Consider the following 288,358-nt stretch of genomic DNA (forward strand, 5'->3'; position numbering starts at 1 on the left):
ATAGTCTTACTTTGTGTTTTTAGGAGTTGCGACAGACTGTATTTCAAGTTCTCAGTCGTATATATCTGATGATGATTCTTCCAACAGTGTTTTTTAACCTGAATACCCATATTTATCATCTATAAGGCTTTTTTTGTGTGTGTGTGTGAGGAAGATTGGCCCTGAGCTAACACCTATTGCCAATCTTCCCCTTTTTGCTTGAGAAAGAGTGGCCTGGGCTAATATCTGTGCCCATCTTCCTCTATTTTGTATGTGGGATGCCACCACAGCATGGCTTGATGAGTGGTGTAGGTCCTTGCCAGGGATCTGAACCTGTGAACCCCAGGCCAACAAAGTGGAGCATGTGAATTTAACCACTGCACCACTGCGCCAGCCCCTATGAGGCTTTTTCAGTCCTGTGTTATATATCTACCAAATGCTGGCTGATGTTGCACATAGAAAATCCTTCTACTTCCCAAGGACCTGGGCTATTCCACTTGTGAATTGAGATGTTTTTGAGATTTTGGCTTCTGCCATTTTGGCAGCGGATCAAATGCCAAAACCCTGAATAAGTTCCATAAATAAAATTTGTATTTTTTAATTTAAGATTTTTGTGTTATTAAAGTAATACATATTCATTTTTTGAAAATTGGCAAAAGATAGAAAAACAAATATCAGAATAAGTATCAGAAAACAAAATATAATCCCACCTACCCAGAGAGAAACTGCTAATCAACAGTTTTGGCATATTTTCTCCTAGTCTTTTTCTTAAGCAGGTTTTTTCTTTTCATAGTTGAGAATGTGTAGTTTCACCTTCTCCTCTGGTAGTGATATTGCTGAGTTCTCACTGTGACTCCCAAGGCCTTTCATGACCAAGCCCCTGGAGCTAGATCTCTGATCTTCCCTTTCCTGGAATTCTCTCCAGCCACATGCGCCTCCTTGCTGGTCCTCCAGCACACCAAGAACACTACCATCTTAAGGCCTTCGCATTTGCTGTTTCCTCTTCCTGAAAACACCCCCCTAGTTATCACATAGCTAGCTCTACTCTGTGGTGTACATTTAATTCTCTGCTCGAAAGTGACCTCCTCAGAGGGCCCTTCCTTGATCACCCCATTTAATGTGGCTCCTTCCCTTCTTTTGTTGCTTCTTTCTCTTTTCCCTGTTTGATTTTTCTTCATAGCACTTTTCACTACCTGCCATTATTTATGTATGTTTGTTTATTGTATATTTTCTTATCATCCAAGAATGAAAGTGCCAGGAGAGCAAAGACTTGGTGTTGTTAACTGTTGACTCCCCAGCAACTTGTATGTTGCCTAGCACAGAGTAGGTTCTTATTTAATATTTACTGAATGAATACATGAATAAATGAATGGAATAGTTTCTCTTGTCAATAAAAACTCATCATTTAAAATGATCATTTAAATGTTAAATAATTCATCATATAATGAATGTGCCAATCACATGTGTTTACTCCACTGACTCATTAAAGATATATTTTACTTTTTTTTTAGATTTTGATCTTGGCTCCTACAAGAGAAATTGCTGTACAGATACATTCTGTTATCACAGCGATTGGAATAAAAATGGAAGGCTTAGAGTGTCATGTCTTTATTGGCGGGACTCCATTATCACAAGACAAAACCAGACTTAAAAAGTGTCATATTGCTGTTGGATCTCCTGGTAAGCTATCAATGCCTGTTCATGACTGGGGCTTTTAAGGAACTGAACACTTTTAATATAACAATAAGAATATGGGAATCTTTGATAACTATGATAATTATTTTGAGGATTAGAAATGAAGAGCCTTAGACCAGTGAGGTATAGACATGTGACTGGATTAACAACAGAATTTATGAAATCTCCATTCCCAAGGATGTTTAAGAACATGTATGGGATAGGCTTCTAAGAAGAGAAGGAATGAGATGACATTAAGGAAGCTCTTCTAAGCCATGGATTGGGATTATTCTTTGCTTCTCTATTAATCATTCAGTCATGAATCATTCGGAGTCAGAATCTAGCATTCACTGCCTTAGTGTTCAAGTCTTTTGATAGGGATAGTGTTTATTTTCTATACTTATTGGGGATGAAACATGAGAGAAAAATAATGGATTTAGGCAAGATCAAAACTTAAGATTTTTAAATTGTGGTTTAGTGTATAAATGCATAATGAGGATTGGGTCGGGAAAGTCAGCAGTACAACCTGTAAGTAGTAACAACAGTGGCTGAGATTTGCACAGATTTGGCGCATCATAAATATTTCAATTTTTTTTTTGGAATTTAGGCAGAATTAAACAACTGATAGAACTTGACTACTTGAACCCAGGCAGTATACGTCTCTTTATTCTTGATGAAGCAGATAAGCTTTTAGAAGAAGGCAGCTTCCAGGAGCAAATAAAGTAAGAAAAATAACTACCTTAACTATTAAAATGGTGCCCCAAAGTATCTATCTTTAGGTTTTCCAGGTGGTGGTTACTGTCAGAATAGTGTTCATGGTGTGTTTTTCTTCTATTTTGCAGTTGGATTTATTCTTCCTTGCCTGCCAGTAAACAGATGTTGGCAGTATCAGCTACTTACCCTGAATTTTTGGCTAATGCTTTGACAAAGTACATGAGAGACCCCACTTTTGTAAGACTAAATTCCAGTGATCCAAGTCTCATAGGTGTGTACAGATATTGGATGCTTACATTACTGGTTTGTTTATGATTTTCTGGAGCTTTCCTTTGCCTAATTGGCTATTGCTTTCATATTTGCTATTAGGATATAGCAAATATGTTTGTTTTAACAGAAGACTCTTGACTTCTCTCTAGGTTTGAAGCAGTATTACAAAATTGTCAATTCATACCCTTTGGCCCATAAGATTTTTGAGGAAAAAGCTCAACATTTACAGGAACTGTTTAGCAGAATTCCGTTTAATCAAGCCTTAGTCTTTTCTAATTTGCACAGCAGGTAATGTACCTTAAAAGATCATCTGGGAAACTTGTGAAATAAAAGGATAGGTATGGGGCAATTTTTGTAAAATTGTACCTCTCTATATGTTATTTTTCATAGAGCACAACATTTGGCTGATATCCTTTCTTCTAAAGGCTTTCCTGCAGAATGCATTTCAGGTAACTTCATCTCTTACTTTAATCTTTGTTTAATATCCTGACTGAAGCCTCTCCCAAGTCAGGAGGAAGAAATACCACTTCATGAGTTGTCTTGTGAGTGTGAGGTTGCAGAGTCTTCAGAGTAAAGGAAATTTCAGGTTTGTTTTTTACTGAGATTTAATAAATCAATATCCTTGTTTTTTAAGAACTTACTTGGTATATAATAAAAAATTACAAGACTAGAGTTAAATCCACAAAGAACTTAATAATTTTATAAAACAAAATTTGTCTTTGTCATCTTAAGAGAAAAATATTTTGCTTCTTTACATAATCATTGTTAAAATGCTAAGAATTGCTAACTGAATTGACTGCTTTATGGTCTTGTGAAAGGCAAAAGTGATTCATTTTTGACACAAAGCTAAATTATTACTGTTGGCCTAATAGGAATGAAAGATTTAAAGGAATTTTTGATCAGTGAGATCCTTTTTAGAGTTTTGACTGATATCTCAGCTTGGTTTTTAACCTGTTAGCCTAAGCTTGTTCAGTCATGGTATATAATGAGATACTGGGGAGACTATTTTCTAATGGACCAATATTTTGACTATAGATCACACTTCAACACCAAATTTATAAACAGCTGATCAAACTAATTTTATTTTCCTAAGAATTGTTATACCTCATATGTAACTTTGCAGACTTAATGTTATATCTGCAGGCATAAACTAGTCACCATTTAAAATTGATTTTTGAATTTCAAGTTGATTGCCTAACCATATTTTAAAAGATTATGACTTAAGGTCTTAACCTAGATTTGCACATAAGAACAGAATTAACTTTGGTTGGTATATTTTTAAAGTGTGAAGACTGGGGGAGTTATGATTTCTGCTTTTTGTGGATTTGATAAATGTGTATTATCTTGTTTTTATATGACTTTCTTTTTGGGTCTTTTTAGGCAACATGAATCAGAATCAGCGTCTTGATGCTATGGCTAAACTGAAGCAGTTTCATTGCAGAGTCCTCATTTCCACAGATTTGGTAAATTTCCTATTCAGTTTGGGTGACTAATCCATCTTGACATATGTTCTATTATCAGATGTACAGATTTCATCTGTTATTTTACGTGAGTGTATCTGACAAGAATACCAGAGCATAATTGTCTTTCCAGTGCTGGGGAATATGCTTTCTTAAAAATGTCTTTTATATTTTTATCTTTATTCTTGAAGTTAGTTATTAGAATGAATTTCCTTTTCCTTTGCTCCTAAATATCCTCCTCGCTCCTAAGTATCTTCCTGTTCTTAATTTGGCCCTTGGTTATAATAGAATAATAGTGCGTGCATTGGTACCCATGCTACAGTTAATGCAAACAAACAGTTGCTCTCTTCTTCAATTCAAGACTTCCCGTGGGATTGATGCTGAGAAGGTGAATCTGGTTGTAAATCTGGATGTACCATTGGATTGGGAGACATATATGCATCGGATTGGCAGAGCTGGCCGTTTTGGTAAAAAAAAAAAAAAAGAAGAATTTGGGTGCTTTATTTAAGGAGAAGAATTTGTAATGTGACAGGAGTGTCATTTATGTGAAAATGATTTACTACGTAACATTCCCTCCGTGCTGTAGGTACTTTGGGACTGACAGTGACCTACTGTTGCCGGGGAGAAGAAGAAAATATGATGATGAAAATTGCCCAGAAATGTAATATTAACCTTCTGCCTTTACCAGGTATATTTTGTCTGTTTCATTTTGCTGTCAGAATAATAATGGTATTGATGATAGGCCTAATAAAAATAATAGCTAACATAGAGTACTTATGATGTGTCAGGTACTGTTCCAAGGATTTTATGTATGTTAACTCATTTAATTCTCACCATAATCCTATGAGGTATGTGCTGTTGTTATCTACTTTTTGTAGATGAGGCTATTGAGGCATAAAGAGGTTAAGTAATTTGCCTAAGGCCTTAGAGCTAATAAGTAGCAGAGAGAGGATTGCAAGCTAACTACTGGCATATGAAAAATGAAAAATATTTTGCTACCATATTAACTCCATTTTTTAGTTTGTAGTCTTGCAATTTGATTTTATTCTATATATGAAGGGGGATATTTTACCTCTTATGTTGCTGTGAAGGTAATTCTTGCCATATTCTCCTTTGTCACCATGGGGAAGGAACAGTATCATTAATTTGAACACTATTTTGAACATTTTGAAGTGTTTTTCTTTTGATTGTAGCGAATCATTTGTCAAACTGCTTTTTTAAATTGCTATCTTAGGGCCGGCCCCATGGCTTAGTGGTTAAGTGTGCGCGCTCTGCTAGTGGCGGCCCTGCCGAACCGGGTTTGGATCCTGGGCGCGCACTGACACACTGCTTCTCTGGCCATGCTGAGGCTACGTCCCACATACAGCAACTAGAAGGATGTGCAGCTCTGACATACAACTATCTACTGGGGCTTTGGGGAAAAAAAGGAGGAGGATTGGCAATAGATGTTAGCTCAGAGCCGGTCTTCCTCAGCAAAAAGAGGAGGATTAGCATGGATGTTAGCTCAGGGCTGATCTTCCTCACACACACACAAAAATAAATAAAAAAAAAATAAACTGCTATCTTAGAAACAATGCATGTTTGAAACTATTAATGGTCTCTTGAAAACAAAAAGCCCTAAAAAATTCCTGTGTGGAAATATGGTTTATTCGCTATATATGTTAATATATGCATGTTAATGTGTGTGTGTTTGTGTGTATATATATATATACACACACACATATACATAAATGTATACTTATATAATGTGTATATGACCTAGTGTATGGTATATGGAGTTATTGAATAAATATAACAATGAATATTTTACCAGTTTATATTTAATTCCTTCAGTGATTTTTACAAAGCTAGATTAAGCACAAGTTTGGGAGTCCTGTGGATTCTAGTAGTTCTGGCTTTGTAATAATTCATTTTATGATCTTTTTACAGATTTCTTTAATTGCTCTAAGCTTATGTCCTGATTTATAAAAGATTTGTTTTTAGAGTAGATGGTCTTTAGGTTCTCTTTCAGTTCTAAGACTCTGTATTGTGTTAATTCTATGTGTAAGTCTATTGGTGATCTCTCAGATGATCATAATGTGGAAAAAATAAATTGAAATTTGGTAGAAAAGGGTTAAGACTTCTTGTAGGATTCAGTATCATAGCATCTAGTGATAAAATTTGCCTTTGGATACTGGAAAATGACATATTTGGATCTTTATGTGACATAAACAGAGCCCTGAAATCATGAGAAGATGGTATTCATGGTGTTAGATCTGTATTGGGCTAGGAACTTGTGTGACAACAGACTGTGCAGATGAGTTGCCTGGGGCAGGACTGGGAGGGAAATTGGCCAGTATCTAGGCCTAGGCAAGCAAGGGATATCACCTTAGTAGGAATCAGAGTTTTAGTCAGACGGTGTGTTGAACAAAGGATCAAGAGCCCCAACTGAAGAATCCAGATCCGAGGGATTAGGTAGTGGGTACAGATACCTGGAGCAATAGCAGATAGGCAGAGTCTTTGTAGAGCAGGGCCTCTGTATATTTTGTCTGCCTAAGATGAAAATTGATCACACTTTGGAAAGATCTGAGTGTGAGGTGGAAGCAAATTGTCACACCTGTATGGAATAGGAAATTCAGAGAGTTGGAGCTAGCAAATTTTTAAAAACTTACAAGCGCCATTGGTACCACAGATCTTTTCACAGTCATCTAGCTTTTTTCCTTGTAGAGGGCTTTTTCTCCCCTGTTGAGGGCAGTGATTTCTCCTTGTTGGAGTATAGGGTGGCAGACTTACTTGGGTACAGAGTGGCAGTTGTAATATTTCCCAATTGATGAGCTTTGGGGAGCACAGTCCATTTTCTAAGATCTTGTGCTGTCAGCAGTAATGAGATACAGGGGAGGAGTTTGGGACAGGGAGAAAAGACGGGAGGATTGCTGCAGACTGGTACCGCACTCCTAGAGTAAGCTCTTTTACATGTGTGTGGGGAGGCAAGAGAGTGCTTCTGAGTATGGGATGGGTCTTGTATATTTTTGGGCAAACTACTTTAGTGCAAAGATTGAGTCTTTTAAAATAATATATTTCTTTAGCTTTTTATATATTATTAGTATATTTTGTTTCTTAACATTATTTGACCATGGAAAGCTTTATGAAATCATTCAGAAAATGCTAGTCTAGAGCAGTTTGAGAATGTTAATATTTTTTTATTCTTTTTATGTAGATCCCATTCCTCCTGGTCTGATGGAAGAATGTTTGGATTGGGATGTGGAAGTTAAAGCTGCTGTGCATACATATGGCTTAGCAAGTGTACCTGCCCAGCCTCTAAAAAAGCAAATTCAAAAAATAGAGAGAACCTTTCACACTCAGAAAGCTCATGGTAACCACGTGGCTTCGTCTAGAAATACTTCTGTATGTGCATTATCAGTCAAATCAAAAAATAACAAACAAAAGCTTCCTGTGAAAAGTCACTCAGATTGTGGAATCATAGAAAAAGCAGTGTCACCAAAAGAACTGGGCTGTGCCATACAATTGGAAGAACAAATGCAGAATTCTGGTCAGACCCCTGCTGGAAACTCTACTGACCGTCAGCACCAGGTCAAAGAAGCTATACCTGTGTCACTCCCCCAGATTCCTTGTCTGTCTTCCTTTAAAAGCCACCTGCCGTGCACTTTGCCTTTTGCAGAATTGGTAGAGGATTATGAACACTTCATTAAAGAGGGGTTGGAGAAACCTGTGGAAATCATCAGGCACTACACAGGTCCTGGGGATCAGACTGTGAATCCTCAGAATGGTTTTGTGAGAAACAGAGTTACTGAAGAGAGAGTGCAGGTATTGGCAAGTAGTAGTCAGTCTGGAGACTCTGAGAGTGACAGTGATTCTTACAGCTCAAGGACTTCTTCCCAGAGCAAAGGAAATAAATCATACTTGGAAGGCTCTTCTGATACTCAGCTGAAAGACTCGGAATCTACTCCTGGGGATGGCCATATCTCTTTGGATCAACCTCTGAATGGAAATGAGACCCCTAATCTAGTAGAGTATCAAGAATCACCTGAAATCCAAATAAAGGCAAGGCATAAAGAGGGAGTCAACCAGAGTGCTAAGCAGAGCCGAAGAAGCCTTCCTAGGCGGTCTTCCTATCGATTGCAGACAGAACCTCGGGAAGATGGTTGGTATGCCTGCCATACAGGAACGCATCCGAGTTCTTATGATACCTATCAGGATTATGAGGAGTACTGGAGAGCTTACTACAGGGCCTGGCAGCAGTACTATGCTGCTGCTTCTCAGTCATATTGGAATGCTCAGAGGCACCCAAGTTGGATGGCAGCCTATCACATGAATACCGTTTATCTACAAGAAATGATGCGTGGCAACCAGTGACTATAGGCTATACCTCAGACCATCCGGAGATATCAACGAGTGATACTTTGGATAGCCATCCTTCTTGACTTCTAGTAGAGTGGCATATAATGGCATTTTTGAGGAACTTGAAAAATCTTGAGACTTTCTGCTGGGACACATCTATTTTTCAGATTGTTTTGACCTAAATCAAAACCTGATTTAGGTCAGGTACATTATCCTTTTTTTAAGAAACTTCATGGATCAGATTCTTGAAAGAAAATTTGGGGGACATAGCACTAAAGGTCCCAGGGTGCCATTTTCTATAAGCCATTCCAAAAAGAAACATTTAAAAAGACTCATACCACTGCTTACTTAAAAAAAAATTAAAAAAGTTGAGATTTGAAAAATAATGTTAGTCTATGCTGTGGAGTTCTTTACAAAAGGCTTGGGCTGCATTTCCATAGAGATGCATCCTTGTAGAAATTTGTAGCATGGTAGATCAGAAAATCCCCTTTTATGTTTAGGCAGGAAGGAATAAACATTGTTTCAGACCTTCCCAAAGGTACTTGATTTGATGCTATTTGCTTCCAGTAAAAATACTTGCTACCAGTAAAAATACAAACTTAGCCAAATGTGTTGATGCGTTTGTTTGTTCATCTTTCGAATATCTTTTGTTTTTAAGATTGTGAAAGCTGTCCACATTTTTACTGTGCATTAAATAGCTAAGGATCATCAGTGGCTGTCTTATTTTTGTTTCTCAGGAAGAGGAGCAAGCTCTTAATTTTTGTTAGTTCTTGGATCCTTTTATGAATCTGATGAAAGCTATAGATTCGTCCCAGAAAATTTCTCATTCTATAAATAAGAATTGTATATGCAGTTTCAAGGGATTCATAGACTCGCTGAAGCCCATCTCTGGAACCCAGATTAAGAACTACCCTACATTGCTGGTAGGCCAGGGAAAGTTCTAGCTCTTCGTTTTAAGTATTTTATGGAAGCTGGAACTCATTCGGTTCAAATTCTTCCCACAGTGTGGCCTAATCTTGTGTCTTCTAGAAATTTTTCCCCAGTTTTTACCTCTAATGCTAGGATCCAAGGGGAGCAGTCATTTTACTGAGATGGTGCATCTATAAATTACGATTTAGAAAAAGGTAATTAGAAGTTACACGTTCTTTCATTTCTTCTCCGTGGCAGTCCTTTTATGATTATGCATTTGGTTCCCAGACCTTGCTGTGAACTGGATTTGTGGTGAGAGAACCCCTTATGTATAGAGATATATATTTATTTTTTAAAAGGAAAGCTCTTCCCTGTGTACATACTTGTCTAGGCAGTATAACATTTTCCCCCAGGGCTGTCAGCAAACATCCACAGCCACTGTTATTTACTGTCCAACACTCATATGACACAGTCCTAAACTCCTGTTTACCTTGGATTCCTGTCATTTGGGCTGGGCAATGGTAGGCTTTACTTATACGTATCAGTACTGTACATGTATTGCCAAATTAGAATGAATTAATTAACTGTAAATACCAAATCCATAATTAAGTCCAGTGTGTCATTAAGTAGAGACTTTAATTACATATTTAAGAAAGATCCTGTCATTGCTATATAATTGAACTTACCTCTCTTTTTCCTACCCTTTCCCCCATAATACAGCCAAGTTCAGTTTGTCATTGCTAGGGGATTTTAATTAGGACAGTTCTGCATCTTAATTAGAGATGAGGTTATCCATTAGTCTTGAAATTAATTGGATTCTCTTTTTAGGTTTGTCTTATTTTGTATTTCCTTTTTTTTTTTTAAATAAAAAAATAAGCTGGAGGTGAGCATGTGCATAACATGCAAATAGTAGTTGCTTCATTTTCCATAAACATTTGCTAGGAAAATTTCAGCTGTTACCTTCCCAAATAAGGGATGCAGTTATAGTGGTGGCTGTGGAAGGAATCTGCTGCTGTTTGTGAGGGAGTGTCTTTGTGTGGAAAAGGCTTTTTTGTTTGGAATTGTCAGTCCAGGTACATGTCCCCGTAATCTGTTAGGAACCAGAAATAGATTTTAGGTAAATTCACTTGAGAATGCTTTGTAGTATAATGGAAAGAGTGGTTGTCCTGGTTAAGGCTGCTACTACCTACTTTTTTACCTTGTACCAGTCATTTAACCTCTCAGGGTCCAGTTTTTTCATCAATAAAATTAGAGTGTTGGATTAGAAGATTTTTAGGGTCCCTTCTAGTTCTAAGATTTAATTAATATATAACTAATAAAATATTTTGTAGTTAGGGGAAAGAATAATCATTTTATGTATATAGAGAGCCTTTATAAATTCGGGTAATTTGGATGAGGGCTAGTGTGAATTAACTGTCTGAATTCTAGAATACTAAATCAGTACACAACTACAGTTGTTCAAGTTAAGCTTTAACTTAAATTAGGCTAGTAGTATCAACGTAGAGAAATCTTGGGGAAACCTGCTGCTTTGAATAATTCAGACCTAGAAATAAAATACAAATTATTTGGGTAATTAAAAATAATATTTTCTCAATAGCTTAAGTATTATTTACTAACCTTTGAGAACTACGTGGTTTAGAGGTCAACTTCAGCCCCTAAATGCTAAAAATAATTGAACAGGAATTATAGTACTTGTGGATCACCTTGTTGGAGACAAGGGAGTAGTCTGAAGTTTTAGGGTTGTTTCCTCGCCCTAAATGTAAACAAACCTATGTTAATCTTAAAAAATAAAATTCTATTTTTGATAGTCATAGCTGACATTGGAACGCCATGACAAGCGTATTCTCTTGTTTTGGCAGAATATGTTTATTGTTTTGTGCCTCTGTGAACAAGCACATATGTCCCAGTTAACATTTAGTGCTTTTTAATGAAAAAGAGCACGTATTAATCAATGCATATCTGGTTTCCAGTTACTTTGCTCCAGATTATTTGAGCTATGGATCTGTAGTGACACCTAGTGGGTGATAAGGATATTGAGCATCAGTGATTGAAATGCATTTCACACTCAACCTCTAGGGCCTTTGGGCATCATGCATTTGCCTTAATGTTCCATTTCTATCACAATTTTCATTGATTGGGATCTGGTTGTGGGGAAATTAAAAGGATTCCCAATGTTGCCACATTATGGTGAAATATGAAAATGCCTGTTGCTCTCACTACCTACATCAGAACTATTAAGGTTAGAGCTGATATTCAAGATACGTAATCCAATTCCCCCATTTTTAAGATGAGGAAACAAACTGAAGCCAAGATAAAAGTGACTGATGTGAAGTCACACAAGTGACAGAACCTAAACTTGAGCCTCCATCATCTAATTCTCAAGCCTTCTGCTGTACCCCATACGGCATTTAAGTTTGAGACCTTGGTTTAGATGGAGTGGATACAAAATGTATTCTCAGCAGAACCAGTACTGATATATCAAGACAGCTTTTCTTTCAATAATACAGGGCTGGGCTTCAAAATAGAGCTGTTGACAAATGCAGTCAAACGCTTTCCCTGTTAGTGAACATCCGTGACCAAAGGATACAAGCAGAAAAAACTGCCATGGATGTCAGAGGAGCTGTTTGCACTGAAGGAGGGTGGGGGAGGGGAGAGTAGACTAGTCCTATAAGCACCCTTCAGAGATTCTGTGACTTTTCTCTGGCAAGGTAGACAGCCTCTCTTTGTTCAAATTATTACTTTCTTTTTTTTTTTTTGTAAGGGCATTTTATTTTCCTCTGTTCTTTTTTTTTGTGTGTGTGTGAGGAAGATCAGCCCTGAGCGAACATCCATGCCATTCCTCCTCTTTTTACTGAGGAAGACTGGCCCTGAGCTAACATCCATGCAGATCTTTCTCCACTTTATGTGGGACGCCGCCACAGCATGGCCTGATAAGTGGTGTGTCAGTGTGCACCCGGGATCCGAACCTGGGCCGCCAGCAACGCACTTAACCGCTGCGCCACAGGGCTGGCCTCTATTCTTACTTTCTAGTGTATAGCAGGAGAATGGGTATTAAAATAAACATGCATAATCATTTTAGGGTTTGTGGCACATTGTTTAATCCAGATTGGATACATCAGGTACAGCAGTGGCACATGACTCATACTGTAAATGATATACGTTTTAACATATGCATTACAGTTTCAAAAGAAGACGACAGGAAACTCAAGAGTTTTTTTCCATAGAAAGTTTTCACATGTTTCTCTTCCTGCAGTTTTGTACAGTTTTTCTTCTTTGCCCTTGTGATGTTGGTAAGCAAAGCTCATTTATTACACGAAAATAGAAAAGAACACACGATGTTTTTCACGATAACATTAACGGGATGGGGGTGACCTCTAAGGAAAACATTACATTGGAATGTCTGGTTATCAAAAATATACCATCCCTCCCACCTCCCAGGTTTGTAAAATAGTCTATTGGTCCAAGGAGCCCCCCAGGACTTGGGTCAGTGCCCTACACTGGTTAGAGTGACATCATCCAGTGTAGTTAAGTAACTTGCTAAGTTAAATGTCATTCCCACACTTGATGAGAAAAACACAGAACATTCTGAATAGAAAACAAGACTCAAAAGGAACCCCTTTAAAGCTGTTTCCTTTTCTGACAGCCACTTTGTCTTAGTTCTAATGATGTGCTTCATGATGCTGTTTGGGCTCCAAGGGTCACAGGTCATAGCAATGGTTTTCCTTCATCCAGTCCTTTTAAAGCTTTGCAAATGATGAGATTTCATAAGGAAATCAGAAAGGGAAAATAAAAGTCTTTCAAGTTCCTCTTTGTCGTGGTTACCATGTCAACTAGTTTAGAAGGGAAACTAATATTGCCTTAGATTAACAGCATTGGGATCTTTCTGCCTTGTAGTTACCCGGTAATTGAAGCGAGGGAGCCTGGACCACGGGAATTAATTAATAACCTCAAAATCTAGGTTTAGCTAAATTTCAACCACTACCTCTGCAAAGTTAAAAAAAAAAAAAAAGACAATGAAAAAATCTAGGTACATGTTTCATTGTACACGTTCCCAGCCTATATTCTAATAAGTAACAGACATGATCCCGAACTGCAGGAATCATAGTTTTAACACTGGGTAAAGTCCTCAGCATATCCACGAATTGACTTTTTTGTTAATCATGGATCAGCCTTAACTGTCCACTTTAATTTCTGTTCAAATTCTTTGTTTTTCTTAATTTCACCCTTCTACTTGCTGACCTCATACTCCAGTGTGATTGCAGACCAATGTGTTCAATTGTCATTGAGAATATCTGGTCTTTTGAACAGGATTCTACGCGATTAGTCCTGAGCTTGACACCAGTTATGAAAATCAGGGATGAAGGGGGAATAGTACAGAGTTTGCTTCTGGAGGTCCTGGTTCAGGGTGGCTCTGAATGGAATGCTTCCGCCACCTAATCACCACCCTTGAAATCCAGGTATTAAAAGTATAAGCAAGCCTCAGTATAGTATAAGCAATGCAACATGATGTGGAGGAAAAATCCCAGGATGAGATGGCTAAGCCCTGGATTGCAATCCGAGTTCTGCCGCTAACTTATCACGTGAACTTGGATAGGCCACTCAGCTTCTCCCTGCCTGTTTTCCTTTCTGTGAATCAAGGATGTAGTTACTTCATCTATTACCATCAGAGGCTGTAGAAAGAATCAAAAGGACTACAGAAGGTATCCTTTGCATTGTCACCCTAGCCCTCTCTTTATCGAGAAGAGATAGCATTTGACTGAAAAACCTGACCACTTGTTCACCTATTTTTGACAGAATTGATAGTCCAGAGCTGGTGCTACCCAGGGAATGGCGATTTCCAGAGTATGGTTTGTATTAGTACAGTCAGGTGGTTTCCAAGGGCTGTGTCCAAGTAGTACTGACATTTACATACGACTGTGTCTCTGGTCGTAGCATGTATTCTTTGATGGGTCTTCTCCGAAGCATCGCTGCTCTGAGAGGCAGTGGGTGTAGTGGAAAAAGCATTAGACTATTCGCAGAGGGACTGGTGTTCTGGTCCAGCTCTGTCATTAAATGACTGCATGACCTTGAGCAAGTCACTTAATCTCTCTGTGCCTCAGTTTTCTATACTGTAAAATGAATTAGATATTCTTTAATCTCTTCTAGTTCTGATATGCTCTTAACAGTATGTTTTCTAAGCTTCCAGTCATTTGAATCTAGCCTATTAGTTGTTTTTTTGACCCTCCCTAATGCTGACTGGGATTGAACTGGACAGGTGGTTTTGGGAATCTTCTATTATGCTGACGTGGTTCATGAACTATGAAAGCTCAAGAGTCATTGCTCCAGAAAGCCACTGCCCCCAGAGCACTCTGATATCCTGGTTCTTCAGTCCCCGGCCAGTGAGTTAGACTTATTAAACTGATTCAGCACACTTTGGTCCTTTTGTCTACTGACAAATACCCTTTAGCAGTGTAGTCTGGCTGTATTCTGTCATGTAGGTGAGCCATTTTCCTGGGTTGACATCGCCTTTTCGACCAGAGGTGAGCTAGGTCTCTTATCCCTGGCTAAGGCTACACTGGGGAATGGCGATGAAGAGGATAGTCTAACGGTATTTTAGGAACTGACATAATGTGGGATTTGGAAATGAAATTGAAGGAATACAAAACATTCAGTTCATTAGGGTCAAAAAATGGGAAGTTATTTGGGACCTAATTTTTTAAATTGGTTAATTAATTTTTGTAGGAACCACGAATATGCTCCATCGGTGCACTATCAAACAGACCCTGGGTTGGATCAGTCATTATTCCAACGCTGTGAAATCCTGTTCTTAAACACAGGCAGTTTGTACGTGTAGGCAGTCATGTTGCCATTTACCTCTGTATCCCTTACGCCACTCAGTAGTTATGATGTAAACTTAGATACTTAGACATTCCTAACTTTGTTCCATTACCCATTCTTTCAAAAGAAAAATTCCTTTTCAGTCCTCTGCCTTCCCTAATGAGATATGTGTATGAAATGAATAGATTTAAGTACTTACTCTCAGGTGTGTATGTTGTGTTTGTACACACGTATTCCTCTGCCTATTTAGACCACAACCTCAGAGGGCCGGAACCACCCCATTCTCATATTAGAGGGAAATCCTTGAGGCCAGACCCAGAGAAAGGACTCAGTCAGTGGTCAAGGAGGAAAAGCATAAGAAGATAAAAGTCAAAGGCTCCCTCTCTGCCATCTGCCCACCTTCTGGTTAGGTGCCACCTCATAACCCTTTGACTTTCCGCTTCTGCAGAGTCACTAGAGCTGGGGTCATAGAGAAGCCCATTGAAGGTGTTTTTAGGTTCCTGGCTAGTGCAACTCATTTAGATGGCTGTGGTGGGCAGAGATATTCTTGGCCTAAAATTAAACAGCTAACCATAAAGCTGTGGAACGGACAAGGAGCTTCGGAGGAGCTCTTATATCTCAGAGCCCAGGCTAGAGAGATTGCAATAGAGTAGTTGGGGATTGGGGAAGGCGGGAAGGGGCTTGTCATTAACCCCGAGGCCCACCTGCTCTACTATAAGCCGTGAAAATGGATAGGAGGATTCCAGAAATGCTGTTCCCAGTGCCACCAAGGTGCAAGCCACTTGAACAGAAATACTGTCTAGGTTCTCCAGAAAGAATATTCACTCCCTCACTTGCACGAAGGTGATCAGGCTTCTACCCCATTTCAGTTATCTTCAGGGATATCATGCCTGAAGACTCTTCAGACCTCAAGACGTCTTTCAGACCAGGTAAGAATCATCTAGAATCTCTTACTTGCTTTCATACTTTGGAACATCCTTCGTGAGGCACACAGGCTTAACCTTCTGCAGCCTCCATGTGGGAGTTGCTTCAGGCGTGAGATAAATCAAAAGCTTGGTCCCTGTACCACTGCCCTCTCTGCAGGACACTGCTTATGGGGCCTCTTGGCAGAGGTCTATGGGCTTTATGGTGAGTCTTGAAAGAAGGGTACATAGCGAGGCGCCACGGGGGCCGACAGCAGCTGCGAGCCTTGGGTTCTTCTGTTCTTGCTTCACCGGCACACACCAGAGTTGACTGTGCCTCTCAGTGTTGGCTAGTTCCTTTTCAAGATCCCAGTGTGATCAATCTGGTCATTCCCTTTCTTCCCCAGAAATGGAAACTGCAAACCCCAGTGGTTCCAACCACAAGGGAAGCACTTTGTTCTATAAGGTGGACTTCCCTCATGCCTAGACTCACCCATTTTCGCTTCATTCTTTTCTCTTCCACAACTGCAGTCACACAAATACAGCTCCCGGGCACATGTCTGCGGTGCCAGGCAGCAGAGAAGGCTTTACTAACATGTCTCAGGGTCACAGGGGTCCATGTAGAGACAGATGGCTGGACACAGTGAAAAACAGCCAGGGGGTGAAGCAGAGAGGTACCGAGACACAGGAGACAGGGACAGACAGTGGGGAAGTGTTGCTGTGTGGTCACTTGGCAGCTCTGCAGGTCAGCTGGGCAGTGGGGACCCAGGCTCAACTGACCTTACCCACTTAGGGGAATGAAGAGAGAACTCAGCCATAACTGACTTCTTAGCCTAAAAGCTTTTGCTATAAAAGGAGAAAAAAAAAAACCCTCACAAAATGCATTGTTTTGGTTCAAAGGTATAGGGTCCATGGAGAAAAACATCTCACAAAAATCCGTTGGAGTTTTGTTTTCCACCTTTTCCCATGAATAAATATTATCCATTAAGAGCCTTGAAAAAGGTGCTTAATTACACAGTGTTATATTTTCTTTCTGTTTTGCATGTGACAACTCAGCCTCTGTGCTGCTCTTGGTCTTGGATTTTCCTCACTGGGTCTCCAGAAACAACTGTTATTTGGTCTGAGGCTCCCCCTCCAGGCCCTGTCCTGGCACACAGCCTATACCCCCCACCGGCCCATCCCCTACCCCCATCCTCCCTTCCTCCAGCCCCAGTGAGATGCCGTATCGCAGGGCTATGTCCACGCTAGCAGCAATGAACCTCAGGCGCCCTTTTGCTGCCTCTTTTTCCTTCCAGGCACAAGTGTCAGTGCTAGGGGTGCAACGGGGCAGGCAGAAATAGTGGGGAAAGGGGCAGGGGGTGGTCCCAATGGCCACCTACCAACACGCCAGCCCCCTTCACTCCCACTACCCCACACTGGCCCTCCGTCCAGTGGTTTTACAAGGCGGAGACCTTGACAACATTGCTGGCTATGGAAGGAATGTTCGTGTTGGGGCCTGGGCTGGCGGGGGGTGGCCGACTTTCTCCCTCTGGGGTTAGCGCTGGGGGAGTGGGGATGCTGATGATGGCTGTGGTGATCTGGGATGTTTTGCAGTTTGGTCTCAGTCCGTCGTCTGCTTTCAAATTAAGGCTGGAGCGACTGGGATAAAAAAAGAGTGAGTTGGTGATGGTTCTTCTTGCTAGTGTCCCAAAGCTTCCTTGACCTCCTACATTTCTTGCTCATGGTAACCAGGAGGAGGTTTGGGTGTCTCTCTGTCTCTGCTTTTGGTAATCAGCCTGTAATTATCCATTCTAATTATCATTCCTAAACTACCAACAGTTGCAAAATCATGGATATTGGGCTTCGGAATTCAGAGTACACATTTTCCCCTCCAGTGGATTTTTACCTATCATTTGTGGCATCTGACTTTTGCTTTCTCTGAATTCCTTGCAACTCACTGGAGGCAGTGGGAAGTGGCCTAAATATAAGCAGACAAAGGGAGAGAAAGTCAGTCTAGGACTCAAAATCAGCCTGGCATACGCCGTGTGTAACACAATTGTGAAAATTATTTCCTTGAGAAAACGGCTGGTCCATTCTTTGCACTGGGGTAGGTCATTTTTGGATTTTTAAAAATTTTTCCTGGTGTCTAACCCCACATTGGGGCCTAAACCTGCTATGGTATCCTACAAAGTATATGAACGGCCTTTGGGTTAACGTGCAAGGATGAGAAGGAAGGTGGAGGGAGGAAGGTGGAGGGGACTCGTGCATTAGATAAGGGGGAGGGAGGGCTAGAGGACCCTCAAGCTTCTCTGAAGGCTGAGACTGTTTCCTTCTGTGAATGGAACGACTCAAACCTGTGGGAGTGATGGGGATGGAAGCCACCCACCTGGTAGTGAGGGAGGGCTGCTCACTGCCCTGGATGTGGATCGTGCTGAGCTCTTGCATGCTGCGCAGGCGAGTGGCTGGCAGGTTGGAATTTGGCAGGTGTGTGGTCTTCTTACTACGACGGGAGCAGCAGGTGGTAGTGAGGCCCGGGTGGCTGGACAGTGAGGGGCTTCTTGTGGATGGGTAGTTCTGCATTGAACTCTCCATGCAGTTCTGCTCAAACATCTGCTCATCTATAAACTCGTGGTTCTGTGGGAAGCAGAAGGAGAAGAAGTAGGAAAAGGAGGTAGGAAGGAGGGGATGAGCCCCCAGACTCTGTATGGCTGCCTGTCTCTGTTCTGGGCCTTGAGAGAAGGGCTCCCAGCTGCCTGGAGCACAGATAAGCATTTAGGAGGGGTGATGTCCCACAGGTATCAAATGAAGAAACAAAGAGATTCCTATCGGCAGCCTTGGCCATCAGACTGAAGGGTGGGGACTGTAGGTGTCAGATCATGATGTGACATACACGCCATCTACAGCTTTGAGGGATACAGAGGACACGGAAGGATTTAGTGGCATCATCAGAACTAGAAGCAAAGACTTTACTTTGCAGGCTTTGCACAGGATCTCCTGGGGGTGGCGGATAAGGACTCACTGACTATGAGTTGTGGGTATGCTAGGTTGTCTTTTCTGGATTTAGTGGGTGAGATCCTTATGAATCTTGAGTAAATGTGAGACTTTGAAAGGCACTGGATTATTCACAGAATTGGGAGAGCTTTGCTTTTGAAGGCCAATGGGGTCAAACTATCAGCGTTATGATTTAACTATTGTTTTTTTTCACTTGACTATGGGACACGGATTCTTAATATACCTGGAGGCACAGGATTCCCTAGGTCAAGTGTAAGCATGGGTGGGGAATGCTAACAGCCTCCTGACTGGAGGCCACTAGGATGGGGTGGTGCTGAACCCAGGATAATTAAAAAACATCTGTTTGGCCAAGGTGACTAAAAATGTATGGCATTAATTGTCTGGCCAAGGTTGCCAGAGCATGGAGAAAGTCTGAAGAGAAGTAGCATGAGAACAGAGTTCAGAGAGAGACCAACCCTGACAGCCAAAACCAGGAGCCCCCAAGGAGCTGGGGAGCTGGCACAGACAGATGCGGCACATGGACGCTCACAGGATACCAACATTGGTGCCATGTTTCACCACCCCCTCCAAGCCCCTGGGGAGGTCAAAAGAGGGAATCAGAAAGGTAGTTGGGTAGTTCAACACAAAGAACTGGAAGCCTGAGCTGGTACTGGGTCTGACAGCAGAGATAGGATAAGCCCCGGAAGAATCAAGAGCACATGCAGAGAACCAGACCAGGCGGTAAAAAGAGGAGAATCCACAGACTCAGAAGAATCAGAGAGAAAAACATCAATTGAATTTTTAAAAAGTTATACCTTGATGGTGGAGGTTCGTACAGATAACAGGGGATCATCCACAAGATAGGACAACCCCTACAGGACAACATGCCAACAGAAGATAAAAACACCATTGATTGTACATTCCAGCATTCCCAAGCTCATTTTTGACATTCAGTCTCTCAATCCCAGCATTCCACCCTTTGAGTCTGACATTCCATCCCTCGCTCCCAGCATTCTCCCCACTTTGCCCCAACATCCTACCCCTTGGCTCCAACATGACCCTGCTCAAACCCAACATTCACTCCTTCCATCCCAACATTCTTTTATCCCAACATTCCACCCCTTGAGTCCAACATTCCTCCTCTAAAATCCAGCATTCCACCTCTTGAATCCCAATATCCCACCCCCACAATCCAACATTCTTTCCCTCATATTCAGCATTCCACCCCTTCAATGCCAGCATTCCATCCCTCAATTCCAAAATCTCATTTCTTCAATGCCAACATTCCAGCCCTTCAAACCCAAACATTTTCACCCATATCCTTTGAATTTATACATTCCACCCAGCACATGCAACTTTGAAAGGGCAGTTGGGTCCGGGCCTATCCCTTTGGCAAGCTCTGAGTCTTTGAGAGAAATTCTAGATATGCATATACAGTTCTTGACACTAAGAAATATTTGACAAATCCTGGAAACTAGGGTTTTCTAGAGTACCTCCCCATTTTGGAAGTCCTCATTGGTTCAAGTGCCATCCAGTGTCCACATCTGGCTCATATTAAGAGTCATCTAACACCTATTCTCCCTGCATCTGTGAGGCCAGGATATGGAACATTCAGAATTAGGAAGTTCCTTCCTTAGTGTGCTGAGCTCTGACTATTAGCTCTTTGGGAAGGGAGGTTCTAGAAAGGGACAGCAAAGGGTTTCACTTTGGTTGTCCACCCTGACTTCTCCTCCCTCCCTACTATTCCTAGCACTTTTTGCCAAGGGTCCAGGGTTGGTCCCACTGCCCTTCCTTTCAGTCTTGTGAGGCACAAGCATCATTCCACATTCCAGCTATGGCACCCTAAACCATGGCTCTATTTTACCAATAAGCCTTTCAGGATCTGAACTCCCTGAGCATTGCAGGGTGACTAAGAGAGGTTGGTACTGATAAAATCCCTGGCTAGAGAAATATATGCACTGCCTCTTTCTTCCACTGTCTCCTGTAACAAGGGGAATGTAGGAAGCAAAGGGACCCACAGATTGCATCAACCTAGCTCCAGGGGTGGGACAAAAATTAATGCTCTTCTCTACTGTCCTGTTCAATCTAATATAAATTCAGCCCTAGTTTTGAAAAGTGATGCCCATCAGAGCTGAGAAACTGACAGGCAGAGCCCTTTCTAGCCACGAAATGGGCCGTGGGACTGGTGTAGGGGGTGTGTGGGAAGGCTGGGGGTAATGGCCTCTATACTGTTGAGGGATAGCACTGGCCTCCCTACCCTGGACACGTTGCCTCACTGCTTGGGGTCTTCCTCCTGAGGGTTGATGAGACTTCATCACTACTTTTTGGATCTGAAGGGGACAGATTTTGACTTCTGAAGCTTGGGTCCAGGGTGAGGATGTGAGTACAGAGGTCTCACTCTGTGACTTCTGGCCCTCTGAGAGGGTCAGGGGTCAGGGATGAGAAAGGAGCTGGCAATGGGGTGGACTCACAGTGGTTTTTTCCAGGCAGTGCAGCAGGTGATGGTGCTGGCTCTCGATGAGCGAGGTGGTCTTGCCCATGTGCTCCTCTTCCGGGGTGCCCTAGGAAGAAAAGAAGAGAGACTGAGTATAAAGGTGGTGGCTCTTCCTCTCTCCATCGCCTTCATTTCTCCACAGAAGGTAGGAGGGCACCAGAAAAATCCGGACGAACCAAATTTTAGGGTCACCATAGAACATGCCAGTCTTTGGGCTGGGGGCCCTCGGTCTAAAGCTTGGTTAGGGGTAGCAGTGATAGCCCCATGGGAGAGGTATGTGGGGGGGGGCTGCTACCTGGGGAAAGGTGGAAACATGTCCTTCTCAGGGTTCAAACTGGGGCTTTGGGGTGGGAGTGCTGGTGCCCCTGGGAAGAGAAAACAAGCCTGTCTTCCCCTGCCTCTCCCCCAGCCTAGGTCCTCTGGGCACCTACCATCAGCTCCAGGGCCTCGTTGAGAAGTCCGTTGCGCTTGCTGTGCAGGTAGGCATTGGAGCTCCCTGTTTTGGCCACACGGATCCTGGCAAGGCGGGCCTTCTGTGATTGGCAGAGATAGTGAAAGAGTGAGGGAGACTGAGAGACAAAAGGACAGCAAGCCTGGCAAAGCCAGTGCCAGCGGGCTGTCCCAGTGAGGCTGGGCTCCCAGGTGATGGCTGATGAAGGGGAGGGAGGAAGCTGCTTCTTCCCAGCCCCTTGGATCTCTGTTTACAGACCCAGGACTGGGTCTGAGACGCTGTGTACCCGCTTTGTGCAGCTTGGGCATGGTCAGAGTTTCCAGGGCTTTCCACTCATCTCTCCAGCCTGGGTGTAATCCTGGCAGGAGAACTACCACTCATCAAAGTCCTCCCTCCTTCCGCTAGTTTCATGACCTCTGCCTCCTCAGTATCTACTGGAGTGTTTCTCATCTCTAACTGGACTGCGGGCTCTCTAAAGGAGCATATGTTACAGCTCTCCTGATTCTCCCCTACGGTCCAGTGAATTCCCTGCATGCAGCAGGTATCCAAATACCAGTTAATTATGAGAAAAGCAAGGAGTGTGCATATGTGCTCCTCAACACTTCTTAACTTCTTCCCCTCTTTCTATTTGTCCTCAGCACTTATTACTAAGAGAGTGTATGTGTTATAGATTTATCTAGCACTGTTTCTCTCTCCTACCAGAACGTAAACTCCTTGAGGGCAGGAGTTTTTGTTTTGTTCACTGATGTATCCCCAGTGCCTAATAATTTTTAAATTAATAAATAACTGTACAACTGCATGCCTGTCTTTGGGAGCGGATTCATGCATGGATGTGTCAATATATGTGTATTTTGTCGTGCACGTCCACGGGAATGAGTGTAGGTGCACGTGCACGTGACAAGGTGGACTGATGTGTGTGTGTGTGTGTGTGGGGGGGGATGGATCCCATTTCCACACACCACTTTGGTTTAACTAGAACAACTGAAAATCTCCCCAGCTGCAACCTGGGGAGACTTCAGCAGATCTCCGGCAGGAGGGCTGAGCGATATCGCAGTGCAAGCTCATCTCTCCTGCGTGCAGAGGCAGTGGGAGAGGCTGGACACATTGCACATGCTGGCTGCTCTTCTCCTTCCTAATAACCATAATCAGTGTCACCATGACAGAAGCACAAACACAGAGTGAAGCCTAGGAGGAAGGAGTCTCCGGGAGAGAGGGAGAAGGGATGAGTAAGGGGGTTCCTGCTGGTTTAAAAAAATGCAACTTGAGGGTTGGGCTCTTATAGATCTAGACTCAGCTCTAGGCCCTTGCTCCTGGAAGCAGAGCAGCCCACACGGACTCAGATCCATCCCGGGGCAGAGGGCTCCTCCTGCCTCTGGGAAAGTCCACGTGGAACATCAGCATGGACTTCAAGCAGGAGAAGAGTCCTTGGAAAATTGTGGCATTTCCACTACTTGTCACCCTCTCTGCAACATGGGGAAGTGTCCCCTCCTAGTGTCCTGCTGGGCTGGTTCATCTGCTAAAAGGAGGTCAGGGACTCAGGTTCAGGCTTTCAACAGAAGTACAAAGGACACGCTATCTCTTGTTTCCTGGGAAGTCCCCCTGTGGCCAGCATGTCTTTGCAGGGACAATTCTACTCCCTTCCCTGGCTTCTATATATCTGGAAGAGGCCAGGACTTGAGCCTGGAAGATCTGCCTGTAAATCCGAGGAAGAACGTTCCTCTAGATGGAGAGAATGAAAAGGGGAACCTGGGAGAGAAAGGATGGTAAGTCATCCCTACCATTCCTCTACTCTCTGAGCAAAGAACATTCATTCAAGGTCCAGGACAATTCTCCTCCCTGGGACTCCTGCTCCAGCCCTCCCTTCAGCTAGATGTCTACATTCAAGCAAGTTTCTTATCATTTGAAGATGTGCCTGTTAATTGCTTTGGGTGAATACTGGGCATTGAGAGCTGCATATGGAAATCCAATTGTGTCAAGCTCATTATAGCCTTATATAATTTGATTGCACCACTTACAGCCAGACCTTTCTCGTATCTGGGGTCTGTCTTCATTACTTTCTAGAGATGAAAGATTCTCCTGTTCTCCTTTGTGGCACTTCTTTTAATCTTATCTTACCCTGGGCTCTATTAAAGCAACAGATTGTCATATCAAATGCACTATATCGTTTAATCATTTCCCACACAGGATAAAGAGGTTTGTAATGTATTTACAGAACCATACGCAGCATATGAAATTTGGTGAGGATTTTTGGCTTGACTTTGAGCTCCTGAGGGCCAGAGTCTGTGGCTTCTGCACATTTTTATGTTCAGAGCCTGGCACAGAGCTTCACACTGAGCAGGTGCTCAAGCGAGGCTTGTGATGGCCCAGGAAGAAAGAAGAACCTACGCAGCTGATCAGAAATCCATGTTAATCAGGCCATTGTAATGGGCTCAATTCTTGTGTGGACTGGTCAGTTTGACTCTCTTCCACTGCCATAAGTACAGTGTGAGAGTTAAAGGAGAATGTAGAGATCATCTAGGCGTTTCAAAGGCAAGAAATAGAGGGCGTCAGGGGAAGTGACTTATCTAGGGCAAGCAGTGGACTAGCAAGACTTCAGCTCAGGTCTTCCAACCTTCAGGGAAAATGCTGCATCCATAACCTCCCTCTCCTCCTTCCCTGAATTTCAACTCCTGTCAGGCTAGTTTCTAAACTTGATGAGCAAAGCCCAGGAAGTTGCACTTTCAATAGATGTGGAGATTCCCGGATTGGAGAAGAGGTCTGGAAGGAGGATGCTGCCACCCTGGGTACAGTTCCAGGTAGAGTCTACGCTCAAGAATTCTGTCAGCCCCGAGAAGCTCTCGTGACTGCCAGACTTCCTAGCTGTCTGGCTAGCAGGTGCCCTTGGCCACGAGTATTGACATCTCTTGCCCTGGGAGAGGCAGAAGGAAAGAAAGGGAGAAATGGAAAAGCCAAAAGAAAACATGGGCAATTGCACTCTTAAGCATTTTCCCAGAGAAATTGAAACTTATGTTCACACAAAAACCTGTACATGAATGTTCACAGCAGCTTTATTTATAGTAACCAAAAACTGGAATCATCCCAGATGTCCCTCAACAGATGAATGGTTAAACAAACTGTGATACATCCATACATGGGATACCGCTCAGCAAGAAAAAGGAGCAGACCATTGATACACACAACTTGGAGGAATCTCCAGGAATCACACGAAATGAAAAAAGCCAATTTCTGAAGGTTACCTACTGGATGAGTCCATTTATATAACATTTTTGAAATAAAAGCATTTTACAAATGGAGGAGAGATGAATGGGTGCCAGGGGGTAGGGACAGGGTGGAGGAAGGGTGGGAGGGTGTGGTTATAAAAGGGCAACACGAGAGATCCTTGTGGTGTTGGAACTGTCTGGTACCTTGACTGAGGTGGTGGATGCAGGAACCTGCATAGGTGATAAAACAGTATAAAACTTATACACACACACGAGTAGAAATAAAGGTGAGGAAGTCTGGGTAGGACTGGCAGATTGTATCACTGTCCATACCCTGGTTGTGATAATCTTATAACTTCATGTGAATCTACAATGATCTCAATAAAAATTTCCATAAAAAAAATCCCCAGTCCAGATGTTCCCCTCGCTCTGTTCACTGCTAGATCTCCTTACTCGATCTCCAATTCACCTGGCTCAGAGAACTCAGTCTCTGAAGCAAACAGTCATGGAGTCATTTAGCAATAATCCCAAGCAAACCAGTTACGACTGGAAAGGATGACAACTCTGAGCCTTTCCTTACACCTGAGGCACAGGTGGCTGGAGCTCACCTTTATGGCTGCATAGCTCCTGAGTCTGGAGTCTGGGCTGAGAACGATTAGCTTCCCAGACCTTCTTCCTGTCCCATTCTCCACTCCCCATGAATCCCCTAGACCTGCCTTCCTCGCCTCACGGTGACAGACTCAGTGCTGGTAGCAGGCAGTATTCTTTTTTTTGTTCCCTTTCACAGGAAGCCCAAGGTGAAAGAGACAGAGCTGAGCAACCTTGAGGAGAGACAGTATCCAGGAGAGGTGCAAACACTGTAAATATTTACTCTGATTTCAAAGGGAGAGCGAAGAGGGGAGGGAGGAGGGTACGGTGTGAGGCAGAAGGGAAGGAGTCTGATCTTTAGTGGCTAGAGAGAGGAATACGCCAAAGCTGATTCCTTCTGGATTTTGATTACACAGGATGAGCTTTGTAAAGCCCCATGGGGAAATGGCCACTCCTATTCTTTGCAGGGGCAAAACGACAGCGGATGCTTGGCTCTAAGAAGTGGGTAAGGGTGTGGGCACGGAGGGGAAGGTAGTGCAGGAGCTGCCTACACAGCTCGAGTGGGGCTGCTGTGGGCACAGCCACAGGCTGGTGTGGGAGCTGAGGACTCCTTAGAACCTCACCTGCTGGCCACAAACCTGTGTCAGCCCTAGCCCCTGGGGGTGAGGTTACTCTGGACTCCTGGCCCTTCAGGGCCTCAGGCTCCCTTATTTGGAAAGGAGATCCCAGATTGTTCCTGCCCGTTTCTTTAAGACTGCATAATGAATTCAGGTATTGTCCACATTTGCCAGCTGACTTGAATATGGAAAGAGATAAGACTTCCATTTCTGGGATGGTTAGCAGGGGATGGGGGTGTGGAAGCCCTGACCTTGAGTGAAGAGGTAGGAAATGGGTGCTGGGGGGATGGAGAGGACAGCACAGAGCCAGAAGAGCAATCCAAGGCAGGCTGGCCTTAGATTCCAGGCCCGGGTCAAAATAAGTCAAAATATATTCCAGCACAAGAGGAGGGAGACAGAGGGTGAGGAGTGAGTGACCACAGGGTACACAAAAGGGGATGTGCTGGAAGTGGGAACCAACTGGATTTATTATATAATTATAAACCATATATTATATTATTAAGTGTTATCATATGTAAATTATTATACATTTCAGAGCTAACTCGCATGAACTTTGTGACTTTGTTTCAGTCAGCACACACAGATCCGTTTTGAAGTTCTGGATTCCTCTGATGTGTCGAGGAAGCCCTGCTACTTGGGGGTTGTCCCCACGCGTGGGAAGCCAGGAGCAGGGATCAGGTGGTGAGGAAACACCCAGCTGCAGCCCGGGGCCGGACACACAGGAGGTGCGCGGAAATGTTTGTGAAATTAATGAGTGAGAGAAAGAAGAAAACAGGGACACCAAATCTCAGGCCTCCACAAGTGACTCTCAATGAGGTCCCCCTGTCTACTGTATCCAGAAGGGCTCTAACCGTACCCCTGGAGGCTGAGATGCCTGGGGTACCGTGTTTCAGCACCCCCTCGGTCCTCCCCTTTCCTGATGGGAATCTGGTAAAAGTCACCACCCAAGAACCTTCACTAGCCAGACACCCTAAAAATGCAGGTGGACGACAGCTGTCTGAGTGGGTGAGTTGTTCTGGACGGAAGGCAGAGGGCCAGTCTGTCCAGGCACCAAAGCCTTCAGAGACTTTTCTCCATTCTGTGAGCATGAGGGCGTCCCCAGCCCTGCCTTCCTCAGCTGTGTCCACTGCACATTCTCAAACCTGAGAATGTTTCTCAGGCCCACCTGTATTCTCCCGACCATCAACTGCAGTTCTGCGCCTCAACCCCACGAAACTGCAAGGTGACTAAAGCCTGTTGTGCCGTTTGTCCTTCAGCTCAATGGCCTCAGAATCTTCTCCCTTCAGAGTATTCATTTTTCCTTCCAGCAGATTTATTTTTGTCACTCTGTTCTGTATAGACTATTATAGAGTATTGAAAAGCGATTCTGTTCCCCATAAGCTCTTGGCTGCGAGAGGGAGGAGTCCAGGGCACTGCCGAGTGTTGGTGGCTGAGGTCTTGCATGGGGAGCCAGGGCCCGAGGAAATTACGTAGAATATCCAAAAGGGAGATAATCAGCTTACGGATAATTGAGGGTTTGTTCCAGAGGCCGTCTGGGTAGTGGTTCTCCAGGGACTCCAGGCCTGGCGACCCGACCGTGAAAGCCGCACAAGGTGAAGGGCCAGGCCCCTCTCCAGTGCCCCCCCTCACCCCCTGGGGCTGAGGCTTACCTTTTGTGCCCTGCGTTTATCAGCTCTCTGATTCTGGTGGTAAATCCGACTAAAGTTGGAAACGATCACAGGGACTGGCAGGGCAATGACCAGGACGCCACTCAGGGAGCAGATGGAGCCGAAGATCTTCCCTGCAATTGTCTTGGGCACCATGTCTCCATAGCTGAGATAGAGAGACAGAGAGACAGGTGTAAGGAAGGGGGCCTTTTGAGAAACAAGGCAGGCTTCCCTGTCAGTCATTCACCTATGCATGCATTCATTCATTCATTCATTCACTCATTCAACAATTGTTTAGAGTGCCTACTATGTGCCAGGTACTGTGATGTGACCTGGGAGTGAACAAAACAGACAAGATGCTTATGTTCACGGAGCCAACATCCTACAAGGGGAAGACCATAAACAAGTAAAGTGAATCCATAAAAACAGGGTGACTTGTGGTTCTTTCTACGAAGCATGTAGAGACAGGTGCAGTGCCAGGTGGGGGAGTGTGGTCAGGAAGGGTCTCTCTGAGGAGGTAACATGTAAGCTGAGATTTGAAGGTAGAGGATCCAGCCATGCAATACACTGGAGGAGGAGGGGGCCAGGCAGAGGGAACAGAAAGTACGGAGGTCCTGAGGTAGGGAGGTGCTTGGCCTGTTCTAAAGGGCCTGCAGGGCTGGAGCGCAGTGAGGGAGGAGGAGGTTGAAGTAGTAGGCAGGGCCCAAACGCGCAGCGTTTAGTGGCCACGACGAGGAGTATGGATTTCATCCTAAGTGCAGTGAGGGGCCGTGGACGAGCTTTAAGCAGAAGAGCAACCCGATCTCATTTCTGATAATAAAAATAACAAATAATAAAGCCACCTTCTAGCCATGTGGAGATTCATAATTTACAAAGCACTTTTCCACATTTACCTCACGTAAGCTCCATGAACCCCGTGAGCTTTCTATCCTCATCCCCGTTGGACACACGCAGGAACCGAGGCTCACAGACATGAAGTGGACTGCCCACATCTGCGTGCAGCTGGATCAAAACCCACTCCTCTTGCTTCTATCTCTTTTCTGCTAACTGCACTGTCTTAGGGGGGCACCATGAGCTCCGAAACAGCCCCTTAAGCTGTGAAGCCATTTGGGGAGGGTGCCGGCTCCTCTCAGAGCTTGGGAAACTCGCTTAAGTACTTCACACCCTGGCAGCGGCCCCAGGGACTTGGCCTGGCTCCCGCTCTGCCCCGGGCAGGCAGGCCAGAGCTCTCTCCTCCAATCGATAAGACACTCTCTATGGCGGTTTTAAGTGTTCAGCCTCCTCTTTATTGGGATAATTTAAAGGCCTTATTAAGCAAAGAGCTGTGATGACTCCTTTGGCCAAAACCAGAAACACCATCTCCCCTGCCCCTGTGCCCTCTGGATGTCTGGAGCTTAGGATGACCAGGAACTGTTGCTGCTGAAATAGTGAGGCTCGAAGGGGTCCCCTGAAGGGACCCAGGTGCCCCGGGGCTCCAGAGAGGATGTGGAAGGGGATGGGAGGAGCCTTTCAGAAGTGTGAGGTCCTCACTCCCTAAACACCTTAGGGCTCTGTGGAGGATAGGCCAGCGGTTGACGCGTACTGGGTGAGCAAATGAATGATCTCATACAAGCCTCTCAACTCACTGTGAAGGAGGCTCCTGTTTTGAGAACTGTCTTCCTCCTCCTCAGTGTCCAGGCCCTTTGTCCTGGCTCCAGCTGTCTCAGTCACAACGCTGACATTAAGGCCTGTGACAGCTCCTTCTGGGAATTCTGCCCCCAGGTTTGCCTTCTCTGCTACAATGCTCAGGAGTGGCCTCCAGTGTAGCCGTTGAGAACTTGGCTTCTGGAGTTAGATGACCTGGGTTCAAGACCCACCCAGCTCCATCATAAAATAACTGTGTGACCTGCAGGAATGCTACTTTGGGCCTAGTTTCCTTGTCTATAAAATGAAGATAATAAGAGTAACCCATAACATAATCCTATTGTGACATATATTACAAACAATAAATACTATTACTTTTACCTAGGCATTCTGGAAGCCATGGTCTCAGTTGCTGGGAAGCTCTAAAAACACAGCTGATTGTCCCAAGTTCAAATAATCCCAGTGATGAAGAAAAGAGGGCTTCCCCTAGAGGTGAATCACGTAGCTGGGATTTTCAGACGATGTGACTGAAAGGTGGACGTTAGGCACAGGACCCTACATGAGAATGAGGCACGGCAAGAGTATGTCAGAACAGTGTCAGGAAGGCTGCGTGTCGGTGATGGAGGCTGGTGAAAAATACTAAGGACAACAGAAAGGTTGTTTTATCCACTGGAAGAAAGAACGAGTAGGAAAGCTATGCCTACTGCTGGGGCAGATGGTCTGCTGGTAACAGATGTCAGGGAGAAAACAGAACAACTCAACTCCCATGTGCTCTCTGCTGTCTCCACCGGGAAAAACGCGCTTTATCTTGGAAAGGCCAGCACAAATGCGGCTAAGAAGGATCTGGAGCCTGAAGCGGGGGGTGAGGGGCAGGCAAATACCCAGCTGTCTTTAGTGGATTCACATCACAGGCCCACCTGGATCCCACCCCAGGAGACAGGAGGAATGTGCAGATGGAGTTGTAGATGCACTGCCCATGATTGCTGAGAAATCATGGTGCAGCAGAGAAATACCAAGAGACTAGAGAGGGAAAACTGTTGTATTGATATTTTTGAAGAAGAGGAAAGGAGGTCTGAGAAACTACAGACCAACAGGCTTGGCATACATCAATTCTGCCATCAAATTGCTGGCAGCATTTGCGAGCAGATTATTAAGTAGACAGCTTGAGAACACTCAGAGAATAAGCTGTATTGGTTCATTAAGCCCACATCTTGCCAAATTAACCTTATTTCTTGTTTTGAGAGGGTTAACTGGCTGGTGGATCAGGACACCTATTGCATCATGATTTTAGCAAGATGTGTTCCCGCCCAGTTCTTTCTACCCTTCACGAGCTGGAGGAGCGTAGTGTGGGGAGCAGGTGGGCAGCAGTAGGGTTGAACACCCGTCTCCAGTGCTCTGGTGCTTCCCAAAGATGACCACAGTGGTCCTATGCTGACAAAAGAAGTTCACGGTGTTCATGCTAGAAGGGTCTCCTTTAGTGAAAGAGGAAATAAGTAAATGAAACAAAGAATGGATCTAAAGTTAGGTCTCCAGTGGTGTGTTCCAGAATTTTTCAACAACTTATATAAAACCAGAGGGAGGCAGCATGGCCTAATGATTGAGAGAGGAGACTGGAGTCAGATCTGGGGTTAAGCCCTAGACCCACATTATTACTTAGTAACTAGTTAAAATGACTTTGGGAAAGGTATTTAACCTGAGCTTCTATCAGCATAAAATCTTATACACTTAACTTACAGAGTTGTTGTGATAATTAATGAGATAATTCAGAAGAAGCATTAATGCTGTGTCTCGGTAAATGTAAATTCTCTATAAATAGCCAGTGTGGTGGGCACCTATTGTTTTGTCTGCTAATACCCTACCCCATTTAGGAACTGTGCTCCTCTCCCCCCATTATGACATAAACTCTGTCCAGAGAAGCTGGTTCTCAGAGGAGCTGCCATATTCTAACAAACCTCTCCTGTGCCCGTTGCCCCCACTAGTCACAGTTAGTAAGTTCAGAATAGGGCATCTGACTCAAGCTAGGTCAATGAGTTCCTTTCCTGGATTCATTTTTTAACAGCTTTATTGAGTTATAATTTACACACCATAAAATTCATCCATTTAAATTGTACAATTCAATAGTTTTTAGTGTATTTACAGAGTTGTGCTATCATCACCACAGTCTAATTTTAGAACATTTTCATCACCCCAAAAAGAAACCCCACACCCATTAGCACTCGGTGACCATTCCACACCCCACCCCTCAGCCCTAGGCAACCATTACTATACTTTCTGTCCCTAGAGATTTCCTTATTTTGGATATTTCATGTAAATGGAATCATACAACATGTAGCCTTTTGCGTCTGACTTCTTTCACTTAGCATAATGTGCTAAGGTTCATTCATGTTGTAGCAAGCATCAGTACTTCATTCCTTTTTACGGCTGAATAGTATTCCATTGTATGTATATACCACATTTTGTTTTTTTATTCATCAGTTGATAGACATTTGGGTTGTTTCCATTTTTTGGCTATTATGACTAAATTCTGCTATAAAAATTTGTATACAGGTTTTTGTGTGGACATATGTTTTTGTTTCTCTGCGAGTCATATGGTAACTCTAAGTTTAACAGTTTGAGAAACTGTCAAACTGTTTTCTAAAGTAGCTATATCATTTTACAATCCCACCGGCAATAAATGGGAGTTTCAATTTCTCCATATCTTCCCCAACACTTGTCACTGTTTGTCTTTTTGATTCTAGCTCTCCTAGTGGGTGTGAAGTGGTATCTCGTTGTGGTTTCGATTTGCATTTCCCTGTTGGCTAATAATGTCGAGCAACTTTTCCCCTTCCCTGGATTTTTACCCCTGAGACCAGATCAATTTCTTTCAAAGAAGTTGAAGCTGCAACAAGTAAAGCTCCGGAGCTGTTGGCAGCCACGCTTTCTGCTGTGGGAGAAAGTGACTGTAGTTAGAGAGGAAGAAGGCTGACCTGTAGAAAGAGATGAGAGATGGAAAGGGAAGTCTGATGGATTTTGAGTTCCTGTCCTAATTCTCACTGAGGACCAGCCTTACTTTTGCCTTTCCTGTGGCTTAGTTGTTCAGTCCTTACTTTGACTCTGCATATTGACAAATTATTGTTTTTGTTTAACCTTGTTCCATTTGGATCCCATGATAATAACGATTGATGATGGTGATGATAAGGCCACTGCTGATTATTTTTTAGCAAGTTCTTCACATTTCTAAATGACAGAGCTACTGCGAAATGAGGTCTTTAGGAGTCAAAAGGATTTTTAACTGGTTGTAATCATGGGTGAAACCAACCAGATTAATTTTAACAAAGATAAATGACAACACCAGCATTGTGATTCAAATAATCAATGACTTGTATAGCTAATGGGAGAGACCAGCTTAAAAGCCATCCATGTTAACAAATCACTGGGAGATTTAACTTCAACATCAGCCGCCAGTGTAATGCTGTTGCTAAAAACTTAATGCCAGCTTAGGCTGGATTGATGGGAGTACAGTGTCCAGAACAGGGGAAGGGGTCGTCATACTCTGCTCCTTGATGCAGATCACTTCTAGGCTGCTGTGTGGAGTTTTGGGCACTGTATATTCTACAGGACATTGAGTAACTGGATCATGTCCAAAGAAGGAAGTTTGGGAGGGTGAATTGTCTGGAAATCTTTCATACGGGAAACAATCAAAGGGATGGGAATATCTGGCCTCAAGAAGAGGGGATGGGGAATGGAAGGATGGAAGGGAACAATGTACTGGAGCCTGTGCTAGGATCTTTACTTGCATCAGTGGGTCTCTCAACAACCCTATCAGGTAGGGTTAACCCTCCTCAGGGATGAGGAGCCAGAGCCAGAGAGGACAGTGACTTGTTCAAGGTCCTCAAGCAGTGAGAGGCAGAACCGTCCGGGTTAAAGCCCAGGTTGGTCTGTTTCTATCGCCCTGCTCTGTCCTTCACATCTTGCTCTTCGGGGGATGTGAGTGGGGTCGGGAGAAGAAGGTGGTGGGAGGGGGCTCTGAGGAGTCAGCTGGAGCTCACCTCTTCTCTCCGTCCCTGCTGAGTTAAAAGTGTGGACTCTGAACTTGACCACCTGGGGCAAATCCCTTGTTAGCCAGGTGACTTGGGCACGTTAACTTGTCCTCAGTTTCCTGGGATTGATAAAATAACAGTACCTACCTCACAGGGCTGTTGTGAGGCATTCAATGAGTTACTGGTTGTAAAAATGCTCAATTCTGGTACATAGTAAGAACTTTTAAGTGTTTATTAAATAAATCCTGGGCCCAGACCAACGTTGTTTCTAGACTGGACTTCTGCAAAAGCCTCTTAACCAAACGTCTCGCTTCCACTTTTGTTCCCCTTTAATTCACTAAGAATCTTACCACGTATTCGGAAAATGCAAATCCAAGCATGTCACTCCCCTGCTGGAAGCACTTCAATAAACGTTGGTCAAATGAATGTGTGAGTTAATAAGTAAAACCTTCCTTCAGTGTTGTTGCAGAGACTACATGCCTGTTACACGGTAAACACTCACTAAACAGCAGCTAATTATGACTGTAATGACCAGGATGGGCAGTGGCCTTTTTCCCACAGCCCCTCCCGGGGCCCATCTGGGCAGGAGGACTGAGGCGCAGGAGCTGATAGTGATTCTCTAAGTCCTAACAGGTCTATGGCTTATTTTCTCTGTGGAATTTTGAGGAAGGAGAGGGAGGAGAAAAGAAAAAAAAGAAAATGTCTTGGCCTAGAAAAAAAAATTCAAGCCATAGCCTTATTTCCATTTTGTCTTACTCTTCTCATGCAAATAAGGGCTCCCCTCCCCCAGCCCCTCCTGGCTCTGTAGGTAGGGAAAGTAAGGGACAAGAAAGTCCGTCCTGGAGGTGACATGTCACATATAGGTGAGTTACAGTGCTCACCCCAGACTTAGGACTCACACCCAGACCTCAGCTGGGGCCCACGCGGCGGCAGCTGTCTGCCGCTGCCCTGGGGGGCTCAGGGACTCTGTTCTTCTCTGCCTCCCTCTCTCCCAGCACATCCTCGGTAATCTGCAGTGATGTCTGGGCTGTGGCGAGAGCGTGGAAGCTTACCCTCCTAATATGGAAGGCTAATTAATTTGTATTAGGGCTCAGGGATAATTAAACTTTCTATCTGAACTTAAGCTGCACAAACCACCCGCCTTGTACAATTAATTGCTGCCTTCATTTCCTCCTCCAGGTGCCAAGAGATAAGTGCAAGCCAAGCTCCCCCGTCTGATTCTGCCTGCCTCTCAGGCAGGGGCAAGGCTGCCCATCTCGTGCAGAGCCCGTTCTTTACCGGAGGCCAGGGCACTGCCCCTTCAGGGCCCAGCTGCTGGGAGCTCAGTCAAGGAGACACGTCTTTGAGGAGTTTCTGTAAGGAGGACATCTCAGCCTCACTGCCACACCCACTCCTGCACCTGCATTGTCCACTTGGATGCCCTCCAAACTTGGCTTTTGCCCCTGCTCCTGGAGCCCTGGTGTTGGGGATGTGGCTAGGGGATGGAAGCTGCCCTGGTGGGTGGGTCGGAGGGAGGAGAGGTGCAGGCTGGGCACCATAGCGAGTTCCAGGGACTCAGACCCCTGTGGCTGCCTCCTTGTTCAGGGGCAAAGGACAACGGTAGACCACGCTGGAGAACACTAAAACACCGGCCTGGCTGATGAGTCTATTGCTTGACAAAAATCTGGGCAGCTTCTTTTCATGTCCAAATTCCCTCCCATGGAGCAGCGCTGCTGTAACATTTTTTTTTTTTGAGCTCTTATATCGTGTCAGGTACTGCGAATATATGATCTCACTTGCTCCTCTCAGCAACCCTAAGAAATAGATGAAATTATTATGCTCATTTTACAGATGAGGAAACTGAGGCACAGAGTGGTTAAGTAATATGCCCAAGGTCACCTGGCTAGCCAGTTGCAGAACTGGGACATAGATCAGGTCTTTTAGATTCCAAAGTCCCTGCACACAATGACAGCCCAAAGCCGTGGTCCCTGAGGAGCCAACATGGTGGGCAGCAGTCCTGTTAGAGAGCAAGGGGGGAGCTTCAGAGGTGACTGGATCTAGGGCAGCAGCCTAGCCACACCCCTACAAAGGACTTTAGCCCTGTGCTGCTGATTCTTAACGAGGGGGACTTGGGAAATAAAATGAAAGCCCTATATCACTGCTCCTTTCTACCACATGCAACCACACACACCCCCCAAAAAACCCCCAAACAACCCATATTTCTGATCATGTCCCTGCAGCTAGGCACTATCCTGGGCTCACCTGCAAAGTGAGTCCCAGCAGAGAGCCAGGAGCCAAAAGGATGGGTTGGCATTTTGAAACCCTGAGGTTCCTCTGAAGACCCCCTCTGGGGGTAGACCCAGAGGGGAGAGCTGAGGCTCAGAGCAGGGGCATCTTATAATATCACTGTGACAATTCAATAATAGTTTATTTTTATTTAGCATCAATATGTGCCATTCAATCTTTTTTTTTTTTTTTTTTTTTGCTGAGGAAGATTGACCCTGAGCTAGCATCCATGACCATCTTCCTCTATTTTGTATGTGGGACGCCGCCTCAGCATGGCTTGATAAGCAGTGTGTATGTCCGTGCCCAGGATTCGAACCTGTGAGCCCCGGGCCACCGAAGTGGAGTGTGTGAACTTAATCACTATGCCACAGAGCCAGCTCCCACCATTCAATCTTCATAACAACCTTACAAGGTATTATTAGCCCCATTTTTGAGATGAGGAAACTGAAGCTCAGAGAGGTTAAATAACATGCTCAGGATCATCCAAGCCAGTATTCCAAATGGGGCTTGTCTGACTTCAGAGCATCCCTCTTTCTCACTATGTCCTACTCAGGAAGAGAGAAATAAGCCAAAGGCTATTTGGCTAATAGCCTTTAGTCAAAGGCTAAATGTGGCTAATCCACATTAGAAAGAACAGCCTCGAGAAGATGGAGAAACTGTCAAAGTGGTGCAAGCCCAGAAACCCTGCGGAATCTCTCAGGTGCTAAGGGAGGTGTTTCTGGGTTCTGACAGCAAAGAGTCCCAGGAAAAGGGGATGTGTGACCCTTCCAGGCCATTGCTGTGGTTGGCCTGCCCTGCAGGGTCACAGTCAGTCACAGCTGCAGGCTCTTGGCCACTGAGGTTCTGTGGCGATAATCTCCTTTTCTTGCCACCTTGATGGCAACCGTGCTGGGTGACAAAGCTGTTCTTCTAAACCAGTAGTTCTCAAACTTTAGCATGTGTCAAAATTGCCTGGAAGACTAGCTAAAACATAGATTGCTGGGCTCTAACCTCAGATTTCTGATTCTCTAGGTCTGGAGCAAGACCTGAGAATCTGCATTCTAACCAAGTTCCTAAGTGACATTAATGTTGGTGACCTGGGGAACACACTTTGAGAACCACTGCTCTAAACCATCCTCTCTCCACAGGTTGCAGATCTGCAGACTCACAGAATGTCACAGCCGGAGAAAGGCTGCAGCAACCAGCCTCAGACCAGTCACTGCACCTAGGAGGAAACTGAGACCCTAAGGTCATAATCAGGAGGCAGAGCCTGCCTGATCGCCCAGCAGGACGCCCTGCCCAACCTGTTTACTACACACACGCACGCACACACACACACACACACACACACACATACACGCAGACCTGCAAGGGCCCACACATTTCCACCCTTGTCCCTCTGGATTGACTGATTCATCAAACAGCTGTTGGGGGTTTATCTTGTGTCTGTCACTTTGCTACATGCTGGGCATACAAAGCTAAATAGACAGGCATGTCCCCTGCCCTCAAGGAGCTTACAACCTTATAGGGAAGTAAATCATGACAGACAAGTAAATCATGATGACAGTTCCGAGTCACAACGCCACGAGAAGGATGGATACAGGGTCCTGTGTGAGCATGAAGGAGGGGCCTCTAAACCAAGCTGGAGCATGGTCAGAGAACCTCCCGGAGGTGGCAGCACAGGCTGATGTTTTGAGCTCTGAAGCAGAAGGGCTGGTCTGAAGAACTATAAGAAATTACTGGGCGGAGGAAGGCGTGGATGGGAGATGAGGCTGGAGAAGCGGTCACACGAAGGTCCTTCTGGGTTAATCCAAGGAATCTGAACTTTCTCCTGAAAGCTGTGGGAGCCAGTGAAGGATTTTAAGCAGGGGAATGATGTGATCAAATATTCATCTTTGAAAGATCACCCTGAAGAGTGGAGGACAGACTGGATGGGGATAAAGGTAGAGGCAGGAAAACCAGTTAAGAGGCTACTGCACCAGTCCAGGCAGGAAATGATGAGGCCTGAACAAGGCAGTGGCAGTGGGAATGTGAAGGCGTGGATAGACACGTATTATTTCGGAAGCAGAACCTGCTGGACTTGGTAACTGACTCAGTGTGAGGGTGGAGGGAGGGGAAGACCCTAGGGTGGCACTCAGGCTTGGGAGATGGGGAAAACTCTGTGTATATCTCCAGCCAAGCTCCCACCCTTCCCTTCCTCCTGCTGTCTACACTCCTGAACACTCAACTTATCTGTGCTCCCGGGTGTACTGGGCTTCTCATCACTCCAAGTCCTTAGCCAGACCCTTCGCTCTGCTGGGAACCGCCTTCTCTCTCTTTGCCAGGCAACAGCTACTCATCTTTCCAGATGCTGTTCAAATGTCACCTCCCTCAGGCTCTCCCTGACTCCCTCAGGCAGAGGATCACTCATGCCTGTGTCTTTCCACCTCCATCAGAGCACCTACTCCTTTGTGCCTGGAGGTACCTCCTGAAACGGCTGTTTGCCCCACTGGGATAAGTGCAGTCTGAGCACAGGGCCATCTGTCTCTGCATCCTGGGTGCCCGGCATTTTTCATAATGCATAGTAGGGACTCAAGAGCTCAGAGTGAATGAGAGATAAAGCAGCCCCTCTGGTGTGTGTTCAAGACTGGAGTGGCCCCCCGGGACTGACTCCTTCTGGAATCAGACTGCAAGCTCCAGGAGGGAGGAGGTTGTATCCTCAGTACCTGGCACATGATGGGCACTCAGGATATTTGCTGAATGAGTGAATGAACCATGAACAGATTAGCAATGGAACTGCTGATGCCAGCAGCCCAGATCATCAGGGAACCCTTCTGTTGCAAAACATCTAAATCCTGAATAAAATACCCTTTTTGATGCATTGCTGGATTCACCTGAATTAGGGGCAATCTATTTTATCTCTAATAAAAAGAAACAAACCACAAGGGAAAATCACAGTTGGCAGGAGGGAGCAGTAAGTAGAGGGAGGAGCAGTGCTGCTCAGAGGGCATGTGCCAATAACAGCCCGGTGATCTGTGACCTGTCACTGGGAAACTGAACCTCCGGCCAACAGCTGAAAGGAACTCTGTCTCAGAGTCTTCAAGTGAAGCCAGGCCCCACACATAGGCTAAAGTGCTCCCAAGATGGTAGTACTACCCGGCTTATGGGCAAACCAGATTTAAATCCTGTCCAGAGGAAAACGTCCTTAACTTTGGCCTTCAGGATTCCTACAGATTAAGATCAAGTAAGTATGAGTTTGCTAAAAAAAAACCCAAAAATCATAAGGAAGCAAGCAACCACGAGTGAGAGTCAACAATAAGAAAAAAACAATAGATTTAGGCCCCCCCCAAAACTTTAGATACTGGAATGGATAGATACAGAAGAGTTATGTATAAAATGTCTTTTTCAAAATAAAGAATGGAATCACAAAGATGAACTAGCAATAAAACACTATCAGAAATCACCAGGCAGATATGAAAAAGAACCAAATGGAGTTTCTAGAAGTGAAAAAGTTAAATGCTAAAATTAATTATGACTGAATGTAATGCCTTAAATCAACTGGTTATTCTTAATGAGTTCCGCTTTTTGAGTAAACCTCCACTTCCCAACCTAATCTTTGAGGACCCTCATGTTGTCACTTGGTCCAAAAAGTCCTCATATCTGAGTCTATTCCTGTCATGACTAGTAGGAGGGCGGTGAAGGCCAAGGAGCTGCCTGCAATAGCCTTGTCACCACAAGAGGCGAGCGCCGTAGCCGCATCACAGGGCTGAAGGAAGCTTGGCTCTCGTAGAGACACAATACCTTTTGCTCACACAGCTCCCAGGAAAGACACACTGACACAGACAAGTATATAGAGGGTAAGCAGACAGGAAAATAAATACAGCAAACCAATGTTATAACGAGACAGGAATGGTGCCAGCCAGTCAGCTACCAGCGTGTAAAAACCAGGAAAGGAGATGTAATCATGTTCACTACTGGTTTCCAGTCAACAGGAAAACATTCAAATGAAAATTGGGATTTGGTCATTCCTGGTGGCACTTCCTAAATATCCAGTCAGTTGTTCCCTGCACTCTGAATGAGCTTTCTCAGAGAGTGGTCTGCAAGGACATTTACCCTTTGGAAGGATGAAGTCGAAGGGCTGAGGCCCCAGCACCTGTGAAACCACCCAGCCCTGGGGATGAGCCTCGTCGGATCTAGAGAGGGCACATGCCCTGAGGTGAGGCATCCGTGGGCTGGGAGTCACACTGGCATGTCCATAGTCCTAGCCCCAAACTTGACAGGCACGCTTTTCTGGAAATTGGGCCTTGCTCAGTTCTTCTCCCAATCTCAGACCCCAGGAGACTTGTCCCCACTTATCCCCTCCACACTGTTGGGAGTAGAGGTTGACAAGAAAGAGCCATGAGGAATAGCACAGACGTCTGGTCAAACCACGGTGCTCCCTCGGAGACTTTGTCCCACAGGCCTGCATCATCTGCTTCTCTTTCTCCATATGTTCATCACAAAAGCCCTTCTCCTTGGGGCAGCTTCACGGCCTTCTGCCACCCTGGGCTAGCAAGCGTTTCTCAGAGGGGGCTGAGCTGCCTCAACTATAAAGTGGAGCACTAGCCATGACAAGCCTTTGGTTAGTGCCAGAGTGGGCAATTATTGTAGAAGGGTGGGCTGATCTTGGGAGAAAGTGGGAAGGGCCCCATAAAGTCTGGACAGCAGAGGTGGGGTGTGGCCAGGGTCAGACAACAGAGGGCACTCCCAAAGGGGACAGAGCATTGATGTCAAAGTCCATGGAGGTGACAGGGAGCGATGACGCAGAAGCTGGGGTGGTATGTGGTAAACCAGACAAATTTGTGTGGACAGATTATTGATGCAGACCTTCTCTGAAGGCCCAGTCTGGCCTCTGCTGCTCACCTCTGATTCTTTCTCCAGCTGGGATGGTGGTAGAGGTAGTGATAGGCGGGAGGAGACGTGGGAAAGAGGCAAGGGCCTAAGGCTGAGAGGAGCCTGAGTCCTAGCCAGGACAGATTGAGGTGGTGAGGGACTTGGCCACTTGACCCTATATACGGCCACCAAGTGTCCCCACTCTTCACAGCACTCTGCGCTCTGCTGCCCATAGGGTAGATCCAGTCTGTCCAACTGCCTTTCTAGGTCTCATCTGGCCCTCCTCCGCTCTACCCTGTGCTGTCTGGTACTGCGCCCCCCATCTTGTGTGGTCTCTCTTCCCCTCCTCACCCAGCCCCACCTTCCAGGGACCAGGAGTCCTCCTCCCTCTTCCATTAAGCCTTATCTGAACTGCATGTGAGTCCCCGTTGTCTCAGAGTCTGACGGGGCCTTGAAGGGTCTTCAAGGGTGGCAGGCCGAGTCCCAACATGGCACGGGAGTCCTCTCCACAGTGGCCTCTCGGCCTCTGCTCCGCCCGCTGGGGAGCTCCCCTGCGCAGCTCTGGAGTCACACAGACCTGCGCTTGAGTCCTTCCTCTCCCTGCTCAGCTAAGAGAGCTCAGGCAATCACAAGCTTCCTGGGCCTCAGCTTACTCACCTGAAAAATGGAATAGCAATGACCTACTTCTCAGGGTTGTTATGAAAGTCATGTCTATAAAAGCACTTTATAAACTGTGAGGTGAGCTTAATTATAACCAGTTATATATATATATATATATATATGCGCACATATTTATATATATAACCAGTTATATATATAACTAGTTCTAATTATATAATTATATATAACTAGTTATAACTCAGTTATAACTGAGAGCTTAGTTATTCTTCTGCATGAAGCAACATGGGTCATAGTTGGGCTGTTCACGCTGTCAGTTTACCAGTAACTTGCAACTGTAAGTCCTGATTCTGTCCTCAGGAGCCCCAGAGTACGTTTGTCCCTCTGCCAACATGACAGCCCTTCTCAGAGCTCCTAAGGCACACCCCAGCTCCTCATCTCACGTGGCCTGCCCTGGTGGCCACTGCTTCACAGGTACCTGTCCTCTCTTCCCTGGCAGGCCCAAGCTTGGTAGAATTCAGTGTCATGCAGAGAACATGGGCATTAGAATTAGAAGACCCTGGAATGCAAACTCGCTGCTCGCTCTTTAGTTGTGCAACTTCGGGCCAGTGACTTAGCTCTCTAAGCCTTAGATCCCTCAGTGGTAAAACCAGGAATGATGTCTCCTTACAGGGAACGGTTACTATGCACTCACAGACCCCACGGCATGGCACTGTTCAATTAATGTCTTTCTACCCACTAGATGGGAAGTGCATGAGAGCTGGCCTGGCACAGTACTAGGCTCACAGGCACACAGCAGGTGCCTCATGAATCTAACGGCATCATCTTGAAGACAGAGTCCTTCACTTTTGTGTTACTTCAGTGCTTCTGTCATACCGGACATGTTGTGGGCTCTTCCAAGGGTACTTTTGGGATGGTGGACCACATTCAGCCATCATTTCTAAGGCAGGCTTCCCTTAAGCCTGTAGCAGGATGAAATTCCTGGGTCCCCAGGACACTTCACCATTACCTCTAACCTCATCGCAGACACTTAAATCCTGCTCCAGGGCCTGAGGCCTATTTAATGTTTCTGCCAAGCTGTGGAAAACCCAGAAGAATCCTTGCGCATCTTACACATTGCCAGCCCTGGGTTCAGTGCTTCTGGGTTTGGTTTGATTCAGCTCAATACGTTTGCTGAGCCTTGATCATTCCCCTGGAACTTGAGCCCAGGCCGTCTGCCTCCAGGGCGGATGCTGTTGACCACTGCCGTTCAGCGAGGGAAGATGCTGGGCCTAGCACAGGCCATCAGGCTCTGAGAAGGCTCTACACCTTCCCCGCCTTCCCCCTCGGCCCCTCAAGGGCCTTGTGCGCGGGCTGATGGGGTGGGCAAGCCTGCTGCAGGGGGATGGTGTATCAGATAAAGAGCAGAGGGCTTCTCGGCTGCACAGCAGAGACTCGTGGCACGAGGAAAGGGCGGCCTAAGCTGACAGGCATGGCTTATTTATGTGCTTTCTCTTCATCAAAGGGCTCCTTTAAAAATGACTCAATTGGCTTTTAATCTTGACGGAACATCAACCTCAACAGGGGAAAAAAAAAAGAGTTAGAAAATCTGCAAGAGGAGAATGCCTGCACCTCAGCCTCAGGCCACTGGGGTGGGGACACGTGGGGACACTGCAGGGAGGAAATCTTCCAAGGCCTGCCAAGGATCCGCAGCCACAACCCAGTGCCAGGCTTGGTTCCCTTGGCCCTTCTCCCTGCCCCGACTGGCTTCCCAGCTGCTGGGGTTCCAATGGGCCCCGTCACAGTCAGACTGACACACACCCTGTGCGTGTTAATGAGCCTCCTGTGTGGATGGTGTGAAAATTAATCTTAGAAATACTACCAAGTGCAAAAGGAAAGTCCTAGAGGGGCATAAATCCACCCCCTTTAAAGAGCTTGGCTCAGCAGAGGCCTTAAACTTTAGGGAGAAAGCAAACTTTCCTTGGGAGCAAGAGGAGAGTAGGGAGGGTAGGGAGGCGGAGGGCTCAAGTCTGCTGTTTGCTTGGCTTGGGGGAAGTGCCTGAGGAGAATTCCCCTGCCGCTGCAGTCAAAAAGGCAGCAACTGGCTTGTGGGGGAAAAATAATTAAAGAGTGTGTTTATGTTTTCATCAACTCAGAGGTCTGGGACCAAGGTGTTCTGGAGACGCTGCTGGGCGACTTCCCGGCAGCAGGAAGAGGACAAGGAAGGCAGGAAGCAAAAAGAGAGAGGGATGTGAGTTAGCAAGTGCCTGGAGTTCCCATCAGGCAGAATCCTAAATCCTTGGTCTGGCCTTCCTCCCAGGTCCTCCCATCAAGCGACAATCTAAGTCTCCGGTTGGGCACTCTCTGCTTGGGGAGTGCATCTGCTCCAACCTGGGCTCCCAGCCACGGGGACGCTCCCCCACCTCCTGTACACTCCAGCTCCAGTGGGAGCATCTGTCTCCCCAAGAACAGGGTAAGTTGGGGGGAGGCCGTCTGTTTCAACAGGAAGCCCTGCTCCAGTGGAGAGCACTTGCTCAGCCTGGCCTTCCATTTCCATTTGAAGATTCTTCTTGGACACAGAAGCTCCACTCTGTGGGTGCATCTGCTCAGGGCACTCACTGCCCAGCTCTCTCATTTTCCTCTGAACTTTGCATATGTCTTTCATGGACACTTTAAATAGCTTTTCAGCTCCTCTTTCCATTCCCAAGCATGGTACAGTGGGAAAACTACGGGATCTGGGCTCAGAACAATCTTGATTCAACTCTCGAGTCCTTCCCTTGGGGACTGCTTGACTTGGGCAAAGTTTCTAACCCTTATTTTCTCATCTGTAAAATGGGACTATTCATATCTACTCACCTGACACAGTCATTGTAAGGAAAAACGAGAGAAGGGCCATGCACTTCCAGTAATGGAAGCTAAGCAACTTGAATAAGTCCTTCTGCTGAGGATAAATAAAAAGCTGGATGAAATACAACATTTTCTTAGGATTGACAAAGAGGTAACAATGTAATGAGGACTCATGAGCCATAATCTCTGAGGAAGTGAGAGCTCAGAGAGGTAAGGCTGGTATTCGACACCACCCCTGCCTTTGAAAAGTACATGAATCCAGAAGTAACAGTGACAAAAATGAGCAGTGGTTTTTGCAGACCCTCCCCCGACCCCAACAAGGTGGGCAGCCTAAATTAATCCTCTCCAGCTCTCTCAGAGTTGGGATCCTGACGGGTGTCACCCTCAGAGTAAAGATGGTCTGGAAGCCAATATGCCCTCCCACGGATCTGCAGTCTTCATCTGGGTTAGGGAATTCGGATTAAGGTGGTCCTAGACTGGCTGGATTCCCAGGTGTCTGGCAGAAGCAAACTAAAATCCTCTCTGGAGGAAGAACACTCTCATCCTAAACCACAGATTATTCCTTCAAATAATGGTCAAATACATTGAGCAGCACAGAGTCACAGGTAACCAAGTGCACAAGGAAAGAAGACACTATGAGTGAGAACCAGGAGAAAGAACAGCAAAGAGATCCACAAACACTTGAAATATTGGATTATCACACACAGACAACTATGTGTACAATTCAAAGAAATAAAAGGCAGGCTTGAAAATGTTGTCAGGGAATGGAAACCGAAAAGTGACCTAGCAATTTTGAAGAAATCCAAATAGAAATTCCAGAACTAAAAAAACACAATAACCAAAACTAAGTACTCCACGGATGGGTTTAAGTGTAGATTAAACACAGCTGAAGAGAAAATTAGTGCTATGTAAGTTAGAAGGAACTATCCAGAACACAGCACAAGGAACAATAGAGAAAATACACGCACTTGTTCAATGCCTGACATAGAGAAGTAGGAACTCAATAAACGTTAGTTTCATTCCTCTTCCTCTTTTTCTGGGTCTCCGCAACTGCTGACAAGAGCCGCTATAAATGCTTCCGGGTTCAGGGTCTACAGGGAACATGCACAGGTTCTCCTAGGCCCTGCCGTTCTTTCCTTCTGGTCTAAGCTCATTCTGGAAATTCTGACAAGCAAAGTTGGTGAGTGGGAGTGGCTATAGATTGCCATTAATGAGACCAACAAAATCACCAGCCCCAGAGAGGACACTGTCAATTCTGCAAGCAGTACCTCTGTTCTGCAACCCCCGCTGTCCAGGGACTTTGAGAATCACAAGTCGGCCTTGCCAGAGATGCCTCCTGCACATTGACTTAAAGAGTCTGCCCTTCATTTCCAAGCACTGGAACAAGAGGGACAGGGATGCCCTCAACAACCACCCCTCCACCCCCTGTCTGGATCATCTCAGACCCCTGGCTGCAGGGACAGAACCAGAGAGAACTGAGGCAGAATCAGGGCCAGTGGCTTGACTCTCCTTCAATAGGCCTGGAGTGTAAGGGAGAACTGGAGCTGGCCCTGGGAGAGAAGGAGAAGAGAGAAGCTTTGGAAGCTCGGCTGCCGGGCAGTGTTGAGTCTCATGGAGGTTGGCGGAGGAGCCTTGCAGGGGCCTGGGGGTAGGTGCTGGGCTGCTGTAGCAGGTGGGGGTGGGAGGCCAGGGAGGTGCTTTGTACAGGCGGCAAGGAGAAACTGCGTTTTGATTAGTCAGTGCCCGAGGGGACTACAGAATCCAACGCCCTGATCTCACTTGTCCTGTTTCAACAACAGAAAATTATTTTTCTAGACTTAGAAAAAATTGTGTCACATTTCCTGTGTGTGGGGTGTATGTGCATGTGCGTGCATGTGTGTATGTGTGTGTGTGTGCATGCACATACATTGACCTATTCATTTGATCAAGGGTTCTCTGAGAACAAGGGCCCAGGTCTCAGTTAACACAATATTGATTGACGGTCTTTGTGTGTCAGGCCCTGGGCTGAGTGCTGGGGATTCAAAAATGGTCAAAACAGGGTCTCCGCCCTCCCTCAGGATGTTCATGGGCTCCAGGAAGACGAAGGCGCTCTTGACGGCTCCTCGCTGTGCCCGGCTGCTCTAGGGCTCTCTTCACTCACTGATTGGTATCTGGTCTGGCCAAAATGGTTTTTCATAGCCCCTCCTGGGCTCCAAAGGCAGCACCGGAAATTTCAAGCAAGAAGCCGCTTCCTGGTCCAGCGTCGTCCAGTGTGGACAGGATATTACTGAGATGGAGGATGGATGAGCTGCTCAGGCTCCTGTCTGCCCTTCTGCCCCTGATGTGGAGCAGGAGATAACCAAGGGATCAGGAGGAGGGGCCTCCTGAACGGACTCGTGGCTCTATCTTGAGTAAACTGGGTGAGTGGTGTGTCTACTGCTTCCCCTCTAGCTTTTATTTCCTTCTTCTGATTCTGGGTCTGGGTTAGGTGCCTGGACCCAGTGACTATTTGGTCTCTTCCACTTCTGGGTCCTATATAATGGGCCTTTACCTTGCCAGAGGGAGGCAGGTCCCTTATGCTGAGCCTGAACACCTTGAGAGGAGTGGCTCCTGGTTGCCCTGGGACCCATGGGCACAAGGAAGGAGCCGTGCTTGGACTCCGTCCACCCACTTTGCCCAAAGGCTGCACCCAACAGTCCACGCTGGGCATAGGCTAACACGCCCAGAACTTCTCTCCAAGCGTTCATCTTGGCTGGAGAGATGGCAGGTGTCTGAGAACTGTCCCTTCTCTTCTCAGTGATGAGCTACAGCCAATTAGCTGAGCCCAGGAAAGGGGAAAATGCCTCTCTCCAGCCCTGGAGCAAACAGCAAATCTAATGCTTCTTGTAGACATCTCTGCCAAGAGCGAGGATGGAGCAACCTCCCAGGACCCCGGGAGCTGGTCTGCAGCTGTCAGCCCAAAGCTTTAATAACAGAAAAGGCAAAGGAACACTCCACTGAGTAGCTTAAAATAAAAGTAAAACTTGGCCATATGCGTTCCAGAGGGTGTCTGGGTTTCTTTGTGAAAAGAGCAGGCACTCTCCCTGGGGTCTAACAAATTGGGGTCTTTGCTGTGAAGGGCTGTGGCAGCTGTAAAAGGAAGCAAGCTAATAACTGGGGGCTAAAATAATTGGTCTCAGTACATACCCGCCCTCTAGCCTCTGCCTGTCATTCCCGCCAGCTGCTGGGGCCTCAGGCAGGCTGACTCACCCACCGGCTGGGCTGTGACACCTTCCCGACACCACAATCAATATTCAATTTAAGCAGATTTTGTCCGTATTCAGCTGTTGCGCAGGGGAGAGGGGATCTGGACAGCGTGACCCACGGAGAGGTCCTGGTCCTGCCACTCCCCTGCAGTGTGAATTTCAGCAAGTCCTTTCCTTTCCTCATTCCTCACCAGGTTTGGTGACCCCTGCATCACTTGTGCACAAGAAGAACGGAGCGGGGCAAGAATGTGCCAGATCCGGGGCCGGGTGTTTCAGACACATTGTTCCACCGACAGTGTTACAGCGAGGATCAAATGGGATAAGAGATGTCAAGGAATTTAGACAAAACCAAAAAACACTATACAAACATGGGAGCTGATATATTTTTACTGTTTGCAGCCCAAACCCAGGCAACCCTGACAGTGCCTGGCACAGAGTAGGTGCTCAAGAAATGTGCTGAATGAATGAGCCCTGGGTCATCTGTGGGCATCCATCCTGCCTTCCTTGGGTACCGGGCTCAGCGAAGGGGGACTGGCTAAGGGATGAGAGATGAGAGGGTGGGAGGGTGAGCCGAGCTACAAGGTTTGGTCCCTGGTTGGACGCCATTATGGAACTCCCGGGCCAAACGCACTCTCAGGACCATCCTCTTAGGGGACCGCTAGTCCACGCCTCTGCCCTCTCCATCAGTACCCAGCACTCATTCTTGGCTGCAGAGGACTAAGGCTTGATTGTTTTTAGAAATTAATCGGCTCCATTAAAGTATGACTAAAGCTCTATTTTAAACTTCCCCTGGAGAGATGTTACTCACCGGGAATAGGTGAGTGACATTGGCATTTTTTTTTTTGAGAGAGAGTTGGGGGCCTGGAGAATTTAGACTGGGACATCTCTTTTCCTTTTTCCCACCTGTCTCCTGCTGGGCCCTGCACAGAGTGATTCCAAGGGACTGAGAGGCAGCACAGCGTGGGGATTAAGAGCCTGTAGGACTGGCTCTGGCTCTGTTACCTGCAGTGTCGCATGGGGCCCGTCTCTCTGAATTTCAGTCTTTTCTGAAAACTGGGGATGATGTCACTTCCTGGGCAGGGGATGCTCCTATGATGCCAGCGCCTGGTAAATGCTAGGGGAGCAGTCGCTGTGCTGTGCCCAGAGGCCTGCCCAGCTTCACCAACAGTGATCAAAAGGAGGGAAGAGGATGGCAGGACAGTCTCCCTGGCTCTGCTGGGAGAGCTGGAGGAGCTGGTTTTCACACCGCTAGAGTCAGAAACTCAGTTGGTTTTGCCCCTACACCAAGTAGCGTCATGTGCCACACCCTGCACTGGGCATTCGGAAAAATGCAGATGTGACGGTGGGGTCCCACCGTTGGGCACCCACTGCTGCCCAACACGGAGCAGTCAGAGGGCTTCAGTGCTGAGGGTTAGCATCAAGGAGCGATCAGACCACAAGGTGGCTTTCTTCCAGGAAAGGGCGAGCTGGGGCAGGACCCCTGCACAAAGTAGGCAATCAATAACAATAAGGGCAGTGCACATTTACTGAGTGCTTACTGTATGCCAAGCACTGTGCTGGCACTTTAAAGAGAGTGGACCTCTTACATTTCACTCTGCACAAGGGCTCAGTGAGGTAGGCTGTCTTATCCTCATTTCACAGATGGTGAAGCTGGGACTCATTTGTTTAGTACCTTCACTGAGGTCACCCAGCTTGTAAGCAGTAGAACCAGGCCTCACACCCAGTCCTGCTTCACACCAGCTTCTGAGCCAATGTCCCAGCACACCAGCTATTGGGCACAGGCTGGCTGGAGGTGAGCCCCACAACACTCCCGGCCACACACACGCCTGCACTCCCATCTCACGGATTTCTCTTGCTCGGCCCTTGGGGGCATTCAGAAAGGTGTTCTCCCAGCATCCTCTGCCCCTCAAGCCCAACCAGGGCAGGGCCTGCCACCCAGAACCGCAGAGGCAGGGGAAGCTGGTTCAGGTTCCTGGGTGAAGGGGAAGGTAGGAGTGGGCGCCCCCCACGCAGTGTGAAGTAACCACAGGCTTTTGGGAGTCCAGCTGGAAAGAGCACGGGGAGCTCAGCTGAAGGCCGCCGAGCGGGAGTGTCCTCCACGTGGGGTAGGAAAGGGGAAGAGGTCACACAGGGGTGACCCCAGTTCACTCTCTGAACCCTAGCGAGGATCAGAAGCCAGCAGTTCTGGTGCCAGCCCCATCAGACTATAGTCCCTCAAATTAATGCACAATCCAATTTAATTTCCCTTTGGGAAATTATGTATTTTTAAAAAATACATGAAGAGTTAGAAAGGAGCCATGACAACGGGGAGGCTGCGCATCAGAGCCAAGGCCAAGCCTTTTCTCCTCAGCTGGGCGTCTAGTCTTCCAGGTCAGAGCCTCCCGACCTTCTTCACATCACAGCACATGTGCAAAACGGTAATATTTGCCCAGGACCCTGGAGTCAGCAGCGCGGCCGCCTGTAGCCAAGGGCGAGTGGGCTGAGGCTCTAGGCTTGCTTGGCCACAGCGAGGGTGGAGGGGCCCATGTCTTGCACACCTGTGCCAGGTGAGGAGGCTCTGCTCTGGTCTGTCTCCCCCAGCCAGGCACTGGCTCTCTAGCTGGGTCAAAGGGTGCTGGATGGGTTCAGCTGACACTGGCTGGGACCTGTTAGGAGCCAGGCAGGCTTCATCCACAAGAATCCTGTGGCAGCTGGGATTCCTCTCCCATTTTAATAGATGAGGAAACTGAGGCTCAAGGTAACAATAATAGTACTCGTTGTTGTTAGGTGCCATCAAGTCAGCTGTGACTCCTGGTGACCCTATGAATGAGTGGTGTCCACAATGTCCTGTCCTCAACAGCCCTGCTCAGCTCCTGTAGCCTCATGCCTATGGCTTCCTTTATGGAGTCAATCCATCTCATATTTTGTCTTCCTCTTTTCCTGCTGCCTTCTCCTTTTCCCAGCATTATTGTCTTTCCCAAAGAATCCTCCCTTCTCATGATGACCCTAAAGTAGGACAGCTTCAGTTTTATCATTGTTGTCTCCAGCTATAGTTCAGGCTCAATTTGCTCAGGGACCCCCTTGTTCGTCTTTCTGGCAGTCCAGGGTCTCCATAGAGCTCTCCTCCAACACCATATTTCAAACCAGCCAATTGTTTTCCTGTCAGCCTTCTTCCCTGTCCAGCTTTCGCACCTGTATGTAGTAATTTGGAACACGAGGGTGTGGATAATCTTGGCCTTGGTCTCTAATGACACTTCCTTACACTTGATGATCTCTCTTAATTCTCTCATCCCTGCCCTTCCAAGTCTCAGTCTTCTCTTGATTTCTTGCCTGCAGTCTCCAGTTAAAGTGACAACTGAACCAAGGTAAACAAAACCTTTAATGATGTCTTTCTTCCTTGTCTACGTTAAAGCTGTGTGGTTCTTCTGTGGTCATGATTTTTATCCTCTTGATGTTCAAATGCAGTCCTGCTTGGGCACTTTCTTCTTTCACTTTTGTCAGAAGTCCTTTCAGGTCATTGCTGCTTTCTGCCAGTAAGACGGTGTCATCTGCATATCTTAGATTGTTGATATTTCTTCCACCGATTTTCACTCCTCCTTCACCTGAGTCTAGCCCAGTTTTTTGTATGATACGTTCTGTGTACAGATTAAACAGATGGGGAGAAGAAATGCACCGTTGTCGGACACCTTTGCCTACGGGAAACCATTCCATCTCTCCACATTCTGCCTGACAGTGGCTTCTTGTCCACAATATAGGTTATGCTTCAGTACAACCAAGTGCTGAGGCAGGCCTGTTTCTTTCTGAGCAGCCCATAGTATTTGGTGAGTGCTTATTCTTTGCCAGGCACCATGCTGAATGCTTTATACACATCATCTCCCTCTGTTGAGGGGCCCTATCCCACCTACACACTGGTGATCTGTCTGAGCTTTCACAAAATTTGCTGAATGCACCAGTCACTCATTAAATGAAGAGCATTTATGACGTGCTGGGCCCTAGGGTAGGTCTCCAGTACAGAGATAAACAGAGGAAAGGGGCCTGCCCTCGGGGGCCCACCATCTGAAACAGATATGTAGCCTTCTGACGCGGATAGGCATTTATTCATATGTGCCATGTGCCAAGCATTGTCTAGACACTGGGCACAGACAGATGGAATAGTAACTCATGGCGCTCATCCTAGGAAGGTGCAGACTAGTGGAGGGGCCCAAGTTATGAACTGATAAATTACGTTGCACACGGTAAGCTCAACAATAGAGGCAGCAACAAACTCAAGTGGGGCCTGGAGGAGGTGACCCCCAAGTTTTCTGGGGATGCCTGGGAAAGCACTGCAGATTCCACACCGTGATAAGAAAAAACGTTTATTGAGCATCCACTATGAAGATCCACGTGAACAAGACATGAGTGTGTCTTGAGGACCAGAATCGTGTCTGCCTTCATCTACCCTGAGTTCTGCATACACAGGGTGCTGCATGAGGGATCGGCTGAGCGATGAGTAATTGCGGTGCCTCCGTCATCTTCTTCTTTTCTTATCTCTCAGATTAATCTGGCTTTAACAAACGCTGCTTAGAGCAGAAAACATTACTAGAGAAACCCCTATTGCTGGGATAAAGATCTGCTTTGGGAGCCTGGATGTTATTGCCAGAGAACTGATGCTAACGTAGTCCCCAGTTTCTTCAGATGTCCTGCTGGTGTAGGGGACACAGGCCCAGTTGCCAAGATGGTGGCTGACTTTCCCCTCATGGTTATCTATCTCCCCAGCCCACAGCTTTGCTGTCCAAGGCACATGATTATCTTCTCTGCCTGAGTCTCTAGGATGTGTCTGCTCAGCTATATTAGGAAAGCCCAGTGCCCTAATATTTTTATCAAATACTAGAATACCTGGCTATATTTGTACCCTGGCTCATGTGGTGCCTTTATTCCAAAGAACACAAAGCAAGTGGCAGACTTTTGGAGGAAAGACAGCTTAGCCTCCTCCTGCCTCTGAGAGGAACAATCAATTCTGTCCCTGGCAGAAGGGACAGCTGAGGCTCAGGGATGTGTCTGACCCCCAGGGCCTGGGTGGCAGCACCTGGACTAGAATCTAAGGGGTGGGGTGTCCAGACTGAATTCAGGGAAACTGAGTCCTGCTCTCTCTGCGCCAGCCCCAGCTCTCTGTGGGCCATGCTGACTTTTAGTCTAGCCCCTTTGCCCCTTGGTAAAGTTCATTCATTAAGTAGCACAATGGCGTTCCCTCTCTGTCCTCCCTTCCCCTCTCCCACCCTCCCATCCCCTCCTTCCTCTTTTCATTTTGATCAGTCACTTCTCTTCATGATACTTGCATTTCATAAGCACCACGCCCCAGAGAGGTCAACACAGAAAGTGGGAAGGAATTTCTGGGTTTTCTTGGATGTTCCCACCCAGAAAAAACTTCCTCCCTGGGTGCTGCCCAGCCCCCACCTCTACTGCCAGCAGCCACTCCCAGGACCCTGGGGAGGAAGTGACGGAAGATGAGGGAGGCTGGGGTTACAGTGGGAATAATTACAGCTAACCTTCCTGAGCACTTACTGTGTGACAGGCAGTAAGATCTTTTCATGAATTATCCTCCCAACAGTCTATGAGCTAGGTGTTATCAATACTCCCATTTTATGGATGAGGAAGCTGAGGCAGAGAGAGTTTGAATAACTTGCCCCAGCCACACAGCTCAGAAGGGTGGGGCCAGGATGTGAATCCAGGCAGCCTGGCCCCAGAGCCTGCCCTCAACCACCGCTGCCTCCCTGGACAGAGTGTGAGTCCATGCTTAGCCTCTTCCCTTGAGGATGCCTGGTAGCAGCTCCCCACACGTCCTTCTGCTCGCACTCAGCCTCCCTATCTCTCAGGTGTATGTGTCTTATTCATGAAAGGGGCAGGACATGTCAGGTTGGAAAGGGTCACCCCCAGACCTGGCATGCCCTCAAGTCCCTAGGGAAGATAAGGCTGATTGGGTGGAATTAACTCAGACCCTCTTGTTTCTTCCAGTAGACCCCCACATGCACTCATATAGAGGTTCATTCATTCATTCCACAAACACCTGCAGAACCTGGAGAATGAGTCGGGCTCTTTACTAGTGACAGAGGACCGAGAAGAGGTGGACGTGGCTCCTCAGGAGGTCGTCACCTAATGGGTCTTCATCAATGTTCAAACATGCCCACCTTTACACCCCAAACTGGGGAAACACAAGGGGAACTCTTACTGGGGGGGCTTCTGTTATATCTTCATTAGTTTGTGTAATATTCTCCACAATCCTATGTCATAGATATTATTATCCCCATTTCACAGATGAGGAAACCAAGACTTAAAGGGCAATGAACTGGCCCCAACTCATACAGCTACTGACTTGGTAACACTGAACCTGAGTCTGAAAGATTCCACAGCTCACATTCTTCCCTCCTCCCCTCTTCGTCTCCCACAAGAAAGGGAAAAGAACCACACATCACAACTACATGAGCTCACATCTACACATGCACAAACGGAAGCATCTGACCTCTAAGGTGCTTGTACAGCCCGCAAAGTCACACATACACACACACACATGCAGAGCATGTTCCTCATGCCTAAACACATCCATGCACAAATCAATGTTTCTTCTAACTTTTTTCTTTTGGTGAAGAAGATTGGCCCTGAGCTAACATCTGTGCCCATCTTCCTCTATTTTGTTTGTGGGATGCCCCCACAGCATGGCTTGATGAGCAGTGTGTAGGTCAGAGACTGGGATCTGAACCTGTGAACCCACTAACCCCGGGGCCGCCAAAGTGCAAACTTAACCATTATGCCACCAGGCCAGCTCCAATGTTTCTTCTAAATTTTAAATGTTGTGAACACTACACCTAGTCAATAAGCACATGGAAAAATATCCAACTTCACTATGTACTAAAAAATGTGAATTAAGGCAGCAAGGAAGTATCGGTCCTTTTAGCCTATCAAATCAGCAAAAATTAGGGAAAAAATGAGAAAATAGTCCTGACGAGGATGGATTGAAATGGACACTCTCATATACTGCTGATTGGTACAACTCTTTTGGAAGGTGACTTGGCAATATCCATCAAGAGATTTAAAAGTGTCCAAGACCATTCGCCCAGTAATTTCACCAGAGTATCAATCAGAAGTAAATGCATAAAAATGTTCAACACAGCAGTATTATAGCACAAACTTGATACTGACCCAGTGACTTACACTAGGGGGTTCGCCAATGAAATTCTGCAAAGGGAACAACTGAAAGCAAACAGAAAATGCAAAAATGGTAATAGTCCTTGAGTTTGAGTGATCAGAAATCATGGTTAATTTCTTCCTCCTACCAACCCACTTTATTTCTTCTGGTTTTCTGTATTTTTCAATGAAGAAAGAGCATGCCTCACACTTCCAATAAAGCTAAACTTTATGAAGAAAGTAGGGAGCAGATCACAACATTGAGAGATAGAAAGCTGGGTGTATGGACACAGAATGTAATGTTGTAATCAAGCAAACCTACAACAGAAATGATCTGTCACGTCAATAATGAGCAAAAGTGCCACTGTGCATATGTGGTTGGACATAAATAGTGAAGCGTGCTCAGAAAAAGCTGTAATTAGTTTGGCTTTTATATCACAAAACCAGTTTTTAGTTCTTTCCTTTATAGTTAGTTCTTCAGCATCTGTTAACCACATGGGGACTAACAGTTTAGCCTAATACCAGGTGTGAGCTGTTCCTACAGGCGTGTGCATGTACACACACACACACACACACACACACACACACACATTATTATAAGACAATTATCTCGCCAGCCAGTATTCAGGGCTTCATGAACCTCTCTCCCGGGCCAGCAGGTTCTACGCAGCTGAAGCTGCTGCAGAAGTTGCAGTTGAGATGGGGAGGAGGTTTAGCGGGAAGTGGGCTCTGGCAGAGTGGGGAGGAGGGCCAGGGCTGGGAGGACCCAGGAGGACCTACCTGTGTCTGGACTGAGGACCTGGTTCCTCTTCCCCAGCAGGAGAACAAATTGCCACTGGCTTTGACCAAATGTACACTGAAGTGCAACGTGACCAGTGTGAGATCAGAGGTTGAAAGCAGATGAGAGTCAGGCAGAGAGAGCCAGAGAGTCCCCAGTGGCTGAAAGGCTGAGGGGAGGCCAGGGAGAAACAACCTGACATGTTAGCAGGGAGGGGGTCTCACCTTTCCTTGAGCCTCCTCTGCTTTCCTCCTATTGAGTGATCAATTACGCAATCACCAGGCTTTTTCATATCCCTTAGAGACTGGGCTAAGACCCCAGGGGGAGGGATGAGAGTGGGAGGACTGCAATGTTCTGCAAACTTCTGGGTGCAGGTGAGAACGTATACTGTCCCCCTAAGTTTGTCTGCTTGCTCCAAGCCCTGAGCTGGCTATTTCAAGGGGCTTCCCCACTTTTTCCTCGGGGTCAGCAGGGCGGATCTGCAGAGCCATCCAGCCTCACATGGGCAGCTGTGCAAGCCTCAGGCTCTGTCCCACTTGAGGAGATGCTGGGGCAGACCCCTGAGACACAAGGCCCAGAGGAGGCCCAGCCCCGCCCACAGCTCCTGCAAAGAAGAGACCCAAGAAAAGAAAGAGGCCCCTGCCTTATTCTTTCTCTCATCTCTAAAGGCCCAACTCAAGATGAGAAGCAACTTCCAGTTCGCATTTGAACCCAGGCAGACCTTTGCTTTCAGGAGAGCTCACATGTCCCCACGTGTGGCCACACGTGTGTACACACAGCCTCTCACTTGCACGCACTCACACGTGTGCACACACAAGTACACACACGCCTCTCTCTACCTTCACGTGCTTCGATTCTGCCTAGACCGGAGCCGTGAAAAGTACACAGTGGGTCTTCTCGGCTCTGAGAAACCAGGAGGAAAAAAGGTACAGCACGGCTGGAATCCAGATTAGAGAAATGAAACCAAAAAAACCCAAGCCCAACCGGGGAAAAAAGCTCATTAATGTCTCTGTTCCCCTCCTCATTAAGCAAGAGCTCGCTCATAAATATTCACAGAATTCTAAAGTAAGATCGAGGTGAAAGTTAAGTTAATGCACAACAATTAAGACAGCTCACAGCTCTTGAGCAGCCTGACCTGGCTCTCGCCTCTCCAAAGTGCCAGAGATCTGGGATGCTCCTGACCTCCTAGGGGGCAGGAGAGTGGGGCAGGGGTTGGGGCAAAGGTTTGAGTCGAAGACTCACCCCGTTCCCACCCCTGTGAAAGCAGCTCATGGGCCCTGCTGGTGTCTTCTTAGGCTGGGAACACCCTTCTCCTGTGAGATCTTAAAGATCTCCCAGTGCCCTCACTGGACACCCCATCTTTTTTTTTTTTAATTTTAATTTCAGCTTTATTGAGGTATAATTGACAAATAAAATTTTTAAGATATTTAAAATGTATATTGTGATGATTTGATACATGTACATGTTGTGAAAGGATTCCCCCCATCTAGTTAATTAACACACCCATCACCTCACATATTTATCTTTTATTTTTTTAGTGAGAACATTTCAGTTCTACTCTCTTAGCAAATTTCAATTATATAATGCAGCGTTGTCAACTATAGTCACCATATTTTGCATTAGATCCTCAGACCTTACTCATCTTAGAGCAGAAAATTTGTACCCGTTTACCAACCTCTCCCTATTTCCCCCACTCCTTAGCCCCTGGCAACCACTTTTCTACTCTCTGTTTCTATGAGTTTGACTTTTTTTTTCAGACTCCACATATAAGCGATGCCACGCAGTATTGCCTTTCTCTGTCTGGCTTATTTCACTTGGCTGCCCCTCGTATAATGAAGTAACCGTAACCAGAGAGTGTACATAACTTGTCCCAGGTGGCCAGGCCGAGCCAGGACTGAGTCCCAGGGCACCTTCCACAACCCACCTTCAACCTTTAGCCAGGACCAGGAAAGCTCTCACCTCCCACGGGGATCTCGTCCCAGTTCCAGCCCTGAGATTTCCCTGCTCCAGAGCTCTCTGATCCCGCACCCTGCAGCCAGATTAATTTTCTCAAATGCAGGTTTAATTGCGTCACTCCTTCCAAAAAACATTCACTGACTCCCCACTGACCATGAATTAAGTGCAAACTCCTCATGTTCTGTGGTCCAAATGCTCCTTTACAACCTCAATTACCATCACTTTTTATTCTTTTCCCAGCATTCCAGCCAAATGGCACTTGGAACTCTCCTCCCCACATGCTCTATACTTTCCCGCCTCCAAGGCTGGTTGATGTAGCCCCCACTTTCTGGAATTCCCTCCCCTGCTAGGTCTACCTGTCAAAATCCTATCCACCTTTCCAAGGCCTGTTCCAAATGTCATCTCTTCCATTAAACTAATCCTGTTTCTCACAATCTGATGTAATCTCCCTCCAGGGTATTTTGCTGGAACCTCTCCGATGCTACAGTTGCACACAGCTGCTACATTTTGCAGTTCAGCTAATAATAATAATAACGACAACAATAATAGTTATAACAATATTAGTTACTACTTACTGAGTGTCTACCACATGCCAGTTGCCTTGCATATATTATACCCTGCAAGGTAGAGACTGTTATCCCATTTCACAGTTGACTACACTGAAGTTCTGAGAGGGTAAGAAGACCAACTCTATCTGGCTTTCAAGTTTTGGTTTCTCCTTTGCTACATTGTTTCACTCTTACTTTTGGAAGCTCCCTGGGTTGAACTGTGTCCCTCAAAAAGATATATGAGAAGTTCTAACCCCAGAACCAGTGAATGTGACTTCATTTGGAATAGGGTCTTTGGGGATGTAATCAAGTTAAGACGAGGACATACTGCATTGAGGTGGCCCCTAATCCAACGACTGGTGTCCTCATAAGAAGAGGAAAACTTGGGCACAGACACACAGAGGGAAGATGGCCATGTGAAGATGTAGGCAGAGATTGGAGTAATGCAGCTACAAGTCAAGGACTGCTGGCAACCATCAGAAGCTAGGAGAGAGACAGGGAACAGGTTCTCTCTCAGAGTCCCCGGAAAGGAACCAATCCTGCCGACATCGTGATTTCTAGCTTCTAGCCTCTGGAACTGTGAGAGAATAAATTCTGTTGTTCTAAGGCACCCAGTTGGTGGCACTTTGTTACAGCAGCCCTAGGAAACTATGCGTTCCCCAAGGGCAGCATCTGTTTTTACCCTTCTCATTAGCCTTCCCAGACCAGCACACTGTCTTCACAAGGCAGGCACCCAGTTAACTCCTGTGGAATGGAACGGAGATTTCCACTCCCTGCCTGCAGAGGTCCCAGGAGCCGGGAACAGATCGAGCATTTTATTGATGGGCATTAGAGGCGCAGAGAGGTCAGTTACCTTACAGCTAGTTGGCAGTGAAGCTGGTCCCAGGACAGGAGTCCTGGGTCTTGGCAGCTAGCCAATAGGGTGCCCAGTGTGAGGTCCCTGTCTCCAGGTATGAGGTCAGCCCAGCCCAGGGCCTGGAAAGTGCCTGCGGGTTTCTTTGGCACCCTCAACTGTAAGCCATGTGAATGTCCTGGGCCCATGGTGGTACTGGAGAGGGGACCTGGGAATGCCTGATTTCCTGCCTGCTCAGGAAGCCCAGGGTGGCCAGCCGTAGTCGTAGGCCTCAGAGTCACTCTGGGATTCGGGTTTTCCAGGAGACAGCCTGAAGGCTGTGGGGCACAGGACACCTTCTGGAAGCACCCAATGGTGAGCCTCCCCCTCCGACAGAAGGCCCAGCTGGTGTCCTCTCCTCCTGCAGCACTGGCAGCCAGGTGCTCCCTTCCCTGGGCTCCTATTATCTCTGTCAGCAGGCAGTGGGCTCCTGCCTCTCCTGGGGCGGGGTGGGGAGCAGTCCTGGGACCTGGAGCATCCTGCAGCCCCACTGCTGTTTGGAAGAGGGATGGTGAGCACAGCTGGCTCAGTGGGGTGTGTGCGTGCTGATGCTACAGAAGTCAGCAAGTGGGGCTCATCTCCTATGTTGTTCACTCCACTCCCAGAACTGTGAGTGAGGAGGGTTCTTTTCAGGAATTATAAGCAACACTCTGTTTGAGATTTCCCCCTAAGGCCTGATCACTCTATGCCCTTGATAATGAGTCATGACGGATTATATTTCTACCCTGCTCTTTGTGAAGTCTCAGGCAGTCTTCTTCTTCCTCCCCCACCCCGTTTTTTTTGGTGTTAAAAATCATACTCTCTTTATTCTAAGATTTACATGATTTTTACATTTTAATATTTCTGAAATCATGTCATGGCCTAAAATTAAGGTGTACTTTTTTTTGTTATATAAGCAATTTTTCTTATTATGGTAAAATATATATAACATAAAATTTACCATTTTGACCATTTTTAGGTGTATAGTTCAGTGGCATTAAATACATTTACACTGTGCAACCATCATCACAATCTATTTCCAGAACTTTTTCATCCTCCCATACTGAAACTCTATACCCATCAGACAACAATTTCTCGTTCTCCCCTGGCAACCACCATTCTACTTTCTGTCTCAATGAATTTGACTACTCTAGGTACTCATATAAGTGGAATCATATATTTTTCCTTTGTGTCTGGCGTATTTCACTTAGTATAACATCTTCAAGGTTCATCCATGTTGCAGCATGTGCCAGAATTTCCCTCCTTTTTAAGGCTGAATAATATTCCATTTATGCACATACTACATTTTGTCTATCCATTCAGCTGTCAGTGGACATTTGGGTTGCTTCTACCTTTTGGCTATTGCAAATAATGCTGCTATGAATATTGGTGTACAAACATCTAAGTTCCTGCTTTCAATTCTTTTGAGTATATACTCGGAAATGGGATTGCTGCATCATATGGGAGTCTAATATTTAACTTTTTGGGGAAGCTGTCTTCTTTATAATCAGAAATAGAGATATGAGAAGTGGAGAAGGGAAAAGAACTAACATCTCTTGAACACATACTTTGTGCTAAGAATTTTATGTCATCTTATCTAAACTTCACAACAAGCCTATGAGTGAGATACCATTTCCATTTTATAGATGGGAAAGCCAAGACACGGCCCTTTGCACAAGGTCACGTGGCTTGTAAGTGTGGGGCCACAATGTGGACCCAGGCAGATGGTAGTGGGGCCCAGGCGGGTGGCCGACCTATGGGTGGAATCACAGAAGGTGGGGGGGGGGTCTTACTGCTCCACGGTCTCTCCACCTTCCCCCGATTACTGCCAAGGGGGCTAATGGAGATGGTGAACTTCTCTCAAAGATCCTGAAAAGTGTTTCGGGGGGCTGGGCAGAGTGGGGAGTGGGGTAGAGAGATGTGTTCCACTATTTGGAGGTTCTTGGAGGAATCCCTAATTCTAAGCAGGCAGTGGTGTGTGGGCCATCCTTCAGGTCTTATCTAAATTTCCCAGTTTCTTTCAATGGTTTCTCACATGTGACAGTGGCCAAAGTCCCCAGTGTCCCTCCTGCTTTCCCTCCATTGAACCTATTCTGGTTCCCAACACCACACAGCCTGACACATCTCATCATAGCCCTGCAGATCAGGCCAATAGTTCTAAGGCACCTAGGGGTTGGGCTAATTTAAAGAGTGAACTATTCTCTCTCTTTGCTCCTATTTTGAGCCTTAGTTCTCTTTTTGTAATGGTGCTAGTTTCACGCTTTCCAATCTAAAGAACACTTTCCTTGATGGGAAAAGCAAAAGAAAAATAGGAGCTGAATAACACATTCATCGTGGGGTGCATTACGCCCTGCAAAGCTCTTTGTGACTACCGGCTCATTTGGTTCTCGATGCCACCCTGCGAGCTAAGTGGGGCAGTGTCATTACCCGTTCAGAAAGGGTGAATGACTTGTACAAGGTCCCTCAGCTAGTTAGCAGCCCAGGCAAGAGGTGTGAATTGAGGAGACTCGTGGGGGAAATTCTGACGACACCAGCACAAATAATCCCCATCAGGAGGTGTCTACAGACACTCACATGGCCACGCTGGGCACTCTCTGACGAGTTTACATTTGAAAACCAAAACCAAAAACACAAGGAAAATGCTGCTTTCATTGTAAATAGATGAAGCCCAGCAATGGGGAGCAGTGTGGTCCCCTGAGAAGGATGTGGAAGATGCTTGCTTTTCAGGAAAAGTGCAGAGACAAACTAAAAACGTTTCTAGTTGGGCTGATAGCATGATCCTGCACCTTCCCCTACTCAAAAAAAAAACCCAACAACAAACCTAACTAAACCAAACAAGACATAGCAATCACAGCAAAGGACAAGACAGGATAAGTCTGCTGCTTAGAGGAAAGTGCAGAAATACTTACGTAGAGGAGACAGCTCCGTGAAAGGCGGGAGAGCACGGGGGAGAGAGTTCCTAGCTGATGGGGGTATCAGGTTCGGTCAGCCACTGGACATCCAGGTGACTCATAGCAAGCCACTCCACCTCCCTGACACCTCATGTTCCAGATGCCCAGGGTTCTGGACTCAGTGTTTACCACACTGCACCCATCCTTCTCCTGCCCTGGTGATTTGGCTATGTCCACACCGCCTGCATTATGAAATTCCAGCCAGATGCTGTTGCCTGCTTAAAGTACTGAGCTCGAAGCTTGCTCATGCTTTGTTAGAAACAGAGATTAGCAAGGCTTAGAGAGGTGATAAAGATATTATAGCATCAACCTAAGACTTTCTCCTCAGTATAATTGGAAAGATTGAAAGAAAATTAAAGAAAAAACTTAATAATTCCATATCCATGCACCACCTAAACTACCTCAAGCTTCATGTAGAGTCATTTTGAGGACCACCAGTGGTCCAGGGTCTACACTTTGGGGAGCAGCAGACCACGCTGGGGATCACTGATGTCTCAACACTGTCATGATTTTTTGACCCATAGGTCTGTGGTCCAGGATTCTCCTCACTTTCTAGCACAATGGCCCACTGCACTCAGGTTTTCCTGTCAATTCTGCGCACGCTTCCCAGGCAGCACTCCCATCCCTGCCATGTTCACGTTCTCAGGAGAACACAGTACAAGTTCCTCTGTTGATCACAGTACTTTCCACAAGCCAGACCCCCTTGAAGCTTTGAGGTTGCCTGACCTTGGGCCATGGGATCGCACTGTCTGTCGGATTTGTCTTCGATGACGGGAACCCTCTTCCTAGTCCTTCCATATCTCTTGTATTTTTAAAGAAATAGTTTATTTTTCCCATAATAAAAGTAATGCATGCTCATTGCAGAAAATCTGATCATCAAGCAGAAATGCAGAAAGAACTAATTGTCCATTGTCCCATCACCCAAAGATACAACTCTTAGTACTTTGTTTTCTACCAGTTTTTTAAAAAATAATAGTTGTTAACATATTATCTGTGCAATTTTGTCTCCTGCCTTTTCCCATACTACCATGACCTCATCATAAACACCATTCTACATGGTTGCATTTTGATTATTTCTGATTTTTCCTTGTACAATAACATTATTAAAAACAGTATTTCTGAATCAGCACTATTTCCTTAGGTTAGATCTAAGAAGTGATTCTCCTGGGTGCCATATCTCACCGCAATGTTGGAATGGGACTATTTGCTGCACCCTTACCAGATTTGGGTACTCATTAAAAATTAAAATTGAAATCTTTGCTAATTTACAAGGCAAAAGTAGTTATCTAGTTGTTTGAATTTTCATTGTGATTACTAGTAAGATTGAAGAATTTCCATCTTTTGGAAAGCTGGCTTTATTTCTTCTTTAGTGAATTGTTTATCACATCTTGGCTCACTTTCCCATTGTGCCTTAGGGGTTTTATCATTATTGATTTGTATGAGCTTTTTATATGTTAAAGATATTAACCATTTATCCAATATTTGCTGCAAATACATTTTTCCCAGTTTGACTAGGTTCATTAGACGTTTCCCATGTAGCCACATTGATTTCTTTAGATGTCCCATTTTCTTCCTTGTTGGAATTAGATGTGATTTTTATCGTTATAATTTCATTTTTAGAGTCTCATTCCTGTGAGCTATGTTTTCTTCTTGAGTTTGCAGCCACGGGACCAGAATAACCTTACTTCTAACTTTAAAGTCGAGGATGCTGTCATCCAGCATGTTCTTCCATCACGGGCATGCCTCCCTCCACCCCATCAGGACCCAGAGAGACACTCAGGCCTCAGGCCCTCCGGTGTGCTTCCAGGCTTTTACTCTTTCTATGGTTAATGCTTACTTGAGTCAGAAGGTGGCTCACAGTGGTTTATGACCACCTGTTCATGAATTCATAGTTTCTGAAAGGTTCCTCAGGCTGAAGAGTTCATCCAGGGTTTTCGTAGGACAGTGGCACCTCAGAGAAAAATCCCTACTCATGGGGACATGGACTTTCTACAATAATAATAATACCAGTTCACAGTGAATAATCACTTCCAATATGCCAGTTTTGATTTTAAGTGCTTCACATGAATCACCTGGTTGGATCTCCAACAACCCTATAAGGCTGGTACTGCTACTATTCCCAGTTTTCAGATGAGAAAACCAAGGCACAGAGTGCTTGAGTAATTTGCCCAAGTGCAGAGCAGAGCTGGGAGACGTGCACACACAGTCTGTGCTGCTGAGAGAACAGATGATGACAGCAGGAATTTCCCGGAGTGACTGAGGAAGGGGAAGGGCAGAGGGGAGAGAGAAGGCAGCCCTTGGCTTCTGAGGGGCAAGACTGAGTGAGCGCCCACTGCATCCTGGAACCCTGCGTGGCTCCTTGACCCTCAGTGGGTTCATACTGCAGGAACCCGTCTTGCACAGGGATCGGAGCTCTCCCCAGGGGCCCCCGGACGTTGAGCAGACAGAATTTGGATACCTGCCTACATTGCAAGTTAAGTATCGGGACTCCTAAGCCCAATGAGGGCAGGGGACAGAGAATCACAGGGCTATAGCTGACCTGTAGTGAGCACCTAGTACATGGCAAGCACTGGGCTAAGATCGTTACATATATTGTCTTATGCACTCCTTAGAACAATCCTGGGAGGCTGCTACTATTATTATACCCATTTGATATATGAGGAAACTGAGGCTCAGAGAGGTTACACAGCTCTAATTGGCAGAGCTGGCATGACTCCAAACTCTATATATTGTCTCCACTTTCCTCTGTCCCTGCCCTACCCCTCCGCCCCACCTGGTGGCTGGTGTTGGTACTATCTAGTTCCTTTCTCCCTCCTACTCCGGGAGACCATGATGATCAGCCACGGCTCAGCAGAGCAAGGAGAAAGGGGGCTCCAAGGGACCCAGCAGGGGATCCTGCCATTCTCTAGAGCCCTGAGATAGAGAATAAGTAAGAAAATAGATTTGCAGTTTCCAGGTTGTTCTATTCCATCTCCTTCCCACTAATGAAAATTGGTACCTGCTATGGATTCCTGGAGGCAGGGGGCACCTGTCCTCTGCTCAGGGGCTACTGCGAGCAGCTTCTCCAGAGGGGCAGTGTGGAGCTCAAGGCTTGCCCCTCCACCACAAGCAGTGTGTCCGGACAGGGCATATCTGGGTGTGGGAAGCAACTCCCACACCCAGTGTGGGATCACACCCAGTGATCATGGTTCCAGTCGTGTTCACTGGGCTCAGGGTTGTGTCTGGTGCTGGCAGAAAGATCTGACAAAGGCTTTTTCCCTCCCTACAGAGCTTGGCATTCACACAATTTCCCCATGGCTGTGTGAACAAAGATGGAACTCAGCCTTTACTTCCATCTACCTGTGGCTGTCTCACAATAATTGTCTCGCTTTATGGGTTTCTGTCTCAGCTCTTAGCTTGTTACTGCTCTTGTCTGAATAGACAAAGAGGAGCGCGTTTATACTATTGAGCTCCATCTCCCATTAGTCACAATGCGAAGCCTCTGCCCTGGCTGGGCCAGCTCCCTCCCTGTCTCCCCAAGCAACAAGTGCCATCTGTGTGCCTCAGGTGTTGTGCGCTGCTGCCTCCACAAGACCTCTGGTTGGAAGGCTCTGAGGTATTCATTTTAGGTCACCTGAGAAGGCTCGGTAATCCCAGTTGCTAGGCCCTTCCTGAGAGGACATATCTTCACTGTTCTCTCAGGTGAGCTCTGGGGTCTGTTATCTTCCACAAGCCTGGTGTGCAGGGGCATGGAGGGAGCCTCCCCACAAACTCTGCTTGGCTTTCTGTCCTCTCATTGGCCACTTGGCTTCGCTTTTTGCTGTTGTCACCCTGATTCACCACACCAGCCACTGCTGGGGGCTTTCTCTGAATAAAGGAGGCACCTGGAACCAGCACACTACCTCTACCTGCCTTTGAGTGTTGCGATGCTTACAGCCCTCTGCAGCCTTGTTCACACCCAAGGCCGGATTGCCTTTGGCCTTGATGCTGGGTAGCCTGGCTGGTAGAGCCACTTTCTTAGCCCTGGTGCTTGGCTTTCTTCTTTTCCCATTAAACCCATTAGGTTGAGGTCTCAGCATTCATTCAGGAACCATCCCAGAAACTAGGGCCACAAAGACAAATCAACATATTTCCTGCTGTCATGTGGCTTTCACTTTAGTAAGGGAGAAAGTCTTGTGAACAAATAGTTGCATGACAGTGTTGTGAGTTCTAGAACAGAGTCTTGGTGAGGCAGATTGGGAACTAGGGGAGAAGATGACCAACTACGTCTGATGGTCTGTAGTTGTGTGGGGTCAGAGACGGGTGGAAGACCTAAAATGAAAGGGGGTGCTTGGGCAGGTCTTGATGAATGAGTAGGAACTCTCTAGGTGGACAAGTTTCTGATGAGAGTGGCAGCAGGTAAGGCAAGTGGGCCTTCCAGACAGAGAACAGAGTGGAAGAGTAAAAAAGCAATTTAGGGGTGTGGAGGATAAGGAGGGAGAGCTAGGCAGATCATGGAGCCATGCTAGACGATGGCTGAGCAAGAGGGAACATCGGGGTGATAACAATGGCACAGTTACGGTATCATTAACTAAGATGGATAATAATCTTCAGGGGTGGGGGGAGAAAATGTATCTGACTTTGGATGTGTTGAATTTCAGGCAGGTGGAAGGAAGAGGTGGATACATGTTAGTGTCTCTGGTTGTCTTCCCTCCTCACTTTGAGCACTGTTCCTGGGCGACGTTATCCACTCACCACAGGAATGAGTGATAATTCTTACTCTCAATCCCCAGTCCAGTCCTCCATCCTGAGAATCAGATCCATACAATCCAATAACTTGCTGGACATCTGCACTTGAAAGACCCCTCTCTGCCAGGGACCTCAAACTTAGCATGTACCCAACGGAGGAGATCATCCTTCCCCACCAAACACTTCTCCTCGTGGGTACGCCGTGTCACAGGACAGGACACCCAACTGCCTGAGTTAGCAAGCTGGGCATCATCTGGGGCGCCCCCACAGTAACATGGCCTACCACACTCAATGTTGTTCCTGCCCTCTAACATTCTCTCCTACTCATTCTACTGCCGCTCCCTGGTCACCATCATCTCTTCCTTGGACGATTGTTACAACTGTCTGAACTCTTCTCCCCGCACTCCTCCTCTCTGCCAGTCCATCCTCGATTGCCAGCAGCATGGATCTATACGCCTGTATTTATTCATTTCCTGCTGTGTCACTAGAATGTAAGCTCCATGAAGGCAGAAACCTCTTCTGTGTACTGTTATCCTCAGTGCCTGGCACACAATAGGAGCTTAATAAATACCAGTTGAACAAATGAACATATGAATCTAAAATTGCAAATCTAATTCCACCACTCCCCTGTTTAAGACTCTTGTGTGGCTCTTCACAGCCTTCAGGATACAGGCCAGTTTCTTAGTGCAGCATATAAAGCTTGCTCAGGTCTGGCCCCAGCTTAGTTCTTCAGCCTCTTATATTCACTCGATGTTCTTGTATCTCAGCCGACGTTCCAGCTTTGACAACCTCCCTGAAGTTCCTGAGCTTCTCTTAAGCCAGCAATTTTCAAAGTATGGTCTGTGGAGCCCTGGGAGTCTTGAGACCCTTTCAAAGGGTCAGTGAATATGTGTAAAAGATCCATTCAAAGTGCAAGAATGACCAACAGATTTTAATGTAACAGGATATGAAAAGTACATTGGTATGGTTCAGATTCCACAATGCAACTAACCCACTACTTGTTGTGTTTTGCTGTGGTATCAAAAAAGAATATGCACCATTACCTGAGAAGGCTATTAAAGTACTCCTTGCTCTTCCAACTCCCCATCTGTGTGATGGGACTGGGATGAAAGTGAGGCTCCTAGAGCCCAAAATTTAAGGAGGCCCTCCCTCTTAAGGTTAACCCTGTGTTGGCACAACCCAGAGAGAGAGAGAGCGCCTCCTTAAATTTTGTTTCCTAAGTGCCCTGCTTGTCCCACCCGATGCCTGGCCTTACCTTGGGTCTGGGTCTTCTTCACACACCTCAACCAAAACCACATATAACAACAGACTGAATGCAGATGCAGACGTGAGAATCCAGCTGTCTTCTATTAAGCTAGATCTTATATTTGCAAAAATATAAAACTCTTCTCATTATTCTCACTTTTTAAAAAATTTTTGGAAAATATAGTTATTTTTCATAAAATTTATGTTAACATATAATGGATTTATTATTATTATTATTATTTTTGCATGTGTGTGAGGAAGATCAGCCCTGAGGTAACATCTGATGCCAATCCTCCTCTTTTTTCTGAGGAAGACTGGCCCTGGGCTAACATCCGTGCCCATCTTCCTCTACTTTATATGGGATGCTGCCACAGCATGGCTCGACAAGCAGTGCGTCGGTGCGCGCCTGGGATCCGAACTGGCCAACCCCAGGCCGCCGCAGCAGAGTGCACGCACTTAACGGCTTGAGCCACCAGGCCTGCCCCAAGATTTATTACTTTTTAGTGAATTAATAAATACATATTTTTAAATGCTTAAAAAATTCCAGTTTTAATTTCTAATACCATATATATTCCACAAAAATAAGAGCTCTTTGGGGTCCTCGATAATTTTTCTGAGGCCAGAAAGTTTGAGAACTGTTCTATTAAACTAGAAAGACGTGTGAAAACATTGTTTTTTATATTAAAATAAGCATGGTTTGCATGAATTTTATGATTAAGTAGGACTTCAGAGAAACGTTGGTGGGCGATTCAGGCAGCACCCCACTGGTCTCAAAGGTTTGTGACACTCACTTTCCTCCACTGTTGGCTGCGCTAACTCCCCCTTTCATCCTCACAGAGAAAGGAATCAAATCTCCCGCCCTGAATGCCGCGACTCACTCTTCCTTCCTCATTTTCGCTCATCCTGGCCTTTGCCTGCCCGCCCATTCTATTTTTCCCTTCAAGGTACAACTCAGGTCTCACCTACTCTAGGAAGTCACTGACTGCCCAAGTCCCAGTGTTCCCAAATGTGGGTCTGCAGATCTGAGTGGGGCCAGCCCTATGAGAACCACATGGGGAGCAATTAATATACACAAGCTCTCCAAGTCCAACCCACCCCCAAGATTCTGACCCACACAGGAGCCAGGGAGATGTATTTCTAAACCTCTCTAGGAGACCCCTGCAGCCAGGGATGGGAGCCACTGAGTGTTAAGTGGCACTACCTCAAAGTTTTTCCTTCAACAAGACTGTAACCTCCTGGAGCACAGGGGGTAGAGTGTCTCCTTCCTCTGTATCCTCAGAATGATGAGCACAGAGCTGTGCACAGGGCTTGAGGTGTGGTTATGGAATCCCACTGTATCAGGACTGTCAACACAGTGAATACACTCCTCTAACCTCACCTCCTATGCTGACATGCACACCACGGGCCTTCCCTTCCTCAGGAAGTATCAGGGAGCTCAGCAAGCTCCACCCTTGCTCACACTGGTCCATACCTCCCCAGCTAATGGTCTGGAAGCTAATGACAACGCCTCTTGAAAAGGCAGGTATACGCAGTCCCAAGCATGTGCATGTACAAAGCACAGAGACATAAGGAGCCAGAACCCACGGCTTTGAACTCTGGGACTAGACTGGGACGCTGAGTGACAATGTGGATCAGATCTGGCAATTCTTTTTTTGTTCTTTTCTGGAGATTTTCTAAGTTCCAGAAAAGCTTCCAGGGAGCGTTTTGTCAAAGGTATCTTTAATAAACCTGAATGCAATTCTCCAATCATCTCTTCTATAATTTTACATTTCTCCATTCTCTGAACCCCTTTCTTCTTCTCTGAAAATGTCTCCAACCTCACCCCCCTCCCTAAAGGGTAGGGCAGCTAGCACTATTTCTAAGACCAGTACGGGGAAAGGTGACTATGGAGGGGGTCCCAGAGCCTGCTGTTTACTTAGACCCACAACTGCTCCATCTAAAAACTCAAGCTTCAATTCAGATAGAGTTTCTCTCTGTGTTATACCCCCCCCACCCCACCCCCTGCCACCGAATGCAGTGGCAGAGTGACAAATGCGGTGCTGGAGATAACTAGGCTGAAGGGAGGTGTAGTTCTAATGGAATAAATACTTCTTTTGGTAAATCTTCCCACTAAGATATCTTTATAACTAAAAACAGCCACTCTATTCCCCGGGGTTGCTGTGAAGGCTGTGGGCTTTGTATTTTTATGGGAGCCATCTCTCTCCTTCCTCCATCTCACCACCAGCACACAGACAGCATACTTGGTCCAGGAGGTAATTAAAGTTTCAGGGGCAGGTGGGAGGCAAGAGGGGAGAGAGCCAGGAAAGCAGTAGGACCACACACTGGCAGTGTTGCCAAACTGGCCTCGGTCCCTGGTTCTTGGTGACAGCCGAGCACCACATTCACTCGTTTTTATGGAGATTAAGAAGAAGTGGAGGCTTTGATTTTGCCAGTTTTGACACCTCTCTTCTTCGCACATTAACAGGCTTGCCGCTTGACACCATGTCTGATCCATCCACTCCTCTGCGGAGGTGTCAAGCAAACCTGCTAGAGATACCAGGGCCCAATTATGGCACCCAGTTTACACTTGGATCTTGACAGATGCTGGAAACCTTTTAGACTCTGGGATGATTAGTGCAGACCTTTCCCTTGCTTGCAAGCAGCCTGGAACCTTGTACCTGTTTTGTTGGCATCCACTGTACCCTTAATGAGTGGCCTTTCCCAATGTGGCCCATAGGGGCATCAAAGGCTCAGTGACAAGGAGCCTGAGGCCCAGAAAGGAAAGGTGATTTGCTTGAAATTATACTTCAAGCCTGTAACAAATCCTCTGTTCCTTAGGAATCATGCTCTAAATAAGAAATTCAGACAGGTCAAGGCAAGAGCAGCAAGCCAGCCAGAATTTGTTGGATGAAGAAAAGAGAACAAATTAAGGGGGATGCTGTCCAAACATTGGTGGTGCTGATTTCTGGCACAATTACTCTGCCTTTGGCTGCCCATACATGAAGGCCAGGCAGCCTAAAATATAGCCTCTTAATATCTCTTTCTTTACCAATTTCTTAATCCAGGAGGACATTTCTCCAAATATACAGCTGATAAATGATATGTAGGTAGGTGTTCAGGGAAGATGGTGGTGGGTATGGTGGTTGAAAACCTTTAAAAGAACAAACTAATCTGATTAAAGAAGCTGAAAAAGAAAGAGTGAAGAAAACCCAACAAGAAGTGACACTGAACAGGGATTATTTCAGGAGGGAAATGGACTGTCTAGGGCATGGGTGGAGGATCCAGGGCACACAGGCTAGGAGTAGGGGGAAGATCAGTTACCTACAGATGTGGATGAATCCTTGACAAGGTGGGAAGTAGGGCTCTGAGTCATTTGAGATGGCCACTTGCATGGGCCTAATTCCATTTATCTAATCTGCCTTTTCACATGGGACTAGATCAAGGCTTTGACCCACGGAGGGGGTTAGGTATCTTCATCCAGCTCTCTCCCTGTTCCTGTGACCACCTTAAAGGTGGAAAAGAGGATAAGGCCCAGGGAACGAAAGCAGCCACTGATGCCCACTGGAATTTGGAGAGAGCTTTCCTATGAGGAGCAGGTATGTTTAAACACCCAAACAGAAGCCAAGCCTGGTCCTGGGGCTTAGACTCAGATTTACTGATCCTTCTGTTAAAAAGAACTTGAAAAACAAAAACAAGAGCTTAAAACCAAAATTCAAGACTCACTAAACTTAAGGATTTTCTCCCAGCTCTACATACTCTTCTCAGTTCTTTTTTTTTTTCATCTCAGTTCTTTCTGGTTAAACTATGATCCTCAGTTTCTGCTCTCTCTACTTACTGAGAACACACAAACACATAATCTGAAGCTTAGAAAGGAATTTAGAGATCTTCTCCTGCAATCTTTCATCCAAAGTGGAATCGCTCAACAGCAACCCTGACAGGAGGTCATCCAGTCTTTGAACCCTTGCCATAATGAAGAACTAATTACTTTTCCATGCAATCAGATTATCAGAAGCAACAACTGTGAGAAAGTCTTCCTCAGGATCGAGCCAAAATCTGCCTCCCTCTAACCTGCATACCTGGATCCTAACTCTGCCTTCTGAGGATACATGGAGGAAGTTTATTACATCTTTTATATGACAACTTTGCAGGTATTTGAGACAACCAGCAGGCCCCTCTGAGTCTTCCTTCAACTTTCCCAGCAGGACATGGTCCAGGCCCCCCATAAGCCAGGTTACCCAACTGTGGACAAGCATCAGTCTGTCAATATCTTTATTAAAATGCGGGGCCCTGTTCTGAATACAGATAAGCCGATTCTTCTGCATTCAGTGGGTTCAGATTGACCTGGAAGGAAAGGCAGCAACCTGGATCCCAGCGGCTTGGAGGGTGCTTGGTCCATCTAAGAGTTAAGCTAAGAGCTGTTTCTCAGAGAAACTCTAGGCTGATCATCCTCCAGAGCAACCTGCAGAGATGGAGGCAGTGCTGGCAGGGGTCTGGGAAGGAATCAGCCAAACCTAATGAGGGTTTAACTCCTGACTTTTGGGCACTCTGCATTCACACCTTTGTGCCGGCCCCTGCTGGGAGCTCTGCTGTTTGGCAGTGGTTGGGTGGGTGGGGGTGATCCATTTTAGTTGTTGATTTTATCAAAAAATATTCAGAAAATCAGTGTCTGTGTCATTTTATGTAAATCCAGATCCATCTGTCACTGTCAATTGTACCTCCAGGCTCTGTAAAAATTTTTGAATACATTGTTGTTGTTTTTTCTCCAAAGGCATGTGGTAACATCTTTAGAAATCTCTGGTGTAAGGAGATCTGGGCATGATGCGCAGCTCCGTGCCCTGAATGATGGTGAAATTCCACGGGTGGATGCTGGATGAGAGGCTGTTGGTCATCTGAGAATGTGACAAGTCAACACGAATCCTGAAGGACAAAGTCACTCATACTCCTGCTGTGTCCCTGTCACCATGCTGCCTCTGGGACTGGCACTGCCAGTTTGGGCCACTTACCTTCTCCCCATGTTTCCTGCTAAGCCAGTCACCACGGGGTCATTTTGCAGTGACTCCCCATCTCTCTTATCAACCCACTCCCCCTCCTTCTCAGTAATCTGATTCCCTCTGGGCTCTGATTTTACCTAGAACCTCCTCGATTGTTAAGAGCTCCATAAAGAGTGGTTTTAAAGTGTCTGGGATGGGTTATTATTCTCAGTCTGCACTCCGCTGACGTGGACTTTGTTTGCTGTTCTCTACATTGTTTCTCTGTGCCTTCTAGTTTGTCTCCCATGAGAGTAGGCCTTTCCCCCATGACCCCCAAGAGCCCCCGAGGGCAGCGACCATTTCACCTGACAGGCCCTATCGATGGGGTACTCAGAACACCACCATTTCCCCAGAGCCGCTGGAGGGGCAGATAACAACAGCAGCCACCTCTGAGCAATTGCTTACTGGGTGCTGGCCCATTCATGCACGTCATCCCTCAGCAACCGTGCTGATGCAATGATCTCCATTTTACAGATGAGGACGCTGAGGTTCACAGAAATTGGGTAAATCTCTAAGGTCGGTGCATTCTCTCCAGCGCAGCCCCTACTTCTGCATGAGCTCATGACACCAGACTCCATCTCTGAAGAGAAGCCTGTGCCCTTGACTTGCCCTGATGGCCTTGTGGTTAAAAAAAGTAAGCATTTCAAATAGCATTTCCTTGTCCTCTCCTCTAACTCCTGTGAACCGGCACAATAGGAAATATACATTTAAGGTAGTTTTCATTACAGCATATGCTTATTAACAATCGTTGCTTTTCATTTTATCTTTATTAACTCATTTTATCCTCTCAGTCACCCTGCAGAATTGACCGAAAGGTGTCCTTATCTGTATTTTGACGATAAGGAAGCAAAGATCCAGACAGGCTTAGGGACATGCTTAGGGTCTCAGTAAATCAATGACCAGGACTGTCACTTCCACCTGCTGCCCTCACTCTGCATCGAAGCAGTAGCTCCCCCAGTCCAGGCCTTTCTCCAAGGCAAACGTCAGGAGTTCCCCATCACTCCCTCATCCGATGCTATCCTCTGAGATACTTACTCGGAAGTAAGGCTTACCCTAAAAAATAAGGTGTGGGGCCTGCCCTGCCCCAGTCAGACCTTGGTCGCCCACAGAGATCCATGTACTGAGTAGTTACTATGGGCCAGGGGCTCGGCCCTGCCCATTGGCTTTAGGAGGTAGTTGTCATCATTGGCCCCCTCTGCAGATGAGGAAACTGAGGACTAGGGCAGTTGAGTGACTTGACTAGGTTCCTACAGCTGGTATGTGGCAGAGCCTGGACTTGAACCCAGGAAATTTGGGCTCCAGGGTTGAGACTCCTCATGTGTCTGAGCAGTAGAACTGTCAAGCTGCCTGATCTGGACTCCGAGGTGCTGTTGGAGCAGCATAGGACTACACTTCCTTTCACATCCACGCTGCCCAGTGCCATCTATCAAGACTGTGGTCCATTAAAAGCCCTAGATGTCTTTCCCATAAGCTGTGTTTCACTTTGATGTCCCTCATGGTACACTTACATAATAAGTCATTTTTTTTATGCTAAATGCAGGAGTTTACACTTACATCTATCACATTTTTAAAATAAACTTTTTAAATTTTAGAATAGTTTTAGATTTACAGAAAAATTGTGAAGATAGTACAGAGAGTTCCCATGCATTCCACACCAGTTTCCGTATTATTAACATCTTACATTACAGTATGGTGCATTTTTTTCACAATTAATGAATCCATATTGATATATTATCTCAAGTCCATACTATATTCAGATTTCCTTGGTTTTTACCTAGGATCCCATTTAGGATATCACATTACATTTAGTTGTCATGTCCCCTTAGGCTCCTCTAGACTGTGAAAGTTTCTTAAATTTTCTTTGTTTTTGATGACCTTGACAGTTTCAGAGAGTACTGGTCAGGTATTTTGTAGACTGTCCCTCAATTGGGATTTGTCTAATATTTTTCTGATAATGAGGCTGGAGTTATAGGTTTTGGGGAAGAAGACCACAGAGGTGAAGTTCCATTCTCATCACGTCATATCAAGGGTACATGCTATCGATGTGACTTATTACTGCTGATGTCGGCCTTGCTTGCCTGGCAGAGGTAGTGTTTGTCAGATTTCTCTGCTGTAAAGTTAAATTTACTCTCCCCGTCCTTTTCCATACCATACTGTTTGGAAGGAAGTCACTATGCACAGCCCACACTTAAGGAGTGGGGAGTTATGTTCCACCTCCTTTAGGGCGGGGTATCTAAAGAAATTACTTGGAATTCTTCTGCACGTCTCCATTACATTTTATTCAGTGTAAGCCCATCATTTCAGGTGGTAGAGACCTCTTTGGATCCTGATATTGTATCCATCTGGTAATTTAACTTTCCTGGGTATGTGGTATCTATGCATCTATTAGCATGGCTTCTGTGTCACTTACAAAAACATTGAACAGACAAGACCAAAGCCAGAGACCTGCACAGACCACATTTTAAGAGGTTCTCTTGACACTTGGGGAGAACAATTGGCATTTTAGGGGGCATTTTTGAAGTCACATCATCGTACTATTGTCCAGATCACATTTCTCCATTTCTCCACAATGTGATAAGAAGTGATGTCATTAAATGTTTTCCTGAAATCAAACTATATGCCAATCATGTTCCTCTGATATTCTAAAAAAACACCTACTAAAAAAATCATTTTAATTTTGCATGATTTATTTTTAGTGATCCCCTGCTGGCTCCTGGGTATCTATTTCTTTTCTTTTCTTTTCTTTTTTTTTGTGAGGAAGATCAGCCCTGAGCTAACATCCATGCTAATCCTCCTATTTTTGCTGAGGAAGACCAGCTCTGAGCTAACTTCTATTGCCAATCCTCCTCCTTTTTTTTTCCCCAAAGCTCCAGGAGATAGTTGTGTGTCATAGTTGCACATCCTTCTAGTTGCTGTATGTGGGACACGGCCTCAGCATGGCTGGCGAAGCAGTGCGGCGGTGTGCGCCCGGGATCCAAACCCGGGCCGCCAGTAGCGGAGCGCGCGCACGTAACTGCTAAGCCACGGGGCCAGCCCTATCTATTTCTTTTCTAAGTGCACACAAGAATCTATTTACCACTCTATCTTTTTAGAATTTCATCAGTTTGACATCAGGCCAATTCAGTCCAGAACTTGTAGAATCTTGCTTTTTGAAGAGTGAGATCTTGCCCGTCTTTGAGTATCTCTTCTGTTCCATGTGGTTTCTCAACAATTACCAGCAATGCTTCCGCCATTGTACCTGCAAATTCTTTCACTCCCAGGACATCGAGCCTCTGAGTCTGGAGTCTTGATCTCATATAAGGATGATGGATATGCTCTTCTTGACATGTCAGATCAAAAGTTGTTCCCTTTGGTGACAAAGATGGAAGCAAAAGAAGAGGCAGGTGGTTCTGTCTTTCTCACTCTTCTCCAGGGACATGGTTCTCCACACAGTGGTATGTGCTGTATTCCTTTCCTGCCCTTCAGTGCCACCTGATTCCCTTTGGTTAGATATTTCTTTTGAACAAAGTTAATATTACATCATCTTCCCCAAGGAGCAGTCCTTTCTCTTGTTCATTTTCCTGCTTTCAGACATTACTTAAAAATAACAAAAACCACTAAAAGCTAACTTTTGTGGCAGGGTTTGATAGTCAGAACAGGAGAGCAAGGGCATTACAAGCAGAGACTAATAATAATAACAATGATGGTGAATATGTATTGAACCAAATGTGCCAGGTACCAGGCCAAGCACCTCACATGCATTATCGAATTTATTATTTACAACAACCCTTTGGGAATAGATAGCACCCCCATTTTACAGACAAGGACACAGACTTGGCAAGGTTAAAGAGCTTGTCCAAGGTCACAAGCTGAGATTCAAACCAGCTGGGTCTGATTCCTAAATCCTTTCTCTTAGCACCAACTACAGAAATACCCAAACTGCCTTCCTGTTGTCTGGGTTTTTAAAAAATGGTTTATTCCTGGCTTAGACCTCCAGACACAGTTCTCACAGGGTGTGGTGCCCGCCTTGGTGTGGAGCCCTCCCACCTTCTGATGTGCCCTGCACCCTTTCCAAGCAGGAACTCCTCAGAAGTATTCTCTGCATCTTCATTGGATCCTTTACATTAGATCTTCTTAACGCGTGGTCTCCAACCCCTCCTAAAATTATACACAATATGTCATATAAAGTGCATTTTTTTTTTCTGGGTGAAAGGGTCTGTAGTTTTCAATAGATTCTCAAAGTGATTTATTATCCACTCCCTCATTAAAAAATTTATAAGTCACTGCTTTTGATGTCTCTCTTTTTTCTTGGATAGAGACGGTTTGTGACTGTACTAGACATTTCATTGTCATAATCTCCCTGGCCCTCCTGTATTCTTTTTTGGCACCTCTGGCCATGGAACTGAACTCGGTACTCCATGGCACTGTCTAGACAATTTCTTTATAAAACTTCAGGCTGATGTCTGAAAAGGCCAGTGGTCCCTTCCCTGGCTATCCCTTAGCTTGTTGTGCTAAGATGGTGTGGCTATCTCCTACTGGTTCCCGTCCCTACTCCTTTTGTTCACGGAACAAATAATTTCACAACCACAATGTGCCAGGCACTGTTCTAGGCAGAGGGGATTCTGCAGTGAACAAAACAGACACAGTCCCTCCCCCTGGGGCAGCAGCATCCTTCAGAGCAACAGGCAATTCTTCCCTGTGGATCACAGTTCAGTCTAGATTCCATGCCCCTATTTGCCTGTTCTACCTTTTAAGAGAGAAAATTATTAGCAGGTCAAGTAAAAAATTTATCAGCTCTTCTGCTTTTAGCAAAATGATATTTGCAGTCACCTAATTAGTCAGAGGCCCCATCACTATTCCTTTCTGTCCTGTGCTGCTAGGGCCTCATTCCTGGGCCCCATCTGGCAGGCACTTAGTGGCGTATTCCCATTCAAATCCTGTCACCCGGGCCGCCCCTCTGGCTCACGGGTTTCAGACACACAGGCACCTTCCCGGCACGTAGTGGTTCCCTCTCGCTGTGCGGTCAGAACTGACCCTGCTGTACGCTCCAGACACGAGTTCCACCCCACAGGCAGGGGGATCCACGAGCTCTCAAGCTAACTAGTTGTCCCACTCTACTTGCTAGTAGGTGGATATTGGAGAACCTAACTGCCCCTGACTCTTTCACCACTACTTCCCAAGGCTTCCTGGGCACCTCTTCCAGAAAGTTCTCCTTCCTCCAGAATCAGTGTGCTCAACTCACTCTCCACGCGACTTTGGGCAAGTTGAAGTCTCTGAGGCTTCTACATGTCTATAACAAGGATAACAATACTTATCTCATGGAACTGATGGGAGGAGTAAATAAGACAACAGTAAGTAGCTAAAGCGCCAGTTGCAAAATGAGGCCCCCATGTAAGGGCACCCCCCATGTCAGCTCTCCAGCCTTCCCTGCTCTGTCAGATCTCTCTTCCTCTGGATATCTGGCCTTTCCTGGGCATTTTACCCCCTCTGCTTTCACTTTAAAATCTTCTGTTAGTGGTTGCTTGTATGGGGCTCTTTAGGAGAGAAGAAAGAACTTATGAGTATGCCCTAAAATGGTCAGAGTGGCAAGGGGCTATGCTCAGCCCCTGCCCCTAGACGAGGGCACACTGGGGCTTTGCACTGTGGAAACACAGGCTGGAGAGAGGAGGGCAGCTGGGAAGCAAAGCACCTGAAAGGCCATGTAGGCATCAACCTGGGTCTCAAATGCCAGCCAGGAAAGGGTCCAGGTGTCCTGGATTCAGGACTGTTCCTGCTAAGCCAGGCATTCAGAGGGGACACATGGCGGTGAGGGTGAGTCACTGCCGGGCTCCAAATGGGCCTCGGCTGCGCAGCCTCTGCACCTGCTTGGAGTGGCCCTCCCCGGCCAGATGACCGCCTGTCCTTTGGTTCAGTTGCCCCATTTTAGTGTCCCTCTGAGGAGCAGCCTTGGGGGCAGGAGGACTCCCTACAGATGCCAGGGCCCACAAGTGGGAAACAGGATGTTGCTGTCCATGGAGAGGTCCAGCAAGGCTCTGACTGGCGAGTAAATGTCATTGAGAGGTGTCCATGCTGCAAATCACAGCTGAGTCTGGAAAGACTAGAAAAAACATTTCATCCTAGGCCTGGATGACTAGCGAGCAGGGGCAGAAAATGATTCCAAAGAGAGTCTTCACTCTGGACAATGCCCATCGGGGGGTCCACGGACCAGCCAGTTAATGCTGTGCCTCTCTGCCATGGTGAGGGACCATCCACCTCCATCTGTAGGACTCTGTGTGGCAGGTGCCCTCTCAATTCAGTTATGTGTAGCGGCCGAGAACACGTGGCAGACAGGATGAACCCAGGGGGACTACCAGGGAAGAGAAAAAGTGGGGAGAAACTACAAACTCAGGAATTCAGTTCAGGAGGAAGAAATACCAGCTCTCCCAGCCCCACTCCCCACCTCCTCTGCTTTTGGTCCTTGGATCCCGACAGTCCCTGTGATCAGTTATGGGATAGAGACCAACAGTACTGCCTCTCGAGGGCAAAGATTATGCTATGCTCATTTCCAGCATCCTTAGTATCTTTACAGGCATGTGTTCCAGCCTCTGCTGAGTGAATGAATAAATGATGCCCTTTATTACGCTGTCTGAGTTGACAACTGGGAGCCTCTTTATTGCTTTCATTGTCATGTACCCTCCGAGTTACAGATTTGTTCCCAGTCCTATGGGAAGCTCAAGCTGAGCTCAGGAAAACGCTTGCTGGGGTCTGGGGTGGAGTTGGCGAGTCAGAACAGCCCCTGGAGTTTGGGGTTCCCATAGCAAGGCCCTTGGGGGCCCTGAGCCCCCAGTGGTCAGTCAGAGCCCTGAGCATAGGACTGACCACTGTGGTTCTGGGAGACTCCAGTCCCATTGGAAGCCCTGCCATGTGGATTTCCTGGCCTGGAAAATATGGACATGGAGAGGGCTGTGTTCCCCTGGTTTTTCATCATGAGTAGCGGGAGAAGGCAAGGCCTGCCCAGTCCCTCCACTACGGCCAGATGGTGTGGGCCCCAAGCTCTGTGTTTTCAGAAAGTGGGGCAGGGCTCAGGGACCCATAGGGGAGCTAAAAATAAAGTCAGTCTGTTTCTGCTCCCTTGGCGGGAGTCCGGGTAGCCACTCGGGATAGACGAGCTGCGGTCCTCCCTGCCTGGGTGACGTCTTCTTTCATTTTGCCCCCGGGAGCCAGTGAAGCACCTTCTGCCCTGCATTTCAGAGTTCTCTGATCAAGCCATTGGTGCCAGGCTGGGAAGTAAGAAAGAAGGTTGTGATAGGGACAAAATAAGTCCAATCGAAAAACTAGAACTCTGGTTGCAAAAAGCCAAGGCCCCTCAAATTTGAACCTGTTTCGCCTTACACTGTGTCCCACTGCTCCTTCGGCTACACATTGCAATGTTATTGAGAGTTACTGAAACCCAATTACTGGCAGACCATTTGGTAATCATTCTACGCTGGCATAAAATGGGGTTGGGTGAGCAAGTCTCATGCTCTCTGGGACTTTGGCTCTCTCTGAGAGTGACAGCAAACACCCCTTCTTCCCCTTTCTCCCCATAATCCCACATATGGCTCCTAAGAAGAGAAGCGGCCCCCCATCCCCCACAGGCTCAGCAGGTAATTCTCAGGGACAGGAAGAGGCAAGGTCCAGAGCAAGAAACACAGGTACAGGTAGAAGTGATTCTCAGATGGGAGCAAGGCATTCATTCATTCATTTATTTATCCATTCATTCATTCACCCAACCAGCCAAGATTTTTAAACAACCTATTAAACATGCCAGATGAGTAGGAAAATGAGGCGAAGGCAAATTGGGCACAGATTCTGCCTTCAAGTTCCCCATGTCCCTGCAGACCTCTCTAGGAGGAAATGCTCATTTTTCTAGGAGGTAGGGAGGCTCCCTCCTTGATAAGCAATGCCACTTCAAAATTATTCCTCTGTTGTCAAATTTTTTTGTGTGTGTTGGGGGGGAAGATTAGCCCTGAGCTAACATCCATGCCAATCCTCCTCTATTTGCTGAGGAAGACTGGCCCTGGGCTAACATCTGTGCCTATCTTCCTCCACTTTATATGGGACGCCACCACAGCATGGCCTGACAAGCAGTGCATCGGTGCGTGCCTGGAATCTGAACCCGGACGGCCAGCAGAGGAGTGTGCGCACTTAACCGCTACGCCACGGGGCTGGCCCCTGTTGGCAAATTTTTAAAAAGCATCCTGCTTCTTTGATGCTGAATATACACTTCTTCTATTATTTTGTTGGTGTCTGTCATTTATCAACTTTCTACTCACTGAAAACCATGGCATTTAATCTCACTCCGTTGAAGCCCTGCCATCATCCCAGGTGACCAGAGGATCCACAGGCACCACTGTAATAATTGCATTCCTCCCAGTCCCTAATTGTCCTCTACCTGCCCCCAGGACACACTTTCTTCATGCCCCATACAGTGTTTTCACATGATCACCCTTTCCTCAAGCCTCCTTACTCCGATCCCTTCCCTTCATTGGAGGTCTTGCTTCCAATGTTCCAGAGAAAATGGTGCCAGCTGCCTGCTTGGCACGCGCCCCACAAAGTTATCTGTCTCCCTATTCATCCTCACCTCTCCCTCTCCATCTCATTTCGGAAGGCAGCCTTCCTCCTGTCAGAGCTAATCCTGCCAGTACGTCCAGCACCTCATCCCCTCCTGGCTCCCCAAGGATTTTACTCCATCAGTTATGCCTTTATCTGACATCTTCTTCAACCTCTCCATCTCTACTATTCTGTCCTGAGCTCAAAGCTCTGCTCCTTAAAGATGAATACACCTCTCCTAACCCTGAAACCGGCTGCAAAGGAAGGAGTGGTCATTGTCCCCTTCCTTTGCAGCCGAGCTTCTTAAAAGCAGTCCCCACACGTTCCCTCCCCCTCCTTGTCTTCCAGGCACACTGTAATCCCTACCGTGCACAGTGAAATGTGCCCATCAAGGCCACCGACAGCCTCTATGGCTAAATCCACAGGCGCTCTGCATATCTGAATTGTCTAGCCTCGCTGCGGCATCTGCCGCTGTTGAAAACTCCCTCTTTGTTGAAATTCAGTCCTCCCTTGGCTTCTGGGAAATAATTCTCTCCTGGTTTCTCTCCTGCCTTTCTGATCATGCCTCTGATCTCTTCTTGGGTTCTTCTCCACCCGCAACTTAAAGGCTGTTGCTCTTAGCATTCTCCGGGTGCTTCTCTCCTATTCCATCCACTCCTGGCTACATGCGGATGGCACGAAGATTGGAATCTTCAGTCCAGACCTTCCTTGCATGCCAGACTTGCTTGTCCAGCTACCTATCCAGATCTCCCCTCACCTCTGACACCTCAAATCCAGCATATCCCAATAGAGGCTTTCCCTCCCTGTTTCTTCCATCCCTGCGTCTCCTCCTATTCCCAAGCTCAAGGATTGCATCCATTCCAGTGACCTAAGCCAGAGACAAAGTCATCCCTGATTGGTTCTAACTGCTTTTTATATGAACTCTGTGTAATGTTCACACCACCCTGTGAGGTGGTTCTATATTATCCCTTCTTCAGAGACAAAGAAATTGAGATACGGAGAAATTAAATAATTTACCCAAGGTCATGTAGCTAATAAATGGCTGACCCAGGATTTGAACCCAGAGATCTTGGTACCAGAGTCCATGCACTTACCCACTAACCCCACAGCCTCCCTGTAACCATGCCTGTGGATTCTATTTCCTTAATAATTCAACATCATTGTGCCCCTGGACCACTGCAACCTAAAGGTCTGGTTGGCCTCAGTCTTGTCTCCCTATAATTCATTCTTCAGTGGGTCCCTACGTCCTTGAGGATAAAGTCAGAGTCCTTGAGCGGGTTAGCAAAGCCCTGTTTTTACTTCTCCAGTACCAGCGCACTAGAATTATGGTGACCATATAATTCATCATACTAACTAGGATCATCTGAGAGTGAATAAGGGACTATTTATAATTAAGCTGGGCCAATAGGTGTAACCCAGGACAGTCCCAGGCAAACGAGGATATATGGTCTCCCTAACGATCATCTACTTAGACTGAAATATTTGCTGTTCTCCGAACACACTGTGTTCTTTCACCTCTAGGCCTCTGAACACACAGTTCCCTCCACCAGAAAAAGGCCATTTATCCTCTTTCAGGAGCTCTTCCCTGATGTCACTTCCCTCAGGTTACACAAGTCACCTCCCCTCTGTGCACCCATGTCACTGTCTGCTGCTGCTGCTGCTGCTGAAAGCAGAGCAGCCTGTTCAGTTTGATGTAGTCCCATTTGTTTATTTTTTCTATTGTTTCTCTTGCCCGGTCAGACATGGTGCTTGAGAATATGTTGCTAACACCGATGTCAAAGAGCATACTTCCTATGTTTTCTTGTAGAAGTTTCATGGTTTCAGGTCTTACATTCAAGTCTTTAATCCAGTTTGAGTTAATTTTTGTGTATAGTGTAAGATAATGGTCTATTTTCATTTTTTTGCATGTGGCTATCCAGTTTCCCCAGCACCATTTATTGAAGAGACTTTCCTTTCTCCATTGTATGTTCTTGGCTCCTTTGTCGAAGATTAGCTGTCCATAGATGTGTGGGTTTATTTCTGGGCTCTCCATTCTGTTCCATGTTTTTTTTGGGGAATAAAAGCTGCAGGAAGGACAGCCTAGACTACTTCTGGCCTTAGATGAGCATTTACAGTAATTCAGCAACGATGAAGATGTGCGTGCGCACGTATGCATGTGTGTGTGTGCGTGCATATGTGTGTGTGTGTGTGTGTGTAGCGGGTGCTCTAAGTGGGGGCTGGCATATCAGTCCCCATCCCTGAGGCTAAGCAGCAGCAAATTAACAAAAAATATTCCTACCAGGCCTCACACTGCTAAAGAGTAAATATAATTATCCTTAATCAATACAGCCCCTTCAGTGCTAGCTAATGGCTGTCCTGGGCGTAATTGTTTGCAGCAGTTGGGGAGGGAGGACAGAGGGAACAGAGCCCTCCAGCTTCCCTCTAGCAGGGCAGGGTATCCTGGAGCTGTGGGCAGATTCCCCGAGACGCGTGACGGGGACAGGCGGAGGTAAAGGTAGGCAAGGAGAAACTGCCGTGATGTGCCCCAGGCTGAGTGCCTGCAGGGCCAGCAGCTCCCCTGCTGCTGCCTCCTACCCTCAAACACAGCGTGTATCTCGTGAGCACCTTCTGCGTTCTAGGCACCCAGGGGTACAGACGACAGACAGGCACGCCTTGCCTCGAGCAGCTCGTGCACAGCCCATTCCTCAGGGACTGGATCTCCTGGCAGAAGGGATGCCGTCAGGGGGAAGGGGGCCGTACCCTGCGGGTCCTCGGCACACAGAGGCTGTCTGAGTCTCAACACTGAAGTCAGAGCTCGTGTCACTATAGTCTGCTCTGTAGATTTCTGGGGCTCCTGACCCAGGGCCCCCAGGTGCCCTCAGAGGGGTGTAGTTGTGGGTGGGAGTGGTGGTGGTGGTGGGTCTCTGTCACCTTCTATATTCCAGAAAGTCCAATGGAAACTTTGCATAGTCGGAGCTTTGAGTGCTAACTGCTTGTCCCCCATGCCTGAATCCCTCCCTGCCCTCTGCTCCCTGGATATGGATCTCTGCCCCAAGGTGACGCACAGGTGTCTGTCGGTAGAGTTGCAAAAAATGGCTCAAGCCCACCCAAAGGCCTCAGAAACCCTGGATTCTGTTCCCTGGGCATTGCACATGCCCATGAGGGCTGCACTCTGACTGCAACCCAGACTCGGCACCACACTTGGCACCACGTGTAGCCCCTTGGGCTGGCCTGCCCCACACAGGTCCTGGCCCCCCCTTCTTAGTTCTGAGAACTTAGGAGAATCATTGCACCTCTCCGTGCCTCAGTTCCTGTCTGTAAGACATGGATAACAAGAGTCCCCACCTGGGGTTAGTGTGAGGATGACGTGAGGCAGGCACATGTGAGTGTGGAATGGTGCCAGGCACAGGGGAAGGACCTCCCGCGGGAAGCGCCAGCTGACCCTATCCAGCGAGGCTGCCGTGTGCTCCTCCACACGTGCTCCTTCCTTTCCCGTTTCCCAGTCTCCAGTTCTGGTCTCCACCCCTCCCTCCCCCTCCTTCCCTCCCCTCCACCTCCGCTCCTTCCCCCAGCCTCTCCTCAAGACAAACACTGCAGGAAGGACGAAGGCTCACTTGTGCTCCTCCTTGTGTTTATTGCTGGCCAGGTGCAGGCGGCCCTTGGAGACGGCGTCGTCGTATTGATTGAGCCTGAACACGTCTAGACAGGGCAGACCTCCCGAAGTGGGCGCTTGCGACAACATCACCAAAAACTCCTCAGTGACTCTCAGGCACTCACTCCCTCTCCCCTTGGCGAGCAACACAGAAGACTGCGGCTGTGACCTGGCAAGACACCAGCCTGTGGCTGCCCCCAGAAATGGTGCCCAACCTCCAGCCACCAGTGGGGAGGGGCCGGGCCATGAGGACCTGGCTCAGGGTCCCCAGCCCAGGCCGTCTTCCTCCCCTAAGCCCTGACTCATAGAACCCTACCTCTTGGCAAGGAACATCTGTGGCTTCAGGACTGGCCTTGTGCCCCCGAGTTCTTCTCCTTCTGTGGGTGGTGCCAGCTGTTCCAGGCCAAGCTCCGAGAATGATCTTATGTCTAGGCAGGGGTATGCGGAGGAGTCCAAGGTCAACCATTTAGGAGCCCACCATGTGTTCCACTGGGCAGGTTCTGGCTGGCGAGGGGCTGCAATCTGTGTGCTCCATCTGTGGGGGGTGGGGCTGGTGCCCTTTCTAATTCACACGATGAAGCCCTTTAGCCTGGCCGGGTCCTGCTCAGCCCACAGTCTCTCTGTGTGTTGCTTCTCCTCAGAACGTGGTGGCCCGGATCCCTGCATGGACCCGTTTTCTCTGTGACTAGGCTCCTTCTTTGGTCCCTTTGTCCGTTCTTTCAGGGACCAGATTTCCTGTCTGGTGCTCCAGCCTCCTTGTTATAGGATTCCGGATCCAAGCCCCACTCTCCTCACCCGGGCCCTCTGGATCCTCCATCAGACCTGCTCGTAGTTGCCATCAGACCTCCCTGTCTGGTTGCTCTTGCCTTTCTGAAGGCAAAGGAGGGGCCACCTTCTGTTCTAGGGAAACCGCCAGAGAGCCCCACTACTTGTCCACCACCCCACCACGTTCCTTCCTGCTAGAACTCAGTATCTTTTCTTCTTGTCCTTTTCTCTGCAGGGCTGGAAAATATCTGATTCTCCTCCAACCAACCCCTGCCCAAGAATGTCATCTTTCCTGGTCCAGTCCTAACAAGCTCTGTGTAGCATTTCAAATCCCCTGGCACCCTCGGTTGGCCTGTTCTCTGCTCCCTGATTAGAGAAGCCCAAATTGCCTGAGTGCTAAGAATAGCATCTTCATCAGGACTAAACAACCTGACAAACAGCAGCCCCCACTCCCCGCTGACCAGTGTGCACGGGGACACGTCTCTCGAGCCTCTGCTCCCTCAGGAATCCTTGCAGGCTGCAGTACTATCTGGGGACCCCCCACAGCTGACCCAGGGCCTCACTTCCCCTTGGGACATGCCCTCCTTGTGAATGGAAGGATAACCAAGGTAGGGTCACGTGATCAATGGGTCTCATCAGTCACTCTGGGGCGGAAGCTTAAATGCACAGACCCTGGGGCACAGCCTGGGCACAGAGAACAAGAACGTCCAGGAGAACAGCCAGGAGTGTGTGCTAACAGGCTATTCTGACGCGGCAGGTTCAGTCACTGGCCTCCGGGAGCCACTGCACCAGGTGACTTTCCCATGTTTGTTTTCAACTAGTAGGAAGCCCAGGGTTAGGGAAAGTGATGAGTGACATCACTGGGCACAGAAAAATGCCAGCTCCAGGTTCAAATGCCCCCATGACACATCCACATAGGGCTTAAGCCACAGTCGCTAAGACTGAACTAGGTATGTTTCTCACATGCAGAGAAACCTGTGTAGGGTTTATTCTCCATGACAGTCATTTGGCACTTAGGAGGTCTGCCTTCAAAGCTGGGATGCCTTACGTTTCTCTCTTTGATCACTGTTGAGCTCCTGCATTGCTCAACTGTTTATGTCCTTATAATCATCCCACTGACCTTATAACCTGCCACTTTTGACCTAGAAACGCCTAATCATCTTTCAAACCCAACTTGGATATACCCATCCTTAGGAAGTCTTCCCTGAGCTGCTATTCTCCCCACTCCACATAAAGAATTGTTCCTCACTATACCTTGAAAAGGCTCTTCTTGCAATGGACATATTCCACTGACTTATAATGTATTTTGTTTGTCCGTCTGTCTCCCCTTAAGACCAGGGCAGTGGTCGTGTCTAATCTTCTCTGTATCTTCTGAGTTTAGCATAGCCTCTGGTATACAGTAGGTGCCCAGTAAATGCTTGCTGAGTAAATGAGTGCAATGTGAGTCTTCTCATCTAGAGTGCAGACTCCTTAAGTCTAGGAACCACACATCTCCTAGAAGCCAGCATAATGCTTAGCACACAAGTGCGCCTATGCATCCGTGGAATAAAGGAAATGTTTTGCTCCAGTTCTGCCCCCAAAATCATCTGTACTCAACAAAAATCTCAACAATCTCACTGGCAAATTTAGTCACTCCCTTCTCTGTGTTCAAACCTCTGTAAACACGCCTGCATTATGGTACTTATCTCACCGTATTGCAACCATTTGTTTACATATCTGTCTTCTCCACTAGACATGAGCTCCTTGGGGACCGAGTGTGTCTCTCTCTCTTCTTTGTGTTCCCCATCCTAGCACCTAGCAGGGCATCTGGCACAATGTGGGTGCTCAGTGCCTGCGTCTGGAGTGATTCACCACCACGAGGGGGGGCTGTGGCTATGGGACCAAGAGTGGCTCAAAGCTCCATGGAGACCCTGGACTGAGACTGATGTGGCTCTGGATTCTCATAGAAGAGCCTTCCCCAGAGCCAGTGCCCACTTGCTGAGGGCAGTAAAGCTAGGGAAGTTTAGAAAGATGGCCAGCTTCTTGGCTCCCCATAGCCTCCTCTTGTTCCTGCTCCTTAGCCCCCAAGGGTACCTGACTCACCAATCTTTATAGCTGCCACTGTCTGGATAAGTGACTATTTGTGGAGGTCATGGAAAATGAGGGTCACAGGCTCAGGTTTCTATCCCAGAGGATTAAACGAGCATCCCTTTGTCCTCTTCCCATCCTAACCATCTCTTGCTCAATATTAATCACGTGCCCACTATGTCTAAGTCCCTGTTCCAGGTGATGAAAGCACTTTTCTGGAAAGAGAGCCTATATATTCAGTGGCTGTCATGGCTGGACGGAGGCTGACAAGGAGAAATTCGGGTGGGGGCTGGACCAGCAAAGCAAGTCCAGGGACAACAAATGACAGATGCCAGGAAAACAGCTTCAGGGCCTTCAGGGCAGCCCAAAGCTCTCTGTGGGGCTGGTCCACAACAAGCTGGAGGCTGGGAGCCCTTTCTGGGAGCAGGCAAGGGCAGGCGGGCGACCTCGTTCAGCACCGTGTGTCGTGGGCGGGCGCTGGCCCAGACGGCTTCCCTCCTGGTGCTAAGCTCTGTCCCCAGCACCTCGCTTAAGGATCATCATTTTAATAAATATGAATTGTGGGATTCTTGCCTGCAAGTGAAACCGAAATCGAATCCATAATCCAGACAGAGGGAGTGCAGCTGCACCGGGTTAATTACGCACACGCCAAGCATATGGCGGCGCACCTCCAGACCAGCAGGCGGAGAGCGCTCTCTGGGACGCAATTAGCTCCTGTGCATGCATAAAAAATGAGCCAGCGCCTCCAAAAGAAAAATAAAATTGCTGAAGTCATAACCTCAAAACAGTGTAATTACAATCACGGAGTCGCGCCACCGAGGTTTAAGCAACGTTTACACATCCGCTCACACCACGCAGGTGGGCTTACCCATGTGGCTCTCTTTCCACCTTCATCTGCCGCGCTTCCTCCATTTCCGCGTCCTCTGCTCTCCCACCACTTCCTTTCCTTGCCCAGGTCCTGGGCACCACACTGCTTAGTCCTGGTCCTCCAGGGGGATTGGATGAGTAGAGCATTATTCTTAGAATAATAGTAACAGCATGAATGTGCTGTGACTGCCACTTTACATGTATCATCTACTAATCCTCATAGAAACACTTAGGGGTAGATAATAATAGTCACCCCACTTTTCAGATGGGGAAATTGAGGCTTAGGAAGCAAGAGAAGTTGTGCAAGGCCACCCAGACAGTCTGGCCCGAGTGCTTCCCATTCTGCTTGGTGGACTTGGAAATGGAAGAACCAGGCTCCAATGCCGGCCCCGGCACTTTAGGCAGGTCATGTCATCTTTCCTCTCTGGAAAAGTGTGATAATAAAACTTACCTTCAGGGCCGCTCTGATGTGGGGATTAATGGAAATTATGGATGTGAAAGGGACAGGCAGGGAGCAGATCCTTCATCAAGGTCTGGTGGGCAGGAATGCATAGTGATTAGGAACCGGCTGCTAGAATCCGGGCTGCTGGGGGCTTAATCTCCTCTTGGCTTCTTTGTGTCCTACCTTCACTTCCTTCATGTTTTTGCTCAAATGGCACCTGGTCAGGGGCTTTCCCTGATCACCCTAATTTGAATTACAACTCCCACCACGGGCAATCCATAGCCTCATTCTCTGCTGCACGTTTCTCACAACACTCACTACCTTTATATATACTATACATCATACCGGGTTTATGCCCGTCTCCCCCACCCCTGCTCCCCATTGGAGTGGAAGCCTCACAAGGGCAGGGGTGTCCATCTGTTCTATTCACCATGTATTCTCACCACCAAGAACAGTGTCTGGCACCTAGTAATTGATCAATAAACATTTTGTGAATGAATGAACCAATGATTAACCCCAATAAGCCTCAGTTTCCTCATCTGTAAAATACTCCCCCTGCCTTGGGTTTTTATGTGGATGATATGAGCTAGCTTCTGGAGTGCTTCTGGACTGCTGGAGGTTTGGTGCTTGCTGCAAACATGATGGTTATGAGACAAGACTTCGCTCATTTTCCATTCACCACTGTGACTCAGTGCTCAGAAGAGTGACTGGTCCAAGGTCAATGTCACTAAATATCTGCTGAATGGATTACTATCTGAAGGTTCTTTGAGTCTGAAAATGGGTAGGAGGATTGTTAGAACATGAGGCCCCTGAGGTCCCCCACACTAAAGGACGGCCTCTGGCTCATGGAGGGTCATAGCCGAGTGTGTGGTCCTGCTCAGGGCACAGCACTTGCCAGAGCAAGTGCCCGGCAGTGGACTCTGTTTGGGAGCCCTCTTGGCTGGCGGTAGGGTTGTCAGATAAAATACAGGATGCCCAGGTAAATCTGAATTTCAGATAAACATGAATCATTTTTTAGTATAGGTATGTCTCAGGCAATATTTGAGAAATATATTCACTTATACTGAAAAAATTATTATTGTCCTGTATTTTTATTTGCTAAATCTGGCATCCCCAGATGAGGGATGTGTTTTCAAGGCCCCCAGAGAAGATGGAGGCATCAGGAAGATCCCCTGGGCCACCACGTCTCCTCCTCGGCTGTGGCTGGGGGGCTTGGGTCGGGGCTTTGGTGAGCTCATAGCCAGACACAGAGGCAGGAGGAGGGGTCAGAAACGCACAGAAAGGGCGAGACACTGACCTCCGCCACTGGGCAGAGGCTGTTCTCTGGGGAGTGGCGTAAAAGCGTGTCGAAAGGGTGTCTCCCTGTGACACAGACATCCCTGCTCTTAGTTGCTGTTGGCTACCGAAACGCCTCCCACATCTGCGAATGCTGTCACCTGTTAATCTCAGAGTAGGTGTCACCTCCACTTCAGAGATGAGGGAATTAAAGCCTTGAGCCACCAAAAGCACTGCCTGTGTTCCCTAGCTGGTTAGCTGCTGAGCAGGGACTCGGCCTCTGGCCTCCTGATGCTGGACTCCTGTTTGAAAAGAGGTGAAACTAGGCCACACTGCCTAGTCTGTGCCATGAGTGAGCTCCGGAGCACCCGGAGAATCCCAGTAACATTACGTCCCCGACGCTGTGTTGTAGTGGGAGTGAGACCACTGCCTCCCCCTTGCCCACCACCATGTTCTGGGCTCCGAGGCCTAGGCTGCTCCTCATTCCTGCAGTGCCCAAGGATGTCCAGTTGGGCAGCCTCCAGGCCTCTGCAGTCCACTCCATCCCCCTCATTGGGAAAGCCCGCCTGTCTCCCTCCTGAGTATTAGAGTTCTTGGTGGCCATTTTCCAAAAGCTAACTAATCTCACCCCCTCCAAGGGTCAGAGTGGCAAGTTCCAGCAAGTGAGGCCCGGGTGACTCTAATCTCCAGCCTGCAACTACTTTTCACACCCCAGCTGCATCTTGATGGTCCTCTTTGAGCAAAGAGTCTGTGTCTTATGCTAATGACCACATATCAGGCAGGTGTGGCAGGGCCAGGGAGGCAGCAACAAGGCTGGTAGGACCTTCTTCCGGACTGCTGGAATTGGGGGAAGCTGTGAGGTACATATTCTTGTGGAATGGACCAGAGTCAGCATCCTTCTCTCCATCTAGGTCTGGGAAGACCATACATCTCATCTTAGATCTTTTCCATAACCTCCTTCCCCACCCGCATGGCTGATTGATGGCACACTCAAACGAGGGTAACCGGGAAGGTTGATAAACGATGTAAGTGCAGAGGCTCGGGCAGGGTCCGCTGAAACCATGAGGGATAGCATGGTCCACCAGGGCAAGTAAAGCAGGGCTGTCACTAACCCTCGGCCAAAGGGATGAGGGGCGGGCGTGGCACAAAACGCAGGGAAAGAATCATGTGAAAAGGGCCCCCTTGATAGGAGCTCTGGTCTTTAGGTATGGGACAGAGCCAGCCCTGGATGACCCACAGGGGGCAGCTAAGGGGACACCTCCACTTTACTCTCCTCCATCCCTCCAGGCTCTTGCCACGACTCCCCATTGGCAAACCCAGCCGGAACAGATTGCAAGGAGGAGGGGATGGTGAGCCCCCTGCTCCAGAAATCCTCCCTGATGGATAACGAAGGGGATGGTTTCTTTACTCTCCACCCCACTCAGGACAAGAAATAAGAGGGAGGACAGCAGAGGGTGTTTCTGTTCTCCACTTTAGATTCTCTGAGGGCACTGATGTGGTGTGGGAAAAGGAACACACAATTTGGTCTCAGAAGCCTTGGGACCTTGAACTGTGTGTGTGACCTTGGTGAAGTTACTTACCCTCTTCCCCTCTGTGTTCTTACCTGTAAAGTGCAATGCTGGCCACCCAGGCCCATTGTGAGAATTATAGAGGATAACTCAGCACCGTGCGGGAATATAGTAGGTGTGCAGTGACCACAACCTGAATCTAAACGTTAGCGGAAGGTTGTCTGGTGACCTGTGCTTCCCTCCAATCCCAGGCTTCCTGCCTGCAATCTCTCCCAGCCTCCCTCCAGCCAGGCTCCCCCCACCCCGCACATGTGGATCCTGAGTGTCTGCTGAGCCTGGGGTCAGCTCCAGAAAGCTGGCTGCCAGCCCTACCAGCCAATTTCCACTGTGACACTTGCTAGTGCTCAGCCCGTCCCAGCATCCGTCCCTGTTTGCTTATGAATATTGGCTCCATGCCCCCAAGTGACCAGCTGTGCTCCTGGGCACCAGGTGAGCAGGAGGGGCGCCAGGCTGGGGCAGAGGAGGGAGGGGAGACCCTCCCTGCAGGGTCCTGTCCCTGGTACCCTGGGCAAGCAGCTAAGCAGAGCAGGAAGAGAGGGGAGGGCCCTTCCTGCCTGGGAGAAACCAGCAGCTGCCTGTCTACCTCGTTAACTGGAGCACAATTAAGGCAGTTAGGAGTCGGAGGATGGCTCATGTTTATTCATATACCTTCCACACACTGTCCCTCTGTGTCGGTCACAGTCCCTGGGGCGCTGTGCGGCCACTCCCCCTTCTTTAACCTTCTCTGCCTCCACCCTGTTCCTGGGCACGCATCCTGCGCCTTCTCTCACGGACTCATTTACAAATTGTAAATGAACGCCTGTATCATGTCTTACAGTTTACAGAGCACTTTCCACATCCATTACTTCGTGTAAGTCTCCCAGCAGCCCTGCACGGTTTCTATTATTACCATCATCCCCATTTTACAGATGCTCCGCTCCGCTGGGGCTCCACACCCCCAGCAGAGAGGGGAGGTTGCCCGCCGGCTCAGCCCTGGGATTCCGCGAGCGAGGTCTCCGCGGCCGGCGGGAACAGAGCCGTCTGCACTATTCTCCATCCGCTCACTGGATGCTCGGGGCGGGTGTGGTGACCCAGGTAGCGCGGACTGGAGACGAAGTGTTCCTGTGGGCTGATGCAGGGAACGTCTCCGGGTAAGCTGTCGTCCTCCTCCTCTCCTGGCTGAGATCCGGGGGCTCCTTTGCCAGCAGTACAGCAGGGAGAAGTAAATACCCATCACTTATTGGGGGGTGGGGGGTGCTCGCAACCCTCTGTTGGAAGAACAGTGTGGTAATTCTTGCGGCCTCAGCAAACCTACGCCTCTGACAACAGCTTTGCTTGGTCGGGGCTCCAGAGTATTCCAGCTGCCTTCTCTGCTCTCCTCCATTGCGGGCACCCGGAGTGCTCCCAGGCATGCCCCCTTTCTCAGTGCAAGGGCTGCCCCAGCCATAGGTGAGCTCCCCTGTCCCCACGTGCCTTTTCTGGGAGGCTTCCTCTGGCCACTCTATCCAAAGAGCCCCCTCCTTAACTCTCCATCTTCTCACACAGTTTTTCTTAATAGCACATATTCACTCCCAACAATCTATGATTTTCATTTCTTTCTGTCTGTCCCTCCCACTAGAATATAAGTTTCATGAGGGAAGGGTACTAAACTAAATATTTGGTGACTGAATGTATAAATGAATGAATTCATTTCATATCTGTGAGCACCTACTAGGCACTAGGCACTTTTATTTGGGTTATTTTAAAAAATCTTTTAATTCTCACAATATCACCAGGAGATAGTTTTTGGTACCTCCACTGTGGAGATAAGGAGACATGCTCAGAAGGGTTATGTGGCTTGCACACGGCCACACACTGGCTGCCATCTTCCTCATCACAGCAAAAGGCACCATGGAACATGTGGCTGCCCGTCTGTGAACTGAGAGTCCTGCCCCCTTCATCTCCTCCCCTTTCCCTACCTCCCCCATGGAAACAATCATCAAGTCTTGTCAGCTCCACCACTAGAGCATTTCTTGACTCCATCCAATCCCTTCTGCCTTGCCATTTTCCTAGGCCAACCCGTCATCTTTTAGGGCTGCCTTACCTTGACCCTCCTGGGTCTCAGTTTTCTGCTCTGTAAAATGGGGGTAAGTTCCATCAATCCTGAGCCGAAGTCCCTCCAAAGGCCTACCAAGTAGGTGACTAACTGTCCTGGTTTGCACAGCTGCATGATGACTTTTGCGGGCCCTTTGCCTTCTTAGCCTTCTTCCTCCATTAAAAAAAATTAAAAATTACACTTTACAATTGCCTTGGTATTAAGACAAATATACTCTGGGCTGGATTTATTATTATATATTCATTATGATCATTTCCATTGTTTTCTTCTGATTTAAAAAAATTAATATTAAAACATTTTCATGGGCCTCTAAAAGTATTGTGGCCCCTAAGCACTGTGTCTATTGTTCCTGATGGATAGGTTGGTTCTGTTGGTTCGAGCACTGAAAGTCCCACATCCCAGGAAACCCCTCAGTCCCTGGCAAACTAGGACGATTGGTCACTCTACTACAAGGCCTCCCTTGATCAGGTTCCCCACTGCCTCTCTGACCTCAATGTCTACTCCCTTCCCTTGGCTAGTTTGACTCCAGACACACTGGCTTCCCTGCTGGTGCTTGATCAAACCAGGCACACTCCTGCCTCAGGGCTTTTGCACTTACTCCTCCCTCTGCCTTGGCTAACTTCATTCAGCTCTTTGCTCAAATGTCACCTCCTGTGTAGCCTCCTGTGACCACCAGTGCAATCGCCCTCTTACTGGTCCCTGTTCCTCCCTTCTACTCATGTCCAGTTCTTTCTTCACATAGCAGCCAGAGTGATCTTTCAAAAAAGCAAATTGATCCTGTCTCCTGTTTAAAAATGTTTCTTGGTTCTCATTGCTCTTAGAAGATCCAGACTCCCTAGCATGACCTACAGGGCCCTGAGGAGCTGATGCTACACTTCAGGCTTCTGCTGGGAGACATTGCGGTCAGGAGCTGCACTGTGGACCCTCTTGAAGTTCCTCTTCTCCCAAGGCCCTCGCAGGGCATGGCCTGCACGGATTGCCTTGTGAGAAGTTCCGCGGGGGACCTGAGCCTCAGCATTACTGCATCTAAGAAGAGAAGAGACCTCTGTGTGCCAAGGGAAGGCTTGGGATTAGTGCTGGTGGGAAGGAAACGGATGGATGGGATGACTCCACCAGGCCCTGCAAGTTTGGGGTTTTATTCTCCCTGGTCCCAGCTGGAACCTCTGGGGAGACCCTGAGGGATGGTAGGCCCCGCTTGGCAAGGGAAGCAGTGCCAAGATTTTGCTTGGAAATATTTGTTCTTTTACCTCTGGGCATTGTTTGAGACTGAACAGTGCTTTCCACAAGCCATAGAATGGGGAATTTACAGGATACACTTAGGAAGTACTTCTTTGTGCCTACCTGTACATCTTGCATGCTATAATTTACACTGGAAATGGAAAGCCAGGAGACCCTCCCACCACAAAGCCCTTGGTTTCCATGAAAGCTGGGCCCTAAAACCAATAAAAATGAGTGTTTATCAAGCCTGTATCATGTCCTTAGTGTTTTGTACACATACAGTCATTAATTCCTCACAATAGCCCTAGAGGTGGGTGCTAGTTGATAAGGTGAGTTTGGAGCTCTGATCTCCCTCACCCTATGATGCCAAGGTGGCAGGAGGTGTGAGAAAGCCTTTCCTCTCAGAAGGCACCCTAAGGACAATTGGGGACAGTGCTGAGGAGTACACCTCACTGGTGCTGTTCTGCTATAGCTACCACTGGAGTTGACAAGTTCCACAATCTTAGGCACTGCCAACAATAGTGGCCAGAACAGTGCCTGGAATACGGTGGGCACTTAAAAATATTTGGTGAATAAATGAATTCATTGAGCATCTACTTACTGCCAGGGCTCTAAAAGATCATTTGCACACACTGTCTCATTTAAGCCACACAAAAACGCCATGAAGTAGCTATTGTGAATTCTATTTAACAGATGAGGAAATAGCAGCTCAGAGGAAATAAGTAGCTTAACGGAGGCCACACAACTAATAAATGTTGAAGCTGGGATTTGTCCCCAGGACCGTCTGACGTGCCTCGAACAGCTTAGGTGCTTGATTAATACTTGTTAGGTGGCTAATACTTATTAACTGGGCCGCTGACAGCATAAAAACACCACATCCATATTGTGCGTCCAGCCCCTTGGGAAGAGGCATTCTGAGAGTGGGAGAGGAATCTGGAGCATGGCTATGGCTTCTAGATGTTCCCACCCCCACTCCCTGGCTTGGGATTCAGCCCTGTCCGCACTGCTAATGGATGCCCCATGCTCCCAAGATCTCCACCAGCCCTACCCAGCCTTGAGCTGCAGCTGTGAAATTGTAGTGACAGATCCAGTTTAGTTCCCAGGATGAGCCTGTGATTATGTCTGCCTCAGCAAGGGGGTGACCCCTTCTCCGTCCTTGTCCTTGCCCTGTGACAAACGAGCTCTCCATTCTCATTCAGGTAGCTCTGAAACATCATCTCCTCCATCAAGCCTTCCTGGATTGACTAGTTGTCAGCTGGCAGCTGATGGAGGTCCTTCTATCCACCCAGAGAAGCTTTGGGCCCAGTTCTCAGCCAGCATCCGTCCCTGTCTTCTTGGATTATTGATGGGACATCTTTGTGAAGGTTTAGGTCCCAGCAAGGAAGTCTCCCTATTGTTCCCGAGGGAGTCCTCTTTCAGGCAGGGCTGTCTGCAGAGGCTGTCTCACCAGCTCACATTTCCAAAGGGCCTCATGGGGTAAACCCACTAGTGGAGGATGCCTCATGAAAAGCCAGGGGGTAGAAGGGGGGGGGAGAGAGAGAGAGAGAGAGACAGAGGGAGACAGAGAGGGAGAGAGAGAGAGAAAGTAGATGACACAGAGGCACAGATAACCATTTTTCGGGGGAAAAGCTTTCTTTAAAAAGAGAAAAGGAGAGTTTCCTCGAGGATGCTCTGCTGAGGGTCCCTGTATAACCCAAAACAACCTGGCACCCTGGGTTCCAATGAAAATGTGCCCTAACTCCAGGCTCAGAGATTTTGGCACACAGAGGCACTTAACGTTTAGATTTTGGGATTCTTCTAGACTTGGCTGTGCAAATCCCTTTCTTTCCCCTCCCTCAGCACAGTCTCAGGAACTTGGAGTAATATGGTTTTTGAGATCACTTTAAAAACCTTCTCATGTTCAGATAAGAAACATGAGGCCCTAAGACTTGCTGCAGGCCCACAGCAGGACCCTCTTTGCAGGCAGCTCACTCCTCCCCGTGTTCATGGAGGGAGGCCATCAAGGGGGCTGCTGGGGATGGACAGAACGCATTGTTCCTCTCATTCCTCCCTGTCCTCTCCTTCCCCGCTTCCTGAGGCAGCATTTCCAGGCTGGCAGAGTAGGGATGGGGTGCAGGGAGGGCTCTGCAGGGAAGGGGGCCCTGCAGGGCTGGGGCAGACAGTAGTGACAAGAGCAATTTATTTCCCGGGCACAGATTAGACGGCAACTGAGAAATTCTCCCTCTGCCATCCATCAGCTGGCAGCCTCCGGCAGCCTCCATGGGGTCAGGAAATTTGTCTTGACTGCACTGCTCTGCCATTTTATTTGGGTTCCTGTGGCTCATGTCACGCAAGAGACCCCCAAACCAGCGGAAGGAATCAAACCCAAAGATCATCCATGGCGCTAGTAGCTTACAAACCGTACCTGCCTGCTCCCACCGTGGGCTGCACAGACTCCCGGAGATGATGCATTTCCTCATGGCCTGAAGCGAACGAGGGGCTTCTATTATTGCACTGCACTGGCTGGGAAGGGAGCAGCCCCTGGACACTCTGCCCAGGTGTCTGGGATCATTGGGATTTTCCCAGCTTGCTTTCACAAGAGGGTGTTGGCTGAAAGTACTATGAGCTGAAGGGGTTGGCAAACTTTTTCTATAAAAGAGGCAGATAGTAAATATTTTAGGCATAAGGCCTCTGTCACAACCACTCAGCTCTGCCACTGTAGTGCAGCGGCAGCCAGAGACAAAACATAAATGAATAGAGTAGACATGTTCCAATAAAACCTTATTTATAAAAAACAGGTGACTGGCCCATGGGCTGAATGCTAATGTCCCCAAACCGTTGGGAATTTGGAAAGCCTCCACCTTCTTAACAAGATTTATCAATTAATAATGATCATGAAAATTTTTACAATGAAAAGCTGTAAATCAAGTAACAGGGCCATTGGAGTTTACCCTAAATTCTAATACAGTGAGCCTATACGTTGTCTCACCAAGTCTCAGAAACCAAGGAGTCTACTCTTTTGTGGATTTGGGGCTATTCTCTCATGGGACACCCTTGATCAGTGTTGGACAGAAGTGTGTAGGAGTTCAGAGAACAGGCTCTGGAGTCATCAGTCCTTACTCTACTCCTTACTGGCTGTATGACCCTAACCTCACTCCTCTCAGCTGCCTCACCTGTAAAGTGGGGACAGTAACAGTTCACCCTCACAAGGTCATTGTGAAGCTGAATGAGTTATTACAGGTAAAGCACGTGGAAGAGTGCCTGGCTTATGGTCAGTGCCCACATGTAACTGCTGCCAGACCCTAGTGAACCCTCACTAAACACTGACCAGGGGCTGGCTGACCTCGGGTGAGGTGACAGGCTGAGGTGTGAGGACACTATTCCTGCCCGATGGGCAATAAGTGACAGTCCCCATCCAGGCACCTTGGCATGGGGCATTTGGGATTTCTCTTTTGCCATTGCCTATTTCTTTTTTTTTTTTTTTTGTGAGGAAGATCAGCCCTGAGCTAACATCCATGCTAATTCTCCTCTTTTTGCTGAGGAAGACCGGCTCTGAGATAACATCTATTGCCAATCCTCCTTCTTTTGTTTTTTCCCCAAAGCCCCAGTAGATAGTTGTATGTTATAGTTGCACATCCTTCTAGTTGCTGTATGTGGGACGGGGCTTCAGCATGGCCGGAGAAGCGGTGCGTCCGTGCGCGCCCGGGATCCGAACCCGGGCCGCCAGTAGCGGAGCGCGTGCACTTAACCGCTAACCCATGGGGCCAGCCCCTGCCATTGCCTATTTTGATGAGAGTAGAATTATGGCAAAGAGAAGACGGAAGGGAAAGGACGTGGAAACTAGACTTAATTGAGTTGCTACAATGGCCTGGGCAGGGCTAAGTGCTTCACATATTTTATTTCATAAATTCACACAACAACCCTGCAAAGTAGGCATTACTGTCCTCATTTTACAGACAAAGAAAATTAAGGCTCAGGAAGGTTATGTGACATGTTCAAGGTCACCCAGACTGCTTAATTACAAGTTCATTCTTTCATCAAATATTTCTTTTTCACCAATTATGTGTCAGACATGCATAATTTGGGAAAGAGAGATAGATAAAACCAGCTCATGGTTTAGATGGGGGAGATGAGACTTTAAATCAATCGTTAAGGTGAGATTGATTACAAAGGAAAGTTTGGGGAAGCAAGAAGTCTTCACCAAGGAGGAGACACTCAAGCTGAGTCTAGAAGGATGAATGGGAGGCTACTGGGAGGACAAGGCGGAAGGGCATTCCAAGGAGATGTCACATTATATGCAAACACATGGAGGTATTAAATCACATTGTGCTTCTGAGAATGGTCATTCATTTGCTCTGGAGGGTTGCAAGGGCAAGCAGTGGGCAATGAGGTTGGAGAGGCAGGTCACAGGGGCTCAGGAAGGCCCTTGTGCGTCATGATAAAGAGTGTGAACTTGATTCTGCATGCAAGGGGGAGACATTTAAAGGGTTTTAAGCAGGGCAGCAACAAAACTGAATAGTGTTTTAGAAATAAAAAATGGAGGTTGGATGGGAAGGTGAATGAGGCAGGAAGTAGTGAGACCATCTGAAAGACAACTAAAATAATCCAGGGAAGAAATGAGGAGCGGGTTAACTAAAAGGCGGCAGTGGGTCTAGGGAGGAGCATATTGGTGTGAGAGATACTGAGAAAGTAGGGTCAGCTGGACCTGGTGATTGAAATTAGGGGTGGGGTAGGAAGGAAAGAATGGAGTCTAGGGTGACTTGGAGCCTTGGGTGATGAGATGAATAAGTGCAACCTTGACTGGTATGGGGAATAGAAGAGGAGGAGCAGGATTTCACAGAACGAGTTCCATTTTGGACATGCTGAGGATGGCTAGTGTGGGGGTTAGATGTGGTGGTGGGTGTGGGTGTTTGGATGGCTGGACTGGGAAGGAAGAGAAGGACACACATTCTTCTCTCAGTCCCATGTGGCACTCACTGATAAGAGCAGAGAAACAGTACACTCATCAGGCCTAGATAACCAACTTTGAGGGAACACTGGGGTGTACCCCCAAGGTTTCTGTCTGGGGTAGCCTCTACCTTCTGCTCTGAGGAAGGATCTTGGAGCGGGAGAAACCAAAGGTGGGAATCCTCCTTTCTTAAGAAACTGGTTTGGTGTGGACAGCTTTCATTTCTTTTTCACTTCTTTTTTTGTATTTCAGTAAAATGTAAATTCTGATGTCATCGTAGGACCCAGTTATCTGGCTTTTAAAGGGCTAAACAAAGATGCACAAATCGACCTTCCTTGTACCCAGCCTTCCTTTCATGTAGCTGGAAAATATTTGCCTAGCTCTCTGCATCCTCCCAGACTCCAGTCATCGCTGGCTGCTGCTGCATTTGCCTCTACTAGGACAGTTCCTGGGACCACGGAAGGCATCTCAGGAGGAACTCCTGACTCCTCAAGGTCAGGCAGTTTCACTAACTAGGCCCTTCAGAATGACTTGCTGCAGTCCTCAGCCCTGACCTCATAGAAGGGCACATCAGGGGGATGGGCAGGGATTTTCTAAGGAGTAACAGAATAGTGTGCATGCTTGTCTGTGTGTTTGTGTGTGTAGGGGGAGAGGGAGAAGGGAAGGGAAGGCAGAGAAAGACACAGGAGACAATACGGTCACAGAGAATGCTCAAATACAAGAGAAGCACAATGCGAAATCGTAGAAGAAACAGGGTAGTGGAACTAGGATAAAATAGGAGAAAGGAAATAGGAGAAATAGGAGACAGATACGGCGGGTGGGGAGCGGTGTATCAGGCACAGCCAGAAATTCAACAACTGGTCTTGGTCTTAAAGTGTCCTCATCTTAAAGTGTCCTTGGCCATGGTGCTGAACCTATCCGGTAGAGGCGGGTGAGCCACGCTATGACTTTAAGCTGTTATATTCACTAGATTCCTTACTATAGTTATTGAGTTTCCACTGTATGCCAGATAATCTGCTACTTGCTTCCACACATATTATCTCATTTAATCACAAAATAACTGCCTAACATCATAATTCAAAGAACTGCCAATGTCTTGCCTTCAGTTACTCAAACCAAACCATTGAAGAGTGTGGGTACTGACTAAAAGTTACTTTGTTATAAGGACCTTAAAAAAAGGCAAATAGGAAGGGAGAGAGCTGGTCTCTGGTTACATTTAAATGATAACCAAAGGGGTCAGGGCTACACAGAGCATGCATTTTGTTAGGAATATGTCCCACTAGAATACTGCATGTCTGTGCTAACAGAGGCAAGGTCCTGGGGAACTTTACGTGTTTCTGTAAATTAGTATCTTTAAAAGAGCATAGAAATGATGTATCCAAAAGACAATCTTTCACAGTAGAGATTCTAGCAGCTCTAACTCATTCCAATTATGTTGCTATTATCCAAAACAGTTCGGACTCTTTTTTGTTTTGTTTTGTTTTTTTTAAAGACACTTATTTATATGTGTTCAAGTATAAAAATTCTTCAGTTTGTGGGTGAAAATTATTTTTAAAATAAAATATTTTTGACCATTTTATTTTTATTTAAAAATTTTTTAATAGATTTTATCTTTAGAGCAGTTAAGGTTCACAGCAAAATTGAGAGGATACCGTTTTATTTTTCTGTGTTGTTTCTCTGAATTTGTTTCCTTAAACACAAATACTGTGGCTGAGAAGCTGAGCAGTGCTATTTTGGGTTGAAAACAAGGTGTGACTCTAATATATTAAGGCTGACTTTCCTATTTAATTCTAAATCGGCTCTAATGGCCATTTCCAGAGAGCATTCCTAAAACTGATCAGCAATGTCAGCACCATTGAATTAAGTATGCAGCCTCCCAAGGAAGCCCTTTGAAGGGCACTGCAATCTTTTAAATGCACATCATGGAAAGATTTCTATGTGTGCTTATTTTTTAAAAAATCTTATTGCTTTCAAGTCCCGGCTCTGACACTTACCCGCCCGTGTGACCTTGGATAAATTACCTAACTTCGCTGTGCCCCTGTTCCTTCATCTGTAGAAAGGGGATAGTAATAGTTGCTAATGAATTGATACAAGTAAAATGTGCTTAGAACAATGCCCGGTCCATAGTAAGTGTGCAGTTAATGGTCACTTTCAACCTTCCTACCATACACTCTCTTGCTCTTCACCTTCTAGGCACATCCCCAGGTAGAAAACCCAGTGAGAAAAGGCATGTTAGGCAGCTTGGTCCAGAGTCTGGCATCAGGTGGGTGCTTAATACATGTCTGTTGCTCTAACCAGAATTAAACATAGCCCCTTTAGGAGCAGGAGGGCTTACATTAGGATTTACTGAAGACAGAAAACTCTCTTGGATAGATTTCTAAGAGCAACATGTTTTGGATATTATCTGAACACACAGAGCATCCCAATTCTGGGTCATAGCTAGGTGAGACTGAAGCTGGAAGGGAAGCTTGCCTTAGGATCCTTTCAGAGCACCCCTTTCCCCTACGGGAACACCTCTCGCCATTTCCATGCAGTGCGGGTGTTGAAGGGTTGGGGCCTGTGCTCCCAACTGGGACTCTTCTTGCTGTATTAGAAAGAAGATCTTGCTAAAGTGTTAGTTTGTGAGATTTAATTCCCCCTCTCCTAGGGTAATATGCACCCCTAAGAGTGAAAAGCTTTAAAAACTCAAAGAACAGATTTGCCAGTGAAAGCATTGCAGGCACCTTGATAAAGGTGAATAGGAGAATTTGGGATATTTTGTAAGGAACTTTGAAGAAACCACTTCTGAGCACAGTGAGAATCCTAGAATCATATAAGACACTGTTTTAGTGGATAAGAGCATAGGTCGTGGTGTCAGACAGACCTCGGTTCCAATTATGGCTCCAAAATACACAAACTGTGCAACCTTGAGGAAGCTACCCGTTGCTCTATGCCCCGGCACCTCATCTGTCAGACAGGGGTAATCCCAGCATCTATCTCATTGGGCTGTTACAAGGTCTCAATGAAGTAAGGCCTGTAAAGCACTTAGCAGAGTGCCCTGCACACACAAAGCTCTCTAGAAGTCGTCACTATTGTTATTGTAAGTGGCCGATAATAGCTACCATTTACTGAGTACTTACTATATGCCAAACATATTGCTAAATTGCTTTATGCACATTACTTTATTTAAACTTCACAATAACCCCTTGAGGTATCATTCCCATTTTACAGTTGAGGAGACTGAGGCTAGGGAACTTAGATGGTTTTATCCCAGAGACATACAACTATTAAGTGGGGAGCCAGGATTTGAACCTGGGATGCCTTGACCCCAAAGCCCATGCTCTTAAGCCCCATGCTGGTCCCCTTCCATAAGCCACCTTCTACTGAAGGGCCCTCTCACGACAGGAACACCAGCAGTACTTGACTGAAATCAGAACCCTTCCTTCCCCTTTTCCTTTTCTTATTATAATATTTCCTCTTGAAAAGTCTGTTTAACATTCATAGACAGCAGACCCTTTAAAGTGAGCTCATGAGGCACAGAAATATATACGCTGTTAGATGATCAGACAGAAACAGAGCTCCTAGGGCCCCTGCCCCAGCCTCCAGCACCCGTAGGAATCCTGACATGGGCTTCTCCCAGCCTTCACTCCAGATGAGTGAAGGAACGCTCTCATTCGTCATAGCAGCACCTCACCCTCTCCCATCTCTCGTGTCACTATAGGAGCTCGAATAGCTGGGGCTATGGCCACATTACATATACTGGCCCACATATTCTTCTGGGGATCTTGTAGTCTCTGTTTACAGACTGAAAACAGAGAAATAGAAACTAAGACTAAAAGTGAACAGGGTCATTAACTGGTCAGGAGGCAGAGATGGGACCAGAGCTCTCATTCTGCTAAGCCAAATCTTGTCCTGGACGGCTCCTAGATCTCTCTCATCCCCAAACATAATCTGCACTATGGTCCTCGTGAGTGTCCGTTTGCATACGACATTGACCTAGCTGGACAATGACCAGGGAGCTCAAAACTCAAGGCTCCAAGCAACACAGAGGCCTATATGCTCAGTCGGGAAGGAAGAGAGGAATCAAACCAACACACTGAGCATCCACCGTGAGCATTCACCATGTCCTGGGCTGTGCCAGGCAGTGTCACATGTAGCATCTCATTTAATAATCCTGCAAGGTGTTAGCCAGTGTTTTGGCTTGTGTTAGCCTGCTTTTCCAGATGAGGAAATTGGAATTCATCGAGATTAACATGCAGCCAGTGAGCAGAGGATCTAGGTTTTGAATTCACATCTGATAAAGTCTGTGTTTTTTTTTTCCTTGAAACTACCTTCCAAAAGAATGAATGAACACACGCGCACACACACACACACACACACACACACACGCACGCACGCACACACACAGAGTCAGGTACTAAATAAAGGGCTTGTATCAAATCAACATCAAGGATAACTGTCTTATGTGTGTTATGGGGGCAAGTGAAATGGGAATCAAAGAGATCAACTGAGATACATAGTGGCAGAATAATAACAGGTAAAATTTATTGAGCACTTGCTGTGTACCAGCACTGCTTTAAGTGCTTTCCATGTGTTAGCTCATTTAAACCTCACAAAGACCCTAAGAAGTAGGTATGATGGTCACTCTCATTTTAAAGATGAGAAAACCAAAGCACAGAGAAGCCACTTGCCCAAGATTACAGACCCAGCAAATAGTTGTGCCAGTGACTGACCTCCTGCCCCAGCCCCAGCCATTTTCTATTCTCTATTCTAAGCTGGACTCCATGGCCTCCCTTGCTAACTGGCTTCCTATCAGGCTTTGCTAAAGGCAGGTATTAGAAGGAGACCGGAAGGCAAGAGGAAGGGAAGAGGGGACTTGTTTCCTATTTTTCCTGTTCTGGTCAGTGTGGCTCTAGCAGTGGCTCTTGGCTCCAGCCACTATCTCTTTTGGGCATTCCAGAACCAGCCTCTGTGCTCCCTTGAGGACCAGCAGCAGTCAGGTAGCAGCCTCACCTCAGGGGTCCGAGGACAGCTCCTCTGAGCTGTAGGTTCTGGTAACTCTTTCTTCCTATTCCTTCAGTCCTAGGGATGGTAGCTGCTTCCTGCCTTTATTATCTCTGGGTCACTTCAGTGTTCCCTTTCTGCTCCTCCAGTTCTCCAACGGTTCTGTAACAAACTCCCTGTATTAAATCTCCTCTGTTTGAAATACCTAGGGGGGCTCCTTTTTTCCCTGACTGGACCTTGACTACTATAGTACTTGGATCCAGTAGCTTGTTTCCAGAACATGTTCTCTTACCCACTAGTGTCTTACTTACCTCTCGGTAACTGTGGGAATTTCAAACCCCTGCAGGCAGGATCACAGAAGTCACTTTCATTATTTCACATTTGCCCCTAGATGCTAAATTCACTCTCACAAATAAACATTTACAATTTCCTAGCAGAACATGGGCACGGGCTTCACTGTGAAGATCTTCAGCTATGGGAATCCTGGTTGAGCGGCCCTGGGCATGGTGGACACTGAGAGCTGCCAGTCTGATTTTGATTCCCATCATTCTGATGTTGAGCACTAGAGTCTCTCTTCCACAGAGTCAGACTGAGCCTGAATTAAGAGGACAGATGGTTACTTCGACACTGAAGGAAATTACTGGGGATAATAAAGGCTTATGGCTTTGATCAGAGGGTGTCAGTACCATTTTGAAGACATGGGAATCAGGCATTCAAAGGGGGGCACAGCTTGGAGAGCTTTAAGTTAGGGTACCTTGTTAAGAGAGCTTTGATCAAGGAAAGGGTGGGGGGCACCATGTCTAAGATTTGGAATGGCAGCCACGTAAGCCAATGAGTATGGTGTTACAGGGCCTCTTATTTAAGGTGGTACATGGGATTGCACCTAGTCAAAGACAAAGACACAAGAAGAGGAAAGAGGTGGCCTCCATCCAACCACCTATCCATTCATCCAATCATCAGTCCATCACTTCATTCATTCTTTAACAAACATCTACTGAGCTACTATCCTGTGCAAAGTGTAAGTGGGATGGGAGACAGGGATGAGTCAGGCCTGGACCCTGTCCTGAATGAATATAACCTCCAGTAGCGGAGATCAGAAGAGGAAAAGGTAACCTCTAGTAGGGGAAACTGTGACATCAAGAAGGAAGTAGCAGTTGAGATAAGGAGGAAAGTGTGGGGCATATGTGAGGCACGCTGAGAAATTCCACGGGTTGGTAGTGAAGGCCTGGTGAAGAGAAGTCATGGGCAGTAAGACTGGAAAGATAGCTGAGACCATATTGTAAAAGGCCTTGAGTCTCAACTTAATTCTGTAGGTAGTAGGGAGTAACTGAACGTTTTCAAGCAGGATATGAGATGATGAAAATTGTTTTTTAGAAGAGTATTCTAGAAGCACAGTGTAAAATGGACTGTGGTCGGGACATCAGTTAAGAATTGTCATGGGGTCGGTCCAGTGCCGTGGCGTTTAAGTGCATGCGCTCCAATTTGGCGGCCCGGGATTTGCAGGTTCGGATCCCAGGTGCGCACCAACGCATAGCTTGTCAAGCCATGCTGTGGCGGCATCCCATATAAAGTAGAGGAAGATGGGCACAGATGTTAGCCCAGGGCCAATCTTCCTTGGCAAAAAGAGGAGGATTGGCATCGATGTTAGCTCAGGGCTGATCTTCCTCACAAAAACAAACAAAAAAAAGAACTGTTATGATGGTCAAAGCAATGAAGGAATAATGAAGGAGTGAATCATGGAAGAGGCAGAGAAAATGCAGACAGGGAGATGGAGTTCAGAGTAAGATGGTAACACAATTGGTAGGATCTGGCAAGAGGAGGGGAAGAATCAAGCTTGGGTGTGGACAGGACAATTGTGTCACTAAGTGAAACCGGGAGCATGCAAGAAAGAACAAAGTTAAAGGGGTCAGACTGTGAGTTTAGCTCTGGACACACTGAGTTTGAGAGGCTGTAGGGAATTAAGGCTGAGATGTCCAGCACATAGGTGGAAAGAAGGACAGTCTGGAGCTCAGGAGAGGTGTTGGGGATGGGACATTAACGTGGGTACTATCTGCCCTCACCAAGATGAGCAGATGAAGCTCTGAAATTGGATATGATTTCCAAAGGAAAGAGTGCTGAGAAAGAGCAAAAAAGAGCCAAGGAATGATTCTTGGATAAAACCTAAGTTTATAAAGTGGAGGAAAGGAGGAACCAAAGGATCGATGGCCAGAGAGCAGGAGGGGAACAAGAGAGAAGTCCAAGGAGAGGAGTGAGCATCAGGGAATGGGAGAATGGAACAACAAATGCCGCCCCAGGCCAAGGAGAGGAGGAGTAAGAACAGGCCACTGGACTGGGGGCCGAGAAGCGATCAGTGACTATCAAGAGAGCAAGTTCAGTGGAGTGGTGAAGGCCAGAGCTAGATTAAAGAGAGCCAGAAATAATAATAATAAACATAATAAAAATAATAAAACCTTTATTTGATGCTTACTAAGTGCCAGGAACTTTCTGAACACGTTACATGTACTAATTCCTTTAATCTTCACAGCAACTCTGTGAGGTGAGCACTATTATTATCCCCATTTTACAGATAAGGGAGTCAGGGCATTGAAAAAAATAAGACAGAAGCAAAAGACAGATTTCCAAAGTGTGTTCAGCAGAACCCTGGTCCTGCAAGATGTGCCACAGGAGAAGTAAATTGGCCATCTCCTCTTTTAGGAATGCGGATTAGCATATTAAAGACTGAGAAGCCCTGCTCTGAAGAAACTTGTTTAATTTTGTTAAATCCAGTGTTTTCTAAATTTATTTGACCTGTAAACCTTTTTACCATAACCATTCTATGGAACAATGTTCTACCTGGCACACTTTGGGAAGCGCTGGTGTGGAAGACTCTTTCATAAAGTCATGGACAGAAACAAGAGGAACAGACACATGGGGCAGAAACACGGGGAGGCTGAGGGTCCTGTTCTTTTTTTTTTGAGGAGGAGGAAAGGGTGTTTTTTATGATGGGAAGAAAATTTTCGGGTGAGCTAAAGAAGGGAGTGTGAGAGATAATGGGAAACAAGGAATCTTTGTGCCAGACAATCAATCAACAACGCATTTATAGAGCTTTGAGCTGGGATTCTTGGAAGAGAGACCATGAGATAGCAAATTATTACCAATTGCATTCAGGCTCTTTAAGTTGGCCTGTCCACTCCCATGTACCCACTGAGTATACTCACCAGTTTTACAAAGGCAGATGCCCCCAGGGTTTTAGGGAGCAATCTGATTATTCTGAATCCTCTTCCTCATTCATTCATTCAACAAACACAGACTGGACTTACTCTGGGCCAGGTACCATGTTAGACATTGCTCTCACTCTGACGCAATCCTTCTCAACTCTCAGCTCTTGGTTCTGCAGCCTGGATTTTGTTCCTGCCTCTGATCCTTTGAACTTGAAGCTGTGCTTGGTTTTCCCAGAGTCTGAGATCAGTTTCCCTGCTAGCCTCTGGCATATGCCTCTTTGGCTCCCAGTGCCCCATGAAGCTTCAGGTAAGAATGCTGATCCAGTCCTGGGCCATCCACCCCTGACACTGTCCCCTTATGCAGTGTCCTAGCTTGTCCTGTCTTGAACTGTCCCTGTCCTCTGCCAGGAGGTGTGTGTGCTCAGGGGTGGGGTGGGGGTGATGCCGCAAAGGACGAAGGCACTCAGACAAGAATAGACCCTGCCCTTGAGGAGACACAAATCTAGCCAGGACAGAGGTGACATGTGCTCTCCTTAGGACTGCCTGCTTAGCAGCATATAAACTAGGCACGTAATGCTGTAGCACATGGCACAACGCGTGCCTAGTGTGACAGGTGGCAGGAATTACTGGGTGAAGACTTCCAAAGTAGAGAATCTTAAACTAGTAGCCCCACTTGGGGACAGGGGATTGTGGGCAGAAGGAGGTCTGGCTTGGAAATTCTACTTCATGAATCTGAGACTGCCTGTTTGGGCCAGATCTGTTCCATGGAGGAAGAAATGCTGCTCACTCCACCTGGGAAGACAGGCTAAGTGTATTTTAATGAGCAGCTGCTGTCCCAGCCCAGAGCCCCAATCAGGCCCAGGGCATCTGGCTGGAGAGGGTGTCCTTTAAGCAGATGCTTATTATAGACTTGTTCTGAGCACTTAACATGCCTTCTTTTTCCCAGCTGCTAAATGCCCATTTCCAAGTTATTGAAATTCACCAGGAAGTACAGTTAATATGCGAATGTAGATTAGCCCCCTTGCCACCGGTGCAAAGCTGCCTGCTTGGCAGCCTCTGGTACTCAAGATTCATGAAATATCTGGCACAAGCAGGGGAGAAGGTAGAATGACTGGATGGGGGTGGGGATGGGGGGCTAGGTTTAATTCTTGGGCTGCTAATGGATATGATTGCAGCCAACACTTGATTATAGCCAGGTGGATTACACACTGGGCAAGTTGTCTGTAGAAAATGCTAAATCCCCTGAGATTTTTCCCATTGCTCCACATACCCAAAAAGCTTTCAAGCAGCCTGACCCAGCCATTAATTGTCGTGCACTCACAGCCGGCCAGCTCATTTCCATACTGGTTTGAGCAAAACATAATTAGGAAGGCAAACATGCTGTAAGATATAGACAATATCTACATACCATGCCACACATTCAAAGTGATTATCTGCCGTGTTGAATTAATCACCCCACTGCTCTCCCTCCGTCAGCATGAACCAATGAGAATGAGCTGCAGATCATGAGGCTGTTTTAACGAACATCCCAGAACATATGAATTCAAGTGTGTTGTTCTTTCAAAACAGTCACCTTGAGATTGACCTGCTGCCTTGCTTAAGACACTTCTGGAAGTTCTTTTTTGGGGGGCATGGGGGGTCTTTGGAGCTTCTTGCCCATTCTTTTAAGTGCCTGTCTTCTAAAGGGGCATATCTCCATCTTGGGAGAGGAGGATTGATTTTTAGTGACAGCAGAAAGCATTTTGGAGCCAAGTGTATTGAGTCAAGTGCAATCTTACAGTTCTTACTCATAAAGATTTGTTTTCCCACTTCCTTCTTTTTTTTCCAGGAAAGTAGTTTAAGATGAACTTTGCATTTGTGAGCATTGCCTAAGCAAGGGGTGAGCTCATCAGTGCTCCCCTGAACAAAATGAGCAAGAGAAAACCAAGCCCCCCAACAATGACACACGTATCCCTTTTTTCTTCTGAGCATTCGGCTCTCAGCCTGGCATCCACTGACAGCCATCCGGCCCAATATCTAACTAGCCCCCAGGGCCTCTTTGTATGCTGCTAAAACACTGCTTCAAATGTCTCGCTCCAGGCCAGCTTCCCTCACCACCCAACCACTTCCTCACCCACCTCCCAGGGCCACTCATCAGCCTGTGCCAGGAAAGGCAAATTCATGTGAATGTCAATGTCCAAGGTAATCAGGACGATGAAACCATGGCAACAGCCTCCAGCAAATGAACCAAATGTCCCGAGGAGACATTCTAGTTCCAGAGGGGCAACGTGGGCTGCTGTGACCTGGGGCTGGACGTTTTTCCAAAGGAAGCACATCAAAGCTGTTCCAGAAGATGGCAATGGCTACAACATGTGGATCCCCAAGAGGACCTCTCAGGGGACATCAAGCCTCCTCACTGGATTTAAGACTTCTGATGTACTGGGTAAAAAATAAATCAAATGTTTTTGTTTACAGTCAGAAGGAGTGCTGTGCCAGGTGACAGGAGGCAGGCAGTGCTTGGGTGGCTATATGCTTGGTAAGTCTGTTTTTAATTTATCAAGTGAGAGACACCCTAGGTCCATTATCAGGTTTCTAGGAAGGCAAGTGAGTTGTTCCCAAGACCCTGCTCAATTTCCCTAAATCAATCTCTTTCCCTTTAAAATATCTAGGTTGTAGGTGCTACTTTGGGGACCGGCCATTCTGTGCCAAGGAAAGAGTGAGATTTCCAAGAATAAAAATTCAGAAAGCCCGACCCCAAGGGGAGGGGGTCTGCAGATCAGGGAGAATTCTCCGCGGAAGCTACAGCCCCTGCTGTTTTCCTTCTGGAGATCCACAACCTCTGCCGGCACCAGTCCCTGGAGATTTTCCCCGACACTGGGGAGAAGCGAATTCTGGGGTTGTCCTTAGCTTCTCCTCCCCCAGGGGTGCTCTACAACCAGCTCCAACAATTTCCAGGTCTTCATTTCCCTGGACACGGAGCCTCCAGACTCAGAGAAACTAGAATCCCATTCTTTCCTCCAAGGAAAACCATTAGACCTGCACTTAGCAACCACCAGGAGAGTATTTTTAGCTCCCTGGCAGAAGTGTAATGTACAAAATGTAATAATCTCGGCCTTGAAGTTCCTCACAGCCCCATTCAACATGAAATTGTGGCTGATGGATGTTCATGGAGGGAGCAGAAAAACAGGGCCAGTCAGCTTGTCTGCCGTTTGCCTTCTGTGTTCAGGATGCAGGTCCCAGAGATGGCAGTGAAGCTCAGGAACACATGGACTAAGGAAGTTCACTCTTCATGGGCAGGGAAACTAGCCCCCAAGTGTCCGTTTCTTCCTTTGGTCAAGTTGATAGCCCACGGGCTACACGCACTAAGCTGACATTTCTGAGTGCACCAGTTGCTCGGACCCCTTCCCCTGACTTGTGCTGTGCCCTTAGGCAAGTCCCTTCACCTTTCTGGCCTCAGTTTTCACATCTGTAAAATGATCCTTTTCAGCTAGGACATTCTGTAATTCCAAGACACTACATAGAATTGATTCAAGACAAACCCCACACGTGGGCAGAGGCCCCGAGCAATCAAACCGTGCATTTGCTGAGTGCCTGCGAGGTAACCATGCTGCTAGGTGGCTGCTCTGGACCTGGCCCACTGTGAGGCTAATCCACCTCCTAGGCCTTCTTCAGACAAATTTTAGTTCCTGGGATGTGAACCCACACTATCTGGCACCTCTGCTTCCAGGCCATCTGCCCCGACTTCAGCTGGCAAGACTTCAGGAACTGTGAGTGGATTTTAACCCCAGCCCAAGCAAAACAATGCCAGGCAGGCTCAATCCTCCAAGACACTCACAGGACTTACTCTGAGGTCAAAGAAAGGTGATTTTGGATTAGCTACTATTTTCAGACAACCTGGGGGTAGGGAAAGAGACAAATTTTGTTCTCCCTCTTCTGACCATGCTCTTCCCAAAGCAGATGAGGTGAGAAGAGGGGAGGAAGAAGAGCAAAGGGAAATTTATCAGGAGAAGAGGGAGGAGGATCTGGAGCTAAGGGGGGGAGGAGGTAAAGATGATGGGAGCATTCCCTGGTCCTGACTCCCCCATCAAGCCTGGCTCCTGGGGATCCTCGCCATGTTTCTGTCTCCAGGTAGGATGGCTCCACGTCTACATGGACTGATTGGGATCATGTCTCAGAGCGCCATCATTCATTCATTCAAATGTATTTAGAAAAGTACCTACTATGTGCCAGGCACTGTGCTAGGCTTACAAGTTGTCTTCTTTAGAGTATCACTGATCTCTAGTGGAGTCAGGATGAGGTTTCTTTATGTCTTAAATTTGCTTACATCCCAAAATGCTTGAAATTCCATCAAACCAGTGTCCTCAACACTTTCAGTCTTGTGTGCCTGTATGCACACACTTAAGAAGTGAGGGTGGAGCCTGGGGAGGGGGAGGGGAGGAGACACTTTGAGTTGCCTGTAGGAGGAGAGTAGATCATTCACTTCTGCCGTGATCAGCACCAGTGAAGAAGGCCCAAGGAAGACAATGCAGGGCTTCAGGGCTGGGACGGGCATGGAGGGAGGGGGGAATTAAGAGGGGACAGATGCGGTTCTAGCTTGTGTATTGAAGACCCACAGCCATCCTTCTGTTATCCATGCCTGGAGAGAGGTGTGATAATGGAGGATCTTATGCATTATCTCCAAACCCGCCAAGCCTGTGGCTGTTGACCCGCAGCCTCACGACATTAGTGGGGGCAGTGGGAAAGAGTCCTTGACTTTCCTCTTGGAGTAAGTTCATTTCTCCAGAGCACACATTTGTTTGTGGGGGGAACCAGCCTAGGACTTTAAATTGCTATGGATATTCACTAGCAGAAAACTGAAACTCCAAATCTCAGGAAGCAAAAGGAGGCTGATGGGCATTAATAATAGCTAACATTTACTGGGGCCCTGCGATGTGCCAGGCATTTTTTAAAGCTATATATATAAAATATTATATGATATATATATATAATATATATATAAATTTGCCTAATCCTCACAAAAATAATCCTATGGAGAAAATGTTGTTATTATTCTCATTTTTTCAAATGAGGAAGATAAGGCCTGGAAAGGTTAAGCGACTTGCCCAAGGTCACACAGCTGGTAGACGGAAGATAAGACGTGCCTGGGACAGAAGCTCCCATATGAACTTCAGTGCCATCTCGCCTCTGGGTTACTGGAAAGGGAAGTTTGTACTTCTCTCCTCTGGCTTGTTGCCACTGCCAACTTTCAGACTAGCAGGCAGAGAAGCATGTACGTGAAACCTCTTCCTGTTTCTGCCGAATCCCATTTCCCAGAGTGTGAAATGAGCTTCCCTCCTGCCAGCCAAAATATGGCCTTATTATGCCTAATGAGACACAGGGCTTGTAGTCAGCATGAGCTCAGATGCTGAGCAAAGGGGAGACATGGGGACGCTGCTTCCACTCCAGCATCCTCCTGTCCAGGGCACCCAGGTCTGAGGCCCAAGGCCACAGACAGGGCAGGACCAATGTGTGGACCCTTCTCCCCATCCCTGGCTTCTCTGCTCCATTGCCCCTGGTAGTGTGGGGTGTGGGGAGGAAAAGAGGGGGTAAGGAGTGGAGAGAGGCACTCCCACTGTCATGGACTGGGGCTTTAACCTGCACGGCTGGCTGCTGAAGACGACAGATGTGGGGGGCCAACAGAAAGGGCAGCCTCATTAGGGTGGAGCTAATGGGATGCTCTAAACACTCTCCCACACTCCTGCTTCCTAGAACATCAGTTGGAGGGCAAGGGGTAGGGAATACAGAGTTGGCTGCACCCAGGCAGGGGCAGTGTGATGGTTAATTTATGTGTCAACTTGGCTGGGCCATGGGATGCCCAGATATTTAGTCAAACATTGCTCTGAGTGTGTCTATGAGGGCACTTTTCAATGAAACTAAGTTTTGAATTTGTAGACTGAGTAAAGCATACTGCCCCCCCACCCCCACAACGTGAGCGGCCCTTATCCAATTGGTTGAAGACCTGAATAGAATAAAAAGGCTGATTCTCTCGGAAATTATAGGAAACTCCTCCTGTCTGATGGCTTGAGCTGGGACATGGGCCTTTTCTGGCCTTCAGACTCCAAATGAAACATCAGCTTTTCTTGAACTGATGAGTTGATGGTATCACCATCAACTCTCCTGGTCCTCAGGCCTTCGGACTCAGACTGGTACTACATATCAACTCCCTGAGTCTCCAGCTCGCCAACTGCCCATCCTGGGATTTCTCGGCCTCCATAATTGCATGAGCCAATTCCTTATAATCATGGATCTGTAAGTGTTATGTACGTGGATGATATGAAGACAGATATGTAGGTAATCCATTGACTTTTAAAGAACAAAGGGGTTGGCACCAGTTTAGGGGGGAAAGAAGATTACAGATCTATTCTGAGTATTTTCTACAGATTTTATATTTATATTTTTAGTAATTTTCTGGTATAAGAAAACTGCACAATAAAATGATTTGGTTTGGTAAAAAATGATATATATGTATTATATATACACACATGTATTATATATATGTGTATTTCTATATGTGTTTATATACAACACACACATCCTATTGGTTCTCTTTCTCTGGAGAACCTTGATTAACACAAGCACCATAAATATTCATTGGTGGGGACCTGGCTTGGAGCTTGGCGGTTTGGGTTTGTGCATGCAACTGAAGGTTCTGAGTCAATACGTTTACACTCTTGCCTCTCAGCTTCAGGGATTACTCTAATGGCCTCTGAAATGCAGCCTTGAGCAGGAAACTGAGCAAGAAGGCACTTCTCTGGCCTTCTCTGGCCTATCTTGAGGCCAGATATTCCTAGATATGGCCTGTTTTTCAAAGCTTGAAATTAGAGTTCATGTGCCGAGCTCTTCATTCTTTCCCAGCTCGGTACGTGCTACAGGGCTGAAAAGAACCATATGGTGTGAAAGGTTGAACATGCTTTATATCAGCCTTGCAGAGAGAAGCTTGCTTGGGTGTCCAGACGCAAGTATAGTCTGGGGAAGACAATGGCTGGATTCAAGGGGGCTGTCTTCCCCAGCTTCCTGCCTCCAAGAGGAAGGGCTCTTATCCAGACATGCAGCCTCTGCAGTTCCTCAAAGTCTCCGAGGAAGGTACCACCGTAAGCTTCCCCACTCATTTATTCCAGTGTTGGCTCATCCAGAAGATTTCAAATACTTTCATTCAAAGGAAAGTCAATGTTTCTGCAATGCAGACTTGAGTAGGTGAATGCAGGGCAGGCTGGCGAGCAGTGTGACAGTGAGGGGTCACCACTTGGCTGGAGCTACACTGTCTGGGTCAGTCCCAGCTCTGAGACTTGCCACCTATGAGATCTTGGGCGAGTTACTTAAGCTCCTTGTACCTCAGTTTCCTCATCTGAAAAATGGGATGATTATAGTGGTAACCACTTCTATGGTTGTTGTGAGGCTTAAATAAACTAATATATATGTATGTATGCATACATGTATATAGCTCAGTAAAATGGCTGGCCTATAGTAGCACGACATACATTTTAGCTATTAGATATTTATAGGTTGGTGGAATAGTTTACCCTGCTTTGTATGCCCCTCGAAGCCTAGAACTTGCCTGGTATTCAAAGAATTATACATATGACAATAATACAGGGAGATGCTAAACATTCTGATTTCAGACATTACCCACAACCAGAATCTCAGCCCAACCTACACAGCAGGGGGATACTTGAGACATGGTCTTGATCATCAAGGACTTATAAATTGAGTTACGGGAGCTCATCTACTCTCATTGGGTTATAAATTGGCAACTACCACCACAGGAGGTGCAACTGAGAACGTGGGGGCCTGAGGAGAGTTTAGCCAGCCGGGGTGGAATCTACCCAGAGCAATTTTGGGATCTGAGGCAGGACCCTGTGGCGTCTGGCTAATCCAGCCAATGCCTCAGGTGAACCAAGGGCACCCGTCTCCTCTGGGGTATGGATTAGAAGAGTGGCATTCCAAATGGTAACAAAGTTTTGAAGTTTCCTGCTGGGACTTCTTTGCCGGTGCTATATAAATATGGCGTAGGAGCACAATGTCTTAAGTAATAAAGGAAGAGGAAAAAATAATCCAGAGAGAAATCAACTTATGGTTCATTTAAACCTTATTGAAATTTCTACCGTGGAAACATTTAAATATCATAGTTACTGCCGTGTGTCTTCGCTCCTGCTATTCCCGCGTGGATGTCTCGCTGCACATTTGGTTGGGGAGCAGAACAATAAAGCTGCTTGGAAATTGCTTCCCCACTGCTAGGTAATTACAACAGGTTTTTATTCCAAATGTAAAGAATGAACCATTATTTTTTTAATAAAGGGAGCTCTTGGTTGGCCCCAGCCCCCTCCGCCCCCCAGCCTCTGGCTGCACTAGCCCTTGGCTCCCACATCCTCTGCTGCATTCCTCAATGTGCCTCCTCTGTTTCTGCCTTTTCCCTAAGAGAGGCAGCTGGAAGCAGCTCTGCGGTCTCGGCTGCCGGCTCCGCTGTCTCCCAGCCCGCGAGCCTTGAGTGTCACTGTTTAGAGAAAGGGATGGCCCCCTCCAGGTCTCTGTCAAGAACATTAAATATTTAGCCCGACTCCATCCAGGCCATCAAACACACTCCTGTCTCCCTTTCCTACCCAAAGTGACACATTTCCCCACCTCTATCTATTTTTTAAGCCCAAGCAAGCGATCCGGGATTAACTTGGCATTTGCCAGCTCTGTCTGAGCACAGGCGTGAGCTCGTCGGCTCTCTCCCACCAGACAGAGCAGAGAAAGTGCCTTTTGTGCTCTCAGATGCACAGTGCAGCCTGGCAGCCAAGTGAGCACCTGCCCGAGGCCGCACCAGCAGAAGTCCCCAACAGCTGCCCACATGCTGCTGCTCTCCTCCAGTTTCTCAGGTTTAACTCGGGGCTGGCTTCCCCCATCACCTGACACGTTTCTTTCTTTCCTAACCCTTTGGACTCTGGCTACCATGTGCTGGGAGAACAAATTCTCTTTATGCTATGTCACCTCCGACGTCACCAGGAGGGAGAAACCACGGCGGCAGCATCTACACCACACGTGACACAGTGGCAGTCCAGGGCAGCCTCCAAGGCCGGGCAGAGAGCAAGGCCCCAAAGGTCTACCCATCGTTATGCAGCTGTGTGGCTCTGAGTGCCCCCTTTCCCTCTCTGGGCCTCAGTTTCCCTCTCTGTAAAATAAGAGAGGTAGACTAGACATCTTTGCATTCCTTTGAGCTGTAATACCCCACGACTCGACATTTCAATAATATCCATTTCCATCCGCTATCTGCTGTTTTGCCTTATCCACGCCCACAAGTCCTTCCCTGAGTCTCAGCAAACATGGCAGGAGCCGGGCAAAAGCACTGTGCTAGCCTCAGAGCACAGGGCTGCGAGGGGGCAAGTGTCTGTAAAGATCAGGTTTATTCCAGGGAGGGGAGGAGAGTGAGGAATGTCATGGTGCCCACGTGGACTGAAGAAACATGAATGGAGACCTCGCAGCCTTGGAGGGAGGCGGGCGGGTGCCTCTTCAGGACAGACTGGTTGCTGCTTTTGCAGCTGGATCCTGCGCTGTTTCTGGCTCTGACTTTGGGGAAGCCACTTAACCTCTCTGAGCTTTGGTTTTCTTCATCGGTTTAAAGGGATGATGTTATCCATGCCCAAAACTTAGAAGCATCAATGAGGAAATGAAAAAATGTTCTTTGGCAAGGTAAAGAAGCCAGAGGACCATTGGGGAAACTGAGGCATGGGGTGCTCCACTTAAGCCTAGAAGAACTAATACTGGAGTGAGGCAGGGCCCCCTGTGTCCAGGTCGTATGTTCACCAGGCAGGGTCCCTGCCTTCTGGAGGTCAGTGTCAGGGAGGAGAGAAACCATCTACTGCCAATATCTCCCTGCCCCAGGCCCAGAACCCCTGGGGAGGAGACCACTTTGGCGTCCAGGGCCATGAAGGGGCCTGGAAGAGAACGTCTGCTGTCTTCTGTGGGTCTGGAGTGTGTGTGGGGTGACTGTGGAAGGAGCCTCACCGTGTGAGCCAAGGCAATGTCCCAGGCCCAAGCTGCCCCGAGGCGGGTTTCTGAGGTGTGGCCGGCGAGGAGGTGGGGGATGGGAAGAGAGCAGCGGCTGTGCTGGGGGCGGACAAAGGGAGAAGACAAAGATTATTTTAAACCTGTATTAATCACTGCTCCAAACAGGGACTGGGGGTGGGAGCCGCAGCTGTCATAGGGAGGCTGGTGAGGATGGTGGAAGAGAGTCCAGCAGGGAGGGGCCAGAACACTTCACTCCCCACCAGGACCTCGGCCCAGCCCAGCTGTGAGCCTGAGGCCTTGCTGAACCTCTGTGGCTTGCTCCAGAGTCCAAAGCAATCCAATGGTAAAAACTAAACAGAGCCCAGTTTTCTGGGCCAACTGGCCTCCCTGCCTCCAGGTAGCCTCCTCGCCAGCCTACCCTCCACACTGTTGCAAAGGGTTAGCCTAAAACAGTTGGGATCATGTCACTTTCTCAAAAGCTGGTAATGGCTTCCCATTGCCCAAATAACTGGTCTCCTCCTTGGCTTAGCATACAAGGCCCTTGGCAACTGCCCATCTGGACCTTCCAGCCCTAAGATCAAGCCCCCAGCCACAGGTCTCACAGGGACTGTCCATTAAGCACTTACCATGCGCCAGGCACTGAGCTAAATGCTTTCATTCGTTACCTCACCGAATACCCACAGCCACCTTGCAGGTTACTTTTTACAGATGAAGAAACTGAGGCTCAGAGAGCTTAGATAACTTGACCGAGGTCTGTCTGATACCCAAAGCTTATGTTCTTAACTTCCTGGAGAGTTCCACAGACATTCACGATTCCCTGCTTTGCTCAGCTCTTACCGTACCCTGAGGGGTCTTCTTGGTCCCTTCTGCCCTTAGGAACATCCTCCTCATTCCTCAGGGCTCAGCTCAAAGGCCACCTATTTCAAAAAGTCTCCCTGGTTGAAACTCAACCATGGACTCAACAATTATTTCTGTAATATTTACTGCTGTTTAGGGAGGTCCCATTGTCTCCATTTTATAGATGAAAGACAGAGGCTTAGAGAAATGAAGCCAAGTATCCCTGTTTACACAGCTACTGAGTGACTGAGGAGGGATTCAAACCCATGTCTTCCAAGGCTTCCAAGTTCAGTATTCTTCCAAACACTTTCAACGACTCTTCCTTTATGTGTCCACAGTCCTTTGTTTGCGCCTTTATTTAGTGCTTATCAGATTCTGCATGTCTAATATCTGTACTGGGATATCAGAGTATCCAATAATAACTATGATACTGACTTCTTACTACGTGCATGAAGCATTTCAGACGTCTGTTCTGATTTCATTTTCACCACCATGATATAGTTATTGCTATCTCCATCCTTACAAAGGAGAAACTGACACTTCAAGGCATTAAGTACTGTGCCCAATTAACACAGACTCACCATCTCCATGGGATTCAGATGCAGATCTGTCCCAAGTTCATGCTTTCCCACTATGCAGTCGGCTGTTGTTGTTTTTTTTTGCTGAAGAAGATTTACCCTGAGCTAACATCTGTGCTAATCTTCCTCTATTTTGTATGTGAGTCGCCGCCACAGCATGGCCGCCGGTGAGCAGTATAGGTCCACGTCCAGGAACCTGGAACCGAACCTGGGCTGCCGAAGCAGAGTGTACTGAACTTAACCACTAGGCCACAGGGCCGGCCCCAGGCTGCTTCTTACAGGCTTTTCAAGAGCTGAGTCCATGCTTTATTTACCCCTGAACGAATAGGGCCCAAACAGCATTTTGGATACAGTAGCAGCTCAGTGGATATGAAGATGGACCACTCCTGGCTGGGACGTCTGGTGACCTTGGTCTTCTTGGTGAGCCTGGGGCTCTGGGTTCTGCTGGACACCAACAGCTCCTTCTTTAAAGCTTCAATTCAATTTTCTTTAGACTTAGTCTTCTAAAGAGGTGTGGAAAGTGCTTTTTTTTTTTCTTTTTCCCATTTGTCAAGGTTTTGAGATGTGCATTTGGGGACACTGACACCTCCCTAAGTGGGAAATGAGTACATTTAAAGAGGCAAAGAGAGCTGCTCTCCTGTGTCTGTTCTCTCGTTACTGACATTTCTGTACAACTTCCTAACTTTCCATAGCTTCTGTGCCACCCCTGGCCAGGGCGGGAGCATTGGAGGGAGAGAAGCCAGAACTGAAATCATCACAGGAATGTGAGCAGTCCTGGGAGAGAGGAGAGAAAACGCTAGAGAGGAAAGTCGCACACTGAGATATTTCCACAGAGCAGGCCACCCCTGGAGGAACCTATTCCCTACGAGAGGAGCAGTCCCCCAAATCTGGGGACTCTCTGCATCTAGACTGGAGAGTCTAGATGATTTTTCAAAATCAGAGGATTCTTTCTTGCCAAAAAAGAATTGTATGTTAATGTAACTTTTGAAAAATGGTGATTATTGAGAACCAGCAGGGATTTATTAAAAGCAGGTACCACCAAATTAATCTTTAACATTTTTTAAATTTTGGTAAAGTTTTAGATCAGGATTTCTCAGCCTTGGCACTACTGACATTTAGACCTGATAATTCTTTGTTGTGTGTGGGGGGAAGGGGGCTGCCCTGTGCATTGCAGGATGTTTAACTCACCCTGGCCTCTACCCCTCCCCTCTCCACAGAGCAGCCCCTCCCCTGCAGCACACACAATCGGTTGTGACAATGAAGAATGTCTCCAGACATTGCCAAATGTCCCCTAGGGGAAAAATCTTCCCTAGTTGAGAACTACTGTTCCAGACTGATAAATCAGGAAGCTTCTACACACCTGGTTCTTTAGTGAGGTATCTGACACATCTGCACATTATCCTTGAGAAGAAGAAGAAAAAAAATGGGCTGGGAATCAGCCTAGTTAGTTGTACCAGTAACTGGTAGGACACTGTGCACGGCAGTGTTGATTTATGGAAGGGCATCAGCCTGGGGCATGTCCATGGTGACAGGCCTCTGGGCTCCATACATTCCTATCAACAACTTGGATAAAGACATTGATGACATGCTTACTTTATGTATAAATGTCCAAGTCTGGTAGATACAAAACTCTGTTAAATGAAAGACTGAAGATTCAAAGGATCTCAGATATTGTTAGGTGAAAAAAGCAAGCTTTAGAGCAGTGTGTACCATATGCTACCATTTGTGTAAAAAGCAGGTGACACATAAGAACTAATATTGGTGTTGGCTTGTACCTGCACCAAGAAACTCCAGAAGGATACATAAGAGACTAAGAACGTGGTCACTACCTATGTGGGGAGAGAGGCGCTGGGCAGACGGGATGGCATGGGAACTCTTCACAGTTTATCCTGCTACGTTTTTTGATTTCTAAATATAAAAGTGTATTATCTATTCAAATAACGAAATTAAAAACAGATCTTCAACCTACAGTAGGGGTCAAAATAAATACAATGCAACTGAACAGCATCCAACCCGTATTAGTTCAAAAAATTAATTCGGCACTTGAGATGAGAGCGGGCTTGAGAAGTTCATACATTTAGTTGATCACAGGTCGCCACGTCAACCAATCAACAAACAGACGCACCAACATACACTAAGGAAGGCTTTGACTGTTCACATCATCCAGATCAAGGGCGACACAGTCCCATTTGTACCCTGGGCAGGTCAAACCAGATTCGTAGTCATACCTTCACTTCCGGATGCTGTATTTTTGGAAAGGCATTGACTAGTGTATACAAAGAACAGTGACCTAGATGGCAAGGGGCCTGGAAACCACAAAAAATATGAAGAATAGGTGATGAACCAAGGGATGCTTAAAGTGGAGAAGAGATGATTTAGAAGCGGAATGAATGTTGTCTTTCAACATCTGAAGGGCTGTCCTATGCAAGATGGGTTAGGTGCCTTCTGTGTAGCTCCAGACTGCAGAACAGGCCCTCTTCAATGCACTGGGAGGCCAATTTCAGTTCAGAGCCATGCAAAGGCTGCCTTGTGAGATGATAATAAAATAGCTAAGACTTCCAGAGCACTTACAAAGCATCAGGCCCTGGGATAAGCAGTTCCCTGCATTATCTTCCTAACTTTTCACAACACCTTGACAAAAGCATTTTTTCATTGTATTTTAACAAAGGGGAAAACTGAGATTTAGAGAGATTAAGTAAACGTGCCTAAAGTGACACGACCCATAGACGGTGGATCAGGGTGATCCCCAATACACATATTCTTGACCACTAAGCCTACTGCCTAAAGGTAGTGAGCTGTCCATCATGACCAGCATTCAACAGAGATGTAAACACTGCCTGGCCACGATGCTATGAGGCAATTCCTGCAGCGTGGAGGAGAGGCCTCTTTCATGCTCAATGCACCGTAGTCCTCTAAGAAGATAAGCTCTGTGTGTGTGAGAATGCCAGGGAATGGAGTGAGGCATACGGAGAGAGGCAAGCAGGCTCCTGTTCACATTTGTCTGGGGGCAAAATTGGAGTTTTTGGTGGGGGTGGAGTCAGAAGTCAAAGAGGTGAGAGCCAATGAGAAACTCTGCCCCAGCAATGGAAAGCTGTCCCTCTCTCCAAAGAGGCTGCGATAGCACTTACAAACCATTCCTTACTATGCTTTCCAATTTGCAAAGCCCTTTCATGGACACGATCTCATTTACGTATTCAACAACCTCATAAAAAAATACCCCTCTGACAGGTGAGGGTGAGGAGGGATGGGAAGAACGTCTCCAGAGACAAAGGGAGAATGACAAAAACAGAGAACAATTGAGCAGTGGTCATACTAGAGAAGGAAGAAGATAGGAAGGGAAAGAGGAGAGAAAAAATACGTTAACTCTTCCCAACCTCATCTGGGGGCCCAGCCAGACGTGCTCTGCTGCCTTCTAGTACTTAATATTTCCACATGAAACAAACCCCAAAAGGGAAAGACCCCTCAAGCACCCCGTGCTTCCTCTATCACGGAGCAGCAGAGGTGAGCATTTACTGGTTGGCAAAAGGAAGAGCCAGCAAGTGAGCCAGATTTAAAACCGGCTGAATTTAAGCAAACCAGAGGCAGGTGCTAAGTTTCATAAAGTTATCCAACATGCTGGCTATAAAAGAGAAAGACGGGCAGGACTTAACATGACAAGGAATCACTTTGGAGTGCCCAGGAATGAAGAACCCATGCTCAGCGGGAAGGAGCTGCAGAGAAGGACTTGTAATTTGGAGGGGGCTTTCCCAGGGAACCTGTTTATACAAGAGACTCAGAAAATGAGCATAAAGTCTTGAAGGAAAACCTCGTGCCTTAGGTCCAACTACAGGTCAGCCCTGGTGAAAGCGGGAAAGTCTCAGGTTCTGGCAAAAGCCATGGGCCACCAGACAAGCCAAAGCAGTGGGGCTGGGACAAGGTCACCCCAAGTCGGGGGACCAGAGCTTTGGCAGAGCAAGCTGCAGAGAGGGCAGAGGAGCTGGGAGGGCAGGGACTGACTGACTGTAGGCTCTGCTCAGACCACAGGCAATGTAATGAATAGAAATCCTAAGTACAAGGTTAGAGGGGGGAGATGAAGGACTTTCCAGTGGATACCTGGCGAGGGGAGGCAGAGCACTGTCCCCCAAAGGCCAGAGGCCAAGAGAGGAAGCCAGAATGTGGGGTGGGAGGGGTAATTAAAGGAGAGGAAGGGGAGGATCTGAGGGGCAGGAAAACAGAAAGAGAGGCTGTGAAAAAGGGAGAGCTGGGAAGGAGGAGGAGGGCAAAGATTAGAGAGAGACAGAGGCAAACTGACACACAGAGGGAGCCAGAGAAAAACGCAGACATTGAGACGGAGCCCCAGATACAGAGAAACTTAAAGACGGAGAGAGACAGAAACCTCTGAGGGGGCTACAGAGAGAAGGGACAATGGAGAAGCAGCAACAGAAAGAGGCAAACACACATTTAGAGAAAGAAGAGAAGAAACTGGTGGACAGACAGAGGAACCCTGGGGTCTGGCGACGTGGGGGCTGCAGGGAAGAGGACGAAGCCCTTCAGCTGTCTCAACTCCCATCGCTACCCATCTTCCCACTGGCAGCAGCTTTGCTGACACAGGGCTTTTCTCTGGTTGTGTCTGCGAGGGAAGCAGGGGGCGTGCAGAGGTCAGTTTGTCACTCTTCAGACCAGGGCTGTGTGTTTATCTCAACATGATGGGTCTGTCTGGGTAAATGTAGGTGGCGTGGCTGCTGGGCTGGGTTTACTGCGCTGTCCTCAGTGCCCTGCTGCTCAACCTGGGCCAGGCTGCCAGCGCCACCCCGTACATGAGCAGAGGTCTGCCAGGAAACTTAGGGGGCAGACACTGCAGCCTTGCCAGTGGGTCTGCCCTATGGATGAACTGATGGCCCCTGACGCTGCTCGAGCAGGGAGGGAGGACACGATGGGACCCTCGCACACAGTGGTCCCCCTGCCTGGAACACTTTCGCCCCGACAAGCGCTCAGTAGGCATTTATGGAGCGCCGGTTCTGTCAGGTTCTGTCCTAGGTGCTTAGAATATCACTGCACCAAACAGATTCCTGCTCCCATGGAGCTCACCTTCCAGTGAGGGGACGTTTACTTAAATAAGTAAACCATACCATATGTTAGAAGGTGAAAAGTGCTATGGAGGGAAAAACAGAGCAGAGGAAGGGGAAGCGGGAAGCCTGGGGAGGTCAGGGGAGGCTCCACCCAAAAGGTGACATCTGAAGGAGGTGGCCGTGAGGTGGCACCCAGGGGGTGAGCAGTTTTTGGGCAAAGGGAACAGCCAAGAGCAAAGTCCTAAGGTGGGAGTGTTCCCGGAATACTGAGCAAACAGAATGGCTGGCATAGAGGGACCCAGAAGGGAAGTTACACGCATTCAGAGAGGCTATGAGGACTGAATCATGAAAAGCCTTGGAGGACACTGTAAAGACTTTGGCTTTGCCTCTGGATGACACGGGGGGCCATCAGAGGGTTCTGAGCAGAGTAAAACATTCTCTGACTTACGTTTTAAAAGGGTCACATTGGCTGCCGTGAGGAAAGTGTATATAAGGGGTCAACGATGCAAGTGGGAGACCAGTTAGGAGAACATGACAGTAATCCAGAGATGATGGTGGCTTGCACCAACACGGCAGGAATGGACCCAGTGAGAAGTGGTTGGGTTCTGTATGCGTTCTGAGGGAAGAGTCAGCAAGACTTCCTGACAGATGGAATGTGGGGTGTGAGATGACCAGGGGAGTCAAGGACGACTCTAAGGCTTTTGGCGTGAGTACCTGAAAGGATGGAGCTTTCCATCAACAAAGAATGTGGGTGGAGGTTTGGGCCAGGCAGGGTCGGGGGAGGTAATTAGTTCAGTGTGGACACGTTGAATCTGAGATGTCTATTAGATACTCAAATGGAGAAGTGAAGAACTCAGATGGATATCTAAGTTTAGAGTTTGGGAAAGAGGTCTGCACTGGAATTATAAATATGGGAGTCTTAGCACGCAGTGTATTTAAAGCCAAGAGACTAGATGAGATGACCAAGGAGTGAGTGTAGATGGAGAAAAGGAGGAAGGACCCAGTTCTGTGCTCTCCCAAATCTAAAACTTGGGGAGGAGAGAAGCCAGCAAAGGAAACTGATAAGGCGTGAAAGTGAGGTGGGAGGGCCAGGTAAGAGTGGTGTCTTAGAAGTTGGAGAAGAAAGCGCGTCGAGGAGGAGGGCGTGATCAACTGTGTTCAACACTGCTGAGGTGTCAGGAAAGATGAGCGGTGAGAAATGACCATGGGATCTAGCAACATGGAGATCTCACAGGTGATCTCGACACGAAGCTCCAGGAGAGTGGTGCAGGTGAAGCCCTGAGTGGGTGGGTTCAGGGAGTGTGGCACCGAGAGGCCGTATAGCACAGTGATTAAGAGCACCGGACTGGGCACCAGCCTGCCAACGTTCAAATTCCCGCTCTGCCTCTTACTAGCTGTGTGACTTTAGGCAAGTTACTTAACCTCTCTTTGCCTCCATTTCCTAATCCGAGGCCACCTCCTTCATAAGGCTGTTCAGAGGATTAAATCAGTTAGTGGCTGAAGTGCCAGCTATATGGGTAACACAACAAACATCCATCAAGTTAGAAAGAAAAGAAGAAAGAGAATGGGAGGACATGAATCAGAACATTCCTTCAAGGAGTTTTGCTGCAAAGAGAAGCAAAGAAATGGAGAGAGTTTGTTAGCAGGGAAGTTGTCGGGGGGAAGAAGGTATTTTAAGAAGGAAGAAATAACAGGATGTCTGAACACCGATGGGAACGGTCATTAGAGAGGAGAGACCAATGTCTCAGGAAAGAGAGGGGAGACTTGCTGGAGTAATGTCGGGCAGGAGGGATAGACTGTGTCCAAACGCATGAGCTCCACACGCCCCCCTCAGCTCCCTCAGCGCAGCCCCACCGACACCTCGGGGCATCGCTGACTAACCTGCTCAACACTGCAGCCCGCACTCCCCGGCCCCTTCTCTGCTTTACTGCTCCTGTCACACTGATCACCATCTAGCTGATTCCTCTATCTACGTATCCTGTTTTGCCTGCCCCCAACTAGTCTGTAAGCTCCTTGAACACAGGGACTTTTGTCTGTCGTGTTGACAGTTGTATCTCCAGAGTCTGGAATGGTGCTAGTACAGAGTAAGTGCCCCATAATATTTGCTGAATAAACAAATGGGTTGGGGAGCTCCCTGCCCATCGAGGAAGATAATAAGCTCCATTCTTCATTTAATCTGAGCATCTACTATGTTCTGGGAACTGTATCAGGTTCTGGGGAATTGGAGATAATTCAGATGCCATCCTTGCCCTCATTCAGTCGACTTTGTTGTGTGTGTGTGTGTTTGTGTACATCGGGGGGGGAGAAGACATAAAAGGCATTCCAAAGCTGTGTCATAAGTCTTATAAGAGATGGAAGTCCAGGGTCCTACAGCCTTGAGCCTGTGGGACAGGGAAAAGCTTCCTGGAGAAGGAGCGCCCGGAACCCGGAGAGCAAACCCGAGTTGGCCCAGTGGGATGAAGGGGTGGAGTATGGTGTTTCAGGTGGAGAAGCAACACAGGCAAAGGCCTGGCAGTGGGAGGGAGGGTCCGAAGCTCGCCTCAGCCCTCTGCCCTCGGTAAAGCCTGCCCGGCCACTCTGGCCCCCAGACTCTCCTCTGCTCCGACCCTAACAGCACCTGTGGTATCATTCACTGGGTGTCACCCTGACCTGTGAGCCAACCATCCCAGGCGTGAGTCTCGAGACCTCAGGCCGACGGTTCGCCTCTGAGGGAAGGGGCCATGTGTCTATAGCAACAATTTATACACGGGAAGAGCTCAAGAGTCATTTGCTCACAAAATATTCCTGAGGGCCAATCACATGCCAGGACTGTTCTGGGCACTCGGGAGGCAGCCATGAGTGAGACAGGCCAGGCCCCGCTTCCTGGAACTTACATTGTATTGGGGAAGATTATACAATAAATAAATAAGCAGTAAGTGAAAGATAATAAAGAACCACACAAAGAATAACAATGGATAGGTGGGTGGGGGCTGCTCTAGACTATAATCAGGGAAGGCGTCTCTGCCATTTAAGCTGAGACTGAATAACTATCCACTGAACTGTTTAATGAAGAAAAGGGGAGGAGGCAGGAAGACTTTCTGAAAACCACATTCTAGGGACAAATGGAATTCAAACACGGAGCCCAAGGGCTGAGAGGACACAGCAAAGTATCCTCCAAAATCAAAGAAGACTTCCTGGAGGAGGTGAGTTTTGCTCATGACTGAGCCTTAGACTTGCAATGTGATTAGAGAGCTTGGCTTTTAGCTGAAATGATGACCAAGAGGGAAGGTTCTGTGTCAACAGATGCCTGTGGAGTAACTGCTCTGGCGAGGCTGGCTGAGGACAGGAGGATGGTGAAAGACGACAGTCCCTGCCCTCTGGGGGCTCACGGTTCTGCGAGGGAGATGGGCAGGCCAATAAATAATTACAACACAGTGTGATAAGGGCTGCAGCAGCTAGACATGTACAGGGCAGCTCGGAACAGGAAGTAATGAACTCTGCCTGGGCAGGGGGCTGGTGGAGGGAAGGTGGGGTCTGGGGACACTTTGCAGAGAAGGTGACATTATGTTGGTGCTTGAAGGATGACTAGGAGTTTGCCAGGGACTGGGGGAGAAGCCCCTCCGGAGGTGTTCAGAGGGAGGGGGAACACGTAGGAAGGCTCGGAGGTGTGACACAGCCTCCCACAGGAAGCTCGGGACTTCCAGGGAGGTGAGACTGGAGAAATAAGGAGCCTGTGTGTGGGGGGGTGATATTTAAAAAAATCTCTTAAGTCCTTAAGGAGTTCCCGTGCAAATGAGGCCCTTGCTACATTAAAGGCAACTAGAAAACCCAGCAAGTGCTCCTCTGGTCCCTGCTCTGTGCCCCACCCAGTGTCAGGCTTTCCACGGGGTTGTCTCTACTCTTGTGAAGGCTAGAATTGAGCTGGCAAAGCCAAGCCAGCCCTCACCCCGTCTGAGGGGAACACCCCAGGACCCAGGAGCCACGGTGAGAAGTGCTCAGATTCGGGGCACGTTTGGAGGTAAAGCCAGCATTGGAGCTGCACGACAGAGAGCAACCTCTGGGAACAACAACGGGGTGAATGGTGGTACTGTTGACTTGGGGGCTCAGTCAGATTTGAGGAGGTGGGAACCAACAGCTCCATTCTGGACATGGGAGGTGTGACGAGCCTGCAGCTCAGGGGAGGGAGCAGGAGAGAAGAGCTAGGTCTAAGCCTCCATCACTACTTCTGCATCAGCTTCCTCACTGGGCACCTGGCCCCTCCTGCTCCCCACAACCCATCCTTTAAAACACAAACCAGATCAAATCACCTGCTGCTTCAAACCCCCCAATGGCTTTCTGTTACACCTAAAATACATTCCAAATCTTCCTTTGGCCTCTGAGTGAGCGAGGGCCCTGTGGTCTGTGGCTGGCTGCCTCCTCACTGCCCCACTTGTTCACTGGGCTGCAGCCTGATGGCCCTTCTTCCGGTCTCCCAGACATGCCAAGCTCGTTTCCGTCTCGGCCCTTTGCTAGGTGCTGTGTCCTCTTTCTGCCTGGAATGACCTTCCCCTGAATCTTTGCAGAGCCAACTCCTTCCATCAGGGCCTGACCCCTTGGTCAGTACCCTGTCTAGAGCTGTCTTTCTCTCCTACCCTCCCCTCTTCCATCTCCTTCATAGCACTTTGCTTGAAGTCATCTTAGTCATTTGTGTGTTTATCTGTTTTCATGTTTGTTTATGTCCTGCCCACCCATCCACCCATCACCAGCATGCAGAAGCAGGAACTTGTCTTATTTACAGCTCCACCCCCGATGATCCCAGCACAGTCCTGGTACATAGGAAACTCTGACTCTCCCCAGGAGCTAAGGATGGCAGGAATGACCATTACCAGACTGGGCTGTGTGGGTGGTGGTGTAGGAAGCTCCCAGTTGGGATTGGTGGAGGCTGCCCTGCAAAGGGCTGGCCCAGGGTCACCAGGCCTGGAACCACCTAAGTCCTGAGCCTGTGGGGAGAGAGACGCCCTCTGGCGGAGACTGTGCCCATGAAGCAGGGCTCTGGGTGGTATCTGCCCCACCTTTCTGAGGATGTCTTTCTCCTAAACAATTACCGGAAGAGACTTTTCCTCAGCAGCACGACAGAGCAGCGGGGCCTGCACAGGCCATGGGGGGCCTCGGAGACCTCAGTTCATGACGTGTTCCAGCTGCCCAGGGCAGGAGCTAGAGTCAGAGCAGCTGGAGGAGGAGGGAGAGGAGAGGGAGGGAAGATGGGGAGAAGGAGGAGGAAGGAGGTGGAAGGAGACGGGGGAGGAGGGAGAAGAGGGAGGAAGAAGGGAGAGCGAGGAGGAGGAGAGGAAGAAAAGGAGGAGGAGGGAGGAGAGGAGAGGAGGAGAAAGAGGGCAGGGAGGAAGCATGAGGGAGGAAGAAGAAGAAAGGGAGGATGGAGAGGGAGGAGAGGGAGGGAAGAGAAGGGGGAGGGGAGGAGGAGGAGGGAGGGCTCTGCCTCAGCTGTGGGACCAGGCTGTAGACCAGACTGGGGGCAGAGCAAGCAGGACACGCATTTACCTTCCCTTGGCCTCACAGAGCAAAGTGCACACCAAATGGGGAGGTGGAGGAAGGGGTAATAAGGGGTAATAAAAATTAAATTAAAAAATTTTTTTAAAGTTGGAAGAACAAATTATTTGGAGTCGAAGCAAAAGTATCTGTGACATCCCAAGCACTGTTTTAATGACAGCCCATGTGGGAGGACAGTTTAGTCATATTTTTCATTTTCTCTTCCCCGGGGAGCCGCGTTCCAGTGATCAGGCCCTGATATCAAATTGGCATGTTCCCTAAATCAGTCACCTTCTCGGATTATTCAGCGGCACGATGAGTCAGGGGGCTGCCGAGTAACCCCTTCTCCATATGCTCAGGAAGCGTCTGTCGGCCCTCTGTGGGGGACGGCGGGGGCCAGTGGGTGGGCAGGAAGCTCGGGAGGAAGAGCTGCCACCTCCCCCTGCAGGGCCAGGTGAGGCTCCTGCTGGTGTGTCCACGCCTCCTGCAACTACTGGGGTAAGGATATGGCTAGCCCCCCATCTGGGGCCACTGCAAGTGTGGAAAAGGATTTCTTCGAAGAAAGCTTGGTCAGATACCAGGAGGAAGAAGTTCAGGAAGCAGTGTGCCATCCCCTCAGGCATGAGCACTTCCAGGACTAAAGATAAAAATAATGAGGATAATTTTAAGTGACTACAGGACGCAAGTGCTCACCATGGGCAGACACTCCTCACGCGTCCCTTCACGTCTCCTCACAACAGCCCTGGAAGCGGGTGTACCCTCCCCTCACCATAACATGGGGTGGGGGAGCAGGCTCAGAGAGGTGAAGTGACCTCCCCAAGAATGTAGCTGCTTTGTGTCAGAGCAGAATTTGAACCCATGCCTGCATAGCATGGTGGTCAAGAGCTCCCATCTCTTCTGAGCTGGATGTGGTGAAAATACAAGACAGGGGCAGTGCGAGGGGACCTATTCCTGGCTCTAAGTCCTTGAGGAGGCTCGGGTCTGTCTTGTCCACTGTTGCATCCCCAGCACTGAGCCCGCTGGCAGGCCCAGAGCAGACGCTCCGCGTGTGCCGGTTAAGCGAAGGTCTGCACCCCAGCACGCGCCCTCCCTCCGTAGGGCCGGAGGAGATCGTCTTGGTCTCCTCACCCCAGAAAACTCCCCTCAGCAAGTGCCTGAACCTCAGTCCCAAATGTCCTTTAGACTCGGCCCGTGGGTTGTGTGTGGTGGGGTGTGGACACGCCCATGTGACTGCGGAGGGACATCTGGGGGCAGAGGGGTGAGAAAGTGTGGAGCTGGTACCCGTGTACCCGCATATGTGGGATCATGTGCAGCTGTGCACGCAGGGCTGGGAGGTGTGCACTGAGACGAGGCGAAGACAGATGGGTCCATGGGTAGGTGTCTGGGGTGCAGGAAGAGGCTAGATCATCTGTATGTAGGTGGGAGCTTGAGTGTAGGTGCAGGCTTAGGTGTCTATATGGAGGAGAGGGGACAGGAATAAAACGGGTAATCAGTCCTGGTCCCCAGAACCGGGTCTGCAAGACAGAGACCTGTACCTAGTATTTTATTTCCGTAAGGAATCTGAAGGATGGATAAATACATGTCAGTTGTCAAGGAGAAAGTACTTTCTATTGCCAAATGTGCCTTAGACCGCCAAACACTTTGGGATGTCAGAGGTCTCCCATCTCCAAACTCAGCCCTCCTCCCATAAAACATAACCTATCTCCCTACCCAGTCTTCTCACCAGCCCTTGGGCATCCTTAAGAGATCAGCCACGAAACCTGACTGCCTGGGTTTGTATCCCAGCTCCACGCTTTAGCTGTGGCCCCAGGGGTGGTATTTATCCTCTCTGGCTCAGTTTCCTCATCTGTTAAATAGAGTCCACAATAGCACTCCTCAGAGGGTTGTGAGGATGAATCAGTGGATCCATGCGGAGCACTTACAGAGTGAAGGACTCTCGTCTACTTTAACTCTTTTTGTCTTAGTCTTTATCTTGATTATACCCCTGGGGCAGGAAATAAAAATAAACTCCCAAAAGTCCAGCCCTGCTCTGAGAAGCCCTCCTTGCATCTACCTGCCAGGGTTAACTGCTCCCACAGCTCAAAGCCAGTGCCTCCATGTGCCTGGCATGGAGGAAGTGCTCAAAAAGAGCAGCTATGATTATGACCACAGTCTGATGCTGACTGCACAGATTGCAGCTGGAGGTGTGTGCAGCTACCTACCCTGGAAGACTAAGCTTCCTGAGGGCCAGGACTGTTTATTTGTCACCAGGCCTCTGGGGTCTGGCACAGGTGACTTTCAGTAAGTACTCAGTGACTTGAAAACCTGAGTACGGTGGCACTGTAAAAACCCAGTGTGTTTTAAAACTTAGTTATTTCCTGAGTGTGCAGCTTCAACTGTAAACAAAGCACAGGCCTTGCCCTCCAGGAGCTCAGGGTCCCAGGGGAGAGGTAAAAGGGGGTCAGACAGGGAAACAGCAGAGACCACACCACGTGGAGTCAGGGACAGCTTCCCAGAGGAAGCAAGGTCTAAGCTGAGGCCACAGTGAGCTGAGGGCAGGGAGTGCAGGGGGCGAGGGGACACACTCCAGGCCTCCCAGGAGACACACTCCCCACAGGGATGACCACAGCTGCCTCCAGCCCTGGGGAATGTGGGACCACCAGGCAGCCGAATGTGGCAATCCCCTGGCTCCTCTATTTAAGGAGCCTCAAGCGTTCCTCTTCCTGTGATCAGTGACAGTGGCTGTCACACTAGTGTCAGAAGGGGTGGCACAATCCTGTCCCTTCCTCCTAGCCCCTGTGGTGGGAGTGCCCTCTTCTCCCTTTCCCCAAACCTCCCAGCATTAGGGGCTCAGGGCTCCATTCTTCTCCCAAAGGGCTTCTAGCCGCTGCCTTGCCCACACAGGGGTCACTAGGGAACCTTTGTTCAGTCTCTTCCTTGCTTTTGGCTCACCCCTAGCTTATCACTGTTCCAACCATGACCCTCCTGAGCCGGGACTCTCACACTGACCCCTCAGTGGTTCTTGTGAGGACTAACTAAGCATGGATGGAAAGGCTCGAGGTCGAGCCCATAGGAAGCCCTCTGCGATGTTAGCCCCTCTCCCTTCCATCCTTTGCCTTCCTCTCTTTTTTCCTGATGAACATCCATCTGAAAAAGTCCTTTCTGTTTTGTTTCTGGGCCTGGGGCTGGGGTTGGAGTGGGGGAGGACAGGGTGGTCCTGGCTCTCTGCCTCTCGCTCCAGGTAACAGGGGTGATGTGTCTGCAGAGAGACCTACCGAGTTCCACACCAACCACACATGCCCTCAGCCAACCGCAGTGGGTCCACCACAGCAGGAGACTGAATTCCAGGAGCTGTAGAGACCTGGGAAGCTTGAGTCAAACCCGGGAAGGTTGTTTTTAATTTCCCCTTAGAATGTGTGTGAGTACACCTGTGTATGTGTGAGTGTGGGGTGTGAACACACATGTGCATGTGTGAGTGGAGGTTGGTGCCAAAGGAGGACAGAGGGAACTGGAAGAGCTGGACACCCCCATGCGGGCCACCTGACCACGTGGGTGTACGTGTGAGTGGGCACTTAGGTGGGGTGTGCCCTGGTGACAGGGAAGGGGTGGGAGTGCCCATGAGGCAGTGGTCTGGGACTCCACAGGCTCCATGGGAGTCCCTGAGGGACCACCACATCCATGCCATGCCTCCCAGGGACTCTGTTTGACGTGGCCAGAGCAGGGGGCGATCAGGCCACTGGCAGTGCTGCTGGCACCTCACGCATGCCGCCTCAGAGCCTCTCCCCAGAGCCCCCCACCCAAGACTTCCCTTCCCTCCCCCGCACATTGTGCCGCTTCCTTGTGCCTCCCCTGGCAGGAAAGAGAACCTCTTTATTTCCCTCTGAAAGGCCCGATGATGCTGCATCTGAGAGGAGGGTACAGGAACATCTCCCCAATCCCTTCACCCGCCCCCTGGATAGAGCATTCCAGGGACTGCTGGCAAGCGTGTTTACTGCCAAACATCCATTTGCACAAGGCATTGTCAGTTTCTAGAGGAACCGAACAGCATCCGCCACCCTGCAAACTAGCTACAAACTTGAGTTGGCAGAGGGGGCACCATTTCTCCGATGCAGTGATGAAAAAAGATGATTCAGACGCAGTTTTGCCACTTAGGAGCTTTGTGATCGCAGGCAAGTGGCTGAGTCCCTGCGTCCATTTCCTTGTCTGCAAAACGGGGAAAATGAAATCGGGTTTATCGCATACGCCACTGCATGCCCAGTGCCTCACAAACAGTGAGCGCTCCAAAAAGACTGGCTGAATGGTGAATAAATGAATATAGAAGGACTGTCACTGGGGTTAAATGAGAGGAGAGAAGTACGACGTTTACCACAGCGACGTCACATATGCAGCATTCAATCTAAGGTAGTCATCATTGCTAGTGATCATCCCGGAGCAAAATCTTCTCACTCAGTCAGCTTGGCTCCCAGAGCTAATATAAAATCAGTAATTAAGGTTAAATAGTGACTTGCCCTCAAGAACCTAAGCAAGTGGCCCTGGAGTCCAATGGGTGGTATGTTGTATTCCATCCCATTTATTTTAACAAGTTTATATTTAGCATGTCTTTGTGCCCAGAATGGGTGAGACCCTATGCAAGATACAGAACAATTAAGTCAAGCTACCCTCCTAAAGGAGTTACTTTCCAGTTGGAGAGGCAAGATCAACACTCATCAGCACAAATGCCTTCCAGTTTGAGCCAGACTCAGGCTGCATTCTAAAGGCCAGTGCAAAAGTGTCATCTATTTCTATGACAAATATTCAGAGCTCACTTGCTGTGCAATGGCAGGACCCCGGCTAGGCACTGGGGACACTGAGATAAACACGATGAAGTAGAGAAGCCGCTCCCAGACCTGAGAATGAGATCTCGTGAAAATGGGTCAGGGCAATGAATGTTAAAGCAGAGCACTGAGCACAGAGCACCACCTCTGTGTGGGGCAGGGGGACCCCTTCCCAGGACTTCCCGGGAAGGGGGCAGGAAGAATACCTTCTCTTCCCTGGGAGATGTGCTGACACAGACCCAGGCCAAACCTCTTGACGGGGGCGGGCCCCAAAGCCCCAGCCTGACCTCACCCTGGCTGGGGGCTGGAGAACCAGGCTGTCTGTCCAGGCACCCCATGTGGACCCTGAGAGCAGCCTCTCCCATCATGGCCCTTGGCCCCCAGTTCCAGGTGCCCCGTGCGCAGGAGAATCCTAGAGCATCAGCGCTGGACAGATCTCAGAGACCATCGAATGAAGGTGGAGCCCCACAGAGGTTAAGGACTCCAAACTACTCCATCAGGCAGTGACAAAGCCGAGTACGTTCCCATGAGTCTGACAGCCCAGCTAGTGCTCGATTTCTAAAGCACTAAAATGCTTGAGGATTCAGAATCTCCCAGAGGGCCTCCCCGCCCCCCACTTCACTCGGACGGCACCTGTCAGATGCAGCAGGTGAGTGAGGAGTGGGGGATCCCTGCTCCCAGCGCCTCGCCAGTGGGCCTGAGATAGGCACAGGCCACAAATGAGCAATGATGGGGAGGCCAGTCCCAGGGGGCATCTAATATGTGGAGCACCTTGTACTGCAAGTCAGAGAATCTAGGTGCAGGGATGAAAGGGGTGGAGGAAAGAGCAGATGAGGGGTAAGTGACTTCATAAAATACCTGTTCCCAATAGCAACTGCCCTGTGCTTTGACAGGGCCCTGGAGCAACAGACAGCAATTTGGTGGGAGAAAAGGTGCCGTGGGACAAAGGCAAGCAAGGCTGGGAGACAAGGAAGTGTGGCCAAGACAGGCCCCCAACACCACACCCACTGGTGTCCTGGGCAGGACCCTGGATCTAGCCTGCACTCCTTCAGAGACAAGATGATTCTACTTCTACCCCTGCCTCCTCGCCGCTCTGTAATTACAGCGGTTTGCGACTGTGCCTGTCTGTGCTCACTGCACACTAGTGTGAGAGCTCTGAAGGCAGGGCCATGTGTAATTGATGGCTGGTGGTTCAGAGCTCCCAGCCAGAAGAGCCTTTGGACTCAAGTCTAAGGTTTCGCAGCCACTTTCCAGTGTGCAGCCCTGGGCAAGTTTAACCTCTCTGTTCCTTAGTTTTTTCACCTGCAAAATGGGGTTAACACCTCAAGGCTGTTGTGAGGCATAAATTAAAATGCACTGGTGTCAAGCACTAATACAGCCTGGAATATACTAGTGCTCAGCATATAATATGATGATTATCTTCATAGACTCCTCTGCCCATTTTCAACACATTTGGAGAGCAGCACAGTGCTTTGCTCATAGTAGGTGCTCAAATATTTTTAAAGATACATATTTACGTGTACACAGACATACAGATACGTAATAAACACACAAGTATGTAAATGCTTACACACATACTTAGGTATAGGCTGCAGGAGCTCAGAAACAGGCCAGAAGGAATTCTTCCACCCAATATGCTTTGGGGCAGGGCTGGGCTGTCCAGAGAGGCAAGTGGGACCCTTTGTCTTTGGCTTCAGTCTGTGAGCCTGGTGACCATTAGACCAGGGGGAGCAGAAGGGAAGTGCCAGTTTCAGTGCATGGCTGTTTTTGGTGGCCTTCCTTGGTGCCTATTTATTACCACCAGGTAAGAGTTAGGGCAGGAAAGGCTGAGCAGGTGGCAGGTGGGAGGAGGAGAGTCATGCAACATGAATGTAGTTGGGGAGGGAAGATGTTCCAAACATCCCAGCTCACACAAAACTGAGCCGCCTGGAGACTACACCCATTCGGTGCATCCAGGGCCAGCTGAGGTTCAGGCCTCTGAAGGCTGTTTCTCTCCAAGGCTCAGAGCGACTGTACAGAGCAATGACTCCAGGAGAGAGGCCATCGGTTTCTAGTCTGTCTTTTAACTTGCTCGTTAAGCAGCAGGGTCATTTGCATCTACTGCTACATTTGAGCGAAATTTGAACAATGATAATGAACTTCGCATGAACTCCTCACCTGGCATCGCTAACATTCCTGAAGAATGCCAGGCCAGCTAGACACTCCCCACACAGACTGGCTGCGGAGGGGGTGCAAAGCCTGAGCCAGGGGGTCCCCCACCTGCAGTCCCAGTCCTCCGGACGAACTGGCTGCTCCTCCCACGGCCCCTCCTCCAGCTTACATTACGCTCATTTGCACCAGCGTCTCTATGTCTGTCCTTCCGTCTCTTCATGCCCATGTTCCTGGGAGCTCAGGAAGCTCGAGGGCCCAGAGCCTCAGTGTCTCCTGTGCTTATCCCTCCACAACTCCCTGGGCTGAGGGGGCTCAGTCCAGGCCACTGGATGGGCCACAGCCTAGGCAGCAGAAGCAAAGCGAGGGACATGCAATTACCTGGTGAATTCGGGCAAATAAACAATTTGTTGGCCCTCTGTCTCCCCTGGTCTGCTGAACCCCTTTCATGTGTCTTTGGAGGGCTCTGGTGGGGGGAGGGGGAAAAGCTCAGAGCAAATCCTCAGGCTGTCAGGCCATTAACCTGAACTTCCAGTGACCCCAGTCCCTCTTGTGTCCCCTCCCAAACATGGAGCCCCTCCAAAGGGTCATTATCTAGGGCCCTGGGGCAAATACTCAATTGCCCCCGGGCTCCACCTCTGCTCAACAATCTGGAGAATCCTGCTCTCTGACACTCCTGATTCAATGCCTGTCCCAGCCACCTCCCTCCACTGTCAGCAGGTCCAGGATGGGGTTGGGGATGGGCAGCTCTCTTGCTGCTATAAATTAGCTTAGCTTTGTTGTTTTCTTCTCTCTTGCTTTCCTTTCTATCTTTTTTTTTTTTTTTCATTCCTTTCAATGGGCAAAACACAGCCCCATGTAGAGTGTACCTAATTGAGGGATGTTAAACCTTTCCATGCTGGGCTGGAAGTCAGCCTCCTTCGAAGCTGTCCACCAGAATGTACCAGTGCAGGAGCTAAATATAGAAAGGGCTCCCTCCTCCCCCAGCCTCCCTCGTCCTCTGTGGGCACGAGCACAGGCGAGAATCAATGCTGCGCTTGGCAGCGGCAGGCTGCGTGACAGCCGCCCCTGCTTTGGGACCCTTATCTGCACCTGCCGCCGATTGGCTCTGATAGAGCCCTGACATACCGGGGACAGGAAGTCACCATGGCGACCTCGCACAGCTGAGCGGGGAGGGGGTAGGGGCTTGGCTGTCTGGAGCAGACTCAGGACGCAAATTTGGCCCACCCTTCTGGGCTTGTCCCTCTGCCCTGGCCACTCCAGGCGGGCGGCTTTGTGTCCAGGCCACCTGAGGAAGGGGCAGCCCTGCTGGTGATAGTGGGGGACACAGGCGATGTTATTCATGCCGGAAGTCCGTGGCACTCTCAGGGACCTCTTCCGTGTGCCTCCCCAGAACACCGAGAATGTATGAATCAGTCCCGGCTCATCAGAGCCTTTCATGCTAAACCAGCCCAGATGACTGATTTAGAAACTGCGTGGTCTTGTTCTTTCAGCGGATTTCTGAGGCTCACTCCAGAGAGGCCCAGGTCTTCATTATCTCCATCCATACCCTTTGATTAAGCATCTGTGACCGCACAGCGCTGGGTGCTGGGTGCCCTACCCAAGGAGGCAAGGAGGGGGATGCACTGATGTGGAAACACGTACCCAGAACACTCAGGCAGCAGGAAAATAATAAAAACAGCAATACCTTCTGTACCAACGTCTCAGTTGTTCATCACAACTCCGTGAGGAATTGCTGCAATTCTAATTTGACCTGAGAACAGAGATGGTCAGTGCCTTTCACAAGGACCCCCAGTAAGTGACAGAATGGACACACTCAAGTTTTTTAGCTCCAATGCTGGGTGACACCCGGTGTTTCGCCAACTCTGGACTGTGAACCTGCGGCATCAGAGACACCTGGGGAGATTCTTCAATGCAGACTCCTGGGCCTCCCCCTGACCTGGAGATTCTGCGTCAGGAGGTGTTTATCAGTCCCCAGGAGAGGGTGCTGTGCAGCCCGCTGGGAGTCACAGGTGAAACTGGCAATGCTTCCGGTTGGTGAGCAGGTGGTCCAGCGGTTCTCAGCCCAAGCAGCACATCAGAATCCCAGGTCAGTTTAGAGGAACAGTAATGCCCAGGCCCCATCTCACGCCCTTAAAGTAGAATCCCTCGAGGTGGGGCCGGTGCATCACCCGCTTCAGAAGGCTCTTTGGGCGATTCTACTGAGCAGCCAGAGCTGAGAACCACCTTTTTAGGCCCCTTCGTTCTACAGATGAGGACCCCAAATCTCTGTGAGTGGCAGTGAGTTGCCAGCAGTCATAACTAGCTGGGTAGAGAACTAGGAGAAACCCAGGTGTCCCACTTCTCATTTCAGAGGTCTCTCCACTCCAAGCTCTGTGTTCTCGGAGCTGTGTGCCCGGAAGCAGCCGTGGGAGTCGCATACTTGAACGAGTGATGTGTGAGGAGGATGCTAATTTTCCTTCCTGGACTCGTAAGTTTGAAGAAAGAGTTATCAGGCTAGGAAAGCAGGTAGAGACAGACATATGGAAGTCTGCTCTGAAGTGCACATGGGAGTCCGAAGAGCCCACCTATCAGTTCCTCTGAACTCCCTGGGGTCAGCATCTGTGATTATGAACACACCTGAACATTTGTGCTGTGTCCCCCGCCTGAGACACGGCACAACATCCTCCCTGGAAACATTCTGCCCACGTGGTAAGGCCCACATATAGTACCACCCTGTCCAGACCACTCTGGAAGGAGAAGCTTCATCCCCTCTGATCTTATTTGACCTGGTGTCAGCACCAGTTATTTGGCAGTTGGCCATTTACTTGTGGCTTGTGACACCTGGCATACCACTGTATTATTTTAAAAAATTCAAACAAACATAACTCTTTTCCTGTCTTATGAAACCAAACCAGTGACTTGATTTTTGAATATTGCCCTAGCCTTGACCTGGTGCTCTCAGGACACTGCTTCTAGCATCTTGCTCCTCTGCCCCACCCTGGGCTCAGACACATCCTCTCAACCCTACCTATTGGGGTCGGGGGATCAAGTCGTGCTGATCATTCATTCCTTCTTTATTCCAGATCTACCTGCGCACAGGGCATCCACTTCTTAATCCAGACTGATCAAGGCCATCAGGATGGATCCAAAAGGAACTAGAGAACTAGCTGCCCCACTCAGCTCCTAGGCAGCGGTGCTTCCAAAGCTTTCCATGCTCCTCTGACTTTCCCATATTCCAACAGCCTCAAAGCCTTTGTTGTCCCCCATACATGATACCTTTGTTCCCTCTGAACTCCTGCTTTCATGTCCCTATCGACTGAAACACTCACCCTACACTTCTGGCTAACATCTGCTTGTCCTTCAGGATCGGTTCAGGATTCGCTCTATGGGATAACATCTCTGACCTCATTCCCTCTGCTCTCCACCTCCCCCACTATGGGCTCCTGTTCCCTTGTGTTCAGCCATCTATCATGGTATCCGTCACACTTCAGAGGGCACAAGTGCTCAATAAAGATTGATAAACTGAACTGATCTCCTCAAGGGAACAGACTCATCACCAGGGTGTACTCAGGAAGTCCCAGATGTTGTCCTCAGATCCAGAAGACTTAGAAGACAATGTTTTGCTTTATGCACATGCAAAATAACAAAGGGAAAAGGACCCTCAGTCCAGTGTACTGTGTACTCCTTTCTGATTGTTGGACTTGGAAGAAAAAGCATCCTGCATCCTATGGTAGGCAGCCTCTAAGCTGGTCCCCCATGATCTCTGACTCCTGGTATTCACACCTGGTGTATTGCGCTTGTGCATGGGCTGGACTTAAAGATGTACTTCTAACTAACAGAATATGGCAGAAGTGATGAGATCTCACTTCCAATACTATAAAAAGACTGAGTTGTCCATCTTGGGCTCTCCTCCTAAATCAACTGCCCTGGGGGAAGCCAGCTGCCATGTCAAGAGGCAGGCCACACGGTGAGGGACTAGATGGGTCAACAACCACAAGTCAAGCATTTAGATGACAGCAGCTCTGGCTGACATCTTGACTGTAACCACATGAGGGTCGTTGAGCCAGAGGTGCCCAACTAAGCCACACCTGGATTCTTCACCCATGGAATCTGTAAGTAATAAGCGTTTATTGTTTTATGTAGCTAGGTGTCGGGGTCCTTTGTTATGCAGCAATGGATAACTAATACACGTCCTCTGTATTCCTCCTTTGTGCACATACGCTGTGGGCATGGCAAGGGTAAGGGGCATCCAGTGGGGCTTAGGGTAGGCGAGTGGATTGAGAGGAAGAGTTTCACTGCCTCTGGGGACTCAGTGCTCAGAAGCAGAGTCCTGATGAAGACAAGCAGGTACAGGTCTACCCGTCAAAAGCCTGCTCACCTCCCAGCTCCTCTACCCACCTTTGTAATCATTCTAGCACTCACTGGATTCTGCCCCTCTGTAACGTCTCCAGCATACACTGCTTGTCTTAGTATTTCATTGTCTTTCTACTTGAAATTCATTCATTCATTCATTTATTTCACAAGTATTTGTAGAATACCTACGATGGACCTAGCACTGCTCACGGTGCCAGGGATTCCACAGTTCACAACACAGACGTCATCATTTTACCTGCATTGTTCTGCTTCCCTCGGCTACCCTGAAAACACCTTGAGGCAGGACGCTCTCTCTGCACTTGTGGACTCTGCGCAGCACCCAGCCCAGTTTAGCACTCTGCAAATATTTGATGACTGAGGAGGAGAAAATGAAGAATTGCCTGTCAGAGGCATTTTAAAGGCATATATTTGTGTGGGATGGGACACAAGACGGGTGGCTGAGAGTTTTAAGAGCCTCTCTACTCTTTTCTCCCTTTAGAATAATAGATCAAGATTTGACTGACATTTATTTGGCACCTATTGTATGTCTGGAAAGCAGCAGCTAGGCACTCTCCCAACATTAGCTTATTTAACCCTCAGGAATATTTGCGTGTGAGACAAATACAATTGCCATTTTACTAGTGAGTAAATCAAGGCTCAAAGAGGTAAAATAACTTGTTCAAGTTGCACAGTAAAAATAACAGCTCACGCTTATGGAGTGTTCCGAGTTAGCTCATCTCATCCTCCTCCAGCCCAGACTGAGGAGAATACACATAGGTCACTTGCCCAGGTTTACACATGTAAGTGAGGAATGGAACCTGAGAGTCTGACTCTAGAACCCTCACTGTTAGCCACGCTACTGGTCGAAGCAGAACCGAAACTCACAGCCAGTCGGAGCTGCTCTTTCCTGCTCCTGCCCAGGCTCCCCAACATCCACCCAACTTCAGGCTGCTCCGGGTTCCCGCTCCTTCCAATTTGATGATGGATTCGCTTGAGTCTTTCTTTGACTTAATTCAACACTGTTTTTGTCTCAAAAATAAAGAAGTCAGAGGTCTTTACCTAGGTTATCACAGAAACGTCCCCCATTGCCTTCCCCAACTTTTTGGAGGTTGTGCTGCTATGTGTGAAGAAAAGGAGACAAAGGAGGGAAGCGGAGAAAGGAACCAAAAAAACTAGAGCGAGTTTCTCATCTCTGAGGAGAAGTTTTGGTTCAAAATGAGTCTAAAACCTTGGTACTGTGTCTTTTTTTTTTTTGGTAAGACTGTGTCAGTAGGAGAATAATGTGACCTGGCAAGTAATAAATAAAGTTTCCATTGGCATCGGGTGGGGACTTAAAATTCAGAAGGCAGGCTCCTCAATTCTGAATTAACTTCCTTTCTTCTTGGGCACAAGAAGGTCTATGTTTCTCTCATCTCCTCCCCAGCCCCACACATGCTCTTTCACGCAAGTCAACATTCCTGCCCCACAATAGGTGTGATTGCTTCCCATTATGTTGTCATGGCAACATCCATTGCCATTTGGGGTTGGGGAGGTGGCAGCGGAAACCAATGAGTGGCCAATCAGGCTTTCCAGGAAAGTCTCATAATGACACGCTGCTCACTGCCAAGTGCCAGAGCCGCATGGAATAAAGGTTAGTGTATGAGGACCCTATTAATGGGGCACAGTGATGGTTCCCCCTCCCTATCTGACTGAGACACACTGAGTCCATGTTAATGTGTATTTGCTGATTGATGGATTATTGATCAGTGTGAGAAAGGAGATACAACCAGCGAACAGCAACAAGAAAAGCAAAGGGCCCTTCAATGTTGCAACTGTCACGTGATTTGTATGAAAGCCCCATGGGGGCTAATTCTTTTCTCTGCCAGGATATGTGGAAGATTACAGAACCTCAGTATCACTACGGTCACTGCCAACCCCCCTGCCCAACCGCAGAAAGAAATGGAGAAGTCCTACTGTCAAGACCTCCAAAGACAAGAGTGAGTGAGGCCTTGGCTCTGGTAACAGACACGCTGTGCTTTGAGGGATCTACCAGTTAGCAGCTGTGTGGCCACTTGGCTATTGACATCTCTCAGCCCCAGTTTTCTCCTTTATGAGATGGGGATCATAACACCACATCGCTCATGGGGTTTTTGTGAGGATTAAATGAGATAATGCACAGGCTATGTGCCTGCCTCATGGTAAGTACTCAATAGATGTTAGCCATTATTATTACGAGGAACCATAGATGCTCGGTGCCGTCAAGGATGGTGCCACTGCGTGTCTACTCATCTCTACCTTAGATTCTATGTTCCAGTGAACAAACACAACAGGAATGACTTTTCAGTGGCCCATGAGCCATAGCCATAGCCTTTCACTATAAGAGACTCCCAAACCCTCTTTATCCCCCTAGGTGGGAGACAGCCATCGTCATTCTCTCCTTGGAAGAGAGGAGGCTGACAGCTTGGCATTTCTCTTTAGAATGGTTGTTGACTTCAGATTGTCATCGACTGAACAGTTCCTTTAACCCCACCTGGGGAAGGTCTATGGCATGGAATGGGCCTTGCCTTAAAAGCCCAGCATTATCCACGGTGCCTCTGCAAGTGTTTGTGGGAAATCTTTCAAGGCTCAGATCAAGAAGTCTCCAGCTCACACTCCTGTCCCAATGCCCAGTGCCGGACGCTGAGCCCCTGGGGCTTTCTGATCAAAACTAGGGAAGACAGCCAGCCAGAGGAGGCAGCTGAGGTTGACTAGAGCAATTAATCCTAAAGGTTACCAGAGCCTCTCCTGCTGGGGAGCAGGAATCCAATTACTCACAGTGACAGCAGCTTTGTCCCTAAGGAGATACTTGTCTGCAGGGTGGCCCGACAACCTGTCCGTTTGAAACCTTCCTGACAAGCAGTCTCCTACCCCTGCCCCCCACCACACACCCCAGCTGGGCTCAGACCTCAGCTGACCAGGACCTCACCCAGGCCACAGTGCATGGGTTGTGGAGCAAAGGAGTGGATTCTGGGAGCTGGACCAGGACCAGCCTAGAGGTCTCCTGAGAAGAGCCCATTGGCCCTGTAGAAACAAAGACCAGAGGAACTGGTCACTTTTCCAGGCTGAGCCAGGCTTGTATGATACATCAAAAGCAGGAGGGTGGGGCTGGCCTGGTGGTGCAGCAGTTAAGTAGACGCGCTCCGCTTCCTCCCAGGGTTCGCATGTTCAGATCCCGGGCGCGCATTGATGCACAGCTTGTCAAGCCATGCTGTGGCGGCGTCCCATATAGAGCAGAGGAAGATGGGCACGGACGTTAGCCCAGGGCCAATCTTCCTCAGCAAAAAGAGGAGGATTGGCATCGGATGTTAGCTCAGCGCTGATCTTCCTCACACACACACACACACAAAAGCAGGAGGGAAAGAGAGAGTGAGAGAATCCAAATGAGTTTACTTGGCCATAAAATAAATATGCAAAATTATGCAGATGTGGAAATGGGCATATAATTTTCCATCAACTGCTCTGCCATCATCTGAAACAGACCATAGTCCTGGATAAGGGGACCAGTGAGAGGGAATTCTGGCTCTTTTTGCTTCACCAACCCAAAAAATGCAGGGTGGGGAGCCAGGAGGGTGGAGGGAGGTGTACCATTCCAGATGACCTTTTTCCTTTTTCCATGTGGCCCTGACTCAAACCAAGACGGTTCCTACTTGTCCAGGACTTCCACACTGGACAAAAGTGGAAAAGCAGCCAAGTCTTTTGTGTGGCTGCCACTGGGGAAAGGAATTTGACTTTTATAATGTAAATTGGTTTCCTGGCTTGAAAGTGCATGATTAAAATGATATGTTTCAATGCTGAGCCAGACAGCAGATACACTATTAGAAAGTGGCAGCTGCTGCTCATGCACAGGAGTATATGCAAGGTGCACGCAGGGGTAGGTAAAGAAGTATTAGGGCTTGGAGATCCCAGGACTTGCTAATCAATATAGACCACTCAGGTGGGATTATATAAACACAACATGGGTATATTATTAAAAGGCCAAGTACCTTCTCTCTCCTTCCTGGGAAGAGTTCCATTCAGTTCCAGATTGGTCAATCAATTATTCATTTATTCAACAGCATTTACTGAGTACCAACTCTGTCCACCAGGTGCTGTGCTAGCTGCCTAGTACATAGCAGTGATTAAGACAGGCAAGGCCTCAAGGAGCTGAAAGTTTAGTGGAGAATGCTGACCAAGACTCAAATCTGACTGCCACCTAAGGATAATGTTACCTTGGGGAAGTTGCTTAACCTCTCTGTGCCTCAGTTTCCTTATCTTTAAAATAAGCATAATGAAAATATATACTGCCACTTCTGTTTCTAGCCATGATAGAGGGACAGGAACTGAATTGATCCTCTTGTCTTAAATAACTAGAACATCATACAAAATATATGAAACAAATAATTCCAGACATCGGACAACAAGCAGTACAGGACTGTGTTTCCTGAGAGAAAGGAATCAAAGAAGGGGGGCCCTATAATTTCCTCACTTTACTGCCTGGTCCCAGTTACCAGGCAACAGTACAGGGAAGGGGAACCCAAACAGAAGCCAGCCTCTTGGAATTCTAAGAAGACTAAGGCAGCTAGAATGTTCAGGGAAGAATACTAGAAAGATCTCTGGATATATGAAAGAGATTCCCTTAAATCTTTGGTTAAATACTGATTTGCACATACAAAGAATGAAACTCCATGAGGCTGGGGAAAGGACCACTACAAAGCAGCAGGCGAAACAATTTCAGAGCTTAATCAGGGCTGGGAAGAGTTCATGTTGCCATGAGCCAGAGTGCACAGATCTTATAATAAATGCACAAAGCATTAGGCAGTGTCCTCAGAAAGGCACTACCTTAGTAGTGGGGCTAAAAGGCAGCTCCAGCCTCACCCTATGAGAGCTTAAAAACAAGCTTTGAAAGGATCAAACTGATTCCAAGTAACTTAACTATATGCCAGAACAAAGTCCAACATTCTTTAAGAAAAAAAAAAATCAGCACCCAACAAAGTAAAATTCATAATGTCTGGTATCTAATAAAAAATAACAAGGCAAGTAAAAAGCAGAAAAAATGATGAATAACCAGGAGAAAAAAGAATCAATAGAAATTGACTCAGAAATGACAGCGATGATGGAATTAGCATTCAAGAATATTAAAACTACTACAACAAATATACTATATATGCTCAGGAATGTAGAAGAAAATACAAACATGATGATGCTAGAAATGGAAGATATAAATATGACCCAGATGAAACTTCTAGGAATGAAAAAATATAATAACTAAAATGAAAAATATGATGAATGAGATTAACAGCTGACCAGACATATCAGAAAAAAGAGGTCAGTGAATTTGAAGATATAGCAATAGAATATATCCAAAATAGAGCAGAGAGAGAAAAAATATTGAAAGAAAATGAACATAGCATCAGTGACCTGTAGGACAATATCAAGTGATCTAACATATGTGTAATTGGAGTCCCCAAAAAAGAAAGCACAGAAAAAAATATTTGAAGAAATGGTCAAAATTTGGTGTAACCCATAAATCCACTGATCCAAGAGGTTCACTGAACTCCCAGCAGAGTAAACATAAAAAGAAAACCTAAACCAAGACACATCATAACTAAGTTGCTGAAAATCAGGGATAAAGAGAAAATCCTAAAAGCAGCCAGAGGAAAAAAGACACTACATACAAGGGAACAAAGGCAAGATGGTAGACCTCTTGTCATAAACATCTAGTATGCAAATCAGAAAACAATGATAGCCTTAACCACTGGAGAAAAAAGCCTGTCAACCTAGAATTGTATATCCAACAAAAATATCTTTCAAAAATGAAAGCAGATTAATAATTTTTTAGATTAAAGCTGAGATAATTTATCACCAGCAGTCCTACCTATAAGAAATGTTAAAGAAAGTTCTCCAGGATAAAAGAAAATGATACTAGATGGAAATTTGGATCTGCACAAAGGAATGAAAAAAACTGGGAATAGTAGATACATGGGTAAATTGAAATACATTTTTACTCATCTTTGAAATCTCTTTAAAAATGTGGACTAGCGCAAAAAAATTTCACGTATTGTGAGGTTTATAAATGTAGAAGTAAAACTATGACATCTATATCACAAAGGACAAGAGTCAGAAAATAGAATATGTAGCTATAAGATTCTTTATACTATGCGTGAAGTGGTATATTATTTTAAGATAGACTTTGATAAGTTAAAATCAATAAAACATATTTACAATAAAGTATGTTGTAAACTATAGATTAATCACTAAAAAATAAAAGAGACATGGCTAATAAGTCAGCAATGAAGATGAAGTGGAATCATAAAAATAATTAATACATAATAAGGCAGAAGAAGAAGAAAACAGGAACAAAGTACAGATGGGATAATTAGAAAATGAATAGCGGGGCCGGCCCGGTGGTGCAAGCGGTTAAGTGCGTGCACATTGCTGCGGCGGCCTGGGGTTTGCCAGTTCAGATCCTGTGCGCGCACCTACGCACTCCTTGGCAAGCCATGCTGTGGCAGCGTCCCATATAAAGTGGAGGAAGATGGGCATGGATGTTAGCCCAGGGCCAGTCTTCCTTGGCAAAAAGAGGAGGATTGGCAGATGGTAGCTCAGGGCTGATCTTCCTCACAAAAAAAAAAAAAAGAAAATGAATAGCAAGATAGTAGACTTAAACTCAACCAAGTCAATAATTACATTAAATATAAATGGTCTACAAACTTCAATTAAGATGCAGAGATTGTCATATTGGATTTAAAAAAGAAGCAAGATCTAATTGTATGCTGTCTACAAGAAACAGACAAATATGAAGACATAGGTAGGTTAAAAGTAACAAGATGGAAAAAGATATGCCAAGCAAACACTGATCAAAACAAAACTAAGGCAACTACATCAGACAAAGTAGACTCTAGAACAAGGACTACTACCAGGGATAATGAGGGATATTTTACAGTGATAAAGGAGTAAATTCATCAAAAGGATATAACAACCTTAAATGTATATGCACCTATTAATAGAGCTTCAAAATATACGATATAAGCACAAACTCATATAAGCAAAAGGAGAAATAGACACATCCACAACTATAGTTGGAAATTTAAACATTCTTCTCTCAGTAATTGATAGAAAAAGTAGACTAAAAATCAGTAGGGTTGTAAAAGACTCAAACAATCCCATCAACCGTCTCGACCTAACTGACATAATTAGAACATTTCACCCAACAGCAGCACAGTACACATTGTCTTCAGGTGCATACAAACCACTTACCAAGACAGACCAGATTCTGGGCCACAAAACAAGTCTCAATATATCATAATGGATTGAAACCATACAAAGTCTTTTCTTTGACCATAATGGAATTAAACTAGAAATTAAAAAAAAGAGATATCTGAAAAATCCTCAAATATTAGGAGATTAAACAATGCAATTCTGAATAACCCAGGAGTCAAAGAAAAAAATCACAAGGGACATTATAAAATATTTTGAACTGAATAAAACTGAACACAACATATCAAATTTAGTGGTATGTAGTAGCAAAAGCCATGCTTAGAGAGAAATTTATAGCATTAAATGTTTGTACTAAAAAAAAAGAAGTCTCAAATTAATGATCTAAGCTTCAACCGTAAGAAACTAGAAAAAAAGAGAATTAAACCAAAGTAAGCAGAAGGAAAGAAACAATAGAGAAAAGAGCATAAACCAATGAAATAGAAAACAGAAAACCAAAGACAGATTCAATGAAAACAAAATTCATCTTTCTTTAAAAAGATGAATATGTAAACCTGAAATTTATACAATGTTATAAACCAATGTTACTGCAATAAAAAATAAATAAATAAAAATAAAATAAATAAAATAAAATTTGGTAAGGGAAAAAAAATAACGAGGGAAACAGAAATTACATTCTACTATTGTTAAAAGATGTGTATATATATATAAAAAGATGAATATAATTGAAAAACGGCCAGACTGATCAAGGGAAAAAAAAGACAAAAATCATAAAATCACCAACATCAGGCATGAAAGACTGAACTTCACTACAGCTTCTACACACTTCAAAAATAAGAGAATAATATAAATGACTTTATGCCAATAAATTCAAAAATTTAGATGAAATGGAGAAATTCCTTGAAAGACATCAGCTACTAAACTATCAAAACTCACTCAAGAAGAAACAGATAACCTTAATAGCCTTATATCTATTAAATAAACTGAATTCCTAGCTTAAAATATTTCCACAAATAAAATTTCAGGTACAGATCGCTTCACTGATAAATTCTACCAAAGATTTAGGTTAGAAATAATACCAATTCTATACAAATTCTTCAGTGTAATTCACCATATTGATAGACTAAAAAAGAAAGCCCATATGATTATCTCAATAGGTGTATAAAGAGCTTTCAACAAAATATAATATCCATCTATGATGTAAAAAATAAAAACTCTCAGCAAACCTCATCTGGAAAAAAGGCATCCATAAAAAACCTACAGCTAACGTACTTAATGGTGACAGACTAGATGCCCTTAGACTGGTAACAAGGCAAGGATAACTGCTTTCACCATTTCTATTCAACATTTCATTCAACATTGTATTGAAAGCCCTAGGTGGTATAGCGAGGCAAGAAAAAAAAAATTAAAAGTATATAGATTAGAAATGAAGAAGTAACACGGTCTTTATGCACAAACTCCATGCTCACCTATGTAAAAGTACACACTTCCGGGGGAAGTTGTAACGACTGAGTTAATCCATGTAGAGTGCTTAGAATGGTCCCAGGCACAAGATAAATGCTCAGTCAATGTTCACTGTTGCTGTTCATTCAAATGACTACAGAACAGAACTGAGCCCATAGGATGGGGGTCTAGCCTGGTTGGAGGAGGGGGTTGTGAGAAAATGCCCAGTTGCCTTAGAGGCAACAGATGCTCACACGTGTGGGGAGACTGCAGGGGGGGGTCACTGTAGGAGAAAAAATGACCCCTCATATTTGTATTTCTCCTCACAAAAGCCTTTGGGATGCAAAATGTTATATAATCCCTTAATGACCTTCGGAAGGGACGGGGCAGGTGAATTCTCTTCATCCTAAGGATGAGGGAACCTAAGTGGAGAAAGACAGCATAGCACTAGACCCGAAGTCTCCACTCCAGACCACGGCACTTTCCATCACACCATCCTTCCTTCCACTGAACAGGTCACAATACGGGGTGTTTTCTTGCTGTTGCAGAGGGCACTCGAATTTTGACAAATCTGGGTGGGCACAGTTTTGAGAAGGCTGGTCTGGAACAAAAGCAGGCCTTAATATGGGATGGTGGGCTGAGGCACTGGGAATATGGGACCTTGGGGACTTGCCTTCTTCCCTTTGTGAGGCTGTCCTACCCTGGATAGTTGGCAAGGTTCCCACCAGAAGGTTGCTAGAAGACTAAAACATAAAATACCCCAATCCAATCATGGCAATAATAAGTGCTCAGTGAGTGTTTACTTAGAAACTCCAACCTGACTGGAGCCCAGAGGAGACACAAGTGGCTTAGACGTGATGAAATGATCGTGCACAAGAAAACCACTTTGTAAACTGTAAAGTGCTATACATATGCTGATGTCGATGCTAGCAATTGTCTGAGGAGATGAGGAGACCGAAAAAGAAGACCTGAGCAAACTGTCATTTGGGTGAGTGTGGGAGTAGAGTGGGAAGAGACTTGGAAACTTCTAGAAAAATGGGTTCAAAAAGCATGTCGTAAATAGAATGATGGGAATGGGGCTTGGGGAGAGAAGAAAGTTTGTCTAGCATCTCTTGGGGACTGATCTGCCCTGTGCTAAGTGCTGGGCAGTGAGACAAAAGACACAGCCCCACCACTAAGGAGCTCGTGGCCTTCTGGGGGCGAGAGGCACATGGGCACTTTGCACACATTATAGTTAGTGCTGGGTGCTGGTAAATCCACAGTGCTTGGGGCCAAGAGGCATTCTGGGAAGGGCAGAGGAAAGCTGCTACTGAGATTAGCCAAGAGTGGTGGTAGAAACAGTACTTTTAACATGAAACTGTGGGGTTGAATGGGGCCAGAAAAAAAACAAACAAAAACCAAACCTTAATTTCCCGTGTTGCCAAAAGGAACTAACAGGAAGTACTTTACCAGGCTGGAGGCAGTGAATGATGAACCAGGAAGTGCAACTAGAGACGACGGAATGGGTTTATCGGAGTCATGAGATTACTGTTCTGTGTATGGGTCACACCCTCAAGATGCCACCTAACGTGAAGACGGTTTCGGCATCTTCGCTGGCTGTGTGTGTAGAAGGCACTGTGGGGAGAGGCAGCTGAGGAGGGTGAAGGGGGAAGCTGTCCAGCAGGGATGATAAATCCGACGAGAGCACCTGTGTTGGGCTGCACTGGCCCCAGGGCCTGAGCCCGGGGAATCGTTTGACCACAAGGCCCCATTCACTCATTAATTCATTCAGCAAAGATTTCTTGAGCACATATGTGCCAGGCATTGTTCTAGATGCAGGGGAGTGGCAGTAAACAGGACAGAGTCCTTACCCTCAATATGCTTACATTCTCAATGGGGGAGACAGAGTAAACAAGTATACAAATAACGAATAAGATAAATACAGGTATGATAGTGCTATGAATGAAGAAAAAGAGGGTGATGGGACCAAATAGAGGCTGATGGTGGGCATACGGCTGGGTGGTGTTCAGGGAAGGCCTCTCCAAGGACATGATATTTGCCCAAGACTTGAATGATGAGAAGAGGCAGCCCTGTGAAGATCTGCAAGAAGCAGAAGCAACAGCCGGTGCAAAGGTCCTGAGGCAGGCTTGAGACTGGCATGTGCAAGGACTGGAAAGAAGGCCAGAGGGGCTAAAGCCCTGAGGGCAAGGGGGCGTGGTAGGAGGTGGGTTAGGAGAGGAGGCAGGGGTCTCATCAGATAAGGTCTGGAAGGCCAGGGTAAAGGGTTCGGATTTATTCTAAGTGCCTCATTTTGTCCCTCACCAAAGCGCACCTAATCTTGATTGGACAATGTCCCTGAAGCAGGCTGGACAAATTGACACATTAACAAATACAAAATCTCACAATTTAAAGTCCTTCTAGTCAAACCCATGCTGGGGACCCCTCAGCCACAGTCTTACCAAAGGACTAACCCAGCCAAACCTGGCAGCCACTGCATCCTGAGACAGCATCTTTGGACCGTTAGGACTTGAATTAATTTCAAACAAGTGCCACTCTTTGGAGGCTAGGCATTGTCGGAATGAATGACACAGTCCTTGAAGGAGCCAACCCGGACGGGGGGACAGGAATATTAGTAGCTCAGGTTGTTGCTGCACCATCCCCTCTGCTCTCTACTTCTAATCCTCCTTGGGTACAGGGAGCAAAGGACAGCTTCGCCCCCAGGGCCACTGGACAAACGGCTATCTGATGTCCTGGAGAGCATGCGGGATGGGGAGGACTCCCTCCAGCCCCTCCGGCTGATAGCTAAAATGGAGGCCTTCACTCCCTGCCGATGTTCCATCTGGGAAAGGTCACCCAGATCCTGGACTCACAACCAACCGGGCAGAAACAAACCCTGCGAGAAGGCAGGCTGTGTGGCTGCGTGGGCGCTATCTGCACGTGAGTCCTGACCCAGGGGAGGAGAGGTCGTCTTCCCACAGCCCAGCCTCACACATTCCTTCAGCATCTCTGCGAAATAATCACACTCCCCACACCGAAGAAACACAGTCAACAGATTCTGGTTTCCTAGATACGCCAGTGGCTTCTAAAAATAGCCAGGCAATGACAAAGCAAATTGGCATATGGACTGCAAATAATTCCAGTACCAGCTTGCTTGGCAGCACTCGAGCCTCCCCGTGCTGGGCGCTTCCTCCTCTTCCCTCTCCTGTTTCTGAAACAGTCTCTTGTTGCTGAATACCCCAGGCCAAGTGTGAGTTGGAGGGGCAGCCAGAGCCCCCATGGTGGGTCCTGCCCCAGTTGGTGCATTCTGCTGGGCTGCAGCCACCCCCGGCTCCTCCCACGTCCCTCATGTCCGCCCCATGCCCTCTGCCACTCCACACTCACAATGAGGGTTCACCCCGTCATGCCACCCAGGAGCTGTGTGTGTGTGCCCCACACCCTCGCAAGCAACCATCCCTTCCCTTTTGGGGGTCATTTGGGGCTGCCTAGCATTCCCACCCAGGGCTCCTCTCTTGGGGTTAGGTCACCATTCATGATACATCTTACTTGGACCCAATCCCTCTCTTAGCCCCAGAAGGGAGACTTTGCAAAGTATCCTCCTCATCCCAGCTCCTTCATTCCCCACACCCTGCACGTTGGTGATGCTGACTCCGCCAGGCCCTGTGTTGGCACACCCAGCGGCGAGGATTCCAGGAGGTAAAAGACAGGATCTGTGGCCCGAAGGAGCAAGGAAACTAGCACAATCAAGCTCCTACTACAGGCCACTCTGCTAAGAGGTCTTCACAAGTTGTCGCATTTATTTCTCATTTAGCCTCTATAATGACCCCGCGGTGTAGGGATTCTTATCTCTTATCATCTTCTTATCTCTATACTTATTCTTAACTCTGTAAACCAAATGAGGAAAGAAGTTCAGATGGGTTGAGTAACTTTCCCATGGCTACAGGTGGAAAAAGTTTTGCTGGAATTTGCTTTTACAGCCCTACGGCGTCAAGGCCCTCATAGCCGCCCCTGAACCACAGCACCTCCTCAGGAAGCTTATTTTTCAACAGGAGCTTGGGTCAGGGCCAGGTGGTTAAAAGACCCATCTCAGACAGGCCAGGAGGCTCTGATGAAAGGACTATTTACAGAGGTGGGGGTGGGATTACTGGGACCAACAAGGGCTGTGAGGCACCCAGGGACTAGCAATGGCCAGAAGCTGTCACTACCTTCAAGCCGATGAGACAGGGGAGGGAGCAGAAGAGCCAGAGCCAGAGAGGAGGACCGCCTAGCAGAAGCTAACCGTGGAGTGGTACCCAGAGCAGCCAGGAAGTGGGGAGGACAAACCCCAGCCTCTCTGTCTTCCCACCGTCAGGCTGCCTGCTTGTAATTCAACTGGATGCCAGATGGCAAGGGAGCACTGGGGGTGCAGCCCAGGGCACAGAGCAGGCCGAGAAGGGTGGAAAATGGATCTTTGGGGAACAAACAGAATGACCTGTACATGACAGAAGTCAGATAACGCAAACAGCTCAGGCCAAAATCACTCTGGATGCTCAGAGCTCATTAAGCCAGAGTCAAGATAAGGCAGGGGAATCAGGGTTGTATGGACTAAAAAGAGAGGAATGAAGAGAAGGATAAGCAGGAGAGCTGGGAAAAATGAGCTCTGGTCTGGATCTCTTTGAGACAAAACCCTTAATTTGGCAAATAATTTTAAAATTATTTTAAAAATCATTTGACTGCAAAAACTACCATTTAATCTGCAGTCTATGCTTGGATCACATTTTTTGCATCTCTGTATCCCTTGGGCTTAGCACAGTATCTATTATTTAGTGGTATTCATTGTTTGTTGAATGAATGAAAGATCTTTTTCCATGTCTTCCCTTCTCACCTGGCTCTGAGAACACAACCTCTACCCATGGGAAGTGCAGCACCCAACACACACATACAAACCTTGTCAATCATAAGGGAATCAGAGGATCTTAATAATTAAGAGTTCTTATCAATCGACTGTTAACGTACATTATCCAGGACTTTATATGCATTATCTCATATAATCAACAACATGACGGGACAGGCAAAGTTACCATTGCCATTTTACAGGTGAAAAAACTCAGGCAAGGAGAGAGTGCGGTCCTGCAACTCTTGGTCCTCAGATCCATGCCTTGCATTGCCCTCATATGCCACATTTCCTGGGTTCCTGTACCAACTGGCTTCCAGCTGGATTCAGCCAATGGAGGGGCACTGGCAGAAGACTGGAGGGTGGGAGGAAGCAAGAAGGGTATTTCTCTCTTCCTTCTCTGCTGTGCATGGTGTCTCCCTCCGGACAGGCTACCATAATTCCACTTTCTGCCGAGTGACACCAACTCAGGGCTCCTGTAACACAGCCTCCTCCTAGGGGTTGTGGCTTCCTGCTAACCTCTGGTTACCTCTCCACCCCAATCTGGCTCCTCATTCTTCATCGCCTCGTTACCAATTCCCTGCATTAAATTCCTTCTCTATTTCCTTGGTTTGAACTTTGAACTTTGATAAGCAAAGTGTAGAACGCTGTCCAAGGCCACAGGTAGGAGATGGCACAGTTAGAATTCAAGCCCCAGTTTCTGAATAAAGCACTCCTAACCACTCTCATCTGCGACATCTTAATTCAGAAATCGTCTTAGTTCTAACTTCTCACTTTCCTGAGGCACAGAGAGGGTGAGTAACTTGCCTAAAGTAACACAGCTAGTTAACGGCAGAGCAAAGGTTCAGAGTACAAGTTTCCCAACTGTTGCCAGGGATGTTTTCCTTCTATAGCACCATCAATGCCCTGACTTCTCTGAGGCCTTGGACAGGAGGAATTACTGCTGATTTTCAGAGTTAACTTTTCCTTCTTGCATTAGAGCTGAAAGAGCGTCGTGGTCTCGCCTCTCTCAGAGCCGCAAGGAAGATCAACAGGATAAACCAGGGCTCTCAGCTCCTGTGGAGATAACGTGGATGCCTAAACATAAGGCATTACAGCGGTGATGATAGCAGAGAAGCGCTTGTGGGTTAGCAATTATTTAGAAAAACTTGAAGTTACTGCAACAGCCACGAGTGTTCTCTTCTCAAGGCAGCTGAAAACTCACTCTGTAGACATTTCTGTCTCCAACTATTTGTTGCCTTGAAGCCCAAGAGTGCTTCCAGGCAGCCACAATTTGTCCGAGATGAACACAAACAAGGCGATGCCATTAGGAAACCATGGCCACAGGCAGCATCTTTATTCATGAGCAGGGTGGCACTGGCAGGAGGAAAGGGAGACATTACGAGCAACTGCCTTGAGTCTCTGCCTTGAACTCAAGGTAAAACTGAGCTTCCAGCCAGTTCCAGCACAGCGAAGTGTTTTTCAATCTGTGTGTGGAGGAGAGGTGACATGGTCAGGGCTGGGAGAGGAGTGAGTCTTCTGACACTCCAGCCCACCATTGCTGAGCGTACAGTTGAAGATCCACCAGCAGCCACTCCTATACTTGTATTCACTCATCCAACAAGTGTTTTCTGAGTGTATGCAGGACAGGATTAAGAATGAGTTCTTCTGAATCAGAAAGACTAGGTTCAAATCCTGGCTCTGCTTCTTCCTGCTGTGTGACTTTGGGAAAGAGACTTATCCTCTCTGTGCCCCAGTTTCTTCCCCTTTAAATGGAGATAACAACAGCATTTATCTCAGAGGTTGTTAGGAAGATATTCAAGTTAGTTCACATAAGGCTCAGAACATACCTGGCATATAGGAAGCTGGAAACTTGCTAGATACATTTTGACTCTGAAGCCAGATTTGGATGTAAGTTCTGTTTCTATCAATTAGTAGCTGTGTGACTGCAGGCAAGTTACTTGACCTCTCTGAGCCACAGTTTCCTCATCTATGGGTGAAGAACCTCTGTGTTATACGGCAGTTGTGAGGATTCGATGAGACAGGGATATAAAGCATCCAATCAATGTTTATTGAGAGTCTTCTCTGTAAGTGAAACAGAGACAATGGCCCTGCCCTCAAGGCTTATGTCTGGGGATGAACCAGGCACACACCCCCAGGTCTGGTCATCCCTGCAGGCTCCAAACAGACACTGGACCATGAATCAAGAGGCCTGGTTCTATCCTGGCTCTGCCCTCATCAGCTAGCTGACCATGCGCAAGCTGCCTGACCTCTCAACCTCAGTTTCCCCACCAACAAAATGAAGGGGTTGAAATATACAGCCTCTAAGCCCCTTACAGCTCAACTGTTCCAAGAGTTAAGGATGTTCTCCAGGATTATCCAGACCTCCGGCCCAGACCCAGTCTGGAGAACCAGCGTGGTAGAGTGGTGAGGGCGGGCTCTGGTTAGGGCTGTGCTGGTGGTCCTGGCCCGTGGGCAAGTCCCTTGCCTGAGGGACAGCTCATGAATTCTTCCATGGTTTGAAATCCCAAGCCCTGTGCGTCTTATCAATTCCTCGCATTAAATTCTTTCTCTGTTTCCTTGGTTTGAACTTGAACTTTGATAAGCAAAGTGTAGAACGCTGTCCATGGCCACAGGTAGGAGACGGCACAGTTAGAATTCAAGCCACGGGTGAATTAGACACGGATGCACGGAGGCCCAGACAGCGCCAAACACAGTGTGTGCCCCAGGGTGGTTCCCGTCTGCTTGCCCAGCACAGCTATTACCATCTGATTCCACAGTACAGGGCGGAGCTGGGATGAGCCCCCAGATCGTCCCACATTCTTCCTTCTTTCTGTGCCCCACCTTCCCCGAAATGACTTCCTCTGGTTCTCCGACAAGCTTCAGGTGGCCATCCCACCGAGGCTCCCAGGCCAGGACCTTGATATGTAGTCGTCCCTATGCTGGGAGTGTGGAGAGGGATCCGACCTGGTAGGAAGGAGCGGGGTGGGTGCTGCTGCAGAGTGTGCGCGGGTGCGTGTGCGCGTGTGACCTTTTCACTTCCATCTCCAGGACTCTAATCTCCGGCGTTATAACACCTGGGTCAACATCTTGGAAATGCATTTCTGTACTTCCAGCTAAGGAGGGAGCACATGTTTCTGTGTCAATGAGAAACCGTGGGGGCCTTCCTACCTCCTCGGAAGCTCAAAGCTCCTCAGTGGAGTTGCAGGGGCTGGTTGCACAGGGCGGCCAACGACCCCTCCTGACCCCTCCTTACCTTACTCCTCCTCCTGAAGGCAGTGGGTGGGCAGAAGTGCTGCTGTGAGCACCACTGGCCAGAGGGGGCTGGACAGAGGGTATGGGGGTGTCAGGCGGCCATGCAGATGCACAGGGCTCGGGATTTCAAACCACGGAAGAATTCATGAGCTGTCCCTCGGGCAAGGGACATGCCCATGGGCCAGGACCACCAGCACAGCCCTAACCAGGCTTCTCTTCTCACGTGAGCAGTCGCAGGACATGGCTCACGCTGGCACTGACCACAGAGGACTATGCATTGTGCTTTCCTCCCTCCCTTCACTCACACCCATTCCACACACATTCACTGGGCACCCGTGTGCCAGGCCCTGAAGGTGGGACTGTAGACACAAAAGTGAGTAACACGAGCACCCTCCCTCTGAAGAGCCGATAGCCCAGAGGAGAAGGTTACGGACACAGAAACAAATAATCACAATAGCGTGCCCTGAGTGCTATAATAGAGCAATAAACGCGATGCTCAGGGAGCAGGGAAGATTCCGGGGCACATTGGGCCCTGCAGAACACTCAGTTAAGAGAGGTGGAGACCAGGGCTCAGTCAGGCCTGCACAGATCCTCCAAAAGCGTTTCCAGTTTGCACTCCAGGCACCCAAGTTTTTCTGCTCTGGCTGTTAATGTGTGTGGGAGACCAAGCCACAGGCTGCAAGTCCAGCTCTGGGGCTGGCCGGTGGCACAGCCGTCCCAGCAGAGCGGCCAAGGGCTCTTTGAGCTTAGAAAATGCCTCCCCATAAGAACTTTTCCAGCCTGAAGGGCCAGGACCAGGGTTCCGACTGTCTTAGTTTACAAGACGCAGAGAGGTCGGGGCTGCCGCAGCTCTGGGCTATTTCAGGACACCAGGCATTTGAGAAATCACAGCCTGACCTGTCTTCTCTCCAGACATAGCCTCTCTTGCACCTGACTCTTTAATTTCCCTGGAGGGGAAAACATATTGCTTCTGGCTATGACCCTGAGAGGGACAATAGTATCCTCCTTCCGACCGACCGCTGTCTCCTACTGGGAGAGGAGCCAGCCCTTGCAGGCAGATGCACTCAGTGAGGGAACACTTCTGAGGCGAGGATCTGCGGAGCCAGGTCAGGATTCTTGAAACCGAGGCCTTCACTGCTCTTGTCTCCACATCCTGGGCCACCTATATGTCCAGGGACCAGCGTGAAAGGTTCTGGTGATGCTTCAGACCTTACATCAAATGCCCCCTTACCTCTGTGGTCGGCTGACTGGTGGGGAACCGCGAGGAGCTAGAAAGGTGCTGGCTGGCCTCGCTCCCCACTACCAGGGCTGCCCCCGCCCCTTGCCACTGGCACAGGCTGTGCGAGTCCTTGCCTCTCTGCGCTGGCATTTGGCAACCCCAGAACGTGTGCCCACATCACGCCAGACACTGAGACATGCTGAATAAGACCAGCGGCAAACAGGGTCTCTGCCCTGGCTGTGCTGTGCTTCAAGGTCCTTTGGGGGACGAGGTCCTCTCTCCCTTCACAGTGACACACTTCGAGTCGGGGTCTGAGTCACATTCTGGTGCTGAGAGGCAGAGGCAAGAGGGCCCACCTGATCCAGAGGGGGGCTATCAATCACAGTCCAGGGGCCAGATCCCAGCCCCCGGTCCTGCCCCCGGGAAGGGGCCCCCATCAGAGAAAAGCCCAGCCAGACCACACTTGCCCTGCCTGGGCTCATTCCTCTAACAGATCTGCTGGCTATGCCACCAGGAGGAGGGGCTGGGCACCAGGAAGTCCCGACTGCACTTCTTGATAATAACAGCTGACACATAGAGTGCTCACTCTGCGCCAGGCAATGTGCTAAGCGCTCACTTAATGCTCACAACAACACCGTGAGAGGTTACTATTACCACTTCCACTGTACTGACGAGGCACTGAGAGGTTACAAGGCTTGCTCAAGGTCACTCAGCTAGTAAGCCGCCCCGCCAGGATTTAAACCCTAGGAATATAAATTTAGAGCCTGCCCTCCTACCTGCTGCATTACTCACTCAAATTCTTCATTTAAACTTGGAGACATCACAGGGCCGGCCCCATGGCTTAGCGGTTAAGTGCGCACGCTCCGCTACTGGCAGCCCGGGTTCAGATCCCGGGTGCACACTGATGCACCGCTTGTCTGGCCATGCTGAGGCAGCGTCCCACATACAGCAACTAGAAGGATGTGCAACTATAACATACAACTATCTACTGGGGCTTTGGGGGATAAAAGGAGGAGGATTGGCAATAGATGTTAGCTCAGGGCCGGTCTTCCTCAGCAAAAAGAGGAGGATTGGCATGGATGTTAGCTCAGGGCTGATCTTCCTCACAAAAATAAATAAATAAATAAATAATTTGGAGGCATCACAGTGGCTTTTTTTTCACTAGCAATTTTAGTGGTTAACAGGGTAGGTTCTGGAGTCAGACATAAGCAGACCTGGGTTCTAACTGTGTGACCTCGGGAAGGTCACAATCTCTCTGGGCCTCAGTTTCTTCACCTGCAAAGTGGGATAAGAACATCTGCCTTAAAGGAAGTGAATATGTAATAATGGAATTAAACATCCCCCCGCAAATGTTAGCAATTATCATTTTACAAATGTGTTTTCTTGGCTTTACATGGGTGATCTGGCCAATACTTAATTGATTACTAATCGACCTTGAGTGGTCATTTCATACCTGTTTTACGTCTGTGAAACATTGAGATGGCATGACACGTTCCTCAAGCAAACAGTGGGGAACAAAGCAGCTCCTGGCTGGCCTGGGATTTCGAACTTCATCACAGAGAAGCCACGAGTAAGCACCCACACACACACAGGCAGGTGCATGAAGCCTGTGACCTTTCCACTCTCTTCTAGCCAATCTGGTCCCCCAACCCACAAGGTCTCTTTATTCCCCTCTCCACTCCATTCTTCTCCGTAGCACTCAGCACTAACTGACATACTTCATATTTTATTTAGGTTTATTAACCGTCTCCCTCACTATACTGGAAGCTCCAAGAGGACGGGGCCTTGCCTGTCTTCTTCGCTGCTGTATCCCTGGCTCCTGGAATAGGGTCTGGCACATAGATGCTCCGTGAATGCAAACATGTGCTCGATGAATGAAAGAATGAATGAGAGGTATCAAAGCTCCTGTCCTCCTCTCCACCAAGGGCTCCACGTGTCAGGACTGCCTCCTGCCGCTCCCTTCTATCTGCCCATCTTGCTGCTGCGGAGCTGCAGAGAAGCAAGCGACTAGGTTTCACGAGGCACTGACGTTTACAGAAAAGGCCACAAAAATGGCTAATAAATGGCTTTCTTTAGCACTGACGATGCACCCTGCACTGGGCTAAGCACTTGACATGCATTAACTACATTAACTCATTTAATCCTGATCACAGCCTGTCTCCAATTTACAGGACAGGAAACTGAGGCACAGCACAGCTAACTGCATAGGGACTCACGCTCAGGCAGGCTAGTTTTGGAACCCGCACTCCACTTTGTTCTAGGGCCTCCCAAGAGTCACTGCCCCCCCTTCTAGCTTCCTCTCTTCCTCCCCCGCATTTTCCTCTCTTTCCATTGCTTCTCAGTTACAAACAACTCACCCAAAGGCGTTTCTATGCATTCATTCATTCGTTCATTCAGCAGACGCACGTTGAGGCCTTCCATGTGCCAGTCACCATTTTTGGCACTGACTATCCTAACAGAGAGAGGAGTCCCTTCCCTCCTGGGCACCCCGAGACTCCCAGGGGCAGTTAGCTGTGTTCTTTCTCCTCTTGTCACAAGTCCAGTGTTTGAAGAGTGCCTGGCTAAGTGGTTTGTCAGGCTCTTGTATTGGAACCTGGGGCAGGGCAGCCAACGGGGTCTGGCCCTGATGTGACCTGGAAAAGGGACAAGCCCTCCAAAGTGAGATAAAAAGATGGGGCCTGGGCCTCCTTCCCCCTATTCTATCTTCTTCCCCAGCCTTAGCATCTGCCCTCCTCCCAGCTGATCACAAAAATGCCTTCTTTGCCTAATTATTATATATACTAATTATTTTCATTTACATGCCTAGCTTACCATTTATTCCTAATTATTGTGCAGCTCTGAAACAATTATGCATACCATTAAGAATGTATCAGGCTAACTTTGCAGTAAATTTTATTTAACTTCAATACCAAATGGTTTGTGTGTGACTAATCTCCACCGTTTGTGGTTCCCAAGGCATAGAAGTTCCCTACATTGAGTTGGAGGGGACATTAGGGTGGGTCACATTGCTCTGTGACAGTGCATAAGAACAATAACAAGAGCAGCAGCAGAGGGGCCGGCCCCGTGGCTTAGCAGTTAAGTGCGCACGCTCCGCTACTGGTGGCCTGGGTTAGGATCCGGGCGCGCACGGACACACCACTTGTATGGCCATGCTGAGGCGGCGTCCCACACACAGCAACTAGAAGGATGTGCAACTACGACATACAACTATCTACTGGGGCTTTGGGGAGAAAAAGGGAAAAAAAAAAGGAGGAGGATTGGCAATAGATGTTAGCTCAGGGCCAGTCTTTCTCAGCAAAAAGAGGAGGATTGGCATGGATGTTAGCTCAAGGCTGATCTTTCTCACAAAAAAAACAAAAAAGAGCAGCAGTAGAAGGAGTAGTTGTAACAGCTACAATTTATTGAGCAATTACACGCCAGACACCGGACACCGTTAAGCGTTTTATATACATCCTAACATTTAAACTTCAAGACCTTCCTATTATTAAAGGTGAGGCAAGTAACACATCTGAGGTCACACAGCTGGGAACTGGGAGGTCCAGGGTTCAAATGTAGACGTGTCTGGTCAGGAGCCTGACCTCTGTACCGCCTCACAGGTGCCTGTCCCATGCCTGTCACAGGTGAGTCCCCTCCCCTTATTCCCCTGAGGAGAAATTTGAGGCCAGAGTGGGGAAGTGGCTGGCCCAGGATGGCCCAGCCGGGGCAGGCCAGACCTGGACAAAGCCCTGGTTCTCCCCACACTTGGCTTTCCCTCTGCTGCTCGTGGCGAAGCTGCCCTGGGAACAGAAGCAGCACCTCTGGATCGCTGTTTATCACTTGGGGCCGACACAGGCAACGATGCGCATCTCGCTGCTGGATCATCAGCCCGCGAGAGAACAGCATCTGCTCTAATTCTCGAAAGCTGACCTGCTTTAGGAAGCGCTCCCTTTGGAAGATGCCTGGTCTCTTCCCCTCGTCCTTCCTTTTCTACACATGCATCTCCCTTCACTCTTTCATTTATCTTCCCTCAAAAGGCAACAAACAGCATTTAGTGAGTACTTACTATGAGCCAGTTATGATGCTAAGTGCTTTACGTGTATTTCCCTATTTAATCCTCACAATACCTCTCCCCATTTGCCAGCCAAGGACTCTGAGGCCCAGAGAGGCTAAGTGACCTGCCCAAAGTCACATAGCTGGTGATGTCAGTGCACAGATCCAGGGCCAGGTGTCTCTGATTCCAAAGCCTGCTTTCTTAGGTCAACTCACAGCCTGATCTTTCTTCATATCAGTCTGTTCTCTACCAGGTCGGCCCTATGTTTCTTTTTCTTTGCTGGGCAGCCAAAAGCAAACAGCCAAGTGTTTGGAGCCCAAAGAGTCACAGTGGCTCCAAAGGTGACTTCCTTCCTAGTCCCAAGCTTTGGGCTCTGCCAATAACATGGACACTTTAGGGACCAAGCTAGATTTCAAGAAGGGTTTCTGGAAGATACCTGCAGCGTCTCTGCTTCTGGGTACCAAGAGATGGGGCTCTAGAGACCAGGAAGTCTCTTCTTATTCTTGCCTATGGTGAGAATTATCAACAGGCAAGGAAGAAGAGCAAGAAAACGGCATTCCAGTTAAAGCTGGAAACATTTACAGTTCTAAAAACACTGCTCATCTCTTGGGCCTTCTGACCTCTGAACAAGGGCCTGCCCACAGGACCCTTCCCGTTTCTTGCAGTCAGTTACCAACACTTTCCAGGACTCTCCCCTCCTAGGAATCATGAAGCACCAACAAAATGGGGCAGCTCTCCACAGGGCAACGCAGGGGAGCCCTAGGCTGAGGAGGCTGGTGCAAGGTACCTGCTCCCTCCGTCCCCACTGCAGGAGCCCGCTGACTGTTCTCACTCTCATCTTGCCTCCAACCTCGGCATTTCCACCCACAGGTGGGGAAGGGAGCATCCTTTTATTGTCCACTTTGGAAATGTATCCCTGAATGGGCATGTCTCCCTCTTTTGGCCATAAGCCACTGAAGTAGTAAAAGCAGGGTCAGGACTGTGACTGACAGCCAGCGTCCACCAGTGTAGCTGACTCAATTACAGGAGAAAGAGCAGGGTCATGACTTCCCAGGTGGGCAGAGGGAGAGAACACTGGGGTGGACTTTTCAGGATGAAATGTGACCGGCAGTGCCTATATTCATTTCTCTCTCTTTCCTTTTTCCCCCTGCCCTCCCCCTCCCTTCCTCCCTCCTTCTCTCCCTCTTCCTTCCTTCTTTCCTTCCATCCATCCAACAGTCACTGAGCCCTCATCATACCCCAGGCCCTGCGCTAGGCACCGGAGATGCAGATGTAAATGATACCCCTGCCCAAGGGGAGCAAAAATTCATCAGAAAAGAGACACGGTGAGCCAGAAATTACAACAATGTTATAAGCGCTACAGCAGGAAGGGTGAGGCCAGACCACAGGGGCCTGGCACATGGTGGCCTCGAAGGCCCTATGTGACCCAGTCCTCTTACCTTCCTGACCTCATCTCCTCCCCTCCTCCAGCCACACTGGCCTCCCGGATGGTCCTCAGACATCCCAGGCCTGGTCCTGCTTGTAGTTCTACTCCCTCTGTCTGGAATGTTCCTCATCCCAGATGCCTGCACGGCTCACTCCTTCGCTTCCTTCAGATTGCTGCGCATCTCACAAAGAGACCTGCCTGCCTGCCGTATGAGAAAGGGCCACACCTGTCACTCTCCACCTTCGAGCCCTACTTCGGTGTCCTCCATACGGCACTCCCACCACCTGCCAGATGTCTTTCTTTTTTTTTTGCTTATGTGTCTCTAGGTTCCCAACCCCACCGGAACATGAGCTCCATGAGGGTGGGAATTCTATTCTCCTTTGTTCACTGCTATATTCCCCACGACTAGAATAGCCCCAGCACATAGGAGCTCAACAAGTATCTGTTCAATGACCAGATGGCACAAAGGGAGAGGGGTCACAGTGCACAGGAAGGAGAATGGGCCCTGGGATGAGACTCGGCTGGAAGGGATCCCCTGCTCTTAAAGATCTCCAGGGGAGCCCCTCTCCAGATAACTTCTCCCCATGGCACAGGAAACACGGACAGTCAACGACTACTGCTCCACCTCAGGGGACAGCAGCAGTGAAACCTCCAAAGCAGGGGCCGGGCTGTTGAGTCCATGCCTTTATGGCTTCAGAAGGCACCGTGCAATTGATTTGGGGACAAACTCACCATCCTGATCGCGTTTGTGTAGGCTGAGGTTAAGATGAGTTTTCCCTGTCTGAGCAGAGAGTGTGGGCACGGAGTAGGAAGCCCCAAGCTGAGTGGGCAGCAGGCAGTGGCCAGCAAGAATGACATGGCTGTGGGGCAGAGTTCTCAGAAGAGGAGCTGAGTCTAGCTCACAGGTGACTCCAGGTGTCCTGGCCCCAGGGCCTCAGGGCAGCCCCACATAGACCTCATAACACTTCTTACACAGCTCTTCCTGGGAGCAATGTCACTGTGGGATGTGGGATGTGACAGCCTTCCTCCCTCCCTCCACCTCCCGTGCCTGCCTTCCAGCATGCGGGAAAAGGCCACACAGTCTGGGACCAGGGGAGGAAATCTCTGCTCTGCAGACAGGACCGTTTGTTTCAGGGGAGAGATAACAAGCCTGTGTGGCATCGGGGTTAACAGAGCCTCCTGCAAACTTGGAATCCGACCGGCTCTGGCAGCTGCATTAAAATCTAAACAGTCTTTCCTGTGGTTTTTTCCGATTAATGCAAACTTGTTCTGCTTTGCAAATTGAAAATCAGTGTCAAGCACCTGGTGTCAGAATTCCAGCAGGGAGTGAAGAACCCTGAGGGGAAGGCAGGCATCCTCACACCAGCCAGCCAGCCCCAGACCTTGCCCACCCCGGTCCCTGGGCAGCCAGGCCTCCTCCACGGTTCTCGGCTGGGTACCACCCCACCCGCTTCCCAGTAAACCGCTCTCCATTGAGCAAAAGTGGCTGCACCCACATGGTCTCCAGATGCTAGCATCTCAGGCCTCTTTCTTCCCCCTCAATGGAGGGTGATCCGTACAATCAAGGAATTCATTCAAACCCTCGTAAGAAGCCCTCCTTGGTATTTCCTGGCAGGACATCACTATAATTACAAGAGTGGCACTGCTTCATCTTTCAGCAAAGGAACTGGCAGAGGGCCTTGGAGATGCCCCTCCTGGTTGAAATCCTTCCTTTCCTCAGTGTCTGTCCCAACTGCATGACTACTTCTCAGCTCGGAGCAAGTACCTCCTCCCACAAGCACCAGAAAGCAGAGGGCACTCCTGGGGTCTCCGGGGAAAGCTGGGTGATGAGGAAGATGCTGCTGGTACCCCACAACTGCTTCTCCTCCTGCCCAGCCCATCCTGCTTGTGCCTCGCTACCTGTCAAAGCTGTGCTCTGGAGCCGGAGCTGAGCAGACAGGAACACCCCTTCCCGCTGTCCCCTCCCCCAGTGGCCGCGCATTGTTCATTCAGCTCCGAGATAAGTTGGGAGGGAGGGCAATTATGAACGGGCCCCATCATGCTCCCTCTTCCTCTGCTACGCAATTTAAAGGCAGGAGACAGAGAGAAACGCTCTGGAAATCCAAATTAAAATGTATTCCTGCAGCAATCCCGCACCCAATTAAAGTAACCCAGAGCCTATTGTCCTTTGCTAAATTTAGAAAATGCTCAGGTGTGTCTGATCCTACTCTGCACAGATATTTTTAATACAGATTTAATCATATTTTGGGTTAGGAGAAGAAGCTAATTAGGTAGGCAGATTTAGAAAGGCTGCTGGAATGCGGGACAAAGCGAGGTGATTTGATGCAATTCACTGATTTTTCTTTTTTTTCCAACAGTAAGTTGTGTTGGGGCTGGGTTTTGGATTCACAGCAAATTGGCTTGAAAAGTGAGGTGACAACGAAGAGGAAAGCTCCCTGTGCTGGTAGGCAATGAATCTTGGGGCTGGAAGGGACCCTGAAAGAGGGTCTCATCCACTCTCTGCCTCCATTGGCTGCTGAACCCAACACATCAGGGGCAGAAGGTCTTCACGGTTTAATATGACACCTAAACTGGCGTCCTTCATCTGTGGGACCGGAAAGTGTTCATTCAGTTGTCTCTGCAGGGAGGCACAGGCTGCTGTTCAGTGGATGCTGGATGGAGGGATAAGTGAATCAGAGAGTGAGCAGATGAACCAAAACACCAGCCGGCCCCTAGACCTGGGCGAGGGGCCCCTGCTCCTGCCCCCTTGTCCCTGGGGCACGTGCCTACCTTGGGTCCTCCGTTCTCAGCTGGGTTCCACCCCTACTCAGTAAACGATCTCCATAAAGCACCACTGACTGCACCCAAGTGTGACAAAGAAAACAGGAGTCTCGGCTTGACTGTGCTGGATCATCATGTGACTGAGGAAATGACTTAAAAACTCCTCGGAGCCTCAGTTTCTCCTCCAGCCACACGAGGATTCCAGTCTCTCTCTTCCTTACAACGATGGCAAGGGCATGGCAAGACTCAGTCGTGGCTGGACGTGTCAGGAAGGAGGGCACTGCAGGGCACACCCAGCAGCTCAGTTCTGTGCTGGAGAAAGGTCGTGACACTACGCGTTCATTTTAAACCAAGGTGTGGGTGTGCTGGGGGGAGTGGTCCCTTGATTCAGGGCCCCGCCTGGCCCCTCGTTGCGACAAAGGAAGCTGAACCCAGCACATTGTCGCCAAGCTTTCCAAGTTCCTCCTGAACATACTGTTAAGCTAAAAAGCAAAGCGCAAAAGGATATCTGTAGTTCTACAGTACACTACCCCTCTCGTGAGAAGGAAAGGGACAGAAGAGAGTGCGCAGGTATCTCGATCATTTGTGCAAAAGGAATACGGGAGGGATAAACCAGACACCTAAGAGCCTGGTTACCTACCTGAGGTAGGCCGGGGGCGGGGGGGAGCAGAGAGGAGGAGGGAGGGACACTCCTCTGAGAATACCTTTCCCTACAGCTTTGACTTGCAGAGCCTTAGCAGTGTTTCACAGAACCTTCACACACCCCAAAATAAACAAGTGAAACCAACAGGATGTGGAAGGACTCCCCCCAAAAAAACCCCACAGAGTTCCTCCTGAAGGCAGACTCTCTCCTCCTCAAGGAATGGGTCCCACAGAAAGAAGAGCCTATTATTTTCATAGCAGCTGAAAGCAAAGATTCTGGAGCCTGGGTTCAAGTTCTAGTTATACCACTTACAGGCTGTGTGAGTCAGAATAAGTCACTTAACCTCTCTGGGCTTTGGTTTCCTCATCTGTACAATAGTAACTACCTCACATTATTCTGAGGAGTTTAGGACAGTGCATGGCACATAGTGTTGTGTAAGGGCTCGCTCTTACGATTATCATTATTTTAGGGCTCGATGGTTAGGGGCACTTGCAGTGACCCATCTTCTGTCCCATGGGATAAGGGCTCTCCTCCCCCCCAGGACATCTCTCAAGCATTGGGAATGGGCCAGCCTGACAGGGGATCTTCCAGTGGGGGGCTCACTGTGGTGGCAGGATCCACAGAGCTCCGAATGCCCCTGCTCAGAGACTGCATTAGTTTCCTATCCCCACTGTAGCAAATTACCGCAAACTTAGTGGCTTAAACAACACAACTGTATCATCTTGCAGTTCTGGAGGTAAGAAGTCTGAAGTGGGGCTCTCTGGGCTAAAATCCTTGGCTCACAGTCCCTTCCTCCATTTTCAAAGGCAGCAATGGTGGGTCAAGTCCTTCTCATATGGCATCACTCTGATCTCTTCTTCGCCTCCTTTTTCCACATTTAAGGATCTTTGTGATTACACTGGGCCCACTGGATAACCCAGGATACTCTCCCTTTCTTAAGATGAGCTGATTAGCAACTGTAATTCCCATGTGCTGCCTTAATGCCCTTTGCAACAAAGTCACAGGTTCTGGGGATTAGGACATGGACATCGCTGGGGGCCATCTTTCTGCCTACCACAAGGACCAACTCCTGACCTGCTCAATCCCCTTCACTGTGCTCAGGGCTTGGGCTCATGGGTTTGTTTGTTTTTACCATTTTAATCATTTTTAAGTGTACAGTTTCCATGACGTTAAGTACATACACACTGTTGTACAACCATCACCATTATCCATTTCCAGAACTTTTTCCATCTTGCAAAACTGAAACTCTGTACTCATTAAACAACTCCCCACCATTCTACTCTCTGTCTCTAGGAATTTGATAACTCTAGGTACCTCATAGGAATGGAATCATACAGTATTTGTCATTTTGTGATTGACTTATTTCACTTAGCACAATGTCTCCAAAGTTCCTCTATGTTGGTCTCTTGGTTTGGCAACTGCACACTCCTGGTTCCACTCATCCATCCAAAAGCTGGCCTTATAGGAGGTCCCCGCCAGGAATGGCATTTCAGGTTAAAAGTTTGCACAGGCAGCCTAGAGATTTAAAAAGAATGCAGTGCGATGTGATGTGATGTGATGGTGTGGACTGTGGTTCAGAGTGTGGCTCTGGGGTCCTGGGCACTGGGGTCCAATCTGGGCCCAGCCATCCATTGTCTGCCTACTTTCATTCATCAGCCAACCTTCATGGAGCAGCTACGATGCACCAGTCCCTGCGTGAGGCCCATGAGGCACAGAAGCTGCTCGGCACAGTGCTGGTCACTTAGTAAGTACTCAGTGAGCACTAGTTCAGAGAGGGGGTCGAGGTAGCGGCAGAGTCAAGAGGATAACTTCCCCCTAGGGTTCCACGAGAGCTTCCTGTTAGGAGCCTCAGGGAGCTGTGTTGGGAAGCTCGGAATCCTGGCAGAAGAACATACACAAAATTATAGCAGCATTTCATAAGATGTCAGGGGAGACTGCTCTGGGGACGTGCCTCTAAAGGTAGGGGGCTGGAGAGGCCTCTAGGAAGCAGGACCAACTCCAGAGCGGCATGCATGTGGGAAAGGAGGCAGATCGGCTTTCCTGATCCTGGTTTTTAATCTCTTCCTCCAGGAAGCTTTCCTTGATTAAACCCAGAGAACTCTAGTGACTTTTACTAGACATTTCCTCCATATTCCGCTCTGGAGTCTCTGCTGTATTAATTTTCACCTGTTTATCAGTCATGACATAAAAGCACTTAATAATTTGGGTTAAAGTGTTTAAACTGTCTGTACTGCCAAGCACTTTGAAAACTCTGCCCAACCTCCCCCAACCCAGCAGCTGTGCTACAGGCAGGAGGCACTAAACAAGGGTGTGCTGATGGAAGCAGACTGCAGAAGGAAGATGACTCCTGTACCCATTCCACTAGCTCAGCGTTGCCCTTCACCCTCCCAAAGGCCCTGGGAAAGGGGCAGGGGCAACCAGCTTCTCCTTGTGTGACTCTGGGGAAATCACGTCCCCTCCAGGCCGCCGTTCCCTCCCCTGCACAACTGGGAGGGAAGGCTGAGAGGTGTGGCCCTAAGCCAGCTCTAACAGGCTGCCTGCATTTGTAGCTCCTGCTTTTCAAACAGGCACAGAGAGGTCCAGAGGGCAGGGGCATTGGTCAGCTACACAGCTGGGTTGGGGTTTGGATTCCAGGGTCAGGGGTCTCAGTCAAGCTCCTGGCTTTCCACATCAGCCATGTGACCTCAGTAGACAATTAATCTCTTCAAGGCCCAGTTTCCCCCTCTGTAGATTGGGGTGATGCTGGCACCCTATGGCATCTGCAGGGAGGTTAAAGAAAAGGAACCGTGTGATAAACTGAGGAGTCCCTGTCTCAGTGTGACTCCACCAAGGTCGGCTGTGCTCCCGTGATTGTCAGACGTGCACATGGGCCTCCATGGTCACAGGGGTACAACGCTGAGAAGGTCCTTAGAATTCACCTGGAGGAGCCTTCAGCTCCACGCAGGAGTCCCCTCACAGCCAAACCTACTGGCACCACTGCTGGAACATTCCAGAGAGACCCAGGCTGTACTCATGGAAATGCCACATCCAAGGGACAAGAAAAGCCTGCTGCCTGCGTGAGGAAACAACGTGGGTGGAGGCAAGCCGTCGTGGCACACCATGCTGGCACAGCTCCTCGGGCTCCCGCCTCCAACCTGGGGTCCCTCAAGGAGGCAGCAGCAGAGCTGTAACTAAAAACTGGCCTTTGTCACTGTCAGAGTAAGGAATCAGGGCCACCCAGCTGTCACCCAAATTCTCTGCTTCATTGGCCTGGGGCATTTTGGCATCCCCCCCCACTCCTTTCCCTTCCTTTCTTCCCCCCACTTTCTTTTTAAGGAAGGTACAGAGATGAATGTTCTGGGAAAGTCCAGGCCAATCCACTATCAACTTTCCTTAGCTCAGCCCCTTGCCATGATGGAATTTTTCCAGCTGGGCCTCCCTCCACCCCATCTGTAGATGAGGATTAGGCCGCGGCACTCCCCCATAAGGACACTGAGCCAAGGCCGTATAATTACAGACAATTCTTAATTTCAAATCCACTCAGTGTATTGCCAAGGTTCCCCTCTCCCTCACCTTCCTCCCCTCCTCTCAGCAGCTCCCCTATGTTCAAGGAAGTGAAAGGGAAACCCCACACTTGTCTGTGTCATTGCTCTTAGGAAAGGGAACAAAGTTAAGATTTGGTGAGTTTTCACTGTGTTAGACACTTTACAGCCATCACTGGATTTAACTTCGTCTAACATCACAACAATCCTATAGGGTTATTCCTACAAGACAGATGAGGAAACAGTCACAGAGGGCAAATGACTTGTCCGATGTTGTTCAGTGGTTCAGTGGGGAGAGAGGGAGAATAGGGCGACTGGCCATAACGGGGTTCGGAACTTCCATGTCGCCCGCCCCTCCGTAGGACAAGAGGCAGCTGCCCTGACCACCCAAGGCCAATGAGCCCCAGTCCTGAAAAAAGCAGTCAACTCTCCTTTATCACGTCCCTGGAGGGGTGTGGACTACCCACATCCCTTTCTGTTTGGCTCTGATGTTTAGGATGCATGTTATGATTTTTCAGGGGCAGATTTACCCTCTTGACTATATACTTCTGAAGGCAGCTACCAAGATGAATTTTTATTCTAAGCCCACGTGCCCTGGTTGTGTGGGGAGCTGGCTGGGACCAAATAGGCTGTGGAATACCCTCCCGTGTCACCAGAGAGCTGGCAACATCAGCATCAAGGGGTTGAGTGAGGAGGGAGGGTAGGTCAAGGTCAAGGCTGCCCTGGCGGGTCCCGGGAGCTGGCCGTGTGGACTGGCCAGGCAGGCCTGGGGGGGACAAGAGTAGGCTGAGAGCTCTTCTCCGATCACCCCACACCCCTCCCTGCCATCTAGAGAGGCGGGAAAGGCTGGGAAGCTGTGAGGACAATGTGTGGGTGCCTGGGCCCTGACAGCTCTGCTTTCTGCAGGTGGACATCATTTTTGGTCCTGCTGAGAGCATGCCACAATCACAGCAAGTAACCAGTGCTTTCCAGCCCTGTAATTGGGCCTCTGCTGGAGTGAGAGGACGGTTTGGAAGCGATGCAAGGGGCACAGGAGCGAGGGCTACTTTCCCAGAGCTGCACGGCTTGGCCAAGTGCGCCAACTCCCACCCGTCCCCCACGACTCCCCAGCCCCCATGCTCATCCTGTCTCTGGCCTGGTGAGGGGCAGCTGAGTCAAAGGCACGGTGGGGCTCAGCCCAAGCACATGTTTTATGTTCCTTAAAACCATGGCCAGCCAAGGGATCAGGGCGGCTGATGACCAACAGGATCAGGGAAACCAGAGCTGGGAGACGCTGGCCACAGCAAGAAACCTCAGCCCAGGCACGGGAGGCCTAGACTGACCAGGTGAATGCAATAGTCCAGCCCACAGGGAATGTGTACACTAATGTCAGACTTGTATGTGTTCTGGAAATGCCAGTACCATTCTTAGCAAGAAAGAAAAAGGGATGTAAGTCTGCTCAAAAGTGTGCATGTGAGTGTGTGTGTGTGAGCATGTGAGTGTGTATGGTCTGTATGTGTGTGCGTGTGTATGTGCATGTGTGCGTATGTGTGGTGTGTGTATGGGTGTGAGCATGCACGTGTGCATACATGAGCACGTGTGCATGTGGTGTGTGTGATATGCGTGTATGCGTTCACTTCCGCCCCATGTCTGTGTGTGGATAGTGCAGGCAGAGACGCAGTTGTACGCACAGGCTCTGGACTCTGGGTCTGTGTCCTCGTTTGGTTACCTACTAGGTGGTGAACGTGGGTGAGCGCTTCAATCTGCTCTACCTCAGTTCCTCATCCACAAAATGCAGATGGTAATAGTACCTGATTCACGGGACTGCTGTGATTATTAAAGAGTTAGTACATACAGGGCACTTAATGCTTGGTCTACGCTTCATGCTCAGTAGCTGTCAGCTGTTCTTCTTATTTTTGTTTATTGGTCCAGGTCCATTGGCTGATAAATATCACCTCTTGTTGACTTCAAACTGAGGCATGAAGGAATCCCTGGAAGTAACCAGACCTAAAGCCAAACCCATCCGTTCATTCGGCATGTACCTAATACAGACCACGCACATAAACACAAGACCTCTGCTTTTAAGAAGATCCTTAAACTCACAAGAAGGACCTTCATTGAAATGCCATCCCTAAGGGCAAGTCCATGCCTACAGGACCATTTTATACATTAAACCACCTTATAACAAGGTCCTTTGGATACTTCATGAGCCAAAACCTCTAAAACTGGTCCAAGGCGACCCACCCCATGCTCTCCAGCTTGACTGCAGAGAGATTTCTGAGTCGACTATAGAGCCCACACCCTTGGCTTTGGATTATTTGTGCAACCACTTGCTTCCCTTACTACTCCCTGATAATTGAATTGCCTGTTTTTACTCATTTATGTAGAGAGATATCTACATCAATGAAATCATTTTAATATCTTGTTTTTATTTGGTTGTAATTGCTCAGAGAGAGAAAAACACGTCCTTTCCCCCTGGGAGATGCAAATCTTTAGTATGATGGGTACAATGAGCAGAGGATTTTGGTGATACAATTGGTGATACTAATAATGAAATATTAAATAATAATTAAAATGGCAACGATACTAATGATGACAATGATGAAGCCGGTGAAAGCCTCTCTCTTTTGTTGAACACTTAGGTGTGCCAGGCACTGTGCTCAGTTCTTTATCTAATTTTGGCACAGGAGCAGAACTGCCTCTTTGCTGCAAACTGATGGCAAACTTTGCCTGTTCAGGTGTGTGAAAGAAGGGCCAAGGGTGCAACAGCCATGGCTGCAGATGCAGAGAGTGGGAGTGCATCCTCCTGGGATCCCAAACTCATTCCAATCTGCAGGGAGAACAGCGCTCCTGCCCTTGGCACAGAACACCCCCGATCCACTTTTCAATTATACACACACACACACACACACACACACATGCCCCCTATGTAATTATCCCAACAAATGTGCTGAAGGAAAATAAACTCTGCAAGACTGCCTTATAAAAATAGCAAAATGCACAGCACAGGCCTGCTCGGTATAATTCATGCAGGAAACATGGAAACATCTTATCCTGATAAATTGTGCTTTCTGTGAATTTGCTGATTATACACACACACACACACACACACATGTACCCTCGCTCCCACGCATGCACAGACTGCCTCTGTTTGGCTTGTGTTTTGATAAAGAGATGGGGAGAGCCCAAGTCCGAAGTATGGTTGTGTCCTGGGGGAGCTGTCAGCTTAGGGCTGGGAACCTGAGGGGCCAGGCTGGTGACCACTTTCTGGCAGCCTGGGCATGTTTTTCAGTTCAGGCTGTTCAGCTTAATAACAGTTAGCAAGTCCCTGTTACATGCCAGCACCGGGTGAGCAAAGGGGTCACAGAGAGGAGTAAGGGTCTAATGGAGGAAGCAGACCCCTGAACAGATAAAAACATGATAGGGTAGGTGTGATCAAGACGCTGAACCGGAGGATCAGGTGGGCTTCCTGGAGGAGGGGTCTGAGTCTTGTAGGATGAGTATGGCCAGGGGAGGAGGAAGAGGATGACATTCTAGGCAGAGGGAACAGCAAGAGCAAAGGCGCTGGGCACCAGGAAGCAGAGGGCAGACAGTCGGTTTGGTGTCACCAAGGCATGCAGCAGGGCCAGCACATGCTGAGGCTGGAGTGGGAAGGAGCAGCCATAAATGAAGGGAAGGCCCTGGCCACCTCGCCGAGGAACTCCAAGAAACTGGGCTTCACCGTCTAAGTAAGTGGCCACTGCGTGAGGCCTGATCACCCTTCGGGGCCTGCTTATAGGTCATCTACTAGAGGAGACCTTCCCGCTTCCCGTCTCAACGGGATTAGAGCTCTGCCAATACTCTCAGCCTTCCTTCCCTTTCCAGGATGGTGCTTCTAACTCCAACTGGAATTACAGAACCATCCATGTGATCTGGGGTCACTGTCTCCCCCACTAGACACTGGGCTCTCTCGTTCACCCAGTGCCTAGCACGGTTCCTGGTACATATGAGTCACTCCATAAATGCTGGTTGAATGAATGAATGGCTAATGAATGGTTCTTGCAACTCATCAAGGGATGGTGGATGGGGGCGAGACTGGAGATGGGGAGACCAGCTGGAAGACCAGTGGAATAGCTTTGCCTGAAATATGATAAGGTCTGAAGGAGAGAACAGGGAGTGAATGTGTCAGAAGGTACAACAGCAGGCTGGCGTTCATGGATCTGGGTAGGGGAGAAGGAGAGGTGGTCTGGATAGGTCCCAGGCTGGGCCTACCTCCTGGACAGGTGGTGGGCCATCTGCGGAGGTGAGGAACAAGGGAGATGGAGCAGGTTTGAGGGAGGGAAGAGGAGTGGGGATGAGTACATCGTGGCCACGGTGAGTCGGAGTTCCCAGAGGCTCAAGACATTCCCTTCCTGGAAACAGACACTGTGACCCCTGTGGCCACCCCCGCATCCCCCCCACAGGCAGCATTAGCATTCACGCTGACCCTGCTGAAGGCTGACCAGCCCCTGTGCTTTTCCATTTCACCAGCCCTGCTCGGGGTCACTGGACTCCCTGGGGGAAGGAGGTGCAGGCCTGCACGAAAAAGACTGCTGGTCTTACCAGGAGGATGAAAAGGATGTCTGCTGTATAAATGGAATTCAAGCAGACTCCCCGGACAGGCCAGCTGGCTGTTCCACACCACCTCTCATCCCTTTCAGAACCTTTCTCTCTCATTATAACAAGTCTGTGCCTGGAGGCAAGAGATGGACAGACAGCACAGCCACCTGAGGGACGCAACAAGAGGCAACAACAGGGCGGGGCCCCCTGACCTCTCAGCCTGATTCCCAGGAACATTCAAGGAGAAGGGGACAGGCTTCTACCTGGGGTTCAACTCCCAGCCTGGAAGTGGGTCAGCCAGCCTTGTCCTGTGTGCCCTGGGCACCTGAACACACACGTCGGCAGAGGAGCCACGATGGAGGGCTGGAGAGAGGTCTGGAGTAATGGCCCCAGACCCCACCCAGCCTGCTCACCAAGTTACTCTTGCTAAAGTACCACAGCGATCATGCCACTCCCCTACTCAACAAGCGTCAGAGGCTCCTCACTGCCTTTGGGATGAAGTTGAAATCAAAGCCCAGTGTTCAAAGCCCCTTTTGGTCTGACTCTGCCCGTCTTCCCAACATTTCAGCTTGCTTTTCCCACAAGGCCACTTCACTCCAGCCAGCTGGGTCCCCTCACTGACCTGAGTCATGGATTGTTAGGGACAGAAGAGTTGAGTCTAAGGTTTGCTCAGTCATTCATTCACCATGGATTAAATGCCCATTTCCTGCTGGACACTATCCCAGCTCATGTAAGAACACGGAACCTCTACTGAGCAAATATTTATCGAGCACCTTCCATGTGCCAGGCTGGGAGCCAGGCACAACAATAGACAACACAGAGAAGCACCTGCATTCTTGGAGAGTTGGAGAGTGACATAATCAATGAAGATACATGTCAGCCGGTGATGCATGCTGTGAAGAAGAACCATGCCGGGGAAGGGCATGAGAGTGATGGCGAAGGGGCAAATTTCGTTGCGAGTGCTAACAGGAGACCTCTTGATAAGTGGGCATTGGAACAGAAACCTCAAAGAGGTGAGGGAGGACGCAGCAATCACAAAGGCCCTGAGGCAGCAGCACCTTAGTGAATCAGGAGTCTAGCAGGGAGGGGAGAGTAAAGCCAACGACATCAGAGAAGTGGGGAACATTCCAGCCAGGGAGAGGACTTTGGCTTTTACTCCAAGTAAGATGAGGTGCCACCGGGTTCTGAGCAGAGGAGGGATGTGAGCTGACTTGTGCAAAGGGGGAAGAGTCAGACAGACACAGTGCAGGGTGACAAGTGCACAGCATGCAACACTGGCACTGGGACGGGGTCAGGGAAGTTTGCCAAAGCAAGATGGGCAGGTGTTTACGCCAGAGAAGTGTGTGTGTGTATGTCTGGTAGAAAAGAAGAGAATAATAGCTAAAAATAATACCCAACATTTATTAAGGACTATGCTAGGAACATAGGTGCTAAGTGTTAACTCATTTATTACTCCATTCCCCCATTTTACAGATGAAGAATTGAGGCTCAGAGAGGTTAGGTAACTTCTCTGGGACCATACTTCTGGTAATTACAGAGGTAGCACATAAATGCAGGAGTCTGGCTCCAGGGCCTGCCTCTCTAACCACATGATGTCATAGAGCAGAAAGTGTTCCAGGTGGAAATGAGTGAAGCAAGGCGGTGGGGGCCAGTCAGGCATCTGGAGCGAGGAGGGCCCTGGCACCTGCCTTCCTCTGAACAGTGGCCCAGACTTAACGAAGCCCAGGCCAGGGCAGGGTCAGATGTGCTGCATATGGGAGGAAGAGAGTCACATCTCAGCCCTGGGGGGCCCAGAGCCTGAGGGTGGGCTCCAGCCCCCACAGGTCCCCACGCTGCACGTGCACCCCAACTGCGTAGGTAATTCTTAACTATTCTTTAGATCCTGCCACTCAAACTGTGGTCCCCGGACCAGCAGAATTGAGCTCACCAGGGAGCTCATTAGAAATGCACAACCTCAGGCCCCACCTAGACCTCTCAATCAGAACCTACATTTAGCAAGATCCCCAGGGCATTTACAGGAGACCTGTTAAAATCTGTGAAGCCCTGCTCTGGACCTCAGGCCAGACAAAGAATCCTTTTCCGATGGCCCCCCACCCCACAAGATCTCAACCCACGAGTTTGTTCTCTCAAAGCAGCTTCAAATCCTCCTTCACAGCATTTACCACATTGTGATTCAATTGTACTCAAACTTACCGCACATCGTAATCACCGGGGAGAGTAAAAAAGGCGAGGGCCAGCTGCACTCCTCACCCATGAGATCAGAATCCCTCCCACACGCCCTGGTGTTTCCAGCGTACCATCAAGTTTTTGAACCCCCGTAACTAAATGCTTCCTGTGTCTCTTCTCCAAGTGAGTCCCATGAGAGCAGGGACTACACCTGCCTCCTTTACTGCTGTCCTCTGCTCCCAGAACAGCGCCTGGCACTAAGTAGATGCTCAATGAAAAGTTCTCGAAGGACAGCAGGAGGGAAGGGGTTCCGCTCCGACAAACTTATCTCTAAGAGCAGCGGCTGCTGCTATTTCAGGGATGAAAAAGAGCAGGGTCGCTGCAGAGCCGCTGACCAACTTCACTCGGAAAACACTCCCCCTCTTCTCACCAACCCCGGGCGCCCAGGACAGCAATCCTCCTGGCTGGGGTGGGCTCTGCCTCTCACAGAGGGAGCGCTGAGAATCAAGAGTCTCAGCATGGGGAGGAGGAGGGGGGCCTGGTGCCCGCTGTCTGTTGGACCCCCTTTTAGGCCTGTTCTGCCCTGGCTGTCCCTGCACGTAGTGGGGCTAGATAGGTCCTCTGGGCAAGATGACCTGGGAGCCCCCCGGGCCCAAACCCTCAGCTCAGCTCCTGGGGCCTGGGGGCTGGCTCCAGATGGCCTCAGGTTTTATCTCGGAAATAAATAAGGGCGGTGTTTGACCCCAGAGTACAAATTACTTTTCCTCTCCCGCTAAAGCAAACTTCTCTCTCATCCCTTCTGGAGAGGTTCATTTAACAGTGTGTGAAGTGAAATGTCAACAAGAATTAGAACAAATGGCATCATAACCCCCGGCAGAGGACAAGCAGTCAGAGGCAGGCTGGCTCCCACAGCCCCGAGACGCAGGGAGCTGGCCTAGGGGACCCGCAGCCCTGGCTCCAGGAAGGGGGACCTCTAGGCACACCGTCTCCCTGCTTGCAACTGGAATACGGTCTTTGAGCTTCCGACAGCAGAACGGAAACTACCTTTGACATAGGAAACAGCTTGCCTTTGACACACAATTAGCAAGGACAAGTGTTCCCCGGGGCGGAACCCAAGAGCCCCATCAGTCAGCCCATCACGGGTCATGTGGACTGACCTGGTCTGGGCATCTAGACCAGAGCCTTGACCTACTGCCAACAATCATCAGCTCACCTTGCCTTGCATCAGCCAGCTGCTTTCACAGGCCCCTGCATGTGTCATCTCATCTGCCCTGGGGACTCGGAGGTGTGAGAGAAAAACGCCTCTGCCCTCTGCCCCCCAGGACCACAGAGGGCATAAGCCACGCTGACTTAATTTGATAATGGACACAGCAAGTATTTCTTGAATGCTTACTATGAGCCGGGTCCTGTGCCAAGAATTTTATGTGCATTATGCTTTTTAATCTGCTTCTTCATTCATTCATTCAAACACACATTTATTAAGTGTGTACTATGTACCAAGCACAGTTCTAGGCACGGCAGTAAACGAACAGATACAAACCTCTGCACTTGAGGAGCTTATGTTTGTGTGGGGTGGGGGAGGAAGACAGAGAGTCAAAAACTAGAAAAATATCTAGTAGTCAATCAACCAGCGCGGCCCCAACCGTGGGGCACTGCGCCACACCCCTCCCACCTCGCTTCAGGGCATCTGGTGCGAAGCTCGAGTCCATACTGGGGATGGCTCTGCTTTGCAGCCTCAGGGCTTTCTCTGAAGTCTCAGGAAGCCACTGGGTACTTGCAGAGGCACAGCCAAAGGGAGCTAGGTGTCAAGTGCACCAGGCTCCATGTGTGTCCTTGGGGCGACAATTCTGAGGCATGCCCACACGGCCCCTCTGAGGTCCCCCAGGATAACCAGCTCACCAGCCTCCGTGGCTGGCCCTTCTCCCCTCCTGTCTGCCTCACTCACGCCCGCCGCCTGGGCTCACAGCCCAACGCAGTGGCACCCAAGTCTTGGTCTCAGGCTCTGTTTTCAGGGGAACCCAAACTAAGACACAAGGTGATACATATCACGGAGAAAATAAAGTGGAAAAGGGAGTAGAGATTCCATTTTAAATTGGGAAAGAACTACAGCATTTCCATTTTCTGGATGAGGCTCCAGCTCCCACCTTCTCAAGGTCAGCTAGTAAGTGGCAGAGCTGGGACTTCCCTCCTTCCTTCCGCTGTGAAGGTGGGTGCTCCTAAGCTCTCAACTCCTCGCCCTCCACCTGGAAGAACCAGTGCTGAAACCGTGAAGGCGTGGGGCAGACCAAGTCTGCCACGCCGGAAAAGAAAGAAGGAGCCGCTCACAGGGAAGGCTGGGCGAGGAGACCTCTGAGCAGGGAAGGGGCACAGGCTGTTGGGAAGAAGGGGGAGCCCCACGCGTGTTGAGCATGGGGAAGTGGGGAGTCACATTTCAGGCGGGCAAAGGGGAGGCCATGCCATCAGAGACAGGAGTGGTGAGAAAGCTCCGCCCCAAAGAGAGCTCCGCTGTAGCAGAGGACCCTGGCTCAATCGCGGCCAATAAGAGTGGGCTGCAAACAGGGCAGAGGTGCCCGCGCCTCCATCTGTTTCCACTCAGCTCTTTCTCCATGGAGAGCACCATGCCCAGTGGTACTCACCTCACCTAATCCACAGGTACAGCCCCAACACCTCCCCGGGCACACAGCACTGTTTTACTCTCCTCTGCCCATGGACCAGAGGCAGTTCAAGTTGGAGGAAATGTAGACACCGGCTTGTGGAGTGCCCTCATTTTTCAGGGGAGGAGACTGAGGCCCGGAGAGGGGGAGTGACTTGTCTAAAGTCACACAGTAAGACTGGAAGAGGGCTAGAACCCAGGTGTCCTGACATTTACTCCAGGGCTGTGAGGCCCTTTCCCTTTCTCCCAGGAGAGGGGTTGTATTTGCATGACGTGTTGCCTGCTTGTGCCTCTTGTGGGTCCCCTGGACAGGCTGGAGCCTGGATGAAGGAGGCTGGTGAGATCAAGGGGCCATCCAGATGCCTTCATGGCACTCAGAGATGTCACTCAGAGATGCATTAGAATTCACAAAGTGCTATCACTCTGTCCTGGGAAGCCGCAGGGTAGGGGTTATTCACCCCACTTTACAGGGGAGGAGACTGAGGCTCAGGGAGTTCACCAGCTCAGAGTGGGCCACCCGATCCCAATCCAGAAACTCTGACTCCAAGTTTCAGGCCTTTTCCAATGACTCTGAGCTAAACCCACCGGGCTGCACAGTGATTACCTTTCATTAGCTTCAGAAAAGCCTCTGCTTTGGCGAGTTTCATAAAGGACTAAATCTGTCAGGAAAACACAATGACAGGGCCCTCATCCATCTTCTCGACAGCTATTTATTAGACTTATTATTATGTAAATACAAAAGAGGAGGGAAAAACTACATTAAAAGTCCAATCTGGCGGCTGCCTCTGCAGGCAGGGGGTAGATAGCAGGGGAGGTGGAGGGAGGCCTGGTCCCTCTGCCCCTCATGGAGGCCCACGGGGAGGCCCTACCGAGTGGGAGCCTGGGGAGTGGGAGGGGTGAGACGCTCAGAGCCTGTAATTGCTGCCCCACTCGGTCTATGCCATTGTTATTCTATTTCCAATTAATGAAAGGTTAAGACACAATTAAAAAGCCAAATGGTGCCCTTGATTGCTGCAGTGGGACAGCAGCTTAGTACGGCGCCGGAGGAGGCCATTCCCAAGGGGCCTGAGACTCTCTCTGTCTGTTTCTGCAATAGATCCTCTTGGGAGTGGAGCCTGGCCTGCCCTGGCCTGGGCACAGGGTTAGCCCCAGCTGCCCCACCTTGGCACCCCCACCCAGCCCCTTGCGCCACCCAGCGGCCTCTGTGAGGGCACATGCGTGGCTGTCCTGTAATGGATCTGCTCACGTGCTGTCTCCCCGCCGCCCTCTATTGCCTTGATGTTGGCTCGTTGGTCTTTGTGTATCCCCCGCAGCACCTGGCACGTACATGGAGCTCGGTAAATGTTCCTTCTTGAACAAGTGAATGCATCCCCTGGAGGTGATTACGCTCCAAGGGGAGGGAAGTGAAAACAAATATGGGAATTTCAGCCATTACCATTGCAGGAGACCCAGGGTGACCCCCATAACGCAAGGAGCAGCGAGCTCTGTGCTCCACAGAGCCCTGCCAGGTCCACCTCAGCCTCAGCACACAGCATGCAGTGCTGTCAGCTGTCTGCAGGCCTGCCTCTGCCACTCAACAGTGAGCACCACGATGACGGGGCTGGGTCTCACATCCCCATGCCAGCATGGTGCCTGACACCTAGTAGGTCCTCAATAGGTATTTGCGGAAGGAAGAAAGGGAGAGAAGGAGGAGGAGTGGTGGGCTGAGTCCTGAACCACAGCAGCCCCTCCCACCAACACACCTGGGCACGCTTGTGGGGTGCAGAAGTCGGCTCAGGATGAGTGAAAGGCAGCACCACAGGGCACAGCCAGCAGCACTCTATACATAGCAGGGTCACTGCTGGCCCCTCTGTGCCCATCAGAACATGGTGCCCGCCACCAGGGTGGGCACTTGCCCCCACTTGCCCCTGTCCTGGTCCCCTTGTGCAAGGCACACTGGCTCAACCATATGTGGCAGCCTTGTGTGATTCTGGTGGCACAGGAGGGATTTCTGGGAGGATTCACAGAAGACAGATTCACACTGGACTACTAGAGCAGTCTAGGACACACACATCAGCCTTTGGGGTCATGGACATATCCCCTGGGTCCTTCCACGGTTATCCCACTAAGGGAGCACTGCCAGATCTAGATGCTCTATTGAAAGACTGACATATACGATCTACCTGCTTTAATTTTCATAACAATCTCGTGAAGCAGATGCTATTATTACCCATTTCACAGATGAGCTAACTGAGGCTCAGAGAAGGAGAAAAGCATGACAAAGTCATGGCTGGTAAATCCTAAATTGGAATTAGAGCCCAGATGGAATGAGAAGCGCGGCAGCTGCGCTGGCTGAACCAGGGAGGCTGTTTGGACAATAATAACTCTGGCCCCGACCAGGTCTCCACCTTGCCCCTCCTCACTTTCTCAGAACTCGGAGGCTCCGGGGGTCTTGCCTCGGTTGGCTCTGCACTCGAGGAGGTCGGCAGTTGGTTGTTTTGCCAGGGGAGAACCTTGAATGAGGTCCTGGGCTGTGACCAGCGAAGGGAAATTAGAACAACGTTTGCTAACAAATCGCCTTCCTGTGCTGCCTGACGCCCGCACCAACCAGGGCCCTCCGAGGCTTTGGTGCGCTGGCCCCTCGGCCTCTCTCCAGGTGTATGAGCGGCTCAAGGAGCACGGGTTTTAGTGTCAGACAGACTGGGCTCGAGTCTCGGCTCCACCACTTCACTTACTGGCCCTGTGACCTTGGACAAGTCTCGGATTTCTCATCTGAGAAAAGGGGATAATAGCACCCACCTCACTGGGTGTTGTGAGGATTAAATGTGCTAATATGTGTACAGCTCCAGGCCCAGTGCTTGGCACACAGTAGGTCCTCAATATACAGTAGCTGTTATTCTTAATAAATTATCAGCTCAGCTGCCCCATGGAGTCAACAAAGTGCAACACACCGTTCTGGAGGCTCAGAGCACAGTGGGGACAAAAGGAGTGCAGAAGGGACTGACAATGCTGTGCGAGTGTGTCGGGGGGTGTGGGTGAGAGTGGGAGCACTGGGGATGGTCAGGAAGGGCTCCACAATCCCTGATCCGAGTTGGCGGTCAAGTGGTAGATAGGGGGCAGGTGTTGCAGACAGAAACCGAACCGAGCAGTGAGCCATGGCTTCACATACCCCATGGCGGTGAGCTCAGGACTGGAAGCAGAGTCGGTGCTCCCCGTGGTCCTCGTTGAGTAAACAAGATGGGAGAGATGTTCTCTGAGTCCTTCTTGCCTTCACTGGAAGAAGGCAGCTAGACTTTTCCTGATGACCAGTCAAGGCATCCAGCCCGGGGCTGGCGGGGGCTCACCCCATCTCCAGGTCCTGCTAGCTCAGCGCATGCCTGTTTCCTCCTTATCTACCCTCACCGGACTGAGAACCACACATCCTCCTGGTAATGCTCCCAGAGACTGGCAGATTATTATTAAATGCTGAGAAGTGAGAACTCGGAAGGTTACATTGCTCTTCATGTTTGCAAACGGCTTATCCACGTCCTGTTAGAGCTGTTCTCTGTCCCCACCCTGCAGCCTGCACAGGATGCGAGTCATGGGGATCCCACGGGACAGGCAAGGCCAAGGAGACAGCTGTTTACTGGCAGATTCATACATTCAGTCGACCAATCAATAACAAATACGTCAGGTAGGACTGCATGAGTCAGGCACTTTGCAGATAGAATGGCAGACAGAGGACGAGTCCCTTTTTCTCAGAGGGTGATTAGGCTGTGTTCTAGATAGGTGAGGCGACTTGCCCAATTCCTGTGTTCTGGATAACCAGTCATCCATTTATTAATTTACTCATCATGTGCGTGATTACTATGTGCCATGAGCCGTTCTAGGTGCTGGGGACACAATAGTGAAAAAAACAAGGTTCTTGCTCTCAGGAGCTTACATTCCAGCAGGAGAGACAAGCAATACATAAACAAAACATTTGTCCAGCACTTTCAAGTTTATAAATATACTTGCTCAAACATCATCTCAATTCTCGCTTCAGTCCTGTGATAATTGTATTTTTGTTATTCTCATTTAATAGATGAAGAAACTAAGACTCAGAGAGCTTAAGTAACTTGCCCTAAATCACACAGCTAGTAATCGGTGAGACCAGAACTCAAAGTATTCAGTCACATGAGATCATGTGTTCTTGAGGCAATACTCTGTCAGGACAACAGTGTTATCAGAGAGCTAACAGGAGAAGGGGTCTTCATTGTGCGGGCTTTCTTTCATCTGTCTGGGGCTTGCAAGTGGGATGCTGAGACTTGGAGGAACTCGGTATATTCTCATAATGGCTGACAAATGACCCCTGGTAGACCAACTGTCTAAGAATTGTCACAGGGTCCTGTGAAATCTGGGCTGGGATAATACTTACCTGATTAGGTTTTTTTTGCTTATTTGCTTGCATTATTTTGTTTTGCTTTGTAACGCTTGTCTTGGGCATGATGACACTTCTCCAATGGGGACCGTGTGCGTATGGATGTGAGGGGGCCAGGTAACTGGACAGGGAAAAGGGAGGAAGGACAGAAGGGAATGGCCTGACCTCCAAGGAACTTCCTTTGGCCACCACTCATTCCTTCCATAAACATCTAGTGAGTTCCTGGTAGTAAAGGATGACCAAGGCAAGCTCGGACTGCCTGCCCTGGGGAGGAGGCCCCATCATGCCCTCTGGACAGACGGTTTGACGACCTCTGCCATGTGTGTGGCCTGTGCCTCTCACCCGCTCGATCTCTACAGAAAGATCTATTTCAAGACACATGGCTGGGGCTGGGCATGGGGCTCCCCTGCCAGAGATGAGTGCTGTTCCCATTTGTAAATGGCTCCAGCACCTGGAAAAGCAGCCACACACAAGTGCTTAGCAGCAAACAGATCACTCCCCCCACGGAGCCTGTGATTTACCGGGGCAGAGAGCCAGCCTCCCAGGCGGGAGAGGGAGGCAGCAGCCCTGGGAGATGCCAGGGTGGGCATGAGACTCTGGCCCACACTTAAGGACATGATTTACCTCTTCTCCTCCCCACAGCCTGTTGGGCTACTCTGCTAGTTCTTCCACTTATTTTATTTTTTCCTCAGGGTTGGAGAGAGTTTCCATCCCACTGGGCAGGGCATTTTCCCAGAGAGGCTTAAAAACCCTCAGACCAGTTAGCTGCAAGTCTGTGGCCAGAGCCCTTTCTGCTCTCCGTCCTCCGCAAGCAGACCTATCCCCTCTGGGAACTGGCCTCCCCAGTGCTGATCCAGGGCTGAGTGTGTACAGCCAGAGAGGGGAAGGGTGGGGATGGGAGAAATGGGGAAGGGGAGAGATGAGGGAGGGACAGAGCATGGGAAAAGGGCTTCTGGAAGGCGAGAGGAGGAGAAGCGAGCAGAGAAGAGAGGCAAGTACAAACGGAGAAGAAAAGAAAAAGAAGGGTTTGATCCTACAGCCATCCTTTCTTTAGGGCCTAATGTCTTGTTCCAGTGTGGGCAGAAATCACAACAAGCATTTCTGGTCTCATTCTGGGTGTCTAGCATCGTGGGAGATGCACACGTGTCAGAGGCGGCCTTGGTCTCAGGTAGACGCACGACTGGGCGGAAGGGTTGGTATGAGCATCATATGTTCAAGGTCCAACATGATATAAATAAAAACACTTTTGTCTGGGAGCAGAAAATCCGGTGACAATGCTGACTCCGTCACTCACAGGGTGAGCCTGGGCCTGCATTGGGCCTCCCTGCGCCTCAGTTTCCCTTCTGTAAAATGGAGACAATACAACATGTCTCGCTGACCTTACATGGCATGGGGACACTCCAAGGACACTGTGAGTGAAAACGAACTGTAGATTCTAAAACCGGACAGAGATGCAGGAAACAAAGCAATCAAGGCTGGATACGGAGGCACTGAGGCCGCTCCGAGGGACGAGGGACGTCCTGGAGGTGGGGCCTTGGGCTGGGCTGAGAAGAGATAAGGGAGGGGGAGGTTGGGGAGGGAGGAGGGGAGGACACGCAGAGAAAGGCAGGAGGGAGGAAACACTTGTTTTACTTGTGGGACAATTAAAAATAATTCCCTTTGCTTGTTCTCTCCTCCCTCCTTGTCCCACCCTGGCATTTTCATGTGATTTTGCCTAGAACAGGCTCCTCTCTTCCTCTCCTTCTGTTTGATGGACTTTTACTAATATTTCAGGTCTTTTTAAGATGTCATTCCCTCCAAGAAGTTCTTCCTGATTCCTAAGGATGGGTGTGCCCATACACCTTATGTCAGTGTTTTCTAAAAATACTTACTATGACCCAAAATAAGAAATATATTGCACATCACACACACATACACACACAGACACACACACAGACACACATGAACATATAAAATGGAAACAAAAGTTTTAAAGAAACATTTTTCCCTTATAATGGGTGTGACCCTATAATATCATTCAGTGATATTTCTATTCTGCTCTATTTTTTTTTTTCAAATGCTGGTCATGACCCACTAAGTTAATTTCATGACCCACTAAGGGGCTGGTAACCCTCTGTTTGACAACACTGCCTTCTGCTCACCCCTGTCATCGCATTTACTCCCTGCACTGGATCACCATGCACGTCCGCATCCCCTGCCACACTGCACACTCCCTGAGGACAGGCATTTCACCATGCTCTCCCTGGGACCCAGCCTCCAGCACTGTGCCTGGTGCCCAGCAGGTGCTTTAAAAGTGCTGAATGGATTAGTTATCAAATGGAGGGCTGGCTGGCTGGAGCAGAGGGGTGCACAGTGAGAGCAGGACAGAATGAGGAAGGCCTTGAAAAGCAGGTGAGTGAAGGTGGATTTTCAGAAAGCATGTGAGGGCAGCAGGGCAGAAACCTCAGGCAGGAGAGGGGCGGACCTGGCTCGGGACACGGGCTGCAGGGGCCACGAGGAAGGGCTCTTCCTTGAGACCATTTGAAGGCAAACGTGACAAGGCTTTACGGCAGAGAGCTCTAGGGGTGGCAGAATTCGTGGCAAAGAAAACCCCAGGTCTCTGGCCTGGAGGCAGGACACCCTCTGATAGCTGTTCTGCCCAATCACTGCAGCTTAGGAAAGACCCACAGTCACAAGAACTTTCATTTATTGACCACCTACGATGTGCAGGCACTATACCAGATCCTTTGCGTGCATCCACTGTTTACAACCATAGGCCCAAGTAACTTGCCCAAGGTCACACAGCCAGTGAGGGGCCCAGACAGGCCTCAAGTCAGGTGAGTCTGAATCCAGGGTCCACCCACTCTCTCTGCACCACTTTGCCCACAGCCCAGTTCTCACCTCACCTCCTATCCATCAGTTTCTATGGCTGACACAGTCTATGAGCTCCCAATTTCTTTAGAATTGGGAACCACTTATAATCAGGAGGGGAGTAGATACATGTACAGCGGGGGTCGGATGGGTGGGTGGGGTGAAGATGGCATCTGTATCAACCACCTTAAGGGTGGGAACATCCAAGGGATGATGAGCCGGGCACCATTCATTCATTTGTTCATTCATTCACCATTTAACAAACATTTACTGAGGGCCTTCTATGTGCCAGGCACTGGCCAAGTGCTAAAGATATGGAGAACAAAGTTTCCTGTTCTTGTGGAGTTCACATTCTAGAGAAAGGAGGGAGCCAAACAATATTCAAATAGATACATAAAATCACGCCAGGAGATGAGTGCTGAGAAAGAAAACAGAGCAGGGTTGGAGTAAGGCTATTGTCCATAGGGCTGCCTGGGAAGGTCTCTTGAGGAGAGGACATCTGAACAGAGACCCAGGGAAAAGCTCCAAGGAACACCCCAGGTTGTGGGGTGGGAGGATGGAGAAGCAGCAGCAAGAAGAGTTGGAGGAGACCCGTTACACAGCACAGGTGCCTCCAGGAAGACAGCAGGGGATCTGGTAGGGAGGAAAGAATGTTTCAGGGCCCAGGAACAGCAGGAAAGCCAGGAGGCATGAATGTCCTTAAGGAAATACTGAGATTATTGACAAAACACTGCTGAGCCGGCACGGCCATCAGGCAGGGCTCACCTGCATCCAGGCCAACATCTCAGGCCTTGGAATTGTGGAATCTTCTGAGAGCATGCTTTATCCATCGACAGGATGCGGCCACCATCTCTAGGCTCTGGGAGTCAGCCACTTGGGTCAGGAGTCACAGCAAGGTGAGAGCTGCTCTCAGCCTGGCCTGGGGAACAACGCCCTCTTGCAGACTCTTAGGAGGTGGCTGCTTGCTGCATGCCTGGGAGGCTTTTGCCTTCAGAAGGGTCCTTGCCCTACACCCCACCTGACCCTTGGAGGGTGGGGATGACCTGAAAGCCTCTTCCACAAACACGGGTGCCCTCTTCCTCTCTCTCCGCCTCTGCCTTTCCTGTGTAGGGTCTAAGAAGAGACAGAAACCCTGTGGCAAACTCAGGAGGATTCGGGGACCTGGGGCAGCCCCGACAGGGTGATTCATCTTGTCCCAGCTCATGCTTCACCATCTTGCATCAGCACTTGCAGCTTCTGGCATCCAGATAAGGGTAAGAAATTTCTGGGGCTCAGCTGCCACTTTCCTGCCTTCCTTCTCCCCTCACAGCCAAGGTGGCTAGAAAAGGAGGGAACACCCTCTTGGCTTCTCCCATTCATAGGTCCAGGGCAGGAGGAAGCTCACTCCTCCCCAGAGGAGATGCTGAATGCTGGACCGAAGCCGGCCCAAGGTCATGCTTAATGTTGAATAAGAGAGAACCCAGAAGCTTCCATGCTTGCCTCATTCTCTTGGCACAGGGGCCCAATGCCTCCCAACCACCCTCACTAGGCTTCAAAGGCTAGCACGAGAGGAGGGAAGAGGGGGCCCTCTGGTTCCCTCCTCCTAGCTCTTCTTCTTGCAGAAGGAGATGTTCCCCCCAAGCCATTTCCCAATCATGTGAAAAATGAAATAATAATAAGAGCAACAACAGCATTTTATTGAGCACTTACTATATTCCAGGCATTATCTAAATACTTTATAGGAACAAACTCATTAAATCCTTATGAAACCTGATGAGGTACCGTTATCCCCACTATATAGATGAGGTAACGTGCACAGAGCAGCTAAGTAACTTACTCAATGTCACAAAGATGGTGTAACTGATGGTGGACTTTAATCTCAGTTTCAGACGAGGCTCTACATCCATAGCATTTTCCAGTGAAGTGCAAGGCCACCACGCAGGATCTGAGCTGTCCTCCCACCCACCCGTTGGTGAGGGTGGAGAGAACAAGAAGGCTGTTTTGAGGCTGGCAGAGGACCAGGGAGGAGAGTGACCGTGTGCTGTGAGTACTTCCCTCTCAGGTCAACCCCAGAGTGAGGGGCTTTAAGGAGACCTCCCGGAGAGTCTTCATGCGTCCTCTGCACTTGGGAGAGTGGAAACTGGTGTCTGATTCATGCCCGAATAATCTAAAGGGAAAATGGGACCAGCCTGGTGGCGCAGGCGGTTAAGCGTGCACGCTCCGCTGTGGCATCCCGGGGTTCGCCAGTTCGGATTCCGGGTGCGCACCGCCGCATTGCTTGTCAAGCCATGCTGTGGCGGCATCCCATGTAAAGTAGAGGAAGATGGGCATGGATGTTAGCCCAGGGCCAGTCTTCCTCAGCAAAAAAAGAGGAGGATTGGCAGATATTAGCCACATGAGGCATTAGGGCCAATCTTCCTCACAAAAAAATAAAAATAAAAAAATAAAACACCCCTTTAAAAAAAAAATCTAAAGGGAAAGCGATATATGTGCTCACTGGCAGCTCAGATGGTGGAGCAGAGGAAAGTGGCCTCACGGGGCACTCCCTGTTTTCAGGCAAAGGATGGTTTCCTGTGGACAGGAGGGGACCACACCTGGTAGAGAGCCTGCTGAGAAGGCTGCCTGAGGGCAGGGGCCCAGACGGAAGTGGAGGGCCTGCCCAACGCTCAGGGCTGAGCAAGGAGTTGAGCACATCTGGGAGAGGGCATCACACGCACAGAGGGAACTGCAGGGGCTTCCTAGTGACCAGGTGGGGCAAGGGTCTCTGAAGAACACCAAAAGTGCCCCCCTGGGGAGAAAGTGTCAGCTTTACACATCAGCTGGGCCCAGAGAACTCAAGTAAGAACTTCCACGCCCTGCCTCCCTGTCCTCTGTTTCCACTGTTCCAAATTGGGAGGAAAGGGAGGCAGGCCCCATGAGGGGGTTTTCCTCTGCCCCCCAGATCCACTCTCTACTCTTTTCTGGCTCCAAGCTCCAGGTGGCCAATCTCTATGGACTGCATCACAGGCCCCCTTGCCGTCCAATGGGGGGCACTGTGGGCTAACAAGTGTAGAGGGTGGGGGGACAGCACGCTCTCTACCCCCAACCCTGCCGGGTCACTGTGGGCTGCTGTCCTCCTCTCCCGAAGACAGTAGCCCCCTCAGGTGGTCCTACCATATAGCTCCCTTCTCTTAGTTCTAGTAACTTCTCCTTATCCTTGTCCCTGCAGGTCTGGGGGTTCTCTGCAAGCCTACCCCTGCTGACACCTTTGTAAACAGCCCTTTTATGAAACTCCTCTCAACTTTTCAGCTTTTGAGAACCTTTTGGTCCCATCAGACCCTGACTGGTAGAGAAGGGAAAGAGGAAAGAAACCAAAGGTGCCCTCCACCGCATGTCTCCCAGCGGCAGGCAGGACCAGGGGATGGGAGACAGCTTCACTTTAGGGAGAGTTTCAAGTCGTGGTTATTGGACTGAATTGGACACAGTAATTATGGAACTGAGGCTGTTTGTGTTACCTAAAAACGACCTGAAAAGTCACGGGACTTGGCCCAGTTTTCATCCAGGGCAGCAGAAGAATCGGCTCCACTGAATCAATTCACAGGGACCGTGGAGATGAACGGCAAGCTGTTTTCTCGTCATACAAGGAGGTGCACTTGTTCAATGTCGACTATTCTAAGAGCCAGGGATGGCACTCAAGCCCAGGCGCTCTGACTCCAGAGCCCGATCCTAACCACCTTCCCATACAGTTTCTTGCAGGGTTGGTGGTTGTAGAAGTGAGAATCTCGTTAATCTTCAATGTTTGTCCCAAGCAGGAGACCCCAGACTTCTCCTCCAGTTCCTTCCTTCAGAATTCCATCCCTCTCTTCTGAGTTTCAAATCTAACCCCATCATTTGGGGCACTTCCTTTAGTTTCTCTAGGGAGGAAACTGGTTTACGTACTTTGAGCCAAACAGAGCGTGTTTGTGAGACGGGCCCTCCTCCTCTCTCACTGCTTAATGCCTCCAGTTCTGCCTTTGATGTCAACCTGGACAGGAGTGTCTGGCAGTGTGGCCCTGCAGTTGTCCTCAGGTTCTGGTCACGATTTTCATGAATGATATGAGTACTAACTTTCACAACTTGAGGCCTTTCTTTGCACATACCCTTCCCTCCACCTAGAATCTTTCTACTCCCTTCATGTCCTGTCAAGATCCTTCAAGTCTTACCCTAAATACCATCTACTCCATGAAGCCTCCGTGGCATTCCCGGAAGGATAAATCACCCCCTCCTCCATGCTTCCACAGGATCTTGGCCGCACTTCTATTACTGCTCTCACACTGCATCATAATGATCTGTTTACACACGTCTCCTTCACTAGGCAGTGAGCAGCTCAACAGAAAGTTAACCTGTGTTGAATGATTTTCATATCTTCAATGTCTGGAACGAGGTCTGACATGTGAGGGCTCAATAAGGGTTTTTAGAATAAATGAATGAATGAATCAATGAAAGAATGAATTCCTTTAGCTTTTGAATTAGATGGATAAATAGCCAACATTTATTAAACACCCTCTACATGGCCAGTACTGCACTAGGCACCGAGGGAGGTCACCTCAAGTACCATTTGTGCCCTCAAGAAACAGTCTGGCTGGGGAGACAAAGGTTATTAACACACAAGTAGCAGTAGTGGTGGGAGTAACAGCAACTAGCACTTACTAAGTTCTTGCCATGTGCCAGGCTTGGGTCTAAGTGAGTCACCAGGTGATAACTCGCTTTAATCCTCATAACCACCCTATGAAGAAGGTGCTATTACCCTTAATTTACAGATGAGGAAACTGAAGCTTAAAGCCACCCAGCTAGGAGGTGGCATATGGAATCCCAACCAGAGTATAAAATACTCAGGACAGACTGCCAATGCTGCAGGAGGCACGAGAGGAGGGAGATACCTGTGGATGGGGTAGTCAGGGAACGCTTTGATGGAAAGACTGGACTTGAGCTGAGTCATGAATCCTCTTCACCCTAACTTTCCCTCCCAGCAGGCCTGCCGGTGTACAGGACCCTCACCCCCGTGCATCTGGAGAGACTAGTGCACATTAGATAACTCTGTGAGGGCGTCGCTATCATCAGCGCTCCTGGGGCGGCCGGCACCCCAGCTCCCGCCAGGCGCCTCCCCAGTTCCGGAGCCCGAGGAGGCAGGAGCCCACGGCAGCCGCTGATTAATTTCCACTGACAAGCGGTTGCGTCTTCGGCAAGCACGGTATTAAATAGCTCCTTTTGATCATAATTAAGTTTCTCTCGGGCTGATGCTATAAATAGCCATGCCCTATTGATTGGAGGGTCTGTGCTGTGAGCTCACCATCCTCCGGCAGTGTTTCCAGGCCTGGCCTGGGCTCTCGAGTCCCACTTTTCTCTTCCTGACACACAACATTCCTAATTTCAAGGGCAGGTGCAGCCAGACACCAGGCTTGGGTTCGGCTCATTTTCCCAACCCTCCCCCACCCCCAATGCCATGCCAGCTGAAGCCAGGGTTGACTCACTGGTTTACTTGGCTTCCTGGGGAAGGGCTGGGTAGAGACCTAGGGAAGCAAGACACCTGTTCTCTCCTCCTGGGCCCCTCAGGACCTGAGCTTTCCCCTCTCTCTGCAATGAGGACAATATCCTTGCCCCTCCCTACTGTGCCTGGACACCTGCCCTATTACACCAACAGGGAAACTGAGGCCCAGACAAGGAAGATCCTGTTAAAAGTCTCTGAAGAAGACATGAACTCACAACTAGGGTTGTCCCTTCCTCCTTCTCTTCTTAAAGAAAGTATAGCCAATCTTGTTGTGCTATTCTCAATGCTATGTCTAAGAGAGGATGAGAGGAGGAGACTGGGGCCTCCAAATCCCAGGGTCATGATAAGGGGGGGGCATCCAGAACAAAGCACATTGATTATGATGCTTTCTCTGCCCAACACATTTTTATGCTGGTAAAAAGGAAGCAGGCAGAACTCCTTCCTTCTCCCCACTGGATGCCTCACAGAGTCGCTTCCCAGAAAGCAACAACGTTCTTTCTCCAGGACTTCTCCCCAGCTCCCTAGAGGGCCCCAACCACTAAACACACACACAGTGCTGCTGCTTTGCCCAGTCTGTGATTCCTTGGTGCTCAGTTCTGTTTTGTTCTGGCCCACTCTAAGGACGTGATGTGGGGACAAGGCAGCATGGTAGACATGCAAGGTCTGCCCTGAAGTTGCCAGGCTCTGCCTGATCCCACCTCTGGCACCAACTAGTGGGATGGTCTTGGGCAAGGAGCTTAACTTCTCATCTATGAAATGAGTGGGTGGAACGCCATGACCTTTTCAGCTCCAAGTTCTACAATAGCATGATTCTAAGTAAAAAAAGAGTATGTGCATACATGCACCAGGAAGGGGGCACGGAAGAGTAGTTGCTAAGTTTTCATTTTAAAGCAAGATATTTCCTGGGCCCCCAAAGATGGAGGGTATCTGGAGAGGGCAAGCCCTGGTGTCAGGCTCCTGTCCTCCACTCTTTACGAAACCATGACTCTTGGACCAAATCTGCCCCATCTCCTGTTTTTATAAATAAAATTGGAACACAGCCATGCTCATTCATTTGCCTACTGTCTCCAGCTGCTTTTGTGTTACAACAGCAGAGGTGAGTAGCTGCAATAGAGAATGTATGGCCGACAAAGCCCAAAATATTTATTCTCTGGCCCTTTACAAAATAAGTTTGTCATTCTCTGCCAGGGCACGTCAGTCGGTGGGGAGGAGGAAGAAAAGGTCTCTCCCAGTTGAGGTCAGGAATACGTGCCTGGGGAGATCCTGGGCAGAGCAGATGCCTATTCCCCACCGTCCTGCAAATCAGGGTACAGAAGAGGTCACTGGTACTTTTTCAGGGGACATGGATGAGGACCCCTGAGTCCCTGGGGGCTCTTCCCAGTGACCTGGCAGCCTGGAGATTGGCTGTCCCCAAACCACCTGACATACACACACACAGAGACACACTTATGTGCACATTCACACACACACACACACACAGCTGGGCTGGGGCATGTTTGTACAATGGCATCCAACCTGACCAGGCTGTGCTCTTTCCTGCCGGGGTCTCATGAATCTGCTGCAGAAAACCTCCCCAATCCCTCGCAGAGCCCTGAGCTGAGGCCAGGGTAGGAGGGCGCCTCAGGCCCAACTGGCAGTGCCCAGAAGCAGAGCCATTCCTCGGGAAGAACAGGCAGAGTTGGTCACTGACACAGAGAGCAGACTGGAGGCCCTGCGAGCTGCACTTAGCAATCTGATGCATGACCAGAGCAGCGAGCTGCTGCCGGGAAACCGGGGAGCAGGAAGCGGCTGGAGCTAGGCTGAGGCAACAGCCATTCAGTAGAATCAGCATGGATGAAATAAAAACATGTTGCCATTTAGCCTCCACTCTCTGTGCTCCCGAAGGCCTCCTAAAGCTCTCCAGGCTCGGCCTGCTCAGCTTTGGGTCTCAGGGGTGCTCCTGTTGCTCCCCATTCTTCTACACCCTCTAGAGCTGGCAGGCCCCCTCCGTCTGGCCCTGTCCTGCAGTCAGCATCGCAGGACAGCCCTTGATCTCCATCCCAGAGCCTCCAGCAGCCACCTGGCGGGCTGTGGGGGGCTTTGATGGTCTTTTCTTCCTCAACACAAAGCCCGATCTGGTTTTTCAGGGCGGTGGGGGGGGGGGACAAAATCTCCCTATTAGTTCTCACACGGTGGCTGCCCGAGGCCATATGCCGTGTTCTCCAGCTTTGCCATGATGCATCTTGCTTGTAATTGCTTTAGAATGACACTCATCATGTTCTATTTTATCACCCAATGACAGATCCATACAGAGGAAGGGAAACACATTCACACACGCACACTCACAGAGGAAGCCAGACTGAATAACAGTTAGGCAGAGTGATCGTGCTGAAATTCCAAGAGCTGGACTCTGTCCACTCTTGGAATGCAGAGAAAGTGCTGCATTCACTGTTTCTGCCTCTGCGTCTCAAACGGGGCAGTCTGTGGTGGCTGCCTGGCCCATGCTTCCAGACGCACTTTCACATGCTCACCGCTCCCTTTAAACTCTCCACAAAAACCTTAGCCTTCTTTGCTGTAATTACTCAAGGGATGAAGATTTCTTTCCAGGAGGAAAAGGCAGCTATAAACAGAGAGGGAGACATGGGATTACTCCTTTGTATTTAAACACTCCACCTCGAGCACTCTGGGGTGAACAGCCCTCCCGTCCCAACAATCGGGTCTGCCTGTTATTCCCCCTGCTCCAGGTGGCTCACCCCGTCCCCCACTTCCCACCCTCAACAGGCAGGGGCCTCTCTCATTCTGAAAGGTCACGGGTTGGAAGCGTCCAGGGGCTCCCGTGAACTGAGTCACAGACACTTTAACTTCACTCGCTGACTCCTGCTTCCTGGGGCCAGTGGGGGTGGCGTCATCTATATTCTCTACCTGCCCACTGCCGGGAAGGGTGGTAAACCCAAGAGACTGACAGCTGTGACAAATGGACAGCAGCCTCTTCTGTGCCATCACTGTCCCTGCCAGGTGCTCTGGGGCATACAAACAATTAGTACAAAGCAGAACACCAAGAGAGAGCCCCTTCCTCAGAGCCCCGAAGTGCAGAAATGGTTGGGTGTGACAACCCCACAGTCAAAGGGCCCCACAGTCCTAGCAACTTCTCCCTTACCCATCTTGGACCAAACCCTCCACGCCCCACTGCTGGGACCTGTCTCCTCTACCCGAGCCGGCTTCACAGCAGACCCCAAACAAATCCTCCAGAGCCCATCTAGTCCATACCTATTTAGAGTTTGAAATCTGGGCCGAGAAAAAAGTATCCCAAAGCCCAAGACCCTTTCTTGCTAAGGATGCTGTTCCTCAGAGGGCTTGATAAAGCCCCACTGAGCAACCTTGAGGAGGACAGCTCATGGCCCTTGGCCTTCGGCCACCCTCCACACAGAGAAACAGGATCCTCCATGGGGTGGGGAAGACACTATAGGAGCCAAAGATCAGCCAGGGCTGTGTACCCCTTCCTCCACTTCCCACAGGATTGGTTAGTCCCAAGAGAATGGGCCTCTGCAGCCCCCTCCTCTAGCCCAGAAAGTGCTCAGGTATAAAACCCCAGAAGATCCTTGGGGAATCCTGGAGACAGAAATGGGGACGGGGAGAAATCCCACGTTGAGCCCCTAGGCTGAGCCAGGAAAGAGGCCTGACTGAACCATAAGCAGTTACATATGCAAAATGGCCTCAACTCCAGGGGGACACTTTCCCTCAAACCCCTTCTCATATTAAGATGGGAATGAGCTTACATCCCCGGGGACAGCAGAGAGAACAGAACAGACTGTTTCAGAGCGCTTTCCCATCAGCATTCAACTTTCTGTTTCTTGACGAGGAGCCTGAGGGGAGCCTGGGACTTTGGCAGTGGGGGAGGTTAGCAAGTGGTTGGGGGAACCCCATCCAAACGCCCACTTGCCACTAGAGGGAAGGCTCCTGGGTCATGCCTCACTCTCTGCTCATGCACACCTGCTACCCCCGGCCCAGAGCAGTGGGGCATTTGCCCAGGAGCCTGGGGAGGGGCCACAGATAGGGCAGCCTAGACTCTGTGCCCTTGTCCTGGGGAGGAGGGAGGTGCTGAGGAGGCCAAAGCTCTCAGGGACCTGAGCTACAGCCCAGCCTACTTTGCTCCTCACTGGCTGGCCCACCAGGGGCTGGCAGCCAGGATTCTGGCTGGCCACAGAGGGCCTGTCCACCTGCACTCATCACATATGCAGTGGGCGTCCTCAGCTGTCCCTCAGAAAGCAAACATTGATGTCAGCGAGGCCACTGTGCTCCGAGCAGCCTGTCACCCCCATCAGACCCGGCTGGCACGAAGTTTCCTGGTCTTTGTTGAATGCGTCCAATTTCCTGACCAACTCGCTGATAAATAATCATTTCCTCGTTCACTCGAGGCAGCTCCAAGTGAGGGAACGGTGGAGGCTGGTTGATGGGGCCGACTCTTTCTTTTGTTTCCTTGGTGTCTGAAAGCCAGGGCTGACCTCTGCTTAGTGCAGGGGGCACAGGCTGCTCTGCAAAGGCCTGTCTCCTCCTCGGCAGCTGCCAGCAGTTGCCAAGCTCCCTCCTCGCTGCCTCCCTTTGCACCCACTGTATCTTCTCTCTCCCTCCCCTACACTGAAGCTCTGCATCCTGGCACGGGAACGAGATGAGGATCCAAAAGGATGATGATCTAGGGAACTGGGTATTTTGAGGGAGGCCAGAGGGAGACCTAGAAGATCTCATGGCATGAAGGGAAGAGCATCAGCAGGGAAAGAAAGTGATCTGGGTTCCAGGCCGACCATGGTTGCTGCTTGGCTGATACTGGGGTTGTTGTCTCAGCTTTCTCACGTCTAAGACACGGGGGCTCGACCAGAGCCCTCCTTGCCTTTGTGAGTGGTGCCCCCAGAGCTGAGTCCTTGGGTAGCTACAGTCCCACTTCTGTTCTCCCTGCAGCTTCTGCCCTGAGTGTCCCTGGCCCGGGCTGCTGGCATACCATCTGGTATTCCTAGGCGAGCCAAGAGTTATTTACCAGTGACAGCTCTGTTCATCTGGCCATCCCCGCCCATGTGCCAGGGCAGAAGAGCCCCTCCAAGCCCCAGTGGTGACTAATATCGGACACTCACACATGCCAGGCACTTCATAATGTCATTATTTTTAAACCTCATAGCAATCCTCATTTGCCAAAAGAAGAAACTGAGGTTCACAGGTGGACTTCTGTTTGGTCACACCGTAAGAAAGTGACAGAGCTGGGGACAGAATGCAGGTCTGTCTGCTTTCCAAGCCCATGCTCCTTTTAACCCACTCTCTCCAGTAGGCACCTCCTTGGAGGAGCAGGCCTATCCGCCAGCAGCAATCACAATTCTCAGGAATGAACAGGCCAAAGGCCTCTTCCTCTCTGGCCTCAGGACAGGACGAAGTTAGCGCTGCCAGAGAGGAAAACCCATTCTCTTCACAGCCTTTCCCAACCCCCACCAAAACGGCCTAACGACTCCACTACAATCTACAGTTAGGGACTTGAAGCCACTGCCATTGTGTTGGGATCATGGAAACAACTTGGACTTTTGACCAGGCTAAGGTCCATGTGGACCGCCAGCCTGTCCATACCTCCCAACTCTCGCCCACAGTGAAATTCAGTCCACGCAGCTCATGGTAAGGGCCCTGTGGTAGGTTGCAAAAATAGCCACCAATTCTTCCCATCCTTTTGTATTCACACCCTTGTGCAATGCGACACTGCAGGTCCTCCCGTTAAAATGTAGAATGTCTTTCTCTACCCCTTGAATTTGGGCTTGCCCATGTGATTTGCTTTGGCTATTGGGACATTAGCAAATGTGACACAAGCAGAGGCTTGAAAAGTGCTTGTGCCTTGGGGTTTGACCTCTCTTGTAGCTCTTGGGAACTCTGTGACTACCATCATTTGAAGGATCTGGGCTAACCTGCTGGATGATGAGAGCCATGTCATCCACCCCCATTGCTCCAGCTGATCTTGAGCCAGCTGCCAGATACGTGAGTGAGGCCATTCCAGACCATCAGTCCCCAGTGGAGCCACAGCTACCCAGATAGACCAGCTGAGCCAGCCTAGACCAACAGAACTGCCCGCCAACCCATAAAGTCATGAGAAATAACAAATGTTTACGGTTTAAGCCGCTAGATTTCTGAGGTGGTTTGTTATGCAGTAACAGCTAACTAATATGGAGTCCCACAAAGGGACTGATGAAGGTGCTAGAAAATAAGTCCCAAAGGAGAATATTATGAACACGAGAGTAGCAATCTAGTGCAGCGGTCAGGGGGCTTTTGGAGCCACAATGCCTGGATTTGAAACCTTTCTTTGCCCTTGAGTAACTTTGACAAGTTATTTAATCTCTCCATGCCTCAGTTTTCTCATCTGTAAAGTGCGGTAATGATAATGCCTACTTGGTGGGAACTGAGTTAATAAACGCAGAGCACTGAGAACACTGCCTGGCCCACTATATGAGGGTTTTCCTATCACCAGTATTAGAATAAACAGCTTTGCCAAGGTCCCAATTGTCAAAGAGTTGTTCCATGGAGGAAGGGGGCTGACTAGCAGATCCCCAGCTCCAGTGAGAGCTGACCTGAGGCAGTGAACTGACCCTATCGTGAGGGACAGACGTTCGACCTCAGGAAAGAATTCCTGATAGGGAGCACTGCCAGATGCAAAGATGGTTACAGGGGACCTCCCAGCCAGATGACTTTCTGTGGTCGAGAGGAACCCAGGCAGACCGCACTGCCTCTCCTGCTGCTGCACCAACACACACACAGGATTTCTTCTCTTTTGAAAGGTTTCCTGTCCAAGTAAAACCTCAGCTTCTCTCAGATCATTTTACTTCCCTCCTCGAGGCACTGTCTCAGGGTTTGGAGGGAACAGTCCTCCACAAAAAGGGAGAGGAGGACTCATCCCTTATCCCACTCCTTAACCCCTGTCCCCAACACCACCAGTCAGGGCCTCCGAACTGCCTTCTGGTTATAACTATATTGCAATCAGCAGGAGAGAGAAACAGGCACTTATATACCAATATGGCTGCCTGGGCTCCCAGCCAGGGCCGGGCAGGAAGGGGAGAGGGACCCAGACTCCGGCTGCACACAATGCTGGGCTCTAGGATTTGACTGTCCTCCCTGGCTTGGCACACGATGCTGGCCCAAATCAGACCACCACTGAGGATGGCCCAGCTGGTACCCTGAGAGCAGCAGGGGTGTAGAGGTGAAACCAAGGATGCTAAAGTAGCTTCCCCACCTGTGGGCCATGGTGCACAGGTGGGCAAGAATGGGTCACAGGCATGCAGAGAGATACAGACCTCCTCAACCCCCAGGGCACCTGGATGGGGTGGGGGCAGCAGAGCCCCTGGTCATTAATCTCCTGTCTCAAGCAGCCTTGCCAGCCCCTGGGGAGCAGGGTCAAAGGCATGGCCAGGTGACCACACTGGGAAGTACAAATCTAAAGGAAAAGACCAACAAACTTGGAGTGAGGAAGGAAGCACAAATTCAGAGGGGCTCCTCTTGGAACAGAATCAACGTTTACATTGAAATTCTAGCTGTTACAAGGAGGTAGACACAAGAACAGGATGGAGAACAGAACTGTCTCTTGCTCTTGCACAGTTGGGAAAAGGAGGGGGTTTGCTTCTCCCCACCGGGGTGGGACGACTGCTACTAAGAGAGGAATCCCTCAGAGTTCAGTCATGGAAAGGGCTGCTTCCTCCACCTTTCTCCCCATTGCCCAAAGTGCACAGTCTTTAACTCTGCCAAGCAGCATAATTATAGGTGTCACTGCAGTTCATCTGATTCGTTTCTGTGCCCGGTGACCACACCTGGTGAGCTTTTCATCACCCTAAGAGCAGGCACACACGGGCAACACAACCGGAATGTTCGTTGAATGAATAAAAGAAATGCACAATAGCAGATTCAAAACAGCATCTGCTCCCCCCAACGTATTTTTATGTAAACAGGACTACAAATCCAAGGACAGCTGAATCTCTCTCAAGTTCAGGGTTAATTTTAAACAATTAAGAGGAAGAAAAAGGGTTTTTAACTTGTTTTTTTATAATGAAAACATACATACCTTTGTGTATACACAGGCCCCACCCCCCATTAAAATAAAGTTATCCCTAATACATAAGTTTCATTAAATAATACTGCCACACCAATGAGAGGCACTCACATCCATGGGCAAAAGGGAGTTTTACAGATGCTTCTTGAAAGATAAGATTTTTTTCTTTGAATGTTTGATAAATTTCACAATTTTTTAAAGTAAAAGATCTAACGTCTTCACTTATATGAGGTCTCTAGAGCAGTAAAATTCATAGAGACAAGATCCCCATCAATTCTCTCTGGATTCTCCAGGTCCAGAGTCACTTTCAGGGAAAAAGGGGGGCAGGTGAGGGGCTCATCCAAGGACCAGAAGCCCCAGTTCCGGACCAGGATGATGCTTCTGGTGTGGGAGGAAGGGTCACCTCTCAGCAGGCCAATCTGCCAAGAATGGAGGGATGCCAGACGGCAAAAAGAGAACCAGGACCTGGAGGTTCCCGTGTCAACCACGGCCCAGGGTTACACTGAGAACTCCCTCCTCCCTCCTCACCCCTCCCCACCAGCACGTCTTCACACACGTGCACACGTGCACACACACACAAACATACACGCACAGGCACGTATGCACATACACCATGAGCATGGTGCCTGTTTCTGAGTCTCTCCTCCAACTTCCACTTTCTGCCTTGAACACCTTCCCTTCCCAGCTCTCCAAGCCAACCTTCTCACATGGTTACACACTCCTCAAAGTTCTGTCTCTTCCGTGATATCTCCAGGTTGAACAGATCTGATGATCCCCTTGGCTCTGCCCTATCTGGATAGGAAACGTCCCAGAGCTACATACCCCACCCCAAATTTGGGTCCATCCACCCTCACTTCATGCCATGAAATGCACAATCTTGCACCCGACTCATTATCCAATCCTGCTTGGTTTAAAGTTTTATCCTTCGATTTGTCTGACCCACACACATGCGGGTTCTTCTCACTCTGAGGTGAACTGGTGGGACACGACAGGGCAGTGACGGGCCAGCAATGACACTTCAGCCCCCTCTGTGCCAGGCACTCTCCTGGGAGCTGGGCCCGGGACCACAGTGCCTGACTTTGAGGAGCAAGGGCTGCCTATGCCAACAGGGGCTGTTTACTCAGCCTTTCAGATGGTGGTGATGGGAGGGGGAGAGCCTCCCAGGAGAAGACTCACTAACCTGGCCCATTTCCACCAAACTTCCCCTTCATTGCCACCACCCTGCCGCCTGCTCTCAGTCCGCATCCTCTCCGTGCGTTGGAAAGAAAGCCCATGAGATACCCACAGCCAGAGAGAGTCCACGTGCTCACCCTCTCCCCAGTCCTCTGTGACGATTTAACGGTTGGTTTCATTCAAATAACTCAAGGTAATGTAAGCTATGCTGCCCACACAGATGCTAATAGCAATATAGAGATTTCCCTGCATTCCTGTGGGGAACTCAGTAATAAACTAAAGGGAGAGGAGAAGGGAAGGGCCATTTACAGACCCACAGGATAACAGGGGAAGAGAAAGAAGTTGGGGATGGGGTGGGGCAAGTAGGAAACCAGGCCCTGGTGGAGGCGTCAGTGGAGATGAGGGGGTGGGAGACGATGGAAGAGGTGGGGATTCCACGTGCCCCAGAACCCACCCATCTGGCTGCACAGGCCCTTGGCTGTTCATCCCAAATGGCCTGCTGAGGAGCCAGCTTACCAGGAAGCTTCTGCTCCCTGAAGGGCTTGGATCTGCCAGGCCTGTGCCTGGGTCACCCTAAGTCTGTGTCAGGACAGATGTCCCAGGGTCTTCTTGCCACTGAGTCCTCTAGTGACTTCCCTGATCATAATTATACTTGCCTTCCAGAACCATTTCCTAGCAGAACCTTCTGGGGTATAGAGGAAGCAGGTTTGGGTTCAATACACAGTGGAGGGTTGTGATCACTGACCCTCTCCAAAATGGAATGGACTGCAGCCAAAAGGGTAAACCTCCATCCCTGAATGTTCGGGCAGACCCGTTGCCACCTGCTGGGGAGGTTGCTGAAGGGAGTCCAGCTCCGAAGGGGGAGAGGAAACTAGATCCATTCTAAATCTAGGATTCATGGGGCTTAAATAGCTGTCTGATGGCCCCAGGGTTAACGTCCTATGCCTTCCCATCATCCGGCCCATCCAGAGGTGCTCAGGGAGCTGAACTCACAATTCCCTGCTCTCTCCAAACACAGTACTGTGTGGTCAAGGGCTGCTAACCTCGATCTGTGTCATACTGGCTCACCATAGGTGCCCTGGAGCCCTCTGGGGGAGTCTCCAAGCAGAACCTCCCAACCTCTCTGCAGACTTGCATTTCTGCGGCCCCTATGGCCAAGCACTCTTTTAACTTCTGCCTCTTTGGAGGCAAAGAAATGGAAATGGGCAGGTCCCCAGTGCCCTACCATCCAGGGGCTGGTTCTCCAGGCTGTGGATTATCCAGGCGACTGGGCCAATGATCAGTTTTCCTTCGAAGAGTGAGAGATTCACAGCTTGTGAAACTGGGGTGAGGTGAGAACTCACTAAACCCAGCCCCTCATCACTCAGAAGAGGATGCTGAGGATCAGAGAGAGAAAGGATCAAGGTCACACAGCCTGCGGAAGCTGGCCCCACAACTCGCATCTCCTCACTCCTAATCTAGTGGTCTTCCCATTGTCCGACAGGGCCCCACCCTAGCTGAGGGATTTGGTCGACCCACCTGAGCCAGCTCAGGCATAAAACACCTAAAGCAGAGCACGGATGCAGCCACTTCTGCTCCTCAGCTGAGAAGCTGACCTTACATGGAAATATTAAGAAAGTCAAACACGATGTGTGGGGGTCAGGGGTGGGTATAAAGCCTCATCCTCTCTCTCTAAGCCTTGCCCAAACTCTGAGCATGCCAGTTAGGCTGCAGGAAAATGTTTTATTAATCAACACAAGCCCTTTTGCTAGCCCAGAGAGAAGCTTCTGCTGGATAGCAGAGGGAGGGAAGAGGTGGGGGGTTTGGGCTCAAAAGATGGGGACACAAGACCTCGGGTACAAAAACCTCTGGAGAACTTCCAGCAGCTTCTGGAGGTAGAGGAGAAACAGGTCAGAGAAGAAGGGAAAAAAGAAAAACAAATGTAGGGTCACATATGGCAAATTGCCCTTCTTCATGTCTTGTGCAGAAATGGCAAGAAAAAGGTGGGATGAGTCCAACACCACAACGCTAGGAGAGCCAGCAGAGAGGGGAGTGAGGGTCACAACTCATGAAGAAAGAGCCACACCTGGTGACTGTATTCCTCACAGAGGGCAGGCATGAGGCAGCGCCGTGACCGCCAGGGGTGACATTCCCCAGGAGACTTCTCACTTCATCCCCCACCTGCCCCATATCCTGGAACTAAAGACCGCAGATCACTGTGAGGGGCCTATAGCTGAGGGGCGTGGAGAGCGGGCATCCCAGGCTCTGTCACCGGGTTCTGACAGGCCCCCCCATCAGAGCCACCTCCATCCATTCCAAAAATGTGAGGACGGTCTTCTAGCTCTCTGCTGAGCTGAGCTGTGATCTCTCTGGCGGGCCAGGAGGGGCTGGCTGAAAGGCTGAGTTATGCCCAAAGGCCTGCTGTGGGGGTGGGTATGGATGTTGCCAACATCCGGACACAGGACATTGGCAACAAAGCCTCCAGGGACCAGAATCCAGGGAGGAAGACAGCATGAGATTTTAAACGGTTATTCTAAAAGATATTTTATGTAGTATGCATATTTACAACTTTCCTTCTCCCTTAAATTTTTTTTCACACAAACTCTGCTACATACTACACTAAAACTTCCCATCTCCTTTTTTTTGTCTTTCCTCCTTTTCACCAATATGTGCTTCGCCTGTTGTTGAACTACCCCCCGCCTGTCACATGTGCTCCTGTCTCTGTTGGCCCAGAAGAGCCTGGATCCCCACAGTCGTGTGCCTGCTGGCCTTGTCTCCCGTGACTCTGATCCCTCCTCCGTCACCATCCTGTGTCCACTCTTTACCCTCATGACCTCTGCCATCAGGCTGGAGAGTCTTTGGTCCTGGCACATCAGGACACCGTGGCTTCCTCCCTCTGCCCAAGACACAAGCTGTGGGAGGAGATTTCTCCCAGATGCCTCTCCGATGGAAATCTGGGTGGTTAGTGATGGCTGGAGAGCCGACGCTGGTCAGACCAGCGAGTGTGTGAATCCCAGCTGCTCCGTTTACCAGTGGCAGGCTCTGAGCAGGCCTCAGTTTCCTCAGCTTTAAAACATAGATAATAGTAATATCTCTCTCATATGGTTAATGGAAGGCTATTGGGAGGGTTAAATGAGGAAATGCATATAAATAATTTATATTTAGTACAATACCTGGAACGTCATAAAAGCATAATAATATGAGCTATGATTACTGTTTTCGTTCTTGTTGTTGTTGATGAGGGACATGGTCCCTCACGTGTCATGGTGAGCCTATTTCTACTCATGCAGTCTTCAGCAGAGATGGCAAACAGCTGTTTCTCCGCCTTCTGGACAAAAACCCTAAAGAGACTCAAACACAGCTATTAAATCGTCATTTCTGTCCCGGGGTCAGCCTCTCTCCGACTCCTAACCAACTGTGGACGGCGCTTTCCCCTGGGGAGAGGCTAGAGCAGCTGTCCCTGTACCCTCGTGTGGTGACGCCTCATCTCTCCCCAGGGTCAGGCTGATGATGTCACTCTTTCTCCTTACCAGATTTCTCTCTTTTTTTCACAGCTTTTGCTTCAACGTTTCCTTCTCATTTTATACATTCATTTGTTTATTGTCTGCTGCTTCTACTAGAATGTCAGCCTCAGAGAAGCTGTCTGTTCTGTTCATGAATACATCCTCAGCCCCCAGCACACTGCCTGGGACATGGAGACCCACAATATTTGTTGAATAAATGATCGAATGAATGAACACATTTAACTTTCCACCACAATCTTTCAAGAGTCAGCTGAAATGCCACCTCCTCCAAGGAGCCTTCCCTGATGTCTGCCCCCTCCCCCTTGCCCTCACACTTTCCTGCCCTTTATTCATACCTCTTACCGTGTTGAACCCTCTGTGTGCACAGGGCATCTCTGTTACTGACCAAGGCTCTTTATGAAGCAGTGGACTCTAAAGGAGTCACAAGACCTCGGTCTGAATCCAGTCCTGCTCCTACAGCGTGGGAACTTGTTATCTACACTCCCAACGCCTCAGTCTTCTCATATGTAGAATGGGAACGTAACACAGGATTTAGTCCTCAGCCCCTTCTTCTCCTCGTAGCCCCTTCATGTCAACTGGGACTGTGTGTCGTTCACAGGCACAGCTCAATGTATGTTCGCTGAATTATTGAACCATTGCTTTCCCCAGCTGCTGACCAAGGGCCCCAGACAGGTGTCTCCGAGAAGGGCCAGGCCAGAGGAGACTCCCAAGGATGGCAGTGGTGCGTCTGACATTTCTCTCTAAGGAGAAGGAGGGAATGAGTGGGACTAGCAGCGTCTTAAGGCCCTGAAGGCTCTGCTCAGGAGTCTGGCACGGCAAGGACCAGGACAGTGACATCCACAGAGGCTGTGCCACTCTGAGTCAGCATCATCCTTGGCCAGGCATAGACATTGCTGGTCTGTGGCCATTTAGATCCCCTCTCCTGCCACGTGCCAGTGTAAGGAGCCATTTATTATTATTATTTTTTAGCAAAGCCCATAAACCAATTCCATTTTCCCAGGTCAGTGCTGTTCATTTAATTATCACTGTAGGAGACTAAAAGAAAAACTTGTTTTACTCAGAAAACCAATATGACCTTTTAGCTCCAGCAGAAACGCAGTATGAAAGGGAACCTCCACAGGCTGAGAAGAGAGGCTGAATGGAAGGACCAGCAAAGCTGTTCACAGGGGGCACAGCGGGCACTAAAGGGGACAGGTGCAGCGACGCAGGGCCTGGGCGAGAAGTGGCGCCGAGCCCTCTCCTCTTCCTTCCCCTCATGGCTTTTTTTTTTTTTTTTTTTTGGTGAGGAAGACTGGCCATGAGCTCCCATCCATTGCCAATCTTCCTCTTTTTACTGAGGACGATTGAGCTAACATCTGTACCCATCTTCCTCTATTTTGTATGTGGGACGCCTGCCACAGCATGGCCCAATGAGCAGGGTGTAGGTCCACACCCGGGATCCAAACCTGTGAACCCCAGGCCACCAAAGCAGAGCACATGAACCCAACCACTACACCACTGGGCCAGCCCTCCCCTCATGTTTTCCTTGGCAATCTCATCCACTTCCTCGTTTCAGCTCATGATTTCGAAAACGGCCACACTAACCCTTTGTCCCTGCTAAGCTCCTTTCCACCTACCTGCCTGCTGGCCACCTCAAGGACACCCAGGGTTAACTGCAAACACCACAGGTCCAAGGCCAAGTTCACTGTCTCTGCCTTCCCCTTGACCTCCTGCCAAGCTGTTCCTCCTCTAATGTTGGCCAACTCCGTGTCTCTAATCGTCCCGTCTTATAATCTCAGAGTTACTATTGACTTCTCCTTCTCCTGGATGTCTTTCCACTGCAGCCTTTTTCTCCTTTTCCACTGCGACTGTCCTAGGCCAGGCTTTCTTTACTTCTTACCTGGACCAGTCTTCTGGCTGACTGTACTGTGTCCAAGGACTCCCTTCTAACACTCTTCCAGAAGACAACTGCCAAATAAATCTTCCTAATAAATGCATAGCTGGAAGACCTTTAGTGGCTCCCTCACGCTTACCAAATAAATTCCCAAGCCTAATGTTTTAGGCCCTCCGCGTCTCTAGCACCACCTTTTATTTCTGCTTATCTCTAGCCATTTTCCTCCTATACCCTAAACACCAGCAAATCAGCACAGTAGTTAGGCTCCCCAAGCACAATGCCCTTTTGCAATTTACTCGGATTTCCCATTTCCGCAAATCAAAATCCTACCCACTGTTGTTGGTCTAGCTGAAATGTCATCTTTTCCGTGAAGCCAACCATTCATTCATCAGCAAATATTTATTAAGCATGTATTCTGTGCCAAACACCCCCTGCTCATTTCAGCCCACGTCCCATTCTTTCTGGTATGCTCATAAACATACTCAAATCCCCTGCTATATTGTAAACTTCTTAGGGACAGGACCAAGGTCTTATTTATTTCTATATCCCCACACTGCCTAAAAGGGTGCCTTACAAATACTTGGTGCTCAATAATAATCATTGAATTGAATCCAGATTTACGCTGTCCATGGTTTTGATATCGTTTCTTTTAGTTTAATTCCCCTAGTTTTTTTTCTGCTTAAGTATGCGTGACCAGGAAGAAGTAAAAATAAACTAATGATATTTCTCAGCAGCTATAAGCCTGTAATTATGGTTAACTCTCAGTTATCCATGCCACTGGAAAAATAGTATTGGAGAAAATCCCACACCAGAAGCATAAAAATATTATTTCTGTCAGTCTTTGACATGTATTGTATAATTTTTAAGGAGCTGATTTGCCTTTTTAATTCTGTTTGGCTGATCAGGTTGCTATTTGCATTTACAGTCTCTCAATAACTGGCTGGGTAACGGGGATGGAAGGAGAGATGGAGGACTGTGCTGGTGGGAGGAATCCAGTCCTGAATGAAATGTTTGCTCTCTACAACTTCAAAGGCAGGACTGGACAATCAGGACATCACAGGCACTCAGGGTGTGTCAGCACGGCCCTGTGATCTGGCAGTTTCTCTCAGATGACCACAAGGGTAGAGATGTCCCAGTCCCCGAACAGCCCACTCTTGGTGTCCAGAATTGGTTTTTGTTTAAAGTTGATGACAAAGTGCCACTGGGACTGAGCAAGGTTCTAGGATGGAGGAGGGCTGTGCTTCCAGTCCTGCTGGCATCAGGATGGTGCCTTGCTGTGCCACCGGGAACCCTTGGATGCAAATCAAAGAAAACGAGATTTGCAATTTTGCATTGATAGCCAGATAATGTAGGGGGGCAAAGTTCCCCTCTTTCCCTTCTGAACCAAACAAATATCACATGTGGTGATTCGGCAGCTGCATTAGTTGGGGAAAATTGATGCACGTTTCATGTGTCAGGGAGCTGAATCCCAGAGAATGGAGCCAGCCTCCCAGAAAATGGTTTCTTTATATAGTTCCAGCCATTTATTGTTTGATTGGACTTTCTGTATATTAAATTCAAGCTGTTCTGCTGCTCACGGGTATTATGATGCGTTGGCTGGGTGGGAAATAATGAAGGTGATGGGATTTTACAGTATCGCATTACAAAGGAGGTGTCCCCAGCCTCATCCATCTCTCCATCAACTAGCTTGTGTGTGAGGTGGCACTTATATTAAAACGATTTTTCTGATTCAGTTTAATGACACTCATTTGAGTCCTGACACTCGGAATATGATTACACGCACTAGATGCAATCTCCCTCCATCCAGTCATGGTCAGCAAAGGCTGAGTTATCTTCCCTCCCCCGCCCCCACCTTCCCACTCACCCATCATTTGCATTGAGCTGGGTGGAGGGAGATGGGGGCTGGGGAGAAGTGGCCTGGGTTCTGGCCTGACCAAAGCAGGCTGGACAGAGGCAGGAGCTCTGGACTCGACCTGGAGGCCACGATAGCTGAGCCCTTTGGCTGAGAACTTTGGGTGCTCTAAGGCACTGTGGTAACTCCTTCCTTGTCACAAACAAGTCCCCATTGGAAGTTGGTTTGAGGTCACTACTGTACACTCCTTCCAAAAGAGATTGCTGGGAGAGAGGGAGACCTGGTCCCCACTTCCCAGAAAAGAAAAAGTGACTTGGGTATCACCAGAGAATGAACACTTAAGATATGAGAAGAGCGTCAGCTTCCTGGAGGGGGTTGGTTGTGTTCAGGGCCATCTGCCTGAGGACAGGGGGCAGGGGGACTCAGAGCTAAAAGTCTCTGCTCCTCTCCCTGCCCGGGAAGAGCTCCCAGCCATGGTGGTTTGTGGACAAGAGCCTGTATGGCCTGGGACAGGAGCATCCTCCTGGGTGAGAGGAACAAAAAAAATCCAGTAATTACGAGGGGCTGTCCCCTGCCCCAGAGGAGAGGGAGGGCCAGGCTGCCTTCTATTTACACTATATTCAGGCAGAATAACTGCTGCTCCTCAGGAAGAATCTATTTATGTTTACGGGTGTGTTTAAAGAGGAAATTCCAAACAAAAGCAAACACAGAAAGAGAGATTGAGATTGATTTTGAGAGATTCTGGAAGGGAGCTTTAAAATGGGCATCAGCCTGGACATCCCTTTCCAAAAATTTCAGCATCTGAACTGCTGGATCAGAATGCCCATCTAACGTGATGTCCCTGGTGTGAAGCACCCAAAAGGTTCACATCCCACTCGTGTGAATTCATCTCTCCCTCCTCTACAGCCCTGAGGCTCTCCACCTGCCTCTCTGTTTAAGCAGCTATCACAGGCACGGACTGTCAGAGGGGCCTCAATGTTTCAGTTTCTGAGCCAAGACGTCCCCCCATGGTGGTGAGGACTGGGCCCAGCCCTTGGCTGGTGCTCAGTAAACGCTGCCTGGGTTGAGAGGAAACCTCAGTCCAGGTGCAGATGCTCCTGCTCACTGCCAGCCAAGCCCTACTCTCAATGTCCATGCTCCAAGGTGGGCTCCGGGGCTTGTTTGTTCCATGCTGGGCTCTCTGCTGCCCTGGACCTTGGAGCCATCCTAAATGGCCTTAAGGCCTCTTCTTGTGAAATGCTTCTCCAAGGGGTGGAGAAGGTCTTTAGGACTGTGTCTTCCAGGCCAATGCCCTGCTGTGGGAGCTGGTGAAGCTGTCAGCTGGCATGGTGGGAGCAGGACAAGCATGTGCTTCTTGTTGCCTCTACCTTCAAATAGCTGCAGCATGTCTCACTTCTCCCACCTTCACTGTCACCACCCTCGGTCCCAGCACCATTATCTTTGCCTAGACTACTGTGGTGGCTTCTCCCCTACCATGTATTCATTACCCAGCACCCAGAGAGATCCTTTTAAAACATAAGTCAGGTCCACTCAAAACCCTCCAGTGGCTTCCCGTTCCAAGCAGAGGAAAAGGCAAAGGGCCAAGTCCCTGCAGCGATCATGAGAGTCCTGCATGACCTGCTTCTCCCCTTACCTCCTTTACCTGCCCCCCTGCTCATGCGGCTCAACCATCATGACCTTCTTGCTGGTCCAAGAATAGCACACCAAGGCCCCTCCTGCCTCATGGCCTTTGCATTTGCTGTTCCCCCTGCCTGGAATGCTCTTCTCCAAGCTACCCACATTCCTCCAGGTGTCTGCTCAAATATCACCTTATCTGAGAGGCCTGACTTGACCTCCTAATATAAAATAGCAACTCTCCCATGCTCCACCACTCTCCCACACTCAGCACTCCCTATTTATCACACCATGCTTTATTTTTCTCGGTAGCATGAATTGCTGCCTCATAGGATATGCTTATCTATCTACTGTTTATCTATCTACTGTCTGGTCCCCTCCACTAGAATGTAAGCTCCACAAGATCAAGGACTATCTCTTGTCTTCACTGCTGTATTCCTAGTACCTAGCGGGTACCCAATATTTATTGACTAAATAACTGAATGGAGGGAAATATCATGGGTAGGGGGGCTTATCTATGGCTCCCTTTCTGCTCCTCCCTGGCCGAGCCTGCAGTGGGGAGTATGGCCAAGTAGCCAAAAATAATGAAGGACAAGGGTTTAAACTTGCATCGGAAGAAAGCCCCAACCCTGCTAAGGCTGATGACAGAACTAGAGGATGCCCTGCTTGGCCTCCCCATCTTCGTCCTGCCCACAAAGATCCTGTCTGACATGACAGTATAGCCAACATGTGGATGGCATTGTCATTGGTTCCTACAATGGCCAGGAGATGATCAGCAAATGAGAAAACCAAAGCTGGGTAAGTGGGAATACAAAGCTGTTTGGTTAAGCAGATATTTATGGAGGTCCACTGCATATCAGGCCCGGTGTTAGGCATGGATCATACAATGATCTTAAGAATAGAGATCAGCCCTTGACAAGCTCACATCACAGGGGAAAGAGAGATACATTTAATAAAATGTGGCAATTGACAAGACAAAGGTTCGAAGTTCTGCAATGGGAGGCAAGAGGAGGGGTACTTAGCTCCTAGAAGGCCGGGAAGGCCGGTGCAGGAGGTGGTGCGGGGCTGAGTTTTGAAGGAGGTCAGGAGTTAGCCAGACACTGAGCAGAGTGAGGGGTAGACTCTGGAGTGCCAGGAAGAGTGAGGACAGGCCTCTTTCCTGACCCCTGGTCTACTGCTCTTCTCCCTGTCTCTTGTTTTGTTTCAAAAGAAGAAAACTGAGTCTCATTCAAGTCATTTTGTCTGTACCTTACACTGGGCTGATGTGCAGTCACAGTGCCTGTGTCTTCTCAGAGCCTACCATGCTGCCTGGCGCACAACAGGGGTTCAATCAATGGTGAATGAATGAAAGATTCTTTGTTGGGATGCAGGTCTGTACTTTCTTTTAGGAATCTGAGTGCCAGAGAACTGTTGGTTAAGAAATGTCACACCAAGAAAAGACCTTGGGGTGATTCATTCCCAGTGAGTGCGCTCTAATCATATCCCCCTGGGCAGCTTCTCACCACCATCCAGGTGGGCACAGCAGCCAATGTCCCAGGCCAAGGCACTGGGGAGTGGGAGGGGGGTTGGTGGGCCCCAGAGACAGTGGATAAAGGTGCAGCCAGAATTCTGGGAATTGAAGGGTTAACAAAGCCAGATTTCAGATTGGTGCCACTTCTGGCACTGGGGGGAGCCTGACCAAGTACCCCATTCTGAAGTGTGCCTGTACTGATCTCCCAGGCCAGGGCCCTGGTCTCTGGAAACCTCAGGCAGGCCCCTTCCAGGATTATGTTTTAAAGGGAAATGCAAAATCATCTGGAGGCTGCTTCGTGCGTGGACGAAGTGAAAATCGATTCTGTTTTCATTAAAGTGATTTTTGGACACTGTCAAAAGCTCTCTCATCTCAGGGCACAGGGTGACAGATAGGCTGCCGGTCTCAATTATATAACCAAGCCAACCGGGCAGCAGCAGGCCGTCTCACTAGAAGCGACGCTGCTCCACACCCTGCCCAAGCCCCCTCCCTGAGATACCAAGAGAGCCTCATCCCATCCTGGCTGGAGCTGGCCGTCGATGGCCCTTGTAGATGCTGGCTCAGAAGGCTCTCCTCCCGCGTGCTCCCCTCTTCCCTACACCCCAGCCGAGCTTCACCCACGGACTGGCTCCAGTAGTCTAGGCCAATCGTGATGCCAAGCAAAGACAAGCAAACTTAGGAAGGAAAATCTGCTTCGACAAAGTCTATGACCCATAATACATTCCCAAACTAGATACACTGGTCTTATTTAACATTGGGCGTCCTGTGTTATCCCTTCCCTCTGTTAACTGAGATAATTGAGGATTTATTTTATTTATAGCATCAATTATGAGCACAGAAATTAATTCTTTAATGGTGCAATTGGGAGCTCAACTGTCAAAGGGGCCTAAAGGAAACCTGGGCTGGGCATGGGGGTCTTCCCCACCAGCACAGGAGGCTGCAAAGGAAAGCCATCCTCAAGCCTTGGTGGCAGTTGGGCTGTTATTATATTGCGTGCTTAAGGTATTTTGAGATATTAAATAAACAGGAATAATTGGCTCCAGGAGATCTCTCCCTGGAGGACACCTGAGTAACCCATCTGCAAGTCCTGGGGAAGCAGACAGAGATGGCAACCAGAGGCAGGAAGAGCGAACTCCTTCACTCAGCACATCGACCCTCGGCCTATTGGTCAGCCCCGCTCTGCAAAGGAGCTGAAGACAGTCTCTCCAGACTGAATTAGGAACTTGGGGAAGGATTAGGGTGCGGAGGGTCTGGAGACAGGAAGAACCAAGGGTCTGCTGGGAGCTGTTGGAAGCAGCCAGACAGAACATGGAACATGGCAGAATAATCGCCTTGGTATTCCACGGTCACCTGGGGCTCAAATGCTAGCGAAGAGTAAGAAAAGACAGGCTTTCCAGAATAGTTAACAAGCCTACAACTAGCCACTGAATGTGCTCAGGAAAGAAACCAGCCAGGGGAAAGGAAAAGGTTTCCAAAGCTGAGTTGCTAAGACCTCCAATAAGGGCAAGAAGACCCCCACAATGCTGCAGAGCATCCCAGAGGACAGACCAGACACCAGGTGAAGGCTGCCCTCCCCTTTCCCAGAGGCTAGGGCTGGGGCAGAGCACAAATCTCGGGTCCACCCTAGAGAGAGAACAGGCAGGTCTGGAAGGGACTGAGAACAGTATCAGCCCAGGCAAATGGAAAAGGCGCCCCATTCACATTGACTCCTCCATTAAAAAGCCTTTGGCCAAGCACCTGCTATGTATAACCAAGCAATAAGCCTGGCAATGGTTCCAAGTGCCAACTCAGGTCAAAGTCAAAGTAACCCGATCCAGCATCAAGCTACACCCGCCAGGGTGGAGGGGAGGAAAAAGCCTGCTTTCCTGTTACTTATCTGAGATTAAGGAAGACACTACCAAAGGCTTCCTCTCTTGCCCATTAGTTTCTCCTCCCAGAGGCTAGACATCTTGATGCATGGGGAAGGGCAGGGTGAGGAGCCCACAGGGCCCACAGTCGGGGGATCCTGCTTCTCCCACACAGGCATCCACCCCATCCTCTTTGCCTTCACCCTCCAGCAGAGTCCTCTTGATCCCCCCCAAGAAAGTAAATGTGAGGCCAAGCCTGTCCCTCCCCTGACCGGACTGGCCCCTTAATCTACAGGGTGTGTGTGAAAGGACAGCAGTGGTCTCCCCAGCCACAGTAAAACACTGGATTTTGCTATGGAAGCAGCCATGAATTTTGAAGAAAGTATTTAAACTGGCTAGAAGGAAATGTTTTATATAGAAAACCCCTGTGTGCCTAGTACAGAGCCACATGTAGTACTCACTGCACTGATGCTTTCCTCGATAGCGATATGACTGGAAGAGACTACGAAGCCCCGAGGACATAATAAAAAGGTAGTAACTCTGAACTCTATGGGCTCGGCTGTTGTGGGGACAAGGGGAGTGGTGGTGAAAAGAGAAAGGACACTAGAGACGGCCAGACTGGGATTTGAAAATCAGCTCTGTCCCTTATCAGCTATGTGACTACAGAAATTACTTAACCTTTCTGAGCCTTGCCTTCTGTATCTTCAAAGTTGTACAGACTTTTTCCTACCTTGCAGGGCTGTTGTGAAGACTTAAAGAGATAATATTTGCAAAGTGCTGAGCACATTGCTAACACGTTGCAGACACACATATGCTGCTATACTAATAATAAAAAGTAATGGGCCAGTGGCCACTGAAGTCTCCACTGATCTCCTCTGAAACAATCCCGTTTTAACTCTGACATTCATCCATTTGGCCATGTTTTCCCATGGCAGTCCTGAGGCATCACTCCAATGTCATGAGTCCCATCAAGGGGCACTTGAGGGCACTGGGCAGTCAAAGCCACATCAGAAGTGTGGCCAGGGAGGTCCTGGACATGGGTGAGGCCCCTTCTAGAAAGTGAATAGATAGTCAGGGTTGGCCTGGAAGGGGCAATGTGCTTCCTTCTCTTGACACGGTGGCCAGCTCTCCAGCCCATTTGATCCCTAAATGTCCCATTGTGCCCAAAAGCCCACATCTGCCACCAGAGCCAAGAGGACAAGGTCAAATGACCAGACATTCTTACCCACTCTGGGTGGGAGCAGTATTTGAAGAAGTGTGTGTGTGTGTGTGTGTGTGCGCTGGAGTGGGAGGAAGGAGCAGGATGGCTTCTGTCAGACAAGAGGTAAAGGGAATGCCCCCATCAAATGCGGCCTCCACAAATGGACAATGACACCCCTTGCTCTCCCCTTGCTCCTCCCTCCCGTGTGGCAGAATGACAAATGTAGTCATTTTAAAAGGTCCCATCACCTGCTCAGTCATTCCTAATAAGCACACACAGCACTCCAGAAGAACCGACACCAGCGCCACAGGGTTTCAGCCAGGAAAAAAATCGAATCGCCAGGACGCCACCAACCAAATTGTCAAAGACCAAATAAAAAGCTTCATGAATTCTCCATCAGCAATATAACGCTTCCCGGCCTAAGCAAATATAGACCCAGAATACGAATTGTGAACGGATTTTGCATTAGCTTCAATGACTTCCAACAGCTGAAGCAGAAACCCCTAAGAAATACGCGTCTCCACAAAGCTGCCTTCCTTGGCTCTAATCCTGTTAGGGTGAAGATTGCAATCTTTCTGAGCCCCCTTCCTCTGATGGAAAGCTTCACATCCCCGCACTATAAATACATTTCTGTGACCTCAGCTAGAGAGGGGACCTCGGGGAGATGGAAGAGACCGAGTCACCCATGCCCTCGTGCACACCTCTCCCTCCCTCTGATGATATTGCTGCTTCTGTGTCTGACCACATGATCCATTCAGACCATCTCACAATCATCCAGGTAGGCTGGGTCATTCAATCGGAGTCGGGCTGAGAAAGCAAGACTGCTCCTCCTTGAGTGAGAAAAAACAAATCGGGTGCCCTGCTTTGCAGAAAAAAACCCAAGTTGAGTCACTTAGAGAAAGTCTGCTCAGAGCTACTGAGCCCTTGAGCATCTGTGGCAGCAGAAAAGAAAAGGGACGCAAAAGAGAAAACAGCCTGCAAATATACTACAAAGAAGAAACGCAGAGGGATCCAAAAAGAGTGTTCTCGGTGTCTTCTGTTAATGGAAATCTGTACCCTCCTTGCAACACTCACCGAACTTCTCACAGCCACCTTCCTTCCCGCCTGCTGTTCTGTTTTTCTCCCCATGGCAGCCCTTATATGCACAGATACATATAAAAATGCAGCAATCACCATTCACCACCCCCCAATACACATACACACACACACACACACACACACACACACAGAATGCATGGCTGAAAAAAGAAATGGTGACTTAATTTTCCGTGTTTTATGAAATATATGTCCCCCTCCAAAAAGAAAGCTCAATTCAGAGCAAGCCACTACCCCCAAACAAATCACTCATGTGCCTTCCTCTTCTGATGAGGTAACTTCCCTTGCTCCCACAACTCGGGTAAGCGACTCCATCCTCCTCTGCCCAATCCAGATATCATCCAAAGTTTCCCCATCCAATCCAGCCTCCGCCCTTCTCCAGGCCAACAGCACCGACTTACCCCAATGTGGTCATGGTGACAATGGTGTACCAAAAAGAGGCAGGGATGCTTGTGAACTTGCTGGCAGAGGAGCCCTTCTCGGCATAAAACATCACAGTGGCAAAGATGATGATGGCCATGGTGAGGGAGAAGAGGAGAAAGCCGAGTTCAGAGGCACAGCTCTTGAGTGTGTAGCCCAGGATCCGCAAGCCCTGCGAGTGGCGGGAGAACTTGAAGATCCTGAAGACGCGGAAGACCCGGAGCGTGACGAAGGCACCAGACACGTCCTCGTTGTTGGTCATGACCAGGCCGATGTAATAGGGCATGATGGCCACCACGTCGATGATGCTCATCACGCTGCGGATGAAGCGGTAGCGGCTGGGCGCCGCGAAGAGCCGGAGCAAGTACTCCACGGTGAAGATCATGACGCAGGCCGTGTCCAGGCAAAAGAAGGCCACCGAGTAGCGCTCACCACACGGCAGCTCCTTGCTCCCAGGCACCGTGCCGCACGGCACTGTCTCCACCACGTTGGTGATGACCGAGACGGCGATGAAGAAGCCAGTCACGTAGTAGAAGACCAAGGCCAGGGTGCTGGTGTGCGGGTTCTCGAAGGCCCGCCACATGGTCTGGCGGAAGCTGAGCGAGGGCATGGACTCCTGGTTGTTCTCCGAGTCGTTGTCGTCCATGAGCCGCTCGGCGTTCTCCCTCTTGCGGTCCTTGTACTCCTCATAACAGCAGTCTCCGATGATCTCCGGGAGGATGCCGTAGAAAGCCAGCTCGTCGTCGTAGGCAGAGATGCACTCATAGCGCGGGTAGTGCAGCTTTCCTGTGCGGTAGAAGTTGAGGACGCAGCGGAACACTTCTGGGTCCCGGTCAAAGAAGTACTCCTTGGTGTCCTCGTTGAAGAAGAACTCCTTCTCCGTGCTGCCCAGCAGCGTGTCGGGGTAGCGCTCCAGCGTGGTCCGCCAGGTCTGGAACCTCCGCCCGCTCACGTTGAGGACGATCAGTTCATCCTGCCGCTTGTTCTTGTCGGCCGGGGCAAGGGGCATGGGGCAGTTGGCCACTGGCATCCACCCAATGGCCGCAGCCCGCGCAAAAGGCAGCCAGGCTGCAACTCCTGCGGCCATGGTGACTCCAGCTCTCGGGCGGGCCACTGCTCAGACACTTTGCACACCAGCTTGGAGACAGTTCAGCACCTCTGGGAGACAGGAGGAGAGAGCAGAGAACCGGGTAAGTCCATGATTGACTCCCAGGTAGGGAGTGGGACACAGGGAAGGGTCAGTGGTGAGTGAAACAGCAAAAGTCTTGAAGGCAAATTAATTAAACCGAAGTCACCACCAAAGAGAGGGGACTTGATTCTTTTGCCTCCCCTGGTAAAGAGAGCCCCGGGCATGGCAGCAGTGTGGGATTACCAGATGTTGTTGACTGCCTGACAAATTGTCAAGTTCCAAGAAGGCTCAGGAGCATTTGGAGGGAAAGCCTCTTTAGCAGGAATATCCGGGAAGACGCGGGCAATAATCAGCTCTGAAAGGTTATGGCGTTATTACGAATTTAAATTGGGAGAGGGTAAATGAGTTCTCATTAAACGAATTTAAAAGTGGGATAAACATGCTAATTTTTATTTCGCTCTTCACCCACCAGGGTAATCAGGGATGGGGTGTGGATGAGGGAGATCAGGTAAACACATTCTTTCTACTCCTCACTGGTGAGGAAGAAGCTGGGGCTGCCCACGTCTGGAAAATTCTCTGCGATGGCAGGTGACCACGGTGGGCCGAGGGATTGGTGGAGTTCTGCCCCCAAGTCCCATGGAGAAGCCTGTCCCTGGTGGAGTGCTATTCTCCGGGACATCTGGCAACCTAGTGTTCAATCAGGCCCCTCAGATAGAAAGATAACATCTTTGATAGAAAGATGTGGGAGAGGTTGTGAGGCTAGGCAGGGTTCCTTCCCCACCCTGTAAACAGAGTCTCGGATTCTGGGTTCACCTGCCTTCCATGCATTGTCCCTCTCCCTCCCAGAGGAAGCTGATCCACACTCACTGCCATCTCCAGATTCCTTGCCTCCCGTCTCCATCTGCCCACAATCCATAGCTCCCTCGGGTTACGTAACAATACTCTTTCTCATGCCAGCCTATTTCACCTGGCCCCACTCCACCCTTGGAGGTTCCTCCAGAGCTGGGCCACCTTGTCCCTTCACCCACCACTCTCTGAACCACACCGTGTACACACCTCCCCATCACCTGCATGGATGGCGAGAACAGTGACACAGAGAATTATTTTTGGCTCTGGGAAACAGATTTACCTCCCCAAATCTGGCTTTTTAAAGATGATAGTGAAATGACTCTGAATCCCCAAATGTATACCATCTGTGGGAAGACATGTGGTGACACAGAAACATACGTAGCAGCAATGGGAAATTGTTTGGGGTTGACACATTCATTTTCACTAATCCTAAACTGATCACCCAGAACCAGTCCTAACTCAGAATTATTCGGACTGTCTGGAATTCAGCGGATTTGACTCTGTGTTTAAATAAATGAGGTAGAGGTGAGTCCTGTAATGAGATTTGATCTTCATCTTTCTCTGTAAACCTGCTTCCTTCTCCTGACTCCCGGCTCTTCTAGGTTGTTCAGATCTCTACCTCTTCTCACTCCTGACCTCTCACTGGACTTGCCCATCTCGATGCCTCTGAAGCTGGAAGGTCTAAACGGAATCTGCCTTCTTGCAACAAGCTGCTCTTCACCTTTTGCTCACATCATCCCTGACTCCAGGCCTGTCACAATGGCCATCTTCCTCACTGCTTCACCCAAAGAGTTACCAAATTATGAGACGATAGCTCTTACTGCCCTCATCAAGGCCCCAATTCCCTCAGGCCTCCTTCCCACTGGCCTGCTTATCTCTCATCCCACCCCCAACCCTGTTTCTCCTGTTCCCCAGATATCCATTCTGCCCAGAGTAATCTCCCTAAAGCATGGATCTGAGTGTGCTTTACTCCACAGCCTGTGAAGTCAAGTGCAAACTCTTTGGCCTGGCATTCCAGCATTTCCACAAATGGGTCCTGGCTTACCACTGCAGCCAATGTCCCATGCACCCATCTGAGCCTCCAGCAACAGACCACAGACCAGCTCCTACACAGAACTGTGGGAGTTGTCTCTGGGCATGCTTCCTTCTGCCGGGAATATCCTCCTGTTAGAACCCCACTGTTCCTCACCCTTTTTGTGATGCCCCCTCCTCTCTCTACTATGAAATTCTCCCCTTCTTCGGGCTCTCAGCACACTGTGTGCCCTCTTCTCTAGCACCCATCACCCTCTGGCCTGGGTCACAGACACTTCCTACATGTCTTATTAATAACCATGGTGAACAATAATTGAGTGCTTACTCTATACAGGCACCGCACTCACTGTCTCCATGGATCATCCCATGTAATCCTCACAGCAACCCAAGGAAGGAGGCTGAAATTCAGCAGTCTGCCAGCAGGAAAGGGGCGGAACAGGAATCCCACCCCAGGCAGTCTGACTCTACACCACGTGCCCCACAGCATTGGACGACACTACTTTCTAAGGCCTTTCTGTGTTTACTGAGGGCTGACTGCGTGCCAGGCTCAGACCCAAGTGCTTACATGGACCATCTCAACCCACTACCAACAACCCTAGGGGGTAGACACCACTGTGTCCCCATTTTACATATGAGAAAGATGAAGCATGAGGAGTTGTAATAACTGGCTAAAGGATGTAATAAGTAGGCAGAGAGACTTCAACCCAGGCAGTCTCAATGTGGAGTTCAAGGGTACAGCCCTGCTTTGCCCATCCTACGCTAAGCTCCTTAAGGGTAAAGGCCATGATACCTCAATTTTCACATGACAACCCAGGAGGTAGGAGAGTGCACTGCATCAGTGCTCAAACTGGGAACCATTTGTATTCCATTGATTTCACTCCCTGCCTTGTTAATGAATTTCAGGGGTTTTCAAGGGTGGGCATTCTCTCTCCACACAGTAAACTCTGAAGACAGATCTGAATCGAAAGAATCCAGTTGAAGTGCCTCTGACGCACTGTGCTCTCAGTCGCGTCTTCTCAGGGAGCCTGTCTCTGCCTTAGTTTCCTCATCCGCATTCTAAGGAGAATATTCATAGGTCCCTCTGCTCCCTCATAAAGGGAGTTGATTCAGATGCCAGAGAAGACAACAGGAATGACAATGACATTCCCTATAAATGTCACCACTCAGAGAACAGAAAAAAAGCACAGGCCTGATGAGCTCTTGATTATGGGAACCAAGGAGAGAACAGGGGATGGTTCATCCACGGCGGTGGGTAATCCACATGCCACTGAGAGAAGATCTTGGAACACCCTGTGCATTTTGTATCTTTCCTCAAGAAATGTACCCTTATAACTGCCTAGACTTCCTTCAGGTTACCAGAATTTGTAGTCCCTCAGCACATACTTAGCTAGGTCTTCCCAGGAGCAAGGAAAGTTTGGGAAGCAAGCCCACAAGTTAAATGTTAGTCACAGATTGGTCCATTTCAGATTTAGTGAACATTTACTGAGCACCGACAATGTTCTGGGCATTGTCTTAGGTACTTTCACAGCAACATTTAATTTATCCCCACGAAAGTCTCATGACCTGGACATTTCTGCCTACAAGTTTCAGATAAGGAGCGGAGACTCAGAAAGGTTCCTTCAAAGTGGCTAAAGTCCATGTACATAGGAGTTGATGATTTTCCAATGGACCATTGATCAGTTCACTGCCAAGTAGCTTTCCTGACCTAGGTGTAGCCAGATACTGATGTTCCCCACAGAAGAGAGCAGGATGAAGAGACTCCCCATTCCCCATCCCCAGGTAGCAAAGAGCACGGGGTGGGGAGGCCCTGCATTCCAGTTTCAATCCTCTCCTGAACTTGTGAAAGCAAGCCACCATTACCCGCCGGGCCTCAGAATCCTCATCTGCATAATGAGAGAATTGGACAAGAAAGTGAGAAGGCGTCCTTCGGTGCAAACAATCCTTGACTCTACTGCATCCAGGACATCGAGGCTCACGTCTCACTAAGACCTCTTCAGGACAGTCGCCTATGCAAAGCAGGAAGTAGAGCATCCGGGTTTGTTGCTGTGGGGACTGAGGTAGCCTGAGCCTCCTCTTAGGAAACACAGTTCTGGGAATTCCTGATGAGGCTGGTGCTCAAAACAGGGCACACAACCCGCATGACTCAGAACTCAAGGTAATCTGAGGCTGGGTCCACCCACAGAACCCCTGGCCACCCCCCTGGAGGGTAAAGGGGACCAGGCTCCCAGACCTTGGACCCTGGACCTCTCACCCTTGACATCACTGCTTTATCCCAGAATGGAGCTCAGAGAGGCAGTACCTTTGAGGGGGTTCGAGTGGCAGAGAGTAAGAGACTACTGAGTCAGGAGTACCCTGAAGCCCCCTGCTTGGGCCAGACATGCAGCTCTGCACACTGGATGAGGCTGATGCCCTTCCTGTCCATTCTCCCACTGCTGCTCCACCCTGACTCCCATGCCTCCATCCTGGTACCTGCCCCTGCCAAGCTCAGCCCCACCACCTGACCCTCTCCACCCCACGCACTCACCTCTTCTCCAGGGGCCATGGGTATTTTACAAACTGCTTTCAGATGAACAACGGAAAGATGAGGAAGGAAAAAACAACTCCTTACTATCACAAAAACCTCTGGTCCCAAGGCCAAACTGTCACTCCATGCATTAATCCAGGACAGTCTTCCCAAAGAAGGCCAGGCAAGAGCCAGGCTGACTCCAGAGGCTCAAGCCCTGTTTCTCTGGTAAAAGGTACCAAAAGGAGCTTATTCCACTGCTCCTTTCTGTGTGTGTGTGTGTGTGTGTGTGTGTGTGTGTGTGTGTGTGTGTGTCTGGGTTTGGAAGGGGAGGAAAAGTGTCTCCCCAGATCCCATGCCCAAGGTCACACCACATCCCCTCCACACAGCCCTGCAGGTGTGACCCGGCTCAAGTAGGGCTTCTCCATGGCTCTCACCACGGCGCCCCCCCGCCCCCCAGGCACCAACACCTCCTGGAGCCGACCTGGGTATGAATTCCTGCAACAGGCGCAACCGTGCGGCCCCATTTCCAGCCAATGGCACCGCACATGCCTCAAATGCCAAGGTTTTACTAGGACGTGGACGCCTTACAAATGAAAAATCTGAAGCTATTTTTGTTTTTGGCAGAAGAGTTTGACAGTGGGAAAGACAGGGGTGGGGGGAGGCTAGGGAAGAGACATTTAAAACAGGTGAGTGCTGAAATGACAAAGGCAAAAAATCCCGAAAAAGGGAAATACATTTTCCCCTACTGGAAGAAGTCAGCCCTGGGAAACAGCTCCTGTTTGGGAGGCAGAGGGCCAAAAGTGGGCAAAGTGACCAGACAGCCCATCCTGGAGATTGACACCTAACCTGAGCACAGGCATAAGGCAGCAAAAAACGTCACGTCACCAAGGTCTGCCCTTCAATGACCTCGGCAGAGCTCTGGGTGTGGAGGGTCTCCGGAAACTTTGACTTTTCGCAATTTCACATCACATCGCTTAGCCCAGAATGGGGCCAGTCTGGGGGAAGGGAGGGGCCTGACAATCCAGGGGTCTTTCACCTGTGCCCACAGAGTTTGGGTAGGCAAGCATAAAACTGACAAGATGCCAAGCTGGGGATCCTTGGGGTACAGGCCTGGGATGCACACACGATCCTCTTCTCCCACAGTGCCACTCCTAGGCTGGCCAGGGCACTCTCCTGAACTCCCTTTTTCTCCAGCCTCCTCAACAGCAAAAGGGAATAAGCTACTAATCCCTCTTCCTCTGGAGGTCTCTTGTGTACTTGCATTTTGTTGCATTCAAGTAGCGACAAGGAAAAATAAGCACATCAACTCCCATGTGCCAACATGTCCACATGGGGAAATGTACACAACTTTGCATTGAATTCATGCACGCCCAGGCCCCCTTTCTACAGATGTTAAATATCCAGATTTCTTTAAAGTAACGGTAAATAAGGTGTAAATTTAACCATCACGTACATTCATGCAAAATACCAACATGCACCATACAGCAACTCGTGTGGGGTCTTACAAACAGATGGCATTGTGCCTAGGATCACGAGAAAGTTCAGACACCCTCTCTTAAGACATACAACGGAGCCTTCTCTTCACTATAAGATTCCGGGTCCGGAACCTCAGCCTGTTGCTGACATATCAGGGCTGCCAGGGATAAAAGCAGAACATCTTGGATTTGATTCAAATGTCAACACTAAGCAAGTGCAGGAATTTAGTTGATTCCAGGTAACTTCTCTGCCCAGTCCCTTCGGCGTCCCATCTCAGATGTAAACACCTTGCAAAGTGAGTCTTTCGAACCCCCTCCCCCGGGCCACGTTGGCCCCCAGTGTCACTGAGACCTTTCCCAGAGCTCACAAGGTGGAAGCGGCGTCGGGCAGGACCAGAGGTGCGGGCCCCCAGCCTCTGGTAGGCACACCGCCTGGCTAGAGAACTTTGCGAAGCGCCCCAAACCTGTTTCCACGCTCAACCATTTCTCTTCTCCCCTCACAAAGAGTGGTGGGACTGAGCAAGCCGTCGCCACCTGCCGCCGGATCCCGGGGCGCTGCCTCTAGCATCCCCGAGGGAAGGCAGGCCAATGGAAAGAGGGCAGAGGTTCACACTCCCACCCCCAAACCTCACATCGCTTTGCTGCTCGGAGGTGGCTCCCTAGCCCGAGGGAACCGACGCCCCCGGGCCGGCTGCCTGCTCCCCCACGGCGCCGGCCCCACCCCCAATCCTTCCGGCGCCCCAGCGCCCACCCACCCAGGCGCGGGAGTGGGAGGGTGCCGCGTGGGCAGCTGGAGCAACAGGCGTGGGAGAAGCGTTCCTCGCACTTCCTGGCTCCAGAAGGCTCGGTCGCGTCCCTCTTACCTTCAGCGAAGCAAGCCCCGGGCCCCGCGCCCCGCGCGCGCGAGGAAGCTGCGGCCGGGAGCCGGGGGCCGCGGAGGCGCCGAGCGCCCAGCAGCCGCCGCTCGAGCGGCTCCTCCTCGCCGGCGAAGTCTCGCTCACTCCCTCCCTCGCTCGGTCCGTTTGTGCGTCTGTCTGTCCGTGGGGCCCTCCCTCCCCCGCCGCCGCCGCCGCCGCCGCCGCCGCCGCTGCTCCAGCCCCGGCTCGGCAGCGCGTCCTCTCCCCGCCTCGCCGCTCCGCTCGCGGGCTCGCGGGCTCGCAGGCTCCCTCGCTCGCTCCCTGCCCCCGCCGCTGCCGGCGCCGCGCAGAGGGGAGCCCGGCGGGCCACAGGCTGCCCGGCGAGGTCCCTTTCCCGAAGGGGGAGGCAGTGGGGGCGCGGCGCGGGCGGGGCGCAGAGGAGAGTCCGGGGGAGGCAGCGAGGCTGCGCCCTCGGCTCCCTACGGATCCCCGCCGGCCGAGCGGCTCCAGGCCTGGCCCGGGAGCGCGGGGCCGCCAGGCAGCGGAGGGAGAGATGAGGAGGACCCGGAGGCTCGCCGCGGGAGGGTGCCCAGGGCGAGGGCGTGAGAGGAGGAGTGACTCCCTGCGCGAGGGCGTGTGTGAGTGAGAGTGTGTGTGTGTGTGTGTGTGTAGAGGGGCGCGCGCGTGAGCTGGGGGTGGGGGGCGGGGAGACGAGGCAGAGCCTGGTGCGTCTCCCCGGGCGAGTGAAGGAATCCTAGGGTGTGCCTGGAGGTGGCGGAGTGTGCCGACGCGGGTGTGAGCGCGTGTGCCGGCGAGGGTGGGCACGGGGGTGAGTGTGGCAAGGTGAGCTCGGCTTGGGGTTGAGGACGGAGTGGGGAGTATGGCGTGAGTGTGAGCTTGAGGGCGTGTATGCTGGGGACCCGGGGAGAGGTGGCAGGGAGCGCCAGTGTGTGCGCGCGTGGGGTGTGTGTGGACCTAGCTGGGTGACTCTTTCACACCGACTGTCCACGCGACACCAGCACTTGCTTGCGGCAGAGCCCGGCCACCTGGCGAGGTGGAGCCCGCCACCGCGCAAGCTTTCCGTCTCGCAGCGGTTCTCTGCTCCGTGCCGGGGCTGGAGAAGTCCTGGGGGGACACACACTGCCCTTACCCCACGTAAGAGCAGCTCTTCTCTCAGAGCGCGAGGGGCACGACCCCAGGGTAGGCATTCGCCCTCCTATTCCGCCACGTGTACCCAGTACCCAGATCCGAGATTGTGGACTTGGGAGCGTGAACTCTCAACCCGAGACCGCCCAGTTCTTCGGTCGCTCCCCGAAGCCCATGGATCCCCACTGTGCGGTGCCTCGGCCCGGGATGGGGAGCAGGCGGTCGGCACGTGCCCATAGCGCCGGGCGGATGGAGCTGCGGAGCATCCCCGGAGAGTGGTATTCGGTCCCGACTCCCATACTCCCGGCCGCGTCGCGTGAAGGGTTCAGTCTTCTCCCACTGTGCCGACTGGCGGCTCCAGCCTTCCCGGTGTCTCCGGCCTCTGTGCCCGGAATCCCGGGATGCCGGCCTGGCGCTCCGGAGGCGAGGCGGCTGCGCGCTTCAGCAGGGACTGGAACGCAGGGCTTGAGCGATCCCAGTTCTGGGTGTGGAGAGGTGTATGCCTGAGACAGAGACCGAGAGAAAAGCAAAGTGTGCCGTGAAGGGGAGGGTGTGCTGGGAAGGGCAGTTTTAGCTCGGGCTGGAAAAGGACCTCCCTGAGTCCAAACAGGGCTTCTAGCTCCTAAGAACCCCTAGCCCTGTGCCAGACTAAGGGGTGGGGGTCAGTTATTGTGGCCTAAGCCCCTGTGGGCCTCTGGGAGCTCAGAGCCCCTCATTCACCCACTCCACCCACTCTCCCCAAAACCTCTTCAGCGTGTCAGTCTGAAACGTGTACCCTTGGCCCTTCAAGAGGTGGGCGTGGGCTTCATTAGCATTTGCCAGGAGTCCCAGAGCGGTGTGGTATTTGCATACCGATTTGCATACGGTAATAATGATTAACAACACTGCCACTCCCTGGCAGACAGGGGAAGAATTCAGGGAAGGCCCTGGCAGTGCTCCCACCTCCCTCCTCCCTTCTCTGTGGGGAAGAGCTAAGTTTCTCACAACTGCCATCCTCAGCTACTCTGACCCCTGGGAGGGCCTCAGACTCTGGGTGGGCAGGTCCAGGGAGGGCCGCTCTCCTTCCCTCCTCCACCCGATGTCCCACTTGGGAGAGTTAGAACCCAGTGTTTTATTTCTGCCCACGTTTGAACTCCTGTACATTCCCACCTTTGTTTTGCATCCCAGGGGGTAGCTCAGGGCCTGGGTCTGGCCAAAGCTTGGAGGCTTCCGGAAACAAAGTCGGAGGCTTCCTCCTGCAGAGACGTCAACTGATGGGACAGCTGTGCTCTCTGGTGCCTTATAAGCCCTGTTTGAAGACAGGTCACTGATTTAGACACTCCCCCCTTTCCCGATCCCCCCCCCCCCCCCCCCCCCCCCCCCCCCGGGCGCCCTTCCCACACACACACACACAGCTGGTGCTGGTTTTACCAACTCCCAGGCTCACTTCTCATCATTTAAATGAAGTGGCTGTAGACTATATTCTCCTTTCTGTCTAGAAGATCTAGAGGAAAATAGGAGACTTGAATATCTAGTCTAGTCTAGTGTGGTATTTATTTACCAACCCTTCTCACAACCAGGTGACCTGGAAAATAAGAGGTTGCAAGTGATGAGCAGAAAGGAGGCCCCTTGACACCGCAGCTGGAGGAGCCCCCCCCCCTACCATGCTGTCCCTCCCACTGGCTCCCCACCCTCCACTGCATCTTTCCAGCACTGCCTGGCCTCGCCTTCCCCCACCTCTGCCTCTGGCCTGGCCTGGCTGGGATTTTCACTTGCTTTTCCCCCATGACACGGCCGCTTTTCCTTTAACTCTCAGCTTCTATTTAAAAAGCTAATTTGGGAGCTTGTCGATGCTCCCAATTCAGACATTTTAAATAGGAACTGAAAGTCAGGAGCTGCCAGGGCACTAGATTGACTCCCCTCGCTACCAGCACAGCTAATGCATTTGTTCATTGACTCCGCTGGCCCTGGCCCCTGTGTGTGGTGTGTGTGTGTGTGTGTGTGTGTGAGAGAGAGAGAGAGAGAGAGAGCGTGAGAAAGAGTGCGCCAGCTTACTGTGTATTTTCAGGCTATCTTTTCTATTTAAAGACAGGGCTCCTATGGACGACTATTCTCTGTATGTGTGTCTTTTCCAAGCTGTGCACACATGAGGATTCTTCTTTAGTCCCGTGGCTCTGGCCGCTATTTGCAGAGCTTGTCACCGTGTGGACCGTGAGGGTAAGAAGCAGCCCAGCTCCAAGTCTGCAGCGTCTTTGCTGACATGCCAGGCTGGTGTGTCTGCGCGGCTGTTTCCAGGGCTGCTGTGCTCAGACTCGCTCCTCGAAACTGTGCCTCGGAGTGTCGTGAAGGTTGCTCCCACCCTCACCACTTGTGGCTGTTCTACTTCAGCAACTTGCCCCACGGTGGGGAAGGAATTTGGAGAGTGAGGCTGCACTTCTGAGGGTTGCAGGTTTTCTACATTCAATGTGCTGTGTACCTTGGAAGTAGAAAGCACAGACTTTGAGGTCAGACTGCCTGGATTTGAACCTGCCTCTGCTGTTTACTAGCTGTGTGATCTTGGGCAACCTACTTAGCCTCACTGTGCCTTGATTTCCTCATCTCTAAAATGGCAATAAATAGTACTATTTACCTTATAGGGTCTTATGAAGATAAATAATTATCACAGATAAAGCACTTAGAGCAGTGCCTGGAACATAGGAAGTACAATATAATTGTTGGTTGTCGTTGTTATTCAAGGCAGGAATGGTGCGAGCAGGAAGTGTAAATAAGTCTGCCTGGGGAGGAAGGTAGAACTGCTGGATTGTATGCACAGACACAGGCGGACACACACCTCCATGCATGTAACAAAGATGCCAGGCCACAGCCCACAGCAGGTCAAGTTCACCCTGCTGAGATAGTTGGTTCTGTAAGGCCCAGAAGAGGGGAGCCTTCTGATGAAGGATAGAGGAAGAGCCACAGGGATGAGGATAAGGAAGGGGCTGGACCATGTCGGAAGCCCATGTGGCATTTCCGGGGGGCCAGTTTTATGCTGGAGGAGTAAGTCCTGGGACCCGTGACTACCTGTGGACACAGCCTCCCTTATTTACCTCAGTAGGGGTGCCCTTCATTCTCCCTAAGTCTCCCCTTGGGCTTGAGGTTCTCTCGCTTTGATCTTGCCATTGCCTCCTATCCTTATTCCTACAGCCAGGCATATGAGCATTTACCCAGCAGCCATCAGAGTTCATTTTGCCTTAGTCCCTGAGCATCTAATCAAGGCACAGAGAAGTTAAGTGGCTTCCCCAAGGTCACACAGCTAGGGACTTAGGAGGCCACTAACAAGAGGGAGAGCAATAAAGGACTGAGAATAGAAAGGCTGTCCAAGGGATCCAAAGCAACATTGCAAGTCCTTGGATTGTATCAGGCTTAATATCAATCTTAAATTGAGGAGCCACCATATGCTGGACTCCTTGTTAGGGCTCCAATAATCCTGCACCATAGGTATTACTATCATTTTATAGACGGGAAAACGGAAAGTGGTTGAGCGTAGGGACACATCGCAGGCCACATACCTCGAGTGAAGCTCTGAACTCTCCCTCTTGCCACTCTCCCAGGCTGCTGGTTTTTGCTCTTCTGAGAGTAGAGGGTCTGCCCTAAGAGGATGCTCTTGACCTGGCTCTGTTGTCCTCTCCTGTGTTTGGCCTCCGTAGGTTGAGTATGGGGTGAGGGCTCTGTGTCCAGGCTGGGGTTGTACCCTCAGGGTGAAGTCTTCCTGAGGAATTCCAAAGCTTGGTGGTAACTTGGCTTTCTCTAGTTTTCCAAGGTGAGGTAGGTGGTGGTGTGGTAAATGCTGAGGAGCTTTGCCCCAGTGCCAGAAGGCCAGGGATTCGTCTGCTGGGTACCAGCCCAGATTGTCCAGCTTGGCCAGGCCAGGATGTACTGCCCAACATTGGTGGCCTTGATGGCTGACCTCTCACAACCATCAGATATTTCTGGTCCCTTCCTGAGGGAGTGGGGGAACCCACACTTCCTGCAGCCCTAACCCCATTTGGGAGGCCAGTAGTTGCCTGGGTGTTCATCTCATTAATCAAGATGCTTAGACCAGTTATGGCAAGTGAGAAGTCATCAAAATTGGTGGGCTCCAGTGGGGCTTTTGTCCTTCCAGGGGAACTTTGCCAGCCCGACACCTGCTTCAACCCTGGCAGATCCTGGGGAACCATAGTCCTGGTGGGGGGTCATTAAGACCTCCCTCAGAGGGAGAGGCTAGGTGAAGGAAGAGGAGGGAAGAGAAGAAGGAAAGCAAAATATGAGACGGGGACACAGGAACTGGAAGTAAAAGCCCACTAATCATTGGTTCAGTTTCTCACTAGAGACCATTTGGAGGGGGTGGGTAGAGGCTGGAGGTGCAGCTTGTAGGTGCAGTGACTGTTTTGTTCTCCTCTGGTGGCTCCTTTTGCCTGTGTGCTGATGTTTCCCAGCGCTCTGTCCTTGGTCTTCTCTGCTTCTCCATCTGCCCCTTTTTCCTGGCGAGTTGATGGGAGCCCCCGGTTTCAAGTTCATCCAGGTGCTGGTGATCCCTTCCTGTGCTCTCCCTGACCCCTAACTGTCTACTGTGCATCTCCGACTCCATCTTTGTACACAGGCACCTCTCTGCTTCATCTCACCGCCCTCCTTCAACCTTCTGCAATAGATTGTTTCCTCTAAAAAACCCTGTTCTGATCATGTCATGTTCCTCACTTCCTTTCTGGCCTTACCTTCTTCCACTCACACACACCTTTCTTTCCAGAACATAGACCTTTTCTCTGTTACTTGACCATATCGCATCCTTTCACCTTCGTGCTTTCGTACATGCTGTACCATCTTCCAAAAATGCCCTCCTCCACTTCCTACATCCCTCTGTCTTCCTAGTAAACTTCCACTCAGCCCCAAACCTACAATACCCAGCCCAAAGGTCACATAAGAACACGTATTGGTAAGTCCACCCCACATCCCAGCAGGAACTATCCATTCCCCACTTGGGCTTCCACAGTCCTTCCTCAGACCTCACATACAGTTCTTATTCCCTTAGTTCTTTGTGTGGCAGTCTCCCTCTCTGGCTTTAAGCTCTTTGAGGTGAGGACCACATCTTAACCATCCCTGAATGTGCTAGCTCAGTGCTTGGCACGTTGCAGATGTTCAACAAATTTGCATTAGGAATTTTTGTTACCTTTCATTCCCACGTATCCCTTGATTGTGTGTAACTGAAAGAATGGGTGCTAAATCTGTCAACTAGTTTCAGTCTCCAACTGAGTGATCTTAAGCACTGGCATGAGGACACAAAGGAAGGATGAAGGTGTTCAGTTTTTGGCTGATCCTGGATGAAAGGAGCCCCGAAGCCCCCCTCCTCCGGCCTTTTCAGATCTACAAAGTCAGCTTCAGGCGATGCTGTCTGCAGAGACCTGGCCAGTGTTCTGCTCTTGAACCACACTGGTTTTCAGGGAACTCTCTTCTTTCCTTTCTGGCAAAATGTCAGTCACATCCCCAGAATATCACCTCCTTGGGAACTGCTAGGATGTGGTCAGTTGGAAATGTACCTGATTGCCTGAGGCTATAACTCTGCTTGCCAAAAAAAAAGTGGCATGGGGGCCCGTCACAAACCCATTAGCCAAAACCCTGGTTTGGATCAAGGAGATGCCAAGACCAAAGCTTGCTGGACTTGAAGTATAACATTGTGTGAAAACCACATTAGGAAACCTGGGACAGTGGAGGCTTAGTGGAGAACATGGGCTCAAGATAGACGTGGCTTCAAATCTTGACTCTAATTTATAAGCTGTGTGACCTTGGGCAAGCCACTTTGCTTCTCTGATCCTCAGTTCCCTCACCTGTAAAATGGGTCATAATGATGGTATTGACTCATAGGTTCATGAGGATTAAATTAGATAATGTATATAACATGTCTCATGTGCAATTGTAAATAAAAATGTTGGCTGTTATCATAATATTGTTACTGAATTTACACATGTTTGAAACTAGCACTTTTAAATCTTGGGCACAGCTCTCTACAGTGCCTGTTTCTGAAGAAGTTTAGACAGGTCACTCAAGTTCTTTCCATATGGTTATTGTTCATACTGAGAGCTTGGGAAATGTGTGAAATCAGAGAAGTTTGTCTCTAGACATTTTTCTATTGGCTCCTCCCTCCATTCTATGGACATTGTTTCTGCAGCCTTGAGCTTCAAGTGCCTGTTTCTCTCCATTCCCTCCTCATCACAAGAACTGATAAAATCATTTAAAATAAAGTGAAAGTGACTATCCTGTCCAGAGATACAGTATTCATGTTTTAACAGGACACAGCCTTAAACCAAGGCAATGAAAACTGGGTGGGATTTCAGGCATGCATCAGAGTAATGAGAGAGGCTCTTCCCAGTTCCACAGAGTCACTGTCCACTCATAAAGCTGGCTCCATTAGTACAATTATAAGCAACAAGATGGGCTGTGTCTGAATTCTGCAGCTAGAAAATCAAGCCTCCAGCCTTTGCAAAAGTGTTGTAATAAGGGGATTTGTGCACCGATTTTTTATACCAACCTCCTCTTGGTGAACAGACACAGCTCGTGAGTGCCAAGGCCTCTTCCAGCTCTGCATATCTATGATACTCACACTCAAGTGCATTTTTTCTTCAGAGCTCAAGGTTGGGGTTGGTGCTTTTGCTTCACTGGGTTTGCGGGAGACCTAGCTGAAAAATTGTTAATTGCTTTAGTGAGTCAACAAGTAAACAAAGACAATCCAGCTACTCTCCCTGTACTGCAAGGTCATAAGAGGTTTCTGGGCTTCTCTGCAAAACCTCGTTAGAGAAGCATCCTCATAGCCCTTAAAAAATTATTTATTATGGAAAATTTCAAACATATACAAAATATGAGAGAATTGTATAATATACCCTCCATGAACCCATCACTTAGCTTTGATAATTACCAACTCAAGGCCAATCATGTTTTATCTATACCTCTACTCATCACACTCCCTCCAATAATTTTGTAGAAAATTCCAGATGTCATATAATTTCATCTGTAAATATTTCAGTAATTACACCCTCCTTATGGCCAATAAAACCCATCTCTCCAGGGGAGAAGTCCTTCCTACCTCCCCTCATGATGCTAAGAATGTTTGGCCAGTACCTGAATCTGTGCCCCAAGGATAGTCCTTGTGTTAGGTAAGCTCAGGGGCCTACTGAATTCTGTCCAAAGTCTGTCTTGCTCCTTGGGGAGAGAAGGGCATGCATAAAATGCTGTGCAGCGGTGCCTCCATGTACAAGCTTTTCGGTGTCAGCAGGGCTGCTGCCCAGTAACAAAAATGAGACCTAAACTGAGAGGCAAGAATCACAGTCATGAATCCCAGCTGGACTTAGCATTTTTCATATGCATTATTTCATTTAGCCTTCACCAATTTTTATTTTAGTCCCATCTTACAGATAAGAAAACTAAGGCCTAAGGTCACACGGCTTAGTAGATGCCTGTGGCAGAGAATGACTAGATTGACTAGATGCTAATCAAACTCAGTTCCTCTTTTTCGTGAGCATAGCTAGATTATATTTCCCAGGATCCCTTGTGGTTAGGTTTGGCTGTGTGACTAAGTTCTTATACTAATATAAGCTAGTCCCATAAAAAACACCCATGGCAATCCTGCATGCTCCCTCTCTTTCTCTATCTACTGGCTGAGTGGAGAGAATTTCAAGGACCTAGAGGAGGGCGAAGCCACAAGAAGGAAGGAGCCTGGGTCCTTGGATGACTGTGGAGCAGAGACCCTCCTAACCTTCGTTGGACCATGAAATCAGTGAAAACATAAACTTTTATTATGCTAAGCCTCTGAAATTTGGGTGATGTACGTTAAAGTGGTAAGCCTACCCTGACACCAATACAGTGGCACAGATAGGATTTAAACCCTGTGTCTGACTAAGCCAGCGTTCAAAGTCTTGCCCTACACCACATGGTCCCCAGGCACAAGAAATAAGAATCTCCCATGTGTTCACGTTGATAGACTGTCTGTAAGGATCTCACATCTTAGGTTTGTGCCATCTAATATGGTAGCCACTAACCATGTAGGGCTATTTAAATTAAAATTAAAATTAATTAAAATTTTAAAATCCATTTCTTAACTGCATTGGTCACATTTCAAGTCCTTAATAGCCACATGTGGCTAATGGCTACCACGTTGGACAGTATAGACAGAGAACATTTCCATCATCACAGGAAGTTCCATTGGACAACGCTGTCTTAGATAGACCTGGCATTCACAATGCACCTCTCCCCAGATCCCCACAGGAAAGCTGGCCATGCTGCTCTTGGAGGACTGCGCGTAGTCTAGCCGGCCATCAGGCTGTCTCAGGCAGAACAGGCCTCTCCCCTCACCCAGACCTGGGGTCTCTGCTCCTGCCTCCCCCGGTTACCCTTCCAGCTATAATCTTATGTCCTGTACTCACTGGTAACATGCTTTGCCATGACTTTGTCAAACAGAATGAGCCCTGCCTGTCTCATTGGACTGCATCTCCTGAGAGCAGGGACAGCGTCTCATTCTCACCTCAGCACCTGTGCAGGTACTGAGCATCAGACACCAAGACACTGGCAGAGGAGCCAGAACTGTGCTTCCTGGCCTAGGCTAGGGATATCCAGAGAATTTGCCAGGAATGGAAGCCCAACCAAGGAGGCCAGTACTTCGGTCCATTTTCCACACAGTAGCCAGAGTCATCTTTTCAAAACAAATCCAACAACCATGTTGCCTCTTGGTTGAAATCCTTCTATAAATCCCCATTACCCTCAAAATTAAGTAGACCTACCTGAACATGTCTCATGTTGTTATCGAATCCTTGTTATCTCTTCTGCTTTTCCACTTTCTACTCCTGGGCCCTTTGAACCTGTGTTCTGGCCAGATTGAAAGTGCTGCACTTCTCTAAACCCCCAGCTTTTCTTTCACCCCTGAGTGTTTGCTCAGGCTGCTCTTTCTGCAGGAACTCTGTCTTCTCCTCCACCTCTGCTTAGCTATGCCTACATGGAGGGCTAAGCTTGGAAACACGTCTTCTCCCTGGAGGCCTTTCCCACCCCTCAGCCTGGGACAGTCTTCCCCCTCTGTCTCCCTTGGTCCCCACCCCACCAGCTATGAAACTGCCCACACTTCCAAGTCTTCCCTAGGGAACAGGAGGGAGATGCTGGCAATTACTTTAGGAATCAAAAGAGGAGACTATCATGCGGACGTTTTTCTCAAGAGATTGACCCTTCTGAATCCCTCTAAATTATGAGTCTTGCTCCTTCCCTCCCCTCAACACACATACACACACGCATGCACGCACATGCACACACACGCCCGCACACAGAGGTTTTCCATCCATTCAGTTCCTCTGCAGAGTCACCAGGGAGGCAAGTGGAGCCTTGTAAATCTTTCACAAGCTGCAATGCACAGAGACCTCTGCTCCTTGACCCCCACCAACTGCTCAGAACAAATGCCACTAAATCATGGGACAAGCCCGGCACTTCCCCCACCTGTCACGGTCTCATCATCTGGAAGGGGGGCCTGATGTACAGACTAGGGTGTGGCAGTTACAACCCAAGCTGGTGCCAAGATGCACTGCAGGTCTTCCCTTCATTGGATAATTTTTATGGGGATCAGCGCAGACAGAGGCAGTGGACTCCAACTCCTGAGACGACATCACGATAAATCGCCATGGCGGCTCTTCTATGGCTCGTAGCTAGTAAATCAAACCTATTGAACAATACATTTACTGCAAATTTAAGAAGTTGTTCTTCCATTTTTTAAGTGTGTGTGTTAAATCATACCCAGTCATAAAGAATGGAGACAGCCAGGCTCAGTGTGAAAAAAAAAAAAAACAAACACCACATGCTTAAAGAAGTTAGACAATTCCTCCTTTTTGATGAGAGAGTGATACCTTTTCTGATGGCTCCGTGGGTCTCTCCTTCCACCCAGACAGACTGGATCCCCAAAGTGGTAAGCTTGCAACATCTTAACTAATGCCTGAGTCAATTTTGCAAATACAGGTTTGATGTTAGCAGGGGGGCTCTTTGCTATAGATTCCTGAAGTGGACAAAAAAGGAAACACACAACAGCCTTCTTAGTGAATTACAGTGCTGCTTACAGTGGTGGGAAGGTGATGAGGCATGTGAGGGGGGGATGGGTTATGGACTGTTTTTCCCTAGGAAGATTCCTTTTACTTCCCATTCCACCCTATTCAAGTGCTATGGAGTTCAGTTGAAGTCCCAACTTAAGGTGCAGTCTTGTCCAGGACATGTGAGTGTGCTTTTTCTTATCTGCATCCCTTGTCCCACCTAAATATTAACAGGGGAGCCCTAGCCCTGAGTCTGGCATTCAGTAAGCATTTTAATTGAACTGATAGGTCTTCCTCCACTAATGCTGGCTTGACAAGCATTTATAAAGCCATTCATTCACTTAACACATACTTATTCAACATCCATTAATTGCTGTGCTGGGCATATGGTGGTGAGCAAGAGAGACACGGACCCCGCCTTCTTGGAACTCTGTGCTGATGTTTAGGCTTACTAACCTCATCTGAGGGTCAGTGAAGCCTGAGGGATGAAGAGAAGCTAGATTTACAAATTCTCAAAACAATCTCATGAAGTAGATCTATTATTATTCCCATTTCTCAGATGAAGAATTGGAGGTGAGCATCACATAGCTGCGGTAGGGACAGAGCTAGTACGTGTGACTGAGGACTGAGAGCTAGTACAGGGGCTGAGGCTGGGAAGCCAAGCCAAGGAGCTGGACGCCATGCGTGTGGAGAGCTACGGAGGCACAGGGACGAGGCGCTTAGTCCAGCCTGAGGGGTCAAGGAAGATGCTCTGGAGGAGATGACATCTGGGCTGAGTCTGGAAAGAGGACAGGAATCAGCCAAATGACCGAGGTGATGAAGCAAACACCAGATAGTAAAGATACCAGGGTATGAATGAGCTCAGTGTGTGCCTGGAGTGAGAGGCCAGGGGCAGGGCACAGCAGGGGCTGAGGCTGGGAAGCCAAGCCAAGGAGCTGGACGGCATCCTGCAGGCCAGGGGGAGCCACTGAGAGGCTCTGGGCAGATGCATGGTGCAATCAGATCTATGTTTGAAAAAAATGCTCCGGCCCAGCAATGTGGAGGACAGATTTGAGGAGGACCAGATGGGAAGCAGGGGGACCAATTAGCAGGCTATTGCAGTATTCCAGGAGAGAGATGATGAGGGCCTCAGCCAGGGCAGGGGTGGACAGATGGAGAAGAAGGGGCCTGAGAAAAATATGTTGGGTGTAAAAATGATCAGGACTCTGATTGGTTGGATGTGGAGCAGCACAAGAGTGTCCCAGGTCGGGCTGTGTTGTCTGGCCAGATGACCGGGAATGCAAAGCAGAGCCGCTGGGTGTGTAGGTGCAGCCATTCCCGGAGGGAGGGGTGGTCAGAGGTCCTTCTCAGGGCCGTTGCCAGACAGAGCTGTTTATGTTGGGCTGAAGGAAGCTCAGCTGGGGACATTCAAGACCTGGGAGCAATGCAAACCCTAAGAAACAGGCTGAGGTTTCCCTAAAATATGCTCAACAACTCCTTTGGTTATAAGGGAATGAATTTTCAAAATAAGGCTGAACAAATTCCGGCATAGCAGGCCACAGTACCTAGAGGCTTACAGAACTGCTGATCTCTTGAGAGATAAGAGGAGAGATTAACTCTTGGGTCTCATCCCCTGCCATTCTTCTCTCCACCCCCTTATCATCCCCCAACATGCCTGCGAGCATGTGCGTGCACAAACACACACACACACACATAGACGCGCACACACACACATGCATGAGCTTTATCATCCCTAAACTTCTCACCTCCCCCAGACACACCAGGCCCTTTCACACTCCCTCTTTGCACCTGCTGTTCTCTCTGCCTGCAGAGTCCTTCCTGCTTCTCCACTGGGCAAAATGTATTCCTCCTTCCTGCCCAATCCAGATGCCAGTCCTCTCTGATGCCCCAAGCATCCTCACCATGCTTCCCCTTGTCAAATAGCACTTCCTGGTGTGTTTCTCTGAGGTCTTTATTCACCACCAAGCTGAACTTCTGAGTCTTATTCGTCTTGGCTTTCCTGGCAGCTGCACAAGGTCTGACCATCATTAGTGCTCAAAAACTGCTTATGGAAGGAACGACCACATCCCTGGTGGTGGACCAGACACATCTCCAGCCCCGGTCCCAGGTCCTTTGCATCACTGAAGAGGATGGTCTCTGTCCTCCGGATGCTCAAATGCTGCCTGAGAAGAAAGTCTAGGTTTGCCCTCAGTTCTATGTGAACAGGTCTATTATTTCTCTGAAATTGGCCTTTTATCCCCATTTTACACATGAGGGATCCACATTCAGGGAAGGCAACAGCTCTTTGGGGCTAAAGATCGCAAACTTGTTCAACATCTTTGGGGCAAAATGAGTAGATGAATGAGATCACCAGCCATCTGGGGTTCTGCCCTTCTGAGATTCCCCAGGCTGACCACAGCTGGCTGACTACAAGTGGCAGGCCCAGATGAAGGCCCAAAGAGCAAGGCCTTCATTCACTTGCCGGGTGGCCTGTGCAGTTCCTCTGTGTTTCTGACTGGCTCCTGGGACAGGAGTGGACTGACCACTATGACCAGCTTGTCAGCCTCCTGGGAACCTTCTCTGCCTTCTTCAGGCTGCGCGCTTCGATGTGACAAATGTGGGGCTCATAGCAGGGAAATAGACGAGGGCCAGGAGGACTGGAGTCATCATCATCATCATCGTGGAATTAATAACAACAGCAGTGACAGTGACAACAAACTCTTGCCTGGCATTTAATATGTGCCGCACACTGTGCTAAGGCTTTATGTGCAATCTTATTTGTAGACCTTACAGCACTCTTATGAAACAGATACTATCATCCCCATTTATCAGATGAAAAAAACCAAGGCACAGAAAAGTTCAGCAATTTGCTCAAGATCATTAGCAGAGCCGGGATTTGAAATCAAACAGTCTGACTCCAGAGCTCTTACTTGTAAATATTACTCTGCAGAGAGGTGCAGAAGGTCGGCCAATACCCTGCCCGTCCGTGGGAGGACACAGTAGAAAATGAGAAGCCAGCAGAAGGCCAGCACCTGCTCATTGCTCTAACCTCCCCACCTCTTGCAGGCCTCTCCAGCTCCTGGCAGGGATGGGTGTCTCTTCCTTGGCAGGTTAGAGCTCTGAGGGGTCCCAGAAAGTGCAAGTGAATGGGGGGGGTGCTGGGTAGATGAGCTGGGGTGCCCCTTCCCCACCCCAGCTCCCAGTCTCACAGCGATGGCCTTTGGATTGCTGCCTCTCTTGGATGCCTGGATCACTGCTGTCTGGAGCCTAATCTCCATTCTGTTGGTTTCAGTTGCTATGGTAATTGAATTCACTTAAAGTTGTCTCCAAGCTAGTCTGTCTACCTCTTTCTGTCCACAGCCTGGAAGGGCATGAGCCCAGGGTTGAGAGCAAGAAGGAGGAGGGCTTGGTGGCCTGGGAAACTTACATGTTTTTCCTGATGCGAGATCCTCTTCAGAGGCAGAGGAGAGAATCATGGAGAAATGTTCCTTCCAAGTCTCTTTCCGCCTTCCGCTTTGCTGCCTCACTCCTTTCTGCATAGAGATTCTGGAATTAGATAGGCTGCAAAGGCAGAGACTGGCAACACCAGGGATGGGGCACTCTGAGAACATCTTCCATTCTTCAGCAGTTGCTTACTCATTCAACAAACATTTACTGAGAGCCGACTGTCTTCTAGGCACTGCTACTTGCCTCTGGATGCAGGATCTCTCTGAGGGCAGGTCAGGACCCAGGGCCATAGGAAATGCCCCCTGAACATGCATTTCCATATGGCTACCACTCTGAGTTTTCAGGAGAAAGGCCAGCCAGGGTTAGACCCTGACAAGGGGAATAGAGATTGTGGGAAATTCCTTTTTCCTCCTTTCTCTGGGGGAGAGGTTTGTCAGACTGAGCTGAGAGTAGAATGGGACCATCCGTGGGTGGGACTTGAGGGGCAAATCACATTCAGTCCCTCCACCATTCTAACGCAGGAGCAATTTTGACATATAAGATAAATGACAAGAGTGGAAGCCAGTGTCAAAGAGCTTGCCAAGGAGTGTGTGGGGGTGACGGACCCTCCCTGACCACCACCCCTTAAAGCAGTAGATCATGACTGATTGTATGCTTGCAGGTCTCAGTCTTTTAAGTACTAGCTGGATGAAGTGAGCAAAAAGAATCTTTATATAGCTTCAACTATGTGCCAGGAATGGTGCTCTGGACTGGGAAGACAATGGTGACTGGGGCACAGCAGAGACCTTCAAGGAGCTCACAGTCTGGGAAGTGTGACAAATGAACAATACGAAGGGTGTGTCCTATAACAAAGGCAGGAGCAATGCACTCTGGGAGCCCAGAGCTGAGAGGAGAGGGGAGTGGAGGGGAGTCTGGGAGGAGTGCACGCAAGGTAGGTTGCACTGAGTTGCGGTTTTAAGAGTGAGAAAGAGTTCTCGAGACAGAAAGTCATTCCGTACAAAGACAAGAGCATGAGCAAATGCACAGAGGTGTGAAAGTGAGCAGCATGTCTAGTGGTGGGAGTGCAGGCTGAGCGAGGAGGGCGGCAGGGAACGGAGCTGACAATGCCAGGCGATGGAGAGCCCAGTCGGGGTGGTATCTTGTAGGCCATGAGGGACCATCATGGTGAGAACTGCGTTTTAGCAAAACAATTCTGGCAGCAGTGAGAAAGGAGGTAGAAGTGGGAGATCAGGGAGGCTGAACTAGGGCTGTTGAACTAGCAATGAAGACAGAGCCAGCCAAGAAGGGGGAGCAGCAGGCTCTGGGCCCTGGTGACTGGCTGGGTGTGGGAGTCTGTGCGGGAGGGAGGGGCAAGTGTTGAAGGAAAGGGAAGAGCAGAGAAGTCTGTGTGCACAGAGCTGGGGTGGAGAATGGACTGAAATAAGGAACCCAAGACACCAGTTTGAGGGACTTTGTTTGGGATGGGTGAGTAAGGTGTCTGGTATAGTCAAAGTCAAATGCCTGATGGCAGAAGGAAGTAGACTTCTAACACTTGAGAGAGAGCTGCTCGTTAGAAATGTGCACGTGGGAATCATCAGCATAGAGGTGACAGCTGAAGTTGTGAGAAAAGATGACATTGCCCAGGCACAGAGCAGGGCCGTGAGAGCAGGCAAACACAGCTCCTTGGAGAGTGGTCAGAGGCAGGGCAACCAGTATCCTCCGGGAAGGCAGGAGTGACCTGGCATCCACAGCTGGTAGGAGAAGACAAGTGCATAGATGGTGTGGGTTTCAGAGAAGACATTGCTGACAGAAAGTTCTGGAAGATTGATTGGTCCAGTGCAGTGGCTCTCAAACTTGAGTGTGTATCAGGAGGTCTTGTTAGAACACGGATCCATAGCTGGGCCCCACCCCCAGAGTTCCTAATCCTCTAGGTCTGGGGTGGAGACCAGGAGTTTGCATTTCTAACAAGATATGAAATGCAAATTGATGCTGCTGGTCTGAGGACCACATTTTGAGAATCACTGAAATGATGGACTAGATTGATAAACCCACATTTGAGAAGGTTCAAATGCAAATTCATCCTCTCTTTATTGTGGCCCAAGTTGGACACGCAAGGAGAAAGCCGGGCTTTGGTTAAAGAGCAGAGGTGGAGGAAAATGTGGAGAATGTTAAGGCAGCTCCTTGGAAATAGAATAGATGCTACCGAGGACATGGGGATAGGGACGGGGAGGAGGGAAGCTAGAGGGTTGGCAAGGGAATGGCAGGCCAAGGAAGGCTTGGGATATGAGGACATAAGAGGAGGGTGGCCTGGGGGGCCACAGCCGTGGCCATGACTGTGGGTCATATGAAAAGGACGATGGTGAGTTAGACGGAGGGGAGTATGGGGATTAGAACCAGCCTCAGGGCTCTGTTTGGAGTCCTGACCTAAGTCTAAAGTCTCCCTCCTTAAGATCCTCAGCCCTCTTCCCCATCCCTCCATTCTAGACTTCTAGAGTCATTGCCAGCCTCAGGCCTTCCCAAGCAGAACAGAGGCAGCTGCCTCATGCCCTAGGTCATCTCTCATGGGAGCTGCTCTGAGGACTAGAACATCTGAGGCTTTTTTCATTTTCCTTCCAAGATCTCAGATCAGAGACCCTGAGACACTATGAGGAGGCTCCTGACCTCAATGCTAGACACCCTCCTGAGGCTGACCCACCTGGCCAGGGGAGGCGCAGAACTTGAGTGTTATTTTCTGTCAGTGGAGCAATTCCATAAAGAAAATCCAATTCATCGGTGTCCGGGAGAACATTACTAAGATAGACGAGACACCATGGGCAGTATTTAATTATGAGCAGGCAGAGCAAATAGGAGGGACGCAATAAAAATGCTAATCAGGGAGGAAAAAAACCAGACTTCATTTTCTTCTAGAATAGACTAAAGCTACTCCTCCACTCCCTCCACTCCCAGACCCCAAGTGAGTACCACAGGCCTGATTCTGATTGTGACTTGGTGACAGGTGAGTCTGCTTTAGCCCCAATCCCCGCGCTGGCTCCCATCCTTCCAGCCTCCCAGTTCCTGGAAGATCCAGCCCAGAGGGAGGGAAGCTGGCTTTCTTTGCAAGCACACAGTGTCCACTTCAGCCAGGGAGAACCAACAGGGAACTTGGAAAGTGAATGAAGTTATTATTCAGGGCTCAGTTCCATGTCCCAGGGAGTACTTTAGGAAGGGACAACCTCTCCTTTCAGTGACACATCCAGAATCTGCACGAGGAGGGACCGAGGCTGGAGAAGTGCCGCTAGACCAGCCTGAATTCAATGCACTGGGCTAAGTGTCCAGCCTGGAAGTCAGTCCAACTCAGAGCCACTTAGGAAGGGACTGGAGACACTCAGCCAGGCCCAAAGCCTCATGTTCCCAATTGCATTAGACTTGGCGGAGCTTGACTTTGGAGTGTGGTTCAGGATTTTGCAGGCCATCCCTGTCTCACTGCTAAGTTGGCTAACTCTTCATGTAGTCACATCCTTTGGATCGCGTGTCCTTCCTTTCGAGCTTGCTCAACTTCCATGCTGCTGCCAAAGACAGATTTATTTCTCTCATTTCCCTTGGTCTCTGAGATGCCTGGGCCGCCGGCCTCATGTTGGTTTTAGGTAAAACTTGCTTTCTTTGCAGCCCTGAGCATCCTGACTCAGCCCAGGCCCTTTTCCTAGGCTGTCCTCTTCTCCTTACTGGGCTCACCAGTCACCCTGGCTGGTTTCCATGCAATCTACTGCTCTCTTGATTAGTTTCTCTCTTGCCTCCTTAGATTGTGTGCAACCATGAGTTCTTCCCAACATCACCAGGGCAGGAATTAGCCAGAGGATTGTCTGGTACCTCATTCAGGATCATCTCCCCTCTCTGCACACCACAGGGAGACAGCACCAAGACCCTCAACTCCTGGCTACTTTCTCTTCCTAGAAATATATCTGTTAGATAAAAAGTTGATATACTAGCTCACTTGCCTACTGTGGGATCTTGAACAAGTTACTTAACTCTGTGCCTCAACAAATGGAGACGACATTACCTACCTCAGATTTGTTACAAGAATTCAATGCAAATGCATGCAAAGAGCTTAGAAGTACCTGCCACTTAGTAAGCACTCAGAAAGTGTTATCATAGTCGTCATCATTATTGCTATGATATTTAAGGTCAATGATGGTCTTATTTGCCTATATGCCCAGGTACCTGGTAGAGTGTCTGGCATGGATAAATACTCAATAATCATTGAATCAATGAATGAATGTTCTTTTAAGCTAATTCTTCCAAAGATATTATCCTTCCCAGGAAATTTAAATTTAAAGAGAGGATCTGCACATTGATGACAATGCTTAATGCACAAATGGCTAATGGTGCGATTCCAGGCATCTCTGGGGAAGGGATTTAGAGTCAATGGTTCTTTTCACTGTCCTTCATATTGAGTCAGACAGTCAGTTACTAGAAATATGGCTATCCCTGGTCAGTAGCTCATAGTTATCTTCCCTAAGGTGGAATCTCCCTCCCAACTCTATAAGCAATAAAACCTTAGACAGTAAACCAGCAGGGGAATAAAGGAGACAAAGAAAACCCTCCTGGTCACAGGGACAATATTCCTGGGTCCTCCCTGGGCTCCAGGTCACCACAACCTTTGTATGTATAGAAGCTGTAAAGCCCACATGGGCTTGTTCACTGTGAGATGAGGACAGAGAGTGCTGCAGGCCAGCTGGCCTCAGACCCTGGTGTGACGCAGCTCCTTCTAGACTACCTTCTAGACTCCAGTCCTAGACCTTCCTGGGATAGCCTTGCTCCTTCTACACCTCACCAGAGATTTCTGGTAATGGAGAATAGAAATATTTTATCTGAATGTTGCTGGAAGGCTGCACTATGAACCTGCCATGGGTGATTGGGACAGGATCTTGGTTGGATAAAAGCTTTCCATTTCAAACTGAGAGGTCATGGGTGAACACAGGCCTGGGAGCAGCAGGGGTCCCGCCACGGGGTCATGCCCTGAGGCTGACGTCTACCTTCATAGCCATCATCACAAGTGCTTCTCACAACGGATGAGTGAGTGGGAAGGACCTTTATTCCTTTTTCTTTCTTTTGGTACTCTTTTGAAATATATTATTTATTTTCACATGATTCAAAATTCAAAGGATTCTAAAGTCTATGCAGTGGAAAGCCCCCCTCATCTGTCCACAGCCATCCACATTCCTCCCTTGGTGCAACCAAAGGTCACGAGTTCCCTAAGAAACCTTCCACAGATAGTTTATGCATACACAAGCAAATACTTGCATACAGTTTCTCCCTCCTTTACACAAATGGAAAGCTTGCTTTACACACTGTTATGCACCTTGCATTTTTTTCACTTAACAATATATTTTGGAGGGGCTGGCCCAGTGGTGTAGTGGTTAAGTTCGCACGCTCTGCTTTGGTGGCCCGGGGTTTGCAGGTTCGAATCCCGGGCGTGGACGGACGCACCACTCCTCAAGCCATGTGTGGCGGCATACCATATACAAAATGGAGCAAGACGGGCACAGATGTTAGCTGAGAGCTACTATTCCTCAGCAAAAAGAGGAGGATTGGCAACAGATGTCAGCTCAGAGCCAATCTTCCTCACAAAAACAAAAAAAAACCCATATTTTGGAGATCATTAGATATCAGTATATATAGACATATCATTCTTTCTGTGGCTGCAGAGTATTCTGTTATATAAACTAGTTTATTTAACAAGCCCGTTTAAGCCTTCCCAATCTTTAACCTTTACAGATAATGCTGTAATGAATAACCTGTGGGCAAGTATATCTGTAGAATGTATGCGAGTGTATCTGAAGATAAATTTCTAGAAGTGAAATGTTTAGTCAAAGGCTTTATGCATTTGTAAATGTGATAGTTAATGACAAATTGCCTTCCATAGATAGTCCATTTTTTAGAAATGACAAAACTGGAGCTTAATGAGGGTAAGAGACTTGACTCGTCACATAGATTGTAAATAAAGCAACTGGGATGAGAGCTAAAGTTTTCTGGTTCTTGGCCCAAGACTTCTAGGCCCGTGGGCCCAAAGAAATCAGGAACACCTAAGAAACATCAGACAATTTCCCTGTCTATAATAAAATCCACAGCTTCACGTATTAAACACTGTAGATTCAAATTTCAGAAAGCCGCAGTCCTACCCACAAGGAACCTATAGTCTAGAAGGAGAGAGGCAAGTAAAGAAGCACTTTTGGTTTAGCATATGGCATAAGGGCAAGATATAAGGAGATACAATGAGAACACGGGAAAGACCCCTGATCAGCTTTGGCTTCCCAGAAGAGGATGCATTGAAGGTGACTTGAGATAATCTAAAATTGTCTGTAACATTAATTATGACTTCCTCTTCTCCAACCCTCACTATTTCCCATCCCAAGTCTTTTATCAAAGTTACTGATAAGTAGCAAATTGAATTGCCTTGTGAGGACGTGGTGGAGTTGGACTAACGGTAAAGGCTCCCATGTACTGAGTTCCCAGTGTGTGCCAGGCACTGTGCTTTCTGGCTCAGCCATTAACTAGCCTGGTGTGTGTCCTGCAGCAGGTAACACCTCCCATGTGGGCATTAGTGCCCACATCTCTAAAATAAAATGGTTAATCAGATGACCGCTAGCTCCCCACAAGTTCTCATACACTATGGCTGTATCTCTTTCTAAGAGCACTGAAGCCTCTGCTGGGGGATGATGGATGAGAAAATGTCCAGCAGTAGGGGATTAGGGAAAAGGAGTAAGAGGACTAGATAGTCCTCAAACTGGAAAATCAGCCTTGGGAAATTTGATTTTGAGAGAAGATGCTACACATGTCAGATTGATAGTAATACTGATGACACCTTATTGTTCTATTTTTCTAAGGTGATTTCATACGCTATCTCATGTTCTCTTCATAACAGTGACGTGAGGGAGGGAGTTAGGGAGGTACTGGTCTCTTCTGGAGGTGGCAAAACTGAGGCTGGGCCAAGGTAGGCTACTCAGTTCAAGTCCCACTGCAGGGCGGTTCTAGCCTGGGCTAGAACCCTGTCTTCTGTCCCAATACCTGACTAGTTCTATTCTGTGATTCCATATGGAAGGTAAAATTCCAGTTGGGAGCAATCCAAAGTCCTCATGACCCCCAGAAGCCTGAACTTAAATGGCCTTTGAGGGGCTGCACCCCCTCCCTAACCACCCTCCCAGCAGCACACTAAGCCTTTCCCTGGATGCTGGAACCAGACCTTTATTTCCACAGAATAAGTCTAATGAATGGTTTTGGTCACTCGGTGCCAGTTGATCTGGCTGCTTGGCCTTTCACTCGGCCCTGGTGGGATTTCTGCCTGGGTCTATGCCAGGCTGGACTCCTTGATAACCTGCCCCACCCCTAGATCCTCTGAGCCTGGGCCTACCTTGCTCTGCTGGGTCCTTCCTCTCTGGGAGTCCGGCCCTACCCTAGAGCCCTGCCCGAGGCTGAGATCCCAGGACCTCCCCCAGGACCTGAACCATTGCACATCTCCTGTTCCTAGACCCCTCTGCTGTGCTCTGTTCAACAACAAGCCACCATCTGCTAGACCTTCCTGATGCCGACCACCAGTTAGGATGACTGTCTAGCTCCCATGACCTCCTTTCCAAATAATTCTGTGCCAGCTGGAATGCCCACTCCCATAGCCTACGGCTAGATTTGTCCCTAAGCTGTTCACCCACAGGGGTATGCCCCAATTCCAGGCCCAGTCTGGGTGATCTGGTGATGCGGTTGTCTGCAGGCTGTAAACTCTGTTTCGACAGCCCCCGCCCCCACCTCCACCCCATCAAAGCTGGAAGCTGATGAGCTGGGTAACCTGGGGCAATTTGCTGTCTGATGCTTTCTGGGGGCTTATTGGCCCATCTGTGCAAGTGCCCTGTAGGTTCCCTTTCCTTGCAGGTATGAATAAGAATACAGCCATTTGGGGCCCCTTGAGGGAAAGTTCTGTCTGAAAACAGACGTGATTGCTATTTCCATCACCTTTATAATCCTTTAATCACACATTTGCAACAGGGAGCCTGGGCAGGGTGAGTCCATTTATATAAACAGCAGGAAAAATGAGCCTCTGTGCTATATGCCAGCCGTGCTTAGTGGATATGTAAGAATTGCTGGCTTTTCGTGAGCATAAAAATGAATAGTCCAGGTATTTACCCAAAAACAGCTCACATCCAAGCTGTTGGGACATGTGCTCATGTTATGAAGGCTTTGAGAGAGAGACATCACCCCTTCAGGGCCAGCTGGCTTGAGCTCTCAGCTCTGTCAGTGGGCTGGATGGCATGGAAGGACAGGCTCTCTGGGTAGCTGATTGCTCCTGACAAGGAATCTCCAATGTCTCTGGCCCTTGGGTCCTGGAATCATTATTCTGGAAGCCTGCTCCTCTCATGAATGGTATAAGTAGTCTAATGGAGGTTCCAAAACCGTTGTTTGGAATGGGTCCCTAACAGATAGAGGGTTGTTTATTTATTTATTTTTTTCGAGATGAGGGGAGGATGGGGAAGAGGATAGAGAACGTGCCACTGGGGCTTCTCCATGTGAAACTAAGGCTTTCAACCAGTGGTCCAGGTGGCAGAGAGAGGTCTTGGTGATGGTGCAGTGGGCCTCCACTCTGAGAAGGGCATCAGCCTGGGAAACACACCCCGATTCTCTTAATTTTAGATAATTCCTCAAGTAGAGGTCAGTCTTCCCCTCCAGAGGATTGGTCTACTTGTATATAAGAATCTCCTTCGTGGTTTTGATGGGCATTACCATTTGCCATTGCTGCATGACAGACCACTCCCAAACTCAGCAATGTACAATAATAGCACTTATTTAGCTCGTTGGTCTGTGGGTCACCTGCAACTAGCCGATCTTGGCCAGACTTGGCTGGATAGTCGGGATACAGTTCTGCACCATGTATCTCTCATCCTCCTTCTGGGACCAGTGGAGATAGCAGAGGCACCTGAAGGTGAGCAGAAACACACAATGCCTCTGAAAACCTGGGCTCAGAACCATCACACTGTCACATGGCTAAAAACAAAGTTAAGGGATGGGGAAATATTTTCCACTCCTTGATGAGAAGAACTGCAATGTCATGGAGCAAAGGGCATGAATAGAGAGGGATGACAAATTTAGGTTAATGACGCAAGGCTGCGTAACCCAGCCAGACGTCAGAATCATGCTCATCCCTTGAGGTTGTTGCAGAGGTCTCCCTCTCTCCACCCCTAATCAGCTCAGGCTGGGTCAAAGCCTTCTGTCTTGAAGATGGGGGATGGGTGAGATGATGAGGGACCCTCTGAAGAGGACACAGTCACCCAGTCAGCCCAGAGTAACCTGGCTTCGTGACTTCCTCTCCATCTCCCCCTGGGTAGAAGGTGGGCACACAGAGAATGGAAAGACAGAGTTTCCACTGAGCCAAATGATTGCTACAATCTCATTAGTGGTTAGGTCCGGAGTTGTAGTTTTCACGTCTGGAATTTTCCTGGGAAAATAAAGTGGCAAAGGAACACACAGCAAGGAGTGGAAAGCGGAAACCACTACAACTTCAGGTCAAGTGCCCCACGTGACTGCTAAATGGGAAGGTGAACCGGAGAGATGAGTAATGCTATGCCCAACCTCGACCGGATGTCAGCACACAGAGCCAAGATCTTGTCAACGATCTGAACGGCGATTTCACAGAATCTTGATGAAAGAGCTTGGCCTTGCCCAGATCTTGGACTCTTCAAGCTAAAAGGTCCAAAACGCAGACTAAGTTTCCATCGGCACAGAGTGGCTGTGAACTCAGCTATGGAGACAGCAGGTCTCACCGTTTTCCAAAAATCTATGCATGAAGCTTTCCCTTCCCAGCCCTGCAGCCATCTCCATTCCCCGAATTAAATAACCCCCATTTTCTTCCCTGCCATAAAGCATGTTATTTCACAATGTCTCATTTACAAGAGGTTACCAAAAGAAAGCTAAAAAGGAATTTTGTTCAGCTGTTGCTGACTCTTCCCCACTACACTAACTCGTTTTCAGTGGCATTTCACTACTTTGGTAATGAATTACCTCAACCATTTCTGGCACAAAGAAGAGAGGGTTTAAATTAATTTTCAGCAAGGGATACTATTGGTCCAGGCAACTTCCCTCCCACTGTGTTAACATCAATGTCTTGTCTGGTTAAATGCCGATAAACAAGTGTAACACTCTAGGAAGCCACAAATTGACTTATTGACACCTCCGTCAGCTGTTCTCTGCTTCTAAAATCCCCTGCTTTATAGACATTCAGTGGTTATACAAAATGGGAGCTCTAATGGAATATCAGAATGAGATGTTGTTAGCATCTGGGTTCCCTGGCTGCTCATTTTTGCTGTGTCTGACTTTCAGCTAATAATAGATTGTATTAACTTGGTTTCTCCACCCTCTGGGGTTCATTTGGGGCACACGTGTTTGTGGCTTCTCCACAGAGGAGATGGGCCCACTCCTCTTCCCAGGCCTCCCCAGCTTTCTCAAGGAATGTCCCCATTGGCTATTACACTGGGCAATCCTCACCATATCAGCAAATCAGACCTCTGAGGACAAAACTGCCAGTAGCCCTTTAACCTGCCCACTTTGTGTGCTGCTGGGACCTGAAGAGACTGGGACAGAGGAGAGTGAGTGATGTCCTATATGATGCCCCACCGTGGACAGCCAGCCTACCAGGCCTGAGGATGACTGAATGGCCAGTCACCATTCAACAGGCTCTTTTCATTAGAGGGCAAGGCAGAGAAACTGGCCTTAATCTGTAGCAAGACAACCTCAGCTGAAAGATCTGAAGACCTACATGAAAATGAAGATGTCCATGGCTATGGCCAATGGCTGGTACATGGCACATGGTCAGGGCCACCAGGGCTTTCCTGCCTGATCCCTCTTTGAGATCCCAGGAACAGAGTAAATAGCAACCTGGTCATGCAGGACAGGCTCAGGTGTCCCCAGAGGAAGGGAGATGGATGAGATGACTCACTGTTTTGGTGTGAGGGTTCCATAATTTTTCTGGTATTCAAAATCAAACACTATTTTTCAAGTTCATATTGCTATGAATTTACATAGGAAATTTCTTCTCTTTATAGTTCTCCCATGGACATAGCACTGTTGTCAGTGATCCACAGAATCAACAATAGGAAAAGAATTTGAAAACAACAATGCAAGGTGCTGACCTCCTGGGCGATCGCTCTCCTGTCCCTGTCCAAACCTGTCCCTCATGCAGCATGGTGGGGAAGGTGCCACCCACACTCTCCCAGCTCTTCTCAAAGGCAAGGAGCTTGAGGAGACAGGAAATGGATTTAGTGGATGTGAACGTGTGTGTCCACATGTCAGGCACTGGATGTAGAGGAGGCTGGGGACAGTTATTGGGGAAAGAGCTGGTTAAAGACAACAGTGGACCCCTCAAAGTGACTTTGATCATGGATTCTTCTCCAGTTTTCCTTTGCAGGCTCTTCCTCCAGGGACCCCTCTCTTTTCCAATCTACTCTCATTCCATAGGTGAGCTCATCCAGTCTTCTGGCTCTAAATACCTGACAGCTCCTACGCTGTTTTTTATCTCCTTCCAGACCTCTTCCCTGAATTCTCAACTCTCATCTCCACTGCACGTCTAATGGAGATCTCCAACTTAACCTGTCCCCAGACAAACTCCTGATTTCTCCTGCTAAACCTACTCCTCTGACAGTCTTTCCCATCTCAATAAGTGGCAGCTTCATTTTGGGAGGTACTCAGGCCAAAAACCTTGGTGTCCTCTTTGCTTCCTCTTTCTTTTGTATCCCACATCCAATCCATCATCAAATGTTATTGGCTTTACCTTCAAAACATACCCAGAATCCAACACTTCTCAGGACTCAGTCCTTCTGCCCCAGTCTGAGCCACCAGTCTCTTATGTGGTCCTCCTGGGTCCACCCTTGTACCAGGCCCTACAGTCTATTCTCAACAGCAGTCAGAGTGATCCTTTTAAAATGTGGGTCAGATCCTGTCACCTGCCAAAATCCTCACTCAGGGAAAAGCCCAAGTCCCCACATTGGCCTCCAGGGCCATACAAAGGCTGGCCCCATGGCCTCCCTGGCCTCATCCTCTCACTTGCTCACTTTGTTCCGGCCATTCTGGCCTCCTCACTTCTCCTCAAGTGTGCTATGCACACTCCTACATCAAGACCTTTGTAATTGCTGTTCCTTCTGCAAGGAATGCTTTTCCCCTGAGTAAGACAAAGTCCACCCCCTCAGCTCTTGTAGGCCTTTTCACCTCCCTGACGACCTCCTCTATAACATTGCACCTTCTACCCCCAGAATTGACACTCCCTATATTTTCTTTTCTATATTTATCACCATCATATTTTACTTTTACATTTGTCTGTCTTCTCCAGTCGAATATAAATTCCATTAGGGCAGATATTTTTTGCAGGGGATCTGCTTGTTCATTGCTATTTCCCAGCATATAATAGGAACATAATAGCTATGAATGAATGAATGAATGAATGAGAGAGTGCTGTTATCCCCCAGCTGGAACCTTGGGTGGACATGGTGGCATGATGAGAGGAAAGTCCAAAAGAGGGTTCCTATTCCCTTCTCCTCACAGCTCTTCCCTCAGTCCAGAATATTCTTCTCTCTCTTTACCTAACTCCAAATCATCCTTGAGGGGTCAACTTAAATATCACTTCTTCAGCCTAGAGGACTAAATTCGGCTCCTTGCTAAATGCTTCTGTACTGCCGGGTATTTCTTTTTGCAGCACTTTCATGCTCAGAATCTTGTGATAAATTATTCATAGCTGCTGTTTAATGTCTGTTTTCCCCATTAGACTGTGAGTATCTCCAGAAGGGGACTGCATTAGTCTTTGCTCACAGCTGGGTCCTGGCATGCAGCACATGGCTTGGCACATGTGTGTACTCAGTTAGTGACAGTTGACAGTTGGGAGAATACCGGATTTAAAACGTGCAATTTAGCTCTCGCCCAGTGGTGTAGTGGTTGGGTTCGCGCACTCCGCTTCAGCGGCCTGAGGTTCACAGTTTCAGATCCCAGGTGCAGACCTATACACCACTCAACGAGCCATGCTGTGATGGCATCCCGTGTACAAAAAATAGAGGAATATTGGCATAGGTGTTAGCTCAGGGTGAATCTTCCTCATCAAAAATAAAATAATAAAATAAAAATAAATAGGGCCGGCCCCGTGGCTTAGCGGTTAAGTGCACGTGCTCCGCTACTGGCGGCCCTGGTTCGGATCCCGGGCGCGCACCAACGCACCAACGCGCCGCTTCTCCGGCCATGCTGAGGCCGTGTTCCACATACAGCAACTAGAAGGATGTGCAACTATGACATACAACTATCTACTGGGGCTTTGGGGAAAAACAAAAGAGGGGGAGGATTGGCAATAGATGTTAGCTCAGAGCTCACTTTCCTCAGCAAAAAGAGGAGGATTAGCCTGGATGTTAGCTCAGGGCTGATCTTCCTCACAAAAAAATAAATAAAATAAATAAATAAATAAATAAGAATAAAAATAAATAAAATGTGCAATTAAAGCTTAAAGATATGGTGAGGCCTCCCCATGGTGTCACAGGCCTTCACAAATAGTTATTGAATATCTAAATAAGACATGGATATCATTTCAGGGAGGGGCCAAGGCCAGGCTCACCTGAGCAGTGAGAGGTAGCCAGAGTCTACGTTGGACCCCTTAACCCCTCCAATTGGGCAGCTCATGTCATATTATGGGTTCATAACCGGATTTTTTGCAAATCCGGCTCTCAAGAGACACTTTGTTTTCCTATAGTCGGGATCTAGGACATGTAGCTAAGGAATGCCCTGCTGAAGACCTTGGCCTCGGCTTTCACAGTGTCGCAGCCCATTAGGGGTGTTAACTGAGATGGAAATGAATGCATTTTCCACTCAATTAAGAATCCACACAATCTTAGAGCCGGAGGAGGAGACCATTTAACCCCGTGCTCTCATTTCACAGGAGAGAAAACTGAGGCTCAAAGAATTCAAAAGACTTGCTGAAGTCACACAAACAATTAATGACAGACGGAGCTAAAAATCCTTAAATCTGATGTCAACACATGTTCTTTTCACTATACCACAATTACGCTTTTCCTTTCTCCCCGGAAATAAAACTCCTCTTAAAAAAAACTCTTTTTTTAAAAAAACTTAACAATAACTTTAAGAAATGAGTGTCTTAAAAAGTAAACTTTTAAACTTTAAACTGATACTTTTAAAAAATACTAGTAAACTAATTACAATGTGTTACCTTTATTAACACTTACCTATGGATTTTAATCTAACCTGATTTCTTTGCCTTACGCTTGAGTACAAGCTTTCTTTCAGCTCGCCCTCTTACTTCTCAGCTTCACAGTTCCAGATCAGATCAAGATTGCCGCGTCCACTCAACTTTCTGACTTAAGGCTCTTTTCAGGCGTCGGCAGGTTATTCCTCTACTGGGCTAATGAAGAGCCTACTCGAACCAAGTTTTCTGATCTTCCTCTCTCCCCTCCCCCTCCTCGCTTCCCTCCTCCTCCCCTCCTTCCCTCCCCCTTCCCTCCCTCTCCTGAGGCTGTTGTTCTGCTGAAAGCCTGTGGTTCCGTTTTCTCCAAAGTTTCCTCTTGCTTCGTTAACACTTCCATTACAGATATATTTGGTGTTGCTTGAAATTTGCTGGTAATTTGAATATAACCAATAAATTTTCTCAATGACTTCCTTGCAACTACACCTCAGACTTGGTTTAGATGCCAGCTAAATGGCTAAGAGTTATTACTGTGGAGGGTACAAAGACGCGGAAACACCTGTTTGCCTGTTGGGCAGTTATAGTCAGTGAGTTGATGACCGGGTCAGTACGGTGACGCCACTCCTCACCACTCCACTGCTAGCCTCTGGTCCACCATCATCTCTTGTCTTAATTACTGCAATAGCCTCCTCACTGGTCTCCCCGCTCCTATCCTTGCCTCCATCCCCCACAGTCTATTCTCAATACAGCAAGCAACATGATTTATATAAAATGGAAATGTGGTCCCATCACTGCCTAGCCCCAAGCCCTTTAATGCTCCTGGTTCCTCAGAGTGGAAGCCAAAGTCCTTCCACAGCTTGAAGGACCTCCTTCTCCCTTTGTTAATTCTCTGATTTCCTTTTCTACTGCTCGTTACTCTTGTCCTCACCCTCTGTGCTCTACCAGCCCCCTTGCTAGCCCTCAAACACACCAGATACCTCTGCATTAAGGCCTCTCTACTGGCTGTTCCATGTGGTGAGTCCACTTACCTCCATCAAGCCTTTGCTGAGACCACGCCTTCTCAGTGGGAACTGAGTGGCATGGACACCCTACTTTATATGCCACCTGCCCCAGCCTGTGCTCCCAATCCCCTTAACCTGCTCTGCTCACCACCCTCAAATGATCTATACAATCTATATATTTCTGATGTTTATTGTTCACTGTCTATCTTCCCAGCTAGGATGTTAGCTCTCTGGGGGTAGGACTCTATTTTGTTCCCAGCACCTGGCGCAGAGCAGGCACCCATGAAATGCCTGTTGAATTGAATTGCTCAGTTGCTAAGGTCCTAGAAGTTAGTAGCCAACACTTTTTGAGCACTTGTCTGTGCCAGGCATTGTTCCAAGCTTTGTAGACATAACTCATTTAACAGGCAGTAAGTGCTCAGTTGTGCCTGTTTTGATCCCCTCTAAGCTGTGAAATGCTCCTTTCTGGTCTTGCAAGTGATTCTCCACCAGGTAAACCTTGTTGTCCTGGACAAGGTGGGAGGGGGAGGGCTAAGATGAGAAGGGGCGGGTACTGTATTTGGAAACAGTGATTCAGTACACTGTGTTCTTTTAATGGTACAAATTACAGAAATAAGCTTTAAAATATTCTACTCTGCTAGCTGGGTTAGGATGGGAGGAATAAACAAATGGCATAAGAAAGAATTACAGGTGGCTTGAAGAAAAAGAGGCCCTGAAATGTAGCATTTACGCTGCAGGTAACAGAAGCACAAAGGTCAAGAGAATTGGTGACTTCTCGTGTGATGCTCAGAGTTAAAAGCACATTTCAGCTTACACTAGAATGTGACTTTTAAAGATCCATATGTAATCTGAGCTTCTGGAGACTCTCAAGACATGGGTCCAAGTGCTCTCTCGTTCATGGTAATAGCTCAGATTTCTTGGGTTCTCACCTCCATCTGCTCACGGACCTCGGCCCCCTGTGGAGTCCTACTCCCTGGAGTTGCTGGAGGCTCTCAGAGTCGTTGGCTTTTTTCTTGAGTGGAGCGGGGTGGGGAGAGCCCTCACATAGTCACAGGTGCTTTGGTCACCCAGGCGCTGCTGTTCCCACGACCTGTGCTGTCCTGAGGGTGGCTATTAGGCACTTGGAATGCAGCTGCTCCAAACGGAGGGGTGCTGACATGGACACACTGGGTTTCAAGGACTAAGTGCAAACAATGTAAAGTATCTCAGTGAGATCTTTTTCACATTGATTATATGTTGAAATGATAATATTTTGGAGACACTAACTTAAATTAACTACAATTCAATTGTAAATTAATTATAAATTAATTTCACTTGGGTTTTTTGTTGTTGTTTGTTTTCTTTTTTAAATGTGGCTACTAGAAAATTTAAAATCATGTCTCTGGTTCAACTTGTGGCTGGCATTATGTTTCCACTGGACAGTGCTGCCAAAGATGCTGCCGTTTCTCCTGGGCTCCGCTGGACCAGGGCACACTCTTGCTGCCATGCCATCTCCATATTGATGAATGTCACTGTCACTTCCACTGGGCAGGATCTCTGCTCCTCCAGTAGGTCCTGTATCATCTCCCTGACAAGACCCTGCAGTGTCTCCAACTCCCACCCAGGTACCACCACCAACATGAGTCCTCTCATGTTGGGCCAAGATTTTTACTTTGTTTTGTTTTCTACATATTATTTGCTTTTTGTTTTGTTTTATTTTTTACCTTTAAAGTCAACTTTATTGAGGTAAAATTTATATACAATATGTATCCATTTTAAGTATGTAGTTCGACGAGTCTTGACAAATGACGAACCTGTGTGACACACCCTAATCATGGCACAGAACTTTTCCATCACTCCAAGAACTTCTCTTGTGCTGGGGGCAGATTCGAGGGCCAGCTGAAAAACTGAATTTAAAAATTTACCTTCTTATAACGTTATCAGGAGCCACCTGTCAGGCCTGGCTCTCTCTCTGTAGAGAGGTTCTCCCCTTCTCCAGCTTCTCCCAGGAGACTCTGGTCCTCATTTGTTCAGGGCAGGAGGTTTCACCAGTTCCCCAGACTACTTGAGTCCTGGCCCAGCACAAGCCCCTTCAACACGCAGACTGAAAGGTTTCTTGTTTTGTTTTTGTTTAGTGAAATATAAAGTGATTTCAACACATTGATCAACATAAGGAGGCTTCAAGGAGGAGGTGCTGTCATTGTTTTCTTTAGCAGCATTGAATAAATGGCAAGGCAAGAGTTGGTAGACTTGGGGGAGAGCAGTAACAAGTCAGGGCCTGCGTGATCTGGCCCCCGCAGGCATCTTCAGTCTTTGCTCACACTGTTTCCTCCTCCTGTGCTGCACACTGGATCTTATTCCAGTTCTTCAACTACACCAAGATTGTTGCTTCCTCAGGGCCTTTGCACAAGCCCCTCTCACTGGCTGCAAAGCTCTTTGTTCTCTATCTGCATACCTGGCTCCTTTTCATCCTTCAAACTTCAGCTTAAAAGACATCACCTCATAGAGGATTTCTCAGACCACCCAGTCTAAAAGTATATCCCTCCTGTTATTCATTTTCTTTGTAACATTTATCCCAGTTTATTATGTTGCTTGCTTGCATGTTTACTATCTGTGTCCCACGAAACTGTTCTCTATTATATTGTATGTATTGTTCACAATTGTTCCTTCTTTTCCTGCACTTGCCATGGCTTAACTGTGAGGAGAGTATTCTTCCCTACCTCACTAACTTGCAACTTGGCCTTGTGACTTACTTTGGCTAATGGTATGTTGTGGAAGTAAAGTACACTATGTTTCACCAGAGACTTTAAACATGCTTGCATAGTTTGGCTTAATTTCTTGGAGCTACTTTCCCTGTCATGAGAAGAGCTTCCCTGCATAGCTATTGTTTCTTCTTCTTGAGACTTAAAATGAGAACCTGTGAAGATCTGAACCCAACCTTGAACCCTAAAGAAAAGCTTTCCCAACCAACCTATAGCTCTGTGAGCACAAATGTTTGTTAGTGATAGTCACTGATATTTGGGGTAGTCTCTTGTGCAGCATTATTGCAGCAATTGCAGACTATTACATACCCTACTATATAACAGGCACTCAATAAATACTTGTTGAATGAATGAAAGAAACATTTTCCTTTGTAATATCAGAAGGTAGAAAGTGTAGAGTATCTTGGGGGACTTTGGAAGCTCACACCCAAAAAGAAAGGAAGAGATGGGCTAAGGCACAAGAAGGAAAAAGAGCCCAAAGAGTCTTTATGACAAATCTCAGGAAAGCGCTTTGTGGCTTAGGGAAGAACTTTGACCTTGGTCCCTAAAGCCGGACTAGCATTCAAGGACTCCTAACCTAGACAGAGAAGGTATTTTCAAAAGGTAGAATATTGACTAGAGGTGAGCCAGCAATCAAGATTTAGATACAGAATCTTTGAAAGCACAGGACCATAAAAGAGAAGTGGAGATCTAATCCAGCAGAGAAAAGCCACTGCCTACAGTCAGCTGTTTGTGGATAGAATGGAGATAATATTTCCCATCTTCTTTGTCCCAGTGTCCTTGCCACTACTCCATGTTGAGTCTGATGAAGTTTGATGAGGGAAGAAAGGGAGGGGCATATGTGAGAAGACGTGTCCGTTCAAATGAAGATCAGGATTGAGGAATATCACCTTGTTTCCCTCCCAGTGATGCCTTGGTGGGAGAAAGCTGTGGGGCATGCATTAAGGACTGGAGCAAGGGGTCCCCTGTGGTTTGCATCTTAAATCACCTCTTTGAAATGGGACAAGTTACTGAGGTCCCTCCAAAGACTCAGTTGCGTTGACTCAAACCCAAACATGGTCAGGTTTTTAGAAAAGCAAGTCTCCTGCTCCTACAATCCCATCCTGACTATTCCCCTCTACTCCCCAAAGTAGCATTCAGGCTGGGTTCAGGGCATTTCAGTAATGCAGCCCAGAGACATTCGTCTCTCTCCAGAAGCTGATTCTCCCCTCCACAGGCAGCGTGGCGCCAGGCAGCCATGCTGGGAGGGACATACTTCCTCTGTAAGAGGAGGCTGTTCCATCATCTGCTGCTGCTGCTGCTCTCCTTAGCACTGTGCCAGGCCAGGCTGGCTGCACACTGGACGTACTTGTTCACCAGCAACCTTTTCAGATGTTCCCAAGATAGGCTGTGGCTGAGCGAAGTGAAAAATATAAATATTTTGTCACTTTCCTAGGCTTTGCAGAGCCTGGGATCCCAAGGGGTCCAGCTGTGACTTAGAGTTAAACTTTTCCCATTTGCATCCTCTCCCTGTAAACTCTTCCCCCACAACCCCAACACGTTCCTCTTGTCAGAGGCCTGGAGACAGAACATGCTGACAGCAAGCATCACGGCTCCCACAAAAATGTCAGCAGGTTTTTACCCAACTTTTAGGCGTCTTTCTCCGGAAAGAGTTCTGTTATCAAGAAGACTCCATCCAGTGTGAGAGGCCCAGACAGTGCCCAAGTCATGCTGTTGAATAGGAGCCGTCCATGGTCATATCTTGGGACCTGGCTTACTAACTGCAGATGGGGGAGTGTGGAATGTGCCAAAGTCTAGAATCAGATCTGTCCACTGAGATGGGGAAGACCTTGAAGGAATAAACCCAGAGGCTGATGTCCTGTCAAGTAGGCTTAGTGTTGATATCTCCAGGAAGGTAGAGTCAGCTTAGAGAAATGCGGTCTTATGTGTCCCAGCTCCCACCATGTCTGCACATCTCATCCTGAATGAAGTTTCAGGCTAGAAGCAGAACACCTCAGGAGACAGAGCTAAGGTTTCATAAACCAGGCTGAGTGAGCAGCTAGGCTTCTGCCAGCAGAACCTAAAGTAAGGTCCCGGTATCAGCATCCTCCCCTGCCCCATACCTGGTCCCTCTGCAGTGCTTGGAAGGCATGTTCTACATGCCCCATGGTCCACTGATGGCTCTGGAGACTGACAGCAAGATGGCACTGATCACGAAACAGCCTGGTCTGCGAGGGGGCCAGCTCTTTTTTGTGGTAATAGTAAGGATTGGGGAAGGAGGCACAGAAAGGTTAGGCTGGAAAGAAGTGGAAAGTAGTGGTCTGAGCTTCTGGGGACTTTGCCTACTGGCTGGTCATTTGCCTGAGCGGCCATGTGGACATTGCCACATTTTGCCAAGAAGGCAGTGAGCATCCACCTAACCTGGGCAGATAATGAACCACCTCTGTCTCACTCTCTTTCATAATTGCTGGTCTTCCTACTGCAGGCGGGATGGGGATGTTCTTTACAGAGTATAGTCTCACTGCATCCTGGCTGTAGGTTGAATTCTTGGTGGGACTTCAGCTTTTGGTACTCAAGAAACTGAAACAGAGCAGGCTGGAGGTGGAAAAACACTACAGCTTAATACATTTTGAAGGACAGTGAAAAAAGACCTTGGCCCCAAATCAGATTGTTCCTGATCTAAAATTAAAAGCGACTTAAGCCTTAACATTCGAGAAGAGCAGCAGATAATGGTTCTGAGGGTGGGGAGAGCGATTGCTTTTCTTTTCACCTCGTGGCTGGGAGCAGACCTTTCCAAGATTTCTCTGGACAGGATTTATTTACTGTCTTAAAAAAAACTTTGCACTTTGCATGAAGATTTGCAAATGCCAGGCACACGGCATGCTGGGTGCCCAGCCAAACCTCTTGTGGTTAGCCTTGAAATGAGATCATTTCACAGTAAGAAAGAGGTCAGGTTGCAAAGAGGGGAATTTATTTGGCTGCATCAATATGTAGGCTGCAGCAAAACCACAGAACAAAATTTTGTGGCCCTGCCATAGCAGCAAGCCCTGGACACAAAGCTGAATTCCTAAAGTATCTACTCTCATCTCCTGCAGGTCCCTCCCACGTGCTTCTTTCACCTCTCCAGCCTCTGCTCAGAATGATGTGATTGGAATTCCATTTTGCAAGGCACATGGATCATAAGAAACTTCCAAAAGTATCTAATACACTCTTCTGGATTCAGAATGTGTATATATAAGAGGGTCACACCTACCTCTCCTAAATTATCCTCTGTTTGCCCAGCCAATACGAAAAACGAGGGGTTTTCCTTTGCCAACCAAACTCTCCGAGGAGGAGCTTTGTCCACCCCTGCTTCCCAATTTGATTCAGTCAGGAGTTACTGAGTGCCTACTACGTTCCCAGGGCAAAGCCAAGTGCCCCCGGGGTAGCAGAAGTACATGTGGCCAGTTCCCTGACCTAAATATGTTTGGATCCTTGTTGGAGAGACAAATAGGTATGACACAATTAGAAAGCAATGCAAGATAGTTCATGAAAATGAGTGGGAATCTAATTGAGCCGCTGGCCCAGTGGCATGTGAGGGAGCTGAGATGGAGAAGGGCTCTGTGGGCCAGGGTTGTTGAGGAGACTCAATGAAGAGTGGGATCATTTTCTTTCCGTCGCCATCTACATTGATTTCTATTTTGTCTCTGAGAAAATTCTACCAAGCATCATGCCCGTGAAATAACGCTTAATTCAAGCTCTGGGCTTCCCGAGGTCTGCCAGACTCGGTGAGGGCTGCCCTTGCAGGCTGGAGACCTAAGCACTGGACCACACTAAGTCAAGGGGCTTCATTAGGCATCTGACAGCCCAAGGATGACGTGGCAGCTTGGAGGAACATATTTAAGTTCTCTGAGCCTCACTTCTTCAACTGTAAAATGGGGATAATAATAGCACCTATTTCCTGGGGCTGATGTGAGGATTAAACTGACTACTTTACCTGCATGAGTAAGATGAGGATCTGATACACAGTAGGTGTTCAATAGCTCTTCACTCTTGTTATTCCTCTGCCTTTTGAAATTCCAAACATTAATCCTTTTAGGAACAGAGTGTCCTAGTGTCTAAAATATAAGTGATAACAAACAAATAGGATAACAAGAGCTTATAGACTGTACTCATTTGGCTTCTCTATTCATGTGGATCCTGCCCGGGGGATCAATTTCTGGCTCTTTCTCTAGAGAGGATAGAGGTACATGACCACCTTCAGTCGTTTACCCCTATTTGTCAATTCTGGCCTTTTAATAGAAAGGGCACTGAAACAAACTACAAAGTATATTCTCCTTCCCTTTGGTTTGTTTGTTTGTTTGGAAGCAAAAGAAAAGAGACAAGCTTAGAGCACATTTCAGATCCATAAAAGACAAATTAATTATCCCCAAGCAGAAGCTGACCTTTAGCTGGCCCCAGCTCCGGCGCCTGAGCCACAGCTGCACCTGCTTTGAAGATGACAATATCCACTTGGTAAATACTAATAATTAGTCACAAAGCGGGATAAAGAATGCGGAGCAAAGTGAACCTGCAATTACTGTACTCATGTGCATCCCCTGCGCCCTTGGAGGGCCAATTACCCCAGCACATTACCATAATTGGACTGACATGTTAACAGCGTCCTCCATTCTTTGAAAGTGTCGCTGTCCCCCGTTCCTGCCCCTCACACCCACGAGCTTGCGGACCGTTTGCACTGTGCCTCATGGCTGCGGCTGGCTGAGGGTGTCAAAGCTGTGCATCCTCTGAGGGTGGAAGGGGGTTTACCAGATGGCCCATGTGCAGGCCAAGCATACTCACAGAGGATTCTGGGATGAAGGTCACTGCAACTCCTCCCTTCACCTTCTCCCTCCCTCAGGTCCACCTCCATCTCTTAAGGAAAAAAAGACAATATGGAAGTGGCTCCACTGACCAGTGATAAAATGCCCGTTTTCTCCCTCTGGCAGCCTGTGCCACTTAAACTCTACCCAGCAGTGGCCTGAGCCTTGGGATACTGAGGTGGGTGGCTTGATTCACTACGCGGCCCCCGGCTGCGCTCCCAAACTTACAGTAATAAGCAAGAACAGCTATCCACAGAACTGTGCCCCTGAAAATGAAGAGTGGGTGGCCCTTGACCCCTAAGGGGCAGTGGGAGAGCTTGGACAGGGGCAGGTTGGGGCACCACGGGGATCAGCCGACAGCCTTCCCCAAGGGAGCACAGAGCTGGCGGCAGCACTGCTCCCTCCGGCACCCTTGGCCCCAGCCCTGGTTGCCTCCACACCATTTCATGAGGTGATCAGTGCCGTATCGATCGAGAGAAGGCTGCTGAGCACTAACATCACCAGCTTTGTGTTGGCGGGGAAGCAAGTCTCCACTGCTGACCTTTCCAAAGCAAAAATCAGTTTTTAAAATTTTTTTGCCTTCTTCCCCCTCCTTTCCATCTGATTTCTTTCCATACTGAGCAGCAAGAGCCTTTTTCTTACAAGTCACTGCAACCTTCCAAGGGAAGCAGACTCGATTTCTGGCTGTGCTCCCACACCCTGTGCTCCCCACTCTTGGGGAGCCCGGCCACTGGGAATGTGTCTGGGCCATCTCCTGCCCAGCCTCGGCTCAAAGAGCTGGAGCAGGAAAGAGCCTGGGCTGGCAACACTGGTTCAGGCAGGGAGCTGAGCTGGTTGAGATGCCAGGACTGGGAACAGGGGGGTGTGGGAAGGAACACTGCATTTACCCTGCTGCCCAGGGCCTCTGCGTTGCACAACTCCGGGGGTCACCATTCACACTGTAGTTGATGTGAGTGGTGTCTCCTGGAACTCCATAGAAGACACAACAAATAGTGCCCCTGGAGTTGGGCAATGTAGTAGCCCTGATTATTGTAACACACGCACACACACACACACACTCACATACATACACACAGGCCCTGTGCCTCTGCCTTCTCCTGGAGCTGCTCTGGACCTTATAGGCCCCAGGCTTTCTGCAGTTCATGCATGAAATGGTCCACAGGGACAATTTCTGCTCTAATAAGCACCACAGCATACCCTTCCCAACCCCATTGTAAGGACACAAACGAATGTACTCTCTGGTTACCTCTGCCATCACAATACTACTCCTGCTGTATACCAGGACTCCAGGATTATGGTATTAGTTGCTACTCCATAGTGGATGTTACTGTGTTATGTTAGTGGGTGTTATTATGTTGCTAGAGTTTGTTGCTGTACTCCATAGTGGATGAGACTCCATTGGTGGACGAATTGAGTCACTGTGCAATCTCCTGAACTCTAAGATCCAGTAAAAGGAAAAGGGGGAAATTTATTCTGAACTCATCAGATGTCTTGTCCTCACTATTTGCACTAGTCACCCACACACATAGACTCCAACAGAAAGGCACGCACATATACTCACAACGAGATGAATACAGCTGCCAGCACAGAAAGATATGCAATAGCCATAGGCAGATACACATTCCCAGAGACAGTCAGCCCCTGTATACAGATACAAACATGGCACAGACAGACCCAGGCAGTACCAGAAAGCACATATTTATGTCACACAAAAAACACTTTCGTATGTAAATCAACATATACACTCAAAAATGTAGCTACAGAGACCCATCCATATGTACAATGTTCTTGGGCTGTAAATGTGACCTGGAATGTGCCAGAACTAATTCTATTCCGTCATTTTACGATCACAGCTTTTGGGCTGAGCTCTGTGGTAAGCATTCCTTCCTGGGTGGCCCATCCTTTATTGCTTGAAACACGCAGGGCCAGTTGAATGTAGGGTGATTTACAGGACTTTGCCTGACTCCCCACAGCGGCCCCTGCTCCCATCTGCCTATCACATTCCCTTGAAGAGGTCAAGAGTTTCAGTATCTCCCTGCAAACGGCTGCACACAGCTGTGAGCTCCAGAGGCCAAGGGATTCCAGGCAGTATTTTCTTTTGCCCAGAATGTGTGCTCTGGGTTTCTCAGAAAGGAGCTAGGTCCAGGCGCTCTGATTCTGCCCCCAGATAAGGATGGTAGAATTCAGATTCTGGCTGCAGGAGGTAATTCTTTAGAGCCAAAAGGGAGAAGTGCTTGGAACTGCGGAATCGATGTTGGAGGGGAAGAGACAGCCTACGTGTCTCCAAGTGGGATCTGACGTCAGTGAGCCTAATTGCTTTGCCTCAAGCTTGTCCCTAAGTTGGCCTTAGCAGCAAGAGGCTAGCTCCTCTTAAGATGGATCCCTAAGAGCTACCACAGGACTGTACAGATGTGACAAGCCCAGGCTGAAGATAGGGCCAGGGTGGCCTTGGTCATGTGTTAGGGAGGGAGAAAAGGGGGTATTTAGGGGAGAAATAGAGGTCTTGCAGCTGTTATTTTAAAAATCTTGCACAAATTTTGCTTAGATATCAATTGCTTGGTCTGAAGTGAAATGAAGCTAGGCCCCGGAATGGTGGCAAAACCCCTGGGCTGAGGGATGCTGAGAGGAGGAACGGAGAAGATTCCTCAGATCTGAGAGCAGGCAGATCCGGGTGGAGGCTCAGGAATCCTCGCCCAGGGCAGAGAACATGTGCTATCTCCCCATTTCCCAACAACCTCCGCCATACCAAAAGGCTGCTTCAGGGAGACAAATTATCCCCATTTATTCCATCAGGTAATGAGCCAGTTGGTGCCATCATTAATTATACTGATTAAAACACAGTGGCCTTTGAAGTTGGCACACACTTCCACCCCCAACATTTCGCTCTGTCTCTGCCTGGGGTGACTACTTGGCCAACACAGGCCCCCAAGATCCCATGGAAAGAAACTACAGGCCCAGGCAGCTAACTTGAAGCATTCATCTTCCACCTCATTCATTCATTAATTCACTTGACAAACAAGCAATGAGCACCTACAGCATTAGGTGGGACCTGGGACTTCCCATCAAATTGAAGAGACAGACAAGGAACCAACTAACACAAAGTACTCAGTAGGTTCTTATGTTGACATGTACTTTACAATTTATAAAGCATTCTCACAAACCTCATGTCATTTCATCTTCAAACCCTGTGAGGAAGGTGCTATCATCTTCCCCATTTTGCAGATAAGAAAACCGAAGTTGAGAGCCATTACGTGGCTTGCTGCCCAAGGAGAGCAGGGTTGGGACTTGAATTCTTCCCTGTACAGCCCGGGAGAGCAGAAGCTGTCTGTAACTCATTCTGACTGGTGGTTTCAGGAAACAATTCTCCAAGAGAGTCAGATCTGAATTGAGCTTTCAGAGATGACCAGGCTGAGTGGGTGGAAAGTGAAAGGGGCATTTCAGGATGAAGGGATGGCACGAACAAGGCCCAGGATGGGGAGATGCATAGAATAATCCATGATCAAACCTCACCCGGCAGGCTGTGTTGCAGAGTACACAGAGAAATGCATGGGGGGGACTCCCGTGAGGAAGAATGGAGGTAAATTTAAAACGTCCTAAAATTTCAAAAGGCAAAAGAAGCGATTCTGGGATATTTCTTTGAGGCCAAATGGAAAATCAGGATGGGTTTAGTAAAGGCCAGATGAAAGTTTATCCTCCACATCTGTCACGCTGTCAGGGCTCAGAGCAACAGAAGAGAATTTCATTGTTCAGACCTCTTTTTCCATAGTCCACTTTATCATTCTGCACTCTGTTTTTCCATCAGCTAAATACACCTTCCCCTGTCTAAACACTGGGTTCCAGGCCCCTCTCTCTGCCAAGCAATGTGTCTTCTCCATCTCCCAGGCTGCGCCTTGTGTGGCGCTTTGGCCCAGCTCCAACTGTGTCTGTTCTTGCCTCTTTGGCTGTCTGCCAGCCTGGCCATTGTAGCCACTTGGTACAAAAAGACCTCTTGCCTTGCTCAGCTGAGGGGAGAGAGAGAGAGAGAATGTGGTGTGTGTGTGAGTGTGCGTGTGTTTTGCAGGGTGAGATTCACTGCTTCAAGAAGCAGCCCTTGTATGTGATTATTCCCCCAAACTTCTGTCCCTACCCCTCCAGTGCTCTTATCACCTCCTTGCTTCTTGAGAGAGCTGGACACTCTTGGCCCATTCTACCCTCTGCACCCTCACCCACAGTTGCGTCTCACCCAGAAAGGAGAGCACACAGTAGTCTCAAGGCATGTTTATCGAATAAATCAGGATCTCAAATGCCAGGGCACTCTGTTTAACAGGGCAGGCTGTGTGACAAAGGCACATGGACTGGGTTCTGGCTGTATCTCGTCTCAGGGTATTCATATTTAATGGTGCCTCAGAGCCTCCTGGAATCGTTCTTCCCACCCTCAGCCACCACTGCCACCAGATGCACATCCACTTAATTACAATTCATGAAGTGCTCGCCTATTAATAAAGCCTAATTAATCCAGTCACATCATCCTGCGATGCCAGCAGGGATGCAGAGCCCATAGGCCACCTCGGCAGCAGCCCTGAGCAGAAAGGGGTTAAAAGAGACCTAGCCCCAGATCTGGCCTCCCTCCGCCAGAGGGCTTTGAAAGCAATGCCTCTTCAGAGCCTGGCCAGTGCTTGGTGCTCTCCCCATCCCCTGCAGGCACTGCTCCATGTTGTCGTGTCCTATCTGCCTTCCCCAAGGGACTGGGAACTCCTTTGAGGACAGGGTTGTGCTTATTGGTCTTTGTAGCCCTCCCTCTTACACTCCCTCTTACACTCCTCCCCCCATCCTAGCCCTCCAGCTCAGGCTTAGGATTGGTGTTGTGGACGCATGTGCGTTTGCAATGTGGCTGGGGGGAGTTGAGGGTGACGGGGTGCCTGAGGAATCACCCTCCTGTGCACAGTCCTGGGGGAGCTGGGGTGTGGGGGAGAGAGCAGCAGCTTTGAGGCCAGCTGGATCTCGGTTGCAGGCCCAGCGTCGCCATTTCCTACTGTGTGGCTTTGGAGAAGTTCCTTAACCTTTCTATGCCTCAATGTCATCACTGGTAAAACAAGGCTGGCAGCAGCCACATTGTATGTAGCTGTGAGAATGAAATAAAGTAACTTTTGTCAAAAAAAATTTTTTGTTGAATACAGTTGTGTTGCTTAACAACGGGGATATGTTCTGAGAAACATGTCATTAGGTGATTTTGCTGTCGTGAGAACATCATAGAGTGTACTTAGACAAACCTGGATGGTATAGCCGGCTACACACCTAGGCTATGTGGTACTAATCTTACAGGACCACCGTCTTACATGCGGTCCGTCATTGACTGAAATGTCGTTATGCAGCACATTACTGTATATATAGAGAGAAAAGTCTCATGTCCTAAGTATTCAATTGAACAAGTTTTCATAACTTGAACACACTTCTGCAACTAGCATCCAGAGTCAGAAATAAACAATACTGGCATCTGGAAGACCTTGCTTGGGCTCTCTGTAAACAAAGGAACCTCTGTGAAGTGCTTGGTGCACATGTCATAGACGCTTAATAATTACCACTACTGTAATCTCTCCGTCATTTCCAAACACCTTGATTCTACCACCTACCACAAACCCCCATCAAACAAAACCATCAGCACCCTGGTAGCAAGAGCCTTCAGGAATGCCTACCACTGTTTACATCGACCTGCCCTTCCATCAAAGTTGGTGCCATTGGATTGAGTGTTTCAGACAGGTGGAATAAGACTCAGATCACTGCCCAGGGGCCAGGCATTCTTGTTGTTTCTCAGTGCTCTAGGGGAGTTACTCACAGACTTCCAGAACTAGAAGAAACCTGGAGGTCATTATGTCCGAGCTCCTCCTTATGCAAGAATGACACCTGGCTTTGCAACACGGGCCTCAAGCTTCAGCCTGATCTATGCATAGTCCTGGAATATGCGTAGGATCAGAAAATGTTAGAGCTTGGAAAGCATCTTAGGGATCATTTAGTGACTCAGTTCCTCGTTTTAAAGATGAAAGACCTGAGACTCAGACAGGGCAGAGACTTGCCCCAAATCACACAGCCAAACAGTGATAGAGAGAATGGAAGCCAGATCTCTGAGCCCTACACTAGCGTTCTCCCCTCTTCATTCCTGTTGCGGGGCTTTGGGAGGCAGCATATTTGCAAGATGATAGACCTGCAGCTTAATGCCCCAAGGTTGTCTGGGGCCTCATTTCTCTTGTTGGGTGGAGGGATTTACAGTGGGAGTAGATTTAGCAGTGCAGCTGGGGTAGGAGTGGGAGGGGGTATTCATCACTCTCCAGGACCACACACAATGAAAGGGGGACCCTTTCCACCAGTTACCTGCTAGTTACCCAGAGACCAGTGATGAATGGGCTGTGATAGGAAGGGTCTTCCAGGTAGAACCATGAATCCCAGTAGCCAGCTGACATGGTGGCAATGGGAACAGCCTTTGTGGGCAACCAGACACTGCTGGGGCAGACGCCTGCTGCTGAGACTGGCTGCTCCACTGGGCTCTGAAGAGAGGGGACAGCTCCACAATCCATTCAGCATAATAGCAGATGCCTACACGGGGTGAGGTGAGGGGTTCTCCTGTTTCTCTATCTTTGAATTGCAGAATAGTAAACTAGATAGGGATTTCTTAGGCCTGAAATTATACCAATAAAGTCCCGTCATTCTTTTAGATTCAGAAGGCTTTTGGTTTTGAAACTTCATAGAAAGGGGGCCCATGTGGAAGAGAGCCCCAGCCTGCTCGGTGTGTTCCTAGGTGAGACAGAGTTGAATCTGATGTAAGAAAGGACGTTCCACCTGTGAGATCTGTGCAGAGATGCGGTGGCTCCTGTGGAGAGAGTGAACCCTTGCTGAAGATGCTCACATAAAGGCTGCTTGATTGCTCCACAAATGTGCTGTAGAGTGAATCCACACTTTGGATAAGTGATTGATATTCTTTACCTTAAAATTCTCTCACCATTGGATCCTGAGTCTGTGAGCTGTCAAGCTGGCCCAGGCACACATATATGCAGGATCTCGGGGTTGATGGAACTTCAGTGGCCATGCAGCCTAAGCTCCACCCAGCAGGGGAACATCCTCCACAATCCTGCACCATCTTGACCTACTTTCACCCATCAGACTGGGCTCCCTTCCCAGCAGGGTCACTTACAAAGCAGGTGTTCAAAAATGTGTGCTGACCAAATGACTTCAGATAACCCACTTAACTGCACTCAATCTTGGTTTATTTTTCTATAAAAATGAAGGAAAATAAGACATTCCTTCAGGGTCCTGAGACTAGAACGAGATATCTGAACGGATCTAGCACTTAGCGGACCCTCAGTATCAAGGCCCCTCCTTCCCTCCTCTGTCCTTCCCATGGTCTCCCCTTTCTTCTCTTCTGTAGCCCATTTCACAACTTGTCAGTGCACTTTGGTTGTTTCTTACTTGTTTATTGTCCAACTTCCCCTCTTGACTGTGAGCTCTCTGAGGGCAGTGTTGCCCACACTGCCTGTGCATAATGACTACTAGATAAAAACTAGTTGAATAAACCAATGAACCAGCCTCCCAAACTTCAGGAAGCCCAACACTACTGGGGCTGCCCTGTTGGCTGCTGGACTGGTCTCCCCACCAGAAAGTTGTGCCTTGGGCGAACAATTTCTGCCACTGAGTCTCTTCTTTTTAGATTCCAGCTCTGCTCCCCACCCCATCCCTCCACCCCATCTTCCTGAGCCAGAGGACTAGTCCACTTCCACCTACACAAAAGGGCCCTTCTGATAGTTGATGGGTATCTCAATTCTCCCAAGTCTTCTTTCCTCTGAGTTAAATATTAGACTTTCCCCCCTGCAGAGGGGGGAATCCTCTGCTTCTCCTTTGCTAGTCATTTCTAGAGGCCTAACCAGCAGGTGCCCACAGGCTTCCATTGACTGCATGCGGTCTTTGCCAAGGGGTTAGTAATTTCTTAAAAATGGCCTGGGCTTTGCCATTACATCAATTGGCTACCCCTCTCTCCCCCAAAATAAAACCATCAACAGCAAAGTCTATTGATGGCCCTGATGCCCATATATCTTTCTTTTCAAAAGGGTTTTCTGTTTAACCTTTCAAATGGAAAGGTCACGTCTACAATCACATTTGGAAAACTATAGTGCCCTGTGCAAATGGAAAACGTTTATCTTAACATTCGGGTTGACATTTGTGAATCTTTGAGACATTCTAGGAGAGTGTGGGTGTTAGCTCTACTACGAAGAGGAAAGTTCTAAACACAACTCTCTGAATCAGGGCAGACTGCCTGGAGGAGGAGAAATTAATGGGGGCAGACTGCCTGGTTCCATGTGAAGTGAGTCATTTGGGTTTCATGATAGCTAATAGAGGCCTGTGTTGGGGAAAGTCTTCTGTTTCATGCCAAGTGGTTGGAGTTCACTCATTGCTCAATAAATTCCATTGAGGGGCCTCATGAATTAATACAGTGATGATATTTCTGCCTTTTCCATATACGTGAATTCAGTAACAACTGTAATTATTATAAAGTTATAATAAAACATGATGTGTTACACTGTTAATTCAATGGCAATAAGGATGAAGTATGGGGACTTCCCTGTCTCTGCATTCATCATTTTTTCCCCTTAATTATGGAACAGTTCCCCAGGCTGAAAAGCAGGAGAAAGAGGCCTCATTCTGCCTTGATGGGGCTTCCTTTTCAGTGTCATTGCCTGGTTTAGGTGGCCCCAGGCTTCTGCTCTGGTGGGACAGGAGGAGGGAGCAGCTCTCAGCAAAGCAGCCCCCACCACTCTCATGGATCGAGTTAGAGACCAAGTGGGGAGATGGATTTCCCCCCACCCCCTTTATCCACCCCCTACCACTCCACCTGCCCTTTTGAACCACCAGTCCTTTCCCTCCCAGGCCATAGCTGATTGGACTACAGGTGGACATCCGAACCCAAGGGACCAAGCATTAGGACAGAGTATGAAGGGGTCAGTTTTGGGTTCTGGAACTGGAGGATCCTGCAAGGGCAGCGCTGGGGTAGCCACTTCCTGCTGTGGCAGTGCTGATGCAGAGTGTGCAGGTCAACAGAGAGAAGAGACACATCATCCCTCCTGAGATCCTTGAGAGCAACCCTGGGGTCTGACTCTGCGGGTCCCAGTGTCAGCCTTTCCTCGCTCTTGGTTGTGCCTCTTGTCCTCAGCTGGTATAAATTATACCTGCATCCCTGCATCACTCCAACAAATTCCCCTTGATTATTTTATCTAGTTTTGAGTGATTTTCTAGTTTTGCATCCAAACAATTCTCAAGACCTTGCTGAAAGCTCCATGAGGAGAGGAGCCCTTTCCATCTGTTCATCACTGTTTTCCTGATACTCTGAACAGTGTTCAGCACACAGAAGGTGCTTGGTAAAATTGTTGAGTGAATGAATGGATGGAAACCACTGGAACTTTGACCTTGTGAAGGACAGTCTTCCCAAAGCAGGCCCAACCTATTCCAGTCGGACTTCGGCTGTTGCCCTTCATTTAACCCTACGAAAGAGCAGTTTCCCTGCAGATGCTCCTTCCGAGAGGGTGTCTTCTGGGTCAGGTGGAGAAAAGCACTCTGGCCTAGTGCCAGGGAGTTTTCCCTTGGGAGCCCTAACCCCTCACCCTTAGCCTTCAAAGCAGACCCTTTTTCTCTGAAGCATGCCTCTAGCACAGGTCGAGATTCCTCAAATTGAAACCAAGGGGTGGGGAGAGGACTCAGAAGGTCCTTCTGTTTATGCGCCTACTTCCAGGCAGATCTGCCATGGACCACATCACAACCCAGGAGGCAGCACTTCATTCATTTGTTCCACAGTAGCATTAAGCACTGCTCTGAGCAGGCACTGCCCAGCTGCCAGGGATATGGAGGTGAACATGTCAGACACAGGCCCCGTGCTCAGGGAACCTAGAGTCTACTAGAGGAGAATCTAGACCCGACTCTGTCTCCAAAATCTCTGGAGAATGGGGTTCCGAGGCTAGTTATGCCTGCCCCTCCCGTCAGTTCTGAAGTGTTCCTCCTGCTGCAGATCAGACCGGCTTCTCAAAGCATGGAGAAGGACAGAGGAGCCCAATGAGGCCTCTCTCTTCCTGAGCCTCTCTCAGCCGCTGCTCCAGGCACTGCAGCCTCCACACTTTTGCTTTTCCTTCAACAGGAGAACTTTCTATTCATCAGCCTCCCACACTCTGAGGGACAGGATTGGAAAGTCAATGTCAGCCGGATGGAGAAAGCAAGGGCCCTGGAGAAGGTCTTCTCCAGGCTGGTAAGGACATCAGATATGGAAATGTGTAAACCCCCCTGGATGGGTGAGGGCAGAGAAGATGCTGTTTCTCAGGGTGATGGATTGTCTCCACACTTCTGAGGGTATTACAGAGTGATAATGATCTTGTTCCTCTCTCCTTGTGCTACTTAGCTATCAGGGCCTGGAGGAATCCTTTATTGGATCCAAGTTTTGTGTCAATTATGCTTCTCAAAGGAAGAGGGGAGAGCCCAGCAAATTGGTGTCATGTCTGGAGTGGAGAGTAACTATGAAGAGTGAAGATTGGGAGAAAATTCCCCAGTGGTCCTGAAGGTAAGTAAAACCCAGTTGGCCTCCCTCCTGCCTCCTGTGCTCCCCAGACCTGCTCTTCTCCCTCTCCCTGATGTTGGCCATTAACCACTTCCTATTTCCCCAGCCCACCCATCTCCCACTGAGCGTCTCCCTACCCAGCTCTGGCAAGGCAGTTCCAGCTACCCAGTCACCAATTGCCGTTCTTTTGCCCACTTAACCTTCCTGCCTATCACCTTTCTAGTCGCCTCCAACTGTGAGACAATGGAATGTCAAGAGTTTTTTACTTCTGCTCACAATCTTCTGAAAGTTGCTAGAGACAAACCTCACATCCACATTGACGAGCTCCATTGTGCATTAAGGTTTTCCATACTCAGCCGGCTCAGAGAGCTGCTTGGCAGTATTTTGGCGAGGAGCATGATGGCAGCTGCACTCCTTCCACACTCTTTTCTCCTTCTACACTCCTTCTACTCAGGCTTGGGTCCCTATAATGCCACATCGATCCTCCAGCACCTTGAGTCCAGCATCTTTCCTGGATTCAGGAGACCCCAAACCCTGACCACCTCTAACTGGACCAAGGGTGATTACCTCGCTCAGGTTGAGAACCAATTAGACTAAATCTCTTGAAAATTAGAAATTGGGACACAGAGGCTCTGATTAGACCATGTTGGACCCCAGGGCTAAACAACTGTAGACCAGCGGAGAAAGCCAGAGAGAGGCAGGTGCACAAAGAGTAGAGATGGGATAGAAATGGGACTCCACGTGACCCTGGAGTATGGTGAGACATCCCCCCGAGGCCCAGCTGTCTTTCCTGGCCTTTTTGTCCATGAGATACTTGCTTGCCTTCCAGTAAATGCCCACATGTACATAAGCTACTCTGAATAGGTATCTGTCCTGAACAAACACATTTGCTGACTAGGACTCAGCAAGTGACCCCACCTCCTACCTCACTGAGGAGGCTGAGGCCATCGATGGCAAACTTCCCCCAATTTTAATCCTTTGGCTTCAAAGTACATCCGTCTATTCACATACACATTCCCCTACCCTCCAGTTCAGAGGAGGATGGGCCTGATTCTTCCAGGTTCATCCACACACACTCCATTCTGTTCCTTCCTGCCTCTGGGTCCGTCAGTAATCATTCCTTGTTCATTTATCATCACTCCTCTGGCTCCCTCCCAAAAGCCTATTAACATGTTAAATACTTTAAATCCGAAAAATCAAGACATCATTCTTTGACCCTGCTTTCCTCCCAAGCCACAAGTCATCTCCTTCCTTTCCTTTTGTCTCAAAAGTAATGGCAGTACGGGATGATAGAGCACAAGACTGAGAGTCAGGAAATGAGGGTTTGAGTCTCAGCTCTACGATGCGTTAGAGCTGAGTGACATTTAACAAGTTTCTTACCCTCTCTGAGCTTGTCTCCTCAGCTGGAAAAACGGTGATGATGAAAATCCTATCCACTTTTAAGGCTTATTGTGAGGATAAAATGGGTTAATTGATGTGGGTACAAAAGGGCTAATGCATTCTCTGGCACATTGTAGCTGCTCAATAAATATTAAATCAGAAGAATAATTTATCTTATCACATCAACTTTCTATCTTCCATTCAGCCCTGGCCCTGCACCCCTCTGCATACTGCTTTGTCACTTCTCTCTACTCTCATTGAAGTCACTTATAACTTCTTATTTGCTGCCTCCAGTGCTGCTTCTTTCCTGTTGCAATTCCTCTTGCCCCTCTACAGTAGCTGAGTTTGACTCTTCCTGCCTCTTTGTCCTGGCTTTCCTCCCCTGGCTTCCCCCACCTATCTCCTGACCACCCTGATCAGGCTTTCTTGGCTGCTGCCTCTGCTTCTTGCCCCAGATCTGCACGGTCTTCTCTCTTCTCAACTCATGCTGCACTCTCTGCCAAGGGACCTCACCTCCCTTCACAGCCTCACGCAGCACTAACAACGGAGGAGCACTGGGTCTTCGTCTCTAGCCCTCCCTTCTGCTCAGAATTCCCCTCTAACCATCACCACATGGAGTCTTGCAACTCTTCCTCCCCTCTACCATACAAATCTGCCTCCCTTCTGTGTCTCCAGCCTTGGCACCATCAGGCAACCCAGCATTCAAACCAGAAAAACTGATGTTCACTTTCTACTTCTCCCCTCAGCCCTAGTCAGCCACCTTCTATCTGAGTTCTACAAAATATTTTTCAAATTGGTTTCCTTTTTCATGCCCTGTGCCGCTGTCCTAGTCTAGCTCTCACTGGCTTTTATCTAGACTCCAGCTGGGCCCTCCAACTGGTCTCCCAGGCTCCAGTCTCTCCTCACTCAATCCCACCTCAACATGCTCTCTATTTTCTTCTCAGAACATCCTCCCCTCCCAACACACACACACAAAGAGCTACAGTCATGAACTCCAGCACGAACCTGTCTTTCCACCCCCATTTTCCTGCATTCCCACTGACGACTCTCAACCTCCACCCACCATGAATTCCTTTCTCACCTCCACGCCTTTGTCTAAGTTGTCATTTGGACTAGGGTATTTTCCTCCCTCTTTTACGCCTAGAAATAACCCATTTACCTTCAAGCCTCTACTCATGGGTCCCCTCCACTGGGGAGCCCTCTACAACCCACCTCCATCTACATTCTCACATAAAGGAACACCAGGCACATGCCAGGCCCTTTGATACCCTGAGTCTTTAACTGTCTCCTCTGCCAGGAAAGCTTTGGCTCCAGCTCTCAGGAGACCAATTCTTTCTCTGGTGTCAAGCCAAATCCTGCCTGCAGTAGGCCTCCAGCCCAACTCCACACCCCTTCTATTCGCTCTCTGTCACACAGCCTCATTTATTTCCTTTCTTGTGCTTATTATAAATCCCCATTCTCTCAGGTGGCTGGGTGGGCTGTCAGGGAAGCAAACTCTGAGATGGAGCTCAGCTTGCAGGCTGTGTAATAAAGAGGGCCCTTGGGACCAACACCTGTGGAAGGAGGCAGGAAGCAAGCAGGAGTAGGCAGAGGCAAGTCAATCTGCGATGTCATACAAATGATAGCCTCTGTTGACCCCACAGGAAGCTCTGGAGAAAAGACGTCCCAGTCGGGCTGAAATGGGTGGGCTTCTCTGCCCGTCTCCATCAGTCACTGTCTGTGGGCCACACTCAGAAGAGCATGACCTCAGGCAAGGCAGCTCTCTGCATGTAGTGTTAGAGGCCCCCACTTTCTACAGAGCCTTCACTCTCTTCTGCATTCTGTCCAAAACTTTTAAAAAAATTTCTGGAGCTAAGAATAGACATAAAAGTACAAAGAAACCCCCTAATTTGGGGGATAATTAAAACTGTGGTTTCCTCTCTCAGCACTTGTTTGAAGCTCTCTGCTCCAGGGCTTTCTTTCATGGCCCACTTCTCTACTAGCCTCCTCTCTGGCCCCCGGCCAAGGTGGAGAGAAGACAAACAGACCTGGGCATCCCTCCAACTCCCTGCCCCTTGGCCTGGCCCTGGAGCCTGTCTCCCACTCCTTTCTCTAACTTGCAGCCCTGCAGTTTGGAGCCCACTGTGTAGGGGGAGATGAGCAGGGAGAGAAGACTCAGGCTCAGGGCTCAAGGAGGACTGGAGAGTTAAGGCCCTGGCTCCTGAAACTCTCCTTTCTCCCTACCACCCCCCCGCCCTCCAACAGGTGGAGTCAATAAGGATTATACTCAAATGCTGAGTGATTCCAGGGCTTATTGGAAAAAGGAGGGTGCAAAAAAAATCTTCTTTTCTTCCTGCCCACCTTCAAAGCTGATGAGAAATCAGCAAAGCCGAGTCTAGGAGCTCTCAGGCATCTTCCCCCTTTCTCATCCCTGAGGCACTCCAGCCTCCCTGGTTACTTCCCAGGCCTCACGTCACCTTGAAACCTCAAGAGGAGTATGTAGATGCTGTCCCAAGGAGCGAGATCACAGGCAGGTGACTTGTCCAAGTCCTGGGCAGGAGGAGAGTGGAGGCTGAGCCTGGGGCAGGACTGCGGCAGGGGGCAGGCTAGGCTGCCAGCTCACAGGATAAACTTTCATGTCCGTGACCTCCTCTGGCCACCCTGCTCACCCCCTCCGCCCATGTGAAGTCTGTCTAAAGGTTTGAAGATTTGATGGTCTGAAGGTTTGATGGGGAGACAGAGGGGATTGCATTATGCATTAGATGCCAAAACTTCCCAGACATCCCCTTTAACCGTCTCTCTGCTTGTTCCCCAAATTTCCTCTCCCCGCAGCAACTACTTCATCTCTCTCTTGCTCACTTTCATCCTGCCTCAGACCCCTCTCCTCACAGCTCCCTCCAGCTCCACAGACCTCCAGTCCGCCTCCCACAGAAGCCTCTCAAAATCAGCATGGATGCCCCACTCAGTGAGGCCAAATGGAGCAGGAGAGGAAACCGTACCGGGAGGCTGGTACATGACCACGGGGAATGTAACTCCTTCCACCCCCAGGGAGGCAGGGTCCCGGCGTTTGCGGGGCTCCCTAAGCCCCGGATTCAGAGTGCCTCCCCCACCCCTGACTGCTCAGTGCTCACCGAGGCCCCTACTGCTTCGTTCCAGGAGAGATCTCTGGGCTTAGAATCTGAAATGGAGCTTCAAGTCCCCGTTCCCCCACGTTTTTGCCATGGGATCTGGGGTAACAAAAGGGACTTCGGATATTTCACCTTATGTTCCCTCTAAGTTTGTCTCACAAGCCCATGGGGGAGAGGTGATGACCCTGCATGGGTTGGGAGCCATCAGTGTAGGCATAACAGAATAGCCAAGCTTCTGCCAAGGATTCCACTGGGCAGGAAGAGTTGGATGGCAAAGGTGGTGTGGGATAGGGACAGGGAGGCCACTGGAGAGACAAGGGAGCAGGGTCCCACCTGATCTTATCCCACACTGCCATGTGGGGACCAAAGAGGGGCTTTTCCCTGGCGGCTCTGTCTGTAAAAGGGAGATGCCAGGATTAGCCTCAGACATGTCAGCCCAACCCCTAACTTGAATAGCAAATGGGGGCAGGATGAAATCTGTCCTTCAGGCCTTTCCCCACCCAGTAGCTCCTGCACATGCGTGGTGGGCACATGTGAGCTAATTAGCCTAAGACTTTCGGGCTCTGCCGATTTGTGCCCAGAGTTGCTCGCTCACTCTTGTGTGAAAATTCTCACTCCCCTCTCAGGTGGATGCTCCTTGGTGGTAAGATCGTCTTTCCCATCAGATCAGGAGATCCCAGACGACAGAGGGGAGGAGGGGGTACCGAGTGGAGAGCAGCTCTGTGTCGGGTGCCTCTCCCCAGCCCTCAGCCCTCATCTGTCTGGTGGCATCACTGCATCTACAGGTCTCGAGGACAATGACACTGCTCATGTGGGTGAGGAAGGCTGAGGAGGCTCAGGAGGCTGAGGAAAATGGCCCACTCTGTGGAGCTCGTGGAGTTTGGAGGAGCTCTCAGTGGATGTTGCCTGTGCTCTGTCCCCCTTTCATGATGGTACCTCTGCTTGCCCAGTCTCCGGGACCATCTGGCCCGGCCCTACCCTCCTGCCAAAAGCTACTGCAGGTAAAGATTCTGTGTCAACAAGCAGCAAGCTTAAAAGTCTTTCTTGGGAAAAAATGATAGAAAGGCTATCATTTGCAAATAGTGTGAAGTTAATGTGTTTCCCATCCCAAGGATGTTTGCATCTGCACCTGCTCTCTTGCTATGGGGTGAAGGGCGTGGTCCCAGTGAAAGGAATTCCAGGTGTCAGTGACAGGAAGGCAAAGTAAATTTTTTTTTCTTTTGTAGGGAAGGATTCACACTGAGCTAACATCTGTTGTCAATCCTCCTCTTTTTCTTTCTTTTTTCCTCCCCAAACCTCCAGTGCATGGTTGTATACCCTAGTTGTAAGTCCTTCTAGTTCTTCTATGTAACCTGCTGCCATAGCATGGCAACTGACAGATGGGTGGTGTGGTTCTGTGACTGGGAAGTGAACCTGGGCCACCGAAGGGGTGAGAGCGCCGAACTTTAACCACTAGACCATCAGGGCTGGCTCACATAGTAAATTTTTGGTTAGCGGTATCTACCATTCTTACCTCAGGATAGGTCCCTGCAGCGGCTATGCTGGCTCTGGTGGGAAATATATTCTGAAGATCTGCAGAAAGTGCCAGGGGAGGGGGAGGGGGCATAAGCAGAACTGCCTAAAAATCTAGGTGACGAAGCTATGGAGCTAAAATGTTTTGATAGAAAGAGCGCAGGATGGGGTCTGTAGGCCTGATTTCTAGTCCCAGCTGAGCCCCTCTGTGGGTCTTAATTTCTCATTTTAAAAAAACAGACAGGAAAATCTTTTACATTGATTTTCATACCTAACATTCTGTGGTGACATAGAAGGGAAGCTGAGGCCATCTGGGATGAGCAGGGATCTGTGGGGCTTCATCAAGGATGTAACAGAACCTCTCCTAGAGCAGGACCCAGCCCACAAAGGACGAGGGATGGGCATCTGGAGGCTCAGGAACCCAGCTCACACTCCCAGGAATACCCATGAGTCAGGCCAGTGTGGACCAGGGCCACTCCAGACCCAAAGTCCCTCTGCCCTGAAGGCCTCCAAGAAGGGGACGGGCCATGTGAGTCAGAGCCTGCCTGGCCTTCCTCCTGTACGCTTTCTCCTTTCAGCAGGGCCACGGCTGAGGAGCTAGAAATGACATCCCATATGATTCCCTTTAGAGGAAATTCAAGAAAGGTGATAGAAATCAGAACAGTGGTCCCCCATTCAGTGAGAAAAGAGGCCCCGGGGAGCCTGCTGCGGTGCTGGAGATGTTCTACATCTCGATTGGGGTGGTGGTTACATGGGTGTATATATATATCAAAACCCATGGAGCTGTCCGCTAAGATTTGTGTACTTTACTGTATGTAAATTATACCTCAATAAAAAAATCAATAACAGAAGAGAAATGATTCCAGGCCAGGGAAAGCAGTGCCAGAGCCAGAGAGAGCAAAGTAGGGGCAGAGTGGGAGGTGAGTAACCATGAGGAGAGAGGTAGAGAGATAAGGGGCATGACCTGAGACAGCAGGCACTGGAGACACAGGGAGAAAGCGACAGGGAGAGCAGGAGAGGAGAGCGAGGCAGAAGAGAGAGCAAGACAACCAGCGTTGGTGGTGTGGTTGGGAGGAAATGGCAGCTTGGCTGGAGATATCAGTCCATGTTAAGATCCTCAAAAGCATCCCTTCATTCTTTTAAGGCCTGAGAGTTCCGGGGGGCATTGGCACATCTGGGGGAGCTGAGACATAACATGTTTTGTTAAGCTGCAGGGCTAATGTTTATGGCCACACAGGGTGATGGGTGGGAGTAGACTCTCTGATACCCCTACAACTAGACAGCCCTGGAACTCATCCTCTCGCAGAAATTCTGAGCTGAAGAAGGAAGGGCTTCTCTGAATGTTCCGGCTTCCGCTGCTCGGGAGGAACCAAGCTCATCTAACATTTCAAGTTTGCAGACAGCTGAATGTGACGTGCGCCACTTAGAGCAGGGCCGACATTGATGTACAGTGTTAATATTATGCTCTAAGTGGCTTCTGTATGTTATCCAAAAATAGAGAATAAAACTGAGCAAATTCATTTCTTCTTTTAAAAAATGAGTAGTTGTAAAATATGATGATTCAGAGCTCAAACTCATAGAATGGATCCGACACTACTGGCTTGAGCAGTCTTCTCTCCGAAGGGTGAGCATGGTGAGTGTTTGCCCTCATTCATCTTCGAAGAGTCGGGAAGATGAAACTCCTCAAGGGAATGCCCTGGGGGCCGTGGGCAGCCTCCTCTGCTCTCCTACCCCACCCACCTGCCGGCACTTAGAGCAAGGCTGTGGAGTCAGACTGCTTGGATTAGAATTCTCTCTCCATTACTTGTTACTTACTTGCTGTGGGACCATAATACTTCAGCTTTCTCATCTGTAAAACAGGATGATAGTTATCTACCTCTTAAGCTTATATGAAGATTGAATGGCTTACTGTATGTAAAGTACTTAGACATTCACATGCCTGGGTCATTGTAAATGCTCAGTAAATGTTGTTGTTATGATTATTACCGTTATCCCCGGGCAGGCATATTCTCCAGTTGCCTGGTCTTCTTTGCTCCTACAGACCCGGCAGCCTGGGATGTCCTCTCTATCCTCATCTCCCCAGGAAAATGCTTCCCATCCTTTGGTTATGGCCACATGAAAATTCTGATTATGCTGTTCATCCATAATAAAGGACCTATTGGTTACTTTAATTCTTACATTGTATGAATAAGAACGGATAAATTAGAGCTATACCCATCATTCATTATGTTAAGAAATTTTAAAATACTTGTGAAATGGTTTACTAATCACGATTTGTTTTTATTTGTATTTTTCTGCTTATTAGACTAACAGACGCTCATCAAAAAAAAATCTTTGAGTCCAGTTAACTACACTGCCTCCCTCTCTCCTTGCCCTCTAGTAGTATAAAAAATTAAGTGTAGGTTCAGCAAAACCTAGACCTTTTTATAGAATGTCTTGGATCATTCTCTCTTTTTTATGTCCCCAACTATACAATAAACTCGGCATCTAAGTTTAATTCTAGTATCTCGACCCATGCTGGGCACTCACTGAATGGAGGCTTTTGCTGCATTTTCTGTCTTCTCCCAGGTGGCTCACTGCAGAACCCCCAGCCCCAGCTGGAAGCTCTAAACCAAAGCTCCTGGTAGTTCCCTGGGGCAGGCATGCACTGTGGACAGGAATCCACTGTGCGGAAACCAGTCCCGGGAGCCCTTTCGAGAAGGGAGAGTGTATTTCCTATCATATGCTATCCAGACATCTCCCCTAAACTCTGCCTGCCAGACATCTCCACTTGGATGCCTCATTGGCATCTAACCATGACATATCCCGAATAGAATCCTGATGTTCTTACCCAAACCTGATCATCCCTCCCTATCTCAATAAAGAGCAAGTATCCTTCCAGTTGCTCAGGCCAAAAATCCTGGTGCCATCCTTGACTCCTCCCTTTTTTTCACAGCCCACATTGAATCTATCAGCCATCCTGTTGTCTCAATCCTAAAAATATGTCCAGACCCAACCACTTCCCACAGTGCTGTGCTGAGAGCTGACTGCTAAATATTCATGAAATTTGCATGCTGATTGTTAAGCCATAAGTAGCTTGAAGTCGGCCATGGTGGGAACATTTACACCATAGAAATTGGCAAATGCTGAAAATGAGAGCTTTTGTTTTAATTATCTCTTTTTTCCAGAGAGCTAGTTACCAAAACTCCAATGACTTTTCACCCCCTCCGCTGCTACCCCATATTCCAAGCCTCCATCATCTCTCATTTGGATCATTGCAATAGCCTCCTGTGTGGTCTTCCTGTTTTTACCCTTGCTGCCCTTCAGTCTACCCTCAACACAGTGATCCTTTTAAAACACAAATCAGACTATGTCTAGGCTCTGCTTGGAACTCTCCAACAGCTTCCTATTTCACTCAAAGTAGAAGCCTAATTTCTAGTCAACGCTCACAAGGCTCTACACATCTGATCCTCCACCAGCTCTCTGATCTCATCTCTACCACTCTCTCTTACTTCATTCCAGACACATGGATTTTGATGCTCCTTAAGCATGCCCAGCATTTGTCTTCCTCAGGGTCTTTGCATTTGCTGTTCCCTCTGCCTAGTAAGCTCTTATCTTGGATGAGCTCATGGTTTTCTTGATCATTTCCTTCAGTTCTCTCTTTATGAGAGAGAGAGATCAGCCTGATTACCCCCATGAAATCAGCTTCCCCTCACCCTGCCATTGCTCTCTATCCCCCTGACATTCCTTCATTTTTCTCTATGTCTGTCACCACCGGAAACATTACATATTTATTTGTTTATGTGGCTATTGCTTACCTCCCTACCCACACCCCAACTAGAATGCAAGCTTCATGAGGGCAGAGACTTTGTTTTGTGCATTTCTGAACTCTTAGTGCCTTGAACAATGTCTGGCACATCGTAGGTGCTCAAAAAATTTATGTTGGATGAATGATGCTGCCCACATCCCTGAGCCATTCCCCTAGGCAGAGAGGTCATGGCAGCAAGGGGGAGCAATCTCTAACACTGTACAGACACGGTCCCCTTGGTCTCCTCCCCAAGTGCTCCAGTTCCCCAGAGCATCTTACTGCTGTCAGAAATTTAAAGAGAGCACTTAGTTTAGCAAATACACTTCAAAGTGCTAAGATCCCGTGAGAATGAATCCCTTAATAAAGCAAAAATTTAAGATGTAAGTCTGAAACCAGGCTGAATGCAAGCTATTCTTCCAGTATTTATAAGGGAGTGTTTTCATAAGATAGAACTAGAGTTTCAGGCTGAATTAATAAGACATCAAATGTTCATATCTTCCTCTGCTATGGGCCAGAACACAAGTGAAAAAATACATATATATATTAATATATATACATATGTGTGATGGTTAATTTTGTGTGTCAACTTGACTGGGCCACAGGGTGCCCAGATAGTTGGATAAACATTATTCTGGGTATGTCTGTGAGGGTGTGTTTGGATGAAGTTAACATTTGAACAGGTAGATTGAGTAAAGCAGATGGCTCTCTCTAATGTGGGTGGGTCTCATTCAATCAATTGAAGGCCTGAGTAGAACAAAAAGACTAATCGTCCCTCAAGTAAGAGGGAACGCTTGCCTGACTGCTTGAGCTGAGACATCAGTCTTTTTCTGCCTTCAGATTCAAACTGAAATATTGGTTCTTGTTGGGTCTCGAGCCTGCTGGCCTTTGAACCGGAATTTACACAATCAGCTCCCCTGGTCAGGCCTTTGGACTCAGACTGGAACTTACACCATTGGCTCTTCTGGGTCTCCAGCTTGCCAGCTGCACATTTGGAGACTTCTCAGCCTCCATAATTGTGTGAGCCAATTCCTCATGATAAATAAATCTATCCTCTATCTATCTATCTACCTACCTACCTACCTACCTACTTACACATCCTATTGGTTCTGTTTCTCTGGAGACTCCTGACTGATACAATATGTGTATATATATGTGTGTGTGTGTGAGTGGATTTTATAAATATATATATTTGTGGGGCTATGACTTGTAGGCTGGGCGCATGTTTGCAGGCAGGCAGAGGTCCTAACTTTCTTAATGTAACAGGCCTTCTTTAGACAGGAGTTCCTGATGAAATAAGGCATAGTTGTTCACTTTCCTGGTGTCCTTCTGTCCATCAGCAGCTGTTCTGTTGCCACACGACAGAAATGCAGGAAGCACGCAAGTTGGGCTTGGCTTCCCAAGTGGGACGTGCTCCGTCAAGGTCTTAGTCCATTCCCTAGGTTCAGAGCCATCTTGATTCAGGAGTGTGGGAGCAGGGCAAGGTGAGGTCATCGGAATGGCCCTTTTTCTGAATGGGACAGCTTTACAGAGTGAGAATCCATAGGTGCAGGGACAGAAGGGTGAACAATGCAGAATGCATCCCTTCAAGGACTCCCACGTATGGGGAGCATCTCTGCCCCTGGTGCTCTATCTCTGATGATGGCCCTGCCATCCCCAAGTCACCCAAGATGGAAACTTCAGAGGCATCTCTCACTCCCCCTCACCTGCCCCTTTCTTTGTCACCAAGTCCTAGTAACATCATCACTTCCTTCATGAAGTCATGAGAAAGTGTTAACTATGGTTAGCTTGGGGAGAGGAACTGGTAGGAGGGGTAAGGGAGAAAAACACTTTTTATTTTGGAGCTTTCTATACTGTTTGAATTTTCTAAACTTGTACTCAATTGCTTGTCCTGGATGTCAACAGACATCAAAATGATAATCAGAATAAATGCGTATACACACACGTACACATATACATATATACACACATATATATAATGTGTTTATATAAACAATTGTGTATATTGAATGCTTCCTTTGTAAGGTCCCTTGGTAGGGCCCATGTCACTTCTTGCCTCCTGACTGGTCTCCTTTCTACAAGTCTCTCCCTCCCAATCAGTCCTGCATACAGCTGCTGGACTTACCTCTCTGAGACACTATTTTAAGTGATTCTGGGTCATTTTCTTCCTCAATATAACACAAGACCATGACTGTCAAATGTGAAATTGCCTAATTTGGTGCCTGCTGCTTAGGTGGCACTCAATGAACGCTGATTTCGTTTTTTCTTTATAGTTCTTCAGAGGCCTCCACTGATCAAAGAGCACAGCCCCTCACTTCTTAGCTGGTGCCCCACGACACCTTCCTGGCCCAGTTTCCGCTAGGCACACTGAGCTCCAGCCGTCCAGGAAAGCTCTGGGATTCCCCCACACCTGCCAATTTCTTACCTGTCCTTTTATGGCTATGGAAATCCTACCTGGCCTTTCAGGGAATATCTCAAATGCCACCTGCCGTGAGGAGGTGCCCTTTTCAAGAGCACCCTCCTCTGTACTGCTACAGGACTTACTATTTCTGTTTTTTCCTTGTTAAGAAATATGTCCCTTTTGGAACTCATATATGGATACCTTTTGAAATGCTTCCTCCATCCCTCCTTCTTTCTCTACCCCAGCTTCCCATGTCTCTCTCTCATTTGCAATTTATTAATTCATTCATTATTGTGTGAGTGTTTATCTGCGCCAGGCTCTGTACTGCACCCGCATGGAGAGTGAGGAACAAGTCAGAGACAAGTCTCCTCCGTCTTCCACTCTAGTCAGGGAGGCTATTGGGGGTGGGGGACCTCCCTGGGAGCTGAGAGCTGAGCAGAGACAATGAAGGAAGTGAGTGATTAGCCATGTCAGTATCTGGGGGAAGAGTGTCCCAGGGAAGAGAGCTCCGGGGAAGGAACAACCTGGCATGTTAAAGAACAGCAGGAAGCCAGTGTGACAAGAGAGGAGCAGATGAGAGGGAGCATGTAGGAGAGGAGACCGGAGATGTGGTCAGGACCAGGTCATGGGAGAAGAGTGTCATGGTCTGATATTCATTTTTAAATATCACCTGGGGTTCTGAGAAGAGAATGGACTGTAGGAGGTAGGAACCAAGATTGGAATCAGAGGGATCAACAGGTAGATTAGGTGAGAAATGACGAAGCGTTGGACCAGGGTGAAATTGGTAGTGTCTGATTCGAGGTATCCTTTGAAAGAAGCCCAACAAAACTTGCTTGTGAGTTGGCTTTGAGGAAAAGAGGGAAATTAAAGAGTATTCTACATTTTTTCCCAGAATAGTGATGTCATTTACCTAGATAAGGAAGACTGGGGGAAGAAACAGGTGTAGGATGGGCCCTGGGGTAAGAGCTTCATTTTGGACACATTGACTTTGAGATGCCTGTTAGACACTCAAAAGAAAATGTCGGGATTGGATACATAAGTCTGGCTTTCAATAGAGAGATCCAGGCTGGAATTGACTCCACTGATTAAGTAAAAATTTAAAATAAATACCAAACCAAATCCTTATCATTTTTCAATAAACATTTATTGAGCACATACTATTAGGTCGAACCATATGAAATATCATCTTTGTGTGTCAAAATGGTCAAATATCAGCCAATCTCATGTAGTTCAAGCTAACATATCCAAAGTGCCATGCCAAGCGAGGGCTGTGAAGGATAAAGATGTATTAAGCATAATACCTGCTCTCCAGGAGCATAGTACAGAATGGGAAATAATATTTGTTTTTAAATCTATTTTTAACAGTTTCATTGAGGTATAATTGATATACAAAGAACTGCACATATTTAATGTGTAATTTTACATGTTTGGACATTTGCAAACACCCATGATACCATCACCACAATCAATGTAATAGACATATCCAACATGTCCTAGAGTTTCCCTGTGTTCCTTTGGTTGTTTTTTATGGTAAGAACACTTAATGTGAAATCTATCCTCTTAACAAATTTTGAAGTATGCATTACCATATTGTTACCTGTAGGCACTATGCTGTACTGCAGACCTCTAGAACTTATTCATCTAGCACGGCTGGAACTTTATATCCATCGAACAACTCTTCATTTCCACCTCCACCCCTGGCAACCACTGTCGTATTCTCTGTTTCTATGAGTTTGGCTATTTTAGGTACCTCATATAAGCGTATCCTGCAGTATTTGTTCTTCTGTGACTAGCTTATTTTACTTAGCATAGTGCCCTCCAGGTTCATCCATATTGTCACAGAAGGTAAGATTTTCTTCTTTTTTAAGGCTGAATCGTGTTCCGTCGTATGTATATACCACATTTTCTTTATCCATTCATCTGTCAGTGGCCACTTGGGTTGTTTCTTCATCTTGGCTTTTGTGCATAATGCTGCAGTGAACATGAGAGTGCAGCTATCTCTCTGAGATCAGTTTATACATTTATATAAATGACATATATATATAAGCTCAGGTGCTCATAGGCTGCAATCAAGGTATCAGCAGGGCTGCATTCCTTTCTGAAGTTTGCAATCCTCTTCCAAGCTCACAGGACAAATAGATTTCAGTGCCTTGCAGATGTAAGACTGAAGTCCTTGTTTTCCTGATGGCTGTCATCCAGGGCTTGCCCTTGGTTCCTAGAGGCTGCCCACAGTTCCTTGCCATATGCCCCTTGCACAGCCTCTCACAACGTGGCCAGTTCCTTCCTCAAGGACAGCAGGAGAGTCTCTCACTTGTCTTCTAAGACAGTGTCATATATAAGGCAAGGATGTAATCATGGGAGTAACATCCCATCACCTCTGCCATACTAAATTGGCTAGAAGCAGGTCACAGGTCTTGCTTACACTC

The 288,358-nt window shown here is 48.6% G+C and overlaps 2 protein-coding genes across 3 annotated transcripts in view; one reads left to right on the forward strand and one right to left on the reverse strand.

Annotated features, from left to right (window-relative positions):
• DDX20 (DEAD-box helicase 20) overlaps positions 1 to 9,160 on the forward strand; it is a 10,632-nt gene extending 1,472 nt beyond the window's left edge. The window contains exons 3-11 of the mRNA XM_058538787.1: positions 1,491 to 1,659; positions 2,261 to 2,375; positions 2,496 to 2,638; positions 2,787 to 2,925; positions 3,028 to 3,086; positions 4,018 to 4,100; positions 4,459 to 4,564; positions 4,684 to 4,785; positions 7,294 to 9,160. Coding sequence (XP_058394770.1) covers positions 1,491 to 1,659; positions 2,261 to 2,375; positions 2,496 to 2,638; positions 2,787 to 2,925; positions 3,028 to 3,086; positions 4,018 to 4,100; positions 4,459 to 4,564; positions 4,684 to 4,785; positions 7,294 to 8,450 — 2,073 coding nt within the window. The 3' untranslated portion in view covers positions 8,451 to 9,160. The remainder of the gene's footprint in view (positions 1 to 1,490; positions 1,660 to 2,260; positions 2,376 to 2,495; positions 2,639 to 2,786; positions 2,926 to 3,027; positions 3,087 to 4,017; positions 4,101 to 4,458; positions 4,565 to 4,683; positions 4,786 to 7,293) is intronic.
• An 8,339-nt stretch (positions 9,161 to 17,499) lies between these two features.
• KCND3 (potassium voltage-gated channel subfamily D member 3) lies at positions 17,500 to 219,091 on the reverse strand. 2 transcript variants are annotated; one of them, XM_058537212.1, is made up of 7 exons: positions 217,986 to 219,091; positions 28,033 to 28,195; positions 21,959 to 22,060; positions 21,505 to 21,594; positions 19,849 to 19,905; positions 18,429 to 18,676; positions 17,500 to 17,701 (listed from the first exon to the last, which is right to left on the reverse strand). In XM_058537212.1, the coding sequence occupies exons 1-7, from the start codon at positions 219,089 to 219,091 to the stop codon at positions 17,500 to 17,502; spliced, it is 1,968 nt and encodes a 655-aa protein (XP_058393195.1). The 2 variants fall into 2 exon arrangements, with proteins under 2 accessions (XP_058393195.1, XP_058393197.1); XM_058537214.1 differs by lacking the exon at positions 19,849 to 19,905.
• Between the last annotated feature and the right edge of the window lie 69,267 nt (positions 219,092 to 288,358).

The sequence above is a fragment of the Diceros bicornis genome, chromosome 4 (assembly GCF_020826845.1).
Source record: "Diceros bicornis minor isolate mBicDic1 chromosome 4, mDicBic1.mat.cur, whole genome shotgun sequence".
NCBI classification, from domain to species: Eukaryota; Metazoa; Chordata; class Mammalia; order Perissodactyla; family Rhinocerotidae; genus Diceros; species Diceros bicornis.

What these genes read in the sequence shown, in the direction of transcription:
- KCND3 (XM_058537212.1), bottom strand. Translation starts at nt 219,091, where the DNA reads ATGGCCGCAGGAGTTGCAGCCTGGCTGCCTTTTGCGCGGGCTGCGGCC. An exon ending in ATAAACGCAGGGCACAAAAG is followed by an intron (nt 22,061 to 28,032) that starts GTAAGCCTCAGC and finishes TGCCAATCACAG; the next exon opens with AAGGCCCGCCTTGCCAGGAT. An exon ending in ACGAGGCCCTGGAGCTGATG is followed by an intron (nt 21,595 to 21,958) that starts GTAGGTGCCCAG and finishes TTTTCTTCCTAG; the next exon opens with GGCACCCCGGAAGAGGAGCA.